This window comes from Schistocerca piceifrons, chromosome 2 (genome assembly GCF_021461385.2).
Source record: "Schistocerca piceifrons isolate TAMUIC-IGC-003096 chromosome 2, iqSchPice1.1, whole genome shotgun sequence".
NCBI lineage: Eukaryota > Metazoa > Arthropoda > Insecta > Orthoptera > Acrididae > Schistocerca > Schistocerca piceifrons.
In genome coordinates, this window is record NC_060139.1 from 299,194,356 (window position 1) to 299,438,770 (window position 244,415).

The 244,415-nt window shown below is 41.4% G+C and overlaps 1 protein-coding gene across 1 annotated transcript; it reads left to right on the forward strand.

Moving 5' to 3' along the window:
* Nucleotides 1-71,808: 71,808 nt before the first annotated feature.
* On the forward strand, nt 71,809-243,382 carry LOC124776600 (sodium-independent sulfate anion transporter-like). Its single transcript, XM_047251668.1, has 13 exons — nt 71,809-71,900; nt 138,880-139,012; nt 175,599-175,825; nt 185,403-185,598; nt 193,716-193,936; nt 199,662-199,839; nt 199,963-200,139; nt 210,829-210,990; nt 213,177-213,317; nt 213,715-213,860; nt 217,633-217,797; nt 227,121-227,274; nt 241,562-243,382. The coding sequence occupies exons 2-13, from the start codon at nt 138,880-138,882 to the stop codon at nt 241,624-241,626; spliced, it is 1,965 nt and encodes a 654-aa protein (XP_047107624.1). The 5' UTR covers nt 71,809-71,900; the 3' UTR covers nt 241,627-243,382.
* The last annotated feature ends 1,033 nt before the right edge of the window (nt 243,383-244,415 follow it).

Here is a 244,415-nt window from a genome sequence, read left to right on the forward strand (position 1 = left end):
CAACGCCGGTCAACTGCTGTTTGTGTATGAGAAATCAGTTGGAAACTTTGCTCATGTCAGCACGTTGTAGGTGTTGCCACAGGCGCCAACCTTGTGTGAATGCTCTGAAAAGCTAATCATTTGCATATTACGGCATCTTCTTCCTGTCGGTTAAATTTCGCGCCTGTAGCACGTCATCTTCGTGGTGTAGCAATTTTAATGGCCAGTAATGTAGATTAAATAAGTAAGTAAGGGAGGAAGTCGGCTTTTGAATTTCCTGCGCTCTATTATGTGTTTATGAAGTACATAGCACGGAAGTACCTGCCATTCAGAACAACAGCCGCTGCATACCATCCCTGATTAATATACCCAAGCCACTTAATGAGTATATTAGACGGTCAATATAACTGACGCCATCTCCACTGCTCCCCAGTAGTAAAACCCCGATAACAGGAAGTTCAGATTTTCGTCAATACTAAACGTTAATATTCGATTGTTGTATTACTCAATGAGTATTACTGTCAATCTGATAAAGCACTGTCGATATTATGGATCATATGTGGTTGCCTGGATGAATATTCCACAACAATCACGCAGATCTCCTGATGGTAAATAAGTGACATAAGTAAGGGACATTTATGCTGTGACAGCTCTCTTTGGATACATAGGTATGAGAATGACTGAAATCGATGTCAGAGACCTTCAAAACCTCTTGAACCCTCTTTCAAATATAATAAAAATAATTGTGAACAAAATCGGAGTTGTTAATCGATGTGAGGCATTGCGTACCAGCCTTGACTGGAATTCTGTTCGATGGTACTTGTTATCTTGGTTCGGGGTGTTCATTGTACTCAGTCTTCGTTTGGAACTAATGCAGTTTAGTGACATATTTACTGACGATAGCGAAGAATTATGAGCGCCATAAATGAGCAAACACTACTTCTTCTGCGTACTCTAGCTGTAGAGTACACTTGTTGTCGTCCGCTGCTAAATACCGATAGTGGGCCACATCACCTGTGCATGTGCCAGACGTGCAATGATTCAGCCGTAGGCAAGCAGAGAAAAGCTGCAAAGCCAAGCACTTATTTGCACTGATAAGCATAAGCGCGGCTTCATCTAGTTTGTGTTGAGTTATGCCGTCTTAGTCCAAATTCCTCGTCGTATTGTGCTCATCGTATCGTACATGCGTGCAGAGATTGCAGTGTTAAGTAACAGGGATTGATGCCAGTCTGGTAATCACATTATGCTGCATCGATACAACATCACAAAAAGTATAAGATGCTCGTATACTAGTGTAATAGTTAGTTTTTGGCGCCGTCTAATAAAATGATTGTAACAGAACACCATAATTCAACCATATCTCAAGCACTAGTGGCTATCGACTAACAATAAGGAAAAGCAAGAACTGTAGAATAGAGCGGACAGTTTACTCAGCACATAATTTATCTCAAAGATAAAAAAAGGTAAAAATAAATTAATGGCAACTCGATACATATAAAAATATGGTAAAGTACTGCGTAGGAAGTAGGACTGTATAAGACTGCTAAATCAAAACACATGTCAAAAGCACGTTGACGCAGCCTAACAAATCTTCAGCAAGAGATTCGTAATTAACATAGGCACGGAAATCAGGAAATTGTTTTGTTTTAGAGATCAGCATTATTTGGCAGGGAAAAGTGTGCATTTTGATAACCAGAGAACATGTAAACGAAACCATTTGAGAAGTGTTACTGCAGCAGGATATTAGAACCAAATGAGCACATAACGCAAAGACTTTGGATAGGGAAAAAAAAGTGAATTGGAAAGTGATACGATAACGATTTGGTGAGGCATCTGTCAAAGCATTAAAGGATAGATAACGTGTCACTGGAAGGTGCAATCTAGAGCAAACATAAAGGTCAGAACATTCGAAACAGATTATTGAGGACGTTTAGTGTAGTAAGTAAATAGAGATGAAAGGAATAACCCAATATACGATGACAAGTAAATACAGATTAAAGGAATAACATAATAGATGAGGACTAACATCAAATCATCCGATATCTTGGTGCCTTTAAGACGCAGTTGACTGATATTCAAAGTGGAAACAGAAAATGTGATATAAAAAATTAAAAATTATAAATGAATGAAAAAGAAATAAATTGCATTGGCCGAGTTTGTTGATGTGTTGGTTTATGAAGTTGACAGATGCATGCTATTCGCCAAAGATTGCCATTTAATTTTTAAAGTGTAATACTTTGTATATGAAGTATCAAAAGTCTGACTGTGGTAGAGAAGTTAGAAAAGGGAACAGTATAAGCTCAGTTTAGACATAGTAAGTGTCAGTGAATCGAAATGGAAACAAGTTATGATCAAACAAATATAGGATAATGTAAATAGCACCAGAAAATGATATAATGCAGTAACGGAAGTAGGATTCGTTGTGAACAGATATGTAGGGCTGAGAGCAAGTTTCTGTGGGGGAATAGACAGGACACATGCTGATGTCACAAGTAGAAGATGTAGAGAGAGACTGTATGAGAACATTGATGAGTAACTCAATATGTAAACGGAGATGGAAATTTAATAATCATAGTGGAATGTGGCACAGAGGCAGTGAAAGGAACAGAATACTGGGTTATGAGGAGAATACGACTTCAGTAGCAGCAATGAGAGAGGAGAAAGGTTCCTATAGGTTTACAATAAATTTCAGCTTGTGAAAAAATAAATAAATAAACTGTTCAAGAATCTCAGAGAGAAGAGGTGTACTTGACCTGGAAACATAAGAAGTTACAAGTTCGAATACATCATGGTAAGACAGAGATTTCGAAATCAGATTCTGGATTTTAAGGCGTACCCAGGAGCAAATATACCTTTAGATCACAATTTACTAATAATGAAGGGTTAGCCGTAGTTCAAAAACATCGTTAGGAAAAATTAATATCTAAAGAATACTGAATTACTAACGGTTGATCACGAGCATTTGAAGTTCTTTGAGGCTGTAAGTACTGCTATAAGGAATGTCACAGGATGGGATGATTTTCGGCTGCTCATGTTAACTGGTGATCCAAAGCTCTCCTTGGCCACCTGCAATGCTTGCGGTAGTCGTTGGAATGAAGATTTCTCTTGTGACAGCTTTCTGCACTCGACAAATGCTTCACAGTTAAATGAGCATCTTAATCGGTTACTGGAAATCGTGTCGTTGATGACAGCGGAAGAACAATGTTCTCAACGGCAAACAACCGCTCAGAGCAATCTTTGTTATGTGAGCTTGGTTGGAATAGCTTCGTTAAGCTGCTGGAGGTCTGATCACACACACTCTATGTTTTTAATGCCTACAAGAAGTCCCATCTGAGAATAACGGTATGACTACATTATGTTAAAAGGACTGCCTTGTATCACTTACAGTTATTCTTGCAATACATGTACCTGTCGGCTGAACGTATTTCTCATTTGCGACCCTCAGTACAATCTCTTTCGTATCGTGGAATATTGTTTTCTTTGGCTGGCGACGATAAAATCTGATACTGTAGAAAATGGAGCCCTTGAGTCGACTACCACCCGGAAGGTTGGCCGCCGATGATGAAGTCAATGAGATTTTCTCTGTTTTTGGAGGATTTGCATTTTGGCTGCGTCACCACCACAGATTATCGCTTGGCTTGTTTTCACTGAAGTCAGCTGCTACACGAGAGGCTGGTACGTCTGTAGAGCGACCCGGAGCAGCTTCGACATGTTGATGAGAGACCACATCCAGGATTCGACGATGGGCTTCGTCCCACAGGTCGACTATATAAGCATCTGAAGCTAACCGGTGTGAAGAGAACTATAGTGATGTTTGGCGCCTGGCGGCATAGTAATCGTCGGAAAGTTGTCTTCTCTCTCGGCAGTAACGTACCGCGTGTCCAGGGCGTCCACGGTGGAAAGGAAACATACCGGCTGGTTGTCCTCCGTCCTTCAAATGTCTGTTCTTTTGCGGTGCGCTCTACTTTGTAAAGAAATTGGCTGTACCTGCGTTGGTCGGGTACTGGGTTGTTATTTCATGGTTTTGGCATAAGTCCGAGTAAGCCGACTCTATTCCTCCTGGCGCGTTTGACTGATGGCGAAGACTGACGCTAATGACCAATACACCTCTTCTTGAACATTCTCTATTACCCCCAGTCGTATAGGGTAGACATTCAATGTTTATACCTCTTGTGTACTAGGAATGAAATCTCTATCATAGACTGTTGCTATGTTGAATCTCTTGTCTTACTATCTGACATATGAGAGAGGCGAGGTCATGGATGTCTTCTACAACTGCCGCAGGGGCCACATTCGGCAGTCGGTCGTATCACCTTCGTCCGATCTCTCTCTCTCTCTCTCTCTCTGACATTCTTTTCCAGGAGAACTTGGCACATATCTTCCGTGACTCCTTTCATCAAGTGTGATTGTCGGCTTCTGTTACGTTAGGATTTACGATGTGGTATAAGGCTGAAACAGTCGTTACGTGTGAATGTGTCGTCACCTCTTTATACCCGGCACCCACTTTTTTATCTCTGTTAGTAACAAAATTTTCTAATTGCTCACCAGTTCCACAGTAACGGTGACTTAGAAAGTAGTGCCGGCCGTGGTGGCCGAGAGGTTCTAGGCACTACAGTCTGGAACCGCGCGACCGCTACGGTCGCAGGTTCGAATCCTGCCTCGGGCATGGATGTGTGTGATGTCTTTAGGTTAGTTAGGTTTAAGTAGTTCTAAGTTCTAGCGGACTGATGACCTTAGAAGTTAAGTCTCATAGTGCTCAGAGCCATTTTTTTTAGAAAGTAGGGAAGTATTTTTACTTCATAAAGTACAGTTACAGCAAATTAAATCATATAATAATAATTATGAAATTTAATGGAAACCTGTTGAAGCTATTTTGAAAAGCCTCGCGCCCAGTATGAAAGCTGCAATGCCCACTAGTGAGCGGCAGGGACCAGGTTGACTTACACTCCTCTAGGACGTTGGGCCGAGACCTCCGATTGTTCTTCCACTAAACGGACTTGCTGCTGGCTGTCGCTAGACGTTTCCTTCTGTTAGGCCCGAAGTTTGTCCTGGTTACTGATCTTCTCTTCGTCGTACTCGAATCACTGCTGGGATGTGACGTCCAAGTAAAAGTATACATTTGACAAATATCATGTGATCTGATCTTTAGATTAATCCTTTCAGCCATTTCAAACATTTCGTCAGGTCCTGCCCAGCGTCTCCGCAAAACACTGTTGGACGCCTGATGTTCAGCTGTCTTACTGCTACTTTGGAATCTGTCTCCCGAATATACGGCTCTTAGGAAAAATGTACAGCTAGTACTTAGTGTGGGCGACGGCTTTTTCGTAGGCCGACTGGAGCAACGATGACGTACGATGACGTAGACATTTTGCAGTACCCGGCATCTCTACCAATCAAAATCACGTCTAAAACGCAATAAAGTCCACATCTGAAGGCAGGGTCGTCAATGAACATCGACATTCAGTACCGAAAGGATGTTTGTTAGTGACACCAACGTATAGCCAGAAAGGGACTGATTTCCTGGAGAGAGAGTGCAGCTACACTATGTGATCAAAAGTATCCGGGCACCTGGCTGAAAATCACAAGTTCGGAAATGCTGGAATTCAATACGGTGTTGGCTCAACATTAGCCTTGATGGCAGCTTCCATTCTCGCAGGTATATGTTAAATCAGGTGCTGAAATGTTTCCTGCGGAAATGGCAGCCCATTCTTAATGGAGTGCTGCACTGAGGAGAGGTACCGATGTCGGTCGGTAATGCCTGGCACGAAGTCGGCGTTCCTAAACATCACTAACGTGTTCTATAGGATTCAGGCAGGACTCTGTGCTGGCCAGTCCATTACAGGGATGTTGCTGTCGTGTAACCACTCCGCCATAGGCAGTGCATTATGAACAGGTGATAGATCGTGTTGAAAGATGCAATCGCAATCCCCGAATTGCTCTTCAGCAGTGGGAAGCAAGAAGATGCTTAAAACATCAATGTAGGCCTTGCTGTGATAGTGCCACGAAAAACAACGAGGGGTGCAAGCCCCCTCCATGAAAAACACGACCACACCATAACAGCACCGCTCCGAATTTTACTGTTGGCATTACACACGCTGGCAGATGACGCTCACCAGGAGTTCACCATACCCACACCCTGCCATCGGATCGCCACGTTGTGTACCGTGATACGTCACTCCACACAATGTTTTTCCACTGTTCAGTCGTAGAATGTTTACGCTCCTTACACCAAGCGAGGTGTCATTTGGCATTTACCGGCGAGATGTGTGGCTTATCAGCAGCTGCTCGACCATGAAATCCAAGTTTTCTCACCTCCCGCCTAACTGTCATAGTTCTTGCAGTGGATCCTGAAGCAGTTTGTGATTCCTGTGCGATGGTCTGGATAGATGACTGCCTATTACATGATAGATTACTGCCTATTACGCATTACGACACTCTTCAACTGTCGGCGGTCTCTGTCAGTCAGCAGACGAGGTCGACCTGTACGCCTTTGTGATGTACGTGTCCCTTCACGTTTCCACTTCATTATCACATCGGAAACAGTGGACCTAGGGATGTTTAGGAGTGTGAAAATCTCGCGTACAGGCGTATGACACTCAATCACCTGACCACTCTCGAAGTCCGTGAGTTCAGCGGGGCGCTCCATTCCGCTCTCTCACAATGTCTAATGACTACTGGGGTCGCTGATATGGAGCATCTGGCAGTACGTGGCAGCACAATGCGCCTAATAGGAAAAACGTACGTTTTCGGAGGTGTCCGGATACTTTTCATCACACAGTGCATTTTTAAAAACATCGACTATTGCAAATGCTGTTATTTAAACAAAATCGAATATTCCAGAATATACAAACATTAAAAACGTAAGATATATCCGGAACCTGCCAGTAATATAAAATTATAAATACTACATAAACGCTGATGACTGGGTTTGAACTGGCGACCGACAACAGGCCATCCAGCGATGACAACCACCACGGCACACTGCTGGCGCCAGAGCTCGAGTATGCAGTCGAGTATGGAATTGTCTATGAAAATCTACACTACAGATAAATGATTACTCTCTGCCAGAATGCATTCTACCTTGAAATCTTCGATACAATATGAAGCTGGTGCCAAGCCTTTAATCGATCAAATGCCTGCGGATGGTACACTGTGTTCACACACTATGGAAATAAATTGCAGTCCAGAGGAATCGCTGCTCTGGCTGTCTCTCCTAAGTGTCGTCAGGCGTATTTTCTCCAGTGTTTCACCAGATATTTGCAGTTCCTTTTCTGCAGCGTGTAGCTGGAGTCAGCGCAAAAAGTCCTACTCATCACGTCTTTCGTCCGAGGCCCATCATCGATTGAAAGAGTTAGTTTTTTTGCCCATTTGACGCAGAAGTCCCAGATTCCTCTAGTGCGATATTCTTTTTATCGATGTGTTTAGGGACAGTAAAACACAAGGGAGAAAACTAAGTTGCAAATATCTGCCGAAACGCCATAGAAAAAGCGCCTAACGACGGTTAGGAGTGAAAATCGGTATATATCGTGGCAGTTCTTCCAGTCAATTTTTTAAGTCCCTCTCTTTGATATAATTCTCTGTACTACGAGCACATACGTTGATTTCTATGGTATTGTTCCTAGGCTTCTTCATATAATTACACAAAAATGCCAAGTGGCAATATCTCAGTGGAAATGTTCTGACTCACGACAAAGAACGTCTGCTTCTCGAAAAGCTGTATGCTCTGTGGATGCGAAACCTATTGCTTTCGGACTTCCATCACTTTTTAAATCAACCGAACGCTCCTACTCTGGAAAAGCGGGCTACAAATCAGACTTCCATCATCCAGGTGTGGTTTTCCTAAACCACTTCTGAGGAATGGTTGAATGCGTCCTCAGAAGGAGGATTTTCTGCCCCAACTTACCCTGTTAGACTTTGTGATCCATCTATAACGCTATCGTCATCAACGTGAAGTGAAACCCTAAACTTGATCCCTTCCTTGATTTCAAAGACAGATAACTACCTAGATGACAATCGATATGCGGATGTTTAAACTTTCCGCATCCTGTCATTGACCTGAATTACTAAGCAGGCGTATTGACTGATTTCGAATGGTTCAAATGGCTCTAAGCACTATGGGACAACATCTGAGGTCATCAGTCCCCTAGACTTAGAACTACTTAAACCTAACTAACCTAAGGACATCACACACATCCATGCCCGAGGCAGGATTCGAACCTGCGACCGTAGCAGCCGCGTGGTTCCTAACTGAAGCACCTAGAACCGCTCGGCTACAGCGGCCGGCCGACTAATTTCGAGTTAACTTAAAGGTTTCAGTATTCAGTATGACTATTGAACGTGCAGTGTATAGTAAACGATGATTAATTTCCTTTTCAATATTATTAATAAATACAGGATGCATCAGAACGATTTTTGCAATCTGTGTAACGGATTCATCACAGCAAAACAAGAAAAAAGTTCGAGTAGACGTATAGGTTGTTAGGGATATAGGTACAGATATTTCTACTGGTGACTCATGACCATCTACTGAACAACATTACATCAGTATTTACTTCTTTTTCAGATAATAATTGTAGCTACTACCGTATTCAGCACACTCTTCCAGAGTTGCTAATGGATGTGCACCTGTAAATAAGTAAAAGCACAAGTTTTACATATGATGTGGCCTCATTAAATTCCAGTAACATTGCTCGATATGTGCTCGAAAAAATCTACCAAGACAGTTGAATAAGTAAGGGTAGACCGGTTTCATGGGCTGCAGGTTGCCACAACCTTAGTTCTATATATTATATTATATGAATGATATTGAATATAGTCATTGCTAACAGAACAGATAATATATTCTGAGAGAACATGTGAAACGTCCCCTTTGGAAAATTAATGAATTACTGTGCTGATAAACCTCTTACGTTATTTGATTTTCAAACAGCTGAGTAGACCTGAACGTACTCAGACATTTCGCTCTTTACTTATTCTGATCAACACTAAACTGACACACAATATTTTTAGCGCAACGCAGTCTGACTTTCAATAATCCCTACAAAAGAATGGCCCTGACTAACAATAACCTATACCTTTCACGAATCACTTACCTCACAAAAATCTTCGTTACTCAAACTACTGCAATACAGCGTGCGTCAATATTGCCAGCTGAATAAAAGATTCTAACTACTGAAGGCACTAACTACTGATAGGCATAGTTAGCAAATGAAAGAAATTTGATAGAGAAGAAACAATGCATTTACCTTAATAATATTCAAAAGTCATCATATGCATCAGTTCATGACATCCAGTGTTACAAATTTACTGTCTCTGATGGACACACGTCCAGATCATCCGCTCTCAAAACTCCGCCATCTCTCTCCCCACATCCACCACTGCTGGCGGCTCACCTCCAACTGCACAACGCTACGCGCTGTTCACATCCAACTGCCCAACAATATAATAGCAAATATTCCAACAATGCAAACCAGCCACAGACTGCACACAGCACAGTCAAGTGATTTTCATACTGAGCGCTAGGTGGCGTTACCAAAATAAAAACCTAAACAGCCTACTTACACATGGAAAATTTTATTTTCCGCTTGTTAAGAACTTAATTTAATTGAGCATTACTAGCGCTAATCGGACTAAGATCTGCCATAATAGATACTTCGCAGATTAATTATTCCTGGCTTATTCATACATCAGTTTACACACTTACACAATAAGAGCCATAAATCTCAAAACTTCGGAGGATTCTGGACCACAGTGCGTGACACGGTAAGCGGAGGACTAACGGGGGTGTGTGTCTGCTGTACAAGACAAACCTACAGTATTACGCTCAACTTGTTAATCTTACCTGCCTTTGCCCGTTACGCAGTTATTCATATGTTGCGCAGCAGTATATAAAACCCGATTACGCTGTGAATTAACAGAACAACAACCCGAGCGTACGACACTAGGGTGTCTGTGTTTTACAGAAGTGCGATGCAATACAATGCTCCTTCGTACGTGTATACATGTTGCAGACACATGATCATGGTCATGAGTCGTGCTTGTATAACCTAATTGTAAAGCGACCTCTCGCAATAAGCTAGAAAGCCGGGTTCGAATCCCGCTACAGTACAAATTTTCGTTGTCATTATTCCGTTATACAGGTGATGGTAATCCATATTAGCAATAGCGAATACGTTTCATTTACTCTGCTGGAAGGTTTACTACACCACAAAATAAATAATCAGCTAATCTGGTACCATTTTAGTGTATTCTTGAGGTCCTATGTCAAAAATGGTTCAAATGGCTCTGAGCACTATGGGATTCAACTGCTGAGGTTATAAATCCCGTAGAACTTAGAACTACTTAAATCTAACTAACCTAAGGACATCATACACATCCATGCCAGATGCAGTATTCGAACCTGCGACCGTAGCTGTCGCACGGTTCCGGACTGTTGCGCCTAGAACCGCTCGGCCACTCCGGCCGGCTGAGGTCCTATGTCCTCCAATTTGTTTGATGTACGTTAGTTACAACCATCATGCATAGATACAAGTGGCACTCATTAGAATTCACGGAACTTACACGACCGAAAACGAAGTCCCGTTACCAAGGCACCTCCGCCTTTACTAAAACAGTTACTCACGCATAAAGCTACCATAGCACTGCTGCTCTGTCAAATGAAATGCCAAAATAGTTTTGGTTCTGCTCGAGATAAGCCACTTGAAATCCTCCGAGACATAAAATAACTTAACGCCATAGTCATGACCAGACGGTCATCATCGACTATCTTTAAACAGCACTGAGACGGTACACAATTATATAAGCAACATCGACCAAATTAACTAACGTAGTTGGAGTGATGGCGGATTTTATAACATAATTTTTTTCATCATACTGTCATCTTCTAAGACTGTAAATACTGGCACTATCGAAACACCAGATAAAAGCAGTTCCTGTGTGACTCTATGTATTCAATCTTTGTCAACATAAAACGAACAAAGTTTATTCCGCAACTGAGATGGAACTGTCAGTTCCTACCTCAGACAACACCCGACGTGCCGGCCGGAGTGGCCGAGCGGTTCTAGGCGCTTCAGTCTGGCACCGCGCGACCGCTACGCTCGCAGGTTCGAATCCTGCCTCAGGCATGGATGTGTGTGATGTCCTTATGTTAGTTAGGTTTAAGTAGTTCTAAGTTCTAGGGGACTGATGACCTCAGATGTTAAGTCCCATAGTGCTCAGAGCCATTTGAACCATTTGAACACCCGACGTGTTCTTCCTTAAACAATGGTCTCTCATGCCCATTTATAACTCTTTGGCCTATTGTGATATCAGCGAAGCTACTTTACTAATATTTTTCTATTCACTGACATAGTGTCCTACATTAGTACCTCCAGTGGAGACTCTTTCAGAACACTACTTGAAATATTTTCCCTTCATGCTAACTCTTAAGAAACGTAATTTTTAGATGGACTATTTTTCGTTTTCCAGGCTGCAAAACCAAAGACGGGTCAAACTTCTTATTGCTGTGTCTGCCTCGAGAACTGCTTCTGGTTTTTATTTCTTACGCCAGCATCACAGAAACTTTCCGATACCTCAGTCGAAACCATCGGCACGATGAATTACCGTTCTCAGGTGCTCAGCCACCCCACCGCACAGCAATGAACGTCATCGGACCTCAAGCGATACAACGAATTCTGATTCCAGCACTTACATAAAAATCAGAATACCTCGTATTCCATAGCCTGGATCACGATGCGATTGAACCAGTCGATCTTAAAGAAAAGACCGCACACACTTATATTATGTTCCACCCTTCTTTCTTATCTAAATCAACTATTGTGATACTAGAACTTCAAAACTTAGAAATGAGCGAGATCAGTGATACTGCCACGTCTCAAACTTTGGATTTATCAGACAGGCAGCCACAGCTCCAACCCACACACTGTTCCTGCGCTTCTGGTGGTACCTAGTCTGAACTGAATCACGAGGATTTTCATATAACCACAAATGTTAGTTGTGAAAAATGCTGATCCAAATGCTACGTCACCTGTAATCCTTCAAATGTTATCTATAATCAAGGCTGAAGATATAAACAATGGATTGATACCTTGTGCAACAAGCCATGAGTAAAAGTTCTACATTGGTCGGTGATCTGTAGACGAAAGACTATGGGCACATAGAAACTGATATGGTTACAAGCACTGCCCGTGATGTCTCCTTGCATACCCGGTGTATGTCAAATACTACGGCGTCTTGTCTTGTGCTAATGCGTAGAGCTTCTAAACCTGCCTGTAAAATGAGTTGTTCCTCGTCAGCTGACCGAAAAATCTTCGTCTATCTCGATCGATCACATATAGCTCTGAGGGCTTAATTCATGTCAGTTTGGTTTCTGTAGAGGTAAATCAGTCGCTGACGCCATGGATCAGGCTCTCCAAATTGTAGACGTAGCAAACTGTAAGTATTGAGCAGCAGTTATCATCGATATCATAGGTGCCTTTGACAATATGCAATGGTCTGACATGTTTGATCACCAAGAAGTCTCTGGGTGCCAAAACGCCATATCTATGTTTCGTGGACTACTGTATCACACAGAAGAACCGCCTGCTGGGTGACACAAGATAATAAAAAAGTTTACCAGGGCTGCCCACAGGGATCGATATGTGGACCAGTATCCTCGGACGTGAGGTGCTACTGGAATTGACGGATGAGAGTTATGAAGCGAATGAGATATTGCTGATGGTCTCTGGGGACTCCTGTCGAAAGTTTTAACAAAATGCAATCATCGTGCTCTTAAACATCCAGCTGTGGTGCTGGAACAACAAATTGACCATAGCTACAAGTAAAACTACATATATTTTGCTCTGGGGAAAACTCCCCTTAAAGTGGAATCCAACACCTAACCGTGTTAACTTCCCACTGCATATAGATATTTACTATTTTTCATCGACGACGGAAGAAACTTTTCAGTACATGCAGAACTAGTTCGTCAAAATGGTTCAAATGGCTCTAAGTACTATGGTACTTAACATCTGATGTCATCAGTCCCCTAGAACTTAGAACTACTTAAAGCTAACTAACCTAAGGACATCACACACATCCATGCCCGAGGCAGGATCCGAAGCTGCGACAGTAGCGGTCGCGCGGTTCCAGGCTGAAGCGCCTAGAACCGCTCGGCCACACCGGCCGGCATATTGTCCGTCAAAAGTGGCTAAAATCAGTACAAAAGTTCCAGAATCAGAGGAACTAAAATTACACCAAAATGCAATACTGATTTCCTGTGTGAGCTTTGCAGCAAATGCTTGGACTCAGTGGCTCCGTTTGGTACGACACACAACAATGCCAAGACGTAGATAGAGAGGAGTCTACTAAGAAACAACAAGGGCCTTCATTACTCCACCCGTAGAGGCTCTTCTCGTCATTCCAAGAATATGTAACTCTGGCATGACTGTCAGATATGTTGCCGTAACATACTGGTGGCGGCCAGATAACTTACATAAAGTACAAGAATAAGGAAGTAGAATAAATAACAAATCAGATTACGAAACTGAGCACATGCTGAAGGACAGCGAGATTGCGACCCCGGAAATACAGTCTCCTTCCGAACATCTCAGAGATGCTACAAATGTATCACATGATCCGCAGTAGGGGTATGATTCAGTTTATGAGAGGGCGTGGCTTGTACACCCAGCACCAACACTCATGCTCATAAATGAAGGATAATGCTGATACATGGTGAAACAACGCTCTGGTGGGCGGTTTGCGGGTTTAAATCACCTTGGGGTATGACCATACGGTGCATTTGACCTGCGGTAGTCGCACGGTGGCGCTGGCAGCAGTCCACATACGCAGAGGTGTGTTGGTGCACGTCAGAGTACGGTGCAGCGAGTAAGCGTACAGACGTTTTCAGACGTGCTAATGGCGAATGTGTGCTGAAAATTGCTCAAAGAACACATATTGATGGTGTTAAGAGGGGTGGAGTACTAGGGGGAGTGGAGGCTGGTCAAACACAGCAGGTCGTAACACGGGCCCTCCGTGTGCCGTGTGATCTCAAGATTATGGCAACGATTTCAGCAGACAGGAAACGTGTCCAGGTGCTACAGTACGGGACGTACACAGTGTACAACACCACAAGAAGACCGATATCTCACCACCAGTGCCCGCAGACGGCCACGAAGTACTGCAAGTAGCCTTGCTCGGGACGTTACGGCAGCCACTGGAACAGTTGTCTCCAGACACACAGTCTACAGACGACTGAACGGACATGGTTTATTCGCCCAGAGACCTGCAAGGTGCATTCCACTGACCCCTGGTCACAGTAGAGCCTGTAAAGTCTGGTGTCAAGAACACAGTACATGGCCATTGGAACAGTGGTCCCAGGATATGTTCATGGACGAGTCCAGGTATAGTCTGAAAAGTGATTCTCTCCGGGTTTTCATCTGGTGTGAACCAGGAACCAGATACCAACCCCTTAATGTCTTTGAAAGGGACCTGTATGGAGGTCGTGGTTTGATGGTGTGGGGTGGGATTATGATTGGTGCACGTACACTCCTGCATGTCTTTCACAGAGGAACTGTAACAGGTCAGGTGCATCGGGACGTCATTTTCCACCAGTGTGTCCGCCTTTTCAGGGGTGCAGTGTGTCCCACCTTCCTCCTGATGGATGATAAAGCACGGTCACACCGAGCTGCCATCTTGGAGGAGTACCTTGAAACAGAAGATATCAGGCGAATGTAGTGGCCTGCCTGTTCTCCAAACCTAAACCCCATCGAGCACGTCTGGGATGCTCTCGGCCGACGTATCGCCGCGCGTCTTCGAACCCGTAGGACACTTCAGGAGCTCCGCCAGGCACTGGTGTAGGAATGAGAGGCTATACCCCAGCAGCTGCTCGACCACCTGATCCAGAGTATGCCAATCCGTTGTGAGGCCTGCGTACCTGTACGTGGTGATCATATCCCATATTGATGTCGGGGTACATGCGCAGGAAACAGTGGCGCTTTGTAGCACGTATGTTCCGGGACGTTTTTCTCAACTTATCACCAACACCGTGGACTTACACATCTGTGCCGTATGTGTTCCCTTTGTGCGTGTACTATTAGCGCCAGTTTCGTGTAGTGCCACGTTGTCTGGCACCACATTCTGTGACTGTGTTGATTTAGGATCCGTGCAGTTGACTTCGCAGGCCCTCTATGTGTGATAAATGAGAGATAAATGCCGCCTGATGGTGAACCACAGTTGTTAACATGGAATGTGGACACATTTACGTTATTGAGCCTATTGACAAGCAACTTATCTAAATTCAGCTGAGCAAGTTTACAGTATATATTAAAGGCAGAAACACTGAACTTAGAGACGTGGGGGTGGGGGGTGGGAGGAGTATCAATGGCGGCGAGGTCTGAATATATGAATCGATGGTGAGAGAATGAGTGCCTTGTGCTGTTAAATGACAACGACCACGACGAGTAAATATAAGCTCACAAGTAGCGTAAAAATACTGTATGATCTTTTAACATGTGTTGCTGCGTTAGAATATGTAATTGTTATGTAGTTTAATATATACAGGTTTTTTCGAAGCCTTTGCGACAAACGTCTAGAGGTGAGAGATCATGTGTTAGCGAAAACTTTTGTTGGAGACAAAATGTTCTTCGTTCTTCCCGGCGACTCTAGATGTCGCAGGGCGTAGGCAGTCTCCAGCATTTGCATGCAGAGTGTATTGCCTACCATACAGTCATCTGCTCTGCGTGAAGAGCAGTAAACTGACCAAAACTGAAGTGCCTCATTCACTACTAAAATATCTTTCTCCGCTTAGAGACACACATTCAATTTATTGAGGTATGTAGTATGCAGCACAACAAATTCGGCGAAATCTAGTCATCCCACGGCCAACGAGAGCTAAAGGACACCTAGCGTCGCTAGGAAGAATCAGTGAACATTTTGTCTCTAAAAAATATTGTTCTCCATGAAGTGACCTGTCACCCCTGCACGTTTACCGCAAAGACCTTGAAACACCATGTATACAACAATAACCAGTAATAGTATAATACACACATCTCAAAAAAATTTGCATCACCTCGGTTCGGAGAGTTCCGGAACCTGTACAAAAAATTGGAATATAGATCAACATAAACATCATTTCCACCCTTTTTATTGCTTATGAAAACCACACATTGCATGTTGCACCACCACAAAGCGAGACCTTCAGAGGTGGTGGTCCAGACCGCTGTACACACCGGTACCTCTAATACCCAGCACGTCCTCTTGTATTGATGCATGCCTGTATTCTTCGTGGCATAGTATCCACAGGTTCATCAAGGCACTGTTGGTCCAGATTGTCCCAGTCCTCAACAGCGATTCGGCGTAGATCCCTCAGAATGGTTGGTGGGTCACCTCGTCCATAAACAGCCCAGGCATGTTCTATAGGTTTCATGTCTGCGGAACATGCTGGCCACTCTAGTCGAGCGATGTCTTTGTTCTGAAGGAAGTCATTCACAAGATGTGCTCGATGGGGGCGCGAATTGTTGTTCATGATGACGAATGGGTCGCCAATACGCTGCCGATATTGTTGCAGTATCGGTCAGACGATGGTATTCACGTATCGTACAGCCGTTTTGACGCCTTCTATGACCACCAGCGGCGTATTTCGGCCCCACATGATGCCACCCAAAAACAGCAGGGAAACTCCACCTTGCTGCACTCGCTGGACAGTGTGTCTAAGGCGTTTATCCTGAGCGTGTTGCCTCCAAATACGTCTCCGACGATTGTCTGTTTGAAGGTATATGCGACACTCATTGGTGAAGAGAACGTGATGCCAATTCTGAGCGGTCCATTCGGCATGTTGTTGGACCCATATGTACCGCGTTGCATGGTGTCGTGGTTGCAAAGATGGACCTCGCCGTGGACATCGGGTGTTAAGTTGCGCATCATGCAGCATACTGCGCACAGTTTGAGTCGTAACGCGACGTCCTATGGCTGTACGAAAAGCATTATTGAAAATGGTGGTTTTGCTGTCAGGGTTCGTCCGAGTCATAATCCGCAGGTATCGGTTATCCACTGCAGTAGTAGCCTTTGGGCGGCCTGAGCGAGGCATTTCATCGACAGTTCCTCTCTCTCTGTTTCTCCTTCATGTCCGAACAACAACGCTGTGGTTCACTGATAGACGCCTGGACACTTCCCTTCTTGAGAGTCCTTCCGGGCACAGATTAACAATGCGGACGCGATCGAACAGCGGTATTGACCGTCTAGGCATGGTTGAACTACAGACAACACGAGCCGTGTTCCTGGTGGAATGACTGGAACTGATCGACTGTCGGACCCCCTCCGTCTAATAGGCGCTGGTCGTGCATGATTGTTTACACATTTGGGCGGGTTTAGTAACATCTCTGAACAGTCAAAGGCACTGTGTCTGTGATACAATATCCACAGTCAACGTCTATCTTCAGGAGTTCTGGGAACTGGGGTGATGCAAAACTTTTTTTGATGTGTGTCTATTCATCTACAGAGAATTGCAATGTCTCGATATGTTGCTGAAACAATAACTGGGCAGTTACTTTTAATTACAATATTTAATGTTGAATAGACATGGACTATCGTACAGATTACGTACGAAACGCGTATGGAGTTGTGTTGGCCCAAGAGTTACCGAGCCACATTCTAGCTGGAGGGCTGCGCACACTATTAAATACAAATAGTTTATGTAGTGATAATACTTACAGGAAATGCACAGATAGAAAGCTGTAAATGTAGGCCATTATCTCACTCGGTGCAGGCAAAACCCTAAAACGTACCGAAATAGCCGCAACCGATGGGTAGCAAGAAAATTCGCATTATAAACTACTTAATAAATTCATTTTTGTTCTTTGTATCATTCCTTATTTTCATCTGGCTGACACTTTTTAAAAATTAGCTATAATTCATATACAAGGGCGTGCTGAAATGTAATGCCTAAGAATTTTTTATGTGAAAAGTCTTAAAAGTTTTTAAACTTATTTTAAAAAAATTATTTACATTCTACATGTTTATCCTTGACGTCTATTTGTTTATCTCTCAACGTACTCACCTAGGTAACGAAAATAATTCTTCCAACGAGAGAATAGTCTGTTAATCCCGCCACTGCAGAATGTGTGACTTGGTTGACGGAGCCACAACCTCACCTCTGTCTGCACCGCACCATTACTATCAATGTGAAGTCTTTAAAGGTGTTCTTTGAATTTTGGACACAGATCAAAATCGGATGGAACCACGTCGGCCCTGTATGGAGGATGATCGATTGAAGTGACTCCGCGGCGTCGGATTGTTGCAGATGTCGCAGTACTAGTGTATGGTATGGCATTGTCTTGCTAAAGGGAATAAGAGCATACTGTTTCTCACGCACTGATATAGATATGAGTACATTACACACCGCCATGTTACACGCTGCAATTCGGAGCCTTCTAGCGGCATAGAGCTGTAAATATATAGATATGAAGAATAAGATGTAGAACGTCAATAACATTTGTTTCCATCAAAAAATTCGGAGACATTACTTTTCAGCAAACCTTCGTATAAGTAATATTGTATATATCAATCAATTTATTTCACCAGCTTTGGAGTTAAGAATTTTAAAAAAGTACGATTATATACTGAATTTTCAATGTTATGAGTATATTATAAGACCTGCTTTAGACAAACAGAGGGGCTAGACATCAGAAAGTAATAAACTAATAAATGTGGGACGGAACATCGAAGTCTATCGTTAGCGACTTTTGCACATCCATACTACGAGTTCCAGAGGACATTGAAACACACTGTGCTACAGAATTCAGTGCATGTTATGATATGTAGAAGGTCCTTGACAGAGTATCTTAGTGAAAGTCATTGTGTGTGGATACAAAAACATGTTATTACCCGATTACGGAGATGCTCTGCATCCTACTTCTACAAGATAACGCGAGTGACTAACAGCGGCTGATCCTCACCATCAGTTACAGCCCATTGTCTTTCCACGGAGCCCGGCAATCTCTCGCCGAGATCTTATCAACACAGCGCAGTTTGCGTGTTAGTCCGTCCATATTACGAGATTACATTTGCGCCTGTATGTAGCGAAACGAACGAATTATTGGCTTCTAGAAGTGAATACGAGGAAGAGAAACGTGGAAACACAGAAGGCAGCAGAAAGCAAAACTGTAGCTTCGATACAGAAGCAGTAATGTCACAAGATCTGTACTCAATCTTTTAAATTTATTGTTCCTGTTAACACAAACTCTTCTCTTGCGTTAATCTACGCTTGCAGATTTGTGTACTGTAGAAACACTGTAGTAATGCACAACCATTACATATTTCAAATTGGTTCCTGCGAAAATGTAACGAAGCTGAAATAATGTTTTCGGGATTAGACCACTGTATAGTTTAATTACTTTCTTTAGATCGTAACGAATGGAGTTCCGAGTCCATAATAACGAGAAAAATCAGCGCTGACAACAGATCATTCGCGTTACTATTGACTTCGTAGCCATCAAGAGCAGTATCGACTTCTTGTGCAGATTGACCAATAGTGTTAGTAACGTACGAGTACAATGATTAAGTTCCATACACTGCCTTAGAAAAACAACAATACAAATAGTAATAGTTCTGATAATAATAGAAAGAAACTACCAGAAGAATATCCTGAAGGAGCAAGAAATAGATAATGGCTACAGGAAGTATGGGGATCAGAAGGAAACCATGTCATTTACATGCAAAACTCTTCACCCAAACAGTAATTGAAACGCATGATAAGGTCGCCAAAATAATGAACTAGAAGTGAAGACTTTCCTTCATACTACAGATACGATGCTCTCGCTACTACAGAAAATGACAAGTGCAAGATTTACTGCGTAATAACTAATGCAACGATCCAATATAATTGACCTGATATAACAACGACCAGCAAAGGTGAACAAGTCATCTTACTCGTAGGCATCGCTGTGCCCAACCTGTATAATCAGAAATCCAAATACAATTTACCTAGTGGCCAAACAAAGGGGTCTTTCAGCTGCAGTAAAAGCCACGTGAAACCATAAGTTTGTGAACATCGTCCCAGTGGTAATATTGGAAACCGAAGGAACTTCAGAACAAACGTGAAGAGCCTACAGGACCTAAAAGTGCTTTCTTCACTCTGCTGCAAACCATAGCAAGCAGTTGTGCTGAATACCAGCTGTATCTTTCATCGGAGAACATAGTTAACATACCGATAACCTATTGTTTAAACTACCATCATAATCACTACAGTGTACAATGAATAAGCCAAAAACAATTAATAATAGGTTATGAGGCGTAGGAGAGATGTTTCATTAAGGAGGTGCATTACTTAAACCTATCCTCAGTAGCAGGGCTGGGAAATCGCTGGTACAATCATTTATGACTCATGTATAACCAACCACCACCCATCATTTTCAAGGTCACCCCCTTACCCCTCCCAATCCTCTTCCCCACTCACTTTCATGATCATACTCCACCCTTCTCTCTGCCCATTCTTCTAGGCCGATTGGTTGAGGTGTACATGACAGGAAATTCAAAGGGATGATCGCTTGTCGGCTGAGGCGCGGTGATACGCTGCGTGGTTGATTTTCTTATGTAAAATACTGAGGACCTGCCTTTTCTTAATTACTGTAATTTATGACCTACATCATAACATGGCTGCCTCTATATTTAAATCATCCTTATCTTAATTACTATTATTTATGACACAGCATTAAGTCACAATTAAAATGGCCAGATCTGTATTTATACTGCCTTTATGTTCCTCAATATAACTTATGACCCAATATGGCTACTGGATGTTCTTCCAAGCTATTATTATCTTAATGGCTGTAATTTATGACAAACTGTGCCTGCAACTATCGAAACACAGCTACCTCTATGTTTATATCACCTCTACATTAGTTACTGTAATTAATGATACACTATGATGTCACGATCAAATATGGCTGTCTGAGAGGAGTCTGATATCATGATGTTGCAGTAGAAGTGTAAAAAAACAGCAGGAAATTGGAGAAAAAACAAATAGCAACGTTTCGGCAGATATGTGTACGTTAAATGCATTGGAGACAATATGGTGTCGAGTAGAGATTCCTGAGGAAAGCTAGCCGACTCAACAGTAAATACGCCAAGGAATTTTACGACTCTTTTGGCTGTGGTGGGGCCTGAGCATGGCGGTAATGTGCCGCCGAAACTATTCGTGTGAGATAATTCTCAAGATACAGCTGTGGTAAACAATTTTTCCCACCTAATTTTCGGCCAACTTGTACTGTTGCCATCATCACGGAGGTAGGACAGGAGCAAAACGACTTTATTATAAACAATCAAAATGCGATCTTCTGTGGCCCACACTGTGTATCCCTAAGCACAAACACCCACACTGCACCATGGCTACCGTACCCCGCACTGCCAGGGGTTACAGGCTTTGCCGGCAAGTGCCAGCTGCCAACAACGCCGCTGGTGCTGCCACACGTCACCTCAGCTACACCACCAAGTCTGGTCGAGTCGGAGAGAGAGTTGGGAAAGATTTTAATAGAGCGACCAGCAGCACCAGTGATTTCACACAAATAACCCATGTACCTTTATAGGCTGTGTCGAGGCCACCAGCAGGCAGATGATTCTCCTATTCTGAGCAATTTCGCCGGCTGCTTGCGAGTCACCAGTGAGAGCCTAATCATTCGTCTCGCTGGCCCATCAGTATTGCTGTATCCTCAGAAGCCGTCTTTGGCCGACCCGTCGCTCCCGTTGGTCCCTAATGCCTGCCAAAGTCGTCGGCGGCTCACTGGCTATTTGTCCTAACTCTCTGTCAGTATCCTTGCGTACCAGGCGTCGAGTGTCACCTCCCAGTTGCTGCCGCTTTCCATGTCCCAGGCAGCCGCAATTGATCGAGCGCTGCCTCGCCCGCAGCTGTCGATGCCTGCCTACGCCGCCAGATCATGAGGCTACTGATGTTGACAGTCTCCCTGGGTACCACCTGCGCCTCTCTCGCCAAAGCGTCATAGCCAGACGTCTGCCAATGCTGCCATCTGCCAAAGAAAAGTCGCCCTCAAGGGCTACCAATGATACCAGTTTCGATGGGCGCTTGTCGAGCTCCTCTCGCTACAGCATCAATAATTAGATGTCTGCCAACACAGCCGTCTCTCAGAGCAACATCGCCCTTTTCAAGTCATAAGTGCTGTCAGTCTTTCCGAGCGTTCAATGTATCCCTCTCGAAGCAGCAACAATCGCCAGAAGTCTGACAACGCCGGCATGACCCTGATAAACATTATCTTCATCGGGCTATTGATGCTGCCAGTCTCTCCAGGTACCTATCACACCCATTTTACTGAAATTCAGTCGCCGGACTCTGCTGACGCCCCGTTACCCAGAACAACATTGCCCCCGTTGGGCTACCTATGCTGTCAATCTCACCAGGCGTCATCGCACCCCTCTCACCACAGCATCAATATCCAGCTGTATGCCGCGGCCGCTATCACCCAGAACAACATTGCCCTCGTCGTACTACGGATGACGCCAGTCTTGCAAAGTGACATTTATGCCACTCTCTTACAGTGTCGATCGCAGGAAGTCTACCGTCCCCGCCATCACCCAGGGCAACAGCGCCCTCATCGGTACATAGAGGCCGCCTATCTCGCCGGGCGCCAGTCGCACACCTCTAGCCACAGTATCAATCAGTCACCAAAAGCCTGCCGCGCCCTGCCGAGCGTTGGCGGGCGCCAGCTGCGCCCACGTGAGAGCACTACGCGGGGTCCTTACCGTATGCGTAAGAGCCCACAGTTTTGTCATACCAGACGTTATGTATTCCTAACCACGAGGGATAAGCCCTTACAAATGTAATTGAGGCCGGCTGTTTATTTCACGTGACTTGCCACCGTGCAAGGACTTCAAATATGGTAAAGTTTTTCTACTTAACATACAGAAAGCAAAGTTGTACTATTTTCAGATGACACAAAAGCTGTACCTAACCAGATGGAAAAATTACCTTGACTATTCATTGCTGGCGCCGTCAAGCGTTTAATAAGCTGCAGGAGGACTTTGATCATTTGTCCTATAGCGTAAAACTCTAGTACATAGCAAACGAAATTTTAAATTTCTCTCTACTACGTGAAAGGATTTTTTAGTTTAAAAACTAATTGCTTGTGCAGTGTAGATGACAAATACATCTACTTTATGGGAAAATTTAGTGTATTTCATTGGTAATATGAGCTTGGTCATTCTACTCTCATTACCCATGACTTCTCTAAATAGAAGGGGCGTTCGATAAGTAATGGTACACATTTTTTCCTGGAAGCAGATTGGTTTTATTCAGGATTCGAATACGCCATAACATTCCCCACTCTTTTGGCTACAAAACCCTATTTTTCAACATAATCTCCGTTCATTTCGACGGCCTTACTCCACCTTACTGGAAGGACTGCATAGTACCACTCTACTGGTTGATGCCGAAGCCAACGTCTTGCTGCATCATTAACCTCCCGATCATTTACTTACAACTTTCTGCGGAGTGTAGCCTTCATTGGTCCAAAGAGATGGAAGTCGCAAGGTTGCGAGATTCGGGCTGTAGGGTGGCCTTTGAGTACTCTAACTGATGCACGAGCGTTTCAGTACTACCAGCAGAGACGTCCAGTTGTGTACCAAGGTGTTTGAACGTCACCCGTCGATCACCTCGAAAGAGAGCTTCTGCACGTTCCAACACTGCATGTGGAACAGCTGCGTGCGACCTGCCGACAAGCGGAAGATCGAACTGGTTTGCGCGACCTTGTTCCGTTGAAGAGAGATGTCTAGTCCAATGACTCATCGTGCTCTTGTTCATTGCCAAGTCTATGTATACATTCTGCAAGCGCCTATGACAGCTCTCTGGTTGGAACGCATCTCCATTTTAGGACCCATTTTGAAGACTACGTATGACGCCGCCACCTATCGGAACTTCTTGAACCTATAGGGGCTGAAACGGGATCATTCCACTATGTCCCACTGCAAATTCCGCATTTTTTCAACCGGAAGCAGCAGAGAAACAATAAATTACATTACTTTGAGCCATGGCGCCTAATTGGAGGTATCGCTCGAGATCTTTGGCGATGTTCGGCTGGCCAAGTAGTGAATAGCAGTTCGAGTGAGGGCGCGAGGGGTACACGTGGCGAAGCAAATGACGCCGCTGTGAAGGAAGGTCCTTTGTGAGGTATTAGCCGATGTGGGAGGTCGCAGGCGCCGAGCCGGGAAAGGAGGAGGAGGGGTAGGAGCTCAGTGTTTCGCGTCCTGTCGACAACGAAGTCATTTAAGACGGAACACAAACTCGGATTAGGGAAGGATGGGGAGGAAAATCAGCCGTTCACTTTCCCCGGCATTAGCCTGAAGCGATTTTGGGAAATCACGGAAAACCTATATCAGGAAGGCCAGATGCAGGTTTGAACCGTAGTCCTCCCGAATGCCGGGGAGAGGAGCTGTGGTGCTGCTGTCAGTCAGTTGGTGCTTTCGTGTTGCCGTGAGTTGTGTTTTCGCGCCGATATCACCATTGCACATGAGGAGGGTCTGGCAGTCTTCTCGTTCTGCCTTCCCATCCAAGAATTTCTTGGGATCACAAGTGGCCAACTCCGGCTTCTCCATCTGGTTAGACATTTCTCTGATAAGAGTATGTTTTCTGTGTGGAAAAGAGAACTTCTGCTACTCCTTTTGTAGTCCTCATCTAGCTTGGGGACAACAATTTGGTAGTGGCGTAATGTTTCCGCGACAGGATTATATTTTTGTGGTGGAAATGTTATACGCTGGTGACTGTTAGGCTGCTTGCAGTCTGTAAGTCTGTTATTCCACCACTAAGTTTTGTAGCCACTATTAATATTGCGAAACGAATCTATTCACCTGACCATTTTGTTAAAAAATTTCTCATTCCTAACTGGTTCAACTGGCTCTGAGCACTATGGGACTTAACTTCTGGGGTCATCAGTCCCCTAGACTTAGAACTACTTAAACCTAACTAACCTAAGGACATTACACACATCCATGCCCGAGGCAGAATTCGAACCTGCGACCGTAGCGGTCGCGCGGCTCCAGACTGTAGCGCCTAGAACCTCTCGGCCACTCCGGCAGGCTCTCATTCCTAGTAGTACAACTTTACTTCTCAAGATTTCTAACTATTCTAAAGGTGTTGCTCATACGAACTAGTCTAGGAACGTAATTACAGTCCCCTTTGAGCTGATTTTGTTTTTATTCCCTCAATGTGAAATTGTTGTCTTGTAATTTACAAATTGTTAATTTAGAATTTTAGTCTGTTGTGGCGGAGAACGATGTGTTGGCCTTCTCATTCCTGAGATGACAGGCAAGCGTTTCCGGCAGTTTTCCGCTGCCGCGGTTGGTAGCGATTCTAACGGTCGCTATCTCAGCTGCCAAAGAGCCTTTGTTTGGAACGGCCAGGCGATCTCCTGTTGATCTGCTACGCGATCAAAACCCAAGCTGTTTTATTGAATATTGTATCTCATTTCTTAAATATATTTGATTGTATTCGTATAGCTGTTACGAGTAAAATTGTGGGTGGTTTTCATGTGGGCAATGTTTATGCTTAGTAATAAATAATTCTAAAGAAAGACGTGGTGCAGTTTTTACCAAATTAAAAAATCGTCATTTAATTGTTATGGACAATTTTCATGTTGGCTAAGGTTGAGCTCAATAATGAACAGTTATAAACAACGCTGTGAAGCATTTATGTTGCATGGAAAACTTTTTTTTAGTTTTTCTGGAGTAATTTTCCAGTTACGCGAGGTTGCGTTCAGTGATTAGTAATTTCAATGAGTGTTGTGTCTCACTTTTTGTAAATACAAAATTTTTATTTAAATTGTTCTGGACGAATTATCATGTTGGGCAGGTTACGTTTGGTAATTAATAGTTTTAGTGGTGCGCTTTGACGCATTTCTCTGAAATACAATATTTTATTTAAATGGTTCTACATACATTTTATGTGACTAATCTTACACTGAAAAATTAACAATTCTATGAATATGTGGCTGATTTTTTGAAAATCGCTGTTAATACTAAGATTCTGAACACTTTCTGTGTTGGTCAAACATTTGTATATAATTAGTAATTTAAGTGAATATTGTGGCCCATACCTGAACTAATCTGATGTGAGCCTGTGGTTGTTGTTTCTTAGTCTTTTTTCGTAAAAAAGTTGCTTAGTTTAGGCTCATATGGTAACTGCCGAAGATTTATGTAAATAAATTTGTTACTATAATCGAAGCTGTGAATGACGTTGGCGCTGGGCTTGCTTCTCCATTCTACAGCCCAAAGTGCTGACCCTTGTGACCTGTCCTTGTTAACGTCGTTTCACAGCTATTGGACGCCCCTCGTATTTCATCCAATTTGAGAGGTTACTCAACTGCCCTGATATACGTTACGTTGTTTACGTTTATCTCGGTAGTAGGAATGAGAGAGGAGGAAGTCACATAGGGTTCTGCTGCAAATTTATGTTAGTAATAGCAACTATAACGTTCCAAAAGCTCACGAGGAGGAGATATATTTGGAAAAGGCCTAGAGACATGTGAAGTTACTAGGCGGATTGCATAAAGCTGGTACATAGAATACAAAATCAGAGATTGGATTTAAGTCGTATCTGGGAATGAGTGATTAATTGCAATTAATCGATTAATAGTAATTATTCTGGTAACCTGTTTTGGATTTTACACAAGTGATTATCCTTAGGGTTAATTATTTCAATTATTCCTTTTTTAAGTCTGTTTAGTGTTGACTTGCTGTCTGTAGCTTCGTTATAAAGAGTAGTACGACTGTCCCTTAATAATCATCGAGTAACGTCGGCACAAGTCGGCAAATTTCGTGTCGACTGTGTTCTGTTAAAGACTGCTCGCAACATCTTGTAGCAAGTGATCTAACAGTAGTGGCTCTTACGTATGTGGAGAAATACAACAAGTGTTTTGGACATTTAAGTCTTCATGATGGGCTTTCACCAAACACTGTCGCTTCTGTAGTAATTTAGACCGTAGCTGCTGATTGGTATGAGGTGTGCGAACTCGTAAGTTGTCAGCAATCGATGGAAACAAGTAAACATCCACCTTTCACGTCCCCTCACCATACGGCGGCAGTGCCATTCTTCCTCTGCTTCCTGCCCACCTATGAGCCAGTCTGACATCCATCCGTAGCCAAACCTTATTACTGTGATCACTTTCAAGATACTGTGTGTAGATGCACACTAAGTTACAAACATAGCACTAAAGAAACTAACTGTAGTATAGAAAGCTTTGAGAAAGGTAACATAGCTTTATGTTCACTTCCTGAAAAATTTTGTTGCTTGTAAGTATATTCACTACAGTATCTCTGCTAAAAAAATAACGATATTAATTTGCTTTACTATTAAATGTTAAATCAGTATACAGGGCGGTCCATTGATAGTTACCGGGTCAAATATCTCACGAAATAAGCACCAAACGAAAAAACTACAAACAACGAAACTCGTCTAGCTTGAAGGGGGAAACCAGAGGGCGCTATGGTTGGTCCGCTAGATGGCGCTGCCATAGGTCAAACGGGTATCAACTGCGTTTCTTTAAATAGGAACCCCCATTCTTTATTACATATTCGTGTAGTACGTAAAGAAATATGAATGTTTTGGTTGGACCACTTTTTTCGCTTTGTGATAGATGGCGCTGTAATAGTCACAAGCGTATAAGTACATGGTATCACGTAACATTCCGCCAGTGCGGACGGTATTTGCTTCGTGATACATTACCCATGTTAAAATGGACCGTTTACCATTTGCGGAAAAGGTCGATATCGTGTTGATGTATGGCTATTGTGATCAAAAGGCCCAACGGGCGTGTGCTATGTATGCTGCTCGGTATCCTGGACGACATCATCCAAGTGTCCGGACTGTTCGCCGGATAGTTTCGTTATTTAAGGAAACAGGAAGTGTTCAGCAACAAATGATTATGCCCAAGAAGGTGTTTTAGCTGCTGTCGCGTCTAATCCGTACATCAGTAGCAGACAAAGTGCGCGAGAATCGGGAATCTCAAAAACGTCGGTGTTGAGAATGCTACATCAACATCGATTGCACCCTTACCATATTTCTATGCACCAGGAATTGCATGGCGACGACTTTGAACGTCGTGTACAGTTCTGCCACTGGGCACAACAGAAATTACGGGACGATGACAGATTTTTTGCTCGCGTTCTATTTAGCGACGAAGCGTCATTCACCAACAGCGGTAACGTAAACCGGCATAATATGCACTATTGCGCAACGGAAAATCCACGATGGCTGCCACAAGTGGAACATCAGCGACCTTGGCGGGGTAATGTATGGTGCGCCATTATGGGAGGAAGGATAATTGGCCCCCATTTTATCGATGGCAATCTAAATGGTGCAATGTATGCCGATTTCTTACGTAATGTTCTACCGATGTTACTACAAGATGTTTCACTGCATGACAGAATGGCGATGTACTTCCAACATGATGGATGTCCGGCAGATAGCTAGCGTGCGGTTGAAGCGGTATTGAATAGCATATTTCGTGACAGGTGGATTGGTCGTCGAAGCACCATACCATGGCCCGGTCGTTTATCGGATCTGACGTCCCCGGATTTTTTTCTGTGGGAAAAGTTGCTATCGTGATCCACCGACAACACCTGACAACATGCGTCAGCGCATTGTCAGTGCATGTGAGAACATTGCAGAAGGCGAACTACTCGCTGTTGAGAGGATTGTCGTTACACGTATTGCCAAATGCATTGAGGTTGACGGACATCATTTTGAGCATTTATTGCATTAATGTGGTATTTACAGGTAATCACGCTGTAACAGCATGCGTTCTCAGAAATGATAAGTTCACAAAGGTACATGTATCACATTGGAACAACCGAAATAAAATGTTCAAACGGACCTACGTTCTGTATTTTAATTTAAAAATCTACCTGTTCGTCTAAAATTGTGAGCCATATGTTTGTGACTATTACAGCGCCATCTGTCACAAAGCGAAAAAAGTGGTCCAACTAAAACATTCATATTTCTTTACGTACTACACGAATATGTAATAAAAAACGGGGGTTCCTATTTTAAAAAGACGCACTTGATATCCGTCTGACCTATGGCAGCGCCATCTAGCGGCCAACCATAACGACATCTGGTTTCCCCCTTCAAGCTGGACAAGTTTCGTTTTTTGTAGTTTTTACGTTTGACGCTTATTTCGTGAGATATTTGGCCCGGTCACGATCAATGGACCACCCTGCATATTTCTGCTAAAAATAAAAAAACGGTGATTATGTATTTCATAAAACTGAGTAACTATTGTTAGCTACAAAACGTAATATATATTTGATAGCATCGCTTTATTTTTTGTATAATAAATCCAATAAATCCTTTCATCATACAAAATAGTTTCAGAGGAATGCGCCATAGACTTAAAAACAAAAATGTAACATGACAATTGATCTAATACCCGATTACTAGCATATAGTTAATCTAGTGGATTAATAGATTCATTTAAATAATCGAAAAGTCCACTGAATCGATTATTAGTCATAATCGTGCATCCCTAGGGGTCCGCAGCGGCAGATATGGAACCAGATCCCAATTTAGCAACGTCGAAGAGTAAGCTGAAGTTGAACAGAATCTGATGGAATTACATTTTCCTGGAGACATACATAAAAATTGGAAATTTGTGGTTAGTTCCTATGGGACCAAAATACTGAGGTCGTCGGTCCCTAGGGTACACACTACTTACTCTAATTTAAATTAACTTACGCTAAAGACAACACACACACACACACACACACACACACACACACACACACACACACACACATGCACACACACACACACTCATGCCCGAGGGAGGATTCGAACCACCGAAAGAGGGAAGGGGGGGGGGGGGCGCGAACCGTCACAAGGCGCCCCTAGACCACTTGGCTACCCCGCTTGGCGAGACATACGAGTCTCAGCTTTACCTTCGGTAAGGATAGAAGCTTAAGCAATCAACTGAAATTCCTGTCACAGCTGGTACTTGAATCCATATGTCCCACTTAGAAGAAAAATGTGCTAGTCATTACACCATCGTAGTACTGAAGCTACCACAGATGCACTCAGTACCATCGTCCAGTGCCCTCCGTACATTAACTTCAATTCACATCTTCAGCTCATTTTCCTCTTTTTGGTTTTTTAACTCGTCACCATTGCCAAGGGTCTTCGACATTGGAATAGCATCCCTGCTTTGCGTACAGTGGGGAAATCCTTCCTGTACCTGAAGTGTAGGTGAACTATTGATCTGATGGAATTACATTTTATTGAAGACACATGAAGCTCAGATTTATTTTCGATAGGGATAGAAGCTTAAGCAATCAACTAAAATTTCTGCCGTGGCAGGGACTTGAACTGAGGTCTCTGGAGTACTAGGCAGATGTGCTAACCCCTGCATCAGCATAGGATTGTGACTACCACAGTTTCAAGAACTACACTACTCCAGTGCTCTCCCTAACACAGAATGCAGTCCACACCTTCAACATATTCTTTGAATCACAAGTATTGCTGAGGCTCTCCCATATTGGAAAAGACCCTAGCTTTGCATGGTACATTTTCCTGGATACATATGATTCTCAACTCATTTACATCTACATCTACATCCTACTCCGCAATCCACCTAATGGTGTGTGGCGGAGGATACTTTCGGTACCACTATCTGGTCCCTCCAACCCTGTTCCACTCGCAGATAGTGGGTGGTAAGAATGGGTGTCGGTAAGCCTCTGCATTGGCTCTAATTTCTCAAATTTTCTCCTCGTGGTCAATACGCGAGATGTATGTGGAGGAAAGTAATGTGTTGTCTGACTCCTCCTGAAAAGTGATGTACCGAAGTTTCAGTAGTAAATCTCTACGTGATGCACAACGCCTCTCTTGTAACGCCCGCCAGTGGAGTTTGTTTAGCATCTCCGTAACGCTCTCTCGCCAGCTAAACGATCCCCTGACGAAACGCGCCGCTCTTCGTTGGATCTTCTCTGTCTCCTCTATCACTCTTACCTGACAGGGATCCAGATAAGATGAACAGTACTCAAGAATCGGGTGAATAAGTGCTTTATAAGCCACTTCTTTCGTGGATGAGTTACATTTCCTTAAGATTCTCCCGATGAATCAGTCTGGTGTCTGCTTTTCGCACTATCTGTTTTAATGGTCATTCCACTTAAGGCCGCTCTGCATAGTTATGCATAGACATTTTACGGCAGACACTGTCTCTAGCTGTTTGTCATTAATATGGTTCAAATGGCTCTGGGCAATATGGGACTCAACTGCTGAGGTCATTAGTCCCCTAGAACTTAGAACTAGTTAAACCTAACTAACCTAAGGACATCACAAACATCCATGCCCGAGGCAGGATTCGAACCTGCGACCGTAGCGGTCTTGCGGTTCCAGACTGCAGCGCCTTTAACCGCACGGCCACTTCGGCCGGCGTTTGTCACTAATAGTGTAACTGTGTAGTACTCAATTTCTTTTCCTATGTATGCGCAGTATGTTACTTTTATTTACGGTCAGGATCAACTCCCAAAGTCTGCACCATTCATCAGTTCTCTGCAGGCCGTTCTGCAAATTCTTACTATCTTCTGGCGTTGCTACTTTGGTATAAACTACTGCATCATCTGCGATTAGCCTTAAAGAACATCTGACGCTTTCTACTAGATCTCATATATATATATATATATATATATATATATATATATATATATATATATATATATATATATATATTGTAAACTGCAACGTTCATATCACACTTCCCTGTGGCGCTCCGGATATTATCTTTACATCTGTCGATTTAGTTCCGTTAATAGAGACGTATTAGTTCTACCTGCTGACTGTACATGATAAGGACAGAAGCTGAAGAAATTAATTAAAATTTCTGCCACAGCTGGAACTTGTACCTAAATCTTCTGTGTAAAATTTCTGGGGTGCTAGTCTAATATCACAGAGCCTCGGCAATACTGACGATTTAGTGAAGGGCAAAATGGGCTGAGGTGTGGATTGAAGATTTTGTTAGGGACGTCACTTGCTGAGAGTAGTCTGTGAAGCCACCTTATCCAGCAGGCTACGGTGCTGTAGTGGTAGCCTATTTACCTAGTAACCAGGAGGCCCAAGTTCCAGTCTTCACCATGGCAGAAGTTTTAATTCATTGGTTCAGCTTCCGTCGGTATTGAAGAGAATCGTTAGGCAACATCAATGTATAAAGCAGTGAGATACTAATGAATCTATATGATATGTGTTTGAAATACTCTAAGACAATATAAAATTCTGTAATGAATACTACAGGAAGCAGTCCAGTTGAACAGAAATGAAAGTCTGTAAAAAGGACAATCACAGAAATTGGGCAAAATAACTGCGAGGAAACCTTTGATACAAGAATATTACAAACAGTTGTCGAAAGCAAGAAATACAAAAATGCTTAAGATACCAGAGAAACATATCAGTATTAGTCAACGAGAAGTAAATCACTAACAAGTAATCATAAAAAAATGTCTGCAGGAAAAATGTGAAACAATCGAAAAGAAAGTGGCCCCCGCACACACATATTGAGCAAACAGAAAAGTTGTAGATTGGTGAAACTAAAACCAAAAGAATGAAAAAGAAAATACACTCTTACATGCGACAGAGAGAGAGAGAGAGAGAATAAGTAGAAACACTGTAACGAGGGCCACAGCGAGGTGAAGGAAGTGCGCCATAACGTGATGGAAGAGTAAACTGCTGTCGATTTCGAAGACAAAGGGGGACCATTATTAGAGCCAGCGTTCGACACAGCTTTGGATGGCGTACCAGATAGGTCACATGGGATACATAACACTTCTACAGAATTTCTAAAATTACTAGGGAAAAAAAACAACCAAATAACTGTTCAAGTTAGTGAGAATACACTGAGGTGACAAAATCATGGAATAGCGATATGCACTTACACAGATGGCGATAATATCGCATGCACAAGGTATAAAAGAGAAGCGGACTGGCGCAAACGTCATTTGTACTCAAATCAAATGGTTCAAATGGCTCTGAGCACTATGGGACTTAACTGCTGAGGTCATCAGTCCTCTAGACTTAGAACTACTTAAACCTAACTAACCTAAGGACATCACACACATCCATGCCCGAGGCAGGATTTGAACCTGCGACCGTAGCAGTCACGCGGTTCCAAACTGTAGCGCCTAGAACCGATCGGCCACACCGGCCGGCGTCATTTGTACTCACATGATTCACGAGAAAAGATTTCCGACGTGATAATGTCTGCCTGAAGGGTATTAAAAGACTTTGAACGCTGAATGGTAGCTGGAGTTAGAAGCACACGACATTCCGTTTTGCAAAATAGTTAGGGATTTCGACATTCCGAGATCCACAGAGTCAAGAGTTTGCCAAGAAGACCAAATTTCAGGCTTTGCTTCCCACCGCAGACAATGCAGTGGCCGGCGGCCTTCCCTTAGCGACCGAGAGCAGTAGCGTTTGCGTAGAGTTATCAGCGCCAACAGAGAAGGAACACTGCGTATGTTAAGTCCCATAGTGCTCAGAGCCATTTGAACCATTTGACTGAAAAACTGGGTTTACGTCACAAGCAAAAGTTTGGAAAGGCCATATTCGATTAAATCACATCAATTTGAGCTCCGTATTCTTGTTTTTTATATTATACAGTACGTTCTATGAACGCAAGCTGTTTCAGAGCACCGGCACATTGAAGATCTCTCGAAATCCTGTTGTTTTTGATGCGATTTGTTGCAAAAAATGGCGCTCAGCTACATATCATATCAATAGTTAAACGCTTCTAGTATTTCATGCTTTTGATTTTACAATTGTAAGTAGGCTGTTTAGGTTTTCTTATTGGTAACGCCACGTAGCGCTCTGTATGAAAATCACTGGCTGTGCTGTGTGTAGTCTGTGGCTAGTTTGCATTGTTGTCTGCCATTGTAGTGTTGGGCAGCTGAATGTGAACAGCGCGTAGCGTTGTGCAGTTGGAGGTGAGCCGCCAGCAGTGGTGGATGTGGGGAAGTGAGATGGCAGATTTTTGATAGCGGATGATCTGGACGTGCTTCCATCAGAAACAGTACATTTGTAAGAATGGATGTCATGAACTGCTATATATATTATGACTTTTGAACAGTATTAAGGTAAATACATTGTTTGTTCTCTATCAAAATCTTTCACTTGCTAACTATGCCTTTGAATGTTATTATGCTTATTGCCGTGATTAAGAAAGTACTGTACTGTAACGTATTGTTGTGTTATGGAAAAGGCTGTCTCATTGCAGCTATACCACAAAAGTTACTACTAAAACATGTTTTACTTTCCAGAATAATACATAAAAACAGTGCAGATATAAAACAGATACGCCGCAAAAGCAACAATGTAAATTGTGTCACACATTAGTAGCGTCGTGATATAATCGTGTAGCTGTCAAAGAAACCAAATACTAAGTCATCTTTAATCTCGCAGAAAGTACTTCAAATAAGGAATGTCTTTTCAAGTAAACCAAAATGTTGCATTAAAATCTCATTAGCAGTGTATGTTCTAAGTATGTAAGCCTTATAGTCGTTACGTAATCGTGCAATTAACAAGCAAGAATGTACACACACAATAACACCGTGTCCTCTGTTCACTATAACAATGCATTTGTAATTTCTGTTTAAATAAGTTCTCTTGGTTCTTGGCTGGATATTTAACTTCAAACATTGTTGCATGTTAACAGATTGTAAGTCTGACAAAGCATACTAGTAATGTAAAGTGAACAATTTTATAGCAAAGACTAAGTTAAAAAAACAGATTATCTCTCAATAAACGGTTTTACATGTGAAATGTGGTGCAATCCTTTAATCTTCCTACTATGCAGAGCTCCAGCTTCAACGGAATTACCATGTGGTATCTACATCTACATCTACATTTACACTCCGCAAGCCACCCAACGTTGTGTGGCGGAGGGCACTTTACGTGCCACTGTCATTACCTCCCTTTCCTGTTCCAGTCGCGTATGGTTCGCGGGAAGAACGACTGTCTGAAAGCCTCCGTGCGCGCTCTAATCTCTCTAATTTTACATTAGTGATCTCCTCGGGAGGTATAAGTAGGGGGGAGCAATATATTCGATACCTCATCCAGAAACGCACCCTCTCGAAACCTGGCGAGCAAGCTACACCGCGATGCAGATCGCCTCTCTTGCAGAGTCTGCCACTTGAGTTTGTTAAACATCTCCGTAACGCTATCACGGTTACGAAATAACCCTGTGACGAAACGCGCCGCTCTTCTTTCGATCTTCTCTATCTCCTCCGTCAACTCGATCTGGTATGGATCCCACACTGATGAGCAATACCCAAGTATAGGTCGAACGAGTGTTTTGTAAGCCACCTCCCTTGTTGATGGACTACATTTTCTAAGCACTCTCCCAATGAATCTCAACCTGGTACCGGCCTTACCAACAACTAATTTTATATGATCATTCCACTTCAAATCGTTCCGCACGCATACTTCCAGATATTTTACAGAAGTAACTGCTACCAGTGTTTGTTCCGCTACCATATAATCCTTCTTTCTATGTATTCGCAATACATTACATTTGTCTACGTTAAGGGTCAGTTGTTGCATGTTAGGCACCAAGTGCCTATCTGCTGCAGATCTTCCTGCATTTCGCTACAATTTTCTAATGCTGCAACTTCTCTGTATACTACAGCATCATCCGCGAAAAGCCGCATGGAACTTCCGACACAATCTACTAGGTCATTTACATATATTGTAAAAAGCAATGGTCCCATAACACTCCCCTGTGGCACGCCAGAGGTTACTTTAACGTCTGTAGACGTCTCTCCATTGAGAACAACATGCTGTGTTCTGTTTGCTAAAAACTCTTCAATCCAGCCACACAGCTGGTCTGATATTCCGTAGGCTCTTACTTTGTTTATCAGGCGACAGTGCGGAGCTGTATCGAACGCCTTCCGGAAGTCAAGGAAAATAGCATCTACCTGGAAGCCTGTATCTAATATTTCCTGGGTCTCATGAACAAATAAAGCGAGTTGGGTCTCACACGACCGCTGTTTCCGGAATCCATGTTGGTTCCTACAGAGTAGATTCTGGGTTTCCAAAAACGACATGATACTCGAGCAAAAAACATGTTCTAAAATTCTACAACAGATCGACGTCAGAGATATAGGTCTATAGTTTTGCGCATCTGCTCGACGACCCTTCTTGAAGACTGGGACTACCTGTGCTCTTTTCGAATCATTTGGAACCTTCCGTATATGGAACATCGGTAAAGAATGCTTTAATTTTTCTCCAGGTTAGCGTCTATGTTATTTTTCTCTGAGCCAGCCGGCGCACGTGGATGCCTGCGGTGCGAGTCACTGTCTGTCTCTTCGTTGGCGCGCGCCGTTATTAGGATTTGGATACCTAACTTCTACAAATTCACCCTGTCGAGAGGGCCCTGCCCTGTTTGAATCCCGCCAGTTCTGATGCAATTCAGGTCTGTCGTTAGGATTATATCGACTGTCGTCATGTCAGTAGATTCCATAGTTTCTTTCTTGCCGGTCACGTGGTGGAGAATTTCTCCCGGAATCGTAACTGTGCCGTGGACCGTTGCGTCTGACGTTATTCTGTCTCCCTTGATAATAATTATTTTGGTTCCCATATTGTCTGTTTCTCTGATTGTCTCTGTGATAGTCATTACCGCAGAGAGGTGATCTTTCCCTGTAATTATTACTGCTCTGCCAACGATTGTCATATGGGTGGTGTCTGTTTTGGTCACGATTTACGTTGTAAGAATAACCTTGTCGTGTCCAATTATTATTTCTTTCATCACGGAATTGTGACGGATGTTACCTGTAATTGTTGTGCTCCTGTTTTCGCGCTCCGCGATTGTCAGTGTCAATTTCCAGTTCTTGTAACAGTCCCTGAAAAGCTTCAATGTCGTCTTTGCAACGTCCCGCCAAAATAATATGTCGTAAATGTTCAGGCAATTTGATTAAGCAAATGCGGATGAGTTCTGACGGGCTGTAAGGGTTTGCGGGTACTGATTCTTGTGCAACATGTCTTCAAAATATATCACAAGACTGGAAAATTCAGATTGCTCGAAATGTTTCATCATTATGATGCTATGTTTTACTCGGTCTTGGGGCTTGAGACCAATGTGTTGACAGGAAGGCATGATAAAATTCTCCTTCACTGTGACAATCATGAACGACCGATCGCATTCTTACAGCTGGTTCATTCTCTAAGTAGCCACACATAAATTCTAATCTGTGCTCTAATGACCAGTTGGGAGGAAAACAATGAGAGAATTGATGAAGCCACTCTTGTGGTTGAATGTCGTTGCCGGAATTCTTAAATGTTTTGAATTTACGTGTAGTAATAAACAGCTTATAGTCAAAATCATCATGTCGGCGAGTCGCATGTCGGTCATAGTTACGTCGTTTCGGCGGTTCCATCTCAAAATTCGGTGTACCTTGCCAATTTCTTTCATAATTTCCGAAGTGCCCTGTGTTATTACTTTGTGGCTTTTCCGTATTTCTATGTCCCTCTTCCCGTATTGGAGCGCGAGTGTCCTCTGAAATATGTAATTCTTGTATTACCTGTGTCAACTGATCTTGTATTTCCCGGATTTCTCTTTGGTGTTGCGTATTAATTTGATTCTGATTCTGTTTGAATTTCCTAATTTGTTCATACTCTTCTGTGTCAGTGAAGGCTACAGGTCTTGTGTCATTCAGGTCATCATCCACCTTTGTAGATAAGTTAGTGAACTGATCCGAAAGTTCGGCTACTTTCTCCGATAGTGAACTTATTTCCTCAGTGTGTTTTTCTGAACCAAGTTTCAGAGTGGCCATTTGTGCTGAAATCGTATCTACTGTGTCCTTTAAGTTTTCCTGAGTTTTTGCAAGTTGCGTAACCGAATCGGTAGATGCAACTGAGTCAATCTTAGCTTGCAACGTCTCATGATTTTGATGGACAATAGTTTGCAGTTCTTTTATGGCTGCTTCGTGATTCTGTAATGTATTTTCATGCGGCGAAAAAATAGGTTGGAAATGCTCACAAATTTGTGTTTTTACGTCATTATAGACTTTGTGACATTTCGATTCGATTTTATGTAACTCAGTAGTTAAATCTTCACGTGTTTGTTCAAGCGTGGTGTCTAACTTTTGAAGATTTTGTTCCATTGTGTCTAACTTTCGAAGATTTTGTTCCATTGTGTCTAACTTTTGAAGCTTTTGCTGTGTTTGTCCCATTTGTTGTATTAACTGTAATAACAGTGCACTGGTGTCGGAAACATGTTCCTCAGTGCTTTTCGGCAGTGAATTTGCAGCGGCAACATTCACATTTTGACAAGCAGAAAATGTGTCTTGACTTATTTGAGAAAACGGCGAGGACCCAAAGCCTGAATCTACAGTATTTGCGAGATTGTGTCCTGTCATTTCGGATTCCTGAGGCGAGCTGTTGCCGACCGATCGATCGATAATGCTTCCCTGTTCACTAATTGTTTCACTGTCTACACTATTATTTGCCGCCCGCTCCATTTCCCTATGCACAATTACCAAATTACCACTTTGAATGTCTGTTAAATCATTACACAGTGGGCTGATAAGCTACGCTCGTCGTCACTATTATTTCTCAGTTTACTTTGGAGCCTAGTGTTACGTTTTTCACACGCCATTATTGTCACAATATTTCACACGATAACACAGAAAAGCACAATTTGAAGAGCAAAAAAAGAAAACACATTAACATAACACTGAAAATAATATCTAGTTAATTGTAAGCGCAGTTGCGAAATACTCGGTGCAAATCTACGTGCATGCCACAACTGTTTTATTGTACAACAATGAAAAACTGCAACTACAAAGGAAATTCTCTCTATGATTACGCGCTAGCAATAAACAATAGCTACACTAATTACACAAACTACAAGAAAAAAATCAGAAGATTCCAGTGAGGTATCCTCGGCTAAGGGTAGACATATGAAACGTCTAGTGCAAAGCAATTCACTTTTGTTTATGATGAGGTGAGTAAATTGACTTCAGCAGAACTTTGCTTAACGAGGACGATAACTATGACACTTCCACAGAATTGTCTTACAACAAGACGCACAGTTTGCGCTACAGTACACGTATTTGAGTGATTGATTTTGTACTAAAAACATTTATGTTTAAAGATTTTTGAATTACAATGGTACAAAGGTTTTCCGTCATTTCATTCCATTGCTGGAGTCTGTAACACCTGAGGGTATAAATACATTAATCCTCAGGGGGGTATACGTTTACTTTGTGTACCATGTGTTTGGCAATCACAAGGAGCCCTAGCTAATATGGTATTTGCTTATACAACTTTACACATCGGTACCATATTTCTCTAACACAGAATTACACAGCTATCTGATCATTTAACTGAGAGAACAAACATTTTTCTTTACTACGTCAGTGACACATGTTTATGCAATTACACAGTTGGATAACTTCACACTTATGAAATTGTATTTTGTCTGTACTTTGTGAACTGTTCATATTTTTTCGGAACCATTGTGATACTATGAGAGCTTTGAATGATGTATTTGGTATGGGATCATGATTTTTAAAGTACGATTGAGGTAGATGACATTATTGAAATGAGCAGAGAATTTTTTTAGGTTTTGAAATTATTGCAGAAAGCTACGAAGTTTTTGAGATTTGGCTGAGTTTTTATGATGTTATTATTATGATGACAATGCGTATTATCCTGTTGAGGTATGTTTATGAACAATAAGCTGATGCTATATGAGGAATTTGATTATGCTATGTATTTATTATGATAGGATATTGAAGAAGTGTCGACGAATATGTACATGTGTAATAAGGTAAGGAATAAGGAGTAGTGGTTAGGGACTCTGACTTGTGAAAAAGGATGTTGGAAACCAAGAATCGTACTTTAAGAGTTATGAAATGTGTGTATATGCGTGAATGTATCACAATGCCGGCGAAAATTTTTTGGACACTGTTATGTTTACAGGATTTTGTTTCTACACATTTGTAACGCAAATTCTCGACCTGTGAAATTTTTATATGAGACTGTCACTGTAGTGGAAACTGCTGTCGTAAATATTTAGGTAAGAAAGTTAAGTGACCTTGACGTAATGCGTTTTGGGCGCCCAGCTGAGAGATAGTCGTCTGAAAAAAAGGAAGCCATTAGGTGGAGAAAAAAAGAGACCATTAACCTCACTATTGACATTCCTTTGTAGAAAGCATCGCAAATACGACACGCTCATTACTTGGAAACATATCGTACTTTGTGCTACTTACTGCAATGCTTATGAATTGACGGGAAATATTCTTACTTCTGCCTTACAAGTGCCTTTCTACGAGAGTTGAGAGAATTTCTACTAACTTATGAAATGCCACATGACTATTGAATGATATTTTTATGCTTCACTTTAGACAGTTGCTTCTTTCATTTGATATCTGGTTTCCAGCTGTGTTACAGCATTGGTTTTATAAAATAAAATTAAATGCATTTGCTAATGTGAAAACTTTCTGTCAACTGATCTATTAAATAATAATTTTATGATCCACATTCTTCAAAAAGGGAGCACTTGGAAGGGAAAGACCAATAAGAAGGGACTAGTAACAGTAACTGCATACATAATTTTCTTTTCAAGTACATGGTAATATTTTTTTTTACAATACGTTGTTGTGGTGCACCACTTTAATTACATAGACACTAAGATGTGACATAGGTATTAGACATGGCCATCTTTACTGTAATATTTTTTCTGTTTGAGCTTTGCCATTTTTAGGTATAAGTTACAGTATTTGCTGCTGCTGTTTGCCAGGCATAGTGCAACTGAATTTCACTTTTTATTACTCTGTTAAGCCAGTTTTACTACTGATTTATTTTTCTTGTTGCTGCACATTGGCTCATATTAGTTGTAATGTTGCATTTGCTCTGCTAATTTGGATATACTGCTGCTTGCATTGCCAATTTGCATTTTTTGTCATTGCTGTTTTTGTTAATTGTTTTGTGCTGCTGCACTGCCTTGTCCCTTAGTTTATGCATCTGAACTCAGTATATTTAAGTTAGCTTAAGATGTGGTAGGCTATATAAGAGAACGAGTTGCGATAAATTGGAAGAAATGCATTGAGAAGCTATAAGAAAATTGTTTGGCCAAAAAAGCATTTTGAAATAGGATATGAACAAAAAAGTAGGGTTTACGGACAACAGGTTTAGGTAGGATTTTCTTGGAAATAAATGATGAGGTAAGATAATGGAAAATAAATAATGAGGTAAGAAATATGTGAACATATAAATTCAGAAAATATGCTTGGATAGGACATTTTTGGTGGAAACAAATGTTGAAATAAGAGGAAAGATCTATGGAATGAAGTACCAAATGTTACACTGAAAACGAACCCTGTCTTTCCTTTTGTATTATTCCGCTATGTGTTTATGTACCCTTGTGTATTTGTCTTTTTCCTGCCTTTACGTGTTTGGCTAATAAGATTTAAGTTGTAGAATTTTTCAAATACTATGTTATTTTGTTTGTAAAGATGTTTAGACATTATTTATTCTGTTCTGTTTTAATGCTAATATATGAAATTAATGTTTCGAAAACTATTCTCATTATTTTATATATTTACTTATGTCATAACTCCTGTAACACTGATGTATATGCTTATTTCTATTCTTTTGTAAAACCTGTATTACTACAAATGTTGTCTGTATTATTATGTTTTTAATGATGTTTTCTGCACCTTTGTGATTGTATTCTCATGTTATAAAATTGTAATTGACACCAGTTCATCAAATTAAGTAACTTGTAAGTATTCATTTCACTGCACACATTTCTGTTGGTCATAGTATATGCACAATATGTGAGAAGTTGGGACTGTTAGTGTTTGCACATTTGTTAATAATTCAGCAAGGGACTGGATAACAGCATTGCTGGCTCTAAGGACATTTCAAAAAAAATTTAGTGAGTGCACAAGTGGTGGTTCATGGACTTGCTATATTGTCCACAAGACTCTTTGATGGTGATTGTGCACATGCACAGCCGCAACGGATGGCTGCTAGCCATCTCTACAAGGACTACAGTGGGTCTACACCTTTGATGACTCACTAATACCATTATTTCTACAAGGACTGCAGTGGGTCTGCATCTCTGATGGCCCACCAATACCGTAATCTCTACTGGGACTACAGTGGGTCTGCTCTGTGATGACCTACCTATCAATATTCTTCAAAACTTCGACTGACTCTGCTGTGGGTTTGCTCTGTTGTGGACCATTACCTGTCTGCATGTCAAGAGTCAGCATTATCTTTCTGTTGGAAGGACAACACTACTTCTTCAAGACTGCATGGAAATCCATTACTTCTGTGTGCATTTTCTTTTACTGCTCAGACTTTGAGAAAAAAAACACTGCAATATTACTGTGATGAATGATCAGGACTGTCTTTATGGACTGTGAGAAAATTTATCTTTTGACCAACATTGTATCAATAAGTGTGTGCATTATATTTCTTTGTTATTGTAATTATAAAAAAAAATTAACAAATATATATTGGCCAGTGTCCAAGACAATTTGTAAAATTTTTTGTGGGGAGCATGGGGGCTATGTAAGTAGGCTGTTTAGGTTTTCTTATTGGTAACGCCACGTAACGCTCTGTATGAAAATCATTGGCTGTGCTGTGTGTAGTCTGTGGCTAGTTTGCATTGTTGTCTGCCATTGTAGTGTTGGGCAGCTGGATGTGAACAGTGCGTAGCGTTGTGCAGTTGGTGGTGAGCCGCCAGCAGTGGTGGATGTGGGGAAGTGAGATGGCGGATTTTTGATAGCGGATGATCTGGCGTGTGTCCATCGGAAACAGTACATTTGTAAGAATGGATATCATAAACTGCTATATATATTATGACTTTTGAACAGTATTAAGGTAAATACATTGTTTGTTCTCTATCAAAATCTTTCATTTGCTAACTATGCCTATCAGTAGTTAGTGCCTTCAGTAGTTTGAATCTTTTATTTAGCTGGCAGTAGTGGCGCTCGCTGTATTGCAGTAGTTTGAGTAACGAAGATTTTTGTGAGGTAAGTGATTCATGAAAGGTATAAGTTATTGTTAGTCAGGGCCATTCTTTTGTAGGGATTTTTGAAAGTCAGATTGCGTTGCGCTAAAAGTATTGTACGTCATTTTAGTGTTGATCAGAATAGGCAAAGAGCGAAATGTCGGAGTACGTTCAGTTTTGCTCAGTTGTTTGAAAGTCAACTAATGTAAGAGATTTATCAGCACAGTAATTCTATAATTTTTCTAAGGGGACGTTTCACAATGAGGTGACAATAGTTATGGGTTAGGTACTAATACCGTGCGGACCTCCTTTTGCCCGGCATGCGGCATTAACTCAAAGCGGCATGGACTCACCAGATCGTCGGAAGCCCCCTGCGGAAATATTGAGCCATACTGCCACTATAGCGGTCCATAATTCCGGAAGTTTTGCCGGTGCAGGATTTTTTACAGGAACTGACCTCTTGATTATGTCCCATAAATATTCGATGGAATTCATTCGGGTGATCTGGCTGGTCAAATCATTTGTTCGAACTATCTAGAATGATCTTAAAACCAATTGTGAACATCTGTGGCCCACTGACATGGCGCATTGTCATCCATAAAAATTGTATCATTGTTTGGGAACATGAAGTCTATGAATAGCTGCAAATGTTCTTCAGTTAGCGACACATAATTATTTCCACTTAATGATCGGTTCAGGTGGACCAGAGGACCCAGTCCATGCCCTGTAAACACAGCCCACCCCAGTATGAAACTGTTACCAGCTGCACAGTGCCTCGTTGACATTTTGGGTCTGCGCCACACTCAAAAAATACCATCAGCGCTCTCTCTCTCTCTCTCTCTCTCTCTCTCTCTCTCTCTCTCTCTTTAAGTCATCAGTCTTGTGACTGGTTTGAAGCGGCCCACCACGAATTCCTCTCCTGTGCCAACCTCTTCATCTCAGTGTTGTTCTTGCAATCTACGTCCTCCGTTATTTGGTGGACGTCTTCCAATAGTTTTCTTCCTCTACTGTTTTTGCTATCTACAGCTCTGTCTGTTACTATGGAAGTCATTCGCTCATGTTATAACAGATGTCCTATCATCCTCTCCCTTTTCCTTGTCAGTGTTTACCACATAATCGTTTCCCCTCCGATTCTGCGCGTAACAGCCTCATTCCTTATCTTATCAATCCACCAAATTTTCAACATTCATCTGTAGCACCACATCTCTAGTGCTTCGTTTCCCTTCTGTTATGGTTTTCCCACAGTCCAAACAATGCTGTGTTCCCAACGTACATTCTCAGAAATTTCTTCCTCAAATTATGGCCTATGTTTGATACTAGTAGACTTCCCTTGGACAGGAATGCCTTTCTTGCCAGTGCTAGTCTGCTTCTTATGTCATCCTTGCTCCGTTCGTCAATGGTTATTATGTTACCATCAACCCTGATGTTAAGTTTCTCGCTGTTCTCATTTCTGCTACTCCTCATTGCTTTCGTCTTTCGTCGATGTACTCTCAATCTATATTCTACACTTATTAGACCATTCATTCCATTCAGCAGATCATGTAATTCTTCTTCATTTTCAGTCAGGATAGCAATGTCACCAGTGAATAGTATCTTTGATATCCTTTCTCCTTGAATTTTGATTCCACTCCTGAACCTCTCTTTTGTTTCCATCATTGCGTCTTCGATGTACAGGTTGAACAGTAGAGGCGAAAGACTACATCCCTGTCTAACACCCTTTTTAATTCAAGCACTTCACCGTCGGTCGTCCACTCATTATTCCCCCTCGGCTCTTGTACATATTGTATATTACACGTTTCTCACTATAGCTTATCCCTATTTTTGTCAGGTATTTCGAATACCTTGCACCACTTTACACTGTCGAATGTTTTTTCCAGGTCGACAATCCTATGAACGTGCCTTGATTTTTCTTTAGTCTTGCTTCCATTATCAGGTGTAATGCCAGAATTACCTCTTTGGTGCCTTTACCTTTCCTAAGGCCAAAGTAATTGACATCGAATACAACCTCAATTTCATTTTCCATTCTGTTTTTTATTCTTGTTAGTAACTTTGATGCAGGGGCCGTTAAGCTGATTGTGCTGTAATTCTCAAATTTGTCAGCTCTTGCAGTCTTCGGCATTCTGTGGATGATATTTTTCTGAAAGTCAAATGGTACATCGCCAGACGCTTACATTCTGCACACCAAAGTGGATAGTAGTTTTGTTGCCACTTCTCCCAATGGTTTTAGAAATTCTGATGGAATGTTTCCATCCCTTCTGCCTTATTTGATCTTAAGTCTTCCAAAGCTCTCTTATTTATGATTCTAATACTGGATACTCTAGCGTTTCATAATCGACTCCTGTTCCTTCTTCTGTATACGTGCACATCGCTATTTCATGATTTTGTCTCCTCAGTGCGTAACTTGTGTGCGACGAAAGCGTCCCGTTTCAACGCAACGGCGCATTAATTATTTGACAAAAGTTCATCGTTTTTTATATGATTTGTTACGGTTAAATATCAAATACTGATATCGGTGACTGAAGCTTTTAAACAATTGTATCTGTTCTATACTATAACTTAGGTATTACTCCCATATTGAAACTGCTGCGTAAGTGATACAGCTGTGAGCGGCGAAGGCAAAGATAGTGGTTCACGTTCAGTTGCGTGCATGTTTTTTTTATCTTCTTTATTAATTTACAAGTATGATCTGTAATTTCTCGGTTTTATTTATTATAAATAGGAGCGTTCTCCGTTCAAGACATAGTTTATTAGATTTTATGAATGTGCCAAGAAACATGGACCAATGAAATGCAAGACTACCAACTATGTCACTGGCTGATTTTCTCGTAGTTAGCAAAGTTAATAGTGCAATGGAAACAACATGGCTAACATGTAGTCACGGGAATAAATGTGTATCCTATAAGACTCAACCGAGGATGAGCAGTGCTTATGTAACGTTAAACCTATGAATTTTCACAATTTACAGTATCAAGCCGAGTCACTATCTCACGTATTCAACAAATCGAAATGCCTCAGAGCAAACCTACTGACTTCGAAGAAATGCCAAACAAAATTTTTAAATATGCGGAACATGGAGGACATGGAAAGCAGAAAAATGAGAAAGAGCAATAGATATAAGCGGAGTAGTGGTAGATAAATTAAGTATTTTACTATTAATAGCATATCTTATAATACAGTTTTTGCCAAAAGTGACTTATAGTACATTTTGTTTATCATCGTCAACTGCAGCGCAATTAGCATTCATCTACCAGCAATTCTCTGTTAAAGCCATCGACGAGCCCAAAATTATCCTCGAAGTTTTCTCTGCTCTTCTTCGGCGATCACCGACAGAGTTAATGCAGCTGTTTTACACGTATCCGTTTTGGTAAATTAACTGGATTATTTGACTCCAGATGCAGCCGACAACTGCCGCTAGAGAGCGCTGCAGTAGTAAATCACTACGAGGAGCGCATTCCCCGAAATGTGTGGCAGGTCTCTCAGAGCGCGCATCAGCCACGAGGGATACCATTTGTGGTGTGCTTCGCGGTACCAAACGTCCCGTGTGAGGACGGCTTAAAATGATTTGGTGGAGTTGGGTATTGGAACAAATAACTGAAGATGCATACCAGACAAAAGACTGATAACCGAAAAAATAACATGTTGTGGCGCAGAGTGAAGGTAGCTCGCAAGGGCTGAACGGTGTTTTACCCGCATACGCGAGTTACAGCGACCGCATACTGACAGGTATCGCTGAGCGGAGATGGTACGATTGCGTCACTGTGCAGATGATGCAGACTTTTGTGTCTTTGTGAAGGCTATTCAGATCCTATATTTTGAATACAAGATGTTAGCCAGTGCACGTAAAATTGAGGTAAACCTGTGTTCCGAATTACCTCGCTACCGGTGACATTTCTACTTCTCTTTTTTAGTGTCTGGTTCGTCTGTGGCAGGGACCACAATTGACTGGTAGTTGCCATCTATCCACGGTGTCCCAGGAGGAATGGTAAATATCCAGGAATATGACAGGAACGATCACTCGAAGCAAAAAACTCCAGTAAACATTTGCTCTAAAATGCATACCCTAAGAGTTATGAGCACCACTTTGTCTTCGATACTGTGAGACAAATCGTTTCTACTGTAAGCTCTTCGACTTCCATATTTTGGGAGGACGCAGTAATGATCAAAAGAAGAAAAAATTTTGCCGTGAACATGGACTTTAAAATACGGTTCTTAAGAGCTATGAGAACTTGCCCGTACGAGGGACTCATTTCTCAGTAGCGAAGAGGAAAACTTGCACGTAGCTTTCAAGGTATCGACTTAAACCCACGTTTACTGGACAATTTTTTCTTTTTTTGGGTCTTACTACCACCACTCAGAATACGGAAAGCAAAGAGCTTGTAGCAGAAGAGATTTGCTTCACAGTATCGAAGATGAAGAAGTGCACATAACATATAAGATACACATTTTGGAGCTTCTGCTTACTACACTTTCTTGCTACGATTGATGGTCCTATCATATCCTTAAATATTGACCATTCCTCGTGAGACACCCTGTATTTTGGCGATTATTTTTATTCGTATTTAATTCCGTGGAAGGACGCTCTTCTTTTCGCCACGAACGTTAATTACCATAAGGAAGGAATGTTGTTGTGTCAGTCAATTGTCTGTGAATTGTGTAATCCTTTTTCTCTGCACATATTTGTACTGAAACTGTTTGCGTACTGTGGATCTGAGGACTAGAATTGGAACAAGCTGCTCACTTCGCTATTGGCTATTCGCTATCGGTGAAATATACTATCAAAAGGAAAAGAATGTAGCTTGTAAATATTTGTACGCTCACTCGCATGGCTTCAAAGCCTTCCAGTCAGAGAATGTGGGCTGTAGACTTATTATGTGCAAATATTTTGTGATCCTCTGAACACATGTGGTACTAGTTGCACGCTGTAAACAGGTGGGACATTGTGTACCGTTGCGTCAGTTGGTGAGGATTCGCGTACGGCTTAGCTCCTCTCGGGCTTCACTCGGCAACAGACAGCGCTGGCTTATCCGTGTCTGCACCCAGCGAATGCTCTAGGAGTTTCTTGTTTGCCGGCAGCAGGGTACAGATCACTTCAGTACCACTGCCTCCGTATGTCATTAAATGAAACCTGTTATAATTTAGCCATTCGTGGTAAAATAACGATTAAAATTTATATTTATTGAGGTCACTATTTAATCACAATAAGCTATGATTTCTCTTCAGCTTTCATTTTAGATCGGTCGAGATCGCGCAACAGGAAAGGACTTGAATATGGAAAGCTTCAAATCCTTATCATGCCGTACTAAGTGTTTGAAGGTTTATCTAACTCACTAAGAGTTAATAATCCCTTACTTGTTTAGTTAGTGCTGTGTGTCGAATGAAGTCGATGGCAATGGTATCACCAAATGTTAATTTTAATTTTAATAATAAACAGCCTCAGTTGCACCGTTTACCTAGAATTTACCAAGGTTTCAGTCGGGATAACCCAACATTCTTCAGAATAACAGTAACTACCGTTTGTCCATAGTGGACATCGTCAAGCTAAAACTACAGATCCATAAATTATCGTCAGACTGTAAAAACTTATTTGAAACTGCCTCGGCTCCACTTCGCGTCGATGTGGCAGCCACGAGTGCTGTACTGGAGTCAGACGACGTCCACTATGGACAAACGCTAGTTACTGTTATTCTGAAGAATGTTGGGTTATCCCGACTGAAACCTCGGTAAATTATAGGTAAACGGTGCAACTGAGGCTGTTGATTATTAAAATTAGTATTTATACAGTTGCTGACAGGGGCGCGAAATGTTGAAGATATTTAAATCAACAAATGTAATCATCTTGTTTTACCGCTGCTTTTGTGGAGAGCTATTCTCTCCGAATAATTCGGCACTAACTTCTTCTGTGATTTTATAGCGGAACCTCTCCAGTTAGGTACACAGATTACAAAGATACCAAATAGTAAAATAATGAAACAGAGGTATAAAAAAGAAATTTTCCGTTACGCAGCTACTTGTTAAAGGAACTTGAGCTAAAAGGATCTGGACCATCAGTGGCAGTCAGCAGTCTCCAGAATCGACTAAGAATATACGTCAAGCAAATATCGCATGTGCTTGTTACCCTAATGGCATAAGAAAACCGGCAGCGTACCACGTATAGCTCAAAATTCCCAGGCGGAAATAGTAAACGGGAAACAATGAAACAGGCATCAATGAACTATGAAAGACAAACTTTTGAAAAACACAACCATCAGTCACGAACACAATTAAGTTGTGATCTACGTCTCGATGTCACAAGGGACACCTCCTTTGGACAAAACTAAAACTAAATGTTACAGCATAACTTACCAAAAAATACGAAAGCTGCGGTCATACCTGACAGCGTCAGATAGAAATAAAGTAAAATGCAACAGAGGTGCAAGCCACTAGGGGCTGCCATGTGTCCTCTGCTACAGTCAACAGAGTCAGTACGTTATGCTGTAACATTTAGTTTTAACTTTGTCCGAAGAAGGTGTCCCTTGTGACACCGAAACCTAGGTCACAAATTAATTGTGTTCGCGACTGAGAGCTGTGTTCTTCAAAATTTTGTATTATACCACAGTCGCTGAATGACAGCCATGTTAAAAAACCTTAACTATGAAAGACGTTAAGTAGTTGAATTTTATCAGATAATACCACTGTATTCTTAGTGATATTCGTCATATAGTTTTCTGACCGCCTGGAAGGAGAGGAAACAAGATTAGAGGTCAATGTCCTGTCAACGACGTGGTCATTAGAGACGGAATACCATCTGGAACTTCCTACGAATTACCTTAAATGCTTAGGTAGCTACATAAGTTACCCTAGTGTCAATAATTTACTTCATATTAGGAAGATGACATTTTAGGGTTTATCAGTTCCATTAGCGTGGCACCCTACATGACAAGAGTTCCTTCGACTTGGGGAGGCAGTAAATAACTACACTTCTCATAATATAATAAAGAAAGGCCTACAACCGTTAGACAACTTCAGTCTTGTGATTCTTTCCAAAACGACTTCATGGATAAAAAAGTTTGTCTTCTCGTCTTTTTAGTTTACAGGCGTTTTTGAGTTTCAGATTCCTTTCTGCAGCTGCTTCGACATGACATTGTGAAAGTCTATTTTCTGTCTGCATGTAATTGCCAGTGGATCTACATTGACTTCCGTGAGATGTTTTAGTGTCGTTTAGCCATCGTACATTGAGCACACGTCTCATAGCTTCCATATATTTTTAAATGGAAGGCTTCAATCTGTGCCCATAAATACTACACGTTTCAAAAATGAAAAATTTTCTTTTATTGTCAGTCTGTGAACACACCCATTTTTAAGTTTACGCTTATTGCTGTTTGTAGATTTTTGCAATGGACTTCGGTAGCACAAGGAAAACAATGTTTAAAGAAAAAAATTGGCCAGTTGTGAGTATGACTCCCGCACTGAGGGCCCCGTAAAAACTTAATATGTATATACACAATTTTTTCCAGTTATCGACATTAATGCTGGCAAGATATCGATCCCAGAGACTCACTGATTTTCGAGAATGTTTTAATCTCCTAAATGTGACATTAGTCATGCAGGGGACAGTCGACCATTATTACAGTAATCAGCAGTTCTCTATTCACGCTGACTGGGTCGCAATGGTAGAAGCCAAATATCAGGCAAGGAATGACTTTATTGCTCATATGATTAGTCCGCGAATGTTTGTTTTACGTACAACTTGAAACGCACGTCAACGTTCAGTAATCACTCCTTGACATCTGGTGACGGATAAATCCCAAAATGAGTGATTTGAGCAATAAGGTTATTCATTGCTTGGTCTTTGACTTTTACCCCAGTCAGCATCAATGCAGAAGCATAATCGTTTTAATTTTAAGTTTGACGTTGGATAACAAGTGACAAAAGAAATATTTTTTTCGATAAATTTAAAGTTTTCAAATTTTCTTTTGGTTGTACTGTGAGACCTAGCTCCTTGCCAGATTTCATGATTCTAGGTCAACGGTAAGAACCCTATAGGTTTTGAAGAGTGGGTTTGCGTGTAACAGATTTTGTGACATAAATGGCCGTACTTTCGATTGCATTGACTTAGAAGCTTCAGTTTTTTAGACCGCCAAGGAAATATAGGCCTTAGTATGTGGCATAAATACATCCACCTGTTCCTAGGAAAAAGAGGTCTTAACGGACGGACGAACAAACAGTCAGATAAGAAATGAAAAAAAAAATCTGTGATATAATTACAGATTTACAGTTTTTGGAATTTTTCCTTCGGTTGTACTGGGAAATCCTCCTTTTTGACAATTTTCATGATTCTAGTGCAAGGTTTTGATGAGTGAACTGGCGAGTATTAAAGTACGCGAAATAAAAGGCCATACTTTGATTGCACTGACAAACTCCCATTTTTTACACCACCAAGGGACCATAGACACCAATATGTGACATGAATTTCAACTTGATACGTATACCCCTTTCTGAGGAAAAGGATTTTTAACGGTCAGAGAGACAGACGGCTCACACACTAAAAAGGACTGCGTGATAGAACTATAGTTTTCGTTAGTAATGACAAAGTTTTGGTGACGAACGCCTTCCACCTTAGACGTAACGACTAGACCTGAGCACATTGCTCAACGAGTCAAGTGCTCAGTCTGAGAAAACAGATTTCCAGACTGACATCAAATCTGTGAGAGGTGATGTTGCGAAGGCTGTACAGATAAGCTAGTTTTCTTCTTTAAAAAATGTGGTTAAATATCTGGCCAAGCAACTGTCAAATTAGCTGAACCTTCACCACTCACGATTTGCAAGTAGTAGAATAAACACACAGACCAGAGTCTGCATAATTACAACACAGTCAGCTGAGACGACGTTACGATGACAGGAAAGTATCCATCTGTAGGATAACACGTCAAGTCAAGATCTAATAGATGTCTGGGCGCAAAAAATGCTGATGTAACAAGAAGCAAGAACACTGCAATGCTTTAGTCACATAATCCAAATGCAGCAAATTAAATTCCCATCCACCATTGCGTCATTTGTAGAATGTTCATACACGAGTTTTCCTAGTTAAAAGGCTCGTCGGTACAATTTTTTCTCCAAAAGCAGCGTAGTATTTTCCTGATAACTAGAAAATCTTGATTTTTTCCCTCGCCCCCCTCACCCCCTCCCCCTCTCTCTTAGGAATTTTATCCACCAAGGACAACAGCTTGTCTCACGGTCATTTTGCTAACTCAGTCATTCTAACAACGTTTTTCATCATGGAGGAAAATCTTCAATGAAGTGGAACCAGAAAAGTTGTGATCAACAAAGAGAAATAGCTGTAGAATTTATTTTCATTTAGCTACGTGTATTACTAATTCGTTGTACTCTGTCACTATATACACAATAAATACTGAATTAAATCATCATAAAAGTGGCTAATATGTAAAATTCTGCTGCGTTCCCAGTTATTCAACGTCTTGTGACTTTTTTGTCAATGTTTCATTTGCCCGTGGCCCAAAAGCGAACAAATTCAACATCTGTAAAATAAGTGAGGCGCGTAAAAGACATTTACACCATTTTCTTTTCTCTAGAAAACAATTACGAGTGCAGTAGTTTTCAACTAGATTTTTTTTTTCTCGAAACAGTTTTCGGTACCATTTTGCACGACCATAGGGCCACAGAAGAACAGAAATCTAATATTTATGAGAAATCTGATGACAGGAAGTGCCCAAAAAGAGATAGTGTCCATCAAAACGCTTAACAGTATTAACTGATATAACAGAACACTTTCATTCATTTGAATTTAAAGTCACAGGCAGTGCTGGAGATAAAAAAAATACTAAGTATCTCCTCTTTATTGCAAACTGTTTGCATAATAATTTCACGATTACATTGCTAACTGTAGGTGCTGTTGACTATACGCTGTAAAATTGGGGGTTTGTAGACAATATATGTTATTAGTTATCGTGCTTTCAACAATGGGTTCAATCTCCATTCTTTATTATGTCAGCTTCTCAACGTTTTAGCAGGTTCCGTATTGCGGATAGGGGCACCTACGTTGTTGTCTCATTACGCGTGTACATCACCGGAAGCTTCATCAGATATATCAAAAAGTTATCCACGGAGCTGTACCCTGAACTTGGGAAACAAATCAGAGACAGATGGGCTCATATCAGGACGGTACGGTGAGTGGAGAAGTTATTTCCCGTTCATATTTGTAGAGCGTTTCTGTCGCTGGTAGGGCAATATGCTGTCTAGCATTATCATGCAAACTGCGGACACCAGCTGAAGGCATATCAGGCATTCTTTGACGAATTTTAGTGCGCAAAACATTTTGCAGAAACAGTTTGCAGTACGCGTCTGTTACAGACGACCCCTGGAGAACTTTATTTGTTGTTGTGACTCTATTCATGTCATACGGAAAGATCATCATCAGTTTCACCTTAGATTGTCGGCGGCGGAATTTTTTCGGGCGGGGAGAGTCGGAATGTTTCCATTGTGACGACTGAGACTTCAATTCTGGCACAAAATCTCGTATCCACGTTCCATCAAGTGCAACAGTCGGTTTTAGAAACCGTTCTCCTTCTGTCTGATAACACTGAAGCAATTCTTTCGCGATCTGTCTTCTGCTCTTCACTCAGAACATGCGGGACCCATGTGACAGCAACTTTTCTTATTTTGAACGTTTCAGTTATGATTCTGCAAACTGAAGTGACAGACATTCCGGTCTCTTATGCAACTTCCTCACGTGTTTACCGTAGATCCTCTCTCCAATGTCATTAACAATAACCTGAGAGCTGTAGTCTGTTGCAGTTGACGGCCCACCACTTCTTAGGTTGTCTTCAGCGCTTACCCGAATTTCGCGGAAACGAGCACACCACCGTGGTATTGTGCTACGATCCACTACACAATTTCCACACACGTTTCTCAGAGTGTTGTATATTTTCGTTGGGGTCTTTCCACGTAGGGATTCGATTGTGATGTAGGAACGCTGGTCGCTACATGTTATGCGACCTGACTCAGTTTCGGCTTCTATTTTAAAACAGAACTACTTACGACACAGCCTCGCTTATCAGTAAATACATTTACAATCGTTACGCCTGAAGTCTCGCTCACGACTGGCATGAATTTGACTTTGTAACTGTAACGATTGCGCATGCGCCGTGTGTAGGACTTTTGAAGCGATCCTAGTATTTTAGGTACAGGGTGATTATAATTAAAGTTAAAATTTTCAAAACAGAATAGAACTAATTCCACCGGTCAAAATGACGTCAAATTTCAACGGAATATTATCAGAAAAGGGGGAAAACGTATGGCAGAAGAAAAAAATAGTGTGAAAATTAATCAATAGATGGCGCTGTATGTGTCAGCATACGCAAATACTTGGTGATTTATGTCGAGAACAGTAGACATTTGCCTTACCTTCATACATTAGTCGCTCTAAGCCTGTAATTGGTTATGTCTTACCTATTCATGGAATGTATAGTCAGACTATATAATTTTATTTATTGACTGTTAATATGTTGCTTAAACGTTTTCTGTGGGAGACATATCACGATGTATGTAAAGCCCTCTAGTGGTTACGTCCTTACGATCGGTGCGCACCTACATAACATCCTGGCGGCCGACCCAACAGAGGGCGCTGATCATTGATCTGTCTTTTTCAGCTGTCATATAGACATTTTATCGTTCATAGGCAATTTATAGGTTGCTACAGGCAATGTATTACGTATATTAATTGTTGACCATAAATTCACCATAAATAGGGTCGGACCTATTCTCTTCATATATTTCCTTTTAATAATTTTATATGGGTAACTGTATTCGTCTTTTAATGTATCACAACTAGTTTCCATGATAGTTATCAATTTTAAAGATCTGCTACATGTATTTTATATGATGTGTTTTTATCAGATTATGTTTGTTGCGTTAACTGATAACTTCATCTAAGCCCACAGTAGCGACATCTAGGGAGGATGTAGGCAAACAGATTTCTGGTAGCTACTTTACTTCAGTAGCCAGTTGCAATGATCATTGTGTGGACGATTGTCCTATTCCACGCCTTATTTTAGATCTATATGACGATGCTGAGCTGATTACATTTATATGTTTTGACGATGCCAATATGGCCTTAGCACTTTAGGACATGATGTAAAAAAGGCACGTTTTACCGTATTTCATCTGTACATTTCCCTGGTTGTGTGATAGTATATTGTGATACGTATTGTTATTTTATGTTGAAAGACACACTGCTCACTAGGTGTACATATTTGTATATTGTAGATCTGAGGATGGTCGTTACGGACTGAAACCGGTCATCGTCTAAACAATTGAGATTGTGATCAACGACTGGAATAAAAAAATTAAACATTTGTAAATGAAAACACTTGTCATGCGCACGCCGGGTACACAGATTTCCTCCTTTCGCATCTGCGACGTTCGCCATGACTGTCTCAATACAGGACCGCGCTCTGCTTGTAAGACTGTATTACAAGAATGATGACTGTGGACACGTCGCTCGGCAGAAGTTCCGGACACTGAAGGGTTTGAAAAAAAGGCGTTGGTCCGATGACTGCTGTGTGTCTGGAGAAAATGATTCGGAAATGCGAAAAGACTGGTTCTTTCGGTGTGCAACATGGTATAGAGAAGAAACGAATTGATTCGATGTCAGTGGAAGCAGTGGCCACAGCAATGCAGGAGTCGAGTGGTGGTGTGCAAATGTGTAGTGCAAGGAGAATTGCCCGAACATTGGACATACCAGTCAGCGAGGTGCGTAAAATCCTACGAAACATCGTTCTTTGCTATCCACTCAAAATCACTCATGTGCACGAGTGGCTTCCTGTCGACCTGCCAGCAAGAGAGCCCTTTGCTTTAGAATTTCTTGCTCGCATGAAAGCGGACCATGATTGGCCGTATAAGATTTTGTGGACAGACGAAGCCCACTTCCATCTGACAGGACATGTCAATACACAGAATTGTCGGATATGGGCAACGGAAAACCCCAACGCAAATCAACCAGTACCACTTCAACCTGGAAAGATCACTGTGTGGTGCGGGTTTACGGCACCATTTATCATAGGGTCCTATTTTTTGAAGAGACAGGTGCTTCCGGTCCTGTTACGTGTACTGTCTCTGGTAAGCGCTACGAGTGTTTTTTGCGCCAACTACGCCATTCCAGCTGTCCAACAGCGTGGATATGTGGATGGTATCATTTTTATGCAAGATGGCGCACCTCCGCACGTTGCAAATTCAGTTAAGCAGCTGCTGAAGCGCCAGTTCGGAAATGCTAGAATTATCAGCCGCCATTTCCCTATAGCCTGGCCGTCCCTAACACCCGATCTCAATCCGTGTTGACTTCTGGCTTTGGGGCTATCTGAGAGATGTTGTGTTCAGTGTTCCGACCTCAAACTTAGCTGCATTGAAGGCACGCATTGCGCAACACATTCTGAACGTGACCCTGGAAACACTTAGATCAGTTGTGGAACATGCTGTTTCTCAATTTCAACTTGTTTCAGAAAACGGTGGACAGCATATTGAACACGTTTTGCGCCAGTCACACGGAAATTAATACTCCGATTTGAATTTGATTGGTGATTTTTATGCGGTTTTTGGTCTCAGGAATTTCAAAAACCGATTTTTCCATCCGATGTGATATGACCTTGCCATGGTGGATGGGGTTACGTAAATAACAATATCACAGCTGTACACTTATGCACACTGAGTAGTACAGTTTGTTTAACGTCAGATGTACACCTTTGGCATTTTTGTATGATTCGTCATTTGTTGTAGACTCTATTAAACTCTAATGCTTTCAGCGCTATCTATTACTACATTTTGTAACTATGTATTTTTCTTCTGCCATACGTTTTCCCTCTTGTCCTATAATGTTCCGTTGCAATTTGGCATCGTTCTAACGAGAGGTGTTATTTCTACAGAGGTTTGAAAGTTCAACCTTAATTATATTCACCCTGTAACTTTCGATTTTTCTTAGAGTCTGCAGGGGTTCCTAGCTTTTTCCTTATGTTTAGAGACAGTATCTCAATACAAAACTTCACCATGGATCCTAAACAAAAACAGAAGTTCATTGTAACTGGGAACTGATTGTACAAATACAATTTTCTTTGAAGAGATCACTGTAAAGTCTACCACTACGGACTGTACTCAATATTCGTTTTGTTCGCTGTTATAGAGTAAGTACTTCCCAATCTCAATTGGATAGGAGAAGAAGATAATTTCATGCAACAACGAAATGTGCAACATAAGCTGGCAAACCTGTCTGTAGATGAACAAAGTGAGAAATGTGGAGAATTCTGTACGAAATTCAACCTGGGTCAAAGTTGTCTTCTGGAACCTACTAAGTATTTTAGTAAATTCTACTTTATCTAGAAACATTAAAATATAATCATGATTATGTAGGATTGGTATTTACAAATTATTTGTTCATACTTACTTTTATAAGTAGGTGTCACTACTGCATATTTATGTTTTTAATGAAAAATACATGGTTTCTCTGCCTGATTGTAAAGGCAAATCAAGTAATGGTCACATCAATTTAGCGTAACATTTCAATACTTTATTACAAAAAGCAGTAATTCTTCTGTCTATGATCACATACAGAAGAATTATTACTTTTCAGTACCGTAACTGTTTTTCTAATCTTTGTAGTGGTTCTAGGTTTCATTCCTGTTCATGGCGTTTGCTATGCATTCCGGGGTAAATCATGCTTCTGAACAGTTTTAATGATTATTGGTTCCTTTAGTTGCTACTACATCCACGAATTGTAAATGAACGAGTCAACATTGTTGCCACAGCGACCTTTAGTTAACTCAGATCCATTTCTGTCGCTGTTTTTCTTTAAGGCATCTACGGTTCAGTCACAAGCCTCGCTTTTACTGCAGCACGTGACTGTAAAAGAAATTAGTACAACCTTTCAGAAAATTTTCGGTAAGCTCCCACGTAACTTATATCGATTATTACGAACAACTAAGCAACATAAGGACATAAGGTGTGTCTAGAATAGTTCTTTCTGCCTAGCATTCACGAAGGAACAGAAAAGGAGGGAAATAATAGTGATGCACAAAATACTCTCCGTTCGTTTGCTAACTATAAATGTACGTTTAGATTTAGGGACTGTTCGTAAATTATGTAGATACAATGAGTCATTTCTCCTTTAATGAGATTTATCGATTCCGATGTGTCCACTGCGCATTCTCCGGAGTGTCCCACTCATGTTCTCATGTGATTCAAGTCTGGATAATACGCAGACTGTTCATTTCGGATGAAGTTCTCGCTTCTCGTAATGTCAACAACGAGGATGGTTCTATAGGTATGGGCCTACTGCATAACGGAAACGTCAAACATCTTCCATTATCCCCACACATACACGTTCCCTTGTCGCAGAACCTACTCCCTAGATATTGCGTGGTGTCCTTACATTGACCACGAGACCGGTGCACCTCACGAATCCACCCCTTGCTAATAGTCATTCATTCGTTCATTGTGAACCGAGATGTATCTCTAGCCCGACTGCAATGAAGTCCGACGTAACTGAGACTAGCGGTCGTAAACTGTATGTTACTTAAATACTACGCTTTCCTACAGCCATTTACGTGAATGTCCTGCTGGGTCCCAATCTCTGTGTCAGAGGAACAACAATCAAATACTGAGAGCCTGAAAAAGTACAAAACAGTGAACGAGATCTACAGACTGACAGTTTTCTCTCTTCCATTGAGTTGACATAGACTTAAAAAGTGCATTCACCCAAAGAAACAAGAACCTGGTTAGGGCGAACAAACATTTGCTAGACACGAAACTCGCGACAGTGGAATAATTCTGGGATAGAAAAAAGAGGGAGAGACGAAAATACCTAAAAATTTAGAAAATATCATTCCAATAAATTATTTCACCTAGTGACTGATAGGATAGAAGGCCCAAATTTTGTGAGCTTTGTAGGTTACGACCTGTATAAGTTCAGGAAGTTTATGGCAACGGCTACAAATTGATATATATACTGTTGAATTTATTCTCCATTTGTAGGCAACACACAATTAGATTGTGCATGGGGGCTTAATTAAAAAGGAAAGGACTAATATTAATGAATAATGCAATAATTTTAGTAGCTGTGTGACCGGTTACGAAGTCTCGTAACCGGTTGGCCCTGACTAGTATTAGCACGCAATCTGACTGCATAAAATAAAAATAAAGAATGACAAGGAATTTCCATTAACACAATTGATTAATTAAGTCCCCTGCAACTATAAAAGCTACGAAACAACAAAGCACAAGTGTAACTGTTCTGTGTGTGGTAGTGTGATTCAACGCACATGTATCTGGCTCGGTTCTTTCTCAATACGACAAAATATTTTAAACACCATTTACAATGAACTAATTGAAAAACCAGAAATACTATAATTGCACATAGAAACCAGAATTAAAGTCTAATAAATGAACACGAGCCAGATGCTTTGTTGACTGTACCTGTGAGCAAGAGGGATTGCCATTAAAGAAAACTGTAATACCTTTTAACTAATTATATATTAACGAGAATATTCCATTACACCAGTATCATAAATCAAAAGCCCATCTCCTATGTCAAATATATTCTGACAATTGCAGCTTCTTCCATCTATACATTACACCAACCGAACAGCGTCTACTCTCTCACCCAACAGAACAACAACTGCCCTCGACATCCTCTGAACTACTACTGCCCAGTGGAGGCGGCGGAATAATAATCATTGGCGCAATCTCTGGCGCTGTGACTCAGTGTAGCCACCTTTCATATGCCCCTCCTCCACGGGCTAGAGTTTGGTGGTATTTTTGCCAGCACTGGTGGTGAAAATACCACCAAATTCGTCCAAAAAACACAGACAGAAATAAAAGATGATATTAATAAGTAAATATAACACAACTAAATAAATTTTGGCTTTGCACTGACCCTTCAATAACCTAATATATAAAAATACAGTAAGGAATACAAATGCTTGCATACATGTGATTTTACATAATAGTTTACACAAGTATCACTTCTCAAAGTAGTTAAACAGTTCAATCAATGGCACCAGCAATGACGAATAGGTGCAGATGAGAGTCTCATAACACTTCATAAACAGTAAATACACAATAAATCAGTTTACACAAATATTCACATAAAATCTTTTCAATAGTTCAATAAACAAGTAGCACTCCTCATAGTAGTTGAAAGTTCCAACAGTAGCACCCAGCAGTGGTCAACAGGTGCAAATATCAGTCCCATAACATTTCATCAGCAGTTTTTGAACAGCTCCTTCAGTGGCACCCCGCAATGGCGAGCAGGTGCCGACAGCAACAGTTACATCATCTCAGTAGCAGCAGTTCCAACAGTGGCACTTAGCAATGGCGAGCAGGTGCAGGCAGCAACAAGTGACATCTCATCAGTGGCTGAGCAGTTCCAACAGTGGCACCCAGCAATGTTGAACAGATGCAGACAGCAACAAGTTACATCATCACAGTAGCAGCAGTTCCAACAGTGGCATCCAGCAATGTTGAACAAGTACAGGTAACAGTCCATAATATTCAACAGCAATAATTAAACAGTTCATCAGATTTCATCAGCAGAAATTAAACAGTCCATCACAATTCATCAGCGGAAATTAAACAGTTCATCACATTTCGTCAGCAGAAATAAAACAGTTCGTCACATTTCATCAGCAGAAATTAAACATTTCCAAGTTGCACCCACCAATGATAATAGGTGTAAGCACGAACAACAGTTTGAATGCACACACAATTGCTTTTACAAAATTATTATCAATGCTCTTACACTAAACATACAAATTATAATAAACACACAAATGATATCAGATAATTTCATATTAACTATTACAAATACACAAATATCAGTAAACCTATAAAATTTGTGTGTGTCAGTGTAAGCCACAACAAATAAGTAAAACAATATTTAAGAGGTAGGTCGGTACCAATTATTTGGGATTAGGAAAGGAAAACACACAAAACACACTCACTCATCTTTCATCCACATACTAAGTACTATTATGTAATTGAATAGTGTTAACTGTGTAAATGCAATTCTATCAAAATTTGATGTTTAACATGTGTATCAATTAGTAGTGGCAGCAGTGTATAATAGTCAATAGTAGTTAAGCAACGTCATAGTCTTCATGTTAAGACCAATGTTTGCCAAGCCACATCAAAATATACGGTTGCTGAACAGCTGTTAGTTGGCCAACATACGCAAATACTTCTTTCCCAAAAAAAAGGTATGTACTGCTTATTGATTTAACAATGTGTGTGTGTCGACAATCTTGCTTCCACTGGAGTGTTCTAGTCTGCCATCTTCATCCTGTTTGTTCTATATAAACCAACAAAAACAATCTCTTATCCACCAAAACTCCAATAATCATCAGCATCACACAATCTCAATACTTCAATAATACCTCTTCAATACGTCGATACATATAAACCTTATCACCAATATCATTTCACTTCCATAACAACTCTTTCCTCTAGTCAGTCTCCTCGTACAAGTACAGATAAAATCCTAGTGCAAACTTCAATTCATGATCCCATACAATCCGAAGACACAATGTCCACACACAACCTCTGTGTAATCCACCTGAGCCAAATTTTGTACTCATTATGAATTATAAAATACATTTTGGTTACCTTGTCCATCATAAAATAAAAGAAATGCATACATGACCTTTAACAGCCTTTAGTTTGAATAACTTTCATTAAGTAGGTGCGAGTATACAGTGTTAATGATCACATAAGAATTTGAATGAATAAATCATAATATTTCACAGTGTGTACACCACTTCAAGAATCATGGCAAAACAGAAGCAAACATGTGGAGTATTTCTTTGTGTCAAGTGTCACTTCTTATTTCAATTGCTCACGAAGAATGCAGTGTAATAAATGTCAATGGTCTAAAGCTAGTGTCGGTATTTCATGTCGTCAACTTCCTTTCTATAATAATGAATTTATACAGCTTCCATAGAACCTCCAGTTCATGTGACTTCAATAAAGTTTCTTGTACCCATGTAGTTCGTAGAATTACAGCAGTTCATTTTCTTATCCTAAAATGTAAATCACTGAGCATAAGCAAAACATGCAATAGCGAGTAAATATACCAGAAGAGAACAGAATGTCAACAAGTGGATGCAGCATAATCCCTACAATGAAGCTCTGCCAAGCGTACAGTTATAATTAATACCATAGTGTAACGTAAACTCTATGTTCGTACACAGTATTTAAGCATTTCTATATACTAAATTAAAGATTAGTTATGACAACAAAACAGAAATGTGTAAATACGCAATTCATATGCAAAGCAGCAAGTATATATCTTACATAATAAATAAGTCATTAGCATCATATCAGCATAAGCAAATAAATGTTCATATGTAATCTTAATAAGTAAATATGAAGGTGCAATCAGATAAATCACAAAGTATAACTTACATACAAAAAATGGTTCAAATGGCTCTGAACACTATGGGACTTAACATCTGAGGTCATCAGCCCCTAGAACTTAGAACTACTTAAATCTAACTAACCTAAGGACATCACACACATCCATGCCCGAGGCAGGACTCAAACCTGCGACCGTAGCGGTTGCGCGGTTCCAGACTGAAGCGCCTAGAACCGCTCGGCCACACCGGCTGGCTAACTTACATACTTATCCATATCAGCACTACTAATCAGGTGACAAATATAGTATAAATAAATAGGAACAGCATTTGCACTGAGCGCTCGATCAGCTGTAGGTAAGCGTGACGTAGGAAGTAATTGTTTACGGTCAACCGCTCCCTTGTGAGGACCGCGGTATGTGCTGCCGCTAGAACACGGCGCGGTATCCCTGTGTTCTTTGGGTGTTTACGAGTAACTGTTAATTTTCTCAAAAGCGTCATTCGACAAAAATTTTAACGTTCGATATATGATGTATTCCCTTGGAGCGCCGTGATTTAAGAGTTTCTACTTCAACAGTGTTAACATGAATAATTTTGCGAACTCTATATGGACCGTTATCTAGCAGAAAAAAATTGCGACACAAGCCTTTTCCTTTGTGAGACAAATGATGAGACTTAATTAACACCTTTTGACCAACTGACAAAGTTTTTAAACAACCAGGGCGTTTAGCTGATTTCTCTCTTCTAGCAGCAGGAGATGCAATATTTTGTAGAGCCAGGTTGACAACTTCAGAATGCCGCAATTTTTGTGTAGGTGGAAAAGGAACGATTTCAGAAATACGATTTGTCCTTGCTTTATTTTTTAATTTCAATATAGGCGGTAAAGAAGTTGAATCATTAGGGAGTTCATTCAGAATGTTTTGAAAAAATGACAATAAAGACGACACAATTTATTAATTTCCTTCATCCATCTCTCTGACGCGTTAGATTGAGGGTGAGAAAGTGAAATGAAAATTGGTTTAATCTTACGACGCCGTAGAGTACGAAGCCAAATTTTAGAGTGGAACTGTGATCGATTATCTGATATAACTTTATTAACATGACCCACTTCTTTAAGAAAATGTTTGATGAAAGCATTAGATACTGAACGAGCTGTTGCTTTGCGTAAAGGTGTAAAACACACATATTTTATGTCAATTCCACTACTACTATTAGTAGAACGAACCACTGGACCGAACAAATCGACTGCAGCCATCTCCTTTAATCTCGCTGGAATGATAGGAAACAATGGTGCTCTGTGAGAAATAGTTGGCGGCTTAGCCTTTTGATATAATTTGCATTTAGCAAGAATAAATCGAATACGTTTTTCCATATTACTGAAGAAGCAATTTTCTCGTAATTTATGAAAGCATTTTCTGGGACCAAAGTGTGCATAGCTGAAATGTGTATACCAAATCAATCTCTTGCAAAAATATGTAATAATGAATCCAAAATTCTGATATGCTCACTTCAAGAACGTTTAGCAATAAGAATATCGTCAACATATGAAGTAATATTGTTACGAAGATAAACAGGTAAAATTTCATTTAAACCACGAATGAATGCTGCTGAAGATACAGTAAGCCCAAACGGTAATTTCCGAAATTTATAACAGTTACCAAAGGCTAAAAAAGCAGTGTATTTTCTACAATCAGGGTGGAGTTCAATTTGCCAAAAACTTCACGGAGATCAATTGTGGATAAAACTTTAATTCCATGGAAATGTTGAAGAAGTTCATCTAAATTTTTTGGACGGTCAGTTTCAGGAATGATGATATTCTTTATCTGTCTGGAATCCAGAACCAAACGAATTGACACATCCTTTTCAAGAGCGACATGTAATGGGCTGGTATAAGGACTGCCTGCTGGCTCAATGATGCCTTGATCTTACATGTATTAACCTTGTCTCTATAAGCCAAAGGAATAGCGTACGTTTTTCCCCGAAATGGTGTGTGTTCTTTTACTTTAAATAAATATTGTAAGCCTTGTATTGTTCCTGTGTGATGGCTAAATACTATAGCGTGTGAAGTCAAAATTTGGTGTAATTCTTCTCTTACAACGTCATCTGTCACTTCAGCTTTGTTAGCCTTTTCATTAATTAATTCTTCACTTTTAATCATATCCATCACGTCTCTGTATCTATTGTCGTTGTCATGAATGAACACATTGTCGTCATAATACTCAGCGAAAACATCAGAAGTAAGAAACCTTAAACAATTTGTGTCTGATTCAGATTTCGTTACACACTCGAAAAATTTCAAACATCTCGGCATTCCGGCAACAGTCAAGTTCACACTTCTTTCCTTAAAGTTTGACATTGCTTTATATGTGTTAAGAAACTCCAAACCTAATATAATTTGTGTACTGAGTAATGGAACAATAATAAAATTAGCAGAAAATTCATATCCTTGACAAATGAAATTTAAGTTGGTCTGTTGTTTGACTTCCACACTTTTTCCAGAAATAGCTCCTCCAATTGTGGTTTTAGAAACAGGTAACACAGGGCAAGCAATGGTTCTTACACATATACGAAAAACTGGTTCACTAATAACATTAAATGGGCTCCCAGAATTTAAACCCGCAGTGAACTTATTCTTACTCACACATACTTCAATAACAGGATGTAAAAATGCGTCTACATTATTTCCCTTTTCGCCTAGCAAAAGATCTCTCATGTCTTCCAAGCGTATGTTGTGTAAAGTCGTAGTGTCATTACTTTCTGAATCGTCTATATTGCTGCCAGAAGCCGAAGTTACAAGTCATTGTCGATTGTTTGCGTCACGTCTTTGATTATTCGCGTCACTTCGCGGATCAATTTCTATCATTTGCAACTGTCTCTGTGAATTTCTGTCGCGTGGAGGATGCCAATTAGGTCCCTCCTGTCTGTTACATGTAAATTCTTGGTTGTGTCTGTAATTAAAATTTCTATTTTCCTGGCTATCTCCATGACTACTTCTTGTGTAATTTCGACTGTCACTTCTGAAATTATTGTAGGGTCTACTACCCTGGTTATTTCTGTAGTAAGAATTTCTATTATTGTATGAATAATTTCTGTTTTGATGATATCGATTACAGTTTCCGTATGATTGATCATTCCGGTAAGAATTTCTGTAATTATAGCTGCCTGTGTAATTTCTGTTAGAACGTCTGTTATTGTCATGAGGCTGGTATCTATTGTCCTGTCCGTTTCGTCTCTCAATTTTCAAAATTACCGCTATAACGTCCGTTCCGATCATCATCCCGTTCCGTCGTCGTTGTCATACTCATGTTCTTGTAGCAAAGTCTTAAAAGTTTCAATGTCGTCTTTACATCTTCCGGCGAAAGCAATGTGTCTTATCGATTGTTGCAGCTTAGTTAAACAAATGCCAATTAATTCAGTCGGGCTATAAGGGCTAGAAAGGAATTGATTCTTTCGAATCATGTCTTCAAAGTATTCTGCCGGAGTGCGGAACTCAGACTGTTTAAAATTACGCTGCATAATAAGACTATGTTTGACTGCCTTGCGTGTTTTCGGACCAATATGCCGATAGAAATGCATGATAAAAATCATTTAAATTATTACAATCTCTAATAAGTGCGCGCATCCGCGTCGCCGGTTCGTTTCCTAAATATCCACACATAAATTCCAGTTTGTGACTTAGTGGCCAATTTGGCGGAAGTGCGTACATAAATTGATCTAACCATGAACATGGATGGATGTCATTATTAGAATTGCGAAAGATCTTAAATTTCCGAACAGTTAAAAAGTGTTTATAGCCGAAGTTTCCGCCTCGTGGCGACAAAGACCTACCGCGTCTGGTCCCAGTCCGAATGTAGATTACTATCAAGTCCGCGCGCCTCTCTTGTTGCATCTCGTAAATGAAATAAATTAATTTCTTCAACCCCCCCCCCCCCCCGCTATCCCGCTATCAGTGATCCTAAATTTCTTCTACTGTCTCTTCCTACGATCCTACGATTTCGCTTTCAATTTGTTTAACTTGCTTTCGTAAAGCCTCAAATTCCCTTTTGACGCGTTCATTAAATTTTCCCTGATTTTCAACATGTTTATTTGTATTCTGGTACTCTTCTGTTTCTGCAAATGGCAATGGAGCGGTATCATCTGAATTTCTGACCCATTTAAAGTAAGACTTGTCAATTTATCTGACATCTCCTCAACTTTTTCCGATAAGTCGCCTATTTGTTCTTTCTGTTTATTTACGTCTTCCGTAAGTGTCGTGACTCCGGTTTCAGTATTGACACGTTTAGTAGTTAACTGTTTATATTGTTGTGTTAGGTCATTTATTCTGTCATTTGGTACGAATTCCTTGATTCTTTCAAATATTTCTTCCTTATCGTGTGCACGTTGTAAATTTAACTCTGAAAATTTTTGTACTATCACGCGATCTCTTTCTTCCTGTTCCTTTTGTCTAATTTTTATTGAAGTTAATCTATTACTGTGAGGATTCAAAATCGGTTGTACTTCTTCTCTAATTTCTTTCTTTAATTCATCTTTCATGTTTTTAAAACATGTCCCTATTCGTGAGTCTAACCGTGTTTCCAGTGTTCCCATATCAGTTTTAATTGTTCCTATTTGTGATCCCAAATTTAATACTGCACTCATCAGCTGCTCCATATTAACTGGTTCGAAATTATTTTCGCCCCTAAGATTTCCCGTAAAACTAACTTCCTTCGACATAGCCGTAAAGTTATCTGTGTTCGATACTATTCCACAATCTTCTATCGTTAATCTCGTATTCTGAAAATTTTTCGATTGTGGAAAATTTTGAACTGGTTCCGGACTATATTCCCGGCTTATTAAATTGTTTTCTACTTCATTATTCACCATACTGTTCTCATGTGTTGGCGAGTTCGCCATGTTAACAATTTCGCTATTCTGACTATACATCATTCTTGCCTTTTTCATCGATGGCGTAATCATTTTCAAAACATACAAAACTCGTCACTATACGAAAATTACACACAATATAACACTTTATCACCAACAATACCATCCACACGAAATGCTTCCCGACAAAGACGATTAACGACCACAATTGCACAAAATTGTCACGCCCGTATACGACACATCAAAAATTAAGTTCTACAAAAATACCATCAGAAGAATGACAAGGTAACTACAAATGTTCAATTACAAAATCTACACGTACAATATAGACTACAATTACTAAACTACAAATTACTACAACAATACTACTGTCTACTATTTTCACTGTCAAAATAATTCCAAGGGACGATCCGAAGCAGCGGTCGCCACGTGCATGGGGGCTTAATTAAAAAAGAAAAGACTAATATTAATGAATAATGCAATAATTTTAGTAGCTGTGTGACCGGTTACGAAGTCTCGTAACCGGTTGACCCTGACTAGTATTAGCACGCAATCTGACTGCATAAAATAAAAATAAAGAATGACGAGGAATTTCCATTAACACAATTGATTAATTAAGTCCCCTGCAACCATAAAAGCTACGAAACAACAAAGCACAAGTGTAACTGTTCTGTGTGTGTTAGTGTGACTCAACGCACATGTATCTGGCTTGGTTCTTTCTCAATACGACAAAATATTTTAAGCACCATTTACAATGAACTAATTGAAAAACCAGAAATACTATAATTGCACATTGAAACCAGAATTACAAGTCTAATAAATGAATACGAGCCAGATGCTTTGTTGACTGTACCTGTGAGCAAGAGGGACTGTCATTAAAGAAAACTGAAATACCTTTTTACCTCATTATATTTTGACAAAAATATTCCATTACACCAGCATCATAAATCAAAAACCCATCTCCTTTCTCAAATATATTCTGACAATTTCAGCTTCTTCCATTTATAAGTTACACCAACCGAACAGCGTCTACTCTCTCACCCAGCAGAACAACAACTGCCCTCGACATCCTCTGAACTACTACTGCACCAATGGAGGCGGCGGAATAATAATCTTTGGCGCAATCTCTGGCGCTGTGATTCAGTGTAGCCACCTTTCAATTGTCATAACGCACTAAAGTCAGTATTTGAAACTAATGTTAACGCTGCGAAAACAGGATAGAAAAAAGTGTTCACGATTTTGTTCCCCATAAAAATTATCAAAAATTTAAATAATTTAAATTTATTTTTCCATTACAACGTGAACAAATACTTCCAATATCATAAATCACTTGAAAGCCACGAATCAACAATGTTTTAGAGTTATTTTCAGCTTCCAAACATGTGAATTTGTATGTCTATGTAGATGAGGAGCACGTTTCGTGATAAGAAGAAATGCACTCTGTGCAACGAACTCATTTCTCTCCGCTTGCCTCTATAAGTGGCAACAGGAATAAATTTTTAATAGTAGTTCCAAATTTCGTGACGTGGACGAAAATAGATTTATTATAATGGCCGCTGGAGCAAATAGACAAAACCGTTGACTATAGTGATTATACGCCAGAAACTACAACACACGACTGAAATGAAGTCCAATTTTATTATAATGACCGCTAGGGCAACATATGCCAAACCAATGACTATAACGGTTACCCTCAGAAACTGCAGTACACAACAAAAATTAAGTGTAATATTTGAACATAAACCAGTGCTCACACGATGAATAGTAGGCTATCATTTAACTGCTGCACTAACTCACCTGAGTGTAAAAGGATGAATTCCCTCTTACACGAAAGATAAACGTGATACACACACCAGATTCTCTCAACAAAACCACGGACTGAGGTCGCTTATGCTTGCATTGTTAAAACATTTCCTAGAGTGTAGAGTAAATCCTGAATGTTGGAAGCAGAGAACGCGTCAGCGAGAGCGTGCACGTACTGACACTGGTGCAAAGCAACGCTGGGGAGGTCTAGAAACTGTGGATGTGTCTTGAAGGTAGGCTTCGAAATGAGTCGGCCGATCGACAATTATGCTTACGTTCGTCATTTTTTAAATATTTTTCGTCGTTCCTTAATTGCTTCCATATTCTTGTGGACGCGGTTCCTTTAATGCAACTAAATTAAAGGCTGTTTGTATTGTGCGTTTGACTTCTTTTTATTTATGAAGTATCTTCAGTGCCTATTTGGGATCGTATTAGTGCATTTGTGCCGTCCTGGACTACGTACAGCTCCAGGACGGCACATATACGCTAATAAGACCACGAGCCTCCACTGAATATGATCCACAAATAGAAAGAAGCGAAATGCACAATACAGACAGTCTTTTATTTAGTTGCGTGTCCACCCGGTAGCTGAGTGGTGAGCGTGACGGACTGTCAATCCTAAGGGCCCGGGTTCGATTCTCGGCTGGGTTGGAGATTTTCTCCGCTCAGGGACTGGGTGTTGTGTTGTCCTAATCATCATCATTTCATCCCCATCGACGCGCAGGTCGCCGAAGTGGCGTCAAAATCGAAAGACCTGCACCAGGCGAACGGTCTACCCGACGGGAGACCCTAGCCACACGACATTTCCATTTAGTTGCGTAAGGCGAACAACATTGCCAGGAATTTGTTTACGTTATTTGTCCAAGGACTGTATGGACATTTACGTAGTTTGCAGGTAGGAGGCACGAAAGTTTTTTGATGCTTGGTTGAATGCGAGCCTGCTTTTCTCACAAACACCCAGGTGTGCAGAACTTAAGGACGAAAGTAACATTCGTCTGATGTGTGACTGCCAAGGAATACAGCTCGATGAAACTTGGACAATATTTTGAAAGAACTGTTACAGTATAGTACAGAACTTAACAAGAAAGAATTCGTCGGGGTGTGATCACCACAGACAGCAATGCATGCTCTGCATCGTTCTCACAAACTGGTCATAAGTTTGGTAAGCATTTCTTATGGTAGGGCGTTCCGTTCCTCCGTTAGTGCGGTTGACAACTGATGGACAGGCGATGGCGCTTGTGGACGTGTTGCAATGCGTCTTCCCAACGCATCCCACACATACTAGATGGGATTTAAGAACGGGAACGGAACGGACTGTCCATTCACCGAATACGCTGTTATTCCAAGAGCTTCTCCATCTGCGTTGTTCGATGCGGTCGGATATTGTCATCCATAAAAATAAAGTCAGGAACGAATGCTCCCCTGAAAAGACGCATAGGGGGAAGGAGCACATTGTCACAATCGCGTTGACCGGTGGGTGTGTAATCTTTAAAGATTTGGAAATCACTTCTTCCATACAGCATTTTGCCTTTCCACACCATAAGACCTGAACCACCAAAACAACATGTTCGACAATGTTCCTGGGTGCGTTACGTGTTCCCATCTCTCGCCGTTCCCCATCGACGCGCAGGTCGCCGAAGTGGCGTCAAATCGAAAGACCTGCACCAGGCGAACGGTCTACCCGACGGGAGGCCCTAGCCACACGACATTTCCATTTGCCGTACGTACAAAACCACTACTCATACTGAATCTTATCCGAGCATACCGAGCGAGATGGCGCAGTCGTTGGCACAGTGGACTTGAATTCGGGAGGACGACGGTTCAAACCCGCGTCCGGCTATCCTGATTTAAGCTCACCCTGATTTCCCTAAATCGCTTCAGGCAAATCCCGGGACGGTTCCTTTGAAAGGGCATGGCCGACTTCCTTGCCCATCCTTCCCTAATCCGATGGGACCGATGACCTCGCACGCGACCTTATTCCTCGTTGGTCCAGTCCCTGTACTCTTAAAACTATCGCAAACCATACAGTCTTGTTGGATATGGTTGCAACTGCTTCTGCCGTTCGATGTGCGTCGTTCTTGCCTGTTGCACAATGTAGAGGTCATCTGCTGCTGTGGTTGACATCTGCATGGTGACTGCATGGGGGTAGTTTCTTTGTCCGATGGCCAATACATTATGCTCTGCGACGTGCAGCCTGCTGAACACGTCTGGGTGACCTCTTTTTTTTTCCCTTTTTTTATGGGACTTAACTTCTGAGGTCATCAGTCCCCTAGAACTTAGAACTACTTAAACCTAACTAACCTAAGGACATCACACACATCCATGCCCGAGGCAGGATTCGAACTTGCGACCGTAGCGGTCGCGCTGGGTGACCTCTGGCAACATGTTCCCGCACTTTCGTTCATAATCACTCAGTAGTTATTATGTTACGATACTTTATCTACCTCGTCCTTAATTATTGCAGAACGATGTAATTAAAGTTGTTGATGCCGTTTTCTGGAATATTTTTTTAACGACTAAGCTTTGAAAAACGTTTTTGATTGCTCGATGGATTCTCCGTGTAACTAAGCGTGCTAAGACATTGAGGATTTTTATTGCCGATGTTGGGAATACTGACGGCAGCCACAATCTTAATCCCCCTGGGGTGTTGCATCAGAGAGCCAAAACGGTTGATCCCTGTGCAACGGTGCGCACCCAAGTTGCGCGAGTCACGTCATGACAGGTGATACACAAATGTTACCTCCAGATGGCTCTGCACTGGCGAGGCACCTCTTATTTAAGCATCGTGCGACCGTGGTGCCGGCCGCATCCTCACCGCGCGCCGACGCCGAACAGTCGGCCTCCATCACTACGCGCCACACAAAACTGCACATCACCTCGCAACGCAAAGGTAGGCGGCGGCAGAGGCTGAGCTCCAAAGCATATCCTGTCACAGTTGATTACTAAGTAATCAGTCTACACAACAGAGCTACAACACCTAGTGTTGCATTTACATAAAGCCACTTTACAAGCCGGCCACTGTGACCAAGCGGTTCTAGGCCCTCCAGTCCGGAACCGCGCTACTGCTACGGTCGCAAGTTCAAATCCTGCCTCGGGCATGGATGTGTGTGATGTCCTTAGGTTGGTTAGGTTTAAGTAGTTCTAAGTCTAGGGGACTGGTGATCTCAGATGTTAAGTCCCATAGTGCTTAGAGCCATTTGATCGATTTTTTGAACGACTTTACGAGTGCGTGTAAGACTGTATAGTTCCCACTAGTTCCTTTTACTAGCGGTCCCTACAGGTCATACATGTTTAAAGAAATTAATTATAAGTTTTGTGGAACACAACGAAATGCTGAAAAAAATGCCTGATGATGATCAGATAGACCGAAACCGGTAACAAATAAAGTAGCTTTCTTTTATTAGCAGTTCATGGTGTTGTTTAAACATTACTTCCCTGAGATAATTGATCTTTTACTGTGTTGATTTCTACGTGACGTGCGTGTACATCGTAACTCTAGATTGTCGCTTAGGTCCGGTATTTAGGTTCTCTGCATCTTAAGAATAATCATCCACGTTCCATGTTATACATTATTTCTAACGTCTCACTAAAGAGCTCGTTATGCTGTTCTGTTAAGATCTCTTAGTAACTAAATCAACAGCTAAAGAATCGCGCACCCCGTGTTTAACAGTGGCTATACTTGTTTCCTATGTCCTGTGTGCCGGCCGCGGTGGCCGAGCGGTTCTAGGCGCTTCAGTCCGGAACCGCGCGACTGCCACGGTCGCAGGTTCAAATCCTGCCTCGGGCGTGGATGTGTGTGATGTCCTTGGGTTGGTTGGGTTTAAGTAGTTCTAAGTTCTAGGGGACTGATGACCTTAGATGTTAAGTCCCATAGTGCTCAGAGCCATTTGAACCATTTATGTCCTGTGTAGACGAGCTACGTAGCCTTCCAAAACGGAATGAGAATTCCCGCACTAATAATACTGTTGGGAAGTGCAAGTCTGCGTATAAGTTTGTCATACAGAACTGTGATTCATAACAATCGACAAACTTAGTGGCAGTCTGAGAGCATCTTTATTACAGACGGGCTCTGACCCTCCATTGGAACACAAAAGCGACATACATTCAGCATTGATTCTCTCAGAATGAATAACACAAATATTTGAGCAGTGGAAGAAAGGAACTCCAACTTGTGTGGTTTCATCCCACATTCAAGCATTTTCCGCTGCAGAATAGAATATGACTGCAAGAAAAATATATTCAAGTGTTCTTTGAACGAAGAGTATTACACGCATGAGTCGGTGAAATCTCGTACTGCCTACTTGATTCACACTATAATACACAAATTATACGAAAACCGGTAGAGTGTGCCTGCCGAAACAATGACAAGTTTAGAAGTAGAAACTCAAATATTTATCCTGTGAGACTGTCATCTTTAGACGGGAGCCACTTTTATGAAATCTGTAGTAACATGCTGTGGAAGAAGTGTGGAGACCGATTAAACAAATTTGGATCAGTTCAGCGTAGTTAATTATGTCTTGCAAGAGGCGAACTCTTCGTAACAAAAATAGGTTTGCAGCATGGAAATAGAAAGAGCTAGAATATGGGGAGGCTTGTTCGCGACGCCTAATGCGCTTGTTGCCTCATCTGTTTCTTCCAGTGGCTAGTCCCAGATATTCGTCTGTCGTGGCTATCTCGTTCCCTGTGTCGATTCACAACTTCTATCAACAATATCAAAAAGCTACCAAATATATCTCTTAAGTTAGAAAAATACACTAAACAGCTGGGGCATTATGGTTCTGAGAATAAAAAAACCTAGGTGAGATGTAAAGTGTAATATGAGTCATATTACGACGCGTTGGTATGGACATACGTGGTGCTTCAGTGGGAATAGTAAATATTTCAGACGATGATGGTGTAGACCAGTTCGAATAAAACATTCGATATATTATTAGTTCAGTTTTTACTGAATACAGAGATAAATTTTCATTTCGTGCGGCCTGCCGTTGTGGCCGAGAGGTTCTAGGCGCTTCAGTCTGGAACCGCGCGACCGCTACGTTCGCAGGTTCGAATCCTGCCTCGAGCATGGACGTGTGTGATGTCCTTAGGTTAGTTAGGTTTAAGTAGTTCTAAGTTCTAGGGGACTGATGACCTCAGATGTTAAGTCCCATAGTGCTCAGAGCCATTTGAGCCATTTCGTACGTCGGTACTCCACTTACTCTGGGCTTATTTACTAATTACCATTACTGTTTTGAAACCCACATACCATTGAGGAGACACGTTTTCAAAAGCACTTCTCTGAAAAATGTGTGATAAGGATATCACAGACAGTCAGTTGATTTGGCGCGTTGTGTTACCTCATCGTCCTACAGGACTCCGTTATCTAAGACTTCCTTGAAAACGAGCATCCAGTAATATTAGAAACGGTTGCTCTTGATACAAGGATGAGCATATTCTTCCAGCATGAAGGAATCCTGCATATACTTGTGAGCAGGTGACACATCATTTTTAACCCAACATTCGCCGGAAGATAAATTGGCAGAAGTAGTCGTTATCCCTTTAGATTTTTGTCTATGGGGATGGTTGAAAGGAATAGTAAACACAAGAGACGAACTGATCGTTCGGATTATGAATAGTGCTGCTCTCATTAAAGAACGCCATGACAACATTGGGAAAACTACACGTGGTACAGTCAAGAGAATTCGAAAGGCACTGAAGTAGGAGCTGGAACGCATGATAATCAACGTCGAAACATGCAGTAGTAACAATAAATAAAATAGCCTCAGGCTGCAGTTACGGTGTTACAAGTTTTACTGCACGATCGATTTCTAGACCTCCGTCTAGCCCTCAGATGCGTCTTTGTACACATCTACGTGATACTTTGCCATCTCACGCAGGTTATCAACCGAAATATCGGTAATCACATCCAACGTCCGCAACGCAATGCAAGCGACACTACACCGGAGGACAAGAGACAAAGTTGTTGTCGTCGTCAGCAGAGGACAAGAAAATAATGACTACGATACCCCGCGGCTAGCGCCAGCTATCACCGACACGGCAAGGTTCGTAAAGCTTCCAAGTGCTACCGCCATTAGGATCTATCGAAACTGAATGGTGGTGAAACCGTTGGCATGTCGTACCCATGACTATTCCATGATGCGGGTATTGTAGCATTACCCACTCTGTAAAGGGGAATAAATGACTATATATAACGCAAATGTTAGTGTAGTTCATTGCTACGGAAGCGATATTACTTTTACAGAACTCTGTTCATCGTACGTCGGTGCAAGTATGGCTTAACGACAGTAGCCGGTATTCCATCTTTATCGACTCAACGATGTCGTCAGTCACAACTGCGATGTGAATAGGAGCATCTTGACTGGAGATTGGGACAGTGGAAAAACTTGTCTAGCTAAAAGAAGTAGGCTGTGTTCCAAAAATGAACAGCATTGAGACAGAGGTGATGACACTTTCTACAGGACCTGACCATCATTTTGCAGGACAATGCTCAAGCACGTACAGTGCAAGCTGTTACTTATTTGTTTGACTGATGGGGTTGCTAAGTGATATACCACCTACTGCACTTCCTTGACTAAGCCCTCGTGAGTTCAACTCGACTTCTAAACTGAAGGAAACACTTCAAGGCATTCGCTTCAGAACTGCTACAAATTCGGAGTGGCCGAGCGGTTAAAGGCGCTACAGTCTGGAACCGCACGACCGCTACGGTCGCAGGTTCGAATCCTGCCTCGGGCATGGATGTGTGTGATGTCCTTAGGTTAGTTAGGTTTAAGTAGTTCTAAGTTCTAGGGGACTTATGACCACAGCAGTTGAGTCCCATAGTGCTCAGAGCCATTTTTTTGCTACAAATTCTTCGGGCAACAGACCGCGTCGCTCGAACTGTCAACACAACTGGCACTGCTAACAGTATCCTACGGCTTCCACATCGCTGGCAACGGGTTATACACAATGTTAGTGACTACTTTGAAGGTCAGTAAAACTTTGAAACACTTATCCATTTTGTACGAGCTGTAAATAAATAGTTGCCACTATTGAAATTACAACCCTCGTAATTAAATACACAGAATTATATGTGTGCAATTATTCGTGCGAGTGCAGATATCAACGTCAGAGTACTGCCTGGTGGATGGTGATAAATCGACGTTGTGGAACGATATGTGTAGGTTATGAGTCAAGGAGCAGCATTTATTCCTCACTGCATTTGATCAAAACGAAAGTTCGCACTATTTCCGAAACTGTTGTAGCACAATTGCTCCACTCTTGTTTGGTATACATATGCATCGCGTAGCTTCGGTATAGTGGATTCCATGTAACAGGTGCTTTTCTGACGCATTGTTGAAGCGCTTTCCCTACATACGTTCTCCCGAAAGTCAAATGGGAAGATTCTGAAAACAGGCTCAAAACTAATTACAAGTTGAGCACTCTCACCCTATAGAAAGATGAGGCTGTGGCATCGTTTGCTCCTTTTTCTGAACTTGCTACTTTACACGGAATGGCGATCCCTGCGTCTTACGTTTATACCAGTTTTCTGTTTTGCAACGAACAACTGCTTCCCGGAATTCAGTGCAATTTATGTGACGCGCAATTTTATGTCAATTCCGCATTATGTCACTATCGTACAAAGTTCAGCGAGCATCCTTGAAGCAAGTCAACATCGTTCTTATTGGTAAATGTGCGTTACCTACCCGTGGATACCCATACCTTTTCTTGCAGACCACGCTGTCGTACTGCTGCGAAGTATAATGATATTTTCTGTGATTGGTTGCTGCTTTTGCTTTCATCCTGTATGTACCTAATCACGGCTTGCACCATTTCAGCAAACTATGAATCCTCCCTACTTCGGTGTCTCCATTTCTGCATTTGACGGCACCTATTCCTTTCACCTCTAGCCTTCTCCTTCCGTTTCATTCTGTCGTCTCCAGAATTCATCGTCACCGCTACACTACATGTACGTTGCCGTTACAATCTAGAGCATACGATTCCTACGTGTCGTCACTTCCTTTTTGCTACCTGAAATTTCATCTGCCCTTTCCTGAAGATACTGCAGCGTTGGAGCATGTTACTGTAGACCGCCTCTAATCATCTCACCGTCGACAGAGCATGAAACCGAAAACATCCTTCCTTTGCTGCTGTAGAGCTCTTTCAGTATTCATATGTTTTGACACTGCCACTACTTTTTTCGCCGCACACCACTTTGTTTCTAGCGTTCTCGTGCAGTATGCACAACATTAGCTCACATGATACTCATCAGTGCCGTATAGTCCTGCTCCCTGTTGCCATTAGAAGCCAATAACGTGCACGTGAGATAAGAATCGCCTGCCGGCGCTTCTACTTCAGTAAACATTTGCCAGAGGCCACTCGAAGATACTCAGATTCCCATCACAGCACACACATAATCGTAATCTTGACTATGTAACTTTTTGGACGAAGATCTAGCGCAGTAAGACTCCGGTTATGATCCGCTGACTCATGGAATCCGTGTCACGAAGGACTGATTACGTCTGATTTTGATGATAATGTTGAGTTAATATTCTAATGTTTTGACTGATTAGCGTAATAATGACCATTGCAAGACGCTCCCTTATGGTACAAATGTTCCTTTCTGACTTCCTGTCTCGTCAAGAATGAAGTATACAGTTCCGTCTGTTCTGGTCTCGAGTCAGTGGCATAGCTGAACAGGCATATCAGGCATATCGTATGCTAGTACTTTATTTACACAACAACAGCGAGGTGCTGTGTCGAATGTTTGGTATCGCGGAGCGACTTCGATAATACAACGCTAGACAGCCCGCCACAGGACGCGACAGAAAACTTGTTTATACATGAAGCACGTGGGAGGCACAAGCAGGTCCACACAATGCAGTGTGGAGTAGTTAGCCGAACAGAACAGCGAGATTTAAGTTTCTGAACTTGGCTGCGCTTCAGCAACTGTGCGTGAAAGAGATTCAATGAATTGGAATTAATAGCCATCCAGTTGCAAAATACATATTTATATTAAACCTTGACCATGATTTCGACAGTTTTAAAACTGTCTTCTTCAGAAGGTATTATGGGTGGAATCACATTATCTGTAGCAGATGTGGGAGTCTCTGACTCTGTCTAGTACATGTGGGTGTCATCCACTTAATAGCCATTTAAAATAATTCATTTAAAAGTAGTTGCTCTCTACTGTAGAGCTTTGGTTAAAAACTTTTTAAAATACTACACGTTTGACATTGGATGCAACAAAGTGTAATGTGCCACTTGATAGATTATACATATATGACATTAAATATAAAACTGGCATCGGATCTTACAGAGCGCTAAGTACGCCACGTACAAAGCTAGTGATATGCGCCACGTTTAATAAACTTGTATTATGCAACTGGTCGGCCGTTATATCCAATCCATTGAAGCACAGCCAGATGTGTTTTTTTCGTCAGACTCTTCAGACATAGCTGTGTGGTCTCCAAGCGTTTGCTTCCAATGCCTCTATAGTTTACAGTACCAGAGGAATTCACTACGAGAAGACGACTCGATATGTGTCGAATGCCCAAAGTGTATGCATCTCACCTGGGTCTCGTGAACTACAAAAAAATCTAATAATGAAGGTCGAAAGACAGTCAAGACACTACTTGTACAATTACTGGGAAAATTTCGAGGCATAGTATCCATGGAAATATCAAAATCTTTAATAATTAAAGTATGCGAGTGTAGATAACGCAACAAACTAGATAAGCCTCTAATGGTATTTCCATATGAAAGTATTTGCAAACGAAGAGAGGTGTAAAGACAGTAAAATTGGAATTACATGATTATTTCAACAGCCTACAGAAGGAAAAGTATCAGAAATAAAGTACTTCATATATTATTTTAGATAAGTTATGGATATCTTCGTTCAACATGAACTTAATGTTAGTGAAGGAATCGGAAAGGTAATCTTTTTTTCGCGAACAGTACTCTTTCAACTGAGACACCTAAACACCCTTAAATGAAATAAGCCAAGCTCACGCAATTCTGAAAGTGCTTTGCCATAATCTTCTTTCAAGCTGTGGGTGATATACCACACATGTAACGAATCCATATGGAGGACTGTTATCGCCTAATGTGTGCTGCAGTGCTGCGTGTGTGTTCTCTTGGATGAATAAGAAATCGAGCTGCCATCAAACTGAAGGCTGCCTTACTAGCCGTCGTCGTATTGGAGGTGGTATCGTCTTGCTTCCCTCCGAACTTTGAACTAACTCATTAAGCCAGTTACAGGGGTGCCAACAGTTTGCCGTGGACTCCGAATCACGGTGCAGCTCGAGATTTTTATATTAACAAACATTGCCAGAGGGGAAACAGGTGCGTATGGAGATAAAATTCCTTGGGCTGACTACGTATCGAACCACAGGCTTTCGAATTCATAGTCTGGCGTTAACCACACAGCCATCGAGCCACACCTTTGTGAAAATGGAAAGACAGATAAAAGTGAGACACTGTTGCGGCACACTGGCAAATTCTCTCCAATACTGCGCAGACGTCAGCCAGGATCCGGCACCAGCCAGGACGCTTGAGTGGTCATCAGCACCCTCATTTCATTGTCCTCGATAATGGCACGTAATGGTGATCGGGAAGTGGAGTCGACAGCCAGCCAGATTTTCGTCGCGAAAATTGCTTCCTTCATAAGCAGTCGAAGCAGATGCTTAAACTAACTCACAAACGAGAGCGATGGTGATCTACTATAGAGACGAAACCAGATGTTGATACCGACCTGTGTACCACGAAAAGCAAATTACTTGGAACTGTTTCGTTCCAGAGACCGTTTCAAGTCTCAAACATCTATGATGTATGTACGCAGACTGAAGTGACGAATAAAAGTTTGTACCAAGATCGGGATTCAAACTCGGATTTCCTGCTCACTAGGCAGATGCACCCTGGCACAGTGGCTTTGTACAACTGCATGGACTCCCCTAGCACGCCTCTCTCCGCAGTCCAAATTCCAAATTACACCTCAGCCAACTGGTATTCCCCCTAAACTTGAACAGCATTGCAGAGAATCTCAAACTGTGTTAGAATAGCCCTTCAGCATCGAAAGAAACGGGCGATCCTGTTTCAAACTCTAGCACAGGTGCTGAAGTCAAGTGAGACTCTATGGTTCCCAAGACCTTTCTAAGTCTCAAACATCTATGACGTATACATGCAGACTGAAGCAACGAGCGAAAATTTATACAAAGTCCTGGATTCGAACTTGGGATAGGGCGTAAATGGGATACTGGATTGAGGAGGGAGGCGTTCGAGGGTAGTCCGTGCAGTTCTTCGAAGCCACTGTGGCAGGGTGGCGTAGTGGTTAGTGCATCTGCCTAGTGCCTGGGTTCGAATCCCGACCTTGGTTCAAATTTTCTTTCGTCGCTTCAGTCAGCATATATACAAAAAAGCAAATTGTAAAGTTTGCGTTGTGAAATTGAAAGCATTTTCAGATATGTAAGAGTAGTATTCCACAGCCGTTGCCACAGCCAATAAAATTATTCTGGGTATGTGACCACATGTGTAAAATTCTCTGACTTGTCGCCCAACGGTGGCCGAAAAGCCGGACAGTTTTGCACATTGATAATGCGGTCACATACACGGAAGAATTTTGTTGATAGTGACATTCACAAAAATATTGGGTGCAAGCAACCTGAATTGCTTCGGGATTGTCGCTGGTCTAGGAAACATCTTCTATGGAGTGATCCATAGGCGATTTCAACACCAAGAAGGATAGCAAAAAATGAAAATTTATTTACTGCAGGAATCAGTATAGTAGGAAGAAAACTTGATTAAACTTGTAAGTGATTTGGGGTACGACATTTGCAACACAGAGTTGCCACCTCTTACAGCTTCAACACCTATAAAGCAGCCGAGAAATGAGTCGAAATGAGCCTGGATGAGGTCATACACCAATACGTCACCTGTCACTTCAGTCGTAGTGGCTGGCGAGTGGTAGTGTGCCAGACTTCGGCAACTCACGACCAGATGTTCCTAGTGGACCAGGACTCTGAAAAATTTGCTGGGCTGGCCAGCAGTTGAACACTCATTGTACTTAGGTAGATCAGGAGTGCACGCGCGGCGTATGGTCTTGCGTTATCTTGTTGAGAGATGGAATCCTCCAAGACAGGACACAGCTACTTGCCTTAACACGTCTCAAGTGTAATTCCTGCTTCCCAGTTTACAGGCAGTGCGAACCAGAGATGCTCGTGTTGTGCACTCAGTAACACCCCATACCATAATGACCAAGTGCTGGGCCCGTATGCCAATGACGTATGTAATCTGGCAACGTTCGTTCTCATCGGAGCGTCCACACACGGATACGTACACCGTGGTGCTATAAGTAGGACCGGAAAGGCAACCTGACGCTACTGCCGTGCCCAGTGTCCCCGGCGCGCCTCCCCCGTGTGCCGATTCAAGGGAAGCCGCAACGGTGGCTACCGTGCTGATAGTCGGTGGTGCTCCAGCCGTCGCAGTACCGTTGTCGGTACTTGTCTCGCTGTAAATAGCCCCTTTAGCTGATTCAAAGTACGTGAAGTGGCAGTACGATCCTGTACAGACGTGCGAACAGTATGATTGTCTTCTCTTGCGCTAGTCCCGTGGGGCCGTTGGGAACTTGCACATGGGTGAGTATAGTCTTTCTTAATATTTACTGGCTCTAAGAGAGTAATTTGGCAAGTCTGATAAAAAGCAAGAAATATGTTTGTTTTGTAAACAAACGGTTCAAATGGCTCTGAGCACTATGGGACTTAACATCTATGGTCATCAGTCCCCTAAAACTACTTAAACCTAACTAACCTAATGACAGCACACAACACCCAGTCATCACGAGGCAGAGAAAATCCCTGACCCCGCCGGGAATCGAACCCGGGCGTGGGAAGCGAAAACGCTACCGCACGACCACGAGCTGCGGACTTTTGTAAACAGCTCACCTTACTTCTCGACGTAGTTCCATTTGAGGGACATACACTTGGTCCAGCAATCCTGCAGCTTTTACATCCCATCGGAAAAATAGGTTCTGATAAACTCTGTAAAATACTCAATGACTGCTGCTACGACTTCCTCATTTACTGAAAATTTCTTCCTGACAAGCCAAATTTTTATGTTATGGAACAGGAAGAAGTCACTTGTGGCTAGGTCTGACGAATAGGGTGGCTGACGAACCAATTCAGAGATCAATTCATGCAGTTTCGCCATTGTTATCGCTGATGTGCGGGATGATGCATTATCCTTCTGGTGAAAAAGCTTTTTTCTTCTATAGTGCCAACCTTGATCTTTTTTCAGCCAACGCAAGTTTCAAACAATCCAACAATGAAGCACAATAAGGTCCAGTTATGGTTCTGTATTATTCCAAGTGATCTATCAGAGTTATTTCTTGGGAATCTTACAACTTTAAATATAGCTGTGTGCAGCAACCGTGAAAATATTTTTTACAGTAAAGACAGGCCACTGGTTGCCTTGAGAATCTGAAAAAAAACAGTAATCATCATTTTACCAGCTGACAAAATTGTCTTCGCCTTCCTCGGTACACTTTGTCCACTGCGTTGACTGCCGTTTTGACTCTGGTGTGTAATGATGGATTCAGGTTTCATCTATAGTCACAAATGGACGTAAATTACGGACGGCGATTAAACATCGCCAGACATTGTGTTGAAATGTGACGGATGCGCTTTTGATTGACTTGATCAATCACGGCACCCACCTCGCACACAGCTTCTTCATACCTAATTCTCCGTGTGGGATACCATGCACTCGCTCAGTTAAGAAGTCTACAGTATCAGCAAGCTCATAATTTTTTTTTCAGCAATCTTGCATTACCATATCACAGATTCTGTCAATGGTTTTCTTTGTGGTGACCTCAAATGAACGGCCGGAGCGTACATCGGTTACGGCGTTTGTCCGACCACATTAAATTCATTAATCCAAAAGTAAATGGTCTTCAATGATAGTGCCGAGTCCGCGTGAACTTCACCCACTTCTATTTTGATCTGTGCGGCAGTAGTCAAGCTTACCAACCATGAAAGGACAAAAAAAAAAGAAAAGATAGCTCCAGTCTTTCATGTAAATTTACCATATTTCTCAAACTAACCTTGTAAGTCAAAATTAGTTCCCTCGTCAGAAATAACTTGAAGGAACCTATGTTAATCTTTTGAGATCCTCGATATTCTGGGAACCCCTTGGTGAATTTGTAACTCACTTACTCCAAGTTAATCATAGGCCTTACGTAACATTATTTAAAGATACTTTGTGAGTGTTAAGTTTATCAGTAGTAGCACCTATGTGTACTAACCTTTTATGAATCCTCGTAAATCTATCATTTAGGTGCACCATGAATTTCAAGATAAAAAGGTGTCCACAAATTCTCCTAAGTCTCGTGGATCAGAACTGAGGAGCAAAGTATTAATCTTGCTGATACCACTAAAGACTTTAAGTCACGGATCCTTACCCTAACGAAGGCCGTGTGCTAAATTAAATACTGTCGTACTGCTGAAGAACGGCAATATGAGATTTTAGTCTATGTTTAACTTGATTTCGATAACTCGATTTTTTTAGACGAGTGGGAAATAAATGTTGCCCAGTGAGAGCAGATTGACTTGTCTCCTATTCATCCAAATCTGTACTCTGCAAATCACACTTAAGTGTTTCTATTATTCCAATCTCGAAGAGCGCGTGGAAAAAATGAACACTTATGTCTTTCCTTGAGAGCTCTGATTTCCCTTATTTTATTATGATGATCGTTTCTTCCTATGTAGGTTGGGGTCAACAAAATATTTTCGCATTGTGAGGAAAAGTTAGTGATTGAGATTTCGTGAAAAGAATCGGCCTCAGCGAGAAGCGCCTTTGTTGTAATAACGTCCACCCCAGATCCTGTATCATGCCAGTGACGATAATATAAAACGGGCTGCTTTTCTTTGAACTTTCTCGATGTACTCCGTTAAACCTCTCTGCTAAGGATCCCAGACCGGGTAGCAGTACTCCAAAGCAGGACGCACTCGCCGAGTGTAGGCGGTCTCTTTGGTAGATCTGTTATATTTCCTAAGTGTTTTGCCAATAAAACGCAGTCTTCGGCTTGCCTTCCCCACGACATTTTCTATGTGTTCTCCCCAATTTAAGTTGTTCATAATTGTAATTCCTAGGTATTTAGTTGAATTTACAGCCTTTAAATGGTTCAAATGGCTCTGAGCACTATGGGACTTAACATCTGAGATCATCAGTCCCCTAGTACTTAGAACTACTTAAACCTAACTAACCTAAGGACATCACACACATCCATGCCCGAGGCAGAATTCGAACCTGCGACCGTTGCGGTCGCGCGGCTCCAGACTGAAGCACCTAGAACCGCTCGGTCATCCCGGCCGGCTTACAGCAATTAGATTAGACTGATTTATCGTGTAACAGAGGTTTAACGGACTTCTCTTAGCACTCATGTGGATGACCTCACACTTTGCTTTATTTAAGGACAATTGCCAGTTTTCGCACCATACAGATATTTTTTCTAAATCGCTTTGCAATTTGTTTTGATCTTCTGGTTGCTTTACTAGGCTACAAACGACAGCATCATCTGCAAATAACCTAAGACGGCTGCTCAGATTGTCTCCTAGCTCGTTTATATAGATAAGTAACAGCAGCCTATGACGCTACCTTGGGCCACGCCAGAAATCACTTCTGTTTTACTCGACGACTTTCCATCAGTTACTACGAACTGTGACCTCTCTGACAAGGAATCACGGATACAGTCACATAATTGAGACGATATTCCACAAGCACGCAATTTGACTACATGCCACTTGTGTGGCACAGTGTCAAAAGCCGTGCGGGATTAGCCCAGCGGTCTAGGGCGCTGCAGTCATGGACTATGCGGCTGATCCCGGCGGAGGTTCGAGTCCCCCCTCGGGCATGGGTGTGTGTGTTTGTCCTTAGGATAATTTAGGTTAAGTAGTGTGTAAGCTTAGGGACTGATGACCTTAGCAGTCAAGTCCCATAAGATTTCACACACATCTGAACATTTTTGAACAGTGTCAAAAGCCTTCTGGAAATCTACTGCCTCAGATACATATACATCATTAGCAAACTATCAGTCACTACAGTTAATCCGTAATTCTACAAAGTGTGGAGTCGTGTGTTGTCGTCCGAAAAGCAATGTTGCAAAGCAAGGTTGGTACCTCGCAACGCAATCACAAGGAAAGACTGTCGCTGGATACCGCCTCGACGAGTGACGGACACTGGTGTTACCGCGCTCAGGAACGTTTCGCTATGTCGCCGCAACGAATCTTCTGCTGACTTTCGGCTGAACACAGTACCGCTCGGCCCAGTCGGCGATCACTAAGACAACAGCATCGTCTTCTAGTTGGCCAGCTGTCTGATCAATATATTAGGCAGAACACTAAATGTACTCTGAGTGAGAGATTTGTATTTTGTACTGTTCAGAGACATTTGTAAATACTCATGACATTTCTGTGGAAATGGATTGTACAAACGTAAGTAATTCATCTTACGTTTGTTATAAGAAAGTGAACTAATATTTTATGTATTGTGGTATCCACTCGGTCTCCTCCCAGAACAAACCAAAGACTCCACTGTTGTAACGACGAGTGTAATTTCGTCCGCTACAGCACAAAGTTGTGAAGCAATAGCTGGTAAGCAGGTCCCTACGTCCATCTTTAATTAATTAAAAGAACGGTATTTTCTAATATTTCAGTCCCTACCAAAGTCGGCAGGCAAGGCCAGACATTGTATAATACCACTGGTCTCTCTTGTCCATATACCAGATAACTGGGAGTGGGTTAAGGCTTCTTTTTTTCAAAGTATTTTTTTTTCTTTTTCCTATCCACGAGGCAATAGCGGACTCTGTGAAATATGGCCCGTTACAGCAATCAGTTCTTTTCAGCAAAATCCCAACGAACTGGTAATAGCCAGGGAAAATGAGAACTGAAAATATTAGGGAGGGAATTTCGAGTTAGGCATTTGAATTACAACCAAGGTAACCATTCCAAAACCCTTTGTCAGAACCGGAGGATAGGCATTATTTTTAATACTGAACCAATATGTTCCAAACAGCAATAAGCAGACGTTGGCGTTATACGTGTTTTTGCTTGTATGCATAGCAGAGTAATACCGATGACTTGTTCGACATCAGCAGCGGACCTATGACGTTGACGATTACCCGTAACCCCGATTACTGCTTTAATTCATCCTAGAGGCAGAGTGGAGAGCGGACTGCGCGGGTAATGACATGCTGTGGAGTTAGGTTCCTTTCAGAATATACCAGACGAGCTATAAACGAGCAGAGGCAGTCCTGATTTGGAATACTTACCAGTTCCACCAAGGGAAACCTTTGTGAAGTGTATTTGTTTATGTATGTGACAGAATAAAGACCATGACTTGCTCTATACATGCAGATAATTAAGGCTTTGCTACTTGCAGGCGGTAACTTGTGACGGCAGATTCTGTTTTTTTTTTCATTTTTTTTTTTTCATTCTCCACTCCAAAGAAATAGAACGAGTTGTTTGAGATCTAACCCAGTAAGAGGTCGCTGTTTTGGGTTGGGCTGTTGTGGGGGTCCAGACGAGTTCATCGGTCTCATCAGAGCAGGGAAGAACGAGGAAGGAAGACGGTCGTGCCCTTTCAAAGGAACCATCCCGGCATTTGCCTGGAGCGATTTAGGGAAATCACGGAAAACCTAAATCAGGATCATTGGACGCGGGATTGAAACGTCGTCCTCCTGAATGCGAGTCCAGTGTGCTAACCACTGCACCACATCGCTCGGTGTCGCTGTTTTCTTCACCCGTAAGTGGCGCGCTGGCAATGGACTTACCAACTAGGAATAAATGGGACTCAAAAATGGCTCTGAGCACTATGGGACTTCTAAGGTCATCAGTCCCCTAGAACTTAGAACTACTTAAACCTAACTAACCTAAGCACATCACACACATCCATGCCCGAGAAAGGATTCGAACCTGCGACCGTAGTGGTCGCGTGGTTCCAGACTGTAGCGCCTAGAACCGCTCGGCCACCCCGGCCGGCTAAATGGGACTGTGGTCTTTCATGATGTTTCGTTTGTGGGGCGCTTAACTGCGGGGTCATCAGCGCCCGTACATAGCCCCAGTGTCACGAATGATGAGGATGATAAAATGAGGAAGACAACACAAACACCCAGTCCCCGGGCAGACAGAATCCCCAACCTGGCCGGGAATCGAACCCTTGACCCCGTGATCCAGAGGCAGCAACGCTAGCCACTAGACCACGAACCAAATGGGACTGTACATGTATTTACTCGTATACAGGGTGATTCACGAAGATATGCAAATATTTTAATATGTTATTCTACAAGTAAAACTAAAGAAAAAAGTTCATACAAACATAGGTCCCCAAATGTTTAGTTACGGATTTACGGCTAATAAAAGATTTTGCCTGAAATTTAGCAACTTCGCTAATATGAAGCCATCGCAAAACTGTACGAGGTTAAAGTAAAGCAGATTTTCATTTATTTTGTTATTTACCTCGTGAATCTAATAAGACATGTCCCTGTCGTGTATCTGCTGTAGTTTTCCAGGACATCCCTGGCTTCATTTCATTGTCTCAAAATACTGAGAAGCTGAGTAACGCTTCTTAGAGCTCGTGATTGACTGATCAAACTAGAAGTGTCAAGTTCGAGATTACACAAACAAAGAGATAACTCGTCAGAAACATTCAGCTTTATCGTACCCATTCAGTGCAGAAACAATGACTTCCATAATGGATGTGTAAGAAAAACAATAGCCAAATACTCGTTAATGAAACGACACTCACATGTGCACACATAAAGTTACTCAGAGATGTCGCGTCAAATTTTAACCACCAGTTCCAAGTCTGTCGGGAGACAATGATGGAAATGCCATTCGTGTCCATAGAATGTGCTGAAATACCGTGCACTAAAAATCGACCAAACTAGGAAGATTAGCACTGCATTTTACACTATTTCGAAAGGACGTATTGAGTAAGAGGGTGGCTTTTATCTGAGATTATCCAGGTCCGTAATCGATGTCGCTAATACACATTTAACCGGTTGTAATCGACTTTGAGGTAACCTGTCACTATCCAGGGGATGAATAAAACTTCCCCCTTTAATATTTCCCATGAAAGGGGAGGAGAGGAGGAGGTAAAGAATTCTTAAACATCAGATTTTGCGTGAATGTCTCCTTCTTCCTCTTGCGGATTATCTACGTCTGGCGCCGCTCCTCCGCTACCAGTCACCATCTTCTTCTGTCTTGACTTTCTTCAGCATTCATATTCCTTGCTTGCATTGCCTCCTCCACATCATTTTCCTAATTTTGTAGTGAGCTACTCCTATTCTTCCGCTGGTATGGTATCCATCGTGGTATCCTTTTTATTATGCTATCTTCATTCACCCTATTCACATGGTCAAACCACATAAGTTGTTTTTGTTGAATGTCGCCGTAGATATCCCTATACTTTTTCAGCCTTTGTCGGATTACGTCATTTCTTATCCTCTTACACTCTGAACTGAAGTCTTACACATTCTTTTCTTCGTTGGCCTTCTTATCACTTTGTCCCACAAGAGAGTTCATTGCTCTTGTTAATGCATTAGCCAAAATTCCAAACCTTTTCTCAAGGCCTCGTGGAGCGAGTACTTGTTACGCTGCTGATGGGGATCCGACAACGGATGGGACCGTTAAGCTCAGCGGCCCCCTGTGTTGATGTTCGATAGGAGTAGGTTTTCTCTTGCTCAACAGTACAAACGCGATACTGCACTCCATACGTACGCATCACGATCAACTACGGGAAAGCAATTTCAGTTAAGACACCTGACACCCAAGCCACCCCACTGGCACAAACGAAAAAGATGTACACTAGCAAACATGAAATTATGAGGTGAAAGGAGGAGCTTCGCATTATCTTTCCGAGTAACCTCATCTGATCCCGTCACCCAAAAATTAATTTGTAGTCATTTGTTTTTTTTTTTGTTAAAATTGACTTATAACCAGTGATACACAGGCATAAAGTTATTGGTAAAAAACTTTCTAAAACCAAGATCGCATAAATATTTTTTTTTATTTTCAACCCCCGGTTTCGACAGACTTTGCTGTTATTTTCAGGTCTTCATAATTTTTATTACAAAACGTGTTCATTGTGAGATGGAACCCCACGACAAGTTGTCATGTTAATGGATCAAATGTTGCACATTATACAAAGGTTTGTCAGAAATAAAACAAACATTTGTATAGTGTGCTATATTTTAACCGACAACATGACAGTTTAGCATGTGGTTCTAACTCACAATGAACACGTTTTGAAACAAAAGTTTCTAAGACCTGATGATAACAGCGACGTCTGTCGAAACTGGTAGTTGAAAATAAGAAATATTTATACGATCTTGTCTTTAGAAAAGTTTTTTACCAGGTAAAACAGATCGCTCCTTCTCATTTTTCAGCATGATAAATTTAATCATACAATTACTGGTCTTGGACAGAAGTCGCAGGCCTCGCAAATGACGACTATAACTGGGTTCAAATTCGGACTGTTGATAAAATAGCGATACATTGATACTTTCTCCTAAAATATCAAGATGAATCAGCGGCGTTTGTTTTCACCGATGTATCGATTTATCAATATCGAAATGGCAACGCTAGGTGCCGACATTTTTACTTTATATTACATTTATTTCACAATTTTTGGTAAATATTTGAAATTGTAGTAGAATGATATTTTACTTTCACTGTGTGAAGGAACTTTACTACGCTTTGAGCTTTCATCACGTCCGGTCTTTCTCTTTGACTGTGTGAAGCACGTATTTTTTTCAGACTCATCAGTCTTTTGACTGCTTTTATGCGGCCCACTACGAATTGCTCTCCTGTGCCAGCTTCTTCATCTCAGAGTAGCCTCAGAATAGCACTAGCAGCCAACGTCCTCAATTATTTGTTGCATGTTTTCCAACCTCTGTTTTCCTCTACAGTTTTTGCCCTTTACAACTCCCTCTAGTACCATGAAACTAACTCCCTGATGTGTTAACAGATGTCTCGCTGTCTCCTTGTCAGTGTTTACCGCATATTCCTCTCCGATTCTGCGCAGAACCTCCTCAGTCCCTACCTTATCAGGCCATCTAATTTTCAACACTCGTATGTAGCACCTCATCTCATATGCTTCGGTTCTCTTTTCTGGTTTCCTCACAGTTCATGTTTCACTACCATACAATTCAATGCTCCAAAAGTACATTATCAGAAATTTCTTCTTCAAATTCAGGCCTATGTTGATACTAGTAGAATTTTCTTGGTCAGGAATGCCCTTTTTGCCAGTGTTATTCTGCTTTCGATGTCTTCCTTGCTCCGTCCGTCATTGGTTATTTTTCTGCCTTGGTAGCAGAATCCCTTAACTTCATCTACTTCGTGATCTCAATCCTGATGTTAAGTTATTCGCTGTTCTCATTTCTGCTACTTCTCATTACTTTCGTCTTTCTTCGATTCACTCTCAGTCCATATTCTGTACTCATTGGATTGTTCATTCTATTCAGTAGATGACGCAGTTCTTCTTCACTTTCACCTAGTATACCAATGTCATCAACGAATCGTATCATTTATATCCTTTCATCCTGAATTTTAATCCCACTCCTGAACCTTTCTTTTATTTCCATCATTGTTTATTCGACGTACAGTTGAACGGTAGGAGCGAAAAACTACATCTCTTCTTACACCCTTTTTAATCTGAGCATTTCGTTCTTGGTGGTTCTCTCTAATTATTCCCTCTTGGCTCTTATATTACTCGTCTCTACCTTAGCTTACCCCTATTTCTCTGAGACTTTCGAACATCTTACACCATTTCGCAATGTCGAACGCTTTTACCAGATCGACAGATCCTATGAACGTGTCTTGATTTTTCTTTAGTCTTGCTTACATTATCAACTGCAACGTCAGAATTGACTCTTTGGTGCCTTTACCTTTCCTAAAGACAAAATGATCGTCATCTGACACATCCCCGATTTTCTTTTCCATTCTTCTGTGTACTATTCTTGCCAGCAACTTGGGTGCATGAGTTGCTAAACTGATTGTGCGATGATTCTCGCACTTGTCAGCTCTTGCATTCTTCGGAATTGTGTGTAAAACATTTTTCCGCAAGTCAGGTGGTTTGTCGTCAGACTCATACATTCTGCACCCCAATGTGAATAGTCGTTTTGTTGCAAGTATAGGTGACGCACTGGCGGGGGGCCGTTTTAAAGGAATAATGAGATTTCCGATGTGAAGAAATAGGATACTAGTTGCGTTAAAAAACTATTTTTAATGTAACTAGTGTGCTGTTTCTTCACATCAGCATTCTTCAAAAACAGTTGCTGAAAATGATGAACAAAAATGGAAGGAGACGTGGGAGGAAATGCTGACGTAACCGGCGTTCGGTGCTACCAGCAGAAACTTTAACGACACCACGCAATTTTGACACTATAACTGCTACGTCGCTGGAATATGCAGAAGTGAATAAAACAGGGTAGTCGACATGAAGTATTCCAGACAAATCAGATATGTGACGAAGACGAAAACGACACCTTCTATTGAGCCACTTACATGCAGTTAACATTGCTAGCAAAGTAGTTATCGCCAAGCGTGAACGTGAATCGTTTTCCTTTCAATTCTTTCTCTACGGGGAATAAGCAGGCTGCTAGCTTCTTGATGCACAGAATATCTAGTAACAAAATTATACTTAAATATACAGTTCTAAAACTAGCGGTACTTTTACAATGTACAGCCGATAAAAACAGGCCAGTACGGCGATATTTTTTCTGTCGGCTTATCGGTATCTCGATTCTTATTTCGATATATCGAGAGCCGACGTGTGTTATTTATAAGTATCGATATATCGGATTCCCGTTATTTTTAAAAATATCAACGGTCCTAGTTCAAATCCCAGACCAGTCACCCAAGAGATAGGTTACCTATCGTTTCACTGATTCGATTAAGGCGAATGCCGAGATGGATCCCACAGAAGAAAAAGAATACTACAATTTGCTTGACATGTCGGAAGATGTGCTTCTTCCCGAAAGACCATTCCGTTGACATGAAGGTAAGCCCTAATTCTCCTTCTGCACTACTTCCTGGCAAGGTGCGGTCAACAACCGGCGTCTGAGATGGCAATAAAAATAAAGAACGACCGACAGTGCTTGCTCGCGGCGTGTCCTTGACAGTGAGGGGAGTTCCAGGACAAGGCGTTCAGAACGTGTATCTCGTGGCCGTGGCATGATGTCATTGCTACTGGCGGCCTCGCCTGCTCGTGTTGCCCTTATGGCGGACCAACTGACGGCGCGGAAAAGGGACAAGGTGTTCTCGCGCGAGGTTGCAGCCGCCGGGTTCCGGCTGGAGCACCATATCAAATCATATTTAACTCTACATTCATTCTTTCGATGAACACCAAGGAAAATAATTTTTCCCAGTACGGAAAACTATACAAGAGGTCCTATTTCGTAATGTACTGCATTGTAATTGATATCTTCGTTTGGATATGCAGAATCTGTGCAGGGTCAGGTTCTCAAACAATGTTGCAGTCATCAACGACAGTGCGTAGTGTGTTTACGCCATTCACATATGTGGGAGACATGAAGTAGACCTTAGCTAATTCTACGTGCAGTACAGACCTGACTCTTTCAGGCTTTCATTTCGAAAGTGAATCAGCATCTTACCAGTGAAGTTAAGATGATGACTTCCTAGATATTATGAGATGACGCCCCGCCAGAAACCGGAAGGTGTAAGGGGTGGCCGAGCGGTTCTAGGTGCTACAGTGTGGAACCGCGCGACCACTACGGTCGCAGGTTCGAATCCTGCCTCCAGCATGGATGTGTGTGATGTCCTTAGGTTAGTTAGGTTTAATTAGTTCTAAGTTCTAGGGAACTGATGACCTCAGATGTTAAGTCCCATAGTGCTTAGAGCCATTTAAACCATTTGAACCGGAAGGTGTGAATATGGATTACTTGAAGTATTGTCGAGGTACGAGAAACACGACCCTATTCAGGCAGCCTATTTGAAGAAGGAGATGAGAGTACGTCGCAAATCCTGCGTATTTTATTGCTGTAGTACTGTTAACTGATATGTTTACGGAATCATACGTTTTTCAGTTTCCGAATTACTTACGCATTTGGGTATTTCATGGTTTCTCTAATTCACTGACGCTGGACCTAATGATGGTTCATTCATTTAGAGCCACAGGTGACTTGTCGCCCACTGTTTTCAGATTTACCTGCATCACTGATGAACCCACCACTGGAGAATGTGAAAGCTATGGAAAGAATTGAACACTTTACGGACTGACTGACTGATCCTCCACTCTTTCCAGTCTCATAATCCATTTGAAGACTTTCTCACAACAGTGATTATTGATTTCCTTTCCAGTATAAAGTATGTTGTTCGAAAGAAGCAGCACTTTTCTTGAGACGACGCCATTTTTGTAATTTGTCCACTGTTCTGAAACAAAAAAAAAATTTTTTACGTTGTTGAATTCTTCCTATGATGCTCTGCAAAGCAGATTAGTATCCGTCAGTGAAAAACTGGAGTGTGAGGTTATACGATGTTTGACGATGATCTGGTAAGCTGAAAATATGATCATAATATAAATAAAGTTGTATAACATGTTTCTGACTTTACTGATAAAAAGTTTTTGTATACTTGCACAAAATGAGGAAACAGTATGCAGCTTGATGATAAGCAATCAAAAAGCAACTGACCTCCCTTGTTTTTCTTACATTTGGATTGTTTTTCTTATATCATGACCTCAGTTGTTCAACATCGGCTATCCTCACGTTCTATACTGGAGAGCCAAACCGAGCGGAGTGGCGCAGTGGTTGACGTACTGGACTCGCATTCGGGAAGACGACGGTTCCAACCCGTCTCCGGCCATCCTGATTTAGGTTTTCCGTGATTTCCCTAAATAGTTTCAGGCAAATGCCGGGATGGTTCCTTTGAAGGGCACGGCCGATTTCCTTCCCAAGCCCACCATAATCCGAGCTTGTGCTCCGTCTCTAATGACATCGCTGTCGACGGGACGTTAAACGCTAATCTCCTTCTCCTCCTCCTGGAGAGCCACAGAAACTGGAACACGTAATATCGTGTAGGGCCCAAGCGAGCACGTAGAAGTGCCGCAGCACGACGTGACATGGACTCGATTACGTCTGAAGTAGTGCTGGAGGGAATTGACGCCATGAATCCTGTAAGGCTATCCATAAATCAGTAAGAATACAAGGGTGTGGAGACCTCTTCTGAACAGCACGATGCAAGGCATTCTAGATATGTTCAATAATGTTCATGGCCAGCGGAAGTGTTAAACTCAGAAGAGTGTTCCTGGAGCCGCTCTGTAGCAATTCTGGACTTGTGGGGCGTCGCATTGTCCTTCTGGAATTACCCAAGTCCGTCGCAATGCACAGTGGACATGAATGGAAGCAGATGATCAGACTGGATACTTACGTATGTGTCACCTGTCAGAGTCGTATCTAGACGTATCAGGGGTCCCATATCACTCCAGCTGCACACAACCCACACCACTACAGAGCCTCCACGAGCTTGAACATGACAAAAAAAATGGCTCTGAGCACTATGGGACTTAACATCTACGGTCATCAGTCCCCTAGAACTTAGAACTATTTAAACCTAACTAACGTAAGGACAGCACACAACACCCAGTCATCACCAGGCAGAGAAAATCCCTGACCCCCCGGGAATCGAACCCGGGCGTGGGAAGCGAGAACGCTACCGCACGACCACGAGCTGCGGACTTGAACATGACATGCAGGCTCCATGGATTCATGAGGTTGTCTCCATACCCATACACATCCATCCGTTCGTTACAATTTGAAAGGAAACTCTCCCAACCAGACGACGTGTTTCCAGTCATCAACAGTCCAATGTCAGTGCTGACGGGCCCAGGCGAGGCGTAAAGCTTTGTGTCGTGCAGTCATCAAGGGTACACGAGTGAACCTTCGGCTCCGAAGGGCCATATCTACGATGTTTCGTTGAGTGCTTCGCACGCTGACACTTCTTGATGTCCCAGAACTGAAATATACAGCAATTTGCTGAAGGGTTGCACTTCTGCACGGAGAACGATTCTCTTCACTCGTCGCTGGTCCCGTACTTTCAGGATCTTTTCCCGGGCGCAGCGATGTCATATATTCCTTGGCAACATGCCATTGTAGCAGCGGTAACCGATATAACAACTGTGACAGACACTTGTTGTCTTATATAAGCGTTGCCGACCGCAGTGCCGTATTCTGCCTGTTTTCATATCTCTGTATTTGAAAACGCATGTCTATACCAGTTTCTTTGGTGCTTCACTGTATTTCTTCTATTGCCCTGACTAGAAATTGGGGCTGTTACTTGTAACAGAGACACGACTGAATCGTTTGTTTCAATGTGTTACACCCTTTCATGTATTTTCATTTATATATAAACAGATAAGCAGAAGAATCTATACACCTCAGCACAGTCTTGAGAAAATTGAAAATCGACAATTTTGCTGTTTATAATCGATCAAAACTTCCAAAAACATCAATCTGAAAGTTGTAAAAGGTTAAGGTATTGTTTCTAATAATTCCACGACGAGAAAGGTTTACTGATGTGTCTCCTAACTCAGAGAAAATGAGGAGGCAGAAATTAACAATTTATTATTGAATAAGATTGAGACTGCATGAAGGCATACGATAAGCTGATAAAAGTCATGACTGCTAATATACCTCCTAATATCGTGTCGGGGCTTCTTTTTCTCGGTGTAGCGCAGCAACAAGACGTGGCATGGACTCAAAAAGTCGTTGGAAGACCCCTGCAGAAATACTGAGCCATATTGCCTATAAAACAGTCCACAATTACTGCTCAAGTGTTGTCGATGTGGCATTTTGGCACGAACTGACCTCTCTATTATGTCCCATAAATTTTCGATGGTATTCATGTCGGGCGGTATGAGTGGCCACATCATTGGCTCCGATTGTCCAGAATGTTCTTCAAACCAATCGTGAACTGCTGTGGCCCAGTGATATTTCACACTGTCATTCAAAAAAATTCCATCGTTGTTTGGGAACATGATATCCATAAATAGCTGCAAATGATCTTTAAGTAGCTAAACACAACCATTTCCAGTTAATGATCGCTTCGGGAGGACAAGAAACAGTCTATTCCACGCAAAAGTAGCTCACACCATTGTGGAGCCATCACCAGTTTGCACAGTGCCTTGTTGACAGCTTGGGTCCATGGTCTCGTGGGGTCTGCGCCACACTCGAACCCTACCTACGGTTCCTACCAACTGAAATCGGGAGTTATCGGACGGTTTTCCAGTCGTCTCGGGTCCAACCGATATTGTCATGAAGCCCAGAGATGCGCTGCGGGCGATGTTCTGTTAGCAAAGACATACCTCATTAACACCAGACTTGATCGCACTTTCCAAACGGATACGTTAGTCGTACGTTCGACGTTGATTTAGATGGCTGTTTCACGCAGTGTTGCTTGTCTGTTAGCGCTGACAACTCTACTCAAAAGCCGCTGCACTCAGTCGTCAACTGAAGGCCATAGGTGACTGCGTTGTCCGCGGCGAGAAGCAGTGACTCAAGTTTGGTATTTTCGGCACTGTGGATCTCAGAATACTGAATTCCCTAACTATTTTAGAAACAGAATTTCCATGCTGTAGCTCCAACTACTATTCGGCATTCAGAATCTGTTCTCTCGTCGAGCGGCCATAATCACGTCGTAAACCTTTTCAAATGAATCACCTGAGAGCAAATAACAGCTCCGCAGCGCAATGCCCTTTTATACGTTATGTTTGCGATGCTACCGCCATCTGTGTATCTGCATATCGCTATCCCATGAACTTTGTCACCTCAATATAAAGGAAAGGTAGAGAGAATAGTTTTAGTTTCAGATTAGATGTCAGAATTATAAAAGAATGTCGGTGAACGGATGAGAATGTAATGCCCGAAATTTCGAGAGGCGAAGAAGGTGAAATACAATTTAAAAATGGTAAACTGAACTTGATTAAAACGTTACGGTTAACTGATGATTTCGTCACACGATTAGTTTCGCTGCGTTAAAGTGGCATCTTATGGTGATACTAAACAGAAAGTAAAGCATCATTTTACTACACATAATTAAAAAATTAGGGACAGCCAATAAAAATAAACCTAAATTAAACGTACTTACAATATGTCATATGTATTAGCACACGAAGATGCCCCCCCTCCCCCTCCTCAATGTTCTTAGTCACTGAATCCAACCCCATGAAGCGGGAAACAGTGAACAAATAATACCCGGCAGATCATTGGGGTGAACAGTGTGGGGGACGAGGCACTGCGGCAAAAAGAACAGTAGTGAAACGTAATAAATATGATTAAAATGTAACATAAATCGCATAGATAAGACATCATCATTAGAGAGTCTGTGCGAGAAACGTAGTCCATTAACCAGCGCCGTTACAATGAAGATAAAAACTCCCAGAACAAAATAATTTGAATGTGCGTTTCTCAAACAGACCTCTTACTAATGATAACTTACTTTATGCTTGTTGTATTACATTTAAATTAAATTTCTTACATTTGACTGTGGTTCTTTTTGCCACAGTGCCTCATCGCCTGCGCTACTTGTCCCATATGATTTGTCGTTTGCTATTTGTTGAGTATTTACCGTCTTCATGGCGTTGGATTCGCGGACTAAGAAAGTTGGGTACATCTTCGTGTGCTAATCTATGTGACACTACAGTTAGTATTTTTAATTTAGGTTTGTTTTTATCAATTGCCCTTAATTTTTAATTATATAGATTAAAAGGATGCTTTCCTTTATATAGTATCACCCGAGGATGCTGCTTTAACGCAGTGAAACTGGCCGTACGCACAAATCATCAGTTAAAAACTGTTTGCGGTTTTATTCAAGTCAATTTATCATGAATTTCAACGGCCAGGGTTGCCCATAATATAAAGTTTCCTGTGACAACTGAAGAACTGTCATACGTGATTCATAAGTGACCTAAAAGGCAATGACGAGTGTCCTACGCCTACGGTACAAACTCTTTTCCTCCCAAACTTTGTTCTGGAATATATGAAATTTAGGATAAATAATTCTGGATGCACTGTATCGATTTCACCAAGTGCAAGCACGTTACTTGCATTTCTCTAGGGGAGGTGAGGGGCCAACTAGCGTTTCAGCCTCATCCGATAGTCAGTATTATCAACAACCCAACTGTACTGTCACCCAGTACGGCAGTGTGGAAAAGTTCTTGCAGACTCAGTTCTAAAATCCTCCTTGTCTCGCCCTAGTTACCACCAACTGCATCTTGCTGAACCGTTACCAATAAAACGTATCGAACATACTCCTACACACTTCATATCCTTTCCCAGCGCTACAATCTCCACCCTCTCATGCAACGAAATCCATGTGTAACTCACACCTCCCTACCCTTTTCCGTTTCAAGTTTCTCTTTTCCACTTCCCAAGCTATCCCTTTCTTTCCTCTCAATGGTCTTGCCTTCATCTCCGTTGTTCCTATCCGAAAATTTGTTTCTGCTGCCAACCCACTCTCCCATACAACAGATACTCATACACCAACCTGTCTTCACAGCACCACTTAATACCTCTACTCTCCTCTTATTCTCTCACAATGCAAGTCGTACAGCTTACAATGTAGTGCAGTGAAGAGCTCCAGTTTCATTAATTATCATCACATGCTTCAACTTTTGTTTTAAATTCACCAATGTACAGCTGCCCTTTTAACACTTTCCAAACAATATAAATATTTCGTCATTTAACATTTGAAAACTCTCTTTGTGTTTATAAATACTTTTGGCTGAATAAATGCAAAATCATTGTTACAAATTCGATTAAATTACAATAAAAAAAGAACTGGAATAACATGGACTATCATCGCGAACGTGGTGCAGTGTGGCTACTAGCAACTGCACGTCACCCTCCCTCAGAGGAACAGATTGCACAGTAGTCTTGCATTCAGGAGAATCAGAAATGTATTTCCAGTCCAGCTCCCCGAGAGAATGACTGAATGGTTTCTCTGGCGAGGCCGAATCTTACTTCATTCGTCGTTATGTTAGTAATTCGTATATCATAATCTCAGTGAGTGATTGTAACGCTGTAGTAGGTAAAGATGTAGAAAACAGAGGCAAGGGAGAATATGGGTCCGATAGAAAAATCAGAGAGCAGAATGGCTAATTGAGTTCTGCAATAAATACTCTGTTCGTTAATCACAAGAAGAGGAGGTACACTTAGCAAAGACCAGGACACACAAGAAGATTCCAGCTGGATTACGCCATGCTCAGAGACTCTGAAATCAGATGCTAGGTTCTAAGAGAGACTCTGAAATCAGATGCTAGGTTCCAAGTGATACCCAGGAGTAGATATAGACCCATATCACACTTTAGTAATGACGAACAGTGGACTGAAGAACAGCTTCTGGAAGTAACATTGTGGCAAGAGATTGGATATGGAAGACGAATGGACATCTCTAAAAAGGGCAATCACAGAAGTTGGACATACAAAAAAGATTACAAAGAAAATAACCGTGAACAACCGTGGGTAGCAGAAGAAATATTTCAGTTGATCAACGAAAGAACGGACTACAAAAATGTTCGACGAAATTCAAGAATACAGAAATATATGTCACTTACTAATGAGATAAACTGGGAGTGCAGGATAAACACAGTAAAATGGCTGTAGGAAAAATACAAAGAAATCGGAAAAGAAATGGTCGTCAGAAGAACTGATTCAATATATGGAACAGTTAAAACAACTTTAGGCGAAATTAAACGCAAAGTCGTCGACACTAAGAATGCAAAAGGTGCCCCACAGTTAAACGCAGAGGAGAAAGAAAATAGATAGAGAGAATACTGAAGGCCTCTACGACTGGGATGAACTCTCTGGTGATATGGTAGAAAATGAAATAGGAATCGATGTGGAAGATATAGGGGATTCAGTACTGGGGTTTAAGAGACATCTGTATGATTTGCGATCAAATAAGCCGGAGGCATGCGCAACGTTCCTTCAGAATTCCTAAAATTGTTGGGGAAGTGGAAGAAATCAAACGGCTGTTGAAATCGGTTAGAAGAATGTAAGAGTCTGTAGACACACCATCGGACTTTCGGAAAACTGTCATCCACGCATTCCCAAAGATGACAATGGCAGATAAGAGCAAAAACTATCGCTCGATCAGCTTAACATCTAATACATACAGGGGTAATAAACAGAAGAGGAGAAAATAAATTAAATGTCTCGTAGATGACTATCAGTTTCGCTTTAGGAAAGATAAAGGCACCAGAGAGACAGTTCTGACGTAGCGTTTCATAATGTAAGCAAGACTTAAGAAAAATCAAGACATGTTCATAAGTTAGTCGACATAGAAAAGGCATTCAACAGTTTAGAATGGTACGGCATATTCCTTACAACAAATGTAACATATTTAACTTCACTTTGCACATTATCATTTTTTTGAGGTTCATCAGCAGCAATTTGAAGTCGGATGTAAAACGGATTGGTACCTTGAAAAAGGCGATTCTTTACTTTACATTCCTTCTCTAGATCGGTCCACGATTTAACTTTTGATATATCTGCACTTTGCTCAGGCTTAGAATACGTTACAAACTTAAATCTATTCCTCCTAGTATATTTACGCCAAGGTACACCTGTTGACCGCTGAGGGTTCAAATCAAACGCACCCATTTTATTACTACACGCTATACGAACTTTCTCAAGTGCCCCCTGATCGTCAAATATTTTTTTGTTAGCTTTATCGTCCAACGTTAGCCGTTCAATCCTAACATTAACCCTATAAACATATGTTACAATTTTATTAATAATTACAGAACCATACTTATTACCAAAAAACTTTAATTTATCAGTAATATCGTAATGCTGTAACGTAGAAAAATTCTTAGCTTTCTCGTCATGTTTCTCAAAAGCTGCCATTTTCCCATACTCAAAACGTACTCCATCTGTTTGTGTGAATTCTGTACGCCATCTACACATACGACCGAATTTGGGCCTAGTTAGATTCGTCCGTCGGCGTATCCGACGATATACAGACAATTTCTTGCGGGGCTTCCACATCCGACGCGTCCGACGCATCCACATCCTCCTTAAATGTAATTGTAATGATTCCTCTTTGTCATTTAATGTTCGTTTACGTAGATGGGGAGAACGGACGACTAAGTTTGATTATACAGATCCTTTTTTAGTTAATAATTGGAGCCGTATTCGTTTTATTGAGAAGTATTTTGATTCATTTCAGGCTAATCGAGTTGTTGTGCACTCTCTCAGCGAGTGTCATTTGAATTCTAATGCCTTTCGGTCCACGGAGGTTCGTAAAAAGCAGTTGTACTTATTTGGCGAGACAAATATTGGCAAGTCAACTTTGATTGAAAAGGTTTTGTCCAAAAAGCAGCACGTTTATTTGCCCTTTTGTTCCGAATTCGGATTTGGTGGGTACGAAAATGGGTGTAGCCTATAGCGACAGTATCTATAGAAACAAAGAGGAAAAAAATAGGAATGGAACACCAAGAACGAAGTTCTCGGATTAACAGGAGTACAACAGCGAGATGTAGTCTTTCACCCCTATTGTTCAATCTAGACGTCGAAGAAACGACGACGAAAATAAAATAAAGTTTCAAGAGTGGGATTAAAATTCAGGGTGAAAGGATAAGATTCCCTGGTGACTTTGAGGAGGAACTGCAGGACCTATTGAATATAAGGAACTGGATTGGGGGTAAATTAAAGAAAAACGAAAATCATGAGGAGTGGCAGAAATGAGATCAGCGATGAACTTTAAACCAATATCGTGGACCAAGGAGTCGAAGGACTGAAGGAATTGCGGTACTTTGGAAGGAAAATAAACCATGACAGACGAAATAAGAAGGACATGAACAGCAGACTATTACAGGCAAGAAGGACATTCCTTCCAAGAGAAGACTGAATTTCAGGAAGAAATTTCAGAAAATGTACGTTATGAGTACAGAATTGTGGGCTCGTGATTAGCAGAGAATCGTGGACTGTGGAGAAACAGCTAAAGAAGAGAATCGAAGCGTTTGAGGTGTGATACCATAGTAGGATGTTGAAAGTTAGATGGACCTCTAAGATAAGAAATGCTGAATCCGCAGAATCGACGAGGAGAGGAACGAGCGAAAAGCATGAAGAAGGGACAGGATGATACTACATGTGTTGGGACATCAACGAATAACTTCCGTGGTGCTGCAGAGGGTAAAGACTGCAGTGGAAGATTGAGATTAGGATATACATACAACAAATAATTGAACACGTTAGAGGCAAGAACTTTTCTGAGTGAGGTGAAGAGGTTGGCACAGGAGACGAATTCGTGGCGGGCCGCATCAAATCAGTCAGAAGTCTGACTAAAAAGAAAAAATAAATTATAAAAGGAACTTCAATCTAGAGAAAGCTTCCCTCTTTCTTTTTTTCCGCAAACATCTCTTCCCAGTCACTGGTGAAGAACTCCAGTTAGCGTAGGGTGTTGTCGCTTGTAGGATGTGAAATAATTAGTTCTGGCTCAAGCGACAGTACATTACTGAGACTTTGAAAGTTTACCCACGAATTATAGTCTACAGTATGTTACTAGAGGCTTTTGAATTTTTCGAAGTCTTGTGACACTTCGGTGTGCTATGGACTGTAATTTTAGACACCTCCCGGATTACAAGCATAGTGACCCTGACATGATCTCAATATCCCAGTAGACGTAGTGCTACATTCATAATGTAATTCATTTTCGTCTCTGTCTCTAGAAAGTGACATATTTACGGAGAACAATTACACGGTGCTGCATTAAACAACCCCGTCGCTATGATTCACGTCCGTGTCAGTAACCACATTCGTGCGCATAGAAGGCTACTTCTGAAGCTGGCGAATTGTATATGCATGGCTGGTCTCCAAGTCCTTACATGTGAAGTGTGGACTCCATGCGACCTCGTCCCTGCAATACGAGTTACGTAGTAACACACCTTACAGTGAAGTACACTGAAGCCTGCATTCAGCTGCGTGCGCATAACGCAGGTTCCAAATACCCTGTTGGAGAAACAAGAGCAAGACTTAATCAAGAACCCAACTATTTTTGCCATACGTGGCTAAAGCTGGCAAAAAACCGATACGTTTTCCAGTTAACACAATTACATCATTCCAAAGAAACAGATATTTTGTGGCACCTCCAGTCATAACCCAACAGATCCTGTACAACCCTCTTTCCACTAAATCAGAGAGGCACCTTATTCGTTTCGATGGTATTCCTTACATCGCATTTTCAGTCCTAGTCTGCTGTTCATTGGTACCGAACTGTGCAGGATACTTTAGCCATTTTCCACACAATATCCCACATTTTTTGCTTCATACCTATTAATATAACAGGCAAGACACAAATGAAATGGTATAAGCTGCCGAATGAAGAAATCTTCGACATTCTTGGGACACATTCACTGGATACTGTGTTGTAGAAATATAGTAGTAGAGTTGTGACGAAAACAGTATACTACTACGCACTCCGCACTTTTATATTAGCTGAACAGGGTGCAGAAGATATATCCCTAGCGTCATTATGATGTCGAATCGACCAAAATTTGTCAGACAGGAGACGCACGGTTGTGGGAATCCCATAAAATGGCAACCAATCAGCAACGAGCAAGCGACAGATTCTACAGTAAGCGAAGGGCGGTGGCAGTTTTGAACAGTGTAGCTGACAGTAACGAATGCCTGTGTGGTCGTGTTTGCTTTGCAGTAATAATAAATCAGAAGCTAGAAGGTGAAACTAGGTACGAGCCTGCTCTTGTCGAGTAGCAGCGAAGCGACTGCCGAATTGAAGGGATACATTCGACAAGACGGATCGCCATCAACAGTGTCACATGTCGTCACTCCATCAAAGAAAATCTTGGAATTTGATACGGATTTTTGTTTACATTCTGGTGATCAGGAAGTTCATATCTGTCCTCTGTTTCCACACAAATACTGGTCTTGAAAATTTTTTTCTCCACTAGGATTCGAACTGCTTATCACCTAGTCCAGTATCAATGCAAAACCCGGAGGAGAATTTTTGAACTGTAGATGACGTGCTTTGAGCGGGCGCAGGAGACAAGCTCGCATGACTCAGCTGGTAGAATACTGTCTGCGAAAGACAGAGATCTGATCGGGGTCCGATTCAGGAACTGGTACTATTTTTTTCCTCTGTCCCAAAGCATTTCTGCTGCTGTTTTATCCCATTTTAAAAGAATTGTGAGTACTGCATTTACCGAACAACGTCCGCACTGTCGCTTGCTCCAAAAAGTGCGCGCCTACGGTCTATCCGATGACATATGCGGTTGGATAGAAAGTTTTCTAACAGACAGGGAGCAGTATGTTGTCCTGAACGGGGTGACTTCAACAGAAACAAGCGTAACTTCAGGTGTGCCCCAGGTCATCGTAATAGGTCCGCTGCTTTTTACGATTTACATAAACTATCTAGTTGATGGTACTGACAGCGGCATTAGACTGTTTGCCGATGATGCTGTAGTCTACAGGGAAGTAGTATCTCACGAAAGTTGTGAACAAATCAATGAGGATTTGCAGAAAATAAATGCGTGGTGTAATGACTGGCAGTTATCTCTCAATATTAGTAAGTGTAACCTACTGCGTATAAGAAGGCGAAAATCCCCATCATTGTACGAGTAGAAAATAAATGCCCAGTCTTTGGAAGAGGTAACATCCGTCAAGTAGCTGGGTGTGACTACTCCAATGATCTCAAATGGAATGATCAGATTACACAAGTAACGGGCAAGGCGAACTCTAGATTGCGGTTTATTCGTAGAATCCTGAAGCGATGCAGTCCTTCAACAAAGGAAATAGCTTACAATACGTTAATTCGTCCAGTCTTAGAGTATTGTTCGTCTGTATGGGACGCTTACCAGTTGGGCCTGATTCAAGAGATTGAGAAGGTCCAAAGATGAGCGGTAAGTTTCGTGATTGGTACATTTAGCCATCGCTAGGGCGTTACCAATCTCATTGTAAGTTTGAAGTGGGACACACTTGCAGATAGACGGCGCGCTAAACGGAAGGTGCTGCTCACTAAATTCCGAAATCTGATCTTCACCGAGGATGTAGAGCTTGTATTATTACCACCAACTTTCAAATCGCGCAATGATCACCATTCAAAGATAAGGGAAATTAGAGCTCGTACTGAGGCGATCAGACAGTCGTTTTTCCCTCACGCGATCCGCGAGTGGAACAGAGGGGATGAAATATGACTTTGGCGCGAATTGTGCCGCTTGGTGGCTAGCAGAGTATAAATGTAGATGTAGAAATCATGGTGGCGTCCGGTGCTTGTAGAATAATTAACCGCACGCAATTTCTTTAAGAACTCTTGGAAACTCCTTTGTGTTTTAATCAATGGCGAAGACGCAGCAGGTTATGAAGGTGGGAAAGGCTGATAAATCTTATGTAAGGAGCCGAGTTTTGCCCTCCATTACCGAGAAATAAGAGATGCGAATGACAATAAAGTCGTGCTAGGGCACTCGAGTGATGTCATGACGCGTTACGGAGCGCCTGTCATTGCCCACAATGTATTTGTACATGCAGACGCCTGCAACTCTCCAGGAGATCGCGACTGATGATAGATGAAAGCTAATTCCACAGTGTCGCAGAAATATTTTAGCGAATTACTGGACATTCAGGATGAAGCTCGCCTGAAGCATTTTATGCCAATCATTCTGCGTAATGCGAGACAGAGGAACCATTGAGACATTTCCGTTGAAAATCTGCTATGAGCGTTTGGTGTGAGAAATAAGATTAACCACGAATGCACGAATTCGTGCTTTTGTCGCAAGCCTCTTAGATAATACTGCACCTCCATTACGCATCTTCGTTAGCATCATCACCTAGTATCACTTATTTTATGAATATAACGGTCGCCGTCACGTTTTTGTTTAACTGTTATTACCATCTTTGAAATGTAGTCGAATTAAATCGGGTGATGCTGAAAGGATTAGATTAGGAAATGAGACGTTTAAAATAATAAATGAGTTTTTCTATTTGGTGAGCAAAATGGCTAATGATGGTCGAAGTAGAGAGGTTATAAAATATAGACTGGCAATGGCAGGGAAAGCATTTCTGAAGAAGAGAAATTTGTTAACATCGAGTAGTCAAGTAGTCGTTTCTGAAAGTATTTGTATGGAGTGTAGCCATGTATGGAAGTGAAACGTGAACGATAAATAGTTTAGACAAGAAGAGAATAGAAGCTTCCGAAATGTGGTGCTACAGAAGAGTGCTGAAGATTAGGTGGATAGATCACATAACTAATGAGGAGGTATTGAATAGAATTGGAGAGAAGAGAAATTTGTGGCACAACTTGACTAGAAGTGATCGGTTGATAGGGCATATTTAGAGGCATCAAGGGATCAACAATTTAGTATTGGAGGGCAGCGTGGAGGGTAAAAATCGTAGAGGGAGGTCAAGAGATGAATACACTAAACAGATTCTGAAAGATGAAGGTTGCACTAGGTACTGGGAGATGAAGAAGCTTGCACAGGATAGAGTAGTATGGAGAGGTGCATCAAACCAGTGTCTGGACTGAAGACCACAACAACAACCATCTTTGGCAGAATTACTCAAAACTAGAATAATGAGAAATAAAAACATTAACCATTCTCTGTCGTCTTAGCTATTTGTAATAACATTTGAAAGACGCAAGTCTGTAAATACATCAACATCTACATGGTTACTCTGCAATTCACACTTAAGTGCCTGGCATCGAACCAACAGGTTACCAACAGGTTACCTAAAGTACAGAAGGTCTGTTGCTATCACCGTCATCAACTGGTGTGCGTCCTTGCAAGGAAGAAAACAGGAAAAGCTTCGCGATTTTGCATGACAGTTAAATTACTTTGCTTGCACCTCATCAATTTTAAAATGTTCTTTGCGGCATCGTATGTATTTAAGAATGTTTGTTCCTTCTCTGTATTAAATTTGGAATCATGTGTAGTTCTTGTCTTTGTGATACAACGTTACCCTGTTAGAGTTCATGCACTGGTCTGTGGTGTAGATGGATAATTCAGTTGTTTCATGATTATGCAATAAATAAAATATATCAGTTTTAATCTTTCTCTGATACTTAGCAGATACACTATTGTTCGTTACCTACGCTAACATGTAAAGGGAACAAAGTACACTGCCTGAAAAAGAAAAGTGAAGCAACCAGGAGACATGGCCGGATGTCATTGTAACTTCATATGCATACACTCCATCGGCAGGATTAGAGCTACTATTCTCTGTGACAAATAGAACTGCCACCAGACTGCATTAGTGTTGTTCGTATTTAGTGTTATTATCGTGCATGATAAGGTATATAATGGGAGAAAATGGTTCAAATGGCTCTGAGCACTATGGGACTTAACATCTGTGGTCATCAGTCCCCTAGAACTTAGAACTACTTAAACCTAACTAACCTAAGGACAGCACACACATCCATGCCCGAGGCAGGATTCGAACCTGCGACCGTAGCAGTCGCGCGGTTCCGGACTGCGCGCCTAGAACTGCTAGACCACCGCGGCCGGCTATAATGGGAGATGTCGAGTGTTTACTGTGAAGGATACAGAGATGTCACTTACTCATTTTAGACAGTGTTATCAGCACCTGACAGTAAAGGGGCCTAATTTTGGGTCTACATTTGGCCAACTGCTCGAAATGTGCAATATACAGATTTGTGGGGCATTCGGTTGTCACCATGGCCCGATCGGGGACTGCGTGGGGACGTAAGGACAGGCATACTAGCTGTCAAATTTCTGGTCGAACCTGTCTGGCATCCACAGTGGAGTTTCGATGTGCACCAAGCACATAATAAGCTCTTCGCATCTGCGCCTGCAATGCGGGGACAGCTAATGGACTTCTCGCAACACTCGGTGTCATTAGACGCTAGCAGCAGCCAGACTAGGGAATTACCGACCCATGTGTAAGCTACCGTTAACACCGTAACCCAAACAGCTGCGTTTTGATTGCTGCCGTGTGCGGGGAGCATGGACTGTTCTTGAATGCGTCGTATCCTGTCCAATAATGTTCAAATGTGTGTGAAATCTTATGGGACTTAACTGATGAGTCCCTAAGCTTACACACTACGTAACCTAAATTAAAGGACAAACACACACACACACATGCCCGAGGGAGGACTCGAACCTCCGCCGGGACCAGCCGAACAGTCCATGACTGCAGCGCCTTAGACCGTCCAATAATGAATCACGGTTCTACACTATGTCTCTTGGCCATCATCGTCGTGTATGGCGGTGACCTTTGGAGAGGCACAGCGTTGTCACATGATTCAAATGCCACTGAGCACTATGGGACTTAACATCTGAGGTCATCAGTCCCCTAGAATTTAGAACTACTTAAACCTAACTAACCTAAAGACATCACACACATCCATGCCCGAGGCAGGATTCGAACCTGCGACCGTAGTGGTCGCGCGGTTCCAGACTGAAGCGCCTAGACCCGCTCGGTCACAGCGGCCGGCCACAGCGTTGTCACTCCTGCCCTCATGGTGTGGGTAGCCATCGGCTATGACTCCAGATCACAGCTAGTAGTAATTGAGAGAGCTCTGGCGGCACATCGCCACGCCATGGAAATCACGTGCCCTCACATGCTGCCACTCATCTGGGAGTATCGTGGTGCTATTTTTCAACAGGACAATGCTCTTCTACAAATGGCACGTATATTTTTGGACTGAATGCTTGATGTTGAGAAGCTACAGTGACAGCAAGAGCCCAAGATCTGTCCACAATAGAACATGTTGGGGAGCAGCTGTGACGTCAACTGCGTCCCAGTGCCAGTATCAATGCTATCAAGGACCAGTTACAGGTTGGGGGAGAGCTAGCCTCAGTAGAGAGTACAACAGATTTATGGTACCCTTCCCAAATGAGTCAGTGCATGCAGCAACCACGCTGCAACTGCAAGATATCTGTATGCTGCAAAAAGTGGCAATTGACTCTAAATCTTGAAAACTATGAAGTCATCTACATGAACACTAAAGAGAATCCGCTAAATTTCAGTTACACGATAAATCACACAAATCTGAAGGCTGTGAACCCAAATAAATACTTAAGGATTGCGATTACGAATAACTTAAACTGGAACGATCACATAGATAACGCTTTGAGGAAAGCAAACCAAAGACTGCAATTTATTGGCAGAACAGTTAGAAAATGTAGCAGGTCTACTAAGGAGAATGCTTACACTACGCTTGTCCGCCCTCTTCTGGAGTATTGCTGTGTGGTGTGGAATCGTAATCATATAGGATTGACGGGGGACATCGAAAATGACCAAAGAAGGACAGCTCGTTTTGTATTATCACAAAATAGGGGAGAGAGTGCCGCGGTTCTGATACACGAATTGGGGTGGCAGTCATTAAAACAAAGGCGTTTTTTGCTGCTGCAAGACATTCTCATGAAATTTCAATCTCCACTTTTCTCCTAACAGTGTGAAAATGGTTTGTTGGCGCCTACCTACACTTGGAGAAATAATCATCATAATAAAATAAGGGAAATCAGACCTCGAAAGGAAAGATTTAATTTTCCAGAATGGCATTTTCACTCTGCAGCGGAGTGTCTGCTGATATGAATCTTCCTGGCAGATTAAAACTGTACGCCGGACCGAGACTCGAACTCGGGACCTTTGGCTTTCGCTGGAAAGTGATGTACCGTCTTTTTTTTTCATTTTTTTCATTTTGTTCGGTATTGTTCGTTGCGTTTGGTCTGGGCGGCCGTCACAAGACATCCATTGAAGTTGATCTTTGATTCCTTTACTCAGTTTTTTTTAAATTTTTATTACAGTTCCGCCATTACCTCGTCTCCTACCTTCGAAACTGCACAGCAGCTCTCGTGCTTGGGTAGCTAAGACGGCAGAGCACTTTCCCGCGAAAGGCAAAGGTCCCGAGTTCGAGTCTCGGTCCGGCACACAGTTTTAATGCACCAGAAAGTTTCAAAGATTTAAGTGTTCGTTTTTCTCGCGCGCTGCTCGAGAGTAGAACGGTAGAGAAGTACCTTAAAGGTGGCTCTATGAACCATCTTCCAGGCACTTAACTGAGAATTTCGGGGTAATCATGTAGATAGAGATGTAAAAGGAATGCAAAGTCGCACTGAAAAATGAACTCATGCTGCCAATTCTTTGTAACTTTGACTCGATTTTGTAATGACTGAAAAAACATCGCATACCATCTCAAGACGCGGAACTTCATTTTCTTTCCTGCTTCCTTTCTGGGTGCGTCATATTCTTTGTCTGGCAGTGTAGTAGTTGAGTTAAATGTGTGATCAGCATCATAGCAAGAGCTGACGTGGGCAGGGTTGGGAGTTTTTAAATTTTCTTCTCAGTCTGAGGCGACTGTTTGAGATTTGTGCATTCGGGGGTTTGGTAGTTTTGTGCCAAATTGCAGAGACCTAGAAGTGGAGCAGGAGGTTTCCAGGTGGGAATTTCTCGGATTACCGGTTCCGACATTTATCATACAAATAAAGAAAGAGCTCTTGAAACTTTTTAGTAGATATGAGCGACTGGCGCCACTTTTATCTCTTTCTAGGGTAAGGTGTCTTATGTAAAAATGCGATCGTTTAGTGTGTGTGTTTAACTCCACCACCGTAGGTTAGTGGTAGGAGTGTCTGACTGGTACACAGAAGACCCGGTTTCGACTCCTGGTACTACAAGGCACTTTTCCTTTATAGTAGTCTGTAACGGAGTGCACTCAGCCTCGTGATGCCAACTGAGGAGTTTCGTGAGTGTGAAGTAGCGGCTCCGACGCCTAGAAAGCCTAAGATGATAGAACGATATGCTTATCCCACGTTCCACCAAACCGCATGCGAGTGACACTATTAGCTCAGTAAGACACGGCAGTCGGTCGGTCCCTATTGGCACGTCTGGACCAGAACTCGGAGCTTTACTTCAGTGTAAGTGTATCTGTTACTGTGTCAAATAGAATCAAGTGAATGACGTGCTCAACATGTGTAACAGTGTACAGGAAAGGAAATCGACATATTTGAAGGGACGACTCCGTCTCCGTCATTCATATAAGGGATTTAGATAAACTAAGAGAAGTGTAGATTCCCGGAATGGGACCTAACCCAACTCTTTCAGAATGGTCTTATAGTGTCTTAACACGTTAAATAGGAAATGACTCAGTTAAAAAGAGAAAGAACTAGTGTACAAACTGAGTGCCAGATACAACAGAGTGTCTATTTGTTTCGCTCGTGTTCTTGCACGGGAAACCTATCGGGACAAATACTTCAGTATTTCCCAGCGTGACTGCAGCTTATGCGAGCTGCCTGGCGCAATGATAATGAGCAAAGGTTGCATACTTGCTCCAGATAAACGAGTCCGGCCCCTTCCGCGTCCTCAGCCGTGCGAGATAAGGCGGGCAGGTGTCCTCGCCAGGAGACCGCTATCAGCGTCTGGCCTCACCAGTCACAGCTCAGGCAGCACGCGGCCGACCTGCCGCACTGGTTCCTCCATTGAACTGCGCAGCCATGCGCCAGCAGCGCCGCCGATATTGGAAGGAGAATAATGCAACTGGCTCATTGCGGCAGTGCATTACAGACCATACTCCCCGCAAGTAGTCTGTAGAATAGCATCCACATACAAGAGAACAACGAAGAGCTCTCAAAGGGCGCTCGACGCACCACCAAGAGGTGTAGGATGTTTAAAATAATATTAATAACTGGACAGTCGCCATGTTCTGTTATATCCAGCAAACGGAAATTAGTTTTGAGAGAAGGATGCTGTTCCTTTTTCTTGTTCTCGTTCGTTTTCTCTTTATTTTTGTTTGCCCTTGAGCCGAATTCCTTCCTGTAGTGTGCTTTATCGCCAGTACTGCTCGGAAAATTACGTTCTTCTAGCTGTTGTGATGTCAACACGATGTTGTTCGCCCTTCGATGGTATCGCGCCTACTACTATTCCTGGAAGATGTCTCACTAAACAGCGGCAGGTATTTTCCATTATTGTTCTCTCAGAGTGGCAAGCAGTTTTGCAGCCGTTTTGGAGACGCCTGACCTACTTGTCAACCGGTGTTGCATGCTGATATGACTTCAGCTGGGCTAAAGTTATAGCTCTACATCTACATGAGTGTCGTGCAATTCACACTTAACTATCTAACTGCGCCCGGGGAAAACGAACACTTCAATCTATCGGTGCGAGCTCTGACTTCTCTTATTTATTACGATGCTCATTTCTCCTTAAGTAGGCGGGCGCCATCAAAATATTTACACATTCGGAGTAGAAAGTTGGTGCTTGAAATTTGTAAAAACATGACGTCGCAACGGAAAGCGCTTTTGTTTTAATGATTGTGATCCCGACTCCTGCATCAGTCGGAGCGTCCTCTGGTTTCATTCATTTACATTTCCTCACATGACAACGCTTTAAACTTCCTTTACTGAACGGAATAATTGTCATTTTTGAAACATGAAAATAAAAAGCAGTATTATACGGCAGGCGTCGTCAGACATGGTTATAGTAACTAATGTCAGTGGATCAACTACAAAGGGGAAAAACACTTATCTCCCAAATTGCACAGCGACACAAAATGCAGAAAGGAAAGGATGAGTTGGGTTCAATATTCTACTTACGGCCCGACAATCCGGAGTGATAGTCTGAGGTACCATTTCTTTTCATAGCAGGATCCCTTTGGTTGTCATCCGCAGGACCCGTACTGCACAGCGGTACGTCGACGATATTCTACGCCCCGTTTTGTTGCCCTGCATGGCAAGCCCTCCTGGGCTAACATTTCAGGAAGATAATGCCCTTCCACACAGGGCGAGAGTTTCTACTGTTTGTCTTTGTGCTTACCAAACCTTAGACCGCTACGGTCGCAGGTTCGAGTCCTGCCTCGGGCATGGATGTGTGTGGTGTACTTAGGTTAGTTAGGTTCAAGTAGTTCTAAGTTCTAGGGGACTGATGACCACAGCAATTAAGTCCCATAGTGCTCAGAGCCATTTGAACCATTTTACCAAACCCTACCTTTTCCGGCGAGCTCACCAGATCTCTCACCAACTGAGAACGAGTGGAGCGTCATGGCCAGGACCCTCCAACCAGCTCGGAATTTTGGCGATCTGACGCTTCAATTGGACAGAATTTGGCACGATATCCCTCAGGAGGACATCCAACTACTCTACCAGCCAACGCCAACCCGAATAACTGCTTGCATAAGGGCCACAGGTAGACCAACGCGTTATTTATTTGCTCTTTGTGAAGCTCTCGCTCTTGAATAAATCATCCAATTTTTCTGAATTTGTAAGACCTCGCCCGCTGTACTTGCACATCACATCTACCGAATTCAGTCCCATTCGGCTACTTCCTTCGTGGGGTGCGTCGTTTTTCTTTCATTCTTTTTGTCTTAGACTGTATGTTAAGTAACTGAAACTGAAAGAGTATGAAGAATAGAAAACAAAACTTTCTTGGATTTGCATAAAATTTAACAGATAAGATGACTGCTGGTACAGCAACAGAGAGAATATTTTATAAACGTTGAATAATTTATTTAAAAGATTCAGAAACATAGAAGATTAATACCGAAAATAATTAGATTACGAAAGTACAGGGAGATTATAATTAAAGTTAAACTTTCAAAACGCTGTAGAAATAATACCAATGGTCAAATTCCAACGGAATATTATCGGAGAAGGGGGAAAACGTATGGCAGAAGAAAAAAATAGTGTGAAAATTGATCAATAGATGGCGCTGTATGTGTCAGAATACGTAAATGAAAACACCTGTCATGCGCACGACCCATTGAAGTTGCTATAAACACGCCGGGCTTTCCGTCTTTTTGTGTCTGCGACATGCGCCACGACTGTCTCAATGCAGGATCGCGCTCTGCTTGGGTCTGGAGAAAATGATTCGGAAATGCGAAAAGACGGGTTCTTTTGATGTGCAGCCTGGTAGAGGGAGGAAACGAATGATTCGGCGTCAGTGAAAGCAGTGGCCGCAGCAATGCAGGAGACGAGTGGTGGTGTGCAAACGTGTAGTACACGGAGAATCGCCCGAACTCTGGACATACCCATGAGTACGAAGCGTAAAACCTTACGAAACATCCTTCTTTGCTATCCATTCAAAATTAGCCATGTGCACTACTTGCTTCCTGTCGACCTGCCAGCAAGAGAGACCTTTGCTTTAGAATTTCTTGCTCGCAAAGAAGTGGACAATGGTTGGTTATGGAAAATTTTGTGGACAGACGAAGCTTCTTCCATCTGATGTCAATACACAGAATTGTCGAATATGGGCAACGGAAAATTCACTCGCAAATCAACCAGTACCACTTCATCCTGAAAAGGTCACTGTGTGATGCGGGTTTACGGCATCATTTATCAAAGGGCCGTATTTTTTCGAAGAGACAGGTGCTTCCAGTCCTGTTACGTGTACCGTCACAGGTAAGCACAATGAGTGTCTTTTGCGCAGCCATGTCATTCCAGCTCTCCAAGAGTGTGGATGTGTGCATGGGATCATTTTTATGCAAGGTAGCGCACCTCTGCACATTGCAAATCCAGTTAAGCAACTGCTCAAGCGCCATTTCCCTACAGCCTGGCCGTCCCGATCACCTGATCTTAATCCGTATGACTTCTGGCTGTGGGGCTATCTGAAAGATGTTGTGTTCAGCGTTCCGATTGTAAACTTAGCTGCATTGAAGGCACGCACTGCGCAACACATTCTGAACGTGACCCCGGAAACACTTCGATGAGTTGTGGAACATGCTGTTTCTCGATTTCAGCTTGTCGCAGAAAACGGTGGACAGCATAATGAACATGTTTTTCGCCAGTCATACGGAAATTAACAATTCATTTTGATTTTGATTGATGTTTTTTTATGCGGATTTTGGCATCAGGCCAATTAAAAACCTATGCTTCCCATCCGATGTGATACGACCTTGCCGTGGTGGATGGGCTTACGTAACTAACAGTATAAAAACCTGTACGCCAATGCACACTGAGGAGTACAGTTTGTTTAACGTCAAACGTACATCTTAGGCATTGCTGCATGATTCATTTGTTATTTGTAGTCGACCACTATTATATTATGATGCTTACAGCGCCATCTGTTGCTACATTTTGTAACTATTTATTTTTGTTTTGCTATACATTTCCCCCTTCTCCGATAATATTCCGTTGCAATTTGACGTCATTCTGACCAGTGGTGTTATTTCTACAGCGGTTTGAAAGTTTAACTTTAATTATAATCACCCTATAGATGCTAGACGAGAACCGTAAAGTTACTCAAGGTACAAGTAAGTAAACGTGACTGATGATGTTTCAATACAATAGTTTAGACGTGAAGGAACAGAGATATAAAATAAACTTGCATAATTATTTACATGACTTTCCCAAATTGGAACAGCGCTACAACTGCTCTATTTCACTATAAAAAAGAGAGACATTACCTAAAACGAAACTACGAGGAGCTTTTAATTAGTAATGCAACACATTTTTCTGAAAGCAGGTTGGTTCTATTCAGAATTCCAGTACTCCATATTATTCCCTACTCTTTCGGTTATTTTTAACCATAATCCCCGTTTAATGCGACGCCCTTACACCACCTTACTGGGAAGGCCTTTATGCCCGCATGGTACCACTTTAGTGATCGACGTCGGAGCCAACGTCTCGCTGCATCAATAACCTCCCCATCATCCACGAACTGCTTTCCGCGGCGAGCATCCTTCATTGGGACAAACAGATGCAAGTGAGAAGGCAGTAGCCACAGCTCTGTGCGGCCGGCCGGCACGCGGGTGCTCGAGGTAGGCGCCGCCACCTGTCAGAACTTCATGAAACTGTAAGGGCTGAAGCGGGAATATTACACAACAAGTTCCGAATTTTTTCAATGGGCTTTGGCTGACAAAAAAATGTGTAGCATTACTTATTGAAGGCCGCTCGTATAAAACAGCACAAAGCAACGAGGTGGCGCCTGGAGTGTACGCAACACAGTGGTCATGGACAGCTCGTGAACGAACGGGGCAGTGAATGTTAGACCCGAGGTTCCCATATTTTGTCTTTAGCGGTTTAGGAAATCCATGGAAAAATCTGGATCTGAATGGCTGGTTTGGGACTCGGTCCGCCGTCCTTCAGACTGCAGGTCGGGAGTCTGTTTCATAGCTGCACCACCCCTCTCGCTATACTGAAGGCTGTGAACGTCATTGCTATAGCTTATAACGTTAGGAGAAAATTCAGAATTAAAAGGGAAGTCAGGCAGAGACGTTCGACGTGATCAAAACCTTTTCCATATACACTGAAGCGCCAAAGAAACTGGTATAGAAATGCGTATTCAAATAAAGAGATTTGTGAACAGACAGAATACGGCGTTGCTGTTGGTAACGCCAATATAAGATAACAAGTGTCTGACGCAGTTGTCAGATTAGTTGCTACTCTACAGTGGCAGGGCAGCAAGATTTAAGTGAGTTTGAACGTAGTGTTACAATCGACGCACGAGGGATGGGACACAGCATCTCCGAGGTAGTGATGAAGTGGGGATTTTCCAATACGACTGTTTCCCCACTGTACCGAGAATATCAGGAATAGGGGAAAACATCAAATCTCTGACATCGCTGCGGCCGGAAAAAGGCCCTGCAAGAACGGGACCAACGACGACAGAAGACAATCGTTCAGCGTGACAGAACTGAAACCCTTCCACAAATTGCTGCAGATTTCATTGCTGGGCCATCAACAAATATTAGAGTGCGAACCATTCAATGAAACATCATCGATGTGGGCTTTCGCAGCCGGAGATCCACTCGTGTACCCTTGATGACTACACGACACAAAGCTTTACGCGTCGCCTGGGCCCGTCAACAATGGAATGTTGATGACTGGAAACTTGTTGCCTGTTCGGACTAGTCTCGTTTCAGATTGTATTGAGCGTATGAACGTGTACTGGTATGGAGACAACCTCATGAATCCATGGACCCTGCATGTCAGCAGGGGAGTGTTCAAGCTGGTGAAGGCTCTGAAGTGGTGAGAGGCGGGTGCAGTTGGAGTGATATGGGACCCCTGCTACTTCTAGATACGAACCTGACACGTACGTAAGCATCCTGTGCGGTCACCTGCATCCATTCATGTCCAATGTGCATTCCGACGGACGTTAGGACAATGCGACACCCCACACGCCCAGAATTGCTACAGAGTGGCTCCAGGAACACTCCCAATGGCCACCAAACTCCCCAGACATGAACATTATTGATAATATCTGGGATGCCTTGCAACGTGCTGTCCAGAAGAGATCTCCGCACCCTCGTACTCTTACGGATTTATGGACATCCCTGCAGCGTTCATGGTGTCAATTCCCTCCAGCACTGCTTCAGACGTTAGTCGAGTCCATGACACGTCGTGTTCCGGCACTTCTGCATACAGTTTTTAGGTACTACTTCCATACACGATATTAGATAGGTGTACCAGTTTCTCTAGTTCTTCGCGTATTTTCTTGTCTCTTTTCCTCTATCTGACACTGTTGTTTTATGATATGCGGCCGCATTGTAATTCTCGGGCAATTAACATACAGGGTTATTACAAATGATTGAAGCGATTTCACAGCTCTACAATAACTTTATTATTTGAGATATTTTCACGATGCTTTGCACACACATACAAAAACTCAAAAAGTTTTTTTAGGCATTCACAAATGTTCGATATGTGCCCCTTTAGTGATTCGGCAGACATCAAGCCGATAATCAAGTTCCTCCCACACTCGGCGCAGCATGTCCCCATCAATGAGTTCGAAAGCATCGTTGATGTGAGCTCGCAGTTCTGGCACGTTTCTTGGTAAAGGAGGTTTAAACACTGAATCTTTCACATAACCCCACAGAAAGAAATCACATGAGGTTAAGTCGGGAGAGCGTGGAGGCCATGACATGAATTGCTGATCGTGATCTCCACCACGACCGATCCATCGGTTTTCCAATCTCCTGTTTAAGAAATGCCGAACTGGCATTCTGCTTTAGCCTTTTCCGTAAGATTTTCCAAACCGTCGGCTGTGTTACGTTAGGTCCCTGCTTGCTTTATTCATCGACTTCCGCAGGCTACACGCGAAACTTGCCCGCACGCGTTCAACCGTTTCTTCGCTCACTGCAGGCCGACCCGTTGATTTCCCCTTACAGAGGCATCCAGAAGCTTTAAACTGCGCATACTATCGCCGAATGGAGTTAGCAGTTGGTGGATCTTTGTTGAACTTCGTCCTAAAGTGTCGTTGCACTGTTATGACTGACTGATGTGAGTGCATTTCAAGCACGACATACGCTTTCTCGGTTCCTGTCGCCATTTTGTCTCACTGCGCTCTCGAGCGCTCTGGCGGCAGAAACCTGAAGTGCGGCTTCAGCCGAACAAAACTTTATGAGTTTTTCTACGTATCTGTAGTGTGTCGTGACCATATGTCAATGAATGGGGCTACAGTGAATTTATGAAATCGCTTCAATCATTTGTAATAGCCCTGTACATGGAAAGGAATTGCCTTAAATTCACAAGTAATTATCTCAAGTTACTGGTGCTTTTCTAGAAAGAATATGGCGACCTGCTTCTTTGCTAGTCCAGCACATCCTTATAAAAGCTATCGGGATCTGCACTGCTGTGGATTCATAATGGGAATCGGATCGAATTGCATACAGTTTTTAGGTACTAGTTCCATAATTTCATGCGGTCATAGACTCACATTACATAAATTAGAGGGCAAATGATGCGTGAAACTTTATCCAAAGCAGTATTCCTATATAACTAGTGAAGGTCAGTGTAAGTGCTGTTTCTAAATTATTATGAATGGTAAACTCAACCCAATCATCTTCGTATCTCATCTTTCCTCTCTTCGGGTCGTACAGTATTAATTGATCGACATAACTTTCTACAAATTTTTGTTTTTCCCTGAGACAAATATCAATTCTTCCTCTCTATGAAATGCAGAAACGAGCATATTTGTTCCTGTGAACTAAGCGGTTAAAGAAGAAAACTGGCACTGTAGCCACCGAACTTCCTGGTAAACAAGAAACACTCGTAATCGTTAGCATTTTTCGAAAAAATTAAAATGAAAAGCTACCTTTGGAACAACGTGCCCTGAACGTATAAAATATTTTCATTTGCAGTGCTTTCAGTGTTCATGGCAGGAACATTGCTATTCTAAATTAGATGTTAAGAATTTCTGAATAACTTGTAATGCTCTTCGTTTTGTTTTCCAAGTCATACGTGAGAAGTTTTAGAACTACCAAAGTGAGACAATAGTTAGTCGACACGGTGTGCCCCTCCCCTGTGCACAGATAAATATCAACATAGACTACCAAAGCTTCGGTGTGTTAGTACTGTGATAGAGTGTGCTTTCGGTGTTGGAATGTTCTATAGTAGTTAGTTAATGTCCAATAATGGAAACAGAATGCAAGTAACCACGGTTGGACAACTTCCGGCCCGCGATTAGTTTCAATCGGACCCTCGGAAGAAATTCGTGGGAGAGAAAGATTGAGTGGTGAGGAGCTCTCACAGTTCAATATTGCTGTCAATATGTCAATATAATGACAGTCTGAGTGCGAGTATTGTCGTATTGTTAATATTAGAAATACTAGCGACCAGTAGTGACGTCGACAAAAATACACTCAGTACTGTCAGTATATGCGAGTGCAGAGCTTTGAATATTATTCGTTTGACTATTCGCCATTTTGTTGTTAACTTCTCCAGGTTGCCTTCTGTATAATACAGCCGAAATATGCTAAGTTCAAGTGTATTTGACTTTTAAAATTTCGTAAAATGAACAAAGAAATTAAGGCTTAATTCATTTAACGTTATAAAACAACCCGTGCCTAAGCAACCAATCAAAAGTATTTTGCGACAAATATTTAAAAAATCCTTGCTAATAGTGTTTATGGATATTAACACATTCGAATAACCTGCTTGTGGCCAAAAACCGCAAAGCTATACGAAATTGCTTGTTAACTGGGAGTGCCTGTCTCACTGCAGAATTTTATTGTTCCAGTCTTTCTCGTATTAATATTAGCAAATAATTCTTGTGCGTTGTGGATGTGTTAGAACACTGCAAGTGTTGAAACCGAAGGCAGTTTATAATGAATAATCTGCAATCAGTTGCATTCATATATTTATTTTCCCGTGATGACTTTTCAAGATGCCTGGCAAACCATTCTTCAGATGTTTTCATTTATTTAACGGATTGCGAACATTGTTTCTTTACCAACGACGTTGCAGAATTTTGTCACGGAATTTTTTAAGCCAGCTATTTCAAAACACTACAAGCAGAGAAACAGTGTTCACGACGGGTAAAGAAATGTTAACAGCTGAAGATGGAATGAATGTACACTCAAAAACACGTGTTTTCAAACATAATATGTTGGCGTGGCGCGTCAGGAAAGTGGTCTCATTCATATCGGTTTGTTACCCTATTAACATTGTGACGGACGCTATCGTTTTGACTTTGTGTGCTAGGAGCGCTGCTGTCACGTCACGTGACGAGGTGTCCTGCGAGCTAATGTTAAATCAGGCCCGCAAGTCACCAAAGGTTGCCCATGCCTGCAGTAAATGGTGATAGCTGTAGGAATTTTTTTTTTTTTTTGCTATAAATTATCTTCCATTATCGCATGATGACACCTGCCGCGACCAAAACTACAAGACTGTTATCTGTTCCGCTATCGTACAGTTGCGTGGCTCTCCGATAAAGTTAATTTTTTTTTTGGAAATCGTCAATTTTTGGAGGGAATGATAAACGCCTTTGCACTTTGGCCTGGTAAATATACAACTCTCTGCTGCTAAACGGCTACAGCTTATCCTATTCAAAGAAAATAAACCCATTCCCACAAGCAAAACCGCGTTATCTTAATCCTGGAAATAACTACAGGCAGTCATTGTGAATTGTGGAGTCAGTTCTGATAGTCCACTCGGATGGCGCTTTCAGATGATTGCTTGTACATCCCATTGGCACTGTGGTTAGTCTAGGCTTACATTTTAGCTTTTCAGCCTGTGCTTGTCCTGAAGTAAACTACGACATAGGAACGTGTAAAACAAGGTTATTTAAATATTTTCATGGAGAAATCGGTGTTTTCTTTTCTTCAAGCACCAGCTAAGTCGATATCCATCATTTTTGTGAAGAAAGGACGGGAGATAAATTTCAACGTTCCGTTAGCGACGAGACCGTCAGAACTGGAGCGCGTGCTCGGATTCGGCAACGATAGAGAAGCAAATTGATCACGTCTGTTTCGAAAATACCGGTCTGGCATTTGCCTTAAGATCTACAAAACTACGGACAACGTATATATCTGGAGACCTGGCGAGGATTTGAATCCCTTTCCTCGCCGGCCGCGGTGGTCTAGCGGTTCTAGGCGCTCAGTCCGGAACCGCGCGACTGCTACGGTCGCAGGTTCGAATCCTGCCTCGGGCATGGATGTGTGTGATGCCATTAGGTTAGTTAGGTTTAAGTAGTTCTAAGTTCTATGGGACTGATGACCACAGATGTTAAGTCCCATAGTGCTCAGAGCCATTTGAACCGTTTCCCTTTCCTCTCGAAAGCGAGTGCAATACCTCAGCCATTGAGCCACCTAACTCTGTCTCTTGTACCTTTCTGCGAGATAAAACGTCCAACAAGTAACCGTGACATCTTCGTCTGTGTTGCTCAGTCTGCGCTCCCCCCCCCCCCCCCCTCTCTCCAGTGCATGCAACGACAGTTTGGCTGAAGCAATTAACTTATTAGGAGCAAACAGCTCGATAAGCTGCTAATCCAGATGCGAAATCTATAGTCATTGCATCAGCTTCCAGAGTGATAAATAGATTATTCTGATAATCGACTGCCCTCCAGTCCTTTATATTGAAATCGGTCCTAGGGTGATCGAAGAAATTCTTTCGATCTCGTACTGGGCAGAAGTCACCTCCACTATAATCTCTGATGAACTATTGGGACATACATCCATCAGAACCTGCTTTCTGTGATCAACCACTGGTCTCCTTAAACAGTATTTATACACATACACTTCCCTACATTATCATAATGATGATTCCTTGGGGCCTCAGGATGTGTTTTTAGGCGAGTTATATAATAACTAAACCTATTTTTCCCAGTTCGGTTCAGTGCCTGATTAGTTACTGGATCTTCGTGCTGCTGCCTCGAGTGAAATGAGCGTGCTGCTGCCTGTAAAGCGGATGAGCCTACTGATAAGAACTGGGCGCGGCAGGAAGTAGCGCGCCGAGAAATAGCAATGGCGGACCGGAAACTCTTTTTTCCAGCGGACCGCGCTTAGTTAGAGCTACAGCGCGGTCCACGCGGCGCTTCGTGCAGCGGCCAAGTCCCGTTCAAGGTCACCCGCCAAGATGGCGGCGCATACAGCCATAGAAAACCCACCCACCTCCCCCAGAAACCATCGTTGCTAATCCTCCGTGTGGGTTCGAATCTATGTTCTTTTACAACTGTAGTATTTCGGTAGATGTTCATAGGAGGAAACAAAGTAATGGTTGATTGCTCGAGGAACTTACGCTCTCTGAATTTTAACAATACAGCGCACCGTGGTGCACAACGCTTCTCTTCTAGTGTCGCCACTGGTGGTGGAAGGACATCTCCGTGACGCTTTCGCAGTCGTTAAGCAAACGTGAGACGAGACGCGCTACTCTTCTTTAGACATTTTCTATTTCCTTTATCAATCCTATAGTTCGGCAGACTGACGAGCAATACTCACGCATTGGTCGAACTAGGGAATTCTTAGCTACCTCAGGTTTCTTTCCCATGAATATCAGTCTGGCATTTGCCTTTCCCACCATCAGTTTTATGTAGTCACGCTAATTTAAAATGTTCCGATCGGGTATCCCTAGATATTTAACGTTTTCCTGTGTTTCGAACTTCCGTTGGTGGTTTTCGAGAAACCATATAACATTCTGTAAGATTCAGTTTAAGGAATTGCCAGTATAGGACACTCATCTGACCTCCTCACAGCTCTTTACCACTGCTTGACAGAGTCGCGTATGTTAAGTATCGAGGCCTTACGTTTCAAAGCGATATGTAATACGTGTAGAACGAGAACGTAAGAACAGCAGTAGGGAAGGCATATTGGGAAAATTTTAGGAATGTGTCGTTCATCTATAAAGGAGGCCGCGTATAGACCACTAGTGTGTCACATTCTTGAATGCTCCTCGAATGTTTGGGATCCCCTCTAAGTAGAATTAAAGGAAGACATCGAATCAGATCAGAAGCGTGTTACTAGATTTGTTACCGAGAGATTCGATCATGACGTGAATGTTACAGAAACACTTCGTTAAATGGGAATCCATGGAGGCAAGACGACGTTCTTTTCACGGAACATTATTGAGAAAATTTTGAGAACCGGCATCTGAAGCTGATTGCAGAACCATTATACTGCCTCCAACGAACATTTCACATGAGGACCGTGAAGATAAGACAAATTAGAGCTAGTGCGGAGTCATAGAGACAGTCGTTTTTCCCTCACTCTCTTTGCGAGTGGAACGGCGAAGGAAATGTCTAGTAGTGGTACAAGGTAACCTCCGCCATGCACCACACGGTGGTTTGCGGAGTATGTATATAGATGTTCTACAGCAGTTCATGTGGTTGATTGGCCGAGTGATCCGCGAAGCCGCGGCCTTTGTTTAACTACTGCTGCCATCGGAGCTATCACACAGCGATCCATGTTATCCACACGATGTCGAACACGACAGTTGAACCTAAAGGTAGCTATATCCTAATCGAGGTGGTCACGGCAGATGTTTCGCACAGTGATTAGGTCCAAACGACTTCGGAGTGAGCGCCGAAGATCTGAGAGTGGCTAAATGCTCTATGATCTCACGTTCCTCCGATCTGGCGGGTTCTTTCTGATGGTTGGTACAATGACGATCAACTATTCCGCCGAACTATCCCATACTCAGTCATGTCAGTACGACCGTCTCTGCAGCAATGCAGCTGTCGCAGTTCAGTTGGTTGACAGTGTTAATATACAGCGTGGCTATAATTGTATTTTCGCTTCTTGATCAAGTGTAGTCGTTAAACTATTTACCGTATGGGTACGCAACTTTACAGGAATGGTGTTCAGTGCGTTCGCTGCAGGATTTGCGTTGTTAGTAGTGATATTGTCGTGTCTTGCCCTTAGGAGCCGGTACAGCTACGGCCAGGCAGTGTTGAAGCACGAGCGTCAGTGCGCATTACAATCGCAGACAGTCAACATGGTTCTGGACAAGATGGACAGGGCTTTGCTTGCAAAACTATTTCATCAAAACAACAGCAATAGCTCTGCTGCTCTTTGCAAATATCAAATGGTTCAAATGGCTCTAAGCACTATGGAGCCTACCACCTGAGGTCATCAGTCCTCTAGACTTAGAACCACTTAAACCTAACTAACCTAAGGACATCACACACATCCATGCCCGAGGCAGGATTCGAAGCTGCAACCGTAGCAGCAGCGCGGTTCCGGACTGAAGCGCCTAGAACCGCTCGGCCACAGCTGCCGGCTTCCAAATATCGACACACTAAAGAAATAGGAAGAGGTACTCTTTCCGCTTCAGGGTTGAAGAACATGATTCGAAAGTTCGAATTACCTGACGATTTGGGAATTGCTACTGGGAGAGGCCGACGGCCAATTGCTCCTCAAATTGCTGAAGAAGTTATTGTTGCCATGGTTGAGAATGTTTGATGCAAGGTACGATCTTGAAGCAGCGTACGAGCTGTGTCTCGACAGCTGCACATGGCCATGGTCCACCGTTCGATAAGTACCGCGAACAATTTGTACCTCTAGTACGGCTGCTGGGTGTTGTGGATGCAGATGGTGGAAAGTAAACACAGCAGGCAATTAACAAATGAAACCCTCTCATACTGAAATTAAAATGTGTTTCTTTCAGTGATTTATTCGTTATTTCTCTCCCCATGTCCTTACAAATGTTTCCACTAATTTTCTTTGTCCTACGGCCACTCACTTTGCATAGGTACCCTCGCAGGTAGCAAAGTTTAGTTATAACCACCCTGTAAATGAAATGATGGGTAAAGAACTACGCATACATTGTATAGATGAAAGTTCCGCCATTTGACTGTATCCATGGATACAGTCAGATGCTGGAACTTTCGTTTAAACGGTATTATATGACTGTGGCCCCAAGCAACGGAAATATTACCGACACACGCAATCCCAAACCACACGAGTCCAAAGGCTATCATAATATCTGGGAAGATTAGGGAGTAACTCGCAGCTTGTGTACGTATAGAAGTGATATGACCAAGAGCGAAGTAGATGACAAAAATGTCGAGTTACATCAATTGTGCAATGTTTTGAAACTACAAAGCTTCTTATTTATACCGAACAGGTGATCTGAATTCCTGCAAGATTCTACACGTTATCAGATGATTAAGAGGTTTCCGTATTCAATAAACAGATAGTAAATACGTCGTCGAGGAAATGCTAAAATTTACAACAAGGGTTAAGCTGTAAAATCCAATCTTTCTTTTCGTTTTTATGACTTAGTTTCTGTTTCTAATTGTAGCACACGTCTCATAAATACATACTGCTGCTGAGTAGCAAACGCATCGTCATACAATTCAGAATCGTAAATAAACAACAACACTGCAGGAATTACATAGATTAGCGGGGAATAAACCATGTGTGTCTACAGAGTGGAACTAAGTTGTAAAAATGGAAATAATTTTGAGTGCCAAAGATGAAGGATGATTGGATTATTACGTCTGGTCGATGAGAAGGTCGTTAGAGACAGAAAATAATTTCGAACTATACAAGGATAGGACGGGACAGAGGCCTTGGCCTATTCGAAAGAATGTTTTAAGAGATCAGTAGGCAACCTAATTCTGGATTACCAGACAGCAGGTGAATTACGACACTCCAGAATACCGATCTAGTGACACAATCACTGGGATATCTCGCTGAAAAGTAAACAGCGCTAAAGCCCAAAGTGTCCAAAGAGAAAATAAACAAATAAAAATAACTAAGCTGTACAAAAAGGGTAACAAACACGATAGAAAGAAACAGCGATTAGCACTAAATTAGGTCACACTATAAAATAGCGTTCGCTCAGTAATAGGCCATATCTAGCGCGTTTTCGCTAGCTACCATAAGTTCACTATGCGTACGACTCGGGCTGGAATATAGGCATAGAGGTATGTTTGAAGTGGTGTATTCTACTGCAAAATCAATCACACGGGACTGATTTTCCAGGAAAATACTGTATCTACAAATTATCCTCCCGCCCCTTCTTTTACTATTAGATTGTAGGACAGGCCAGATGGTCTTTGGATTTGCCAACAAGTATGCGCGACAAGTTCAGTCACTTTGACATAGACTATGGCTCTTCGCTCGTGTTATTAAGCGTACTTGCAGTGACGATCACTTTTATGAGACTCCCACACACGCAATGTGAACTTCGGGATTCCCAAGAGAGCGAGTAGAGAGATTCCCAGGAACATACTCCTGAATATCAAGTTCACTCATGGAAGCTAGTGTCCATAGGGAAAATCGATTCATGTGTTTGGACTTCGCTACATTATTTCTGTACAGCACTTTCTCGTCAACAGTGTTTAAAGGAATGTTGGAGAGGACTGACAACTCGCCTTTTTCTGATGTTAAAAATCTGGTTTTTTGGTTTACAACGACATCCACCTGCCCTGGGTATGTAGTCTCATAACAGGCAGAGCTGTAATAGTCCCCAGTGGAATGACACATGGCGTAAACAGTTAGACGCCGCATCTACCGCATTGTGTTATCCCTCGCCTTTGCATTTTATTTGATACTGATCTGATCCAAAGTTGCCCCCGGGTACTTTTCTGCACGAAACTTCTCTGGGTTCATTCCATTCTAAATTACTTCTTAGAAGCTTGCTGCTACCTGACTCTTCTAATGGAAGCCAAAGTTTGTTTGTGATATACAATTATTGGGTAGAAATTACTCTGGGTCAAGAAGTGCAAAGTAAATATTCCTCGATAAATATACATTGCGCATAAGTAATAGCAATAAAGTACAGAAATTTCAATCGGTCAGAAGTTTACAAGAACAAATAATACCGTCAAACCACACAAATTCCGTCACACACTGAGTGGCAGTTTGTGAAGCACTGACGTTGATGTAGGTTCCATTAATCAATTGTCTCCATTATATTCACCACTCCATAACATTTCCTCCTTGAACATACAGTGGAATAGGCATTGACTTGGGGACTTGTAGATGGACTGTGACTGGTATTAGACCCAGAAGTAGCTGATACCTCAGAGATAGGTCCTGTTTGTTGATATACAACCCTGCCTCCTTCGACAAAACTAATTACAGCATTCGAGATACGTGCTCCTTGGCTATACAGTTTCAAAAGTACCGTAATATTTGCTCATTGAAGAAATGATTTTGAAAACTGCGTGTGCAACACGCAAAGTTCTCAGCTGCTCAGCGGATTTACTAATTTAAGAACCCCGGCGGCTGCTACCGCGACAGTTCTCGGTGAATAGAAGTCTCATTGCGAATGCTTCAGGCGGACCGTGTGCGTCACAGCATAATGAGGAAGTGCAGAACTTTGCTTTAAACTGACCGCCATGTCATCCGAGAGCGTTTCAATTTCAAGGTTTCGTATACAGAGAGTCTTCCGTGTTCCTGCAACGCATAACTACGTTGCGAGAGATTTCCATAATTTCTTGCTGTGCTCAACAGAGAGTTTACTCCATAACATTCTGGACATCGGTAACCAAAAACCTATAGGTAAAATTATTATTTTCTGTGTCACAAAATTAGGTCTACTAAATTGAGATTCTACGTAGTATTTTTTGTGAGTTAGTAAGAATCGTATTTGAGTCTGACAACAGTTATTGGCATTTGCGAACAAAGTCTTTTGGGTTGTTTTACAGGCGTAAGGCTCAATTACAGGTAAACAGACTAAATTTGACTACAATTATTCTAACAAAAGGAATATTGATTTATGAATTAATTTATTAAATATTTCAAGGTTTCACGACACTTCGATCTATGAAATGTAACGAAGGTTTCCACTTCCCAGAGAAATAAAGTCCTTGCTAAAGTCATCATAGCGTGAACGAAAGTCATCATAGCGCGAGCAGCAAACATTCCTAAATATATGAAGAAATAACCGCACAAATGTCTGCATATTGGGAGATTCACAGTATATTTTGATCTTGATAAAAGAACTATATGTTTTCAAACTTACCACGTTGAAATATTGGAAAACTGTGCATCTAGTCACCTTCATGCAATTTTTTTATGTTTTACTAGGTGCGCCCAGCGGGGTTACTCGTGGTTAAAAAGTTATTAATAAAGAGATGCCAATGCCGAAACTCACTATCCACTCGGAAACGGTGTCACAAAAGTTCTCTCTTGGACGTATTCAAGCGCGAGCCACTTGTAGCCCAGCAAGCCGCGCGACATCGGAAAAAAAAGAAAGAAAACTGAGGCGATGTGAGAAGCTGACAGAATAAATGTCGCTCACAACTCACTCGTTTTATTGAGGAACTAATCTGTATACGCTAAACTTAATGCATTCATTTGATAGTTAACTTTTATGGATGACTTCAGTCACGTTACCCATCCCAGGACAACAATAGTCACGTTGACCATGCCATGGGACCAGTGATTCTTTTTAGGAATAAAAGGTAACTTGAGTATATTCTATATCCATTCCAAAGAGTAACAACTATACTAACTCGACGTGCTTGTATGGAAGTATGGATTAAGCACTTCGAGGATTGTATAAGCATTGTGTTTATTACATTGAATCGTATTACGTAGGACATATTGAACAGTAAATGCTTTTTCACGAACACAATGCAGGTCAAAAGTCAAAGAGTAAATAGCTTTTTCTAAGAGCAATTATTGTTCCACATTTCGCGTTATAGTCATCAAATCGATAAATATCTTGTACTACACACTTTTAAAAGTAGCCTATGCGTTAAATTAGGTTATAAGCTAATTCCCTTCCAAATCTCTTCCAAATCCGTCCAGCCGTTTCAGCGTGAAGGAGTAACATAGATTCTCACCCACAAACTCGCATTTATAATATATCGGATTTTGTCACAAATTGTACTGTAGATTCTATCACCTGTCATTCTCTAATCTATTTCTTGTCACCAGAAATTTAGGGAGTCTCCTATTCGTCAGTGGACAGCGAAGAGAGAGACAGAAGCAGAGATCACCGTTACGAACGGATACTAGAAGAGCATAGGGGAAGGTGCGATAAGGTGACGAAGCGGTTAAGATGACGAACGCGGTATTTCTCCGATGCATTCATAGATAGCAGTACATCTCCATGAAGTTTCTGAGACTCAGACGACGAGCTACAAAGTTTGCCGAACGAGATTTCAGGACTGATTGTTTAGCGAACATTAGCAACAAAGCTGTGTTTTGTTGATGTGCATTTGTAATTTTTGGACTTCGCAGCACAAGGAATTATTTGAGTGTGGCAAGTTGTTCAAGCTCTTCCATAAACCATTCTCAAAACACAATTCGTCATTTAAAGAACAATGTATGCTGCAGGTAGTCGACAATAAACTAGAATAATAAAAATCGAGTTCAAAACGGAAATGGCGGCTCAGGATGACGAATGTCAGGGTGGGTAAGGTGACGAGAAGTTCGCTGGTTTGCCATCTTACCCGGCATATTTTGGAGAAGCAATTTTTATTAATAGCTTTTGTCGTTATGTAATAATTGATTTTGACACTGAATTTTAGATACAGATTCTTTTTTAGTTTAAATTCTAATGTACGGCTGTTTATTTATTAATATTTTAGATTTTATAAACATAATGCCAAGAAATTATACCAGGAAAAGTGGCAGGGGAAACTACGAATGCACGAATGCTGAAGTAAAAGATAAAATCTGTAGTGTAAATGCAGCGGCAAAGAAACATGATTGCCAGATCCAACAGTACGGAAGTCCTCAACAGGGAAGTCGTAAGTCGGCTACTGTAGCAAAAAATTTTTAAGGAAATGCCTCAAAAAATAATGCATCTTTAAATTTACGGATAAAACTTTTATTTGTTCAAGGAGTATCCTTGAAACTTAGGAAGATTTAAACACACTTTTACCGACCATTAAATAAAAGAGCTGAGACGATATGTGGCTGATTCGGAGAAAAGACCTTTTGGGGTAATATGTAAATAGTTTGGCAACCTGTGTTTTTCGTAAGCAGTAAAAGTAGGACTGAAGCATCGGTTCAATAAAGATAAGAAAGCCGTTGGATAATACTTCATAAAGTATGTTCGTAAAATATGCAAACTGACTTTGAGAAAACCAGAGGCAACATCAGGAGCTCTACTCATGGCCTTCAGTCGAGCTGTATATGTTCAAAGCCCAGAATATCTCCAACATCGATGAAACGGAGTTTTCCACAGTGTCCACGAAAACTGCTAAAAGTGCTCTCACACATTGGTTCCCTCCGTGTGATTAAAGTTTTTTCTGCTGAACAAGGAGTAATAGTCACAGCTTTATGCCGTATAATTGCTACTGAGACTTACATTCCACTTTTTCCCGTCTTTCCCAGAATAAGGATGAATCCTGATTTTCTTAAATGGGCCACCCCCAGGCACTATTGGACTGGTTCATGAATCAGGGTAGGTGATTGCTCAAAATTTTCTGAAATTCTTGGGATACTTTAGCAATCATGCTCACCCAATCAAACAAAATCCATTTTTAATTATAATATACAATCACGCATCACATGTCACTCTGGAGTCCATTGACCTTTGTAGGAATAATCGATATACCTACTAGGATTTCCAGCTCATACAAGTCACAGGCTGCAGCCACTCGATGTTTCTTTCTGTGGTCCACTGGAGACTGTCTATTGTCAAGGCTGCGAAGATTATTTAGTGTCAGCCGTTCGAGAGGTAGCTGGAATATTTGGCAAAGCATATCTCAGAGTGAGTACTGTCCAGACTGCTGTGAACGGGTTCAGAGCTACTGACACTGAGCCTCTAGACAGAAACATTTTTACAGATGAAGACTTCCAAGCCTCGTACACCACTGATCTTGTTGAAAACAATCAACGGGGTGCTCCAGCCGCTGGTCAACAGCTCGTTCCCTCAACCCTTTCTCCAGACCCACGATGTCAGCAACCCCACCTCCATAGCCTATCATTTCCTCAGCTCTTCCTCCACAGCCGTCAAATGACTCAACAGCTCTCCATTTGCTCAGATCTTCCTCCATTTCCGAAGGCGAGCAAAAATCAGTCAGGAAATCATGGAAGAAGCTGAGCTGCCTTCTTACCACAGCGCTCGGCAGACCGGATGGTCTCCAATCCTGGTGCTAGCCCAGCACGGCAGTGCTTAACTTCGATGCTCTGACGGGAACCGGTGTGACCACAGCGGCAAGGCCATTGGTTCAGTTCACGTAACTGAAACGTTTTTAGTTGGAGGGTAGGTCCCACGAGCAGGTAAACACGAGATCATTAAGAGCTGTGATCGTGTCTAGTGCCAATCCCATGTTCCTGTTTCGACTCATAACTACTATTTGATCATTATTCATTTTTCATTTACCTAATTAATCGCATGAGAATTTTCTACATCGTATAACTCAGAACGGGTAAAACACGTAACGCACTGCTCCTCTGATAACTCTTTCAACCTAACAGCTCAAGTTATCACCCGCACTAGCCACTACTGGTAAAATGCCATCTTCATTACGGTTAGTGTTATTCTCTATCGTTCTCCATGAAAACCTAGAAAATTTAGTTGAAACATCGTATCTGAAAAATGCCATTGCTTATTATTCACATGCGACTGTTAACTTTAACCTCCTGCATTTAATCAGATCTTAACGATAACTCCTTTGACAACCTTCTATTTTCAATCTGTTTACCCTTTTGTTTTTGGGTTAACAGTCTTTTAACTAATTTGATGCGGCACTTCGCGAATTCTTCTCCCTCTTCGTTTCACAATAGTTCTTCCACTTAACATACTCAATTATTTGCTGGATGTATTCCAATATCAGTCTCCCCCTACACCTTTTATGCTCTACCGCTCTCTCTAGGATCAAGGAAGTTATTCCCTGGTGTCTTAATACATGTCCTATCATCCTGTCCCTTCTTCTTGTCAGTGTTCTCCGTACGTTCCATTCCTTGCCGGTTCTGCGGAAAACACCATTTCTTACCGTCTATAGCACCACACAGCAAACGCTTCGATTCTTTTCTTTTCTGATTTTCCCACAGTCCATCATCGACTAATTTGCTATTTATATTTTGCTCCCTTCGTTCGTCACTTGTTATTTTGCTTCCGTGTTAGAAGGTAGTAAGGTTATCTACTCAATTTTTATGTTAATTTTATCGCTAGTCTCATTTCTGCCTCTCCCACGGTTTATTCTCAGTGGTTATTGCGTACGCATTAGACTGTTTATTCAATTCAGTAGATGCTGTAATTCTTCTTCACTTTCTCTGGGGGTAGCATTGTCATCAGTGAAGCATCATTGACATCTCTTCAGCCTGAATTTTACCACCATTCTGGAAACTTATCATCATCATCATTTAAGACTGATTATGCCTTTCAGCGTTCAGTCTGGAGCATAGCCCCCCTTATACAGTTCCCCCATGATCCCCTATTCAGTGCTAACATTGGTGCCTCTTCTGATGTTAAACCTATTACTTCAAAATCATTCTTAACCGAATCCAGGTACCTTCTCCTCGGTCTGCCCCGACTCCTCTTACCCTCTACTGCTGAATCCATGAGTCTCTTGGGTAACCTTGCTTCTCCCATGCGTGTAACATGACCCCACCATCTAAGCCTGTTCGCCCTGACTGCTACATCTATAGAGTTCATTCCCAGTTTTTCTTTGATTTCCTCATTGTGGACACCCTCCTGCCATTGTTCCCACCTACTAGTACCTGCAATCATCCTAGCTACTTTCATATCCGTAACCTCAACCTTGTTGATAAGGTAGCCTGAATTCACCCAGCTTTCGCTCCCATACAACAAAGTTGGTCGAAAGATTGAACGGTGCACAGATAACTTAGTCTTGGTACTGACTTCCTTCTTGCAGAAGCGAGTAGATCGTAGCTGAGCGCTCACTGCATTAGCTTTGCTACACCTCGCTTCCAGTTCTTTCACTATGTTGCCATCCTGTGAGAATATGCATCCTAAGTACTTGAAACTGTCCACTTGTTCTAACTTTGTTCCTCCTATTTGGCACTCAATCCGTTTATATCTCTTTCCCACTGACATTACTTTCGTTTTGGAGATGCTAATCTTCATACCATAGTCCTTACATTTCTGATCTAGCTCTGAAATATTACTTTGCAAACTTTCAATCGAATCTGCCATCACAACTAAGTCATCCGCATATGCAAGACTGCTTATTTTGTGTTCACATATCTTAATCTCACCCAGCCAGTCTATTGTTTTCAACATATGATCCATAAATAATATGAACAACAGTGGAGACAGGTTGCAGCCTTGTCTTACCCCTGAAACTACTCTGAACCATGAACTCAATTTACCGTCAACTCTAACTGCTGCCTGACTATCCGTGTAAAGACCCTTAATTGCTTGCAAAAGTTTGCCTCCTATTCCATAATCTTGTAGAACAGTCAATAACTTCCTCCTAGGAACCCGGTCATATGCCTTTTCTAGATCTATAAAGCATAGGTACAATTCCCTGTTCCACTCATAACACTTCTTCATTATTTGCAGTAAGCTAAAGATCTGGTCCTGACAGCCTCTAAGAGGCCTAAACCCACACTAATTTTCATCCAATTGGCCCTCAACTAATACTCGCACTTTCCTTTCAACTTATTGCTAACTAAAATGTTTCTCCTCACCTACCTCGGCATTAATGCCATAGTTCATAATGATTACTGTTTTACGCAACTCCCACCAGCTCACGAACTGACTGACGCCACAGGTCTCAAACGAGGTCAAACTTTCACGAGCTTCAATGGAAAGAGAGATGTACTGTCAACACTACAGTGCCCACAATGCCCAACGACTATTTCTTATGTTACCAAAGGACTTGGCTGTGATAGATATAGTACGTTTACACATGGTTCCCATAAATCGTTTAAGGCAAATGCAGGGATGGTTTCTCTGAAAAGGACTCGGACGACTTTTAACCCCGTCCTCCAACCTGAACTTGTACTCCATCACTAATGACTTCAACATCGATGATGTGTGAAACCCCAATATTCCTTCCTAAACTGACTCAGTCAATGCCGAAACGCTTCCTCTGAAAAGGACATGGATGATTTGCCTCCCTTGCATTTCGTTTTCCAATCCGAGTGTCTCTAACAACCTTAACCAGAAGGGTTGCTCGACTCAGAATTCTGCTTATACAGACTCTCTCAAATAGTACAAGTCATAATCAATAATATATCGCCAGTTGGTATTTTTTGTGATCTTTCCAAGGCGTTTGATTGTGTAGATGATGATACTCTTTTAGAAAAACTCAAGTTTTTTGGAATCGATGGCTTTACACACAGCTGATTTAAATCATACTTCAGTAAGCAGAAAGTTATACTGAAGAATTCAGACACTGTCGGAAAGGTAGAAAATTTTACAGACTGGGCTAAACAATAATCAGGGAGTCCCACAGGGCTCAATTTTGGGTCCATTCCTATTCTATATTTATCCACTTAACATTCAACAAGGAAAATTGGTACTTTTTGCAGAGATACTAATGTTATGATACATCCCCTTAAAGACAAAGCAACATAGGAGTTAGTGAATGATATTTTCTAATGAAAGTCGTTCTCTGGAAACGGACTGTCCCTAAATTAAAAAGCTTTACATTCAGTTCTGTACAACAAATAGTCATACCAACTATTGATTTAGGATAAGAACAGGAGTCAGTAAGTAGAGCAGAATGCTCCAAATTTTTGGGTGTACATATTGATGAAAGCTAGAACTGGAAGAAGCATATTACTGAGCTTCTCAAAAATTAAATGCAGCTCCCTTTGCTCTTCGTACAACTGCTAATCTTTAAAACAAACGCATCAACTTTTCATAACTGGGATTCACAGTCATGTACTTTTTTTTGAAAGATTGGCGTAAACATGATGTCTTTAAAAAAACGTATCAACTTCGTGACCTATTTGCATATTTGCACTCAATAAAGTCACATGCAGTAGTTTCCTTTGGTAACTCATCACTTAAAAATAAAGTGCTAATTTAACAAAACCGAGCAGTAAGAATAATACGTGGTGTCTACCAACGGACATCGTGTAGGTATCTCTTCAAGATGCTAGGTATTTTAACTTCGCAGTCACAGCACATATATTCGCTAATGAAATTCATCTTAAATAATCCAGCGCAATTAGAGAAGCACAGTGGCGTACATACCTGCAACACTAGAGGAAAAATGACCTACCGTTAAATTTGTCAGTAGCTCAGAAAGCACTTCAGTATGCAGCAGTAAAAATTTCTGTTCTTTTTTACAATAAATCGTTTCACCTGGACAACACTTTCTATTCCAAAAAAAGTGTAGTTGCATGAGTAGGACTGAAAATAATAGTGTGTTTATTAATTTAACACTAATTATGTATACATGAACCATAGACCTTGCGTTGGTGGGGAGGCGTGCGTGCCTCAGCGATACAGATAACCATACCGTAGGTGCAACCACAACAGAGGGGTATCTGTTGAGAGGCCAGACAAACGTGTGGCTCCTGAAGAGGCGCAGCACCCTTTTCAGTAGTTGAAGGGGCAACAGTCTGGATGACTGACTGATCTGGCCTTGTAACACTAACCAAAACGGCCTTGCTGTGCTGGTACTGCGAACGGCTGAAAGCAAGGGGCAACTACGTCCGTAATTTTTCCCGAGGGCATGTAGCTCTACTGTATGGTTAAATGATGATGGCGTCCTCTTGGGTAAAATATTCCGGAGGTAAAATAGTCCCCCATTCGGATCTCCGTGCGGGGACTACTCAGGAGGAAGTCGTTATCAGGAGAAATAAAACTGGCGTTCTACGGATCGGAGCGTGGAATGACAGATCCCTTAATCGGGCAGGTAGGTTAGAAAATTTAAAAAGGGAAATGGTTAGGTTAAAGTTGGATATAGTGGGAATTAGTGAAGTTCGGTGGCAGGAGGAACAAGACTTTTGGTCAGGTGAATACAGGGTTATAAATACATAATCAAATAGCGTTGTATACGTTGTATACATGGAAGAAGCCTGGAGGTACTGACAGGTTTCAGATATATTATATAATGGTAAGACAGAGATTTAGGAACCAGGTTTTAAATTGTAAGACATTTCCAGGGGCAGATGTGGACTCTGACCACAATATGTTGGCTATGAACTGCAGATTAAAACTGAAGAAACTGCAAAAACGTGGGAATCTAAGGAGATGGGACCTGGATAAACTGACTAAACCAGAGGTTGTACAGAGTTTCAGGGAGAGCATAAGGGAACAATTGACAAGAATGGGGGAAAGAAATACAGTAGAAGAAGAATGGGTAGCTTTGAGGGATGAAGTAGTGAAGGCAGCAGAGGATCAAGGAGGTAAAAAGACGAGGGCTAGTAGAAATCCTTGGGTGACAGAAGAAATATTGAATTTAATTGACGAAAGGAGAAAATATAAAAATGCAGTAAATGAAGCAGGCAAAAAGGAATACAAACGTCTCAAAAATGAGATCGACAGGAAGTGCAAAATGGCTAAGCAGGGATAGCTAGAGGACAAATGTAAGGATGTAGAGGCTTATCTCACTAGGGGTAAGATAGATATTGCCTACAGTAAAATTAAAGAGACCTTTGGAGAAAAGAGAACCACTAGCATGAATATCAAAAGCTCAGATGGAAACCCAGTTCTAAGCAAAGAAGGGAAAGCAGAAAGGTGGAAGGAGTATATAGAGGGTCTATACAAGGGCGATGTGCTTGAGAGCAATGTTAAAGAAATGGATGAGGATGTAGATGAAGATGAAATGAGAGGTATGATACTGCGTGAAGAGTTTGACAGAGCACTGAAAGACCTAAGTCGAAACAAGGCCCCGGGAGTAGACAACATTCCATTAGAACTACTGACAGCCTTGGGAGAGCCAGCCCTGACAAACGTCTACCATCTGGTGAGCAAAATGTATGAGACAGGCGAAATACCCTCAGACTTCAAGAAGAATATAATAATTCCAATCCCAAAGAAAGCAGGCGTTGACAGATGTGAAAATTACCGAACTATCAGTCTTTACAAACGAATGGAAAAACTGGGAGAAGCTGACCTTGGGGAAGATCAGTTTGGATTCCGTAGAAATATGGGAACACGTGAGGCAATACTGACCCTACGTCTTATTTTAGAAGCTAGATTAAGAAAAGGCAAACCTACGTTTCTAGCATTTGTAGACTTAGAGAAAGCTTTTGACAACGTTGAGTGGAATACTCTCTTTCAAATTCTAAAGGTGGCTGGGGTAAAATACAGGGAGCGAAAGGCTATTTACAATTTGTACAGAAACCAGATGACAGTTATAAGAGTCGAGGGACATGAAAGGGAAGCATTGGTTGGGAAGGGAGTGAGACGGGGTTGTAGCCTCTCCCCGATGTTGTTCAATCTGTATATTGAGCAAGCTGTAAAGGAAACAAAAGAAAAATTCGGAGTAGGTATTAAAATCCATGGAGAAGAAATAAATTCTTTAAGGTTCGCCGATGACATTGTCATTCTGTCAGAGACAGCAAAGGACTTGGAAGAGCAGTTGAACGGAATGGACAGTGTCTTGAGAGGAGTATATAAGATGAACATCAACAAAAGCAAAACGAGGATAATCGAATGTAGTCGAATTTAGTCGGGTGATGCTGAGGGAATTGGATTGGGAAATGAGACACTTAAAGTAGTAAATGAATTTTGCTATTTGGGGAGCAAAATAAGTGATGATGGTCGAAGTAGAGAGGATATAAAATGTAGACTGGCAATGGCAAGGAAAGCGTTTCTGAAGAAGAGAAATTTGTTAACATCGAGTATAGGTTTAAGTGTCAGGAAGTCGTTTCTGAAAGTATTTGTATGGAGTGTAGCCATGTATGGAAGTGAAACATGGACGATAAATAGTTTGGACAAGAAGAGATTAGAAGCTTTCGAAATGTGGTGCTACAGAAGAATGCTGAAGATTAGATGGGTAGATCGCGTAACTAATGAGGAGGTACTGAATAGGATTGGAGAGAGGAGGAGTTTGTGGCACAACTTGACTAGAAGAAGGGATCGGTTGGTAGGACGTGTTCAGGCATCAAGGGATCACCAATTTAGTATTGGAAGGCAACGTGGAGGGTAAAAATCGTAGAGGGAGACCAAGAGATGAATACACTAAGCAGATTCAGATGGATGTAAGCTGCAGTAGGTGCTGGGAGATGAAGAAGCTTGCACAGGATAGAGTAGCATGGAGAGCTGCATCAAACCAGTCTCAGGACTGAAGACAACAACAACAACATGTATACATGTCTTGTAAACTGATTCGTTCCACATCATTTCGATAAAAGGATCTTTCAGATCATCTATTGAACATGTAACTAACTATCGTCATCGACACGTTAACTTCTAAAATTCGTTCCTTTCTGCTTTCACTCTCGTCCTAATTGCCTGCTGAAAACGTTTTCACACCCTGGATCAAACCGCCCGCATCTGGATTTTAGGCGACTGAGGTTTCATCGTCTCAGCCTCAATAAGGGCTTCTCAAGAGATAAGGCAGTTAATCCGTCCTTAACGATCTCGTTACCACTGAGACGCCTTGGCACCCGAAAAACTCCTCACACAGAATCTTCCATTGGACTCTGTCCCTGAGGAACAAATAACCGTAACAGCTTAAGGCGGGGAGATTTGCAGAAAGCGGTCCACCTTATCTTCTCCCGGCGCGCACGCCTAGACCTGAGAGCAGACGCGGAGGCGCTTAGACAACAGCACGCGCCAACAGGTGGCGTCACCATGCGAGTGGGTGGACCAGGGGGGAGGAGGGGGGTTGGAGGCCGTCGGTGGGTGGGGGTAGCGCAGTGGCGCCTCCTATAAGAGAGTCCCAGTGACGCCGGCGCTGACAGACGCTTGCGCTCTCTGCTGTGCTGCAGATGACCGTCGCCGCCTACCACGCCAACTCCGCCGAGATGGGTTTCGACGCTACTGAAGACGACATCTACGCCAGCGCGGCCTACGAACAGCAGACGGCCCGGCAGCAGCGCGCCGGCAGCACGGACACCATCCGTAAGTTCCACTCTGCAGGTGTTTGCCACTGTCGCAGCTCATCTACCGGGTGTTTCACAATTCGTGTTGCACGTTTCTCGTGGTTGTAGATGGCACTTAGTAGATCAACTTTTACAGATATCAGAACGATTTTCGCTTGTAACTTTCGACTGGTTCGTTTCTGAACCAGTGTAGCGACCCTTCTTTCTATCCAGACTTCCGTATCTTGCATGAAAGTAGGAATGTTAATTTATCTATACATTGACTGGTATTGAGGGGTTTTGTTTTATCCCGGCTAGTTCTTAAATTAACCCCAGTGAGTCACTACAAGTATTGTCTTCCCAGTTTTGAAGGAAAAAACCATAAGTAAAATAATACTAGTTTTTTCAATAGATTCTCGTTCATTTGTTTCAGTTACTAGTCTGCAGTTTACTCTTGGTGAAAATCACGTAACCTAATTATTTATGAACCTAAATCGAAGTAAAGTTCAAGACAAATAGTCAGTTTCAAATTAACACGTTATTTTATTTAACAATAATTATTAATAAATCAGTTCATTCACACGAAAGGGGTTCTTTGAATAAGTATCTAATCTGGAATCCCGTCAATATCAGAGATACTAAACTATGTTCTGTCACTTTCGATAAAAATATTGTTCCCGTTTAATATCCATAAACTGTCACGAACTATGATTACTAGTCGCGTGAAGTAAAGTTTTTCCACTATCACAATACAAAGTACGAATCTGTCCAAAAATCGTTAATTCCGTAAAATATTTAAATCTTCACACGAAGTGACGTTAAAGTCAGAGAGATTATTGATCACCTCCCCTTTCCTCTAATATGACAAAAGTTCCAATTCTGATCTGAAATTATTGCTTCCCAAAAAACAATCTCGTCGCGATTTATTCTTGCGCCCTGGTTTAATAAAGCTCCTATTGTTGCTTCCTAAAGCTGTACGTCCTAATTGACTTCGAACAGACTAGAGGATAGAGACTGGAGTATCATAATTGCATTGTATGTCTATTTATACTTTAGTAAACGCTATCTTTGGTGTTCAAGACCTACGTTCTGTGACTATAATATTGATTTTCTCATATATAAGAATAACTAATAATTTAACCATTTCTATCGTTTTTCCCCCTCCCATGCTTCCAAAATTTATGATTAAAATTCTTTTCTTTTTCTATTATTTTTCTACTATAGATTTCCCTCTATTTGTCTCTTATTTCTATTTCGTACATTACTACTAGTGGAGGGGCTTGGGACATTTTCTGAATTTATATTTCGAGGGCATGGAAGCTAATTTGGGAGCTATTTTGGTTTATTAACACCGAGAGGCGTTGTAGGTGTTACACCAGACACACATTCATCCTTCTCCATCAGCCTTGAAAGTCAGTAACATCATCGCAGAATCACTCAGTATAAACATACATATACAAATACTGGAACCTATAACTTTGACGCTCTGTAGCGCCGTTGGATGACGTTTCCGGACATGGGTTCCATGTAAAACCTGAACTACAAGCCCCAAACGTGTGTAACATGAATTATGAAACACGCTTTATATCACTTAGCGGTTAAAACGGGAACACCGTTTCAGTCGTAAGCTGCCTGTATTACGTCTTCGAGGAGTACTAAAACTTGATTTTTATTATTTCTGTCAACTATCAAAATGGTTCAAATGGCTGTAAGCACGATGAGACTTAACATCTGAGGCCATCACTCCCCTGGACTTACAAGGGGAGTTCACGACGTTTGGAACCCGGATTTACTGCAAACTTCGTACACTCGTAGTAATCCATGGGGACAACAAAATGTGTAAGCAGTAGCGCGTACTTCTCAAGCGTTGTTGAAAAAATCGCAAGATAATCTCGGTCGTCAAATATATACCTGCGCATGGCCATTTTTACCATGAAGCTGCGGCAGCCGAGTGGTTAGCGTTCAATCACTGTAATCACTGCATCGAGTTCCGATCGTCAGTCTTTTTTTTTTTCAACACAGTCATTTTCTTTACTATTTATATTACAATTGATATAATGGGAAAAATACGTATAATCGGATGAACTTTTATTAATTTTGAAATGTTATTTGGCAGTCTACAAATTTTTATTATTACAAATAATATAATATTCATAAGTTTATGTTTTCCATGTTTTGACGAAGAATACAATCCTGCAACTTGTACTCGTTATGTCGAAAGCGCCGATTAAATCTTTCTAAAGCCGTGTGCGCCAATCAAAACTTGCAGGTAACAGGTTCTTTCGGGATCCTTCCAGGTATAAGAAGGGATTTCTCAAATCACGGACAAGCATACATTTTCAGTATCACTTTATGCGTTTGATAATTTACTAGTCGATAGCTATGAATATTATACTATTTGTCTTAATAAAAATTTGTAGACAGCCAAATAACATTGTAAATTTAATAAAAGTTCATCCGATTACACGTATTTTTCCCATTATATCAATTGTAATACGAGTATAAATAGTAAAGGAAATGACTGTATTGAAAAGAAAAAAAAAGAAGCTGAAGAAAGCGGGGCTCGATCTTTTTTTTTTTTTTTTCCTCTCTCTCCCTTTTCATTTTGTTCGTTGTAGATCGTTGTGTTTGGTCGTTGTGGACGACACAATGAAATCCGTTCAAGTTTTTTTTTTTTTTTTTTTTTTTTTAAAATCTCATTTTGTTCGCTTTCGTTCGTTGCATCTGCTCAGGGCGGACGTCTTAAGACATCCGTTCAAGTTCGTTGTTGACCGATTAACTCAGTTTTTTTTATTACAGAGGGCAGCTATCCCTCTGACCGAACACGCTGAGCTACTGTGCCGGCGGGCTTGAACGCCAACCACTCGGCTGCCGCCGCTTCGTGGTAAAAATTACCACGTGCAGGTGTATATTTGACGACCAAAGTTATCTTGCGATTTTCTCAATAACGCTTGAGAAGTACGCGCTACTGCTTACACATTTTGTTGTCCTCATGGAGTACTACGAGTGTACGAAGTTTGCAGTAAATCCGCGTTCCAAACGTCGTGGCCTCCTCTTGTTAGAACTACTTAAACCTAACTAACCTAAGAACACACACATCCATGCCCGAGGCAGGATTCGAACCTGCGACCGTAGCAGCAGCGCGGTTCGGGACTGAAGCGCCTAGAACCGCTTTTTTTAAATATATATAAACTCATTATGTTCGTTTTCGATCGTTGCATCTGCTCGGGGCGGACGTCGCAAGACACCCGTTTCAGTTCGTCGTTCATCCATTAACTTAGTTTTTTTATTACACAGGGCAGCTAACCCTCTTACCGAACACGCTGAGTTATCGTGCCGGGCGAAGCGCTCGGCCACAGCAGCCGGCTGTCAACTATCGATCGAACTTAAAAATTTAAAGTGCTCTCGTAACCTACTCATTAACAAATGTATTCTTACGATGGTCTTAACACAATAAGTGAAGTATTAAAGTTAGAAACTGTGCATATTGTGTCTTGACTCAGAGTAACTCACAGCGCGCATGTTACCTAGACTATATTCATTTAATATTTGAGAATGAGAGCACTTCGCAGCTTCCAACAAACTTTACACATAATTTCAAGCCTTTTCGAAACTTATCTGGCAAACTGCTCTGCGAAAAATACTGAATGGAATAAAATTTATCACTTACTGTATTTTCGTTGTTTAACCAGAATCAGGCATGCCTTTCTAACTTACTACATCTTTACTATTAACTCTAGTCGCACACATGTCGCAGACAGTATCCACACATACGATTGAATGTACTGGCAAAATTATGTCCTTGTAGGATACGTAGTTCACAAGATATGACATCATAAATATTCAGTTTTCAGAAACTGGTCTTGCAGGATCATGATGCAGCCTCCTTGTCCTTTTGTTAGTGGAGTGTTGTTACAGTAACGAATGTTTAATCTTGCGATACCCTTGGTCGTGATCTTTTTAATGTCATGCTCACCTCGTAATAAGTTCGATCTACTGAGCTGCTTGCTTTATTCTCAAACGATATCTTGCAAATAGAAGACACAGGTCAACAGGTATAGTCCGTCTTTATAGTTTTCCGAAAGATTTCCGTCGTAGTGACACATATGCGACTAACGACCAAGATATGATCATATAGGGAATCTTCACAAATGTGCGAGTGACTCGGTGTAATTTTGTCTGAGAGAACCCTCTCATCACACCACTCTGGGGGCGCCACATAACGTTGTATTTGTATTTGTGGTCTACAACCTAAATGATCACATTCACGTCCATTGACACACTACGGATGTATACTTTTTATCTTCTAGGTACGCCAATGAAGCCAGTTAAAGATTACAGGGGTGCTTTTCCAATCAAGGCGTCAGTCTATCTGCTCTACAAATTAATATAGTATCGGGTTGGGACGTAAGTCCGTAGCCCTTTTTGCATAAACACAAAAGAAACACATAACAGAGACATTAGATATTACTAACATATTCTCCACTATTTACAACAGTCTGTCAATGCTAGGGTAACTTTTCGACACGGCGACTGCAGAAATCACGTGGTTTTGAGGCGAAGGACTCGTCGAGCCATTTTCGGAGCGCATTTTCATCCGGAAAGGAAGTTCCTCGAAGGCTGTTCGACAGAGAGCGGAAAAGGCGAAAATCTGAGGACGCCGGATCGGGTAAATAAGATGGGTGCGGAATGACTTCCCATCCAACTCCTATACAGGGTGATTCAAAAAGAATACCACAACTTTAGGAATTTAAAACTCTGCAACGACAAAAGGCAGAGCTAAGCACTATCTGTCGGCGAATTAAGGGAGCTATAAAGTTTCATTTAGTTGTACATTTGTTCGCTTGAGGCGCTGTTGACTAGGCGTCAGCGTCAGTTGATGCTAAGATGGCGACCGCTCAACAGAAAGCTTTTTGTGTTATTGAGTACGGCAGAAGTGAATCGACGACGGTTGTTCAGCGTGCATTTCGAACAAAGTATGGTGTTAAACCTCCTGATAGGTGGTGTATTAAACGTTAGTATAAACAGTTTACAGAGGATGGGTTTTTGTGCAAAGGGAAAAGTTCTGGACGCCGAGAACGAGTGATGAAAATGTAGCACGCATCCAGCAAGCATTTGTTCGCAGCCCAGGAAAATCGAGTCGCAGAGCTAGCAGAGAGCTACAAATTCCACAATCAACTGTATGGAGAGTCCTACGAAAAAGTTTAGTTATGAAACCTTATCGTCTGAAATTGGTTCAAGCACTGTCTGCAGCTGATAAGATTAAAAGAATCGATTTCTGTGATTTTATCCTTGCTCAAATGGAAACAGATGAATCTCTCGTTTCAAAGATTGTGTTTAGTGATGAAGCAACTTTCCACACTAACGGAAAAGTCAACCATCACAATGTCTGTATATGGGGCACTGAGAATCCTCGGGAAACAACTCAGTATGAACGTGACTCGCCTAAGGTGAACGTTTTCTGTGCCATTTCAGCCAATAAAGTTTTTGGTCCCTTTTTCTTCGAAGGTGCTACTGTAATTGGACTACAGTATCTGGAGATGTTAGAGAATTGGCTGTTCCCTCAGCTCGAACAAGAAGCACAACAATTCATATTTCAGCAGGATGGAGCGCCACCACATTGGCCCTTATCTGTCCGTAACTACCTGAACGTCAACTACCCGAGGCGATGGATCGGCCGCCAGGCAGCCCGTGACAGAGCACTTCATCACTGGCCTCCAAGAAGCCCTGATCTTAAACCCTGCGATTTTTTCTTATGGGGGTATGTTAAGGATATGGTGTTTCGGCCACCTCTCCCAGCCACCATTGATGATTTGAAACGAGAAATAACAGCAGCTATCCAAACTGTTACACCTGATATGCTACAGAGAGTGTGGAACGAGTTGGAGTATCGGGTTGATATTGCTCGAGTGTCTGGAGGGGGCCATATTGAACATCTCTGAACTTGTTTTTGAGTGAAAAAAAGCCTTTTTAAATACTCTTTGTAATGATGTATAACAGAAGGTTATATTATGTTTCTTTCATTAAATACACATTTTTAAAGTTGTGGTATTCTTTTTGAATCACCCTGTATAATGTCTTTATCAGTCTAAGAGAATGTTGGCGGGCGTTATCACGGAATAGCATCACTTCACGCAGTCTTTATGGTTGTTGCTCTTGGATGGCGTCTTTGACGCCTCTGTAGTTGACAACAAATGTCAGCAGCGATGATTCCACCTCTGGGAAGCAGTTCGTAGTGCAACACACCATCGCCGTGCCACCAGTTGCATAACATTATCTTTCGTGGATGAGCGTAGAGTTGCTACTTTGTTTGAGCTTAACCACACCTTTCTTTTCCTTATGTCAGCATGCAGACACCCTTCCTCGGCAGCAGTAAGGATACACAATAACAATAGTCGATGTTGTTCACGACCGTGTTGATGATGAGCAAGCAGAGATGCACGTATGGCAACCCACTTCCCTACTGCATGCGATGTTGCAAGATGGTAAAATGATCACACATTTGCTAGTTTTCAGGTAAACTGACGTATATCATTGTGGATCCGTTTAAACAATCTTCATCAAATCCCGAAGGTCTTTCTGAACGTGCAGAGCCTCTAATGACCAACTATCCTCCGTAAAACGAGAAAACGATTTTTTTTTGCCATGCTCTTTCCAAATGTAATGCCGTGCGGGTTAGTCGCGCAGTGTAAGGCGTCTAGTCACGGTCGGCACGGCTCCCCCCGCCAGAGGTTCGAGTCCTCCCTCGGGCATGGGTTTGTGTGTCGTCTTTAGCGTAATTTAGTTTAAGTTAAGTAGCGTGTAAGCTTAGGGACCGATGACCTCAGCAATTTGGTCCCATAAGCCCTTCCCACAAACTTCCAACGGTAATATTTCCTTACACGGTGCAATTTTTCCTGGCTCCCTCAGATGCTGTCACTACTGCACTAATTCAAATAGAAGAATGTGTGGGAAATGTTCCTATTTCTCCACTTAGCACTCCATTTTCTAGCGTCGACAGCTCCACTCAATCTCTCAAAATGATTAAATGACAATATTTGAACTGAAATAGCAACAGTGAACTACAAATAAAAAAGACATCCAGTAAATAAACCGATAGCGACCAGATACCAACTGCAAAACAAAAGCGCTACGAACTTATGTGCCAACCTAAAAAAAACTCAAATTTCGGTGACATTAACGAAAACAGTTCAGTAAGTACGGTGTCCAATAGGTATCTGTCTTCTAAGAAACTTGTTTCTGAACTGTGTAAACTCCGTTCTGCATGTGATCGTATCTTAACCGTTTGCATATCGTATTTTCTGAGATGGAAATCATAGTCCAGTCCAGTATTTCTTTAAACTAGAGTGAAAAACCACTCAAAAGCCACACTCAGGCTGACCAGTGTACCAGCCACGGACGTTCAACCGTCGCGCAGATTCGACCCCGGGTCTAGCTCACCTTCCTCCTTTTCAAGACACTAGTTTCTGAATAAATAAATTAAACTCATACACAGCAAATTCACGGACCATAAAAAACAGAACTTGTACGACCAATTTAAAAAGTGCGTGTAGGAGGGAAGCTCATGTTTTATTCTAACCAGCTCAGCAAACAGCGAATCCGATTCTGTGTCTAGGGCAGACAAGTATATGTCAGTGATGTCGTTCATCTTCTCACATCAGAAGTGTGCTGATTGTATGATGTGAATTCTATGGAGGTCTTTTTTTTACAGGGCCTCCCTTCTCCCCTCACAGCCCTTCCTTGCCCTCTCCAAAGGGACTTTCATCAGCGAGCTTCAGTGCTTTAGTTAAATTTAACAGTAAATGTCATGTTCCGACAAAACGTTATTGATAATTTTCTCACTTTTACAGAAATAAAGAAAGTAATCAAGAAATAAATAGTATGAAATGAAATTGTAGACTTTCCTCGGAGTCCATATAGCGTGACGAGAATTCCTTTTGAGAACTGATACCTTCATGATGTGTTGCAAGAACAGGAAGTGTGTTTCTTCATAAGGTAAATTTATATACAAATATCTTGACGTACCGTTATCCTTACAGAAAAATAACAGAACGAAGGACAATCTTCAATGGGCAGCAGATAGTCGAACTGGCAGTCCGTCAAAAGAGTTTAAAGCCTGGTATGTTTCTTGATTGTCAGATGGAAAAATAAAATACTCACTGGACGCTATACAAAAATAATAATCATTATCGAAACAGTTCGTCGAAAACGTTTTTTTATGGATAACAAAATAATCGTCTTCTAAATCAAAAGCTCCTGACGGAAATATGGAATCAAAAATAACATAAACTGGCAGTATACATTCTCGTCGACACTCGAAGTAAATGTTCACCTCCAGAGTTTACATCGTGCTTGGACATCAAACGTACCTTAAATATAAGAAACAGAAGTTTCTTCCAGCTGTTCTACAGGTCCAGTGTTAGGATTCGTCTCCCAGTACGCCAGCCACTTGTCCCCAGTACACAAAGAGACGTGTACTGGAATGTGCACCACACCAAGCAAGGCCAGAACATTCTTGAGGCAAATTGCCTACGTCTGTTTTTTTTTGTCAGTGCTCTTCTAATAAAGTGTTACACAATGGAAAGAAATCTCAGCACATGCAGCATAGGAAAAGTAAATATGGACTTCGGACAGCACAGTAGATTTGGAAATCACATTAAATCACCAGACATGACCAAATTTCAATCTCGCAGAGATCAATACGAATCGCCTTTTGTTCCCTGCGCCAGTGGAGTTACGTTCCATGTCTCACTACGTGCCTTCGCTGTATGCCTGTAGAAAGAGCCCTTTTGTTAATTTTCTGTATCTCGCTCCTTGTTCTAGGCACTTTCGGTCAAAAGTGCCTATAATCTCTGTGAGTCAATAACTAAATTTAAGTTCATTACAGTTTCACTATTCCAGGTCAGTTCGCCACATACCGTCCGATGTAACAGTGGTTGCACGAGGAGCCCCTCGCGTCTCTTACACTTTTGTCTTCCAAGAGCGCAACGCTGCTTCCTTTCATCTACTTGCAGTCCTTGAGCTGATCAGTTACATCAGAGACACAGATGCGTAATGGAGAAATAAAGTGCGAATAGAGGTGTCTGTTATACAAGCGTGAGTGGAGGATAAATAAGAAAAAATAACTACTGAGGAAATTAGTTGCGTTTAGCTTGTAGAAATGTAGAAATGAAGAAGGGAGGAAGATTAGAATTTAACGTCTTGCCGACAATGAAGTGGACAGGAGCACAAGCTGGAATTCGAGGAGGAATGAGGACGAAAATTGGCCGTAACACTCTGAAACGAACCACACCACCACTTCCCATACGCGTTAAATGAAATGAAGATTTTATGAAGTTTACGAAGAATGCTGACAATGTCAAAATATCACATGAACTGTCAGACAATTACATATTACATTTACATAATTTATAAATTCCGTCAGTAACTGTCAAATGAAGATGAAATAATAGAAAAACTTATTTAAAGAAATAAAAGAAGCAGTTTTAGTGCTCACGTCACGTTATCTGCTAAGATGTAGAATAATGTTTTCTGTCACAGTTATTAACAGTCATGTCCTGTCATTCGGTCCGTTGCTGACTTAATACCTTAAAACTCGAGCATCCATTCTCATTCATTGTCACAAATAACCATCTGAGTAAATTTCAGAACAAATACCTGATTTCCCGTACACTTGCAAAACGAACCATACAGACCGGAATTCGACACCTTTAGTGAGCGAGTAAGTTGGTCTTTTCAAAACATCGTCTAGACTGCTGTTGTCAGGCTTCTACATAAGTCACGATCTGGAGAATGAATTAGGAACGAACTAAAAACGAGCGTAAACTTTCATTAACATCTGAAGTCAGAGGCCAATATTATCAACAGCCCTCTGCCAGGCACTTAAATGTGATTTGCAGAGTATCCATCTAGAAGTAGATGAATAGCCACTGAAGTTCTTTCAAATATTCATTCCTTTATGCGTAGCAATCCCAAGTAACATAAAATGCAACTTCTTTTTATTTTAGAAAGCTTATTCACGAGAGTTTTGAGGCTTCTGCTACATTGTGCCTCTCAATTTCCTTACGGAGACGGTGTAATAACAATACGCAAAGCATTCTGTAAAGCTGTGTCAAAGGTACCAGACAAGAACAAAACTTTAATATCAATACAGCTAAGGAAAAATCGAACTATTCGCCTATTTGTGGATGCGACTCAGACGTTTATACGATTAATAAATTTTTCTGCATAGCTACGCGGCGGCGCAAGTTTCGTCTCACTAAAGGCTGCCGCCAAATAACATCGTCCCTTTGCTAAATTACTAGATGCTTGAAAACAATATCAGATATGACTGTTGACAAGTAACTAAACTAATTTTAATTTTTTGTATTATGGATCCACAGTTTCTATAAACGCATGCGACGTCACATAATAAATTATCAACGGTGGCTGTCTATTGAACTTTCTAAAGCGTCCTTACTGGCACAAGAAATAACTGAAGACATAAATCGATATGAAGTACTCAAAGGAGAACAAGAGTAAAGATTCAGCTTTCCTTTAGCCACCTCGATGCACGAAAATATACATAAACGGAACACCTGCCACGTTAGACATGTAGTTACCGGATACTGCATCTGAATTAATCATCAGAAATGGCTGCTTAATATTCGGCCTCTACCTCTGATGTTGCCAGAAATCACTGTAGACATTGACCAACTGACGGAATATAGGGTCATAAAACGGCAAAAATATTTCAGACCCGGAAGATAAAAAGAAGGTGACGTCGGTGGGTAGCCTGGTAGCGGATCAGTATTCAAAGTCGCTGACATTGACCTTTTTTGCGACCTTCTCGGCCATACCAACCTGTCTGGTCCTTAACCTTGGGAAGGGTGCACCTTGCGACGGACACAGCCTTGGTAAAGGTGCACCTTGGAATGGAAGCTGTATCTGGAATAAAGCATAAATTAGCCTTGCAGTAAGAGGAAGTTGGTGGCAGTAACTCTAGAACATTTTATGGTTTGAGGAGAAATGCAGGAATTAATAACAGTTTTGATTGAAAAGTAGTCAAGTTTTCAAATATCAAGATAAAATCACAAAAATACTATAGCAAAAATTATGTTGTCGAATTGTAGAACACCTGACGCAGTATAAAAGCAGCAAAGACAAATACTTTATGTTGGATATGTACAAACTGAATTCTAGCTTAGTATATTTCTCGTTTTGCAGGAGTATTGGTTCGTCTCGAAATATTCGTAGAAAATAAATTGTCAAATTTGTCGTCTGTCAGCGGTCAGTAAGTTTGTGATCTATTCCACTGTACGCCCTCGTCTGCAACCATTTCTTTGACGGATGGTTCGTTGGTGACAATTTATTCCAGCTTCTCATCAAAACAAAATGTAACTGCTGGCATACTCCATACCAAATCAGAGATTCGTGACAACAGGTCTCCTGTTATCATCCGTGTAGACTACCGGCATCACATACATCGCACCTTCATTAAATCTTTCATGAAAGATTTATAACTTTTTCAGTGGCTACAGAAAGGCAGAGACAAGTTATAGCCTATTCGCTGACCTATTTACTTGAGAGCATAACAGTAAATACCGGTCATGAGCACGTGTCGAGGCCCTGAATGGTCCATTTTGACCTCGAACTTGTGATTAGAAATATCTGTTGGTATATGGACAACAGAACTAACAGCCCTTAACCATTCGGACATTGTTTCCTGAATTTGAACTGCCATGTGCCATTTACAGGTATCAGACACAGTTAACACACAAATCGCCCACTTCGCGAAGGAAAGGTGCCAATGTGTGCGAAGGATAGGTAAACATTTCCAATTAGGAGGCTGAACCTGCTCTCGAGGTCTCACGATTTTAGTTTTTATCACTGTTTTTCATAATTTTTTCTTCGATTTATGTAAACTAATCTATATTTTTAAGATACAAATTGTGATTATACGGGTAAATAGTTACGAATAAAATGGGATTTAATAACCAGCTACTAATTTTCCTCAATACAATTAGCAAACGACCGAAGGAAGAAATACGTTATGTGCTGTTAACAAAGTGCATACAGTTCATTTCCGAGACAGTGACAGTTTAATGGAAAAATAAATAAAGAAATGAACTGATCGTCCGTCACAGCTGTGCAGCAACCATTGTTTCAGTTTCGATCCATCGGAATGACACTAGACAGAGGGTCCGTCGCATGTAGGAACACTGAATAGTAATGTGGTTTATGATAAATCTCAAGAACTGACCAGTATTGGTATCTACAACTCTGTGAATCGCGATCTGATTTCAAAACATACGCTATCAGTTCAAAAGTGTTTGCATACTCCTATCCAATGAGAAATTGACCACTAGATATCACGGCAGTCGGAACCGCCAGTATAAAAGGGAGCGGGGAGTATTGTGTTGTCAGCAGAGAAAGAGTAACGGTAGAATTGTTCTACCAGGAAAGCTCAGAGACTTCGAACGTCGACTAGTCACTGGATGTCCGTGAGTATCAGGCATATATCAACTCTTCTAATGCTGCCCAGTTAGATTGTTGGTAATGTGACCACGAAGTGGGTTAACAACGACTCGCTCACAGAAAGAACCGCACCTAAGGACTGGAAAATTGCTCAAGTCACACCAATACCGAGAAAGGGAAGCAGGAGTAACCCGGAGGCCCATATCACTAACGTTGATTTGCAATAGGCTGGTTCAAATGGCTCTGAGCACTATGGGACTTAACATCTGAGGTCATCAGTCCCCTAGTCTTAGACTTACGTAAACCTAACTAACGTAAGGACAACACACACATCCACGCCCGAGGCAGGATTCGAACCTGCGACCGTTTCGGTCGCGCGGTTCCAGACTGTAGCGCCCAGAACCGCTCGGCCACTCTGGTCGGTAATTTGCAATAGGGTTTTGGAACATATACTGTGTTCGGACATTACGAAGTACCTCGAAGAAAATGATTTATTGACACATAGTCAACACGGATTCAGAAAAAATCGTTCTTGACAAACATGACTAGCTCTTTATACTCATCAAGTAATGAGTGCTATCGACAGGGGATGTCAAATTGATTCCATATTTTTAGATTTCCAGAAGGCTTTCGACACCGTTCCTCACAAGCGTCTTCTAAGCAAACTCCGTGCCTATGGAATATCGCCTCAGTTGTGCGACTGGATTCGTGATTCCCTCTCAGAAAGATCACAGTTCGTAGTAATAGTCGAAAAGACATCGCATAAAACAGAAGTAATATCCGTCGTTCCCCAAGGAAGTGTTATAGATCCTCTATTGTTCCTGATCTATATTAACGACATAGGAGACAATGTGAGTAGCAGTCCTAGATTGTTTGCAGATGCTGCTGTCATTTACCGTCTTGTAAAGTCATCAGATGACCAAAACGAATTGCAAAATGATTTAGATACCTGTATGGTGCAAAAAGTGTCAATTGACCGTGAATAAAGAAAAGTGTGTAGCTATCCACATGAGTGCTGAAAGAAATCCGCTAAATTTCGATTACGCGATAAGCCACACAAATCTTAAGGCTGTAAATCAACTAAATACTTAGGGATTACAATTACAAATAACGTAAATTGGAACGATCACATAGATAATGTTGTGGGTAGAGCAAACCAGAGACTCCGATTCATTGGCAGAACACTTAGAATCTGCAACAGAGACTGCTTACACTACGCTTGTCCGCCCTATACTGGAGAACTGCTGTGTGCTGTGGAGTCCGCATCAGGTGGGACTGATGGATGACATTGAAAAATTTCAAAGAAGGGCGGCTCGTTTTGTATTATCGCGTAATAGGGGAGATAGTGCCAGAGATATGATACGTGAATTGGAGCGGCAATCATTAAAACAAAGGCGGTTTTCGTTACGACGGGATCTTTTGAAATTTCAATCAACAGTTTTCTCCTCCGACTGCGAAACATTCTGCTGACACCTACCTACGTTGGGAGAAATGATGAGAACGATAAAATGAGAGAAATCAGTACCCGCACAGACAAAATTTAATTCCTCGTTTTCCCGCGCGCCGTTCGGGAGTGGAACGGTAGAGAGACAGCTTGAAGGTGGTTCATTGAACTTTGTGCCAGGCACTTTATTGGGAATAGCAGAGTAATCATATAGATGTAGATGGAGATGTAGATGAACATAACGGAACAGCCGCAGCCGCAGCTAAACCAAGATCAGATAGACCTGGTGTGCTGACGGATAGTGAGTTTTGTAAAAAATATGTTGACATCAGCGAAAGGAATGACTCGTGAGTTTCAAAGTGCTATCAGCAGTCCAGCAAACACAGTAGCTGTGTGTAGAGGGCGAAGAAGAGTGAGGGACAGTGTCGAGCGTCTCCTCATAAGCCATACATTTCTATAGTGAATGCTTGAGGCGCCGTATAGACGACGCCACTGGGCGGCCTAGAGGACTGAAAAGAGTGATTTGGATTGACGATTCACGCTATACCCTCTGACAATTCGATGGAAGGGTTTCGGTTTGGCGAATGCCTGAAGATCGTTACGTGCGTCATGAGTTGTGCCAACAGTGAAGTACGGAGGAGGTGCTGTTACAGTATGGAAGTGACTTCGTGGCCAGGGTGTGAACAGCTCATTGTGCTTAAGAAAACCTTAAATTTGAAAGGATATTAACACATTTTACAGCATTGTGCTCTTCGTGCACTAGAGGAATAGTTCGGAGACGGTGACGGTTTGTACCAGCATACCAATGCTTTCTGCCATAAGCACCATCTGTGAGGCAGCAAAGAAATTGAAAGAGCAGTTGAACGGAATGGACAATGCCTTGAAAGGAGGATATAAGATGAACATCAACAAAAGCAAAACGAGGATAATGGAACGTAGTCAAATTAAGTCGGGTGATGCTGAGGGAATTAGATTAGGAAATGAGACACTTAAAGTAGTAAAGGAGTTTTGCTATTTGGGGAGCAAAATAACTGATGATGTTCGGAGGATATAAAGTGTAGACTGGCGATAGCAAGGAAAGCGTTTTTGAAGAAGAGAAATTTGTTAACATCAAGTATAGATTTAAGTGTCAGGAAGTCGTTTCTGAAAGTATTTGTATGGAGTGTAGCCATGTCTGGAAGTGAAACATGGACGATAAATAGTTTGGACAAGAAGAGAATGGAAGCTTCGAAATGTGGTGCTACAGAAGAATGCTGAAGATTAGATGGGTAGATAACATAACGAATGCGAAGGAACTGAATAGAACTGGGGAGAAGAGGAGCTTGTGGCACAACTTGACAAGAAGAAGGGACCGGTTGGTAGGACATGCTCTGAGGCATCAATAGATCACAAATTTAGTATTGGAAGCCAGCGTGGAGGGTAAAAATCGTAGAGGGAGACCAAGGGATGAATACATTAAGCAGATTCAGAAGGATGTAGGTTGCAGTAAGTACTGGGAGATGAAGAAGCTTGCACAGGATAGAGTAGTATGGAGAGCTGCATCAAACCAGTCTCAGGACTGAAGACCACAACAACAACAATAGGTATCCGGATACTTTTGACCAGAAAATGTACTTTGGTGCAGGCGTATGAGAGGGAGGGGTTCCACCAACAGTATTGCTTTTTCTATCTTACAAATGTATTGAGTTCCTGAATGTAACTTCTCACTCACCAGCGTGCCGAAACGATCTTCCTCTGTAGGTAGTCAAAATTCTGTTCCGGGACGGAAGTGGGACACGAACGTTTGCCTCTCGTGAGTTGCATACAACTATCTCAGCTGATCCCTTCGTATATCTACAGTGAACCAACACAAAGACTCTATCTATAACTACCTCTTCACACTGCAGCATTAAATTATTACATTTAATTGATTCAGCTGTTGGTTGTTGGCAAAACATTGTACGTTGCGTTACCTAAATGAAAAACTGTTTTAGCCTTGTTTCACAAGCTTTATTATTATTGTGCGATCTAGGTTCGCGTTATAAGCCCATTTTTATTGTATACAACTGCTTATTAGTTGCTTGCGGTGGCAGATGATATCTAGACTTGTAACTGAACAGACAGAAATGTCTGCTACCACCTGTTTGTAGAAATTTTGACAGCACTACGCCTTCAGTTGTATTCCGCAACCCTGTTGACGGTGTGCGGTAGAGGCTGCATCTTGTAACAATACACCACTCCCTACCCATTTGTCACATTCGTGTATAATGGTGCACCGGAAGAAATACTGTTTGCAAGCGTCAGTGTAAGTCAGTCCGTATCAGAATAGTTTCAGCCAGAAACTAAAATTTCCAAGTCAAAACACGGTTCATTATAGACGGCTCGTAACAGGATAACAACGATAGAGCAATATTCTGAGTAGGGACCTGGCCTTACTCACGTGATTAACCTTAATGGGGACACAGCTGACTCTTTTCCGAGCTCATATTCGCTTAGCCTTTGGAACGACATACTTCATAACTTAATTACGTTGCAGTGGGTCAGGGTGTGTTTTACTTTCATATTGCTAACCTAAGTTTCCATCAACTGGATTTCCATTAGTTCACTTTGGAGAATATTAAACTACAACACCTCTGTTTTAGAGCAAACCAGTGAATACGCATTAGCTTACAGCCATTATTGCCAACGCAAACTGAAGCCACGACCTCAAACTTCGATTTACGTTCAGTAATTGTCAAGTGTGAGTCTCCAATTATGTGAGAGCATTTGCAACAAAGCATAGCGTTCCTGACGGCACAAATGATGTCTAACGGCTTCAGAAGAATCATGCATCACGCGTTCTAAGACATTTCTACTATCACTCTCATTTGTGGCCGTTTACGACACATTGCGATTGTTGCATGTTAAGTGCAACTGTCTGTGAAGGATACTTGTGTTATAGAGCCTTTATATTGTAGCTGTTTTTGATGGTTCATCTAGAGAGGATGACCTGTGCATGGTACACTTTGCTTCTCATGCTCAGAAGGACCAAGCGAGGCAACAGAATAATTTGCCCATCCACTTTTTTGGCATTTCACATTCATTCCATGAACGTTAATGCAGGATTTCGAGGCGCAGCCTAGCTATCAGGAAGTAACTTTTCCTAAAGCCTTTATTCTATTCAGATACTATTTATTTCTAACGATGAAATTTACGAGATACATATATATCCGTTTCCTTTTCCTCTTTGTGGACTTTAAGGGCCTTATCTTGATGCTCATATTTCATCGTACACTTTTGGATCAAATGCCGTTGAGTTATTCGTTAAATTAAGCCGATCCTTTCGAACAGTTTACGGGCCATGGATTTCTTGTAGGATTTTTCGTGTCTGGAGACGACGAAACAAAAAAATTAAACTGCGTAGCTGAAATTAACGGAAGAACCAAAAACTTCAAGCTGCTTGTAGTACCGTTTTCTGTGTGGATACTCGAAGAAAGTTTCGTAGGAATGTGGCACTGCACATAATGTAACACGTGCAACTTAAGTGTCCCCTGCTTCCAGCAACAATAAAATGAATGAAAATAAATGAGAAAATGAGGGCAAAAGTTTCTGTCAGCACTCGTTTACAACATTCTGGCTTACGTCATTCGCCACCACCTGCAATGTCTCTCAGTTCAGACAAAAGATGACAATGTATTTGAAGGAATGAGGCAAACGATTAAGGAAAAGAAAATCAACTGAAATCACCGAACAGAGGAAAGCCAACTCGACCCTTTAACATACCTTCAGAATTCCGTACGGTATATGCGGAAGACCTTACTCTCTTCTATCAGTAGTTACCTTCGGTCCCTGGAGCAACGAAGTGTACCAAGCTACTGGAAGAACCCCGCGGGTTATTTACTTTCTGAATAAGTGTAGCAGACCTATTCGAACAATTATAGATACATATTACTGACGTCTGCTTCAAATGGTTCAAATGGCTCTGAGCACTATGGGACTTAACATCTGTGGTCATCAGTCCCCTAGAACTTAGAACTACTTAAACCTAACTAACCTAAGGACAGCACACACATTCATGCCCTAGGCAGGATTCGAACCTGCGACCGTAGCAGTCGCGCGGTTCCGGACTGAGCGCCTAGAACCGCTACACCACCGCGGCCGGCACTGACGTCTGCTGCAGAATATGTTTCGTGTTTACGTAGCATGAGATTTTCGGTGGATAAACCTGTCTTGTGTAGCAATAAATATTGCTCCGCAAAAAGAGACCTTATAAAACTTAGCTCCATGTGTTAGTCCTACAGATCCAGAGGGAAGTAGACAACAGAGACTAGGTTGACGACATGTTGCACGACTTGCGGAAGGTATTCCATACAATCCCGTTTGTTCCATATTTAACAAAACACAACGCGGACGTGTCTGTTGAGTGATCGTGACAGACGATCATTGAAGAGGATTGTGACGATAAATAAGGGGAAGTCAGCTGCAAGAGTCGCTGCAGAACAGAATGTCGCTATTGCGAACCCTGTCAGCACCAAAACAACACGAAGGGAGCTCCATAAGCAGGGAATTACGCGGCTAGCTAGACATTTGGTCGGATGCGTCTTGTTGTACACTGCTTCCAACTTCTCGTCGAGTTCGTATCCGAAGAGTGAAACGTGGCGGGGGTTCGATGATGATTTGGACAGCCGTACCGTGGTATACCATAGGCCCGTTGTTACTCTGCAAGGCCGTATTACTGCCAACGATTAAGTGACCATTTTGACTGATCAGATCCATCTCGTGGTACAGTTTTTTTTCCCAATTGTGATGCTCTGTTCCAAGATGACAGGCCCTGTTCACACAGCTTACAGTGTCCGGTACAGGTCTTGTGAGTACGAGGATGCATTGTCGCTTCTCGCCAGACCACCACAGTCAGCAGATATCGTTATTACTTAGCCTTTGTGGTCTAGTTTGGAGAGAAGGAATGCTATCCACCTCTACCATCGTTACCTAAACTTACCACTATTTTGTAGGAAGAATGATAAAAGATTATCTGGAAAAACATATAGGGCCTGGATTTATTTATTGCGAGACGATTCGAACCAGCTTTGAATGCCAACGGCTTTCCTACACCGCACTAGTCACTGTAATGTGTCGTATTTTTGGTGTTTCCATGTTTCTGTCCAAACCCTGTGCTTAAGATGACCACCATTAATCTTATAATATCGTTCATTTACGCAGACGGCACAGCACTTGCTGTGCGAGGTAGAACTTTTGAGGAGGTAGGAGGAAAACACACAACAGGTTTAAGGCACCATCTGACTATTGTGATAGCAACTACCTGAAGCCAAAGCCTTCAAAGAGTGTGCATTCCACTTACGGAACAGAGAGACTCGGAGGAAACAGATTAACCCGGAGAGGTCAACAGTTAACCCACTGCGACACCCTAAAATACCACGGTGTAAAGCTGGACCGTTCTGTCACCTTGAAAGACCACTGCACAGATACAAAAATGAAAGTCTGTGCTAGGAATAACATTATTAGGAAGCTGACCGGCAACAACTGGGGAGAACATCCACATGTCCCTTTCTTTGTGCTTCTCCACTGCTGAATATGCACCTGTATGACAGAACTACAGCAAACAGGTAAATATTGCCCTAAATGAAACAGGACGAATTGTAACCGGCTGCTTCGGACAACCCCTGTTAACAAAATTTACCACCTCATGGGAACAGCACCTCCAGACATCCGAAGGAGAACGGCAAATGAAATAGAAAGAAAGAAGCAGGAGACGGACCAAAGACACCCACTGTTTGGAAGAGAACATCAACCAGCAAGACTTAAATCGAGAAAAAGTTTTCTTCAGACAACGCAACCAATTAAGACAACACCTGCAAACCCTATTTATACAACTGTTGCATAGCTCATCACCAAGGAAATATTGGGACAACCCCAAAGAAGAACTCGCTGCAGGACATTACCTCCCATACGAGACATGGAAGATCCTCAATAGACTGAGAACTCGAGTATCTCAGTGTAAGGTGAACACGCAGAAGAGAGGTTACATCTCAAGGGACGAACTGTGTGACTGTGGTGAACCTCAAGACCACCAGCACCTACTCAACAGCAGGAAACTATGAAAACCTGTACCCATGGACGATCTGGTTGCCGCCAATGGTAAGGCATGGTAAGGCAGTCCGTCCAGAGGAATTCTGAGCAGCACGTGGAATATAAATGTGCAGTATGTGCACATCGTAATCATTATATATATATTTGCATCACCCCGGTTCCCAGAACTCCTGAAGACAGACGTTGACTGTGGATAATTTATCACAGACACAGTCTCTTTGACTGTTCAGAGATGTCGCTAAAACCACCCAAATATGTAAACAATCATGCATGAGCAGCGCGTATTAGGCGGAGGGGTTCCAACAGCCTATCAGTTCCAGTCATTCCACCAGGAAGAAGGTATACGGCTCGTGTTGTCTGTAGTTCAACCACCCCTAGACGGTCAATATCGAGGTTCGATCGCGTACACATTGTTACTTTGTGCCAGGAAGGGTTCTCAACAAGGGAAGTGTCCAGGCTTCTCGGAGCGAACCAAAACGATGTTGTTCGGACATGGAGGAGATACAGAGGGACAGAAACTGTCGATGACATGCCTCGCTCACGCCCTCCGAGGGCTACTACTGCAGTGGATGACCGCTACCTACGGAGGAACCCTGACAGCAACGCCATCGTGTTGAATAATGCTTTTCGTGCAGTCACAGGACGTCGTGTTTCGACTCAAACTATGCGCAGTAGCCTGCATGATGCGCAACTTCTCCGCCGACGTCCATGGCGAGGTCCATCTTTGCAACCACGACAGCATGCAGCGCGGTACAGATGGGCCCAACAACATGCCGAATGGACCGCTCAGGATTGGCATCATGTTCTCTTCACCGATGAGCGTCGCATATGCCTTCAACCGGACAATCGTCGGAGATATGTTTGGAGCCACCCCGGTGAGGCTGAATGCCTTAGACACACTGTGCAGCGAATGCAGCAAGGTGAAGGTTCCCTGCTGTTTTGGGGTGGCATTATGTGGGGCCGACGTACGCCGCTGGTGGCCATGGAAGGCGCCGTAACGGCTGTACGATACGTGAATGCCATCCTCCGACTAGTAGCGCAACCATATCGGCAGCATATTGGCAAGGCAGTCGTCTTCATGGACGACAATTCGCGCCTCCATCGTGCACATCTTGTGGATGACTTCCTTCCGGATAACGACATAACTCGACTAGAGTGGTTAGCATGTTCCCCAGACATGAACCCTATTGAACATTCCTGGGATAGATTGAAAAGAGCTGTTTATGGACGACGTGATCCACCAACCACTCAGAAGGATCAACGCCGAATCGCCGTTGATGAGTAAGACAATCTGGACCAACAGTGCCTTGATGAACTTGTGGATGGTATGCCACGACGAATACAGGCATGCATCAATGCAAGAGGACGTGCTACTGGGAATTAGAGGTGCCGGTGTGTACAGCAATCTGGACTACCGCCTCTGAAGATCTCGCTGTATGGTGGTACAACATGCAATGTGTGGTTTTCATGAGCAATAAAAAGGGCGGAAATGATTTTATGTTGATCTCTATTCCAATTTTCTGTACAGGTTCCGGAACTCTCGGAACCGAGGTGATGCAAAACTTTTTTTGATATATATATATATATATATATATATATATATATATATATATATATATATATATATATATCATGCATAATATGTTATGTTCTGCACACGTATAAATAAATAAATAAAATCTTTCAATGAGACGCTATCGGGCAAACTGACAGGTTTTCATTTGGCTGACTCGAAGCGGCAGCTTTCTGTGGGGAACACCCGCCAGCTGGCTGGCTTAACGTCCGGTAAGTTCTGACGCGTGTCAGCCAACTATCGGCCATCAGCAGGCAGCAGGCGACGCACGGCTCACATTCCGAAGCGGTCCGCAGCACTCGCAGAATGCGAGCCTCGATATGACAGGCAGCGAGCCGCAGCTCTCGAGCCGGCCAGACGGTGCCGGCGGAAGGAGGTCGGCGATACTGGCTGCTTCTGCCGCCAGCAGACACAACACAGGGGCTGGCGTGGTTGCCAACACGCTTACCGCAGGTCCGGAAAGCCGGCTGACACTCCACGCACTGCTCACTGGAGAGTCGCGAGCCGCCTGCAACAGCACCCGCAGAACCAGTTTTTATCTTGTATCATGCTGCAGTTACGCACACAGAAAGAATTACTACATTGGAACGCGTATCACGAACGTCACATGTGGAGAGACATAAGCTGATCTAAATCGACGTTGCTTACCAGTTCGTCTAGCAGCGTAGTGCTCATAATTTCAGATTAAGTATTCAAATATGTTGCCAATTGCCTACAAAAGCGTCGGCCACGGCGTGCAAGACTTCAAGCATGCACAGTATGCTGCCCGCGAGCGGTGCGTGGCTCAGCCCGTCTCGGCAATACTCGGTGATGTTGCCTTTCTTTCGTCCTTCTAGGTACAGCACGACATTTCACTTAGCAGTGCAATGTGACACATTCTTTAAGCGTTTGGTACGGTTTGTTTGGTCGGCACGTTTTTGTTCACTATGGCAGAATCGTGGTGTAAGCCCAGTTTATCCTTCGCTATTTGTTCATGGAATAAAGAAAGTTTACAGGTCCAGGGGCTCTTTGCGTTAGAAAAGGCAACCCAGCGATCTATCATCGCAATCCTTTAAAAAGAAAAAAAAATAATCCCTTAAAACGAAAAAAATCTTTAAAAATGAAAGGGAATTACAGAGGAGAAGGATGAGAACTCTCAGTATCTCTTATGCAGCAGCACACCATCGCAACAAAGAGTAGGGAGACGTTATACAGTGAAGAGCCAAAGAAACTGATACAGGCGAGTGTATTCAAATAAACAGACGTAACCAGGCAGAATATGGCGCTGTCGTTGGCAATGCTTATATAAGATAAGTATCTGGCGCAGTTGTTAGATCGCTTACTGCTGCCATAATGGCAGGTTATCAAGACTCAAGTGAGTTTGAACGTGGTTTCATAGTCGGCGCACGAGCGATGGGACACAGAGCCTCCGAGGTAGCGCTGAAGTGGGAATTTTCCCGTACGACCATTTCACGAGTGTACCATGAATGTCAGGAATCCGGTAAAACATCAAATCTCCCACCTCGCTGCCGCCGGAAAAAGATCCTGCAAGAACGGGACCAAAGACGGAAGAGAAAATTTGGAAATTTGAGGTAAGTTCCTATGGGACCAAACTGCTGAGTTCATTCGTCCTGCCGGCCGTGGTGGCCATGCGGTTCTAGGCGCTGTAGTCCGGAAACGCGCGACTGCTACGGTCGCAGGGTTGATTCCTGCCTCGGGCATGGATATGTGTGATGTCCTTAGGTTAGTTAGGTTTAAGTAGTTCTAAGTTCTAGGGGGCTGATGACCTCAGATGTTAAGTCCCATAGTGCTCAGAGCCATTTGAACCATTTCATTCGTCCATAGGCTTACACACTGCTTAACGTAACTTAAACCAACATACTCTAGGGATAAAACACACACCCTTGCCCGGTGGAGGACTCGAACATCCGTGGGGGGGGGGGGGGGGGGGGAGGGAGTTGGAGGCGTGCGAACCATGGCAAGGCGCCCTAGACCACGCTGACGGAAGAGAATCGTTTGACGTGCCAGAAGTGAAACCCTTCAGCAAATTATTGCAAATTTCAATGCTGAGCCATCAACGAGTGTCAGCGTGTGAGCCATTCAACGAAACATATGGGCTTTCGAAGCCGAAGGTCCACTTGTGTACCGACACTGGACTGTTGATGACTGGAAACATGTCCCCTGGTGGGACGAGTCTCGTTTCAAATTGTATCAAGCGAATGGACGTGTACAGGTATGGAGACAACATCATGAATCCATGGACCCCGCATGTCAGCATGAGACTGTTAAAGCTGGTGGAGGCAATGTAATGGTGTGCGACGTGTGCAGTTGGAGAGATATGGGACCCCTGATATGTCCAGATATGACTCTGACAAGTGACACGTACGTAATCACCGTGCATCCATTCATGTTGATTGTGCATTCAGACGGATTTGCGACATCAGGACAATGCGACACCCCACACGTCCACAATTGCTACAGAAACCCTCCAGGAACACTCTTCTGAGTTTAAACACTTCCACTGGCCACCAAACTCCCCAGCCATGAAAATTATTGAGCACATCTGGGATGCTTTGCAACGTTCTGTTCAGAAGAGATCTCCACCCCCTCGTACTCTTACTGGTTTATGGACAGCCCTGCTAGATTCATGGTGTCATTTTCCTCCAGCACTATTTCAGACATTAGTAGAGTGCATGACACGTAATGCTGCTGCACTTCTGCTTGCTCGCGGGGGCGCTACATGATATTAGGCAGATGTACCAGTTTCTTTGGCTCTTACTGCAAAGTATGTTGGTGAAGTCAGAAGTCAGAAGTTTTCGATTTAAGCCCCACTATTGCTGAATTTCTGAAGGAAAAAGGAAAGCCAGAACGAAATTTATAAGATTTGGATTCGATTTCAGACCCTACATTTTAAACAGAGTTGAATGCAGACTGTCCTCAGACATTGCAAGGTGAGAAGCAAGCTATTTCTGATTTCATGGTGAAAGTGGACGAGTTTAAAAGAAAAATCGCATTATGGAAAGAAAAACTTCTGACGAGGAACACTGTCCACTCCCCTGATGTCACTGGTTTTAAACAAAACGCTAAATTTGAACCATCCACTGTGGTGTTCAAAGAATATCAGTAATAGCTTTCTAGACGTTTGAGAACACAGTCAATCGTATAATTTTTCTGAACTGGTTTCGAGACAGTTTGCCATTTCAGTTAAAAGAGCGCCCCTATGCATCCGCAAATAGAACTGCTCGATCAGCGATGTAATTTTCGATTAAATGACAAGTTCTTTTCTGTTATAGTATCCATAAGGTCTACGTTGTTTTCGTCGGGGAGAGTTTCCACGTCGCCATAATGAGGCTGCGAACGTGATATCAGTGTTTGAGACAACATACGTTCTTAAAAGGCTTTTTTGATTATGAAATTATATAAGTAACGGTTACGTGGCTACTTGAGTGGCGAAAATATCGGAAACTACTTGTGTCTATCCGTATGCTGACAATTTGATACCAGATAAGAATTTTATTATGTCTTCTGTGCCCCAAAAGTAATTAAACAATACTAAAAATTTATTTTGTTTGTGGTCTGTGTCGTTGAGAAATATGAAACAACCCACATGGCACATGCGGCGCTTTTGCCGCATCCCCCACTTCCCCTCTTCCAGCTCAGATACAAGGCGTGGTAGAGGATAAATACACACTCGGTCGAGAGAGATTCACACTCGTGCATGAGAATCACGCGCAATCAGAGTTCCTGGCCGTTCCTAGTCTACAGCTTCCAAAATGATACCGGGATAGTTACAACCATAAATCGGGAAAGATTTCGCCAGGACCCCAGACATTTTATAATGGCGGCCAAACTGTAATACTTCACCATAATTGTCGTCATGAATATCTTGGTCACCATCTGACACAAAATTATAGGTAAATAACCCCTTCAGACTTTTCCATGCCTTACGACCTTCAGTGATACTCCTTCATGCTTTTCATACCTGCCCTACGTCACCAATCACCTTCCAAGCGGTCGTCATCTCGGTCTGTCCTTGTCTCTTGGAATCCAAGAAGGAACTTGCTCTATCCATCCACCATTCATTAGTCCACCTGATTGTTCCATCCACCGTTTATTTTCATTACAGTCGTAACGACGTCTTCCATTCCGTCTGTTCTCTGATGTTTCTGTCTGTTTCATACGACTTCAATAATTCCTAGTGAGCATCTCACGATTGCTCGCTAAGCAGAGCTTAGTTTTTTTTTTTATTTTCGTGCAGGTCTATGTCTCACAGACCTAATTAAAATGGCAACAAATTTTCATTTCAAATTTTCAGTTTCAGAAACAACTGAAGCTTGGTCTTGAAAACTACTTTGTTTACAAAGAGTACACACTTGGGTGTGAACAGAATGTTTTCGCAACCGGAGGAGAAAACTGTTGATTGAAATTTCATAAGATCCCGTCGCTACGAAAAATGCCTTTGATTTAATTATTGCTGCTCCAATTCGCGTATCGTATCTGTGGCACTATCTCCTCTATTCTGCAAATTTCTGTCCTTCTTTGAACTTTTGCAGTGTCATCCGTCAGTCCCACCTGATGCGGATCCCACACCGCACAGCAATACTCCAGAATAGGGCGGACAAGCGTGGCGTAAGCAGTCTCTTTAGTAGACCTGTTGCACATTCTAAGTGTTCTGCCAAAGAATCGCAGTCTTTGGTTTGCTCTACCCAAAACATCATTTACTTATCGTTCCAATTTACGTTATTTGTAGTTGTAATCCCTAAGCATTTAGTTGAATTTACAGCCTTAAGATTTGTGTGACATCGTGTAACCGGAATTTAGCGGATTTAGTACTCATGTGAATGATTTCACACTTTTCTTTATTCTCTGTCAAATGCCACTTTTCTCACAATACAGATATCTAAATCATTTTGCAATTCGTTTTGGTCATCTGATGACTTTACAAGACGGTAAATGACAGCATCATCTACAAACAATCTAAGACGGCTACTCAGATTGTCTCCTATGTCGTCAATATAAATCAGGAGGAATAGAGGGCCCATAACACTGCTTTGGGTAACGCCGGATATTACTTCTGTTTTACTCGATGTCTTTCCGTCTATTACTACGAACTGTGACCTTTCTGACAGGAAATGACGAATCCAGTAGCACAAGTGAGGCGATATTCCATGGGCACGGAATTTAGTTAGAAGAAGCTTGTGAGGAACGGTGTCGAAAGCCTAAAAATATGGGATCAATTTGACATCTCCTGTCGATAGCACTCTTTACTTGATGAGTATAAAGAGCTAGTTGTGTTTCACAAGAAGTATATTTTCTGAATCCGTGCTGACTATATGTCAATTAATTGTTTTCTTCGAGATACTTCGTAAAGTTGAAACTCAGTAGATGTTCCAAAACCCTATTGCAAATCGACGTTAGTGATATGGACCTGTAATTCACCGGATTACTCCTATTTCTCTTTTTGGGCATTGGTGAGACTTGAGAAATTTTGAAGTCTTTAGGTACGGACTTTCTATGAGCGAGAGGTTGTATATAATTGCTAAATATGGAGATATTGTATCAGCATACTCTGAAAGGAACCTGAGTGGTATACAATCTGGAACGGAGGCCTTGCCTTTATTAACTGATTCAAGCTGCTTTGCTACACCGAGGATATCCGCTTCCATGTTTCTCATCTTGGCAGTTATTCTTGATTGGAATTCAGCATATTTACTTCGTGTTCTTTGGTGGAGGAGTATCGGAAAACAGTGTTTAATAACTCTGCTTTAGTGGCACTGTCATCAGAGACTTCACCGCTGTTATCGCGCAGTGAAGGTATTGATTGTGTTTTGCCACTGGTTTGCTTTATGTATGACCAGAATCTCTTCGGTTTTTCTGCCAGATTCCGAGACAGAGATTCGTTGTGGAAATTATTAAAAGCATCTCACATTGAAGCAAGCGCCTTATTTCGAACTTCTGAAAAACTTTGCAAATCTTTGGGATTTTGCGTTCTTCAAGCATGATACTCCCTATGTGTCCAGGATTATTTGTTGCTAAGAGATCAAGTATGCTTTCACAACCATTCACGCATCGAGTGGGTTCATGAACTAATTGTTCAAAATAATTTTCTGAGAAAACATTCAGTACAATTTAGGATGACGTTTTACGCCTGCCACCGGCTTTAAACGTATAATTTTTCCAGAAAATCGAGGGTAGGTGAAGTCACTATCGACTATGATTGTACCTATTTGAAATGATACTCAGGTCTTCTTTGAACTGTTCAGCAACTTTGTCTTCTGAGTCGGGGGGGGGGGGGGGGGTCGGTAGAGCGATCCAATTAATAGTTTAGTCCGATTGTCAGGAACTATCTACTTCAATTTCACTACAAGGCGAACTACTTCTAACAGCAATAAATACTCCACCACCAATTGTATTTAATCTAGCCTTTCTGAACACTGTTATATCGTTAGAAAAAATTTTCTGTTGAGCTTATTTCCGGTTTTAGCCACCTTTCTGTAACTATAACTATTTCAGCTTCAGTGCTTTCTATTAGGACTTGGCGCTCTGGTTCTTTCTCAACACAGCCACGACAATTTACAACTACAATACCGATCGTTTCTACAGCTACTTTACTGTTTTTTACCTGCACGCTTTTAGACCGACGTCCTTTCTGTGGTTCCCTGAGACCCTCTAACCTAAAAAAGAAAAACCCAGTCCCTTCCACACAGCCGCCTCCTGTGTGTAGTGGACTCCTGACCTATTAAGCGGAACCCGGAAACCCATTATCCGATGGCGCAAGTCAAGGAATCTGCAGCCTGCACGGCTTTCTTTTTGGACTGATGATGAATACATTTCACATTACGACGGGTATGCAAACAGATCTATAGTTTTTTATTGTCGCCGTTTGTTAACCTTTTTTGTTATTTGTTTTACAGCCCCTTCGCCCCATACGGGTGGGAGCTGGGGGTTGTGAGAGGGGCTGCTAGCGGTACAAACATAACGCTCCGCTGTAAAAATACAAACACGAAACAAATACGATTAAAAGGTGAAAATTTTGCAGATGAATTTTGTTGGCGTTTACATTAACATTTAAAGTGTTAACGTTCTTTGTTGCATCGACCATCGACTTACTATCGATATAAACCCGTCCAGGGGATAGTAGCGTCACCTGGCGAGGAATGACTGCTAGTCAGACATGTAGTATCAGTGAGCGTGATGTGTAGAATGGGGAAGGCGCGCGATCTATCTGGGTTTGACCGAGGGCAGATTGTGATATCTTGGAGGCTCGACACGAGCATTTCGGAAACTGCACGACGTGTCGTGTGTTCGAGGAGGACTGTCTGAGTGTCTTCAATACGTGGCGAAGCCCAGGTGAAACCAAATCCTGACGTCGTGGGATTGGACGAACTTCCCTCATTACGGATGCCGGACGTCGTAGGCTGGGCAGACTGGTAAAACAGGACGGCGGCAAACTGTGGTGGAACTTACACCAGTCTTTATCTGTGGGCAGATTACAAGTGTGTCTGAACACACAGTGCAACAAACACTCCTAACGATGGGTCTCCGTAACCGACGACCCATGCGTGTGCCAATGTTAGCACCACGACATCGGCAACTGCGATTGAAAAGGTCACGTGACCATTGGCACTGGACGTTGGCGCAGCGACAGAGCGTTGCATGGTCTGATGAATCCAGATACCTTCTTCATCATGCCGATGGGAGGTTGCGAATCCGTCGTCTTCCGTGGGAACAGCTCCTTGACACCTGTACCGCGGTTCTCTGCCTCGTGATGACTGGGTGTTGTGTGCTGTCCTTAGGTTAGTTAGGTTTAAGTAGTTCTAAGTTCTAGGGGACTGATGACCATAGATGTTAAGTCCCATAGTGCTCAGAGCCATTTGAACCTGTACCGCGGGACAAACTGGCGGCGGCTCCATTATGCTTTGACTAACATTCACGTGGACATCCATGGTTCCAGTGGAGCTCGTGCAGTGCACCATGTCGGCCAAGGAGTATCGTGCGCTGGTTGCAGACTACGTACGCCCCTTCATGACAATCACTTTTCCCGACAGCTGTGGCATATTTTAATAAGTGGTTCGAGGAGCACAGTGGCGAGTTCAGTCGATGTGTTGGTCCCCCAAATTGCCAGATCTCAACCAGATTGAGCACATGTGGGATGTGATTGAACGTGGCGTCAAAGCTCATCCGCCCCCTCCCCGGAATTTATTGGAATTAGGTGACTTGTGTGTGCTAAGATGTGGTGCCAACTCCGTCGCAGCTGTTTCACGAGACGGTCATCAGAGGGGAAACTGGGACAGGAGACACATTGGTTAACAGGACGGGAGTAGTGTTGATTAAGATGTTTATGGATGCATTTTGAGAGAGCGGACTGAAAGACTTCGCTAAACACTGATGCGAGGCTGATGGGATGATAAGAGGAAGTCTCAGTAGGTGGTTTGTGCAGTTTTCCGCAACTCTGGGTAGTAACCTGCTGGGTGGTAACATGGCAAGGATGTGTAGAAAAGAGAGGGAGCATTGTTTTATGTGTCAATAAGTAATGCTTTCATAACTAGGTTAAGTGTTGCGTTTTCTGTTTAGTGCTTGCTTTATATTGTGTGCTGTGATTGGTGTATTTCATTCTGCGCGTGATGTGCTATCAGAGGAATGAAAGTTGGGAGCCAAGGGTGGGAGAGTGGTATTTGCACTTTCGTGAATTTTTTCACAGTTCCACACAACTTCTCCCTGTTTTCTCAATTGATCCGTGTTCAGTTTATCAAGGCCTATCCACTGTGCCAACTTATAACTAAATCTGAGGGGGGTGCGATGGGGAGGTTCCCTTGTAAGCAAAATATTTAAGTGATTAATGTTGCAAGATCACAGGTTAATTAACCGCTAAATAAGACACTGCGGATGTGAAATGCTGGTGCATTAATATCCGGCATAATCGCCAGAATGTTGACTGTAAGCATGCAGACGTGCATGCATTGTCTCGTATAAATATAGCATATCAGTTTGTCGCGTGGAGTTCCATGCCTGTTACACTTCGTCGTTGATGATGATTGTCGATGACGATAGAGTCATCGTCCGATGATGTCCCACATGTGCTCCAATGGAAACAGATCTCGTTGGGTTACAACAGCGGTGAGCGGGTGAGCGTTATCCTGTTGGAAAACACCCCCTGGAATGATGTTCAGGCATGTCAGCGCAATAGTTCGTACAAACTGACGTACAATTTTCAGTCAGGGTGCATGGGATAACTACGAGAGTGCTCCTGCTGTCATACGAAATCACACCCCAGACCATAGCTCCATGTGTGTGTCCAGTGCGTGTAACACGCAGACAGGCTGGTTACAGGCCAACTGGCCTCCATCCAACCAACACACGACCATCACTGGCACCGAGACAGAATCATCTTTCATCAGAAAACACAACTCCACCCTGGCCTCCAACGAGCTCTCTCTTGACACTACCGAAGAGCGCAAATGGTGTTGGTTTGAGGTCGGTAGAATGCGCGCTACAGGGCGTCTGGGTAGTAGCTGTGCTTGGAGTAACCGATTTGTAACAGTACGTTGTATCACTTGGTACGAACTGCTTCTCAAACTGCTGCTGCACATGCAGTAGGGTGTGCCAGAGCCGTACACCGAACACGATGGTCTTCCCCCTCAGTAGTGCCATGTGGCTGTCCTGAGCCCAGTCTTCTTACGAGCGTACATTCTCGCGGCCGCCGCTGCCAGCAATCATATACAGTGGCTACATTCGTGCCGAGTCTTTCTGCAATATGGCATAAAGGAGACCCATCTACTCGTAGCCCTGTCACACGACCTCGTTCAAACTCAGCGAGGAATTTTGTCACTTTAAAGGCATTCCTGGCTAACATCAATCCACCTCTTCCAATTTCAAAGGTAACTAACGCTTACGACAGTTACATCGTGTATTTAAAGCAAATCTGATTTGCAATCTCGCAGTGGTGCGAAATTTGAATCGACATCATCTTTCAGGTATAGAAATACGCCCACCAACTTTCGTTTACGTCGCCCAACTCCTTCTTGGTGTTGTAAATTTCCGTGACTGTTTTCCCACGACGGGTCTTGCCGCCGTTATTCATGCCATCGCAATTTCTATCAGTTTAGTATTATTTATTTCGTTTATTAGGCATTTACGTTTTGAAAACCTTTCTTTCTTGTTTCATCGGAATGCTACCCTTTTGCTTTCAAGCCGTTTAAAAGGTAGTAATTATTTCACTCATTACTCCAATGTGTGATTAGGGATCGAATGTTGCTTTGAAACTGAATTAATAAATTATTGTAACCAAATAAAATATTGTACTGGATTCAGAATCAGCGCAGTAAGATGTGTCGAAAAGTAGACATGACAGGTAGAAAGGCGCTATCGTATTTCGACGTTGCACAACTGTTAACTTTGCTTAAAAATAATCGTTAATGATTATACACCTTTAAATATTGAGAATTCTTATTGCAAGTTTGTTAAGATGCAACAGGTGTTTCTATAATGGTAGGGTTTAATACCATTTCCTTCTGTGTTTCACGAAACTGATACATTTTAAGCAGAGCTATACGTTGTTCTTGTGACTGTTTCGTAGTTTCTAGCGCATCGCTTGCACTTGCGTGGTGCGAGTCAAATGTCACGCGATTGTTCAAACAGGATCGAAGTTGTACCGAGTTTTGCGATGCATCTGGAAAACTCGAGTCCATTCGAATGCAGGTATCGGTTGCTCAACTCTAGCTTAATTACTTCAACATAATCTCTAGTAACAAATGCAACCTCCTTCATTTCTGCATCTGGTCACTATGACGTGCACTGGATGACTATTTGATGTATGTACGATCACACTTCGCTCTTGATTACCTTCCTCTTCTACTTCTTCTTCTTATTTGCGCTGTCCGATATCTCTAGGGGTTCGACTTCGTTACATGGGTTGTGACAATGTTACTGGTTGCTGCTGGCTAGATACAGTTCTCGTCGCCACCCTGCTCCTGATGATGACAACAAAGGAAAAAATCGTTAACCATCTGTACCTGGTTGATTTGCCACAGCTTGCGGAAGAACACAGCCAACCTCTTTCGAAGTAGAATGCTGCTATATCATGTAGGTATCTGTGTGGAGCATAGAAAACTGTTTCAAGCACAGTTACTCGGCGGACGCATTAGGAGACGAAAAGCTGTCATACATCATCCGCAAACGTCAGCTACACAATGACCGTTTCTTCTGTGGGCATATGAGGGATGTAGTTTACACTCTGATTATTCTTTCTTTTAACCAGTTGCGTGAAACGATGGTGGAATCTGAGTCGCTATACAAATAGTATACACATCAATCATTATGAACAAAGGTGGAAAACTTAGGCTAATAATTGTACAATAACAAACGTTCGTCTTATCACTTATTATCATTCTTAATACCAGGAATTCAGTTCCACCTATTGTGCAAACAACTGTCATTTATAAATGCCCAAACTTATTAAAGCTCCTTAGTGCCATCACCAGTGGATACTTTTATTCATTTCTGTGGAATGCAAATATGTTTAAATATTAGTATTCTACCAAAATTTAAGCCTAAAAATAGATTTTTTGTTGTGTTTTTTACGTTATTTTTTTATTATTAGGTTCTGTAGGACCCAGCAATGATAAATTAAGATAATAACCGTAGCAAACATAATCTGTTTTCAGCCTAAATTTCGTTGGAAAGTTAGTATTTACAACAGGCAATAAAAGAACGACGACAGGTTTGGCCGGTCTCCACGTGATGTCACAGAGGGACGTCGGCAGCACGTGATCGTGCGCGCCTTGTTTGTCTACAGCCAGCAGTGGACCACTCCCGAGTGACTGGACGGTACTGCAGGTTGCAGACAAACAAGGCGAGTAGAATCACGCGTTGCCGACGTGCCTTTGTGACGTCAGGAGGAGACTGGTCAAGCCGCCCAGCCCTGTCGTCGTGCTTTTATTGCCTTGAACGAGGAAACATAGCCGTGGTGCGCCACGCTGAGTAGTTAATGAGCGGACAATACGCGGTTCGTATGCCACATGCACCCTTAGTAGCCATATTATTTATCTTAAGCAAATAATGAAGATTCGCATGTTCACCATACGACAAATGAATAAAAGACCTTAGTCATTGGTGTAATTGACGTATATTCTCCTCTATGTATTTCACAATTTTGTGTACGTATTTGCAAATCGTTTATTAACACATCACGAGGCATCAAACCCCATGATAATGCCAACGAGTACTGGAATATGTTGAAAGAAGGAATCATAAAAGAAGTACTTATGATGAATGATAGAATCATAAAAGAAGAACAGAAAAGCCTAAGATATGTAAACGGGAAAAGGACAAAAATGCCGTGGGTTACACAGGAAATGGTTTCGGAGGAGAGAAGAAAACTGAAAAATAAAAATAAAGAAGATGCAAGAAAAACGTACTGAAGGCTGGATAACGAACTGCGTAGAGAAAGAGTGCAGGCTAGGAAAAAATAGCAAAAAAAAAGGAGTGTGACTCAATTGAAGAATTGGAGAGGAAGGGTAAATATGCTTTACTGTATAACAGAGTAAAGACTACAACATGGGATCAAAAAAAGTGCTACTATAGAAATTCTCAGTAAAGACGAAAATATAGTGTATAAATGTCGTGAGGACATCCTACAGAGATGGGAAGACTACTTAAAACAGCCATTTGACACTAATCGGAAACCAACAACTATGGAACTTGAATTCATGAACAGTGTAAATGATACCGAGACAGGACCAAGATCATAATGGAATAAGCAGAGTGTGCAATAGCTACAGTGAAAAATGGGAAAGCATTAGTACAAATGGTTCAAATGGCTCTGAGCACTATGGGACTTAACATCTGTGGTCATCAGTCCCCTAGAACTTAGAACTACTTAAACCTAACTAACCTAAGGACATCACACACATCCATGCCTGAGGCAGGATTCGAACCTGCGACCGTAGCGGTCACGCGGTTCTAGACTGAAGCGCCTTTAACCGCACGGCCACACCGGCCGGCGCAGTAGTACAGATACAACACCAGGAGAAATACTAAAATGCATGAATCAAGAAGGAATAAGAGAAATATTGAGGTGATGTAACAAATATACGACAGAGGTGAATGACCAAAGGACTTGCTGATAACAGTAATGATTGCCATATCAAAGAAACAATGAACCTAGAAATGTAGTGAACACAGGATAATTACCCTTATTTCACATGAAAGCAAAGTTATGTCAAGAACCATTAATAAAAGACTGGCTTTAGATGGAATACAGGCACAAAAGATGCAATAGGACTCTTACGAATTTTGGAAGAGAGGTTTATTGAAAAGGGAAGAGACTTATGAGAGCTATTCGAAAAGCAAAGTCTGACAGGTCGTGAAACTGAAACGACAACGACAACCCAAAGAAGCTTTGCACAGATCTATTGGGCAGCGTCTCTAGCATGCCTGTTGTTGTGTACATAGTTCCGCATAGTCAGCGCATACACAACTTTCCCACTAGAGCGCGCCCCGCTAAGCACAACAGTGCAGGCGCAGCGCTCGTCCGTCTCCGCACTACGAGATGGCGCTGTCTTAGAGACGGACCAAATTCTGCTTCCGCCGATCCGCTTATTAATATGTAACGCAGCCAATGAGATTGCTGCTAACGTAGAACCTTTTCTTCTCGGGAATCACACTCGCGCAGTGATACCTGAACGCTCGAGGTATTATAACGAGTGTACAGACCTACGATTAGTCAGTCTGCCTTTGTCTGCATTAGTCTGCATTTGTCTGCATTAGTCTGTAGTCAAGTTTCAGTCTGCGCCTAATAAGATTATCATATTTCTGTACATAGCCATGAAGAGAAATGTATAGACACTTTGTCAAGTATCAGAGATATGTGAGAATAAGATTAACGCACGAAGACCAAAGGAACTTCAGATTGTCAATTGTAAATAGCATCCAGAACCAAGTTAAGTTATTTTTATGCTTGTTATTGTTCTAATAAATGTGTGTGAAAATTAATCAAGTTCTGTTTAAAGTTGGTCATCGTCAATCTGCTACTCTATGCGTGCAAGAGACATTTCTATCGTCTGACCTAACGGCAGAAGATAAACACGCCACGATAAGACCACGAGACATATTGCTGACACTCGCCTACTTCGTTAGAGCGACAAGTCAAATAATCTGATGGTGTGTGTACCGAAGGTCTTACAGTACGCACACCACACCTGTCAATCGCGTAATGTCGATCTTTTCAGTTCTGAGCATCTAAAGATGCCTAGAACAATAGCGTCTAATGCCAAGTATGTGTACCTGCTGAGACGTTTCGCCTGATTTCATGCAACCCCACATAACATAACTGTCATGTGTTTCCTCCCTCATGGCAATATTCTCGTCCAGACACAGCAGAGGCAATGAGGACGTCCCTGCCCGTTTTCGATGGGGAGTGTTTGATCAGCCACCGTAAAGTCTGAACTTGGCTCTCTCTGATGTTCATCTCTGCTCTCATGAACCGCTGGCTATGAAGACAACATTTTGGCAAAAACAACGAACTGCAGACCAGCATAGAGAAGTGGCGCAGAAGACAGGCGGCTGCCTTCTATGAAAAGGATATTCGTAAGTTGGTACACGCTATGGCTAATGTCAAAGTCGAAGCGGCGGCTATCAGCTATGTAGAGAAGTAACTGCATGGCGTAGCTAACTGTTGCAAATAGGCCTAAAATGTTTTGATTTTGAGTGTGGTTTCCAATTCGCGACGATCAGGCTTTACTTTCCGAATAGCCTTCGTATATACGTGTTTTATAGGCCTGGAAAAGGCCTTTGATAACTTGACTAAGGATAAGCTAGCTACAACTACCAGTCCACGTTCAAAGTCTCTTAATTCCCGTCGTGCGGCCATAATCCAGTCGGAAATATTGTCACGTGAATCACTTGAGTAAAAACGACAGCTCCGTCGATGCACTGCCCTTTTATAACTTGGGTACGCGATACCACCGCCATCTACATATGTGCATACCGCTATCTCATAACTGTTGTCACCCCAGTGTAAAATCACTCCTGTGAAAGGTGAAGTGGTACCGTTGTCGTACCACCTGTTTCTCAGAGCGTTAACGCGTCGCCGTTGCGCTGTTTGCACAGTGACATCACGCAGCGGCTACGAGGGCACCCTGCGGCAGAGGATGGGCAGCCGCGTGCGGAAGGCGTTCTCGCGGAAGACGCTCCTCAAGAGGCTGCCCGTGCTGTCGTGGTTGCCGCGCTACTCCACCGAGGACGCCGTGGGGGACCTGGTGGCCGGCATCACCGTGGGACTCACCGTCATCCCCCAGTCGCTCGCCTACTCCAGCGTCGCCGGGTTGCCGCCACAGGTAAGTGCCGGGCCTCAGACAAGGTGTGGTGACTGGATCAGTCCTTGTCCGCTTATTCACCCTTCAACACGTCACGTTTTCTTCAACGATGAAAGGCTTGGCGGAGGCCTTGGTTGTAGAAGTGTGCCTTTTGGTTGCTCAGGAAACGTTCCGCTTGCAGCGACTGATCTGTAGATGATTAGTGATACGAATAAAACTGGCGATATCACTGCGTTTCGCCGTTTCCCAGTCAGACAGGTGGTAGTTTATGCTAATCAGGTATCCCTGTACCGTGGAGATTTCTTCACTTGGCAGGTCTTTCGCCGCCTAATAGGTTACTTTAAGGAAAGAGGAACAGAAGGAAAGCCACATAACAGCGATAGCCAGTAAAGGCGATAAAATTTGAATGTGTACAAGGGATGTTAAATAATAGAGACGAACTGATGTAGAAAAAAATTCTATTTTTACAAAATGAAACTTTTACTATTTCTCTCCATAATTCCCACCAATATTGATACTCTGCTCCCAACGACGAACCGCATTTTCGTATACCTGATGCAACGATGTTTTTGTCTTGTTGCCTGAGCTACTTTCCCACAAATTCTTGGATGTCTCCTTGTTGCTGAACTGTTTCCACGTAACGTCTCCTTGAGTGGACCAAGGAAATTAAAATTCGAAAGACTGACTGGAAAAGAGTTATTTTCGTTGCGGTATCCTTAAGCATATCTTAACCCCGAACATAAGGACGTTTCTGCAGGAAAGAAGGCTTCTCTGGAAGCCTCATCTAAAGCTCCATTTACTGTACATATATACACGTACGGAGCGTGGCGGAGGATACTCTGCACAGCTGTTAGTCATTTCCTTTCCTGTACCACTTGCAAATAAGGCGAGGGAAAAACGACTGCCTATACACTGATAAGCCAAAACATTATGACCACTGTCCACTGCGACGTTGGATGCCGCCTGGGGAAGTTTCAGGCGCAAGAAGCGGTAACAAAAGTATGTAAGCGGAACAGACACGGACTGGGGATCACCCTAGCGAAGATATGTGCTCCAAATTAGGAGATCCATTGACAAAGGGCAGATTATTATTAAGAAGAACTCGTGAGCGAGTGTCTCTAAAACGGCGAAGCTGGTCGAATGTTCACGTGTTACTGTCGTGAGCATCTAAGGAAAGAGGTAGAAGGACAGTGAAACTACCACTAGGCGCTAAATGCTCTACGTCCACGACTATTTTGCGTTCGGAGGCTTGTCTGCTCTGTAAAACAGGATAGATGCTGATCTGCGGTATCTCTGGCGAAAGAGCACAATGCTGGTGGACACACAAGTGTTTCGAATCACACTGTTCATCGTACATTGTTGAGCATGGAGCTCCGCAGCAGACCACCCTTACGTGTTCACATGTTGACCCAACGACATCATCAGTTACGATTACCGTGGGCACGGGCCTATCGGGATTCGATCGTCGGTCTATGGAAACGTGTCGGCTCTTTTGCCACACTAGGTCGATGATCGCTTCCACAAACGCCGTCATCTAGGTGAATGGCGGCTGGAAACTTGTATACCTTCACGAATGCAGGCTGGTGGGAGCAGTATTATGCTATAGGAGCAGTACTATGCCCCTGCGCTTGCATGGATCCTGTGGCAGTAATAGAAAACACGCTAACAACTGCGAACCACCTGCCTCCCTTCATGCTTGATGTCTTCCCCGACGGCGATGTCATCTTTCAGCTGTACAATTGTCCATTTCTCGGAGCCAGAAATATTCTACATTGGTTTGAGGAGTATTATAGTGAACTCACGTTGATATCTTGGCGATCAAATTCGTACGATGTAAATACTATGGAGCCTATATGGGTCGCTATCGGGCGCCTTCATCGCGTACGCAAGTCAGCGATGCGTTATTTGCGCGAATTGTATTACCTGTGCATAAACATCTAATGTCACATACCTCCACAAACCTACCAACAAACTTTCGGATCCTTGATACGCAGAATCAGTGATTTATTTCTTTCCAAAGACAGGCAGTCAAGCTGTTAAAAAGATGGTCATAATGTTTTGGCTCATCAGTGCCTCCGTACGAGCCCTAATTTCTCATACCCTATGCTCGTGTTCCTTTCGCGACATGTATGTCGGCACCAGTAGAATCGTTCTGCAGTCGCTTCCAATGCCGGTTCTCTAAATTTTCTTAGTGGCGTTCCTCTTAAAGAACGTCACCTTCTCCGCAGGAATTCCCATTTGAGTTCCTGAAACATTTACTTTCTTAATACAGTCCACGTCCGTTGCGTAGCGGTAGCGTTACCGCCTACCACGCAAGGGGCCCGGGTTCGATTTCCGACGGGGGACTGGGTGTTGTGTGTTTTTCATCACTGACTCGCAAGTCGCCGAAGTGGCGTCAGCTAAAAAGGACTTGCAATACGGCGACCAAACTCCCCGAATGAGGCCTCCCGGCCAACAATGCCATACGATCATTTCATTTCCATTTCCTTAATACTTCCGTGTTCTTCGAACCTACCCGTAACAAACATAGCAGCCCGCCTCTGAATTGCTTCAATGTCTTCATTTAATCCGATCTGGTGCGAATCGCAAACAACTGTGCACTACTCGAGAACAGGTCGCACTAGCATCCTACATGCGGTCTCCTTTGCAGATGAACCACACTTTCCCAAAATTCTCGCAATAAAGTGAAGTCGACCATTCGCCTTCCCTATCACAGTTGTCACATGCTCGTTTCATTTCACATCGCTCTGCAATGTTACTTCCAGATATTTAAATAACGTGACTGTGGCAAGCAGAACACTACTAATGCTGTATTCGAACATTACGGGATTGTGTTTCCTACTCGTCTGTATTAACGCACATTTCTCTACATTTAGAGCTAGCTGCCGTTCACCACACCAACTAGAAATCCTGTGTGCGTTACCTTGTATCCTCCTAGGGTCTCTCAACGACGACACCTTCCCTTACCACACAGCGTCATCAGTAAACAAATGCAGATTGCTGCCCACCCTATCCACCATTTACGTATGTAGAAAATAATAGCGGCCCTATCACACTTCCCTGGCGCACTTCTCACGGTACCCTTGTCTGTGATGAACACTCTCCGTCTTCTAGGCGCTCAGTCCGGAACCGCGCGACTGCTACGGTCGCAGGTTCGAATCCTGCCTCAGGCATGGATGTGTGTGATGTCCTTAGGTTAGTTAGGTTTAAGTAGTTCTAAGTTCTAGGGGACTGATGACCACAGATGTTAAGTCCCATAGTGCTCAGAGCCATTTGAACCATTTTCTTGAACCACTCTCCGTCGAAAACAACGTACTGGGCTCTATCACTAAAGACGTCTTGGAGCCATTCACATATCTGGATACCTATTCCACGTGCTCGTACCTTCGTTAACAGTCTGCAGTGAAGTATAGTTTCAAATGCTTGTCGGAAATCTAGAAATATGGAATCCATAGTTCACAATACATAATAAAATCGGTTTCAGGACAAACCACTCGTGCGACACAGTTACTGGCTTTATTAGTGCGCCATTTCTTGCAAACAATATACGCAGCTGAATAGGTCCAGTACGTTCCGTCTGTCCAGATTTTCGAAAGACGTTCAATATTGTACGACATTCTGGAATAACCGAGGTACTACTATCATATGAAGTATTAACACAGATACATGATTCGAGAAGCACCCATTACTTTGTACTGAATTGCGAATGTTCAACAGAAATTAAAATAGTATCGCGTGCGCAACGTGGCGGCGTAATGGGATCACTAATGTTTTCAGTGTAGAGGTGTAAGTACAGACATTTTTGTTGGTGACTGAGGACGTTGAACAGAACAGTATTTTCTCCATTTGCTGACTAATAGCTATTGAGAGAAGTATGTTTTTAAGGTGGTTAGTACCTGCAGGTATATCATTAATGCTTATTTTCCCCTAGACAGCACGTCAGATGTTGAAGTGTGGACTCAAGGACGCAAACCGCTTAGTCTATACTGGCAAGTGTAGTAGACTTAATGGTGCAGTTACGACCGTGCAGAGAACATCATTATGTGACATGTTTGTGGGAAGACGGTTAGGCGCAGAGGAAAAACGGCTAACACGCTGAAATAGGTACATATTAAGGTACAAATGATCACAATATCTGCACTTATACCCCTAACATACTGCGTATAAAGTCACAATGTATCTGCAGCATTGTAAGACTGTTCGCTGATGACGTTGTCGTTAACAGTAAAGTATCGTCGTCGCACGATCGTAAGGAAACGTAGAGGCGCTTGCATAAAATTTCCTCTAGCTATAAGCAATGAAGGCTTTCTTTAAGAGTACATTATTGCAAGATACTGCCCATAACGAACAGAAAGAATCCGATAGTATCCGATTACAAAATTATTGATAATCTTTTTTTGTGTGTGTGTGATCCACAGCCGTTAAGAATTTTTTGGAGGTTAAAACCATCGTTCTTCCGTGACCGTAAGCTTTCCTCAACTTTAAAAATTTAGTAACGTCCGCTGCAGGTCTGTTTAAGGTTTTTATCTATTTTCAAGTGGTACTAGCATACAGGTACATAATATTTCCTCACCAGCAATGTTTTCATTTTGACTTACACTGTGAATCAAGAGGAGCTTTAGCACATCGGTGGACGTTATCTTGACGCATATGTACATCAAAATGAAAGTGTCAGTGCAGAAACGTTTCTGGTGCGACTCTTTATGCCACTACCACTTTCCAATGGCTCAAAAGTCCAAACAAGACAAGATGTTGCAGCCTCGGTGCAATCATGGATTTAATCTTTAATAAATTATTAGTAAAGCCTTACATATCGCTTAAATATTTAGGAACAACACGAAGAAGCGATCAGCAATGGATGAACTAGTAAAATCAGTAGTAGGGAAGACGCACAAAGAACTGAAATTGCCGGCCGGTGTGGCCGTGCGGTTCTAGGCGCGTCAGTCTGGAACCGCGTGACCGCTACGGTCGCAGGTTCGAATCCTGCCTCGGGCATGGTTGTGTGTGATGTCCTTAGGTTAGTTAGGTTTAAGTAGTTCTAAGTTCTAGGGGACTGATGACCACAGATGTTGAGTCCCATAGTGCTCAGAGCCATTTGAACCATTTGAACTTAAATTACAATCTTTGGAAGAGTGCCAACGCGAAAACTTTTGAATAAATTTTGTGTATCGGCATTTGAGGAGGACTGTGCAACATTTCTTCTAGTACCATAGTGCTTCTCGGCTAGGGATAATGGGAATAAGGTATGAAACACTACGAAGCTTACAGCTGCATACGGAGAGGCACTCTCCCCTCCCTAAATACGCGAATATAATAGAACAGAAAATCTTTAATATAGATACGAACTGTAGATCCGAATCTGACAACTTTCTTAGAACAACACGTTGTAAAATATGTACATATGTCTAGATTATGCGATAAAATTTCTTCACGCTGTGGGCGACGGCCGTTTTACCTGCCTGCAGCTGATGGGGTTTTTGAAGGCTCTCCATCTATGCGAGCAAATATTATTTCTTCATCGATCGCTGTAATGTGGTACTCCTTGTCCTGCCTTCCATGACCAATGTAAGAGTGCTGGAAACAAGGTGTGTGTTGAAAGTCTGTTGCGCGGATACCCGCCAACTTCCCTACGATCACCGTTCGTTTTACCCAACAATCGATCCTGCTTACTCCACAATTGTGTACAATACAATTTCGCTAGGGCTGATCGACTGTTAACTTCAACGTTTAAATACAGACTGCAGCGTTACAGTTGTTGTATCAAGACAGACTATATCAGTCTACTCTCAGGGAGTTTTCAGTCTCCAGACCTCATGGTTGTATGCTTGATTGGTTGATTTGCGGGAAGGGACCAAACAGCGAGGTCATCCGGCCCATTGGATTAGGGAAGGATGGGGAAGGAAGTCGGCCGTGCCCTTTCAAAGGAACCTCCGGCATTTTCTGCAGCGACTTTAGGGAAATCACGGAAAGCTTAAATCGGGATCACCGGATGCGGGTTTGAACCGTTGTCCTCCCGAATACGAGTCCAGTGTGCTAACCATTCGCCACCTCGGTCTGTCAAACCTCATACATACTGGTCGCTTTTATCCACCCTACAAGGTTAGCAGTAATGTATAAAATAAATTTGTTTACTACATCACACAAAGAACTATTCGTATTTCATTGATAAAGTTATCCGTAACACACCTAGCTTGATAATTTGCGGCTTATTGGTTTCTGCATCATGTTTCCTTACCTCAAATTGATACGTTTCTTTCTCTGTGTCATTGTCGAAAGTTTTTGTCACGGTTACGAAAACATCTTGTTTAGTTGCGAGATGTGAATCGGGATTTGAAAAAATAACCTTAGTTTATTTCTATTACATGCATGGTGTCTGTTCTTTCGGACACGCCCGAAAAAGCAGGAACCACACTGTCATGATTTCGGGGCTGTGTAAATACATGATGAAAGAGAAATACGGACTTAAACCGCACGAGGACTTTAAATAATTTAATGGCGACAAGTGAAAACCTTTGCCCGACAGGGATTCTAAGCCGGATTTCCCGCTTTAAGCGAGTGGTTGGCTTAATCGATTTGGCTATCCGAGCACTCTTCACATCCGATCCAAATTCCCAACTTGTCACGGACTATTGCCGTAGCGTTCTCCTCATTGTTCGCAGCACCTCACATTGTTCCCGCAAGACGACAGGGAATTTGGGTAGGATGTGAGCACTCTTGGATAGCCGAAGTTGTTAAGGTGACCGCTTGCACAAAGTTGGAAGGCTCGTTTCGAGTCCCGGCCCGTCACAGATGTTCACTCATCGCCATTGATTTACACTCACGTGACAAAAGTCACGGGATAACGATATACACATATACAGATGGCGGTTCTATAACGTACACAAGGTATTGAAGGGCAATGAATTAGCGGACCTGTTATTTGTACTCAGGTGATTTGTATGCACATATTTCCGCCTTGATTAGGTCTCACGGCGGGAATTAACAGACCCTGAACGCGAAATGGTAGTTGGAGCTAGAAGCATGGGACATCCTACTTCCGAAATAGTTAGAGAAGTCAATATTCCGAGATTCACAACGTCAAGACTGTGTCGAGAATATCAACTTTCGGGCATTATCTCACCCCACGGACAACGCAATGTTCGACGGCCTTCATTTAACGACCGAGAGCAGAGGCGTTGCGTAGAGTTGTCAGTGCTAACAGGCTAGCAACCACAGGTATCAATGTGGGACGTGCGACGAACGAATCTGTCAGGACAGTGCGTCGAAATTTGGCGTCAGTGGATTATGGCAGCAGACGACCGACCCGAGAGCTTTTGCTAACAGCACGATGTCGCCTGCAGCGCTTCTCCTGGGCTCGTAACCATATCGGTTGGGACCTAGACGACTGGGAAAACCGCGAGCTGGTCAGATGAGTCCTGATTTCAGTTGGTAAGAGCTGACGGTAGGATTCGAGTGTGACGCAGACCCTATGAGGCCATGGGTCCCATTTGTCAACAAAGCACTGTGCAAGGTGGTGGTGGCTCCATGATGGTGTGGGCTGTGTTTGCATGGATCATTCACTGGAAATGGCTATGTTCGGCTACTTCGAGACAATTTTCAGCCATTCATGGACTTCATGTCCCCAAACGACTATGAAATTTTTACTGGGCCCCTGTTATTCGCGATTGACTTGAAGAACATTCTGGACAGTTCAAGCGAACGATTTGGCCATCCAGATCGTCCGACATGAATCCAGCCGGACATTTATGAGACATAACCGAGAGGTAAGAAGAATATAATAATTCCAAACCCAAAGACAGCAGGTGTTGAGAGATGTGAAAATTACCGGACTATCAGTTTAATAAGTCACAGTTGCAAAATACTAACGCGAATTCTTTACAGACGAATGGAAAAACTGTTAGAAGCCGACCTCGGGGAAGATCAGTTTGGATTCCGTAGAAATGTTGGAGCACGTGAGGCAATACTGACCTTACGAATTATCTTAGAAGAAAGATTAAGGAAAGGCAAACCTACGTTTCTAGCGTTTGTAGACTTAGAGAAAGTTTTTGACAATGATGACTGGAATACTCTCTTTCACATTCTAAAGGTGTCAGGGGTAAAATACAGGGAGCGAAAGGTTATTTAAAATTTGTACAGAAACCAGATCGCAGTTATAAGAGTCGAGGAGCACGAAAGGGAAGCAGTGGTTGGAAAGGGAGTGAGACAGGGTTGTAGCCTCTCCCCGATGTTATTCAATCTGTATATTGAGCAAACAGTAAAGTAAACAAAAGAAAAGTTCGGAGTAGGTATTAAAATCCACGGAGAAGAAATAAAACCTTTGAGGTTTGCCGATGACATTGTAATTCTGTCAGAGACAGCAAAGGACTTGGAAGAGCAGTTGAACGGAATTGACAGTGTCTTGAAAGGAGGATATAAGATGAACATCAACAAAAGCAAAACGAGGATAATGGAATGTAGTCGAATTAAGTCGGGTGATGCTGAGGGAATTAGATTAGGAAATAAGACACTTAAAGTAGTAAAGGAGTTTTGCTATTTGAGGAGCAATATAACTTATGATGGTCGAAGTAGAGACGATATAAAATGTAGACTGGCAATGGCAAGGAAAGCGTTTCTGAAGAAGAGAAATTTGTTAACATCGAGTATAGATTTAAGTGTCAGGAAGTCGTTTCTGAAAGTATTTGTGTGGAGTGTAGCCAGGTATGGAAGTGAAACATGGACGATAAATAGTTTGGGCAAGAAGAGAATAGAAGCTTTCGAAATGTGGTGCTACAGAAGAATGCTGAAGATTAAATGGGTAGATCACATAACTAATGCGGAGGTATTGAATAGGATTGGGGAGAAGAGGAGTTTGTGGCACAACTTGACAAGAATAAGGGACCGGTTGGTAGGACATGTTCTGAGGCATCAGGGGATCCCAAATTTAGCATTGGAGGGCAGCGTGGAGGGTAAAAATCGTAGAGGGAGACCAAGAGATGACACTAAGCAGATTCAGAAGGATGTAGGTTGCAGTAGGTACTGGGAGATGAAGAAGCTTGCACAGGATAGAGTAGCGTGGAGAGCTGCATCAAACCATGCTCAGGACTGAAGATCACAGCAACAACAACAACAGAGAGGTCAGTTCGTGCACAAAATCTTGCACCGGCAACTCTTTCGCAATTATAGACGGCTGTAGAGGCAGCGTGGCTCAATATTTCTGCAAGGGACTTCCAACGACTTTTTGCGTCCATGCCGCGTCGAATTGGTAAACTATGCCGAGCAAAAGGAAGTCCAACACTATATTAGGAGGTATACTATGACCTATGTCACCTCAGTGTATTTAAAGGCCATCACGCTGCTGACGTCGGTATTTCTCTTCCATCACTTCATTTTACTGTTGGGAAAATGTAAAATTACCTGATTATTTGTGTTTCCTTTCTAAACTGGTAACATCAATCACTAGAAATTATTAACTTCCTTTGCAGGCTCTATTAAATTCCTGAAGAGACGACAACGTCATATACGGTGTGTCTTCTCCGCTGAGACTTCCGCAGCAGCGCCAGCCCTACGCAGCCGGACGCTTTGCTTTGTTTACATTGGCGGCACCGCTTGGCTGTTGCAGTACGGGCTGTACGGGTCGTTCATGGGCTGTTTCCTGTACGTGCTGCTGGGCAGCTGCAAGGACGTGCCGATGGGCCCCACGGCCATCATCTCGCTGCTGACGTTCCAGTCGGTGCGTGGCATGGGCCCCGAGCACGCCATCCTGCTCGGCTTCCTCACCGGAGTCGTCCAAGTTGTCATGGGCATTCTGGGACTCGGTAAGCAGGACAGCGGGCGGTCGCTGGGACGCTGGGCTCGACTGCGAGCCGTGCGTTTTCAATTCATCTCCTTTTTCAGATCTGTATATGAGCTCGACAAGCCTTTGTACTATGTATGGTGGAGGGTACAAGATGCAGCGGATTCAACCATCCCTCATCACCACCGCTATTCATTTCATACGAGAAGAGAGACTGTCGGTACTCAGACTAATGTGTTGTAGGCATAAAGCTTTAATTATCATCCCGGAAAAATAAACTTAAGTGATTTTTCTTTTTTTTGCTGTATGTGAGGTTATAGTTGAGATTTAAGTATACCGCTGTAATACTACTAAGACCTGAACCCAGTGACCTTTGCCGTGAACAGGTAGACCAAGTGAATCATTGATCAAAAGTTGCACAACAGATAATTATATGAAACATCTGAAGTTAAACAGGTGTGGCCCAACTATACATGAAATATTGCCACCATACCTCACAAAGATATGAGTAGGGCTTGATCTAGTTATGGAATGAAACAAGAGGTATTATCGTATTACCGTAATACAGGTCTTACCGTATTACCGTATTACAGCTCATGTTTTGGGTATCAAATATTAAAATTTTGACCGGCTTAAGTGCCTTACAGTTGACCTAGGCACTTAAGATTTTTCATTGGACTAGCTGTAGCAGCCACATTGCACGATAAAATGCGTGAAGTGTTAATTTGTAGTAAAAAGTTACGAAAACCTCTCGTGTTTGTCATTTGTTTTCGTACTGACGTAATGCCAGAACCTCACATTGCTCTCCTTTCTCTCGGAAAAGTTTACATTTATCGGCTGGAAATTTTGTCACGTACTGAGGTATCCAGTCTCTTCGTATTGTACCAAACAGAAGCTTCTAAGTTAATGCAATCGACAAGTAAGCCGTATTACAGGTCATGTTTAAGTTATCGAAAATTCAGTTATTGACCGGTTTAAGTGCCTTGCAGTTGACCTAGGACCTTAAAAAAAAAAGAATACAAAAGGGAGAACCGATAGAGGTACTCAAGGTACACCCTCCGCCACACACCGTCAGGTGGCTTGCGGAATATGGATGTACATGTAGATGTAGGTCACAATAAAGCCCTGTTTATTACTAAAACGTATGCACTTCGCTTTTGAACACAGAATGGATATAAAAAGTATACAATTAGATTGATGAGGTTACAAATGAGTTACATCAACAACATAATAGTACCGTGGCAAATGCGGATAAACATAAATGATGATAAGGATGGAAATTAACTATGTTCACGTGAACCATCAATGACTGCTAAATTAGCTACAAGAATAAAGGATGACACCCAGAAAAGGACATCCTTGTATTAGGTCCCTTGCTTAAGCACATACTGAGTTGAACTTTCTGAATGCACAGGTGAATTCAGAGTGCCAAAACCTAATTCGAATCAGTGCACTTCGCAGTCACCTCGAAATGTCGTCCACCAAGGGCTCACTTGCACAATCAGAGACAAAGAATGGCTATGCTGTTAGTTGAAAATCTGAGTGCAACTCATCATCTGTCAACATGACACTGCAGATCTGGAACGAAGTGTTCTCTCCCACAACCTAAGAAGTGCCTCTTCTCGCTGCTCCTGGCTACAACTTTTCTTCTCTCCTTGTGTTACCTCTTTTCGCCCAAGTACGCTCTACACTACCAAATGGCAGTAGATATTGCAAGCACCGACCAATTGAATCCGTCCTAGTGAGCCAGTACCCTCCCTTCCATACATAATTTATTTATCACTAACAAATTTAACCAACTGACTTCTGGAACTGAGAGCAGCAAGAAAATTACTCTCACTCCTTGCACTTTCTCATGTCGCCAGAAATGAGACTTCGTGCACGTAGACACATATGATTCTCAATGTTCCACAATAATATTATTTTGATAAACCCATTGCGTCTGATCTTACAAAATTTCAGGCACTAATTAAATGCATGAAGGGGTCCTGAATGCAAAAAAATTAGCTCCTTGGAGAGTGGCATGTGGCCTCTCCATTAACAGATCTTACATTTTGGAAAGCATTCCTCAGACTGCTTTTCTGACTGCAATTTTACAACCCGTGTAGTTCGGACCCTGTCTCCCGCCCTCGGCGTCACCAAAACGCAGAACGCTAGCCAAAAACAGCGCGCACAACCTAGAGCGTTCCTGCCACGGGTGCTGGCTTTCAGCACTAACACTTTTATGTTGCACTTACAGTTCTTCTCCTACTGCCCTTCATGTTCCCCAGTCAGCAAGGAAACTCGTCTCGAAACAAAAATTACTCACTTCCTTGTACCACAAGAAGAAATAAAATAAGAAGCACTAATTATTTTTGCAACTACTGGTATTTTCTTCTGAAAATCATCCATTGCTTGGGATTAGCTTTAATTTGAGAGTGTTGTTGAATTGAAAGGCTTATTGATTAGGGAACAGACCTGTTTCGGGAAAAAGCGTTCCACAACAGCTGAAAGGTGTCTCAGCCACCTTACATGCGATGGTTAACTTGGCTTCATATAGTCCAGCAGATGGATCTTCTGCTATTTGTTTGTTATCAAGCCACGCCTGGGAGGAAGATTGCGTGGTGAACCAACTTATTGATTTTATTTCCCTTTATGTCACATCAGCGTCCTATGTTACCCTTTACCCATAGCCTAATCACAGTTAGCTCTATGGTGTACGAATGTCTGTTTGATTTTGATTGCTTGTGAGGTCGAAGAATCAATACAGCTTTCTTGGTTCTCGCTGTAGAAGTGTGGGATTGTCCACTGAATTGCCGCTTCCAAAGCTGACTTGTGAAGTAATCAAAACGGAGGCAGTGTTTCCCGCTTTGTTTAAAAGTACATCTCACAATTAGTCAACGAGACCAAGGCTTGGACCTTGGAATTTTCCACCGAACGCTCATTCGAATTTTTGTTCGGCAAACTGGCGGCACTGGCATTTTTAGCCTCCTCCCAATGCGCAAAGCATTAGACGCTAAGGGATCGTGACGACTGGATGGCGGCCATCCACACTCTGAGAGGCTGAACAAGAACATGGCGTCTGTGGTTTTCAACAGGTAGTTGGTAACAGGTAGTTGACGTCTGGTGCTGTATTGAACACCACGAACTGCTTCCAAGTGTATTTATATAAACCAGGAAGAGCTTTTTTTAAAAATTCCTTAAATATTTCCCTATACCACACTCTGTGGATCGCCTTTACAAATATTTCAACAGTTCTCTTTTGAAGGCTGAAAAAAAATTCTGCAATATCTGTATTAATTCCGTACACAGGGTATTATTCTGAATACAGGGCGGAACAGAGTAAACGAATATTTTAAACTACGGTATGACTTCCACCGTTTTATTTATAGAAAAACAAGTTTTACATTAAATAAAATATTCGTATAGATTTTTTGAAATTAATTAGGTTCAGAAAATAATGCCGTTGAGATGGCGTCCTTCTTGTCAGATGCCAATTTGAGACCTCTCCTCAAAACTTTTCACAGCTTTCTCCAATATTCATCCGACACAATTTCAGTTTTTTGACGAATGGAAATTTTAAGGTTCCATGCTTGTCTGGGGCTTTGTTCACACGCACCCTTGATTTCAGTCAACCGCATAAAAAGAAGTCACAAATCGATAGATCGGGAGAGCCTGCGGCCCAGGAAGATCGCCGAATGGTGAAACAAGATGTCCAGGAAACATTTATCGAACCACTTGCATGGATGGTCTCGCGATGTGAGCTGTGGCACCATCCTGTTGAAACCACATTTCTCTCATATTAACACAGTACCTTTCCTTTTTCGGATGCAGTAAGTTGTTTAACATTTCGATGTAGTGTGCTGATGTCACAGTAAGTGTGGTCCCTCCCTCTTCACAAAACTGGAACCAACAATCTCTATATTGCAGACACCGCATCAAGCTGTTACTTTTGAGATGTATAGAAGTTTCGGTGTTGTTCACATGGGTCCTCTGAAGGCTAGTGCGGACAGTACTGTACATTAACATTGCCATCCAGATAGAAATAAGACTACTATAGGACGTCTGCTTCTTCTGTAAGAATGGCATCTGTTATGCCACAAAATTATTTGGGTTGCACTAAATAACTTTCATTTAGCTGCTAAACGAACATAATTTTGTATTGGTGAAGTCTGATGTGATGAAGCGAATGACGTAGAAATATCCAGCGCTACATACTGTCACATAGCGGATTGTTTCGGACTAGCAAGAAGTACCCTTCTCACTCTGTCTATATTTTCCGGAGTCGGACTGAATGGGGAAAATCACGAAAACTTCTTTATCATCAAAGATCCAGTATCTATTAACACCTCAACCCATCAGATTAAGGTTTTTCGATCTGGGACTGCACCTCGATGTTGAACACTAAAATTTCGACTGAAAAGTACCAGGCGGGTACTAGCAGTTTAAAGAAACACATGTTTGATCCACTCACCTTGTAAACACGCACACAGTACTGTGTCAATGTTGCAGCAGTCTCTGAGCTTTCTTGACGTATAACACTACGTTTTTTATTCAATAACTCTATATGTTTCTACCATCGTAGATTGTCATCCAACCATATACTAACAAATGTGTACAAGACGTTTGTTTAGTAAATCATGTCCCTAACTTTGCATTTATGTTATCTCTGATTTGGTTTCTTATGGGCTTGAAATTCATGCATATGGTCCTCCTTTCATTTACAACCACACAGTTATCCATCAGTTTTCCGTATTATCCATAAAACATTTCCTAGTGTCATCCCTTGTTGCTGCGAGTTTTTATTCTATACCTGCTTCACTCGATCACTCAATAAAATGGCTTCTCGTCTGCAAAAAGCACTGCCTCTGTCCTTGGTAAACCATTTGTGTAGACTAATAATCTAGCACGAAGGCTTGTGATTTAAATCATTTATGAAGACGAATAAAAGCCGAAGACACGGAACAGAACCTTGGCCCACGCGACAGTTAAATTGGTGGGATGTCGAGTGATTCTCTCTGCCCTTGTAAGTGCAACTGGATTGTCCCTGGCCAGTGGTCAGTAGTGTAGTGACTTTACCGACAGCTGTTTGTCTGAAACTGATTTTTTGTTTCGTATATATTACAATATAACCTAAGTGTATGATAGTGTAATTTAGCCTAAACTATGCATACTACGGTGGAATCTATATCTATACCGTGCAAACCACTGTGAGGTTCATGACAGAGGGCATGTCCCATTCTACCAGTCATTTGGGTTTCTTGCTGTTCCATTCACGCATGGAGCGCTGGAAGAAAGATTGTTTGAATGCCTCTGCGCGTGCAGTCATTATTCTAATCTTATCCTTACGATCCCTATGTGAACGATACCATGGGATTGTCGTATATTCATAGTCAAAATTTAAAGCTAGTTCTTGAAACTTTGTTTACAGACTTTCTCGGGATAGTTAATGTCTGTCTCAAAGAGCCTTCCAGTTCAGTTCCTTCAGTACCTCTGTGACACTCTCCCACGGATTAAACAAACCTCTGGCCATTCGTGGTGCCCTTCTCTGTACACGTTCAATATCCCCTTTTAGTCCTGTTTGGCACGGGTCCCAAATGCCTGACCAATATTCTAGACTGGGTCGCAACGAGTGATTTGTAAGCGGTCTCCTTTGTAGACTGATGGCTCTTCCCCAGTATTCTACCAATAAACCGAAGTCACCACTTGCAATACCCGCGACTGAGCCTATGTGATCATTCCCTTTCATATCCCTACAAAGTGCTACACCCAGGTAATTGTATGAGTTGGCCGATTCCAACGGTGACTCATTGATATTACAGTCTTAGGATACTATACTTTTTTCGTTTAAGAAGTGCGCGCGATTTTACATTTCTGAAAATTAAAAAACCAGTCTTTGCACTACCTTGAAATCTTATCAAGATCTGACTGAATATTTAAGAAGCTTCTTCCAGATAGTACTTCATTAAAGATAATTGCATCATCTGAAAAAAGCCTGATGGTACTATTAATAGTGTCTGCAAGGTCATTAATACACAACATGAACAGTATGGGTCCCAACACACTTCCCTGGAGTACACCCGAAGTTATTTCTACACCTGACGATGACTCTCTATCCAAGTTAACATGCTATGTCCTCCCAATCATAAAGTCTTCAATACAGTCACAAATTCCACATGGTACCCCTATTTTCTACTATAGTAGTCATGCCTATAAAGTGTAAGCAGAACGAAATGACCATCTTTCAAACTAGAATTTTCAATTTTTTTATTGTAAAAGAGAGCGAGATGGAAATAATTTCTTGTTGAGTAAAACAGTGTTAAACCCTGCATGTTTTTTTTTAACACAGTTTGAAAAAACTGTAGCAATTAAATGTATTCGACAGTCTTATTTAGTACCCAAATGTTGCAGGCAACCTGGAAACGTGTCACGTAGCAAAACAGGGAAATTGACTGAAAATAATGGTTAAGTGTTAGGTTTACTCGTTTATATTTCAGTTCATTTATTTCGATACTGAAGGAGGCATCAGAGCAACCTAAATTTCAGGTTAGAGATACAGTACGCAGATAAGAAGAATGCGTGCGAGGTTTGAGACAGGGAGCGGGTAAACAGTCATGACCCTCGCTTCCTCCCTCCCAACTGCTGCCTTTGGTCAGTGTTACTGGCCGTCTAAAAATCATTGCTTTGTTAGTAGACTTGACGGCCAGCCTTGTGTGTCATTGATTGCCTGATACGACCTCAGAGTTCCGTTCAATTTATTATTTACAGCTCCACTGTTAAAGGAGAAAATTCTGCTAAGAAATGAATGCTGACATCACGTCCACATTAAATGCGAGAACCGAACGAGAAATTCCTACAACTGTCGATGTTTCAACTGAATAAAACGAAACGTGTATCATAACAAAAAACATATATCAGTAATTGATAAATTGTTGCTATATCAGTTACTGATAACAATAAAAATGGGGAATTTCGCCAACATTATTTCTGTCGCATCAGTCCACTGACGATACGAACCGATTTAACATATTTACGTCGCACAGACCCCCTTCAAGTCAGTCGAACCACACTCAGTCACATTCCCGTCGCGCGCAATTTTTCTCATCTGCGGACAGTTGCAAGAAACCAATTTCCGATTGTAGAACGCTGGTACTTGGATGTAACGGTTGACTTCTACATTTTTATACGTACTTTTATTTATGGGGTGATAAGTACTGCAAGCATAGTCATTAACTGGAAAAATGGCTTTGAAATCAGTAATGTTATTCACAGCTAAGGCACCTGACCAAATGTCAAATTAATGACATTGGGGCAATACTAAGAGTAACTCCAGACTTTTCGCATATTATGCAACTATTTATAAATAAGTTCTGTCTGAAAGAAACTGCACGAATATTCTGTCAAATCCTGATTAGTCATCAAAGTGATGCAAAGATTGTCAGTTTGCTTTCAATGTTCATAAATGTAAAACTGTGCACTTCGCAAAAAGTAAGAACGTAGTATTATTTGACCGTAACGTCAGTGAGTCACAGTTGGAATCAGCCAACTCATACAATTCCCTGGGAGTAGTATATTCGTAGGGATATGAAATGGAACGATCGTATAGCCTCATTCATAACTAAAAGAGGTGACAGACTGCGATTTATTGGTAGAATACTATGGAAATGCAATCAGTCTAGAAAGAAGATTGCGTAGAAAATACTCGTGCGAGCTAGACTATTGCTCAAGTGTATGCGACATGTGCCAAATAGGACTAGCAGGGAATACTGAACGTATACAGACAAGGGCAGCACGAATGGAGAAAGTGTCACGGAAATGCTGAAAAAACTGAACTGGCACTCTCTTCAGTATAGACGTAAACTATCCCGAGAAAGCCTACTGACGAAGTTTCCGGAACCAACTTTAGGTGACGAATCTATACCACAACCCCATAGGGAATGCCAAGACAAGACAAGACTAATTACAACACGTACAGAAGCAATTAAGCAATCATTCTTTCCACGCCCCATACACGAATGCAAGGGAAATAGCCCTAATAACTAATACAATGGGACGTACCCACTGACCTCCACAATTATTTTGCAAGAGTATAGATGTAGATGTGGGAAGCAAACCAGACATTGTTGCTCACGCTATGAATGACCATTGTTGATTTTTCAGGTTTTCTTATCGACTTCATTTCGGGTCCTGTGTCGTCGGGTTTCACGTCAGCGGCTGCGCTCATCATTGTGACGTCACAAGTGAAAGACGTCCTGGGCATCTCGGCACAAGGCAACACGTTCGTGGAGATGTGGCAGAGCCTGTTTCAGAACATGTGGAACACTAAGATGCATGACGCTATCATGGGCTTTGTTTGTATCGTTGTGCTGCTCCTGATGAGGGTGAGTTTTTAATTTATAAACATGACTGGTACCGCGTAAAAAGCTCAGTCAACCAGTTTTTATCCAAATTCATAAAAGGGTGCTAAACACTGTCTTATTCTTAAAACACATATTCGCAGCGAAAGCAGATTCAGAAACGAGTTATCAGATACCTACGACTCGACTCATCACTGTATTCCTTTCCATCTATGTTCACTGAAATTGATGTTTATCTTTAAAAAGGGCGTGGTGACTGCATATTCAGAAGAATATAGAGGAAATTATATCGCCTATTGGCTAAAACATCATGTGCTGTTGTGGAAACTGTTTACAATAACCCCTTCCTATCATGGACTTAGGGCATATCACTCTGCATCCCCGTTATTGAGCAATGTTACTAATTTACTAATAAATTCTGCTTATTTTAACCAGAGTGACTAAAAGGACTCGTAAATATGAATGCAATAGGGCCTGCTCAGAATTTAATATTACGCACAGAATTACATCTAAAATGCAACAGTACTGCACTGCCGGACTGATGGACCCTGTAGTTTTGTTCCTTTATATCCCAAACCAACTGCACGGCATAACCGTAAGACACGAGAAAGTGGCTCTAAATAATTTTTCCAGTTATTTAGGTAAATTTTAAATATGAATTTAAGGCTACACAGGCTTTTTGGCATTCAGTATTGCCTTGGCGCATGCTCGAACGACTGCTTCACCCATATGAATCACTACGGGTGACAGCGGAGTCATCCTAATGTAGTAATTAGTATTAATTAATTTTTTTACTATTTAGTTCGCATATCGAACATTTTATCATTTACTTGGCATAATAATTCAATGGAAAATTCACGTTGTCTGTACCGGTATCGGATTCTGACACATAATGTCTTTAAGTCCAGATTGATAGCAATTTCAAGGAAAATTTTAGACGAATAATTAGCTCAAGAAGTCACAAAATCGTTACTAGTAAAGGCAGAAATTATTTAGAAAATAATGGTATGATGTATTGAACGACAATTTTTCGCTGCAGCAATAGGCAAAATGTTGACTAGAATCGATTTCTTTTATTATGTCATTCATTATTTTCGTTGTATCCACCAAGTATTAGATGTAATGAAATATACCACTTCGTGATAAAAATTGTAGTAAAATATTTGAGTATCTTCTTGAACATAACTTGTTCAGTCCTTAGGAACCAACTCTTATACAGGGAACAAACAATTTTTTTCTGTTCGGTGTTAAGCCAGAGTTTAAAATTAACCCTATCCTTGCTGTCTTTAGGATAAGACGCAGCAAAGGTCGAATAGTGAAAAATGATCGTGCAGTCGCAGATTTTTGTGCGGTGGTGGGGGAAGTATAATGGACAACATAAAAAATAAAAATCCCCACCTGTGGGGTGTGAGCTTGGGGGTGGAGAGGAGTTTAAAAGTCACATTGTAGGTTTTTCATGAATATCTCGAAAACGCCGGCTTCTGGCGAAAACGTTTTCTAGTACAAAATTAAACTATAGTAAATTTCCTACATAAAAGGACATATTCATTTTATCTGTACGAGTAATAGTTTCCTAGTTTCACGGGATGGAAAAATCGCCCATGATTAAAAATAAGGTTTTAATGGTATATAATTACTTTTTATTGTTAAATGAAGTTAATGAGAACTAATATTAAGTGCGTGTACCACAACTAAGTGCGAGAGAACAGTATTAAGAAATAAGCTATGTTCAAGCGGTAGAAAGGGGGGAGGAAATTTGAGGTAAGAAGCGTGAATGCGGGCAGGTCATGCTCTCCCCACCTTAATAGGTCTACAGACTGCGGTCAGGCGTTTCCCCATTCTCTCAACCGCACTAGGCCTACGCCACAAAAAGCAACTACGGGGTGTTTCACGAAGTTATACCGACCCTTCCGCAGCGCGCCTTATGAGTCACTGGTGATTCAGTGTGCAGTCATTCCTGGGGTGCTGTTTATTTCCCCCAGAGTATCTTAACACTAAATTGAGTTGCTAATAATATTAACGCAAGAAAAGCTTACGGACAGATTCTATGTATATCTGTGCATGCTATTCTACACTGATAGAGGGGATATAGAATCTTAGTCATCTTGTACGGCAGTTGTAGCATTTTTCTGAACCAACGTGACTTTCCCCATCACTATATCTTCCCAGAATTTCCTGTCTAGTTCTCATCGCGAATTAGACAAAATAACTTCACTGAGCACGCGTTTGTTCAGTGGAGTTATTTTCAGAACTTCTTTGCAGTCGTTTAGTGAGCTTTTCTGTAAAATATATTCCTACAAACAATCACTGAGAAGTTCTTAATTTGTAAGTGCAGTGCTGCCAGTGACCTACTTACTGTTGACATCTATATTTACAGCTATATTCCACAAACCACTGTGAGGTGCATAGCAGAGGGTAGAGCTATGTAACCATTAGTAGTCACTTGGTAGTGAATTAACGAGTGACCACAAAGGTACTGTACGTCTCTCACTATTAACTGTGTTACTGGTAGACTGTGTAAATCTCTCTGATTCAGGAAATGCTGGTACTTGTATAGTGAGCTGTTCTGAAAGGAACCACTTACCAACTGTCTACAGTATTACAGCATAACTTGCAGGTAGATGTCAATATGTCTGATGGAACCAGACTGATTATGTTCAAGCCTAGAAGAGTAATATGCTATAATGAACTGCTTGACTTACACTGAAATATCTGAAGTTCCGTAACTCATAGGTAACCTACTTGTGTTGCAATGGGATACTATTTAAACTCTGGACCTCTTTAGATGTTAAGAGACTAGGGCAGGGATAATGCATTTGATATCACTCATGCTGTGAGAAACATTGCAGCCATTGATAGTAGAGAGAATGAAATCACCATTGTCGAATATGTATTAACATCGTGTTACTCTTGTGATAGGCTCATCACTGTATTAGACAGTTGATAGCTCCATCCGTTGAACTTTTTGATATAACAACTCACTAAACAACTGCGAATGAATACTCAATTAACTGAAAATTGCTCCATTATACAAACAGGAGCTCAGTTAACTTATTTTTCCATTCTTTTAAGAGAAGTAGACAGGAAATGCTGGGGAGATAAAGTCTGACTGCAAGCTGAAAACTAAGCAGCACTGATGGTGGAGGAAATTGCATATCCCAGAAGAATTGTACAGCTGCCATGCACAATAGCTCAGATTCAATTTCCCCTCTAGAATAGAGGCAGAGATTTGTGTTGATTCTCCTCATAAGTGTATCTTGCATCAGTGTTACTAATAATTTATACATTTATTCCATGTAGTGTTAAAACGCATTTTGTGGAAAATAAACACTCCCAGGCACATCTATACACTGTATTGCCAGTGATCCAGTGATTCTAAGGCCACACTGCAGAATACTCAGTATGACACCATGACGTAGTGCTTCTTACCTCATCTCCCCCCCCCCCCGCTTTCCACCCTGTTACAACCCTAGAGCACAATTTATTACTTAACATTGTTCTCCTGCACTTAGCTGCAGTACACACACTTAACATTTTTTCTCAACCCACATCATTTATCAATAAGCATTAATTGTGTACCATTAAAGCACTATTTTTGATAAACTATGATTTTTCCATCCCCCACAATGCAGAAACTATTACTCCTAAAGAAAAAATGAATGTGATCTAACTTGTAGGGAATTTAATGTAGTTTAATTTTATGCTGGAAAACATACCACTGAAAAGATGAGTGAAATAAGTGTCCACATCAGTAGTGTTGAGAAACAGCAGAAATTGTTAAAATTGTACAAAGCTACAGGGGCCGATGGGAGTCCCTATCAGATTCTATACTGAATTTGTGGCTGATTTAGCCCGGCTTATAACTATAATCTATCATAGATCCCTCCAACAAAAAACCATGCTCAGTACTTGGAAGAAGGTGAAGGTCACACCTGTTAACAAGGATGGTAGAAGAAGTGATCGAGAAAACTGCCATCCAATAACCTTGGTATCAATTTATTGTAAATTCTTAGAATATATTTTGAGATCAAACATAATGAGGTATCTTGAACAGAATGACCTCCATGCCAACCAGGATGGATTCCAAAAACGACCATGCAAAACCCAATTCGCATATTTCTCACATGACATACTGAAAGCAAGATAAAGGTAGTCAGGTAGATGCTGTACCAGTATAACTCAGTTTCCACTGTACTGTTGTCAAACATTTGATCATCTGGGATATCAAGTGAAATTTGTGACTGGACTGAGGATTTTTTGGTAGGGTGAATGCAGAGTAATTGTCAGATATAGAAGTAACTATGGGTGTGCCCCAGGGAAGAGTGTTTGGACCATCTCTGCTCATGTTGTATATTAATGACCTTGTGGACAATGTTAATGGTAATCAGACTTTTTATAGATGATGCTTTTATGTATAGTGAAGTACTGTCTGAAAGAAGCTGCATAAAAATTTCAGTAAGATCTTGATAAGATTTCAAAGTGGTGCAAAGATTGGCAACTTGCTTTAAATATTCAGAAATGTAAAATTGTGCACTTTGCAAAATGAGAAAACGTAATATCCTTTGACTATAATATCAATGAGTCATAGCTGGAATTGGCCAACTCTTACAAATACTTTTGTGTAACACTTTGTAGGGATATGAAATTGAATTATCACATAGACTTGGTCATGAGTAAAGTGGGTGGTAGACTTTGGTTTATTGGTAGAATACTGGGAAAATGCAATCAGTCTACAAAGGAGATTGCTTGAAAATTATTTGTGCAATCCATTCTGGAATACTGCTCAAGTGTGTGAGACCCACATCAAATAAGACTAACAGAGGATATTGAATGTATACAGAGAAGAGCAGCACAAATGGACATGGGTTTGTTTTATGAATGACAGGATGTCATAGAGATGCTGAAGAAAATGAACTGACAGACTCTTGAAGATAGACATAAACTGCCCTGAGAAAGCCTGCGTGCAAAGTTTCAAGAACCAGTTTGAAATGATGATTCCAGGAATATACTACAACCCACTACTCATTTCTCACATAGGTACTGCGAGGAGAAGACTAGATTTATTACAGTATGCACAGAGGCAATTAAACAGTCATTCTTTTCACACTCAATATCTGAATGGAATAGAAAGAAACCCTAGTAACTATGCACAGTATAGATGAAGATGAAATTATTGTTGCTGCAAAAGCTTCATGGTCACTTATACCAGTTTCAATATGAATATTCCCAAAGAGTTTGCATATACTCTCTTATGTCCAAGATTGTGAAATACCAAAATATGGAATTACTCATCAACAACTACATCACAGAGGACAATAAATAATCCCAAGAAAAAAAAGAAATATGTAGTGCTATCAGATGGTGATCAGACTACAAAGAAAATTATGAATAGTAGCACAGGAACACTTTGAGTAAGGATTCATAAAGAGCCTGGTAGGCAATACACAAAACTGTGTGTTCTTTACAGTTTAAGTTTCCCATGTTTAAAATGTTATGTTATTGCCTGGCTTTACTCTGTGATTTCAGCTCATCTGATAACATATTATTATCAATACCTTTATTAACGTGAAAATAGCCTGTAGGCTTCAGGTTTGGCTAGCACATTTGTATTTATTATCACAACTAACTACTATTGCCTTTTTTTACTTTCCCATTAGGTTCAAAACTCAATCTGTGTTGTTAATTTACAGTTTCACAATTCATGAAATAATGTGATAAACTTTACTCAGGAGATTTTCTTGTTTTGCAGTTATTAGCAAACATCAAAGTAGGGCCAAAGGAAGACGAGCATAAGGAAACAATCCACAAAGTGGTGAACAAATTTTTGTGGCTTATTGCAACCTCAAGAAATGCCATTCTAGTAATAGTATGTGGAATTATAGGGTATCAGCTTTCATTACTGGATGAAGTGCCTGTTAATCTGATTGGTATGTACAGCAGACAGAATTTACCATAAATATAATGTTTGACCTCTTCTTTACTATTATATATACATAAAACTTGTGGCTATCACTGATCATTGAATAAATCATTCATTTTAATTTTTATAGGTTACATACCAGCAGGTCTTCCAGCATTCCAGTTACCACCATTCAGTGTGACTATAGATTCTGGAAATTCAACGGTTTCATATTCATTTCTCGACATGTGTTCAAATCTTGGATCTGGAATATTTGTTCTACCTCTGGTTGCACTATTAGAGAACATTGCAGTTTGCAAGGCATTTTGTAAGTAATTATCTTGATAGTAAAATTACAACTGAAGTTTATCCACCACTGGATAAATAATAAAAGGAAATAATGTATTTTGTTACATTTTTGCAGTTTTATATTATTTTTTATTTGCTTTTCTGTACAACTAAACCAAGTATTTTGTAAGAGTGGAAACAATACAGGGTGAGTCACCTAATGTTCCCGCTGGATATATTTTGTAAACCACATCAAATACTGAAGAACCGATTCCACAGACCGAATGTGAGGAGAGGGGTTAGTGTAATTGTTTAATACAAACCATACAAAAATGCACGGAAGTATGTCTTTTAACACAAACCTACGTTTTTTTAATGGAACCATGTTAGTTTTGTTAGCACATCTGAACATATAAACAAATATGTAATCAGTGCCGTTTGTTGCATTGTAAAATGTTAATTACATCCGGAGATATTGTAATCTAAAGTTGACGCTTGAAACCTCCGACGTTCAGTTGCGTGTTGTAACAAACACGGGCCACGGTCGGCAAGCAGCATCTGCAGGGACATGTTTACGATGACGACCGTGTTTACGAGTGTGGATGTAGTGCACTGTTGTGGTTTGGTCTAGCTGTCGCAGTGTCCGCATGTAGCGCTTGCTGCTATTGTTATTCTGCATTCATCTCCGCACGCAGACCAACTGTAGTACACCGTGTTACCAGATGTCTGTGATAGTGTAGTGTTGTAGGAACTGTGACCATGGTGTATTCGAACTCTGAAAAGGCGGAGATGATACTCATCTATGGCGAGTGTCGACGAAATGCAGCTGAAGCCTGCAGGGTGTATGCAGAACGGTACCCGGACAGAGAGCATCCAATGTGCCGCACATTGCAAAACATCTACCGCCAACTGTATGCAACAGGTATGGTCGTAGCACGCAAACGGGTCCGTAACAAGCCCGTCACAGGAGAAGTGGGTGGAGTTGTTGTGTTAGCTGCTGTTGCCATGAACCCACACATGAGTACACGGGACATTGCGAGAGCCAGTGGACTGAGTCAAAGTAGTGTCATGCACATACTGCATCGTCACTGCTTTCAACCGTTTCATGTGTCGCTACATCAGCAATTACATGGTGATAACTTTAATCATCGAGTGCAAATCTGTCAATGGGCATTAACCAAGAATGCGTTGCAGTTCTACCTCTTTACCGATGAAGCGGGTTTCACGAACCATGGGGCAGTGAATCTACGGAACATGTATTACTGGTCTGTGGGCAATCCTTGCTGGCTCAGACAGGTAGAGTGACAGCAACCGTGGACTGTAAATGTATGGTGCGGAATCATTGGCGACCACCTCATTGGTCCTCACTTCATTGCAGGGGCCCAAACAGCTGCAACATACATCGCGTTTCTACAGAATGATCTGCCAACGTTGCTCGAAAATGTCCCACTGGAAACGCGTCGACGTGTGTGGTATCAGCATGATGGTGCACCTGCACATTCCACAGTTAACACTAGGCTGACCCTTGACAGGATGTTCGACGGGCGTTTCATAGGACGTGGAGGACGCATAAATTGGCCAGCACGTTCTCCTGATCTTACACCTCTGGAGTTCTTTCTGTGGGGTATGTTAAAGGAGAAGTTGTACCGTGATGTGCCTACAACCCCAGAGGATATGAAACAACATATTGTGGCAGCCTGTGGCGACATTACACCACATGTACTGCGGCGTGTATGACATTCATTACGCCAGAGATTGCAATTGTGTGCAGCAAATGATGGCCACCACATTGAACATCTATTGGCATGACATGTCGGGACACACTCTATTCCACTCCATAATTGAAAACGGAAACCACGTGTGTACGTGTACCTCACCCCTCATGGTAATGTACATGTGCGTCAGTGAAAAAGACCAATAAAAAGGTGTTAGTATGTGGACGTAACATGCTGTTCCAGTCTCTTCTGTACCTAAGGTCCATCACCGTTCCCTTTGGATCTCTACGTAATTTGGTGCTCTCCGATACACACGATCGAACAGCGGAGGAGTGGTACTCAAGTGTCAACTTTAGGTTACAGTATCTCTGGATGTAATTAACATTTTACAATGCAACAAATGGCACTGATTACGTATTTGTTTATATGTTCAGATGTGCTAACAAAACTAATGGGGTTCCATTTAAAAAAACATAGGTTTGTGTTAAAAAACATACTTCTGTGCATTTTTTTATGGTTTGTATTAACCAATTACACTAGCCCCTCTCCTCACGTTCGGTCTGTGGAATCGATTCGTCAGTATTTGATGTGGTTTACGCAATATATCCAGTGGTAATGTTAGGTGACTCACCCTGTATATGATAACAATCAAAGACAAGATAAGATAACATAATTGAAGCTAGCACTGGGAAACAGACAAAGACACAAACAGAAGAAGAAAAACTGCTATTTTTGTGATGATGAGGTTCCTTTCTGCCGTAATGGTCAACAAAGCATTGGAAAGATAGGGGTAAAGGAGAGAATTATTCAAGAATTTCATCCAAGGAGACACAAAAGTGTAAAATATTCCTGTTAGATAATCATTTCCTCTAGTTCTTTGAAACCACCATTGTAAATCAAGAGACAAGAAAGTTAACTCTTAAATGATCACTGGTGTAAAACAATGTTTTATTATTCAGTGCCAAAACTATTTGTATTTACTTCCACATATAACCTTGTAGCTTCCAACACTTTTCACAGGAAGCCACCACATGACGGTATTGTCATTTTGGAAGCTGTTGCCAGCTGTTTGGGACACTGTCTTTAACTAACTTCTGTCAGAGTCTTTTCTACTTCAGGTCTTACCTCTGAGAGGGAGGGTTAACTCCTAAAGGAAGGACACAAGCTGTAAAACTGGCGTAACAGGAAATGTGCGAATGTACACCTCAAAAATTTCTGATCAATGTGGCTTTTCGCCCACACATCGACACTGTATGTGACATGATTGCCAGCTCCAGTTATCACATCACAGATTCTTCACATGCCTGCATTTCCACAATCCTATGAAACAGTGTCACAGTGGCAAGACAATCACATTGCACTTTTAGCTATTAATATTAAAGCTGTCTTCAAATTACACTGTTACTGGATACGATTAGTTACATGAAGACTGATTATAATGCTCAGAAATGTTTGTAGTTGTTACTCGGTAATTAACATGTTACAACCAGACTGTAACCTAGAAGTACTGCATGATCTATGTTTAGGAATGAACTTAACTTCTCCCATACAGAGTTGTAGAGATGCAACATACAAGATGACATGATCTTTACACAGGTATGTTAAACATAATGATGTTGAGACATCAGCATGCAGACTGAAGATTTTGGGGGTGGAGTTGGTCTTATAAAGACTAGCATATGAACATTTTAGCATTTTGGAAATGACATTTTAGTTTGAAAAATGGCTATATTAGATTTTCTATATTTTGACAATAATTTGGTTTAAAAGATATGTGTAAAAATTCATGGAATCATTTCATATGCCTGCATTGTGAATAACCCATTTACTGGTTCAGGTTCAATCTTTATAATTATTTATGAAAACTTACACAAGTTCTTAATTACTGCACTAGCTCAATTATTTAGTGAAAGGGGCAGGGTGGGGGTCATTCAGTTAATAAAATTTATGGCAACCAGCAGGTCTTCCAGCATTCCAGTTACCACCATTCAGTGTGACCATAGATTCTGGAAATTCAATGGTTTCATATTCATTTCTTGACATGTGTTCAAATCTTGGATCTGGAATATTTGTTCGACCTCTGATTGCACTATTAGAGAACATTGTAGTTTGCAAGGCATTTTGTAAGTAATTATCTTGATAGTAAAATTACTACTGAAGTTTATCCACCACTGGATAAATAATAAAACCTATACAGGAACCAGAAGGCAGTTATAAGAGCTGAGGGATTTGAAAGTGAAGCATTGTACGAAAAGAGACTGAGACAGGGTTGTAGCCTACCCCAAATGTTATTCAATCTGTACACTGAGCAAGCAGTAAAGGAAACCAAAGGATAATTTGGAGCAGGAATTAAAGCTCAGGAAGAATAAACAAAAACTTTCAGGTTTGTTGATGGTTTTGTAATTCTGTCAGAGATAGCAAAGAACTTGAGGAGCAGTTGAGCAAAATTGACAGTTCTTGAAAGGAAGATATAAGGTGAATGTCAACAAAAACAAAACAAGTATAATGGAATTGAATCAGGCAATGCAGAGGGAATTAGATTAGGAAATAAGACACTAAAAATAGTACACGTATGTTGGCCAAGTAGAGGTGATTAAAGTGCAGGCAGGCAGTGGAAAGAAAAGTATTTCTGTAGAAGAGAAATTTGTTAGCATTAGATATAGAGTTTAAGTTTCAGGAAGTCTTTTCTGGAGGTATTTTTTTGAAGACTAGCCATGTATGGAAGTGAAACATGGATAATAAACACTTTAGACAAGAAGGGAAGCCAGCCAGAGTGGCCATGCAGTTCTAGGTGCTACAGTCTGAAGCCGAGCGACTGCTACGGTCGCAGGTTCGAATCCTGCCTCGAGCATGGATGTGTGTGATTTCCTTAGGTTAGTTAGGTTTAATTAGTTCTAAGTTCTAGGCGACTGATTACCTCAGAAGTTAAGTCACATAGTGCTCAGAGCCATTTGAACCAAGAAGGGAACAGAGGCTTTTGAAATGTGATGCTACAGAAAAATGCTGAAGATTAGATGGGTAGATTGTTATTAAACAAAGAGGTACTGAACAGAATTCGAAGGACAAGAAATTTGTGGCACAACTTAGCTAAAAGAAGGGATCACTTGAGGGTATCCATTCTGGGACATCAAGGGATAACCAATTTAATGTTAGAGGGAAATGGGAGGGGGGGGGGGGGGGCAGCTAAAAATTTTAGAGGGAGACCAAGAGACAAATACAGTAATCAGATTCAGAATGATGTTCGTTGCAGTAGTTATTAGGAGATAAAGAGGCTTGAACAGGATAGAGTAGCATGTAGAGCTGCATCAAACCAGTCTTAGGACTGAAGAACACAACAACAACTGTAAGCTCCACTTTTTCCGAAATGCTTTTCTTGCTATTGCCAATCTGCGTTTTATGCCCTTTCTGTTTCAGCCATCATCACTTATTTTGCTGCCCAAGTTGCAAAACTCAAAGACTTCTTTTAATGTCACATTTCTTAGTCATATTCCATCAGCACCACCTCATTGAATTTGACTATATGCTATTGCCTTTGTTTTACTTTTGTTGATATTCATAATTATAAACTTTCTTCCAGACACTATCTATTATGTCCAAGTGCTCTTCCAAGTCCTTTGCTGTATCTGCTGGAATTACAATGTTATTTGCAAACCACAAAGTTTTTATTTCTATTTGCTGAACTTTAATTTCCTTTCCAAATTTCTCCTTGATTTCCTTTACTGCTTGCTCAATGTACAGACTGAATAACATTGGGGACAGGCTGCAGTTCTGTCTGCTTTCTCACTCCTTTCTCAATCACTGCTAAACAATAATAATAATAATAATAATAACAAAAAGGAATAATCTAAATGTGACAGAAATTGGTATATGTGATGTACATGTACAATTTCAGAAAAACTGGATGATTTATTCAAGAGAAAGAGCTTCACCAACTGAGCAAGTCAGTAGCATGTCTGGCTCTTATGCAAGCAGTTATTTGGCTTGGAATTGACTGACAGGGCTGTTGGATGTCCTCCTGAGCGATCTATCTATCTATCGGGTGATCAAAATGTCAGTATAAATTTGAAAACTGAATAAATCATGGAATAATGTAGATAAAGAGGTACAAATTGACACACATGCTTGGAATGACATGGGGTTTTATTAGAACCAAAAAAATACAAAAGTTCAAAAAATGTCTGACAGATAGCGCTTCATCTGATTAGAATAGCAATAATTAGTATAACAAAGTAAGACAAAGCCAAGATGATGTTCTTTACAGGAAATGCTCAATATGTCCACCATCATTCCTCAACAATAGCTGTAGTCGAGGAATAATGTTGTGAACAGCACTGTAAAGCATGTCCGGAGTTATGGTGAGGCATTGGCATTGGATTTTATCTTTCAGCATCCCTAGAGATGTCGGTTGATCACAATACACAGGTGACTTCAGGTAACCCCAAAGCCAATAATCGTACGGACTGAGGTCTGGGGACCTGGGAGGCCTAGTATGACAAAAGTGGCGGCTGAGCACACGATCATCACGAAACGACGTGCGCAAGAGATCTGTCTGACATTTTGTAAACTTTGTTTCTTTTTTTTTTTTGTTCTAATAAAACCCCATGTCATTCTAAGCATGTGTGTTAATTTTTACCTCTCTATCTACATTATTCCATGGTTTATTAAGTTTTCAAATTTATACTGACTTTTTGATCACCCGGTATATCCCGATCCCGCTCCAGCTACTGCCGGGTCTGGCTGCTGATGAGTCCTCTCCATTTGGCTCAGCCCTCCCACCACTTTTCTTCCTCCTCTTGCTGCCAGGTCACCCCTCTTCTTTCCACAGATATTCTCACACCCATTTTCCACTATGTTCTTGGGCGCCCTTTACATCTTTTTCCGTCCATCTTCAGTTCTTCCATAATTTTGGGGAGTCTCTGCTCACGCATCCTCTTAACATGCCCATACCATCTTAATCCCTTTTTTTTCAATTTCTTCTCTCATACTTTCTTGTTTAAAGTCTTTTCTAATATCTACATTTCTTACTCTGTACATTCGTGTTTTTCCCTTAACTGCTCCTAGAAATTTCATTTACCCTGCTTGTAGTCTGCTCCAGTCCCTTTCTGTCATTGTCCATGATTCTCCTCCATAGGTGACAATAGGGAAGTAATAACTCTTATACATAAGGAGTTTTGCTTGTTCTTAAACTTCCTTATTCCAAGTCAGGTGTTTTAGTGTTTGGTAGAAATTGCCTCCCTTCTCTAACCTCTTATTAATTTCGTTGGTTTTTCTTCCATCACTAGATATTTCACTCCCTAAATAAGTGACACTGTCTACAACTTTGAGGGGTTCTCCATTCAAAGTAATATTTCTTTTGATCCCTTTGTCTCTTCCCAATACCATTACTTCACTCTTATCTTTATTTATTTTTATCCAAACCTTTTCATTATTTCCTTCCACGCATCAAGTTATAGTTGTACATCTACCTCTTTATCACCCCATATTACCATATCATCTACAAAAATCATCTTTTTGTCTTTTTTCTTTTACTATGTCTTTAACTTCACTATTCATTCCCTCCATCACAACATTAAAAAGTGCAGGAGATAGAATACTTCCTTGTTTAAATCCTTGTCTTATTTCGAAGTATTCAGAGTTCCCCAGTGGTATTCTAATTCTACCACTGTGTCCTCTATACATTGTCTTTATTACATTAATGTATCCATCTTCTGTATATGTCGTCTTCATTTCTTCCCAGAGTCTTTACCTGTTAACTGAGTCATATGCCTTTTCTATGTCTATAAAAACCATTATCACCCTTTTGTTATACTCCCAACTTTTTTCCATCGGTTGATGGATAGAAAATTTCAGGTCGATTGTGCTTCTTCATTTCCTAAACCCATGATGTTCTTCACTCAGCTCCTTTTCTATATTTTCACTTACTCGATTTAGTAAAATTCCTTCAAAAATCTTGGCTGTATGAATCATAAGGATTATTCCTCTGTAGTTTTTACAAAGTCTTTTATTGCCTTCTTTGAAGATGGTAACAGTGTCTCTCCTTCAATCATCAGGTATTGTACTATTTCTCCACACACTTGATAGTACTCTATACAGTCACTGCATTCCCACTGGATCTGCTGCTCTTATCATGTCCACTGATACATCATCAGGTCCTGGGACTTTCCCCCCATTCATCTTCTTCACAGCTATTTCCATTTCTTCCCATGTAATTTGTCCTAATTCTGCTTCCCAACTTCTCTCAATTTCTCCATGATTTGTTGTTTCCTTGTGTACCTGCTCCTCAGCGTTTAACAGTTTCTTAAAATGTTCTCTCCAAATATCTTTTGTATTCCCTGGAACTTCAATCACAGTACCATCCTCTATTTCCATCTTTACTGTTTCCTTTTATTATTCATCATTTTATAGAACATTTTGTTATTGCTCTTCACATCTTCTTCAGGTTTTTTTGTAAACTCTTTCCATGCCTTTTTCTTTGCTGTTTCCACTATTTCTCTGCACTTCTTCTTTTCCTCTATATATCTTTTATGGTCCTCATCATTTTTAGTTTTCCACCACTTTCTCCATGCCCCATTTTTTTTCTACTAACTGCTTGGATTGTGGTATCATCCCACCAACCTGTCTGTCTTACTTTTTCCTTTCCAGATGTCCTGCCACATACTCTTTGTGCTGCTTCAACTAAAGTGTCTTGAATAAGCTCCATTATTTTTCTACATCACAGAAAACTTCTTTTGGAAAGATATTTTGGTGATATTGTGTCCAATTGGCACAATCCAGAGCTGCTTGGAGAAACCTGCCCATAATGAAACATTCTCAAGTGGGGAGAGATTCGGCAACCTTTCTGGCCAAGGTTTGGTTTGGCAAGCATGCATACAAGCAGTAGAAACTTTCACCATGTGTGGATGGGCATTGCCTTGCTGAAATATAAGCCCAGGATGGCTTGTTGTGAAGGGAAACAACACGTGATGTACAATATCATTGACATACTGCTGTGCTGTAAGGGTGCCACAGAAGACAACGAAAGGGATATTGCTATGCAAAGAAATGGCACCTACACCATCACATCTGGAATCTAATTGACTGCAGTAAAATTGTCTTCAAGCCTGCTTCAGATTGAGCCCTGATGACCAGCAGACATGTCTCTGTAGGTGCCATGGACAATGACAGGATACTAGCCTTACTGTCATCTGCTGTATGGGCTGACAACCAGGAGCGATGGTCTGGGCTTTTTGTAACAGGACCCCTTTGATTGTCATCTGTGGCACCCTTATAGAACAGCGGTATGTGAGTGATATTCTACATCCCACATTGTTTCCCTTCATGGCTAACTATCCTGGGCTTACATTTCAGCAAGATAATGCCTGCCCACATGTGGTGAGAGTTACTACTGCTTATCTTCATGTTTAGCAAACCCCACTTTGGCCAGCCAGGTTGCCAAATCTCTCCCCAACTGAGACGTTTGAAGCATTATGGGTAGGGCCCTCCATCCAGCTCAGGATTTTGACAATCTAACATGCCAATTGGCCAGAATTTGGCACAATATCCCTCAGGAGGGCATCCCACAACTTTGTTAAACAATACCAAGCCAAATAATTGCTTGCATAAGGACCAGAGGTGGACCAACATGTTATTGACTTGCCCAATTTGCTAAGCTCTTTCTCTCAAATTTTTCTGAATTTGTTATCATTTGTTTGCCTGTACACATACATCGCTTCTACTGATTTCCATCCCATTCAAGTAGTTCCTTTGCGGTGCACCAGTTTTTTGTTTTTTTTTTTTTTTTTTTTTTTTTTTTTTTTTTTTTTTTTTTTTTTTGAGTGCACTATAAATAAAGGTTTGCTTCTTTTCATCCTATCTTCTAAGATGAGCCATATGATCAGTATTACCCCACGTATTCTGCATTTGTCTGGCACACAAACTGATTGTTCCATAGGTCAGCTTCCACAAGTTTTTCTATTCTTCTGTGAATAATCTGCATCAGTACTTCATAACCATGCCTTATTACACTTGATGGTTTGATAGTATTTAGATCTGTCTTATTTGAAATTGAAATTATTACATTCTGGTCAAACTTTGGAGTTTTTTGCCCTGTCTCATATTTTGCAAACCAAGTGGAATAGTTTTGTCATTACTGGTTCTCCCAGGGATCTCAACATTTCTAAGAATATTTCACCTACCCTTGGGGCCTTGTTTCAACTTACCTCTTTCAGTACTATATCAAATTCTTGCAGTATCATATTTCTCATCACATCTTCATTTACTTCCTCTGCCATGTATATAATTTTGTATTCAAGTTCATCCCCCTCATAGAGTCCTTTTGTGTACTCCTTCCACTACCATCTGAACTCTTGATATTCATACTACTGCTTCTCTCTCCTTCAAAAGTTTCTTTAACTTTCCTACAGGTGGTAACTATCTTTCCCCTAGTATGGCATACTTCTAAATCCTTGCATTTCTCATCTAGCCATTCTTGCTTAGCTGTTTTGCATATTCTGTTAATCTCATTTGCTAAATTTTTTATTCCTTTTCATCTACTTTTTTAGGTTTCCTCTTTTTGCCAGTTAAATTCCATATCTTTTATGTTGCCATTTTTACTTGTTTGATCCTCTGCTGCCTTCACTATTTCATCCCTCAAAGCTACCCATTGGCCCTCTGCAGTATTCCATTCCTTTTTTCAGTTGACAAAGCTCCATTTGAAACTCTCAATAACCTCTGGCTCGTTCAGTTTACCTAGGTCCCATCTCCATACTTTCCTACCTTTTTACAATTTCTTCTGTTATTTTCACCTAATGAGAGCATTTGTTTGAGTCAGCTATTTTGCAGCCCTCTCCAGCAATGTTTATCCTGATTGGACAGTGTGTTCTCTAATTATTACAATGTGCTCAGTACAATGCACTCTTTTCAACTCCTTTGTTTTTTATCTCCTATATTTTTATTTTTTCTGAAAGAAACCATTGTACAAAACATTTTAACCAACTTCAGCATTAACACTAATTATGTATTTCTTATACTTGTAGCAAATGGTAAACCAACAGATGCTACACAAGAACTACTCGCCATTGGAGTCTGCAACATTGGTAATTCATTTGTTCAAGGATTTCCTGGAAGTGGTTCATTGTCTCGTAGTGCTGTTAATAATTCAAGTGGTGTGAGGACAACTCTAGGAGGCCTCTACACAGGTAATAATAATAATAATTCACAGTTTTATCCACTCCACACAAACTCAAACTTCAATCCATCAGTTGTTTGCAAAATTTTGTTTATTGTGTCTGTTGCATAATATTAATTACCTTCCTCATACTATCAGAGAAACCATTTTGTATTTCTGTTTTAAGACTATGGCATGATTAAAAGTTTAAATTGAATATCTTTCAGAATGCCAAGGGTACTTCTTGAGCTACCTAATAATTTGCCTTCAGGCAAAATCAAACAATGGAAAATCCAGGATGGAATTTAATAGTATTATGGAAAGGATAGCTGCTACTCACCAAATAGCGGAGATGCTGAGTCACAGATAGGCGTAAGAAAAAGACTGTCAGAAAGTGATCTTTCAGCCAACAATGCCTTGTCAAAAAGAGATAAAACACACACAACACAAACACACGTGGCCACAGTCTCTGGCAGCTGAAGCTGTGATCAGCAGTGGATGATGATAGAGGCAGGTGGGTGATGGGGGTAATAAGGAGACTGGTGCGGGAGGGAGAGGGATAGCAGGGTAGGGGTGGGAGATGGTAAAGTACTTTTTTTGGGAGTGAGCTGGGATTAGGTGGAGAGAGGGTAGGGCAGTTAGGTGCAGTTGGGGCATTAGACGGGCCAGGGGAGAGGTGGGGGTGGGGGTGGGGGAATGGAAAAAGGGAGAAGTAAAAGGACTGGGTGTGTTGGTGGAATAGAGGCTGTACGGTGCTTGAATGGGAACAAGGAAGGAACTAGATAGGTAAAGACAATCTCTAATGAAGTCTGAGACCGGGAGGTTTACGGGAATGTTGGACATGTTGCAGGGAGAGTTCCCACCTGTGTAGCTCAGAAAAGCTGGTGTTGGTAAGAAGGAACTAGATGGCACAGGCTGTGAAGCAGTCACTGACATGAAGAATGTATTGTTGGGCAGTGTACTCAGCAACAGGGTGGTCCAGTTGTTTCTTGCCCACAGTTTGTCAGTGGCAATTTATGTGGCTAGACAGCTTGTCGGTTGTCATGCTCACTTGGAATGCAGCACATTGGTTGCAGCTTAACTAACAGTTTTGTCATGCTATCTCCCAAGGCTAGCAGTAGTTCTGACATAATGTCTTCTAATCCAGGGGCCTTATTATGACTTAAGTCTTTCAGTGCTTTGTCAAATTCTTCTCGCAGTATCATATCTCCTATCTCATTTTCATCTACATCCTCTTCCCATTGTATACTCTCTCTAAGTACTTGTTCTAGCTTTCAACTTTCCCTTCTTTGCTGAGTACTTTTTTTCCATCTGGCCTCTTGACATTTGTACAACTGCTTCTTTTTTCTCTCAAAAGGCCTCTTTATTTTTCCTGTGGCAGTATCTATCTTTCCCTAGTAAAATATTTTAAATCTGTCCATTTACCTGTGACTCAGCATCTCTGCTATATGGTAAGTAGCAACTATCCTTTTCATAATATTGTAATGATATTGTCTGATATTGCAACAAATCTCCAAATTTATGTAGGACACTAGCATTCAATGTCCCATAGCCACAATGTGGCACAGAATGTTTGTTGTTGAATTATATAATGAAACCACATCACATGTCTTGCAGGGCTCAATAAACCCTGTCCTATATTGTACAGTTATTTGGAATGATGAAGCATATACTCAGCACTAAGGCATTCATTGTGTTTTGTTGCTTTAGAATATCTATGTGCTTTTTCTAGTCATGTTACTTTACAACTGGAATTCTTCTTAAATATTGTGTGTGCTGTTTGCTGACTGAAGAAAAAATAAGAAAAGAAAAAGAAATACAGTTAAAGGGCAGGCAAACCTTTGGATATTGCATTACAGTGGGTATGATGGAGTTTGAAATTGAATAACTGTCCATTGTCTTTCACGACCACCACCTGGAGAAAAACTATAGAAAACCATATAATTCAAACTACACTTGAAAATTTGCAATGAGAATCAATATATAGAACATTCATTAGTTTCATTGCTCAGAGCCACTAGAAAAAGGAAAAAAGTGTGTAAGTATTTCTCATTGTACAAGTTCCAAATTTGTTCTTCAGTATGGAGATTACTATAGTTACACACAAATAACTGCTGAAGTAAAATTAATCTGCTCACTCAGAATCTTTTGAGAAGCCTTTTGTGCTACATTACAGAAAAGGTTATGTGTTTAACTAATACTATTTACTACTTACAGGACTTTTGGTGATTCTATCACTGCTCTTTTTTACCCAGTATTTCTACTTCATACCAAAAGCAAGCCTTGCAGCTATTATTATTGCTGCAGTAATATTTATGGTAGAGCTGCATGTTGTTGTTCCTATCTGGAAGACGAGCAGTAAGTGTCATGGTTCAGTATTGCTGATTATACTAGTATATAGGTGTTAGAACGTAACATAAGTGTTAGTATTTGTTATATAATACATAGGTATCTCTCTCTCTCTCTCTCTCTCTCTCTCTCTCTCTCTCTCTCTCTCTCTCTCTCTTTCTCTTTGTGTGTGTGTGTGTGTATGTGTGTGTGTAATTTTCCAGTCTTCTCTTCATATTGCCTCTTTTGATGTCTTCACAAGATGAATACTAGTCTGTTAAGTACAAATACATTCAACACTGTCAGTGTTACATTATATAAGTGGAATGTCTGAACCTCTGCTGTTGCTTAGTAAGTAGAATGTTTTCTACCTACATGTAACTGGCATAATTTTATCAGAGGCTGTTATACTTGATATGTTTTTCAGAACAGGACCTCATCCCTGGCTTTGCTACCTTTATTGCCTGCTTGGTGCTGCAACTAGAACTGGGAATCGTTGTTGGCATTGGAGTGAATATTCTGTTTGTTCTCTTCAATATTGCAAGACCAAAAATAAGAATTGAAACCAACACAGTAAGTACCATACTTTCAGTGCTTCCTCCATCTGCTGATAATGTAACTTTAACGGCAAAAATTTGTACTTGGATACCTGAATTAACATTTTACTTGTTTTAATCCATTACATATAGGTATCTTATGCTATGAAATGGACAAGCTATGTCCCATCTTCTAAACCAGTTAACAATATTATGGAAAGGGTAGTAGCTACTCATCATGTAGCGGAGATGCTCAGTTGCAGATAGGCACAACAAAAAGACTGTCAGAAAATGAGCCTCAGCAGCCAGAGACTGCAATTATGTGTGAGTTGTGTTTGCATGAGTGTGTGTATGTATGTTTTATCTCTGATGAAGGCCTTCTTGGCCAAAAGCTCATCTTCTGACAGCCTTTTTGCATACTTAAAGTGGTCAAATTGTGGGTTTCAACTGAACTTTTCTCTTGATGATGTGTATCTCCTAGTTGCTTCTATAACACTTTGGTAAGGTATTCATTTCCTCAGATCTTTCAATATGCCAAAACTTCTCCTGTCTCTGCTTCTTTTTCTGTCTACTTTTGCTTTAACAAGAATTTGCTGACAATAATTTTTCCTTTGAATGTGTTCAATCTGGTTTGATTTTCTCTTTCTAATATCCTCCAGTAGAGTTCTAGTTTCCTCCACTTTCTCAAATTCTTCAGCATTTCTTATTGCTTGTGCCCATTTAATTTTCTCTACTCTTCTTCATTGCAAGATTTCAAAGCTTTACAAATATCTCTCATATTTCTTCCTTATTGTCCGAGGTTCGGAGCCATTGTAACTGCACCTCAAATAAAGAATCTTGCAAAACGCTTTTTTATGTTGTTTCTTATTGCTTTTGTAAGTAAGTGTCATATTTTTCTGAAGGCTTTTTATTCATATGATATCATTTTACTATTCACTCCAAAATTATCTGATGATCTCCTTCACTCTCTGTGACCTCTTGATCTCACATATTTAATCACTTTCATTTCCTCTCCACTTTTATTGTAGCTATACTGGTAAGGCTATGTCCACAAGTCTTTCACCATAGGTGTTAAACAGGGGTGGAGATATTTAATAACTTTCTCTTGATAGCCATTTTATCTATTTCTTCTTCCTACCATTGTCCTGTGTCTTACAAATAATTCCCTACTAATCTCCTGTTATTCCATTCAGTTCTTATTTTCTATAATATTTTAAACATTGCCTTCCATTTCCCTTAAAGCACTTTATTAAGTTATGAAACATACATATTTCTTCCTATTGACTTCATCATACTTTCTGTCAACATGCATCCAATGGTTTCTCTGATTACCTTCTCTCCCCTTAATCCAAACTGATCCTCTTATAAGTTGTTATCTCTCTTGTCATCCATACTTCACAGTATTGGATGATTAATAGCATAATATTTTACAATGGTTAATTACAACTGAAGTTCCTAACATTTGTTTCTCTGTCTTTAATGCATAACACCCGTCACTCCACACCCATAAAGATTATCTTAATTATAGGATTTGTCAAACCTAGTGAAGTAAAGAAAGCACTGGTAATGTAATGCTCTGGCCACATAAAAACAGATAAAACTGTCTACTGACCAAAGTAATAGGGGACAGTAGTTCTAGAGACAGAAATTCTTAGGGTGAATCTCAACTTTTTTTGTTGATTCATTCAGATGTCATATTTTGTTGGTCTTTTCATAAAGAAGAACCTCCAGGGATGTGGGGAGTATCAGAGTATTAATTACATAGAATACCAGACATGAGAAACTGCTTTAGTATAATGCCTTTAACTACCATTATTCTCCAGTTCCCTGTATGTGCTTAAAAGGCAATAATTTAATATAGTTAACTGGAAGCAAATAAAAAGAAAAGAAAACTTAAAAACTGATGTTTTTATTTCTTATACAAAGTGGCTGTAGTTTATCTACACTCCTGGAAATTGAAATAAGAACACCGTGAATTCATTGCCCCAGGAAGGGGAAACTTTATTGACACATTCCTGGGGTCAGATACATCACATGATCACACTGACAGAATCACAGGCACATAGACACAGGCAACAGAGCATGCACAATGTCGGCACTAGTACAGTGTATATCCACCTTTCACAGCAATGCAGGCTGATATTCTCCCATGGAGACGATCGTAGAGATACTGGATGTAGTCCTGTGGAACGGCTTGCCATGCCATTTCCACCTGGCGCCTCAGTTGGACCAGCGTTCGTGCTGGACGTGCAGACCGCGTGAGACGACGCTTCATCCAGTCCCAAACATGCTCAATGGGGGACAGATCCGGAGATCTTGCTGGCCAGGGTAGTTGACTTACACCTTCTAGAGCACGTTGGGTGGCACGGGATACATGCGGACGTGCATTGTCCTGTTGTAACAGCAAGTTCCCTTGCCGGTCTAGGAATGGTAGAACGATGGGTTCGATGACGGTTTGGATGTACCGTGCACTATTCAGTGTCCCCTCGACGATCACCAGTAGTGTACGGCCAGTGTAGGAGATCGCTCCCCACACCATGATGCCGGGTGTTGGCCCTGTGTGCCTCGGTCGTATGCAGTCCTGATTGTGGTGCTCACCTGCACGGCGCCAAACACGCATACGACCATCATTGGCACCAAGGCAGAAGCGACTCTCATCGCTGAAGACGACACGTCTCCATTCGTCCCTCCATTCACGTCTGTCGCGACACCACTGGAGGCGGGCTGCACGATGTTGGGGCGTGAGCGGAAGACGGCCTAACGGTGTGCGGGACCGTAGCCCAGCTTCATGGAGATGGTTGCGAATGGTCCTCGCCGATACCCCAGGAGCAACAGTGTCCCTAATTTGCTGGGAAGTGGCGGTACGGTCCCCTACGGCACTGCGTAGGATCCTACGGTCTTGGCGTGCATCCGTGCGTCGCTGCGGTCCGGTCCCAGGTCGACGGGCACGTGCACCTTCCGCCGACCACTGGCGACAACATCGATGTACTGTGGAGACCTCACGTCCCACGTGTTGAGCAATTCGGCGGTACGTCCACCCGGCCTCCCGCATGCCCACTATACGCCCTCGCTCAAAGTCCGTCAACTGCACATACGGTTCACGTCCACGCTGTCACGGCATGCTACCAGTGTTAAAGACTGCGATGGAGCTCCGTATGCCACGGCAAACTGGCTGACACTGACGGCGGCGGTGCACAAATGCTGCGCAGCTAGCGCCATTCGACGGCCAACACCGCGGTTCCTGGTGTGTCCGCTGTGCCGTGCGTGTGATCATTGCTTGTACAGCCCTCTCGCAGTGTCCGGAGCAAGTATGGTGGGTCTGACACACCGGTGTCAATGTGTTCTTTTTTCCATTTCCAGGAGTGTATTTTTGTTCACTATTTACAAGAGTGTTCTAAGAACTGCTGTGGATCACATTACATGCTGTCAGAATAGTATGTATGTATTTTAGCTATCCCCTAATCTAGAACCCATGATTCCATCTTTCTTAACTACTGTGGAAAAGTAGGGACAAGAACTGTGTAGAGCAGACACTCAAGACACACAGTTAAAAATCACAATAAGAGATTGCTTGAGGCACACATCTTTTTTGCACGTCTGATGTGTTGTTGCCACATACCATTGTATTCCATTACACAGATTATTTGTCTATCTGAAGTATTTCAACACAGATTCACATAATACCATTTATAATACTCATATGTCAGGATATCTATTCTTTATTCATTTAAGAACAATTTTTGAATAAAGAAACCAAGTAATTGATGAAGAATAATGGGCAGTTAATTTCAGTTAAACTTTTGTTACAGACACTGGAAGGTGTGGAATATTTGGAAATAACTCCTGACAGGTGCTTGATCTTCCCATCAGTTGACTATGTACGCAATTTGGTGATGAAGCATAGCATGAGGAATGACATGCCAGTTGTCATTAACTGCACTCATGTATTTAAAGCAGATTACACAGCTGCCAAGGTAAATTATTTAGTAGTTTTGTATTTAGTACCCTTTTTCCAGAATGTGAGATCTCTGAGTGTAATAATATGACTGATAGTACAGTATACCATATAGTAAGACTGTGAGCATATCTTGACTGCAGCTAAGAGTCAACAGTAACAATAATTGAAAAACAAGTAAAATAAACTTCCACTGCCACTCACCAGATTTTTGTAAATGAAATGGATAACAAAAAGCCAATGCAAAAACTGTTCTGAAAGACCTCTCTTGGGAACAAAGAGGCAAATGCCAGACTTTTGTGGTGAATTGAAAATGATTCTCGTTTATGGAATTTATCAGTACTGGCAAAATAATGTGGATTTTTGTAATGCATTCTGGAAACAAAGTGTCAGAGCCCAGAATTCACTATTAGGCGCAAAGACTACAAAAGTGAGAATGAGAAAATAATTGATCATACTGATCTTCTGTTTACAATGTAGGAAAAGACAAGAGTGCTACTTACTGTAAAGAAGACATATCAAGTTGCAGACAGGCACAATTAAAAGACAGTTACATAAAGCTTTTGGCCACAGCCATTATCAGTAAAAGAGAGACGCACACCATTCACTCAAGCAAGATAAATGTAGACCACCCTGTGGCACAACAAGTGGCTGAACACAACACACTAGATTTCAATGGTTGCTTCACTACTTGAGCCATCTGGATCCATCCCTCCCCCACCAGCTTTTCTGAACTGTGCAGATGGGAGATATCCCAACAACACATTCTCCGCTCCCATAATTATCCCAGCCTCGACCTACGGTAACATAATGTCCCTACTCCATCCACCCAACTGTTTCCACTCACTTGTCTTCTCATCTCCTTCCCATTGTCACCTCCCACCCTGTTTATCTGCAGCCCTCTGCCAATGCAATATGCCTGTCTTTCCCTGTTCCTCTCCTTTTTGCTCCTTTTTTCCCCACCCCCCTGTCCCACAACTTCCTGACACTGCACCTGTTAGCATTCTAGTCCCTGCAGACTCCACCAGACAGCATTTGTCTCTCTCCCCTGCTGTACATTACTACTTCTTCCCCTCCCCACACCATCCAGATTGCTGCTGGCTCCCACTTGATAGTTGCATTCTGGCCTAAGATGCTGGAGTTGGCAGTGGTATGTGCATGAGGTGTGGTTGTTTGTGTGAATGGTGTGTGTCTCTCTTTTACTGATGATGGCTGTGGCCAAAAGCTTTATGTAACTGTCTTTTAATTGTGCCTGTCTGTAGCTTGACGTGTCTTCTTTACAGTAAGTAGCAGTCTGTCTTTTCCTACATTGTTAATCTACTATTTGATAGACAAGAGAAAATAAAAAAAATATTTGTGCCTCAAGGACAGATGGTAAATCAGTAATTTTACTATTATGTATCAGTACTTGTTGAAGGGCCACTAATATAACACCAAGAATTATACAAAACTAATTGCTGCATGAGGGCAATGTGCCCCATCCCACAGCACTCTCTGTTAAGCAATTTTATAAGTTTTTATTTCACTCAGTAATGGTTGGCTCTCCCTTGCTCACAGGAATGATCAAATAGGCTCTCCCGTAGGTAAAGCAGGTGGTAGACTTCCTTTCATCACTAGGATACTATGAAAATGCAGTCAGTCTACAAAAGACAAGATGAGAAGGTAAACCAAAGACTGAGTTTTATTGGCTCAACACTTAAAAGGTGCATGAACTCTGCCAAAGACACTGCCTACATTGTACTTGTCCCTGATCTTCTGGAGTATTTCTGTGCAGTATGCAGTTCTTATCATTTAGGATTGACAGAGAATCACGAAATAGGAGAGAGATTGTCACGGGCATAATGCACGAGTCTGGGTGGCTAGATGAAAACAAAGGCATTTTCCATTGTGGCAAGATATTTTCATGAAATTTCAGTCACCAACTTTCTCTTCTGAGCGACTTACATGTTCATTTTTCAATCATGCTATTTGAGAGTGGGACAGAGGGAAATAGTTTAAAAGCAGTTCTATCAATCCTTTCCCAATCACACAAGTGTGAAATGCAGCATTGTCACGTGAATGTAGATAAAGGTGGTTGTTTACAAAACATTCGTGTGACACATTCTAGAATACTGTTCAAGTGTTTGGTAGCCATATGAAATACAACATAGCAGTTTGGTGAATACACTGCTGGCACTGATATGACAACATGAAATCAGACAATCATGGTTAGTGGTGGAAAGACATCTACAAAGGGTTAGGAACCACACGCAGGGAAACAGCATCAAGTTGCAGAACTAAGTTCTAATGGTTATTTGAATTCAGATACATCAGGGATTGTGCTGAAAATCATGAAAGCACCGGGCACTCACCAACTGCATGCAAACTAAACAATGTCCAGTGTGTCAGTGACTTGATAATGGGGCACAGGCAAATCACAATTGATGAACTAGAGAAGGCAACAGGTCTCTCAAGGGGAACACTCCATGCCATCATTCATAAGGATTTGAAGATGAAGAAGGTGTGTGCACAATGGATGCCTGATTCCCTCACCATTGTGCGCAAACAGAAGTTTGCAGAGATATGCCAACAGTGTAACAGTACAGTGCAGATCCAGTGGAGTTCTTTGAGCATCTGGTCACCATCAATGGGTCATGGATATTCCACCAGACTCCAGAAAAGAAATGCTAGCCTGTGGAGCAGAAGCCTGCTGGGAGCCTAATCTCAAGTAGTCACAGCCAGGACTTTTCATGTAGAAACAAATGGCAACTGTGTTCTGGGATTGGGAAGCAATGCTGCTGGTGTATTGACTCTCTATCAAAATGACCCTCACAAGTGCTTGGTGCTGTGGTTCACTACCAACAAATTCAACAATGCCACCACAGAAAATGGGGCTGTGGTATTCTACTCCAAAACAACAGCCACATGACAGTTACTAGACCATAGCAAACCAGAGTTTAATGTGCTGCCACATACACCACATTCACCAAATCTGAGTCCTAGCTACTATGCCCTATTAAACACAATGGAAGAGATCACACAGGGTAAGAAGATCACTACCTTGATGAATTTCATGCAGTTATCCACCAGTGGTATCTGGGTAGCCCAAATAATGGTTTGCTATGCAAATGCAGAAGCTGCCAGAGTGATTGCAAAAGTTCATAGACATTGTCAGGGGAATACCTGTAAAATAATATAGTAAATATGTCCTGTGAATACAAAAAATTGTTGTGTCTATCATTTTTGAACACCCAAGTACACACGTATCCACTTCTGTAGATCTTATTCCTGAAACCTCCGTCTCTGGAATATTCTCGTCTTGTTGGAACTGAAAAGTCACATGGAAGTACACCATTTCAGGACAGTAGAGAACTTTGAAACAGTCATCATGTACCTATCAACAGCAACTCTAGTGTTTTAGTTCCAGCTCTGTTATAGCAGTGGATTCAAAGCGTTGTAAGTCTGTTAAGAAAGTAGCATACGTAATTAGTTATTTACATGGCATAAAAATCTTGTAAAAATCTAGTCTCATTACTTTATTTCCAAACCGTAGACACATCAAACATTTATATACTTACTTAAATTTCTTTTTACTTGTAGTCATCAAATGATGGCTTTCACAGATGTCATATCTGTATACATAAGATTAATGCATAATATCATTGATATAAATATGCCGTAAACAGTTTTGACACATTACAGATTGCATAATAAGGTAAGGGTTTCTACGCTTATATACAAAGATTTATATCTACTTTTGGACTTACCAATTTCTGTTGCCCCACTCAGGTTATTTCATACCCCACAGCTACTTTTATATCTACTTTCATAGCTTACAGCATGTATCAGTGTTCAAGGGTCAACATTGTTAACACTTAATATGTTGTTGTTGTGGTCTTCAGTCCAGAGACTGATTTGATGCAGCTCTCCATGCTACTCTATCCTGTGCAAGCCTCTTAAGGGGAGCCGGAGGTGCCTATGCTGCCCATGTTAAAATCACTAAGTTTGAGGAACATTTATGAATAAACTACCAAATAGAAAAATTTGAATTTCTTTTTACATATAGAGTGGTTTAGTATTGCAGTTACGACAGAGGGATTTTGGAGTATCTTTTCTAGTTTCCTTCCAATTATTTTTTTTTATTAATGACCCAAATTTTTTTACAAATAATTGCTTTATAATTAAACTGAAATGAAACTACTGAACATATTGCCAAATGGCTGTGTTACAATGTAAGTTTGACCACTAGGAGTGCTGTATAAAAATTTCATCTCTCTAGCTTGAGTGGATTTTGAGAAAATGTTCCTTATATTCGAAAAATTCTAATTTACGGGAAATGGCTATCAGAGTTTCTCAATACATTCCTGCACTATAGGATGGATTATCAGGGTCTTCTTCTTCATCCTCCAAAAGCTTCCTCTTCTGTCTTCTTTTCTGGCCTGTTGTTTCATCATACTTCATATGCCTTTCTCTTCTTTCTGCTCCTCTTATCCTTTCTCTGTCAATATTTCTTTGTGCTCGTACAGTGTTCACCCCAGCTGTAAATCCTAATGCCTTCAGAACTTCACACTTCACACTGTTCCCTTGGTTGTAGGTTGCTATTGCATCATGAATGCCAAAGTGCAGTGTTTTTATGCTTACAAACACCCTTTTAGGAATCACTTTCCAAATCAAATTGTTTACACTCTCATTAGGATTCTGTGTCTTTCTGTGTAGACATTTGTGTAACAATTCTGGCTGCGCTAAGTCATGAAAAATTGGTTTTATTGCATTTATCACAGCTGCTGGCAAACCATGTTTGTGATCATAGTCCTTTTTTGCGTTATATTTGCACCAGGAATCTTTTGGACACAGGCTGTGTTGAGGGTATTCATTGGAAGAGGCAGTATGAAGGAACAATGCCCACACTGCTTTTCGCATGTCACTAACATTACTAGTATTTTGCCTTATAGCATACCCATAGTATCTCTGTAGACGTTCAATCACCTCATCAGTAAGCCTGCCTCTCCCTCCTATTGTCTTTCCATCACTGAGCTTACTTTAACCCAAAGTTTGTTTGAGCCTTCGAAGCCGTGCACCCATAAGCTTTTGCACATGCCCAATGCATTTCAACTTTTCAACTACAAATTCATTTCCATATGGTTTCAGTTCCTCTGTAGTCTTGAAACCTTTGGAGTCACCATCCCCAAGGTGGTATCTGTACCTAACGTTGTATCTGGGAACTGGACGTTCAAAAATTTGTTTCACTCCATCCACTTCCATTGCTCCACTTGATCCACTAAAATTTGCCTCACAGGTTCCACTGTGCTCTCCTTTGATTTTATTTTTGCACCTACAATGTTTTGATAATATTGCAACATCTATCACTTTTGCACTATCACCACAAGTAGCAGTTACAACCCCATTCAGGGATTTATGACCCCTCTTTTGCCAGGAACCATCTAATGCCACTACCAAATCCCTAGAACCACTGTTCATTTCTACAGATTCCTCCACTGCTTCCTTCATGGTTTTCAAAGCCACATCTTCAACAGAGGATCCTACCAGTTCACAGTAGTACCCAAATTTCCTTGGAGGCGATGGCAAGTTCATAATACCATAAAACAGTTTACCAGCAGCAGACCCTTTTCCAATGGATCGAAGACCATACACAAGTCGAACATTCACATCAAACACTCTAGATCGTCCATTTTCACCAAAGAGACTGGCATGTGAATTGTAGAAAGTCACTTGATACTTGCAACATGCACAGATTATCTTCATCTCACAAGCTAAACCAAAGTGCTTTGTTATCTCTAGTCCCACTACTACACTTGAACACATTTTGCACAGAACACTTTCTTTCAGCACAGAAGATAATAATCCAATATTCAGTACTTCGTTAATATCATCACTGTCACTAACATATTCACGAAATCTGTCACTTCCACCAGTCAGGTTCTTGCTAGAAGATGTCACAGGGCTATGGCCATGTGTTGCTTAGCAGAAGAACGCACTGTTTCAGTAATTGTAGTATCGCAACTTGGTATTAGTGTTAATTTTCTTTTCCCTTCGTTCTTCCTCTTCTTATATACACGGTTACTAAAACGTGGCATTGTAACCAGAACAACGCTTTACACAAGAAGTATAATACTACCAACAACAGGCGCAACACTGAACTAATTCGAAACGGTAAACAGCAAAGAGACGATGTTCTGCGCTCTTAGCACTTCATTTGTCACAGAAAACAATGTAGCCAACCCTTGCACACTCGCTGTATGCGTAACATAAGGCGCTGTATGCGTAACAGGCTGAGAAAATCCCAAGCAGTTCGCCAGGAAGTCACGAGAGGGTGTTAGATGCATTCAGCGGCCGCCCATTTCCTCTGCAGGCGTGGGGGAAAATGGTAATAACTCCACTTCTAGGGCGAGTAGAACAATTATTCAAAGTTTACATTAAAGAGGAATGTTCCAATTAATTTTCGGTAGGAAAAAAAAAAAAAAAAATCGTAATTTTTTGGATTTGACCACCTCCGGCTCCCCTTAATCTCTGAATAATTACTGCAACATACACCCTTCTGCATCTGCTTACTTTATTCATCTCTTGGTCCCCCTCTATAATTTTTACTGCCCACGATTCCCTCCTGTACTAAATTGGTGATCCCTTGATACCTCAGAATGTGCCCTACCAACTGATCCTTTCTTCTAGTCAAGTTGTGCCACAAATTCCTCTTCTTCCCAATTCTATTCAGTACCTCCCCATTAGTTATGTGATCTACCCATCTAATCTTCAGCATTTTCCTGTAGCCCCACATTTCAAAAGCTTCTATTCTCTTCTTGTCTAAACTGTTTATTGTCCATGTTTCACTTCCATACATGCCTACACTCCATGAAAATACTTTCAGAAAAGACTTCCTGACACTTAAATCTATTCTCAATGTTAACAAATTCCTGTTCTTCAGAAATGCTTTCCTTGCCATAGTCTGCATTTTATATCCTCTCTACATTGATGATTATCAGTTATTTTACTCCCCAAATAGCAAAACTCATTAACTACTTTTAAGTGTCTCATTTCCTAATCTAGTACCCTCAGAATCAACTGATTTAATTCGACTACATTCCACTATCCTTTTTTGATTTTGTTGATGTACATCTTATGTCTTTTTTTCAAGACTCTGTCCCTTCCATTCAACTGCTCTTCTAGGTCCTTTTCTGTCTCTGAGAGAATTACAATTTGCTCCATATACTGATTGAATAACATCAGGGAAAGGCTACAACCCTGTTTCACTCCCTTCTCAATCATTGCTTCCCTTTCATGCCCCTCAACTCACATAACTGCCATCTGGTTTCTGTACAAATTGTAAATAGCCTTTCGCTACCTGTATTTTACCCCTCCCACTTTCAGAATTTGAATATCTGTCATAATAATAGATATATGAACCATAAATGAGTTATGTGACTACATACATTTGGTACAAATGGCTGATGTATGTGGAACCTCTTCTCCCGATGGTGGTACAGTGGTTTGGAGCAGTGTTATGTTATGTCATTGTATGTGATGTTGCTGAAGTTCTCTTTAAAATTTCTCCTGTGACACAGCAAATGTGTGCATTATTTGGAAACCACATATTTTAAAAATTGCTTGCATGTATCACACAATTCACCACATTGTGCACTGTTACTTAGGGAGAACCACATCTAAATGTGTTTACTTCTTCTAGGTGTATTAGGGGTGGCTTCACTTAGCTATCTCACTATGTATGTACAAATAGTATATAGTGAAATATTTATTTTGCATAAGGGGATCATGACAGGCCTTCCTGTAAACCAGACCACATATCAGCCTAAGAGTTGTCCATTGGAGATTTTCATCCAAGTGTCACTTCTCAAACCCATGTACTGAAAAGTAGACCTCCTTCTCATTGTCACCAGACTGTATGGAAATTACGAAGTTTTATGATGTCATTTATATGCATGTGAAAAAGAAATGTTCCCAAAATTGACCCCTGTGGCACACTCAGCATTATTTTTTTTAATTACAATGAGAATGTTGGTTTTCTCACACCATTTTGATAATTTTTATCAGTGTATTTTGTATGATTATTATATGCATAGATAGGAGTTCAACTGGTGTCTATTGTATACCTTCAGTTTCTGTAAGGGCAGTTCATGGTTGACCAAACCAAATACAGTTGTAAGAACTAAAAATTTGCAAACAATATTCCTTCTGTCCTTTAGGTAGCTACAGCCTTTTTGTAAAAATTGTGTGATACCTCCTGTGGTATTGCAATATTTTCCAAATCTATCTCGATTTCCTGTGAGGAGATTGTTTCGAATGAAAAAAAGGAACTAAGTTGACACAGCATTACTAATGAAAGATTCTTACTAAATGTGGGAACTAGTGATACTGATCTGTAGTTTGATGCTTTCTCCTTGGATTCTTTTTTATATATTGGTCTCATTATGCCTTCTTTGATGACATATGTAATTGATTTAAACATGACATTTGTACTGTTTTAATTACTGTGTTGGAAAGAGCATTGCAACAATTTCAGTGTTTGTTTTTTACTTCTTGAATTATTTTGTTTATGTGTTGCTCTTCCACTTCCTCAAATTAAATGCCCTAATTGTTGTGTAGTAGTGTTTTGTCGTGCTAAGTGACTCCGTACTTGGAATGTTGGTGAAATAAAATGTTTGTTGAGACTATTACAAACTGATTTTTGGTCTTGTGTAAGTTGACATTCATGCCTGATTTTTATTGCATCCCCTTTTGTGTATGTACATTTTTATTTTATTTGTTAAAGAGATTCCAGGAGGTAAGGCTTATTTCATAATATTTAGAAGTTCTGACTCGAAACTTTGTTTGTCATGTGTATTTTTCTTTAAAAATCTGCAGCGTAGATGATTTGTGCAATATGAAAAGGTCATGCATAATTACAACTTGTTAGAAGGAACTGTATGAGTGATATTTAAGGTATCACAGAGACTCATGAGTTGTGAGACACCTTTAATAATCTATGTATGAATTCCAGAGTATGTTTTATATACCAGTGATTCCACATTTCCCATTTTTAAATTACTGCTCCTTTTTAAAATTCAATGACATCCCTAATTTATTGTGATGCTAGTATTTATACTCGTCTCAGCATTGTAATGAATAATTCCTGCCAATGAATTCAAATTTTCAGTCTCGCATTTCTACATATTTTCTTTGAAAAACTACAACAAAAATTATGATCCAGGATTGCTAATTCCATAAAAAATTCATTGTTACCTTTTGCACCAGGATAATAAAGGTTATAATAATCAGTAGATAACAAGACAGAACATTTACATGTAAATAACTTTAAATTACAGTTGTGATGAGTGAAGCCATTGCTTTCAGGTTGTTGAATGTCTAACACATGACTTCTCAGTAAGACGTCAACCTCTCTTCTTCTTCAATCTGAAGCCAAGTATAGTCAACATGTTCAGTGGTCTGCGTCCAAAGGACTTCATTGTTTATGACCAAGAAGATGAACTGGATAGTCTTATTCGTGGTAAGAAAAAATTCTAATCAATTTTTGCTTTTTTGATAGATCAACTGATATTTAGAAATTTTAATGATTTCACCTAAAGATATCATATAGTTTAGGGTTACTACCACTCCTAATATGGTATCCATAGCTAGAGATGCAATCCTTCATAAAGTAACATATGATGATGTTCAATAAATTAATTTCTGAAATTCTGCTTCACAATTGGCTCCCAGTAAAAAGTTTCTCTTTTGAAATGATTGTGAAGTATAGGTAATGAAGTAGATTTTCCAATATTTCTGTTGTTGTTGTTGTGGTCTTCAGTCCTGAGACTGGTTTGATGCAGCTTTCCATGCTACTCTATCCTGTGCAAGCTTTTTCATCTCCCAGTACCTACTGCAACCTACATCCTTCTGAATCTGCTTAGTGTATTCATCTCTTGGTCTCCCTCTACGATTTTTACCCTCCACGCTGCCCTCCAATACTAAATTGGTGATCCCTTGATGCCTCAGAACATGTCCTACCAACCGATCCCTTCTTCTGGTCAAGTTGTGCCACAAACTTCTCTTCTCCCCAATCCTATTCAATACTTCCTTATTAGCTATGTGATCTACCCATCTAATCTTCAGGATTCTTCTGTAGCACCACATTTCGAAAGCTTCTATTCTCTTCTTGTCCAAACTATTTATCGTCCATGTTTCACTTCCATACATGGCTACACTCCATACAAATACTTTCAGAAATGACTTCCTGACACTTAAATCAATACTGGATGTTAACAAATTTCTCTTCTTCAGAAACGCTTTCCTTGCCATTGCCAGCCTACATTTTATATCCTCTCTACTTCGACCATCATCAGTTATTTTGCTTCCCAAATAGCAAAACTCCTTTACTACTTTAATTGCTTCATTTCCTAATCTAATTCCTTCAGCATCACCTGACTTAATTAGACTACATTCCATTATCCTTGTTTTGCTTTTGTTGATGTTCATCTTATATCCTCCTTTCAAGACACTATCCATTCCATTCAACTGCTCTTCCAAGTCCTTTGCTGTCTCTGACAGAATTACAATGTCATCGGCGAACCTCAAAGTTTTTATTTCTTCTCCATGAATTTTAATACCTACTCCGAATTTTTCTTTTGTTTCCTTTACTGCTTGCTCAATATACAGATTGAACAACATCGGGGAGAGGCTACAACCCTGTCTTACTCCCTTCCCAACCACTGCTTCCCTTTCATGTCACAATTACAAAAATGTGAGAAGTATTTTATAAGCAGACAGCCAAGACTTCTTAATTATAGGTTCAGTAAATGTGACAGAAAACACTTCTGCTACTCTATTAGGTCCGTCAACCATTAGGTCTGTCAAGTAGAAAACAGACTGGAACAGACTCCCAGGATGACTGTATCAACCAATAATTTACCCATACGGCATTGCTCTGCCACCAGTTGTGCACTTCTTGGTGGCATGCATCTAACTATTTTGACAGCGAGTTACAAGTCATAAGTTACCATTTATCAGATACTGTGGGAGCTTATTTATCATTACAATGGAGTTTTATCATAGAGTCCAGCAAGCTAATGAACTACGTCCCAGCAGTCTTGCTTTACTCCACCCCCACCCCTCCTTTTCTACTATATTATTTACCCAACAACTAAGCCCCATTACAGTAATGAACAAGCAAAGAGCCTAGAATTAATTCACTTAAAATATAGCATTGTAATGACACAACTGGACCAGTCTTTAAGCAACAATATAATGAAAAAGATAGATTGCTACTCACTATATAGAGGAGATGTTGAGTCACAGAAAGGCACAACAAAAAGCCTGCTACATATTTGAGCTTTTGGCCAAAAGGCCTTCTGCTAAAGTAGAAAACACACACATTCATGCAAGCACAACTCACACATATATGATCACTCTCTCTGGTAACTGAGGCCAGACTGTGAGCAACTGCATGCAATGGGAGAAGCAATCTGTGAGTTATGCGGCAAGGAGGAGGCTGGGGCAGGAATGACAAGGGATAGCAAGGTAGGGGTGGAAGAGGATTAGTGCAGCTTGTGGTCGGGCTGCTAGGTGCAGTCTTGTGGTTGGAGACTGGGGGGGGGCGGGGGGGGGGGGGAGGGGGGGGGGAGAAGTAGAGGAGGGGAAAAATACGACTAGGTGCATTGGTGGAATAGGAGGCTGTGTAGGAGTGGGATCCAGGAAGGAGATAGGTGAGTGAACGACAGGCACTAGGGAAGATTGAGGCCAGGGGGTTATGGGAATGTAGGATATATTGCAAGGATAGTTGCCACTTGGGCACTTCGGAAAAATTGGTGTTGGTAGGAAGGACATGGATGGTGTAGGCTGTAAAGCAGTCACTGAAGTGAAGCTCATTATGTTCGGCAGCATGTTCAGCAACTGGCTGGTCCAGTAGCCTCTTGACTACAGTTTGTCAGTTGCCATTCATGAGGATAGAGAGCTTGTTGGTTTTCATGCCCATGTAGAAAGCAACTCAGTGGTTGCAGCTTAGTTTGTAGATCACATGATTGCTTTCACAGGTAGCCCTATCTTTGATGTGATAGGTGATGCCTGTGACCAGACTAACATAGGTGATAGTGGGAGGATGTGTGGGACAGATCTTACAACTAAATCTATTGCAGGGATATGAGCCATGAGGCAAGGGATTGAGAGCAGGATTGGAGTATGGATGGACAAGGATATTATATAGGTTTTGTGGACATCAGGATACCATTTGGCAGGGGTGGCAAGGATAGCTGGTAGGATATTCCTCATTTCAGGGCATGACGAGAGGTAATCAAAACCCTGCCAGAGAACATGATTCACCTGCTCCAGTCCTGGGAGGTACTGACACAAGAGGGGAGTGCTATGTCAGGAGGTTTATAAACAGCACACTTTATGCAATAGAGCAAAAGATCCTTTCTGGACACTACATCCCTAATTTTATGCTACTAATAATACATGTTTCAAAGATCTATATCTACATCTATACTCTGCAAACCACTGTGAACTACATGACAGAAAGTACCTCCCTCTGTACAAGTTATCAGGTCTTTTCTCTCATTCCATTCATGTAAGAAACACAGGAAGAATGATTGATTAAATGCCTGCACATGCGGTATAATTAATGTAATTTTGTGCTCATGATCACTTTGGGGGTATCGTAGTGGGTTGTTGTATATTCCTAAAAGTCATTATTTGGTTCTTGGAACTTTGTAAGTAGGCTTTATTGGGATAGTTTACAACTCTTGTCGAAAGTCTGTCAGTTTAGTTTCTTCAACATCTCTGTAACACACTCCCACTTGTCAAACAGACCTGTGTCCATTCATACTGCCCTTCTCTGTATATGTTCAATATCCCCTGCTAATCCTATTTGGTGCAGGTCACATGCTTGGTTTGTAAGCAGTCTCTTTTCTAGACTGTTTGCATTTCCTTAGTGGTCCACCCATAAACTGAAGTCTGCACCTGCTTTACTCACAACTGAGCACAGGTGATCATTCCATTTCATATCCCTGCAAAATGTCACACCCAGGTATTTGTATAAGTTGACTGACTCCAACTCATTGATATTATTGTCATATCATAATACATTTTTTATTTTTATTTAATTATTTTTTTGTTTTGTTTTGTTTTGTGAAGTGCACAATTTTATATTTTTCTGAACATTTAAAGCATGTTGCCAGTCTTTGCTCCACCTTGACATCTTATTAAGATCTTGCTAAATATTTGTGCAGTGTTTCTCAGACAGTATCATCTGCAAAAAATCTGATGTTGCTATTAATGTTATTTGTAACACCATTAATATGTAACATGAACAGCAGAAGTCCCAACACACTTCCCTGAGGCACATCCAAAATTTCTTCTGCTTCTGTTGAAGACTATCCATCCAAGATAACTTGCTCTTTCCTCTGTACCAAAAAATCCTCAATATAGTCAAAATTCTCACTTAATGCTCCATACAACCATACTTTTGATAATAAGCATAGATGTGGTAGTGAGTCAAATGTTTTTTGGAAATTGAGGAATACTGCAACTATCTGTCTGCATTGATCCAAGGCTTTCAATAAGTCAAGTAAAAAAAATGCAAGTTGGGTTTCACAGGATTGGAGTTTTTGTAATCTGTGCTGGATGGCATGGAAGAAGTCATTCTGTTAGAGATAACCTCTCTATGCTAGGGCTAAAAATATATTCTTAGATTATACAACAAATTGATGTCAAAGATACCGGACAGAAGTTTTGCGGGACACTTCTATCACCCTTCTTGTAGGCTGGTGGGACCTGTGTTTTCTTCTAACTACTGGGCATTGTTTTTTGACTGCATTCTACATTTAATTTTTGAATTTAAAATGATCATAAAAGAATATTTTTATCTTATCTATGAAACTGTTAAAATGCGGCATGTGCGTGTATGTTTTTTCTATATCTCATCCATATGTAAGCTAATGAAGATGGAGGGGAAATTACAGAATCAGAATTTTATTGTCATTTAACATACAAGTTAAATTATTAATTTAGTGTACTGGAGACTTGTCAGCTTGTAACTAGAATAGATTACACATGGAATACAAATTAGTTATCATAGAACTCCAGAGTCTGAATTTGATTTTTTATCATCCTCAAATGATCAGTTCACTATTAAAAATTCCTCAGCAGAGTAATAGTATTTCTGTATCAGAGATCTCCACAATTTTCTTGTAAATGACACAGTTTCAACCTTTCAAAAATTTTTGTCACTTAATGTGTTGCATATATTCATTTCCATATATTGCAGTATCTGTGTGACAAGGCAAAGATGCCATTCATCACATTCATGTAGGGAGCATGAAACTTTCTTTGTTCCTAGTTTCGTACCAGTGCTGCAAGCTGTTTTGAAGAAACAGTTTAAGATTTTTGTTTGTGAATAGAATTACTTCATATAGGTACAATGAGGGAGAATTGTAAGTTACAGATAATAACTACCCACCAAGTGGTGACACAACACACACACAAAAGAAGGTTGTAATTAGGCAAGCTTTCAGAGCCAGTGGCTACTTCTTCAGGCACAAGGATTGAAGGGGAAAGAAGAGGGGTGAAGGAAAAGGACTGGAGAGGTCTAGGAAAAGGGGAAGATTTCGGGAAAGTCACCCAGAACCGCGGGTCAGGGGAGACTTACTGCACGGGATGAAAAGGAAAGATTTTCCTTATCAGGCTGTGTATGCAATAATGACATTTGGTTTATCAACATTTTAAGAGTAAATTACCAAAGCATTGGTAAAAAAGTTCCTGAGTTTACTGTCTTCCAGGAAACTTGTCATGCTTAAATTATTCTGAGAACTGTGAGCTGCATGAAACCTGAAGTAGAAAGATCCACCACAGTTAATGAGGCATGGAATATATATTGAAAAGATGGATCCCGTCTAGAGTCCATAAGTGCAGTCACGTTATATGTGAAGTTAGCACGATAAACTCAGTAATTTCAATAATAACCAAACAATTCAATGACATTATTTATCTTGTGTCAGTATTCTCCAAGTTGAAATTGCGTTGCAGGTTTTTCTTTCCAGAGTCATCATGTATTCTGTGCAGATCTCTTTTAACAGTACCTGTATTGCTAGAAATAAGAATACTGGCCATACAATTTGTCTGCAGAGGTTAATTTATTAATCTGGATGAAAAATTAACTCTCATAGTTTTAGAATACACTCCACAATCAGTGCTACTATTGTGCAATGATTTAATACACAATAGCCCTTTACAAGTATGTCTGCTCATCAGCACAATGAGGGAGAATTGTAAGTTACAGATAATAACTACCCACCAAGTGTTGGCAGAACACACACATAAAAGAAGGTTGTCTCTCTTGTCGAGTCATTATGTCTCTTAATTGTTGAATTACTGGCTAGATCAAGAAATGATTGTCTTGTCTTATTGAGTCAAAATGTCTCATAATTGCTGAATTACTGGCAATATAAAGTAAATGATTACATTCATATTTTTCTTTCTTATGTAGGCCATTAAAAAGCACAATATTTAAAAAATGTATCTGTTATTGGTAGTTTTCATGAACTATTTCAGTATTTATGTAGTCATTCTTTTATGCAAAAATATAATTTATAGTTTTTGCTTTTTTGAGTAAAGGTAATTTGGGCTCAGAATTTGTATCAAAATTCTTTAGTCAAATTGACATTTCAAAGTAGAAATCTATTCTGGATATTCTGTCTCCTAAGCTTTGTGATGTGATATAGAAATGTTTTTGCAAATTTGGCATTCTTGAATGTATGTCTATTTCTATTTTTTAGTAATTCCGAAGGTTGATTAAGCATTATGATCATTACCAGACTAGACTGAGTGCTATTGTAATTTCAAATTCTTTCCAATCTATTTGATTTTGGATTATTGTTTAGTTTCAAACATGGTTGTAATTACAGTATGTCAACAACCTTTGCTAACTGGAAGAATGTAAGTCAGCTGTTACAATATTAAGTAATTACAAGTATTTTAGGTATTTCAGATATCTGGTATTTCAGAGTTTAACATTTCAATTACAGATGTTATTCACTGAAATAAGGTGTGAAAAGTTCAGCTGAAGAGATAGGTAGCCAGCAACATATGATTCAGTGCTTGACAACTGGCCAGATTACTTAGTGAACTGACCAATACCCCATTTTTAGCAGCCACCTGATTTCACCATAATAGTTGTAGAATCATTCAGAGAAAGTTCATGATCATTTGTGCTGAAATACCCTGACTATACAATATTAACTGGAATATAGACTGGAATGGCTGTGGATTCATTGCTGCAGGTGGTATGCACAGATATTCTTGTGAAGCAGTTCTCAACACGTTTCCTGGAAACTGGTTTGAGCAGCTAATTTGAGAACCCACATGTAATGGAAATATTTTACACTTCATAGCTTCAAACTGCCCTGACCTTTTCAACAGTGTCAGTATAGAGACAGGGATTAGTGTATGATGTCCTCATAGAAATGACAGTTACTTAATTTAAATATCCATTAAGAAGTCTAGAAGAGTATTTATGCTGGATAGAGTAAATAAGCATCCTACTAAGACAATGAATGGACATCATTTGGTTCCAATATGATGAACCTAGAGGATTTATGGGCAAAGTTTAAAGTGATTGTAAATCATGTTCTAGAAAAGTATATGCCATGTAAGTGGACTAAGGACAGAAAAGACCTACCAAATTTAAATAACAAAATTCAGAAAATACTGAGGAAACAGAGATTGTTGCAGACTTGGTTGTCAAAAAGAACATGGAAAAGTCAACATGCAAAAGTTAGTAGAAATCTGTGTATCTATCAAGAGATTGATATGCAAAGCATACAACAACTTCCACTGTCAAACTTTAATGAAAGACTTTGCCAAAAACCTAAAGGAAATCTCTGATCCTGTGTAAAGTCATTAATCAGGATGAAGCCTTCTATCCAGTCAATCATCAACCAATTTGGTGTGGCAATAGAAAATTCCCCCCATGAACCATGGACCTTGCCGTTGGTGGGGAGGCTTGCGTGCCTCAGCGATACAGATAACCGTACCGTAGGTGCAACCACAACGGAGGGGTATCTGTTGAGAGACCAGACAAACGTGTGGTTCCTGAAGAGGGGCAGCAGCCTTTTCAGTAGTTGCAAGGGCAACAGTCTGGATGATTGACTGATCTGGCCTTGTAACAATAACCAAAACGGCCTTGCTGTGCTGGTACTGCGAACGGCTGAAAGCAAGGGGAAACTACAGCCGTAATTTTTCCCGAGGGCATGCAGCTTTACTGTATGATTACATCATGATGGCGTCCTCTTGGGTAAAATATTCCGGAGGTAAAATAGTCCCCCGATCGGATCTCCGGGCGGGGACTACTCAAGAGGATGTCGTTATCAGGAGAAAGAAAACTGGCGTTCTACGGATCGGAGCGTGGAATGTCAGATCCCTTAATCGAGCAGGTAGGTTAGAAAATTTAAAAAGGGAAATGGATAGGTTGAAGTTAGATATAGTGGGAATTAGTGAAGTTCGGTGGCAGGAGGAACAAGACTTCTGGTCAGGTGACTACAGGGTTATAAACACAAAATCAAATAGGGGTAATGCAGGAGTAGGTTTAATAATGAATAGGAAAATAGGAATGCGGGTAAGCTACTACAAACAGCATAGTGAACGCATTATTGTGGCCAAGATAGATACGAAGCCCACACCTACTACAGTAGTACAAGTTTATATGCCAACTAGCTCTGCAGATGACGAAGAAATTGAAGAAATGTATGATGAAATAAAAGAAATTATCCAGATTGTGAAGGGAGACGAAAATTTAATAGTCATGGGTGACTGGAATTCGAGTGTAGGAAAAGGGAGAGAAGGAAACATAGTAGGTGAATATGGATTGGGGGACAGAAATGAAAGAGGAAGCCGCCTGGTAGAATTTTGCACAGAGCACAACATAATCATAACTAACACTTGGTTTAAGAATCATGAAAGAAGGTTGTATACCTGGAAGAACCCTGGAGATACTAAAAGGTATCAGATAGATTATATAATGGTAAGACAGAGATTTAGGAACCAGGCTTTAAATTGTAAGACATTTCCAGGGGCAGATGTGGACTCTGACCACAATCTATTGGTTATGACCTGTAGATTAAAACTGAAGAAACTGCAAAAAGGTGGGAATTTAAGGAGATGGGACCTGGATAAACTAAAAGAACCAGAGGTTGTTCAGAGATTCAGGGAGAGCATAAGGGAGCAATTGACAGGAATGGGGGAAATAAATACAGTAGAAGAAGAATGGGTAGCTTTGAGGGATGAAGTAGTGAAGGCAGCAGAGGATCAAGTAGGTAAAAAGATGAGGGCTAGTAGAAATCCTTGAGTAACAGAAGATATATTGAATTTAATTGATGAAAGGAGAAAATATAAAAATGCAGTAAGTGAAACAGGCAAAAAGGAATACAAACGTCTCAAAAATGAGATCGACAGGAAGTGCAAAATGGCTAAGCAGGGATGGCTAGAGGACAAATGTAAGGATGTAGAGGCCTATCTCACTAGGGGTAAGATAGATACCGCCTACAGGAAAATTAAAGAGACCTTTGGAGATAAGAGAACGACTTGTATGAATATCAAGAGCTCAGATGGAAACCCAGTTCTAAGCAAAGAAGGGAAAGCAGAAAGGTGGAAGGGGTATATAGAGGGTCTATACAAGGGCGATGTACTTGAGGACAATATTATGGAAATGGAAGAGGATGTAGATGAAGATGAAATGGGAGATACGATACTGCGTGAAGAGTTTGACAGAGCACTGAAAGACCTGAGTCGAAACAAGGCCCCCGGAGTAGACAATATTCCATTGGAACTACTGACGGCCGTGGGAGAGCCAGTCCTGACAAAACTCTACCATCTGGTGAGCAAGATGTATGAAACAGGCGAAATACCCTCAGACTTCAAGAAGAATATAATAATTCCAATCCCAAAGAAAGCAGGTGTTGACAGATGTGAAAATTACCGAACTATCAGCTTAATAAGTCACAGCTGCAAAATACTAACACGAATTCTTTACAGACGAATGGAAAAACTAGTAGAAGCCAACCTCGGGGAAGATCAGTTTGGATTCCGTAGAAACACTGGAACACGTGAGGCAATACTGACCTTACGACTTATCTTAGAAGAAAGATTAAGGAAAGGCAAACCTACGTTTCTAGCATTTGTAGACTTAGAGAAAGCTTTTGACGATGTTGACTGGAATACTCTCTTTCAAATTCTAAAGGTGGCAGGGGTAAAATACAGGGAGCGAAAGGCTATTTACAATTTGTACAGAAACCAGATGGCAATTATAAGAGTCGAGGGACATGAAAGGGAAGCAGTGGTTGGGAAGGGAGTAAGACAGGGTTGTAGCCTCTCCCCAATGTTGTTCAATCTGTATATTGAGCAAGCAGTAAAGGAAACAAAAGAAAAATTCGGAGTAGGTATTAAAATTCATGGAGAAGAAATAAAAACTTTGAGGTTCGCCGATGACATTGTAATTCTGTCAGAGACAGCAAAGGACTTGGAAGAGCAGTTGAATGGAATGGACAGTGTCTTGAAAGGAGGATATAAGATGAACATCAACAAAAGCAAAACAAGGATAATGGAATGTAATCTAATTAAGTCGGGTGATGCTGAGGGAATTAGATTAGGAAATGAGGCACTTAAAGTAGTAAGGGAGTTTTGCTATTTGGGGAGCAAAATAACTGATGATGGTCGAAGCAGAGAGGATATAAAATGTAGGCTGGCAATGGCAAGGAAAGCGTTTCTGAAGAAGAGAAATTTGTTAACATCCAGTATTGATTTAAGTGTCAGGAAGTCATTTCTGAAAGTATTCGTATGGAGGGTAGCCATGTATGGAAGTGAAACATGGACGATAAATAGTTTGGACAAGAAGAGAATAGAAGCTTTCGAAATGTGGTGCTACAGAAGAATCCTGAAGATTAGATGGGTAGATCACATAACTAATGAGGAAGTATTGAATAGGATTGGGGAGAAGAGAAGTTTGTGGCACAACTTGACCAGAAGAAGGGATCGGTTGGTAGGACATGTTCTGAGGCATCAAGGGATCACCAATTTAGTATTGGAGGGCAGCATGGAGGGTAAAAATCGTAGAGGGAGACCAAGAGATGAATACACTGAGCAGATTCAGAAGGATGTAGGTTGCAGTAGGTACTGGGAGATGAAAAAGCTTGCACAGGATAGAGTAGCATGGAAAGCTGCATCAAACCAGTCTCAGGACTGAAGACAACAACAACAACAACAACAACAACAACAATAGAAAATTGCAAATGGAAGTTTTAATTTAAGAAATCATTCATGCAGGATGATCATAAGGACATACCATCATCTGACCATAGCACAGACTTCCATATGGAGGACACAGTAGTAGGCATCCTTGGCATAGACAAGCAGCTGAAAGAATACGAAACAAATTAAGTGACAGGACCATATAGAATCCTAGTCCGGATTGTCAGAGAGCACTACTGCACTGTCCTTTTACTTAGCTCACACCCAGAGCAAAGTCCCAAGTGAATGGGAAATATGTAGGTGACTCCCATATATAAGATGGGTATAAGAATGGATCCATAAAATTACATACCAGTATCCTTAACACAGGTTTACTGCAAATGTTTGAATACATTCTAAGTTCAAATATAATAAATTTCCTTGAGACAGAAAAGCTTCTGTCAACAAATCAGCATGGATTTAGAAAGCATCACTCATGTGAAACTCAGCTTTCCCTTTTCTTACATGATATCCTGTGATCTATGGATAAAGGGCAACAGGCAGTGTCCAAATTTCAAAATTTCTAGAAAGCATTTGAATTGTGTCCCATCTCAGACTGTTAATGAAGGTCCAGGCATACAGAATAGGTTTTCTGATATGTGAGTGGCTTAAAAATGTAATAGAACCCAGTGCAATGTCCTTGATGATGAATGTTCATCAAAGACAGGGGTAGCATCAGGGGTGCCTGAAGGAAGTGTATAGACTGTTCTTGTTCTCTGTATACATAAATGATGTGATGGATAGGGGAAACAATGATCTGTGGCTGCTGGTGATACTTAGCATATGAGAAGGTGGTGTCATTGAGTGATTGTAGGAGGATATAAGATGACTTTCTGTTTTGTGTGATGAATGGCAGCTTGCTGCAAATGTAGAAAACTGAAGTTAATTCAGATGAGTAACAATACTATAGTGTTCAAATACAGAATTAGTGGTGTGCTCCTTCACACAGCCACAGTGATATCCCAGCATAAATTTGCAAGGTGATATGAAATGGAACAAGCTTGCAAGGATGCTAGTAGGGGAGGCGAATAGTTGACCTAAGTTTATTGGGAGAAGTGCAGCTCAGTGTAAAGGATAACATAAATAGACCACTTGTGCAACCATTTCTTGAGCTGTACTTGAGTGGTTTGGACCCTCATGATGTCTAATTCACCTACATCTGCATCATTACTTTGCAACACACCTGACAATGTGTTGTGGAGGGTATTTTTGGTAGCCCTACATGATCCCACCCTTACCTGTTCCACTTGCAAAAGGCACATGGGAAGAATGATTATTGGTATTAGCTCCAATTTCTTGAATTTTCTTGTTGTAGTCATGTCATGGGACATATGTGGGCAGATGTTCCCAGAAAGTAGTGACTCAGAATTTCAATAGTAAACCTCTCTGTGATGTACAAAGCCTCACTTGTGGCATCTGCCAATGGAGTTTCCTGAATATCTCAGTAACGCTCTCCTGTGGACTAAATGATCCCATGACGAAACACATCACTCTTTGTTGGATCTTCTTTATTTCTTCTATCACACTTAATGGTTAATGGTCCCAGACTGATGAACAATACTCTAGAACTGTGGAACAAGTGCCTTCTCAACCACTTCTTCATTGGATAGATAACACTTCCTTAAGGTTCTTCCTGTGAATCTGTCAGACATCTGCTTTTTCTACTACTTTTTTTATGTGGTAATTCCATTTAAGCTCACTCTGGATAGATACCCCTAGATATTTTATGGTAGTTACTGTTTCCAACAGTTTGTCATCAATAGGGTACTTGTACAGTAGTGGCTTTCTTTTCCTGTGTTTGTGCAATATGTTGCCTTCATTCACATTCAGCATCGACTGCCTGTCCCTATACCATTCATCAAACCCCTGTAGATCTTTCTGCAAATCATTGCTGTCTTCTGGTGTTGTTCCCTTTTTATAGATAAGTACATTATATAGAAACTTCCTCAAAGAGCTTAAGATATATTCTCCTAGATCATTCATACACAGTGTAAACAGTAACTGTCATACTTCCATGTCATACACCCATGAAACTGCCTTTATATGATTATGTCCATTTTGTTCCATGAAGAGTAAGTGTTGAATTCTATCTGCCTGGAAGTCTTGAATCCAGTCACAGATCTGGTCCAATACTTGGTAAGCTGAATTATTTTTTTCACTAAGAGGTGGTGTGGTACAGTGTCAAATGCCTTGCTAAAGTTAAAGAACACTGCATCAACATGAGTGCTGATGTCAACAGTGCTATGGATCTCATGGAGGAACAGAGTGAGCTGAGTTTCATGAGATCTCTATTTGTGAATCCATGTTGATTTTTGTAGAGGACATTTTCATTCTCAAAAAACATCATAATACATTATCATAAAACATATTCCACGAGTCTTGAAAAATTTGATATGAACTATATAGGCCTACAATTATGTGCATCTATCCTGACCCTTTTTCAAAATGGGAATGACCTGCATTTTTTTCCACTCACTAGGTACCCTCCATTGCTTTAACAACCTACAATAAATTGTTGCTAGAAAGGGAGCAAGTTCCTTCACATAATCTCTGTAGAATCTTAATGGTATCTTATCTAGTCCTGATGCCATTCCACTACAAAACAATTGTAGTTCTTTTCATGTTCTGGAGTTAGTTATCTCAGTATATGCCATTCTGAAGCTTGTAAAATGATTGAAAGTTGGGCTCATGTTAAGCTCTCCCACAGTGAAAGGATTAAATGAAGATATTGATGCAGTTCAGAGACATGCTGCTAGACTTGTTACCGGTAAGTTTGATCAACATACGAGTGTTACAGAGATGCTATGTGAACTCAAATGGCAATCTCTGAAGGTATGTTAATGTTCTTCTTGCAAACACTATTGAGAAAATTTAGAGAACAGTATTTGCAGGTGACTCCAGAACGATTCTGCTGCCATCAATATATATTTCATGTAAGGACCATGAAGACAAGTAAAGAGAAATTAGGATACATACAGAGGCATATAGACAGTTGTTTTTGACTCACTACATTTACAAATGTAATAGGAAAGGAAATGAGTATCTGGTATTGGTAGGAGGCACCTACAAGCATGTACCATGTGATGCTTTACGGAGTATGTATGAATGTATGTTGATGCAGCTGTAGAGAGAACATTTAGAATATTTATGTTTCTTAACTGTGACCAACAAGATTCCCTTGGCCTTGTATTGCACATTTTCAATACAATTTTTTTCTGCAAGGTTAAAGTTCTTGTCAAGTTGTTAGCATTTCTCCAAAAGGCAACACCATATCTCATAATTGCCTCAAAGTAGCTATGGTACAAAAAAAGACCTATAATTTTGTTGTGTTTATATGAGTTACATTGGCTAAGACAGACATGGTGAATGTTGGTTGTTCAATTTATTTTTCCGGTAGTCATTATATGAGGACAATGATAAGGATCTGTTTTTGCTGCATGCATTTGTGCATTTGTGTGTGTGTGTGTGTGTGTGTCTAAGGAAGAAAGAAAGACAAATTAATTTTCATCTGTTGTATGTTACAGCTCATGAGAAATATGCAGCTGCTTATCAGAATGCAGTGGATCTCAGCATCATCTGTTCTGGATAACTAAAGAGGAAACCCCACAAAGAATATTTCTCTCATATACACACCTGTGTATTTACAAACTAGTCAAACAAATATAAAGTTCCAACTGATGCAGTACTGTATAATAACATGGCAATAAACCAAAACAGAAGCCTGCAGCTGCAGAATTGTACTTTCTTGTGAGATATCAGTTCTCAAGAGTTATTTTTGGTATCAATGTCTTACTGTTATTTAGTCATTCAGATAATATTCAGAATAAAGAATTACTTGTTGCATGAAGTATTGACAGTGATATTCATCACATTATCCAAGTTCCTGTGAAGTTCTGATTGTAACAAAGGGCTCAGAGCAAATGATCACAAATGTGCAGTGGGATGAATGTTTATAAACCTCCTCAGGAAATTGCTTTTATCAGTTACTACACATTCAATATAAAATTCTGACAAATGCTTGTCCTCCAACCTGAATTGCAGTGCCAACACTTTTTTAATGTAATATGTATATAATATTCAATACTTGGGCTTATACTCAAGAACAAAATGACAGGGAAAGATACATAAAAGAAAATATATGTCAAACATTCTGACAATGGAAATTCCACCTCACAAAAATGATGGATTTTTGTAGCAACCTTTTTGCACCAAATTGTATGTGTGTATATTATGACAATAATGGATGGAGCACACAATCCTAGTCATGAAGAGGCAATGAACAAATATTTTTAGTCTTAATTAGAGCAGAATTGTTAACTGCATGTTTGTTATAAGAAATTATAAATTTGAAATTATCCTTTTAAAATACATATTTCATTCACCACATAATGTTAGTGTGCCCTGTAAGTGGTGTTCTTATAAGAGTTTATGGTGCTCATAAATGCATTCTTCTAAATGGTGAATAATGCTAACAAATATGTATATGCTATGACTCAATAAAATTTCAATGTGGTAACTGAAAGTGCTTCTGTACTACAACTGGCGCATTAACGAAAATAACACGTCATTAATTCTTAATGTAGAACTTATTATTGTAAAATCCTGAAATTGTGACATTTTCTCAAGTTTAACTTGCACTACTGCAATGCAATGTCCTGGATCAGTGACAGTGTATGCTTAGGTATTATAAATATGTCTAATGAAGACATTTTTATCAAGTCATTTTCCAGTTTCATAACACTGTAATTAATTTGTTGGTAACTAAATAAGAATACTCATTTATCAAACAATGGAAAATTCAGGATGGAATGTAACCATATTTTGAAAAGGAAAATTGCTACTCACCATATAGTGGAGATGCTGAGTCACAGATAAGCACAACAAAAAACTGTCACAATATAAGGCCTTTTTCAACATGTTTCACAGATAGAGGTAGACATGTCTTGTATTTCAATGGTTTGGAGACCAGAGGGCTGGCTTATTTTGCATAATTGCCTTTGTTGAAAAAGGCCTTATTGGCTGAAAGCTTATATTGTGACAGTCGTTTTTTTGTGCCTACTTGCGATTCAGCATCTCCACTATATGGTGAGTAGCAACTTTCCTTTTCAGAAAAGTCTTTTGCTGTGGGCAAATTTCTTCTTATCATAACTTATTGTGTATAAAAAATATCCTCTTGCTTCACAATTATTTCACTTTACAGTAGTCACATAGTGTGCTCCCAGCTTATTGTATTTATTCTTAGTTCTGCTTACTGTTTTGCAGAAACTGTGATTTTTTATTGAAAATTTTCACTGACTGATGTTATCTTTTTTATTTAGAAATAAACTGAAGTTTTACTTAAAAGATCCTGGTTTTTGTTTCTCCTATCAGTAATTTTATTGATCATGTACATGTAGTGAGTTAAATAAAAACTGACTCACTTTTGATACGTGAATTAAAACATCCAGTTGTTTTATGTAAGTCTTATAATCCCACGAAGGCTGATATAGCACAGGTTCAAACAAATAAAAGTTAGTTATTGGCACCAGAAAGAAACATTAATGATCAGAAACAGTACGAAACAGAATGTGTAAAATTTGTTGGGAGACATGATCAAGTTAAAATTGAATCAGTACATAGATAAACTAATCAAAACATTTAATTCACATGTTTCACAGATAGAGGTAGACTTGTCTTGTATTTCAATGATTTGAAGACCAGAGTGCTGGCTTATTTTGCATAATTGCTCTCCATGCTGTCTAATGTAATGAACTTCTGGAGCAATTCAGAAAAATTGAAGAAACTATTCACTCAGAAAATGAAGCAGTTTGATTACTATATGATGTACCATAAATTAATGAACATTTTACCCAGACCTCTTCAAAGATCAGATAATTATTACCCCATGGTAAATATTGAAGTGGCATTGAAGGTATGATTTCTGTGAAATCTCTGAACATTCAACTATATTTCTGCTGTAGGTATTCATTGACCAGATATCCCAATTTGTTGATGAGGCTCATATGTACAGGTAGAAGAATTGCGGTTCCTTCATGTGTCAACGAAAATGATCAATTTTTGATAATGTAATGTAATTGGATAGATAAAAGATCTACTTGCCCAGTGGCAACAGGAGAACACACATATAAAGGTAACTTTGCAAGCTTTCAAAGACAGTGACTACTTCTTCTGGCTGTAGGGTTGAAGGGGAAGGAATAGGGGTGAAGGAAAAGGACTGCTGGGAAATAGAAAAAAGGGGTCGAGTTTGTAAAAGTGCCCAGAACCCCAGATCAGGGGAGACTTACTGGATGGGATGAGAAGGAAATACTGATTGTTGGGGACTGCACCGGACGAGATTTGAAAACATGAGAGCTTAAAGGTGGAAGGTAGGGTAATACA

Bases quoted from the DNA above. Each gene is read 5' to 3' on its own strand.
- LOC124776600 (XM_047251668.1), top strand. From the start codon at position 138,880: ATGACCGTCGCCGCCTACCACGCCAACTCCGCCGAGATGGGTTTCGAC. The intron at 185,599-193,715 runs GTAAGCAGGACA...TTGATTTTTCAG, and splicing joins CATGGGCATTCTGGGACTCG to GTTTTCTTATCGACTTCATT. The intron at 210,991-213,176 runs GTAATAATAATA...TACTACTTACAG, and splicing joins TCTAGGAGGCCTCTACACAG to GACTTTTGGTGATTCTATCA.